Below are 209,102 nucleotides of genomic sequence, written 5' to 3' on the forward strand. Positions count from 1 at the left end.
AATTAACAAATGTATTTAAATTATTTTGTTTTATGCATTTAATTTATTTAACACCACTGTAATAGCTGAGCTTTATTCAGGTGGTTTTCTACCTACAGTGTATGAATGCTGCAGTTTGCTCAACCCTAAGGTGCCACACTTCAATTTACAAATAACTGAAAGAATGAAAAAAGAGCAATATAACTCATCTGCAGATAGTTTTAAAAGTATTTAATTTCTTTTAGAAATATTTAATTTATAAAACTATTTTTTTTATTTTCCCTTCTCTTTCTGCGCTCAGAATTATGTATGCTCTGTCCTCAGTGCTCCAATTTGCCACATAAACATACAGATTAATCAAATACACAGCCATACACACACAGCAACACACAGCCATACAAACACCAATATACAGCACAGAAACATACAACCATACAAGATAGATCGACAAACACACACCTTTAATAAACATGTACCACACCACCAGTTAGTTTAAACATCACCACACTGATGTTTGTCGCATGGGATGTACGTGGACTTAGTTCCAGGGAAAAGTGGCTTAAAATTACTAACTAGTTAAATGACTTACAGGCAGACATTCCCTTTCTACATGAGATTCATACTGTATGAACAAAACATCTGTAAACACACTGTCAGGGTTCTCTGTGTGGCAGGCAAGGGTGGGACCCAAAAGCAGGACTCGCAGACCAAGCTAAACTTAAATGGCAGAGAAACAACTGGAAACAAAGAGGCGTAGCCATATTACGTAACAAAAAATACATAAAATTCACAAAGCTATTACAGATCCAAAAGGTATATTTATAATACTTTATTTATATATTGAAAATATGGATCTGTGTATCACTAGTATATATGGGCCAAATGTTGATTAACCCTTTCATAACTTGAACTGGCAGTCTACAAACATTCTCAAACAATACATGTGTGATTTTGGTCTTTGCAATGTTTGCCGTTCACATCACCCCACTCTCGGGGACTACACCTTTTCATCAGTACACCACTCACAATCTCACTTTTTAGTTAGAAGCTCCATTATGAGGGATAACGCAGACACTCAGATTCATCCTGTCACTATCAATGATCATGCACTGGTGTCTATTTCTCACACAGAAAAGAATCATACCCCTAATCAGAAGCTGGATATTTAATACATCATTACCTAAAGAACAAGACTTAATTAATTGGTACATAGTTTCAACCTACAGAGGGGCACCAGACAGAGCTGCCAGCTTTCTCCTTCACTTTTTGTTAATTTTATCAAGCCACTAGCACCAGCAATCCAACAAAATGTAGATATCAAAAGAGTTCCAAACATAACTACCACTCCACTACAGACAGGTAAAATTTGATATGGATGTATCAATTTCTCCATCATGCTCTCAGACCTATGGTTAAATCATATTCCTATGCTAAAAACAGGAGATGATAATCTCACACGTTGAAGAATTTTACCTGTATCACTCTTGGGAAGAGTTGCCGCCATTAAAATGATGATTCTGCCTAAAATAAACTATTTGAAGTTTATTGTTATTTTTTATTTTATTTTTATGGAAAAATAAACTATCATGCATAATCAGCGTGTGTGTGTGTGTGTGTGTGTGTGTGTGTGTGTGTGTGTGTGTGTGTGTGTGTGTGTGTGTGTGTGTGTGTGTGTGTGTGTGTGTGTGAGAATGGCTGGGCCTGGGTCTGAAGGCTTGCTGAGCCTTGGCCCCTGTGGTATATGGTCATGGAGGGAGGGGTTTCCCCTCTCTACTGCTCCCCGCTGGATGCTGCTACCCTCTTGTTGGTTCCAGGGCGCACTGATGACTTGCTCTTGGCCAACACCCTCAACGACTTTTACTGCCGTTTTGACGAGCCATCAGGCAGCCTTCACACCTCCAACGGCCCCAACAATAGAGACACTTTGGACACTCATTCCCCCACCTCTCCCCCCTCCACAGAGCCATCACCACCTTCAAACACTTCACCTACAACACCCCCCTCCTCACCCCACACAAAAGAGGATTTCACACCACCTCCTCCCACCACAACTCTTCATATTCATGAAGAAGGTGTGAGGAAGCAGTTTAAGAGTCTGAATGCTCGGAAAGCTCCAGACGGTGTGTCTCCTGCCACCCTCAGACACTGTGCAAACGAGCTGGCCCCAGTGTTTTCTGGCATTTTCAACTCCTCACTGCAGGCATGTCATGTGCCTGCCTGCTTCAAGTCCTCTACCATAATCCCTGTGCCCAAGAAACCTAGGATCACTGGACTAAATGACTACAGACCCGTGGCTCTGACATCTGTGGTCATGAAGTCTTTTGAGCGCCTGGTTCTCTCCTATCTCAAGACCCTCACGGCCCCCCTCCTGGACCCCCTGCAGTTTGCATACAGAGCCAACAGGTCTGTAGATGACGCCATCAACATGGCCCTACACTTCATCCTGCAGCATCTGGACTCCCCAGGAACCTACGCCAGGATCCTGTTTGTGGACTTCAGCTCTGCCTTCAACACCATCCTTCCAGACCATCTCCAAGGCAAGCTTTCCCAGATGAATGTGCCTGATCCCATCTGCCGGTGGATCACTGACTTCCTGACGGACAGGAAGCAGCACGTGAGGCTGGGAAAGAATGTCTCGGACTCCCGGACCATCAGCACCGGCTCCCCTCAGGGCTGTGTTCTTTCTCCTCTGCTCTTCTCCCTGTACACCAACTGCTGCACCTCCACCCACCAGTCTGTCAAGCTAATCAAGTTTGCAGATGACACCACCGTTATTGGACTCATCTCGGACGGGGATGAGTCTGCCTACAGGAGGGAGGTTGAACGTCTGGTGTCCTGGTGCAGCCACAACAACCTGGTGCTGAATGCCCAGAAGACAGTGGAGATTATTGTGGACTTCAGGAAGCACACAGCTCCACTCCCCCCCATCATCCTGACTGACACCCCCATCACCTCTGTGGACTCATTCCGCTTCCTGGGTACCACCATCTCCCAGGACCTGAAGTGGGAGCCCACCATCACCTCCGTCATTAAGAAAGCCCAGCAGAGGATGTACTTCCTGAGGCAGCTGAAGAAATTCAACCTGCCAACACGGACGATGATGCAATTCTACACTGCAATCATCGAGTCCATCCTCACCTCCTCCATCACCGTGTGGTACGCTGGAGCCACTATCAGGGACAAACAGAGACTGCAGCGTGTTGTGCGCTCTGCTGAGAAGGTGATTGGCTGCAGACTCCCATCTCTGCAGGACCTGTACACCTCCAGGACACTGGGGCGTGCAGCTCGGATCACAGCTGACCATTCTCACCCTGGACACAGTCTGTTTGACCTGCTCCCCTCAGGCAGGAGGCTCCGGTCCATTCGCACCAGAACCTCTCACCATAAGAACAGTTTCTTCCCCTCTGCTGTTGGACACATGAACAATAACCGTATGACTGTTCCCACCACTAACACATGACCCTACGCTGTGTTCACTGCATCATTCCATGTTTGGCACTGATCACCACCTGCACTCATGTATATATCATGTATATATCTATCTATCTACTTAGCACTTTTAATTCTTATTCTCATTTTTATTTTCATGTCTATTTAAGCTTAATTTATAACAGTATGTTTGCACTGAAGCACCGCAGCAATTTCCTAATGTTGGAAACCCGCTCAACATTTGGCAATAAAACCCTTTCTGATTCTGATTCTGATTCTGGTGTGGCTGTTGACCCTTCCCTTTTTTGTTCCTGTCTGTCATACTATACTACACATAATGTAATAACAAAAATATAAATGAATAAATAAACAGATAAAAGAAACACATGGACAAAAGGAGCCTAGAGAGAATTTGTAGAATTGATCTCGGTGTGCGGTTTGTTGTTGTTGTTGTTTATTTATGTTTCATCCTGACTGACACCCCCATCACCTTATGTTTATTTATGTTATATATATATATATATATATATATATATATATATATATATATATATATATATATATATATATATATATATATATATATATATATGTGTGTGTGTGTGTGTGTGTGTGTGTGTGTTATGAAGTAGCCGTGAAATTTCGTACTAAAAGAAAAGGTGGTTTACTGGGTAGTGGAGGCTTAACTTCTTTGTACAAGCTGTCGCTTTAAGTTGTAGTGTCGGACTCCAACCAGTCGGAGGCAGTAGAGCACCACAGATATGTTTAGCTACGGTAAGTCGCAGAGAGAAACGAGCGTGCAAAGCTGCGCTCAGTCCTCCTCCTTATCGTGTACTGCGAGACACGCACTCTGTCCAAGGTGGAAGTAACTTTTGTCCTGTGGAGAAGAGTTTTGAACCGCCTTGGATATACGTCTGGTCGAAAGAGTCACAACAAACGATAACCATGTCGGCCTCATCGGCAAAAGTCAGTAGGAAGGAGAATTCAAATCACGACGGAGCGGACGAGACCTCTGGTAACGTTAAGGAATGGCGCTTATCCTGTACAACGCCATTTTCATTTGTTTATCGTGATTTTGTTATTCTCAGCTCAGTGTGGTGTGTGGTTTGGTCCGCGTGATTGCGGATGAAAAGCTAAATTAATATTTTCCTGCAGATACACGTCAGGGTAGGATGTTGCTGTGGAGCGCTTTTCAGTAACGTAGCATGCTAGGCAGCGTGAGCGGGTGCTAGCTGTTAGCCTAAATTAGCTGCCAGCGTTAGTTGATGAGCGTGTTGGAGGCCAGTGTCTACTTTGCGTTTAGCGGGATGTGTGGTTATTGTTCTCGGTTTGAGAAGTTTGCCCTTGGAGAAGTAGTGATGGAACTGCACGCCCCTGCACATTTCCGTACACGCGTTTGTTGCTGTAGCTTCTTAAATGGCCTCATTGTTAGCAAGTGCAGAAGTCTTTCCCAGAGAGGCCGAGCAGCGATAACGGAAAGGTTAGCTGCTGCGGGGTAACGTTCACGGGAGCCCGTCTATTGAGATCGTGTCTGTGTATATGGTAAACCGGCGCTTCTGTACTTGGTCATTTAAACAGGATTGGAAATGGGGGATTTGGACAGTATATGTGTGGAACACGCGGAGGGATCCTTGGTGGACCGGGTGGTGTGTTGTTATCAGAGGGGAGCAGACAGCGGAGACGTCGCTAAGCCTCGCATTCAAACCAGGCCGCCTTTAGCAGTAACAGGAAGCGCCTAAACTGCAGGAGGCACAGGGTCTGTCTGCCATGGACCATCATCAGTCTCTTCAACATCCAGTCAACATAGCACTTTTAAAATGTTTAAATACGCTGATCATGTTCAGGCTGTATAAAGCCTGGTTTCTTGATTCACTTTTTCGAAATAATTATATACAATGCATTTTATTTATATACTGATATGAGGTGTTAAGCTGGTTCATGTCTCTATGAATTGAAGTTCTGAACCGATCAAAGTTGCAGTTTGGCCAAAGTTGAAACTTCACAAGTCTGTTTCTTTTGTTTCTGTGTATCATCCGGTTTGTACGAGGGAAGCAAAAACAAACAACAAAAAACATCTACTTGTCTAACTATATTTGTCTAAAAGTAAATTGCATTTTATCAGCATATAGTTGATTTAACACGGCAGACTACCAGGCTCTATTTGTAAATATTAGGAATGCAGACATGCTCCCAGTTACCTTCCGTTCAGTTGGTACTTACCCATTGTACGTGCTGTTTCCTGAAGTTCAAAAATAATTTGAAGTGTTCTAAAATATTTTTTTATAATGACGGTCTCTTTGCTTCTAAGAAAAAGTGTGCTGGCTGTCAGCCAAGTTATTATTTAAAAAGAAAAAAGTCATAGTTGTACGTCCCGGGTTGATGAAGATGAATAAAAGCATATCAATATTATTTTCTGTCATGACATATATTGAGATATTCTTATTTTTATTCATGGCAGTTTTTCTGAATGTTACCTAAATTCTTTAGGCCAAAAGGATTCGAGACTAACCTTGTACAATTTTGCTATTTCTAAGTTTATGAAACCAAAATGAAATCAAATGCTGCGGTGTGCACAGTCCAGTGAAAATATCAATATATAATTCTCATTTATGGTGTAACATGTCTATTGTGTGCATTGTTATTTTTGTCTGCATGTCATGTTAATTTCACAAATACTCTTTAACGAATAGGCTGAATGGTGTTATTTTGAACTTTTTTAAAACTCCAAAATCCTTAATTTAAAAAAAAACAAACATTTCCTTGTTCTTTCAGAAAAAGAGCAGCAGGAAGCAATTGAGCACATTGATGAAGTACAGAATGAAATTGACAGGTGAGTTTGAATCTTCTGTATCAGTACTGGGGGGGGGGAAATTTGCAGAAAACTGTTTTATTGATCACATTTTTGTCTTTCTCTCTCCATCAGACTGAATGAACAGGCTAGTGAAGAAATTTTAAAAGTAGAGCAGAAGTACAATAAATTACGCCAGCCATTCTTTCAGAAGCGATCAGAAATCATAGCCAAAATCCCCAACTTCTGGGTCACAACGTTCGTCAACCATCCACAAGGTAATTAAATGAAAATGATTGTTGCTGCTGTGTTTATGGTGACTCTGAACTGTCAAGAGCGTAAGAGTCACCATCGGGAACTAAAAGTTAATCAGTTATGGTAAATTATTATTAAGTGATTTTAAATGTTCACATAAAGAAATGGGATCTAACAGCATAACCTGATCTCTAGTTTCAGCTCTTCTGGGAGAGGAGGACGAGGAAGCACTTCATTACTTGTCAAGGGTGGAGGTCACGGAGTTTGAGGACATAAAGTCTGGATATAGAATAGATTTTGTGAGTTGTCAGGTTCATGTAATATTCATAGATTGTAACTGGCATGCCATATTCTGATTGGAATGTTTTCTTTCCTGAAGTATTTTGACGAGAATCCGTACTTCGAGAACAAAGCCCTCTCCAAAGAGTTTAATGTAAACGAGAGCGGCGACCCGGTTTCCAAATCATCTGAAATCAAATGGAAAGCTGGAAAGGTTGGTTTTTGTTTTTCTCTTTTTTTCCCCGTTAGACTTTTATGTGCTTTGGATTTTTTTTCCTTTATAAATTCAGTTCTGTTTATATGTACTACTGTACAATACGGTTACAATGATTTTCCCCAAGTTGCCCTTTGATTATGTTCGTCAAAAAAATGTCATCTTTTGGCTCATCAGGACCTGACAAAACGTACGGGTCAGACGCCAAACAAAGCTGGGAAGAAAAGGCAGCATGAGGAGCCAGAGAGCTTCTTCACCTGGTTTACTGACCACTCGGATGCAGGGGCTGATGAACTGGGAGAAGTGATCAAGGATGACATTTGGCCAAACCCACTGCAGTACTACCTGGTAAGATTGGTTTCTTCTACACACGCTATTTTTATGCTCGCCGTGTCCCTTGTGTCGGTGTCTGGTGACGATTTTCACGTCACATCCTGTGTCGCCTCGGCCAATTGTATACCTCTCGAGTTTTCTAACTTGGCGCATTGCATCTCAGCTGTCGCAGCTGGGTTGAAGATGCAAGTTTATGACCATATCGTTTTTTACTGCCATTTTAATGAGAATCATGCACAGAAGCTCAGACATACTGACACCAGAGGGAGATGTTATAACGGTTTAAAAACTCGACTTTGTGGAAAGAACTTGACAACACTCGACAAAGTCTTGGCTTCCAGTCTGAGTGGTGTAGTAGGACAGTTTTTGAGTTTTGGACCATCAATGAACAGCCTCCACTCATCTGCATCGTACTCGTAGTTTCGCCTTCAGCACAATGAACAAAGTCATCATCAATTTCAAAGAGTGGAATAAGCTCCTTTTCACAATGCCGATGTAATTCAGATTTAGTTCCAGGAGACTGGAGGTTTTTTTTTTTGTTTTGTTTTGTTTCTCACTGAGTCTAGACCCAAGTAACACAGCTGCTTTCGCTGACAGATCCAGATCTCATTTTGACCCGTTTAACTCTGGCTGAGTGAGTGAGCCAGTAAAAACAGGAGGTGCTTTTTTGTCCGAGTGTGGTTGTTGGTGGCAAGTTAAGGGAACTGATAGATGCTTTAGTTTTGGAATTGTATCCAGAAATATTTAGTAAACAGAAGTAGTAACCAAAGTGAATCTTTGGCTAAAGTAACAATCTGTTCAACCTTTCTCTTATGTTCCCAAGGTCCCAGACATGGAGGATGAGGAAGGCGATGGCGATGATGATGATGAAGAAGAAGAGGGACTGGAAGATATTGATGAAGGGGAGGAAGAAGAGGGTGAAGATGAAGATGAGGACGGTGATGGGGAAGATGGAGAGGTGAGGAAAGGGGTTCAGTGGGTCCTTAGGACTGTTTTTATGAAGTTGCAAAGTATGTCTTTGTGGCCCCCCCTTTGCTAGATCCGCCCCTGCACAGATACAGGCCGTCAGCTACATAGAAAAGGATCCTGGTGTAGAAAGTAAATAAATTCTAACAACAGCTTATCAAGGTCAAACTTATCAAACGTGCTGCTGTTGTTCAGTCGCTAAACAAAGAAGAGAGACATATTAATAAATACACAAACAAACCCCAATCTGATGACACACTGATTCTCAGAGGTCATTTAAAACAGATAAAACTGAGCATTTTGTTAGTAGTATCTATGATTTATTGTAATTTTAGCCTGACTGTTTGGAACAACTCTGCTCAATAAATTGAGTTAGCATGTTAGTAATTCTAAAGGCAGCGCTGGGCCATTCATCAGATTGTAATTTCAGTTTTTTTGTATTGCTGAAAATTGATGTAGTGGTGTCATTTAATAATCTGGCAGTTTCATGGTATTATCAGTATTTCTGAATAAATGGCCTTTGGTGGCTCATTCATCTGTAAAGTGTATCTAAAATTACAAAAATAAAACTAAACAAAACCAGCACAGTCAGTAATTTTATAGTTAACAAAGTTGCATCGTTACAGTGCTATTGTAGCATTGCTGTGGTATCATTGCTTTCTCGGAGCTTTAGTGTTTTAGCATGATATTACTGTTAAAATACTAACTTAATGCTATAATTGCGGTGTCATGGCTGTAGTATTATAGTTCTTATATCCCAATCGGCTGAGTGATATAACTGCACATTTACAGTGTTGGTAATGCAGTATTACAGAGTTACATTAGTATTATATTATTACATTGGTAGAAATTTAGTATTACAGTGATATTGTACTGTTATGGTGGTATTATTGCAGTATAAACATGGCAACAACTGACACATGCATTATTAATAGTATTAGTTAGTATAACATGAGTTGTCACATCGTAGTGTAGTTATTGTAGACCAGTAAGTCTTATGATATAGAGACATTGTGTATTTCAGGCTATTTTAAACTAGTAATTATATTGGTACTATTATATTGGTCTTATTACAGGATTACAGTGATCTTATTGTGGCTTTACCTGGTGCTGTTCTAGTGTTGCTACCATATTATTGTATTGTTGTTATTGTATTATTCCAGTATTCTGGTGCCATTACTGTAGTATTGTATTTGTTGTCGTAGTATAGGATCGGGTGGTTTATGTGACATTCCTTGTCTTCCGTGTTTGCGGAGTTAATTAAATTATCAGACCTGTAGCAAGTTGATGTAAAAGCTGCTGCTGTAGTTGGAAGCTGCTTGTAATTAGCACACGTGAGTGCTAATAAAACTGCTGTGGTGACATCTTTGAATGATTGTGTTGTAATACTTTTGTTCTTCTTCGTCTTCCAGGATGACGGCGAAGATGATTAAAGGTTTCAGTCAACACCTTTTCTCCATCCTCGCTCCGTGGTCTCTCTTCAACTCAATGGGAGCAAATTTCTTTTTTTTTTTGTTTGTTTTTTGGGGTGGGGGGGGGGGGGGGGGGGGTCTGTGTGTTGTCACCCTGTCCGTCCTCTTCCTCTGCAGCCACAGCCTGCAGATATTGTCTGAGGACCAGCTCCATACACAGCGGGTCTGCAGAGGGGTGGAGGTGCAGGTGTCAGTGGCTCTCTGGATTTTTCACCTGTCATTATTTCTCTACATCTCCCAAAGACATGCAAAAGAATTAAAAAAAAATTTGTAGCATTCTGCACGTCATTCTATGTAGATTTAAACTCCATACAATAACAATTTGTATGTACAATAAAAACAGTTTCTGTTGAAGTTGTGAGTTCAATAAAAATAAGCTATGGTGCAGTGATAACTTAATCATAGCATCCTTAGCGCATACATGTGCACGCATATTATATATATAATATGCGTGCACACACGTACATATAACATACACACATATATCAATACACACGTATGTATATATATATATATATACATATATGTGTGTGTGTATACATATGTGTATGTGTTTATTATTATATATTCAGTGGTGGGGGTAATGAGGCTTATTAGAAGCTGCATTTTCCTTTGTGACTTATTGTATTAATGAACTGATTAAAAGCACCAGCTTGTTCCTTTGAACTGTTGTAAATGTTTTGGGATATCCATGTATCTTGGTAGGCCAGTTAATTGTACACAGTTTAATGGGGGAGGGTATGGTTGGGCAGGGGGACTTTGACACCAACTCTGGACTTCTGTTAAATAAAGTTTCATTGTCTTGTTTTCCAGGCACCCACAACAAAGAGTTGTAATGTACATTTTCTCATATATATATGAGATTACACTAAAACTCAAGAGTTCTAGGTTAGTGTAACACGTTCAGATGGGAGACTACGCTGTTCTCTTGAGTCCTCTGGAGTCTGCAGCTTTTCTCCTGTACTGCTAGAGACCTGTTCCCATTAAATTAAGTGTACTAGTTACTTTGTTATAATAAATAAATGTATACATGATGTTTGGAGTAGTTTGATCACATTTAGCCAGTTCAGCTAACATAACCAATCTCACAACATCCCATTTTCTCATGTGCTCACAGGATTAGTGCTATTAGGCCTGTCCAACGACTTTACACCCTACCACTATCTGAGTGATCTTCTTTTCCAGGAATAGTAATGCTAGAATTGATTTCATGTTCATCTTGAACATCTGTAGCAGGTTAGGTCTACAGCATATGTTACTGTGTTGGTGTACCCCTGTAAAGCCTTTGACTTGATCCCTGATCCTGTTACATAGCACAGGCCTCTGGTCAAACAGCTGACAAAATCTGTTTGGTGTGTGATTCTTTAATGGTGTAAGCACTGTTTAAGGATAAATCATACTGGGAAAAATTATCTGTATTTGGCAAAAGTGAATTGACTTCCAGAAATATTTGTCCAGAAAAGTTAGAATGTCACTTTTATAATTACAACTGGGAGCAGGTTCTGGCTGACTCTAGTGATTAGCTACTTTTAAGAAAAGCAAAGTAAATTATTGGAAGCTACTAGCTCTTCAGTGTGACCTTTACCCTCACTGTTTATGACTTTGCTGCTAGTCGATGTTAAAATAAATTATTTGGGCTGCCTCAGGTTTGAAAACAGTTTTGCACGTGTTTATTTAAATTACATTTTGGTCACTTAAACAAACTACCATTTGTCTGCAATCAAAGAAGTGTATTTAGTGGACCCAGCAGAGTCATCGCATGGCAAAGTCAGGTTTACTTCTTAGTTGTTTGGATCACATATAGTGGATGGCAGTAAGCAGTCATCTCAGCATAAGGTGAAGGAATTTCTAACTACAGTTTATATGCCCTCCCTGTTCTAGTGTGTTTCCCCTAGGTATTTCCTCCCTAAAGGAACATGAATGGTCAGTAAGACTAGAAAAGTTATTTCTAACGGCAAGTACATAGTGTTGCTATTTATATAGAGGCGTGATAAAGAACCAGTAAATGTGGACCTATTGTAATCATTCCCAACTCTGGATTTATTCCTGAACTATTCTTGAAAGCTATTAGAGTAGCTTTGCATGTTTCACAGTTCAGAATAATCCTCATTTATCATATGCTGTGTGCTCCTTCAGTTCATCCTCTTAGCTGAATAAATAACTTCTATTCTGATGGGAGTTATCTCTTCCAGAATGATAAAACCTCTCAGCCACAGGACAAAAGAGATTACTTTATGGTTTGACTAATGGAAATGATGTAAATCATAAATTATGATTCTATGTTGTCATCCTTCGGTCTGTTTTAATAAACAGAAGTTTATTAACTTTTGCATTAGGCTGAATGAGAGTTAGACTTCACCGTAAGACAGAAATGGGCAAAAATGACCTGCATGCTGAGTTCCAAGACGAAAACCACTGCTGAGCAAAAGGAACATAAAGGGTCTTCCGAGTTTTGCCAGAAAACATCTTGATGATCCTCAAGACTTTTGGGAAAATACTACAAAAGGGCTGCAAGCATAAAAACACAATCTTCACTCACCACTGGCTATATTTGCATCAAGAGATACAACTACAGATGACCGCTTAACAGCCACTGCTCTGAAAATGGTTCAAGCACATACAAGGAGATCATCTTGACAGAATACTTGGCCAAATTCATACATGGAAAGGTTTTGTCTTGCATAGACCCATCACAGAGGTTTGCAAATCATAAAACGCAATAAGTAAATCCACAAAGGTTGATTCTGTTTATCTGGACGTAGCGTTTTCAGCGGGACAAACGTTTCGTCACTCATCCGAGCTTTTAAAGCTCAAAACACACTGCGCCCAAAATTCGTCCTCACAGCCCATTGTTCATTCAGTGGTGCTAGTTTCAGTCACTGTGCAAATGTACTGCTTATAATAAGGAGGGGGAACCTGGAGTCAGCTGAGACTGAAGAAATCGCTTAGATGACGAAACGTTTCTCCCACTGCAAACGCCATGTCCAAATGAACGAAGTCGACCTTTTGAGATCATTCGGAGTTCGGTGACAGGCTGATAAACTCCTAGTTTTTATTAAAGGGCGGTGTCTTAGTTTTTTAACAACATACAGACGGGTAATCTTTTAGACTATACACCATTGTTTGTATGTATTTTAAAAGAAATGTAATTATCAACCGCCGCAATTAGTGAACACGGGTTTAACGCTGAAGATGTCCGCTGGTTCACGCCTACAAACACGGAAGTGAATGTGGGATTTATTTCTTGCCTCGCGTGATAATCTCAGTAACCACGGTAACGCCAGCTTTATGTAAAATGGCTCCAAAGGCGTCAAACGGCCCTCGGAGTGCTTAGAGTTTATCTGATCAATGTTAAAATATTTGATAATGCCTTTTTATTAGCATGTTCGCAGACGAAGCCCTGGACACGGTGAGTGTCCAGTCACTGTGGAGGAAGTCTCACGAGGCGGCGCAGGAGTCGGTAAGTTTGGGCAGCACCGAGTCTGCCCCCCACAGAACTCTGTTAGCCTGGACAGCGACGTGCTTGCTGTCTACAGTTGCAGAATATTGGTTGGATCCGAAGCTAACTTTAGCTGATGCAACACATGCGTGTTCAGGTGTTCCTGGGTGGACACATTTGCATTCAGAGGAGAATGCATTGCAAGATGACATCATGAAATATGCAGCATCAAGCAAACAGGGACATTTCATGCAGACTGCACCGACTTAACGTTGATAGAAAACACTTCTTCTTGTTCTTGTAACCTGCCATAGATAATGTTGCATTATCTATGGCAGGTTACATCTATTAAACATGACCACGATTTCAAATGATGAGGGCGGATCACTTATAGACGCATTGAGACACAGTGTTTGCTCTCTGTATATCAGTGGCAGAAGATATCACTGTTTCAGTAAGATCAGGCACACAGCTGTGGCCTTGAGTAATGATAAAGCCCCACCTACCTGGGGTTCAGACCTTCTGTTTGCAAGGGACAGCTAATCAAAACATCATTCTTTTTTAAAATTATTTTAATGCCTTTAAGCTCATCCTGTAATTAAACAGGAAAGTCTTAAATTTCTGAGTGTGGCTTTTTTAAATAACAGGTATTTCCCTGGGCAGCAATAGCTGATACGTGTCTGCTAGGCTCTTTTAACTGTATCTGTGCTGTTCATACCTTTTGGAAAACCCAATTCTCCATCCATCTGCTTATGCAGTTCTGGAGCGGACACACCATGGACTTAGCACACAAACATCTGGTTGACAGTGGCCAAAATGCTAACATTGAGCCTTCAAAATACATTCGAAACCAATGAGTGATTCCACTGTGGCTTTGTCTCTCTTTTATGCATACTGTGGATGAAGCGATGGGCTAAACCAGGGTTTATAAGATACATAAGGATTATGTTGAACTGTGAATCACATAAGGCATCTCACCTTTCTTGCTTCCTTAGTAAAAAGACCATTATTTTTGCTGGGGTTTCAGAAAGGATGTCAGACTCAGATGTTTCGCAGTGCTGAGTCAGAGGTCCAGGTCATTTCCACTACCATTAGCTCTACTCAGACAGAGCTACAGGAGCAGGCCACAGAGCAGCTCATCCAGCAAAACCAAGATGAACCAGAGCCGCCTGGCTTGAAGGACTTCCTACAGCAGGTTGAAGACATGGTCGTCAGAGAGTTAGTGAAAAATGTCAGGAGCCATGCCTTTGACGGGTTTCAGGCAAGCTGGGAAGACCACAGTCAGCGGGTAAGCAGAACACTCGTTTGTATGTCAGAGAGGGTTTGTCATCTGCTGCAGAAGGAATCTAGAATGGTCATATTACTACCTGATGGTCTTTATCATGAAGTGAAAGTGAAACATTGCACTAAAAAGTTACTTTCAGCTGTCCCGTTATTCACAAGGCATCAGCACAGCAGATCGCTGTTTTGATTTGCCTAAAACCTGTTCACATCTCTGTATGACGGTGTTCCATCTTTCAGGTCTTACTCATCCATTCCCTTCAACATCCCGGCGCTAAAGAGAAAGGCCTGCATGTCACTAGTGTTTCGTGGAGTTGTACTGGCTCAGTCATTGCCTGTGCCTATGGTCGGTATGTGTGTCTGATGTTAATGTATACGATACTAACAGTCCACTTATTATTTCCTGATGTTTTTCTCCAGGTCATAAAAAGTGTAAACTGCTGGAAAAGCTCTGCTGTTATCATTGTGGCTCAGATCTGTGTTTGTGGTGGGCAGGATTGACAATGGAGACTGGAGCAATGAGAAGTCATGTGTTTGCACCTGGAACCTGGACCGTCGAGGCCTGCATCACAGTCAGGCGGACCTGGTCATAGATGTTCCTACTGCAGTCACAGCTTTGTGCTGTCATCCCAACCAGCCTTCCCTCATCGCAGGTACAGTGATGCCACCTTCACAGAAATAAATATGCCCTAATAACTCTTTTCCAAAGTATTAAACATAGTATTAAGTGATGGCTTTTTAAGTAATAGTTTAACTACTGCCAGCTTGAAATGTGAGGTGAACTTGATCTTCTTTAATATTCAGAAATTCACGACTCGAAGGGGACATTGTGACCATATTTGAGAATAATCTTTGGTTCAGAGTATTGGTAATATCTGAGCATTGTCTGCTGTCATTGGTGCTCCTTTGTCTTATACTAGGCTCAGCTGTATTGGCCAAAATAAATCTAGCTGTTTTAAATCCTTCAAAGTTAATAAAGCTATCATAAAGCCTCATCCCTATCTTGGTCTGTCTGACCATCTTCATCAGCTGCTACTTGTCTCTTGACTGTTGCTCCTAATCTGGCTGAGAAATCACTGACAGCATGATCGGTGCTGCCTTTCCCAGACTTCACAAAGCTTCTTCTAAGTAGCTATTTTAATAGCTTTAATACTGAATTATTTATTGTGTGTAATGCTGTCGCTGCAGGGGGTCTGTACAGTGGAGAAGTGGTGATTTGGGACACCAGTCGGACTCAAGACTCTGTAGTGGCTCAAACTGGGTTGTCTGCAGACAGCCACAGAGACCCTGTTTACCAGGTAAGAGGAAACAATGCTTTTGGCATTTCTGCTAAACTCTCTTCATCCTGCTGCATGTTGCTTGATCTTACACACTTGAACTTGATCACAGCACTCCAGGATAACCTGAAATAGCATTATTCCAGAGTAAAGTAAATGGTAAATGGACAGGCAGTCTCCCATGCAAATATTAACCAGGCATGACCCTGCTTGGTGGTCTTGCATGAGTGTGAAGGGAGGATTTATGTGTGCAGGTTTCCTGGGTGCCTCTGCAGAAGAAGGGAGAGTTCGGGGTGCTCAGTGCCTGCTCGGGAGGAAGAGTGCTGCTGTGGACGGTTGGTTTTGAGCAAGGCAGTTTTGTCCAGAAAGCCGCCTATGCCGTGCTACAACAGCAGGTTCCCCACAGCAGCAGCCGTTTCAAGGTGAGCTTCAGGCTGAACTCTTCATCTGCAGAAAAACAACACTTTGAAATTCCTGAATGTTATGGTGGTGTGGAGGTGCAACACAATGGAAAAGGTAGGCACAGCATTTTCTGTTTTTGACTGCCAATGTTGGGGGCATTACTCAAAAAATGTCATGTATTACACATTACTTTTCTTAAAAGTAATGCAGCTAAAATTACTTAATTACCTGCTGGAGAAAGCAATTCGTTAAACTAGTCACATTACTTCCTATTTACTTATCACTCATTGCTCATTACTCTTATTACCAGTTAACAATGTAAACCCGAGGCTACAGCCCTACACACCAACACAAATCCCTATCCTAATGAGGATACACATATGATCTTTCTCTTAGTTTTTAGGTATGAACCCAAAAACAACAATTTAGTACAGCATGTTCTACTGTTAGGGCAGCACGGTGGCACGGTGGTTAGCACTGTTGCCGCACAGCAAGAAGGTCCTGAGTTCAATTCCACCATCAGGCCGGGGTCTTTCTGTGTGGAGTTTGCATGTTCTCCCCGTGTTTGCGTGGGTTCTCTCCGGGTACTCCGGCTTCCTCCCACCGTCCAAAGACATGCAGCTTGTGGGGATAGGTTAATTGGATAATCCAAATTGCCACTAGGTGTGAATGTGAGTGCGAATGGTTGTCTGTCCCTGTGTGTTGGCCCTGCGACAGACTGGCGACCTGTCCAGGGTGTACCCCGCCTCTCGCCCTATGACAGCTGGGATAGGCTCCAGCGCCCCCCGCGACCCTGAAAAGAATAAGCGGAAGCGAATGGATGGATGGATGGATGTCCTACTGTTACTGATAAATGTAATGTGATTGTAATTGCACCCAGTACCGGTGACTGGACGGAACCTTGTCACTAAATAGTATTTCCTGTTTGTAGCAGCTAATAAAAGGTTGTTTGGTCTCATTCACAGAAATCTCCACATTTTATACTCCTTCTCTACTTGATCTCAAACTCACCGATGCAGCTGAGAGAATTAACATAAGGGATTATAGTCTTCTCTTTTGTATGGCTATTGTACTGCCACTAGTCATCCTTATTGTGACTGGTTGTATGCTGCCCCTTTTATGTGAACTTGCTCATAGCTAGATTGGGACACCCTGAGTTTACTGTTTGAGTTGATAACCACCTTCATGTATAAGCAAAGACAAAGGGGTACCACTACAAGGCAAGTTCTTCTGGATTGGCAGACCCTCTGAGTATTTTGTCTGGCTCATAGCAACGGGCCATTTGATCCTTATACCACTGTTGCAAGAGCTTGGTCCACATTAACAGCAATAAGTTGGACTTGTTCTTAGTGAGTGTTGGACTCCAACAGGGCTACCATTTCTCACAGATTCTGTTCATGATTTTTTGACAAGTGGTGGAAGGCTTCCACTTTGGTGGTCTCAGAATCTTGTCTGCTTTTTGCAGATGATGTTGATTTTTTTTTACTTCATCAGGTCGCAGTGGAATGGTTTGCAGCAGGAATCAGAATCAGCACCTCTGATTCTGTGGCCATGGTGCTAAGCCATTAAAGGGTGGAGTGCCCAGGTTAGGGACGAGTTGCTGCCGCAAGTGTCTCGGGGTCTTGCTTACGAGTGAGGGGAAAGGGAAGATCAACAGACGGATTGGGGTTGCGGCTGCAGTGATGAAGAGGGAGCTGAGTATAAGGGCGAAGCGATCTACGTCCACACCATCACTTCTGGTCATGTACTGTGGGTAGTGACTGAAAGAACGAGCTCGCAGATACAAACAACAGAAATTAGCTTTCTTCAAAGGGTGACAGAGTGAGGAGCTCAGCCATCCAAGAGAGGCTCAAAGTAGAGCAATTACTCCACGTCGAAAGGAGTCAGTTGAGGTGGTTTGAGCATCTAACAAGGATGCCTCCTGGCTGAGTGTTCTGGGCATGTGCCACCCTGAGGAAGCTCCGGGGCAGACCCAGGACACACTGGAGAGACAGCTGGACAGGGAACGCCTCAGTGACGCTATATAAAAAAAATTGAAATGAATGTTAGCAATAACATTGGAAGGAGGGAATATGGTCTATCCCCTGGATCAGTGTGTTGATTCAGGGGATAGACCATCCTACTACTGAGTAAACATTTTAGATCTTCTTTGTTTTTTTTTCATGAGGTGCCGAGATGTTTCACATGGTTTGGAAATGTTCAGGCAGTAGCATAGCAAAGACCCCACTGGCTGACTTCCTGTTGTTTATATTAATAATATGGCTTCTATCTAAGAGCGCAATAAAAATGAAGAGAATCAGTGAAAATGTGACCCTGAAAAGAGCCAACTGAGTGGTTTTGGTAGAGTGCTTTATAGAATTGAATAGCTCCTTATTGTCATTGTACATGTACAATGAAATTGTGGGTGCTCTGCACCAACTGAAGAGGAATAAAATATAAATGGTAAGACAGCAGGAATAAATAACAAACAGGAGGAATATATAGAAAAAAAGAGAAAGTCACAGGTTGCAAAGTCTTTGGAATGGACTTGGTCTGAGTGATGAGGGTTATTCAAACCATGGTTCAGACTCTAGTCCCTGGCTGACTTGTCACTGCCCACTTACTTAGACGGTCATAGTTTGAGTAATGCAAAAGTCCAGTTCAGGTCATAATACACATAAATTTTTCCAGACACAGAACATAATTCTTCTTGCAGTCCTCTGCTCACCATGCTTCTGTGTAAAAGACAGATTTTTGTGTTGTCCTCAGGCCCGCAGCAACAGCACTGTAGGTATCACGTCAATGGCTCTGTCCCCATGGGATTCTGACACCTTCCTCGTGGGGTCTGAGGGAGGCCTGCTGCTCAGATGCTCCTTCTCTTCTCAAACACTAGCTGCAACAGCCTTTGAGGGCCAGAATGCAACACTAAGAGCCCCGGCAGTCTTCTCATTTAGGCCCCGCAGCGGCCCTGTCCATTCCATACACTGCTCCCCCTTCCACAGGTAAACTTGCAGAACACACACAATAAATTCATTAAAGAGGACGGGGTTTACTTTTCACATTTGTCATGAGTGACATCTGTCTCATGGTCTTTACAGGAATCTGTTTGTGAGTGGATCAACTGATGGTCTGGTCCACCTTCACTCGCTGCTGCAGGCCAGCCCACTGCTCTCTCTCAGAGTTTCAGACTCTTACATTTTTCAGGTGCAGTGGTCGCCAACCAGGCCACTGGTTTTTGCTGCAGCCACTGGAAAAGGTAGTACACTGATTTCAAATGTACCTGCGTGTGTGGGGTTACAATGAAGAAATGAAGCCTCTTGGAGAAAGCCAACAGTACATCGGCGTGTAAAACAGATTCTTCATGTGTGTAACTTTCCTAGGTGAGGTGCAGATGTTCGACCTGAGCCACAGGTCACTGAGAGCAGCAGCTACAATTGAGCAGGGAGATGCGGACCAAGCTGCAACTTGTTTGGCCTTCAACTGTCAGAAACCTCACCTCTTGGCGGTTGGAAAAACCGATGGGACAGTCAACATTTGGCAGCTGAGTGCCGATTTGATGGAGCAGAGCCCCAGAGAGATCAGCCAGTTGGAGAAAATAGCCAATCAAGTGGCAGAGTGACACAGATTAGCTAGGACAGAGACTGCACCAGCCTGACTCACTGACAACAACTGTGGTTCCAAGTCTGAAAACAGAAATAAATGCAGAACAGCAGATTCCAGTTTTAACCAGTAGCGTTTATTAAAGCACACTGCAAATGTTAAGGTGGTGTTACATCATTGTTGCAAGGTTCTTAAATTTACTGAAAGCACAAGCTAAAATGGCTAAAAACAATCACACTCACTACCATGAGAAGCACAAAGAGTTAGGTCAGAGCGAGATAAATAGAGTACAGAGTTTTGGTATTGGTGAGTATTGCTAGTGCCACGATCATGCAGTTTCAGCTGTGTGTTCATATTGAAGTGTGTGTGGGAAACGCTTCCCGATTGGTCACTGGTGGGGAAAGGATCAGTTGACAAAGAGCGAGCGAGTGAATTCGACAAAGTCGAACGCTGACGGCAGCTCGCGGCCCTTGCTGTCGAGGTAGGGCTTCATGTGTGACAGACAGTAGTCTGCCTGCTCTTTAGTCAGGTTCTGAAAGAAAGAAGGCAACAATGAGACCACCACTGATAACCTGACACTGACACACTGAGCAGAACATGTCTGACCTGGTAGAGCTCCTCTTTAGTGACGTAGGGTTTGTTTTCAGCGCTGAGGGCTCGGAAGGCGCTCTCGATCTCCTCACTAGACTTGACGTTCTCAGTTTCACGGCTGATCATGAACGCCATGTACTCCTGCAGCGACACGTTTCCATCCCTGCAGACAGTTCTCACAGTCAGGAAACATACTAGCTTTCCTCCTCATAGGAAAGAGCATATGCTACATTTAAATGCTGCTCTAATGAAGAACTTGAAAAGATTTGAGATCAAATAATGATGCCAAAGGAGACAGCGCTGTAAAGCAGAGTTTTCTAATGTGTTTGCATCCTGTTCGTAAGAGTGGTAACATTACAGGTCTTGGAAATTGAAACCTCAGCAGGGGACTGGAGGTCAGCTTGTGCTGGACACTATAATTGGTTAATGTGAAGGTCTGTAACTCCTGCCAAGTTAAACTGGTATCATAAAAATGAAGCAAACATGCACTGAAGGAGACCTGTTCAGCATGTCTGGCAGAGAAGAAAATTAAAACTGCAGTGCAACAATTACAAGAAGGTGAATTTGCAGTGAGTGCGTGCTGTCTTCTAAGACACTGGTAATTAATATGGATTGGATAAATGATCTCTAAACGCCCTGAAATGCAACAGACCTATTGGGATCCACAGTGTCGAGTATGGCCTCAAACTCAGGATCAGGTTCTCCCTCTTCCACCATGGGCAAATCATAGCCCAGTGAGCGGAGACATGACTTGAACTCTTGGTGGTTCAGACGGCCAGACTTCTCTTTGTCAAAGTGTCTACAAAGAAATGGGTGAAGATAAGGATTTTGACCTTGACACAGAAAGACCTAATGCAGTCAGGAGAGAGCCACTTACTTGAACATCATACTGAATTCCTTCAGAGCCTCTTCTGTCACTCCAGTGGTATTTCTGAAAGAGGAAGAATAAAAAGAAACATGCATTTCATGCAGCAACTGTAAAAGCAGTAGAGTGTTTGAGATTCACATCACTTCAGTGACATGCAGTTACTGTTGCACTGTATACCTGGCCTGTATCTGTTGTTCCAGGTTGTGCTGCATCCTCATTCCCAGTTGGTCCAATTGGTCCCACTGCTGGGCCAAGCCAACTGTGCTATGCTCTGTATACTTATTGTCCAAGATCAGTGCCTCTTCCATAGCTGCACCCAAGTCTTCAATCTTCTTCAGCTGGCTGCGCATAGCACGGATCTCCTGGTGCTTACGCTGTGCACACACACACACACACACACCCTTCAATAAAAGCTGCAAACAACTGTGCGATGCTTAACAATGCATTTCCTTTCTGATTTTAGTCTGTGTTTATTATCAACCTAATTTTGAACAATAAGCATAATTAAGGGGAAACTAACATGCCCATCTTGCTTCAAGACTTGACAGTGAGTGTGCCTCATCATTACCGGAGTGACTAGGAAATCTATATCTAGTGACATCAATGAGTAACTCACAAGGGAAGTTGTGAGTTCATTAGCAGTTAAATAGCTGCTTATTACTTCTGCTTTTCTTTCTTTTCTTTTTAATGATGATTTACCAAATCACCAACAGTGTCAAGGGGCCTTATATTGTAAGGCAGGGGCCTCAAACTCCAGTCCTTGAGGGCTGGTGTCCTGCAACTTTTCCATGTGTCCCTGTTGCAAAACACCTGAATAAAATCAGTAGGTCATTAGCAAGAGTACAGAACTTGACTGCATGCTGAAGTGGCAACCCCTAACACTACTCAAATAAATTTAAGTGTACTTTTATTGCACTGTTCATTCACTCATGAGCTGCTGTAACATGAATCAAATGGCTGAACTGCCACTTGTTGCAACAGGGACACATGGAAAAGTTGCAGGACACCAGGTCTCGAGGACTGGAGTTTGAGACCCCTGTTGTAAAGTGAAGAACGTGTATACAAAGGTGTCGAACTCCAGGCCTCAAGGGCCGGTGTCCCGCAGGTTTTAGATGTGTCCTTGATCCAACACAGCTGATTTAAATGGCTAAATTACCTCTTCAACATGTCTTGAAGTTCTCCAGAAGCCTGGTAATAAACTAATCATTTGATTCAGGTGTGTTGACCCAGGGTCTAAAACCTGCAGGACACCGGCCCTTGAGGCCTGGGATTCGACACCCCTGCTGTAATAATAGTAAGAAAACCCCAAAAATCAAACAACCTATCCATGAGCGCTTTGTGACAGTGGGAAGAAGAAAAACCCCTTTTTAACAGGAAGAAACTTCAGGCAGAACCAGAACAGAAATTTTTAGGGTAGAATGGTATTAAGCCCTTGCATTTAAAAGTTGAGAAAACATTTTAATCGCTAACCTGTCAATTTATTCAAAGGCTCTAGTGTTGGCATTAGCAAATCAAATCATGTCATGAAAGTATCCTGTATGGCATCAAAACAAAGGGGAACTTCATCACTGTGGTGAATAATAGCCCAGTTGTATACAAACTAACTTGGTCACAGTTTCTTCCATGGTGTGTATTTGTCCCGTCTTCCTCCCCTTACCCCCAATTGGTGGCGGCAGATGGGCGCCCCTTCCTGAGCCCGATTCTGCCAAAGGTTATTTCCAGTTAAAAGGAAGCTTTTCTTTCCCCCTGTTGGTCGTATAATTGTTGGGATTTTCTCTGTATTATTGTAGGGTCTCTAACTTAAAATATAAAGCGCATTGAGACGATTGCTGTTGTGATTTAGTGCACTATATAAAAATTTGAATTGATCATGGATGTAAGAGTCTAGAAGAACGGAGTGTAAAATGCGATTTGTACTTTAAAATGCTTTGAGTGGTCAGTACATTACAAGCAAAGTAACAGATCAACATTTCAGCTGGGCAGTGCATACCATCACCCCATACAAAGTGAAGCCTGAAACGTATAGGTATATATCCCCTCTGCCTTGGGCCATGGTCTGTCGTCATACTGTGTGAAGACAGCCTTGAACCCCTCACACTTATCCCTTGATGTGACTTTAACAGTAAAAGTAGTATTTACCTTGGTGGCCTCCAGTTGGGATTCAAGGGTACCAGACTCTTCCACCATACATGACCTGACAGCAACAAGGAGTTATTATAAAAGCAGAAACAGATAATGTTTGGAATCAATCTCACACACACTCTGTTAATAGGATTAGACACACTCTTCTACACCCAGTGTTCCCACAAAAACCACTCTAAATGATGCACCAAACAGTGTTTGCAGATCCAAATAATTCAGCGTCTTTAATGTATAATTTGGGCCGTCACCTCTAAGATCAAACTGTTTTCCTCCCATTTGAAAGTTGAGCGTTTTTATGCTGACTTAACTGCCACATAGAAGAGCAGCTTTCATAATATAAATTTAATGATAATCCAAACCATGCAAAGAGGAGTGAAAACTGCAGCGGATCATCAGTTTTCTGTTACAGGGAATGATGTGGGCCCTAAAGTCACTGCATGTTTGTGTGAATATACATTCATCAGCCACAACGCATTAAAATCAAAGACTAACTATGAGGTAATTCTTGCATTGATGTTTCACTTTGTTACTTTGACAGTGCCAATGTAGAAGACCAAGAACCTCTGAAACTATTCAGAGACGAAAATGGTTCGTGCTTCCAGGTAAACGTGTATATTTCTGCTGTAAAATTGGTAGTCTGTGGAAGCAGACTCAAGTGGCCATTAGAGGAACTACACTTTTTGGCTCTTCCATCGTTGTTTCGTTTTTTGTAGCTCCAGAGCTTGGTGTAGATTGACTGCACTGCTAGACATCACAATACGCTCACAGATTGGCCCTATTCATCCTCCACTGACAGCTCATCTGTCTAATTATAAAAAGGTGCCGCATGTGTGAGCAGGCATTTTAATTTGTAGCAGATTATGGATTCAAACTGTTTGCAGTTTCCTTACCTGTCGTACACGGGAACAGACTACTGCTTGAAAGCAGAGCTGCCTGGTGCTTAAAGTTCAAGGACTGAGTGAGGAGTGTTAGTGGAGTAGCTAGGTGCTGCTGAGCACACCAGGGCTCAGTGTGCTATTCTTTTAAACCTAAGTGCATGAGGTCACAGCCCTAAGAGAAAGCCCCAGAAACAAGAGCAATCCTTGAAAGAGGTTGGCCTCCCAGAAAGATTATCAGCAATTTGTTACTGATAGACACTGATATGCTATTCAGAAGAGGATGGGGCAGGAAGAACTAGAGATTAGACAGCACACAAAAACATGGAAGGAGATCATTTCTAAACATCACCCACCTTTGAGATCAAGATTTACTTTCACATCCTACATCACTTTCACACCCACACACACTTAATCATAATAAAAGTTTAAGTGATATTAACCCATCCAGAAGATATGTCCTGATTAGCACAGTGATCCCAAGCAGCGACGAGGAAGGAGGGACAAAGAGAGAGAGAAATACACGTTAACAACATGAGATGACAATACAGCATCACACTTGCTTACTTGCCAACGTACCACAGCTCGACTTTGCTTTGTGTAAATCTACCTAATATTACCTCAGCACAAACACAGACATGCAACAATGCAGAGAGCACCTTTACACAAACTTCAGTCACTAGCAGCGTTTCAAATCATGCAACTGAGTCAGCCTGTCTTCTAAAACCACAAGATTACTGAACACTTCTGATAAAGCAGCCTGAGCCACACAGCACAAACGCCACATGAATCACAGGGTCAGCTGGATAAGCACATCCTTTACCTGGTCTCCTGTAGCCACTGGTGGAAGGCGTTGGCGTGCTGCGCGAACTCCTGACGCAGCTTGTCGTTTTCCTCCTGCCTCCTCTGCTCCTTCTGCAGCTCTAGCTCACGCTCCTACACACATTTACGGAGAATGCAACAGTTAAACTGAACTGAAGGCACACAAATCTACACTACACCACCACTTCACATCTTTGCATGTGTACAAAGATGCGAAGCAATGATGGTTCAGACATAAATTAAGAAATGGCAGACTGAGCTGGGTTAAAGAGGAAGATAAGGCAGATAGTTTGTATATTGTAGAATATTTCCAATAAACAGAAAAGTATAAAGTTTTCTGGTAAGAAACGATATGCACGTGGAGAGATGTCATTGGAAAAGCCAACAGAAGAAGTGCAGAAGTGCATTTGTGAATGTAAGGAGTACATATTCTATCATGGAGAACCTTGATGATCTTCTGCAGGTTCCTCCAGGTCTCCTCCAGGGCCTCCATGGTGAACCAGGTGTAGGGATTGGACACCACCTGGTAGCTCTTGATCTGTTGGTCCAGTTCTGCCAGTTGGTTAAAGTCGGCTTGAGCTGAGCTCAGTGAGGAACGGAAAGCCTCGTGGGCTTCACGCAGGGCTTTGATCTCCTCCAGAGAGTTGCACCTCACAGGGTCTGTCAAATCCTCCTCAGCATTCTCAAACCAGCTGTTAAAGGCTGACGCCTTTTTAGCAAATGTCAAGAACAAGTCTTCGACCTAGAGAAGGAGGAGAGAAGACAGGATCCTTAAAATGAGTCAAACTTTAAGATAAGTCCTTCGGGATTGATAAAATGCTCCGATTTGAGAGGGGAACTTAAAACATTTATTTACCTTTCTGAAATGTTCCTGGGCTTCCAGAAGCTTCTTCTTGCGTGAAGCAGAGTTCGACAGTAGCTGATTCCAGCGTTTCATTAGGGAAGCGTGACGAGCTTCGATGGCTTTTGACTGGACGTGTTTGGCAGCCAGCAGCTGGTCTTTCAGAGTTGTAATATTGGTGATGCCCTCCTGCTGGAAGGCCTGCAGGCCAGCATCAAACGTCTCCTGTACATAGAGATACAAAAAGATCAGGATTGCACTAGTCTAGGATGTATGTTGTTTCCATCTGCAGTGTTATAGAATTGATGGCAATCTGCTCATCCAAATCCATATATGAAATACAAATGACAAACAGCGAGGCCCAGCACAGAGCAAAACAACAAAATGGTGTGGATGGAAAACAGGGAACTTTTCTGGGTGAGGGCGGACCTGTTTGGTAAGCAGCGTTTGCACAGAGGACAGGTCTCTGCCATAGTCGTCAGTCTTCAGGCTGTTTTCTTTCTCACCTAAACACAAAGTGCAAGTTATAAATTATGGTAACGCAGGAAACTACAGAATGCATTTCCTAAAGAAAAATAATTGCTGAAGCTTTGGTGGAAAAAAAAGTTGAATGAGCTGAAATAGACCAAATCATCAACTGAAAGCCAAAGTTCAGAACTGTTGAAAGCCCAAGTTCACACAGAAGTGGCTGAATAACTTTAAAATGTACATTAGAAAAATACTGACAGGTAAATGACTTCACTTCTAATCATCGGGTTAGAAAAGTTAATTCTAAAATTCATGAACCGCCTCCAACTGGCCAGATTTGAACCAGCTGTCTGCTGAAGACAAATCCACCAATGAAAAATAGCCCTGAAGTTCATGTGCCAATCAGAATGCTCTATCATTCCCATAAACTGAAAATGGAGCCAACAGCTTTCGGTTAGACAGCAGTAACTACTGACATACTGTTACTCTGTGACAAATCCCTGTCAAATCTGCCTCAGTGCACCTGCTGAAAAACTGCTTCTAAATTCAAGACCACAACTCCTATCAAGGTGAAAGTCTCAAGGACTTGTTCTACAAAACAGTGTTTTTTTTAATATTCCTGGTGTCAAAAATGTGGTTAAAAAGTGCTGCTGAGAGAAACTACTTACTGAAAATACAATAGATCTCTATCAGTCGGTTAGAAATTACGGCTACTCCCTTCACTTGGATCCACACAGTTCAAAAAGTTTAAAAAGTTATAACTTCTAGGAAAGAATCGTTGGAAAGTGGGCAGTGGTGGCCATGTTTTGAGGCTAAACGACTGCTATAGAGTGAACGCTGGACACAGCAGCAGTTGAAAGAAAGTTTTTAGATTAATTTTTATCATTTCTGAAACTCGAGCAGTTGAAACAGCCAACATGCCATCCCATACACACCCATTGTAAACTCGGGTGACAAAAAGCATGAAACTAAAACTGTAACTGAAGAAAAAAATATGAAAGATATTGTTTAATCAGGATTAACACTAATAAACTGAGTACAATGACTATCATCTCTTATTAAACACTTATGGAAGGTGTACACTAAAAGTAGAACTATACTGGCATCTATATAGTACTTTGCCACATATTCACGATAGACTTTTATAGAAGAGACTGAACAAACTGTTATTGTACCGATCCAGGATTCCACAACGTCGGCCTTCCAGTTGAACTGCAGGAAGGCAGAGTTTTCGTCCAGCTTGGCCTTCCTCTGTGCTGCAGCCCTCTCCAGCTCAGACACTTTTCCTCGCAGAGCTGACATCTTGGCACTGATGTTGTCCACATGATGATTGTTCTGTTGCAAATACACAAAAGCCATGTTGGGAACTTTTCTTTCAGCTCTACTGCTTGATATAGTTGCAAAACAGTGTTTTTACTCGGTATGGAGCAGAGCAGGTACCTTCTTGATGAGCTCCTCTCCGTTAGCACACACATCATTCACTCTGTCTCTGTGTACAGTGAAATCAGTCTCAAATGCTTCATGCTTTTTCAGTAAACCCTGTTAAAAACAACAATTTTCAGTTATAATCAGTAAAACCCATCAACAAGCCTCATTTCAGGATCTGTTATGCAACATAGTGTAACAATGAAGCACCTGCACAGCAGCAAGCGTGTCTCCGTAGTCCTCACTTCCCACTAGATTCAACTTCTCATTAATCCAGGCTTCTTCTTCTTCCACATTCGCCACAAACTGCTGGTACTCCAACGATTCCTCAAGCCTCTTTCCTCTGGGACCACAAACACAGACAAAAGCAGATGTGTAAGAGTGTGTGTGTGTGAGTTGGGTGAATCTGTGTAACCCAGGGAGCCCACCTCGCTCCAGATAAGTCCTTAAGTTCTTTCCAGTGGTCAACAAACTGGGCGAGCCTCTGCTGGATCTCCTCCTGGCCAATAGTGTTGTCATCTGACAACTTCTTCCCAGTGTCCAGCACAGACTTGGAACACACACAACACAGATCCAATCAGCCATTCTACAAGAATTTTACAGCATAATCGACAAATTCACAATGTGGCAATTTAGAGTAAACCCTTCAGAGTTTAACTACATGTCTTTGAACTGTGGGAGGAAGCTGGAGTACCCGGATAGAACCACGCAAACATGGGGAGAACATGCAAACTCGGGACCTTCTTGCTGTGAGGCAACAGTGCTAACTACCGTGCCACCCATCTAGCCATAACCTAGCCTTGGATCATTTCCCCCTGTGGAAGGGACTAAAATAGATTTAAAAGGAAATAAAAAAATGTCAGCTGGTTTCATATTTTGAAAAGAAAATATGAAACCAGCGGTACTGTATAATATCTGGATCGCTTAATTTTCCTTAGGCTAAGTAGAAAAATCTTAAAGAATGAATATGACAAATTCTACCTGGATGGCTGGCTCGTGGGCTCCAAGCTCAGCCTCCAGCCTCTTGTGTTTCTTCCTCAGATTCTGTACTCCTGTCAAATCACGTCCATAGTCCTCCGAACTCACAAGTAGCTTTTTCTCTCTGTGTGGGACACCGGCAGAATTTCACATGTTTAAGTGGAGATTCTCCTCATAGAAATAATATGAACATAGGGCACTTTCTCACTTGATCCAAGACTCTTCATCATCCAGGTCTCTGAAAAACTGGTGCAGGCGGTGGGATTCGTTTAGTTTAGCACGACGGCTGGCTGCCATATTCTTGATTTTAGCGAAGCGGCCGTTGACAGCATCACGCTTGTCCTTCACCTGAGTAGTATCGAAAGCATTGCTGGCCATCAGGCTGTCGGCCTGGCCGTTCAGATCCTTCAGACGATCCTGCAAGCAGAAAAAATACGGTGAGAGAACTTCACTATATTTTAGACAACTTGCGTTTGGAATTACTGATTTATTACAGTAGCAGAATACCCAGTCAGAGGGAGGCTTTACTTTAGTATGTATTGCGTAGAGAATGATATACATTTATATAAAAAAATGAGCTGTGTACCTCATGGGCAGAAATATCAGCCTCCAGCAGCTGGTGTTTCTTCAGCAGATTGTTGACTGAAGCCAGATCCTTTCCATAATCCTCTGAGGCAAGAAGGGCTTCCACCTGAGAAACAACACCATGCATCCGTCTTTGAGATCATCTGCTTTCTGTTAGTACCAGTGTTTATAGTCGGCAAGCAGATTGTTACCTCAGAGAGCCAGAAGTCAAAGTCCTTGATGCCAGTATTGAAGTTCTGCTGCTTGTTGGCCTCTTTGAGTTTCTGGCTCTTTTCTGCAGATTTGTTGACGAGGAACTGCCACTGTTCATCCAAAGCACTGAGACGTGCCTGCGCAACAGACAGGTACAGCTTATAGGTTTGTACATCAGATCTCCGTTTTTTGACATAAAATGATGCTGCCATGTATGTTCTGTTCAGAGAAGTGGAAATCTATGTGAGGGATCGGCTTCACATTCATTAAAAAACAAAAACAAATGATTTCATATTCATTGTTTCTGTTCTCTAACCCTTATTTGCACAGGACATTTTCTTGTTCACTGTAAAATCTGGTGAAATAAAATGGTCAGCATCATGCTTCTTAAACACGTTCTACCGATAGTCTTCATTTTGGTCACTATAGTCATGACATTCATGTATAGGTGCTGACAGGTGAAATGTTCCACAGTATGCACACTTGATAAATGCACCTTGACTGCATCCTCGCTGCCGGCACAGGCTCCTCTCTGGATCAGGGCGTTGCCTGTGTCAATGACTCCACGAATTCTGTCTGCATTGGCGTGCAGCTCGGCCTCAAACGCCTGATGTTTCTGATGCTTACTCTGATGGTGGACACAGATGGGGAAAGAACCACGACATTAGAACTACATCATCCTTATTAACGGCGGAAATATTTACAGCTCACAGCTTCACAAAGTCATTTAACGCAGCAATGCTTTCATACTTACATTCAATGCAAAAGCCAAAATTAAAGCCAACGAACTGATATGCAGTCGATATTAACGTCAGATGTAAATTAGTTTATATAATTATTGTAACGGAAACACTTTAATGTACAAGGACACAAAAAAACCTAAAAGCAACTATGACAGGCAATGTTTCAAGACACTGACAGACACATAAAACAAATGAGTAAACAACACAAAATGGCAGCAATGTCTGCAACGGACCTGACTTTAAGGAAATATAGAGGGGGAGGAGTCGCTACAAAGTTGCTTCTTGTTTATATCCATCCGTTTCCTTTACAGCTGCTCTGAAGAGATGCAATGGCACCAGTGGAAAATTCCACAGCTATCAGTATGTAGTGCTATCTAATCATTACTCTAATCAGTTTGAGTCTGGATTTAAACATCTGAAGCAAGCTTAAAGTAGCTCCTCAACCAAGAAATCAACATAAAAATGGAAGTCACACCCACCAACCAGCAGTCTTTGATAAACTAACCTGGGATAAAGTACAAAATTAACACAGAATTAAAGAAGAATGAATGAGTTGAATTGAAACTCAAGTGAAAAGAAGCTGGCACTCAACAGTGCTGGATGAGGACGGTTGGAATGCTTATCACGCTCTATTGTGTCTACACACATAGCACAGACATAGACACACAGCAGATGTTCTGCTTGCTTGTTAGTCAGCTGACACACTACTCAGACTTACCAGCAGCTTGGACAGCTATAAAAACAAAATAAGAGTGAGAGAAAGATTCAGTCTTACTGCAGACAGGGCACTGGAAGGGATCAAGTAAAGAGTATCAACAAGGCAAAACAGACAAACAATGTTTATATTTGGATTAGCCTCTTGCCTTAGAACGCAAGTAAATTATCTCATATTTCTTCACTAAATCCATATGTGAGACGTACATTCCCATTTAAAACTCGTTCTGTATGTGCAGCAGAGCTTCAGCTCCGAGTCGGGTTTCCCAAGTGCGTACCTGGATGTTGGTGGGATCCTTGTAAGACTCATCAGTTGCAGTCTGCAGTTTCTCACTGATCCAAGCCTCAATTTCATCCACATCACGACTAAACTGCTGCAGGGTCTGGGATTCACCCAGCTTGGAGCGCTTTTCGATCATCTGTGCCTTCAGCCGGCGCCACCTTTCAAACATCATTAAATTAGCTTTTAAAGGCAAGCTCAAACACAGCACACAAACATTTTACAGAATCCGCCACGGGTTTGTTTGGCAGATTCTTGATGCTTTGGGAGATCTCATGTATGATTTTTCCCCCAAAACGTTTATGATATGTGAACAAAGAAAATGTAGCTTTTCTTATCACCTCATCATAAGTAATGGTACAATTCAAGATGACATTAAGAAAATAACGTACTCGAGAATTTTAAGATGTAGGGAGTAATGAGAATATCGTTCTTCAGACGAGTTCCCACTGTTAGAAGACTATATAATTTAAGTTATGATATGTACACAGTGTATAAACTGCAAAGCTGTAGTGGTCGTTCTGTCATAACAATGAATTAGCTCATAAAATCAAGTTTTTTGTGTTCATTAGAAAGTGAGAATATTCAACTCGGAGGCCTCTATTTCCATTTCCATTCCAAAGCTGACCGATTTGTTTGTGTCGCCATTTCTTAAATCAGTTTGAGGGGATGAAAAAAATAAAATAAAATAAGGCAATGCATTATCTTTAGGGCATTTTCATCTGTTGTGCCATTAGTGTAGGTGTTTTCATATGGAAAGTCCACGGACACCTCCACAAATGTCCTTCAAAAATCCTTGGGACCCTTGACTGTGAGTAGGTCAAATACTGGTTTCACTTCAGCGCTTCGTCTGTTGTAACTGCACTCTTCTTTGCAGGTGGCTGAAGGACTACCACCAGCACAAGCAAGAATAGACCACAGAACCTTGGTTGTAAATATGTTACAACAGTTACAAAATGTAGACAATGGCCCACAGAGCTGTGTGTAGGCTCTGCATAGGATAACACACAACCGTGCTCATCTCCTGACACAATGCAACTGGAAGTTATTTATCATAGCAGAGACTTTTCTTTTTTAACCATGGAAAGTCCTTTTGTTTTCTATGGGAGTTTAGGTCTTGTTCTGTTGCACAGCACACCTGTGTGTTATTGCTTCCTCATTATTTAGAAACTCCAAATGCTTTTTCTCAGGTGCGTCTTATTTTTTTATTTCTATTTCGCGGCGTCACTAACATATGTGCGTTTTGAATTAAGCTCCCCTTTTGTAGTGCAAGCAACAACTTCCAAATGCAAATGCAACTGTCCACAAAACTACTTTATCACACAACTTGAGCATCTGTAGATAAACAAAATTAGGATTGTGTCAGTGATCAAGTTTAACAACCACGTTTTCTACCTGTCAAGAACTTCATTGCGGCGGTTAAGAATCTCAGGTTTGGCGTAATGGTCGGCTCCAATCAACTGGTCAGCAAAAGACTGCAAAGCAGCAATCTTCTCCTCCTGTAAATCAAGCCAGGATTTAATGATCAAGACAAAAGAGGGTAATAGCAGTCGGTTTTCAAAGCTTTCACGGAGCAACGAAATGCCTCACTGACCTGAACGTTGATGGCCTTGTCAAAGTCTTCATGTTTCTTAATGAGGGCCTCCACACTGTCCAGGGAGTCACCCTTGTCATCACTGGCGAGGAAGGCTTCACGAGCTGCCATCCAGTTCTCAGCCTGCTCACAGTCTCTGTTAAAAAGCTGTGGATGGGCAAACAACCTTCAGTGGCTGAAATATGGTCTTTAACTGTCTGCTTCATGTCCAAGGATGTCATTACCTGGAGTTCTAGGCACTGATCCAACATCATGCGGCGCTGCACCCAGGCCTTCTCCAGATCAGCGCGCTCACGGTCTAAAGCCTCGAGTTTTTGCTGAATCTCAGGACTAGCATAGTGGCCTCGAGCCAGCAGCTGCTGTCCGAACTGTTCAAACGCCTGGAAAGTACCAGCCCGAGCATCAATCTCTGTACGGTGTTCCTGGAGAGAGAAAAACAAACAAGAAAGAAGACAGAGTTAGAGTTAAGCAATAACTTATATTGGAAAACACGCAAAGAAAGAACAAGACTAAATATTTGATACCTGGTGTCTTTCTAAAAGGGCCTCGGCTCCAGTCACATCCTTAGCCAGCTCCTCTGAGGACACTAATCCTCGGATGCCATTGATCCAGGACATGAGATCTCTATGCACAGTAAAGAATTGCAGTCAGTCAAAACCCTGCATATCTCTAAGACATTTCCTCAAAAAATGTTAAACATTTTTGGATCCAGCAGTCCCGCCCCCACCTGAAGTCAGAGAGGAAACGCTGCAGGTCATGGGAATTGCCAAGCTTGTCTTTGCGCTGGTCAGCACGTCCCACCAGGCTGCTCCAGGCAGTGTTCAGCTCTGTGCATTTCTCCTGGATGTCATCCACCGCTTCAGGGTGAGACTGGATCAAGCGCTCTGCTGTCTCTCCAAGAGAGTTAACCTAAGTAGAGAAATGGGAAAATTAATAAAAAAATAAATACAAGATTTCAGGCTTAAAATTACTAAAAGTAAATCTGACCTTATCCCCCAGGGCAGCCAGGTCCCTCTCAAAGCCCTCGTGTTTGCGCTGCAAAGCCTGGACACTGGCCAAGTCGTGACCGTAGTTGTCAGTGTTCAAGGCCTGGTTCTTCTCCTCAATCCACTCTTTAGTCTCATCAGCATCCCTTAGGACACACAACACAACTCAAGTTAATTGTTGTAGCTGACAAAATGTTCCAAAAGCCTGTTTCTCTAATAAATAACACAAAGCAGAGAGTGAACTCGATGACTGATGATCACAGGCGATATCCCACTTTGGATTTGTACCTGTGGAACCGCTGCACCTCATGTGCACTGCCCAGCATGTTGCTCCTTTCTTCAGCCAGCTGTTGCAGGGATCGCCAGCGGTTGTTCAGCTCCTGCACATAGCATACAATATGAAACAGCACTCATCCCACACACTGCTCCCTGTGTCTGGAGCATGTTTTTCTGACATTAGTGGTACCATTTGAGATGAGTTGCAGTATACCAATTGAAATGAGCATACGCTAAACAAGAGGCGCTTTCAGACTCACAGGGAGCACAACTCTAAGTGCTTTTTATTTTGGATTTGCAATAAAATAGGAAAACCAATGTGGCACAACAGGTTGCAGTTGGCCCTACAACAAGAAGGAGCATGCTGTGTGTTTATTGTGCTTTATGGGTTTGATGACGACAGGCCTGAAAAGGAAGTTCAATCCATGTTTGGTTTGGTTGTAAGTTAATGATGTTATCCACTTATTGTGACACGTGTTAAGCAGACGGCTTTATAAACAACTTTTGTGGTCTCACTTCCTTGTAATGCTTTTTCAGCTTCTTCCATTTCTACAATACTTTTTCTTTTATGTGGATGAAAATCATAGCCAAAAAATAAATAAAAATACCTGCAGCTGTCAGCCTCCTAGTACATGCACCTATGGTATTAATTTAAGAACCCTACGTCACAACTATGATCCTCGAGTTATTGCATTCACAAACTTCGGGGTCAACATTGCCCCACCTCTCACCGGGGTGACGACAACAACGCACGTAACGAGAAGAAAAGACTTAGCTTTGATGAGTCAAAATTGTTAATTCTTCCTATTTCGTTTAATATTTTGACTGGATTTTAGGTCAAACTATTAAAAAGTAGTATGGCAACTCTCAATATAAGGTACGAAGAGACGTAGATTCAAGTAAAGGAGGAAATCTTTAGATTTATTTTTGTTTTTCAGCCTATAGGAGACAGCAAAAAAGTTGCCAAGAGCATCTCGATGTTAGGCATTCATTTTCATCCACATAATAAAAAACAGCGTTCATTCAAAATTATGTTTTAAATATATTTGTATATTTATATACTAACTAACTATGGTGGCCTTCATAGAAATAGCTACAAATCTTAAACAGTTATTCTGTTTCTATTCTGCTTCAATTCAAAGTCTGGACTTCAATCACATCTTGAGTAAAGGTAAGTTAAAATCCTCCGAGGTGAAAGAAAAGGGGAACTTCCTACAATAGTTTTAGGACCCGAGCTTCTGCAGTCTGAAAGCGCCTAACTAAGCCACGTTTCCACAACACCCTCAGTGCTTCTGCGGCAGGGCCAGAAATCCAAATCAGCTCCAGAGAAATTACTTTCCATCACCAAAAGCTCACAATTACAGGTTGGTACTTTATGAGAATTCATAAGCTTTGGGGTTGCAAAAATGAAGTTATCTAACTGGTTAAGCATTTGCAGTTAGACCGTATAAAATATACTGATCTTGAGGCTAGAGTGTAAACACAGAACATCAGTGGACTGAAAGGAGCTCCTGAAAAGAGATCCTGTTTTAAATTTTTTTGCACTTTTGGTGGAAAAGTGGCTAAGAGGGTCAAAGTCATTCCCACTAACAGATACATTTCAAGAACAGTTTAACAGTGACACAAGGAAAGCTAGATTTAACATATTTCACTCAAGCACAGTCATGCAAATAATGTGCTCAATTTATGCTACTTTGCACTGAGTATTTGATGAGCACAGACAGCGATGGACAAACAAAAGTAGGTGGATGATGGAGATGAGATGCACAGGACTGGTTGCATGGTAAGAACATTACAAACAAAGAACATGACAGGTTTAGCATAACTTATGCATTATGTCATTCATATTACAGCAACAATAATTAGGACCAGGACAGGACAAATGGTGCGGGAAGCATTGTGTTAAAAAACAAAAACAAAAGGAACACTGCTCATACTGAAGTCAGGTTTCAGTGAACATGAGGGGATAGATCATGTGACACTATCACAGTATGGTTAGTGTTTCTGATCGCAATGCGCAGAGTGGTTGGATTGGACTTGTTCATCTTACCTTGATTGTATTAAAGTTAGCCGTTGTTTGAACAGCCAAGCGTATATTCTAAAGTCAAAGGTAAACCAAACATGGACATGGAGGGAAGGACACAAAAAACACCACACCAGTCAAGAGCGTTATGGAAAATCCCGGGGTTAATCTTGGTTCTCACAAGACCAACTGAGACACCATTCACTAGCACTGCAACCATGGCTGGAGGAGAATGAATCAAGCACTGTTTTTTGTTACAATCGAGACATCCCGAGACATGAAAACCGTTACAAAGGATCTTAGGAATAAATTACGAGTTTCCAAGCTCTTCAGTTGTCTCATCAATGTCTAATCATATTCTACAAAGTCATGAGTCATCATGCCCCATGCTAGTAAAATGTAATTCTGGGCATGATTGCAGGAAACAAGTACACAAGTATCAAACACTGAGCAGTCATGCATGGTTACAGTATCAAATCAAGACTGATTAGCTGCCAAGTATTTTCAGGTGATGCATGTTCTTTACAAGATCATCTGAAGGTTTGAGGATGTCTTGAGGCCAATTACTGTTAGTTAGAGCTTACCTTCCATGGAGATGCAGTCTTAGAATCCGCTTCATCCTGTTCAACAAATGAGACACACAAGTAAGCACACTGCTATGATATCTAAAAAATGTCTTAATTATTATAGTGGATGCAAATATAAATAACAGAAACTACACCAACCTTGCCAGGAGCAGCACCAAGCAGCTCTTGTTGCTGGAGATGAGGAGAAAAAAAAACGTTTTTTTAAAAGGACAGCTAATTATGGCTCATTTATGTGACATAACATACGATCCAGAGAGGTAGCGCCTACCTGAGCCTGAACCATGGGGGCCTCCTCAGCCATAAGGCCTTCAGACTCCAACTCTGAAGCCACTTTGTTGATATCCCTCAGACGAGACTCATTGGCCTTGAGGTCCTGGAAAGAGAGAAAGAACAGTGTCATACACTGTCTGTTCAAATTCAAATACATACATGGGGCGATCGTGGCTCAAGAGTTGGGAGTTCGCCTTGTAATCGGAAGGTTGCCGGTTCGAGCCCCAGCTTGGACAGTCTCGGTCGTTGTGTCCTTGGGCAAGACACTTCACCCGTTGCCTACTGGTGGTGGTCAGAGGGCCTGGTGGCGCCAGTGTCCGGCAGCCTCGCCTCTGTCAGTGCGCCCCAGGGTGGCTGTGGCTACAATGTAGCTTACCATCACCAGTGCGTGAATGTGTGCGTGAATGGGTGGATGACTGGATATGTAAAGCGCTTTGGGGTCCTTAGGGACTAGAAAAGCGCTATATAAATTCAGGCCATTTACCACAACTCTGTGAACATCCAATCACATCATTTCAGTGGGCTGAGCTCTGAATTTTGACTGGGCCTTGCAACACCTCTATGCTTTTTTTCTTTGTTTTTTGTAGATTTGCTTCTGTGCTCTGGATCACTGTCCTACTGCATGGGCCAAATTTAGTTGTTATATGGTCACTGAATTGTTGTGTTTACAATTCACATACAAGTAAAGACCATATGCAAGTAATTCAGATAACTTTAAGTCAATAGTCATGTAGAATTTTTGGGAAAAGGATCAAGCTTAAAAAACAAAACAAACGAAAAACAACAGACATTACCTTCTGGAAGTCATCAAACTTCTTCTGTAGAACCTCAACCTGCTCCAGATCAGAGCCCATCTCCTCATTAGTGAGGGTGCTCTCCTTCTCATGAATCCACTGCTGGAGCTCGTTGGCCTCACGGAATAACATAAACTTTTTGCAGCTTTTCTCAAGCATGTCCTTGCGCTTCTCCCCCAACTCTAACAGAGTACCATATCTTGGAAAAAAGAACATTAAAGAAAGAGAATGTAAGCGAAGCAGTAGAAAAAGATTTTTACAAACTTTAAAAAAGTGAAATAAAATTTAAAAAGTGGGTGGACACTGACATGCTTTGTGTTTGGAGTCTGTAGACATGGGACATGAGAAGGAAGCCTTGCATGGTATGGCTGACAGAAATTTATTATCATAATTGATGAGTAGTGTAGTAATGAAGGGGTCCCATTCTCCACAACGTTTTACTCTTGTGTCAGGAAACATCCACACATATTTCTCTCTGGTCTTCATGACATTTTATAGATGCATTGAATAATCTAATAAAACCAGTACCTGGGGGCAGGCATCATCCTGATGATGGGGAGTGTTTAAGGACCAAAGCATCTAGAAAATCTTGATAAAAAGAGGGGGGGGGGGGGGGAGCCTCTCCCAGCTACCATGGGGTGAAAGGCAGAGCACACCTTGGACAGGTTGCCACTTTCATGCAGGGCTAAGAAGTGTTTAGAGTATTCAACAACACTACTACAGTGATAATAAAATGAGATGTGTTATTTTAGCAGGGAATGTTAATCTGAAGTTTAGCAAGCATTACATTGGAAATTCGTAATGTCAGGGAAAAAGCCTAATTGGTCAAAGTCAGACTAATTTTTTTTCTTTTAATCATTTATCCTTCTTTACTTATTTATTTTCTACCAGTCTAAAAGTAAATAAGCACATTTTGTGTTGAATTTAAAGGCATCATAAAGAACATGGTTAAAATAATGTGTGGTCATTTTTCCTGAGAGCTGTGTTTGCTTTGTTAGATTTTTAATAAGGCTCTGGGATGTTGCTGTAAAATAAAAGTAGTGACATAAATACTGTATGCTCCTTTTAATAACTTTTCATCCACTTTTGTGAAACCTAGGTGCCAGCAAGGCACCTAGCCTCTGGGGTTACAGCTGTAGTAACGTTGTTCCAAACTAAACCCAGACACATCGACAAGCCAGTTTGTTACACAAACATATGTCACACAAATTTCAAATAATTTTTGAATATTTCACTGATTCATTGAGACACCTAAGAACCAATCAAATCCCAGTGTGTGTAGGGCAGAACATAAACTGACATCCCTATAGGGTAACCTGGGATAAGAAGGATGTAACAGATGTGCATCAGAAGCTGCTTCTATCCTGGACTGAATAGAGGCCAGGGTTGAAATACACACAGTGTCACACAACATGGAATTTGGGGTGGGTGATGGATGATATCTATTATAGGTATCACGACCACAAGTACACGCAGAGGGGCACTGGTTCCTACTCACAGCTCTTCCACCTGCTTCATGCGCACAGACACGCTGCAGGCCTCCTTGGTGACAAGCCTGCACAAGCGGCAAGGCAAGGCGAAAGCACAGCAAGAAAAGATTAAGTAGTTAAACACAGAGATAGGACAGCAGACGAAACAGGACAAGGGGCCAGGAGCAAGGTAATTAGTGTTAAACAACTGGATGGAAGTAAAGAAAGACTAAAGTGCAGAGCAGACAGGTTAAAGTGGATTAGTGGACCCGATTCTGAAACAGAAGAGTTCAGGCTGTGGGTTTCTTACTGATTTTCAATCTGGTCTTGGCGGAGTGCAATGCTGCCATGTTCATCCAGCAGGTTCTCCCTGGATGAGGATTGGGTGGGGTCGAGCTTCTTCACATAAGCAGCAGGAACGAAGCCCTGGCGATCATTCACCTCCACTTTCCACCAGTCCTGCAGCAGGGGAGAGATGAAGTCATTAGTATGTAATGTGGCGGGGTGGATGAGAGTCAGGCAGTAGAGCTGGTCATCTACTAATAGGAAGGTTGGTAGTTTGATCCCTGGCTGCTGCAATCTGCATGCCAGATCTGCAATATCCTTGACCAAGATACTAAATTACGATATTTACTGATGCTGGACTACTTCACAGTGCCGTACCTTGTTAGTGCTGTTGAGGAGAGTGAGAATGTCTCCTTTCTTCATGGTAACTTCACGTGGGCTCTTCTCCTGATAGTCATACAGGGCCAGGACCAGCTCCTTCCCGGTCTCATCATCAGTTGGTGCAACTTGTTGCTGTTTAGTTAAAAGAAACTTGTTACTGATTTTGTGTTCTGCGAATAGACAGTGATGCTTCAGAACAGATGAGAATTCAGGGACTTTTTAAACTTACCCTGCAGGACTGGGCCTGCTCCTTCAGGGCTTGGATACTGCTGCCGTAAGCGCTCAGGTCAGACATCAGGGCTTCGTGCTTCTTTAGCAGAGCCTGTGGAGAAGAAACAACTCAGCACAACTACATTTCTCACAAAGGGAACTAATTGGAAGCTTTAAGCCCGCTTTAACTTTTAATAGAGCAAAAACAAAACAAAAAAAATAACAAAACCCCCCAAAACGACATCATAAGATTTTAAACTTTAACAGCACAACAATAATTCATTGGTAGTGACAGTTACAGTGGTGTGAAAAGTGTTTGCTCTCTTCCTGATTTCCTATTTCTTTGTATGTTTGCCACACTTAAATGTTTCAGAACATATTTAAATATTAGACAAAAACTTTTTCACACCACTGTATATTCTTCTGTTGTAAAATCTGTACCTCAGCTGAGTCCTCATCTTTGCCATAGTCTGTGCTCCCAACAATGGGTTCCTTTTCCCTCATCCAAGACTCGGCCTCGTTAGCATCAGCAAAGTATTGCTGGGCCTGCAGAGAGTCCTCAAGGTCCTGTCTCCTCTGGGAGGCCTTGGCCTTCAGAGTGTCCCAACGCCCATGCAGCTCAGCCAGCTTAGCCTTCACATCCTCACCAGCAAAGTGACCTGGACACCACACCCATGAAACCTCAGCTGTTTTTTCCCCCCCACTGTTGCAGTGATATTTTACTTGCATTTAAACATCACCATCATCTCACTGAAGATAACAGAGGAATCTTAGGATTTAAATCAATACCTTCCTCCACCATAGCTTCTCCCTTCTGGGTGACAGCCTTAATGCGAGGCTCGTGACCTGTGATTTCAGCCTGCAGAGCCTGGTGCTTCTTCAGCAAGTTCTGGACACCAATCAAGTCTTTGCCTGAGAAAAAACGTCAGAGAAACATTTTATGGAGCTCCAGTGATCTGAAATATGAGGCTCCAGTTTAAACTTTATTTCTGAAATGATCACTTTCAATGAGTATATACCTCCAATTACAAACTTTAATTTCTTAGAGCTGCATAGACAATTAGTCTGATTTTACCTCTGTTAGTAGAGGCAGCGATGGGCTCTTTCTCACGGATCCAAGTCTCCTCATCTTCAATATCTCTGAACAGCTGCTGCAGCCTTAGAGAGTCTGACAGCTTCTGCTTGCGTGCAGCCATGGGTTCACGCAGAGCTTCATACCGAACCACCAAAGCCTCTTGCTTCTTGCGGATGTTGTCAGCATCAAAGTGGCCAGCCTCCTGGAACTGGCGGGCCTGGATTGTTATGCCATCAATCCGATCCTGATGGGGACATTTACATTAGTGTCGCATTCACCAAAGCAGTGTATGGGAGCTCCATAATTTGGGCTGAGTGCTTGTTACCTGGTGCGCTGCCACATCAGCCTCCAGCAGTGCATGTTTCTTCTGCAGGTTCTGAACACTTGTCAGGTCTTTTCCATAATCATCTGAAGCCAGGTGGCCCTCCACTTCATACAGCCACAGCTCTATGTCCTCTACATTTCTGTTGAACTGCTGCTGCTGGTTGGCTTCACGCAGCTTGATGCCTTTAAAGAAAAAATAAAAAAGCTCTGACTGTTGTTCCGAATCACCAGGGACAGACTTTTCTTTCATGGGCTTTCCAAGTACATTAATGGCCCAGCTATTCAGTTCAATTCATTTTTATTTATACAGTACTAAATAACTCAAGATAAAGACTCAACAAAGAAAATAAAAAACCCTAACTATTATATGGCCCCCTTTGAGGAAGCACTTTGGCGACAGTGGGAAGGAAAAACTAGAACCAATGAACTAGTTCAGATACAGACTGTTTCTCATTTTAGAGATATTGCTCAAACAGAAGAAAGCAGTCCCACATATTTGTTTAATATTCGTAAAAACGACTCCAAGATTCCTCACCGTGTTACTGGAGGCAAAGATAATGCCATCTGGTTAGATACCATATTTCTATGATTGTCAGGGCCAAGTACAATAACCTGGTCTTTAAAACACTCCTGCACTTTAACTAATTGGTGTATATTTGGCTTAATGGATAGATACAGTTGTATGCTATGTCTTCTGATGATAATGCCTACGGGAAGCGTGTATAATGTAAACAGAATTGGTCCTAGTACAGAACCCTGTGAACTCCATAATGAGTATTAGCGTGCGAAGAGGACTCTCCACTTACATGAACAAATTGGAGTCTATTAGATAATAGATATGATTCAAAACACCTGTAATACCTACAGCATGCCCTGAACACTGGAATAAAATATTATGGTCAACAGTATCGAACGCTGCACTGAGGTCTAGCAGGACAAGCACAGAGATGAGTCCACTGTCAGAGGCCATAAGAAGATCATTTGTAACCTTCACTAAAGCTGTTTCTGTGCTGTGAGGAGCTCTGAAACCTGACTGAAACTCTTCAAATAACCCATTCCTCAGCTAAAGTTGTGGTCAGATGTTGACATTAACTCATCATGAGCAGAAATGTAACAGTAATTGCTTTGAGTTGTTCTTTTCCCATGGTAGAATAACTGAATGACTTTTGTCCCTGTGTGGTTTAGAGAAAAATAAATAAAATTCTAACTGTTGCACTGTTTTCTCAGTGGGTATCCAGCAGTTTATTTGTTCTTTTGTGTGTGTGCACAAACATACACAAAAGCCCTGCCACTCTTCATGCACTTTGTCACTGTGCACAGCTCAAATCAAATCTTTATGTTCACTTTTCCTCCAAACTATACCTTTGAGCTCAGTGGCCTCCAGCAGTTTTTTCCACTGAGAGCTGACTTCTTCCATGTGACCAGAAACCTCAGTTGAGGCATAATGCTTTCCATCCAGCAGCTCCTGGCCTGACTTCTGCAGGGCATCGATTCGGCTTTGGTTAGCAGACAGCTCCGCTTCAAAGGCCTGGTGTTTCTGCACCTTGCCCTGCAGGTTGGAGGGGTCCTGTTGACAGGAGAGCAGAGACACAGAATTTCAGCAATGGAGAAAACAGAAAAAAAGAAAACATCACAATGCACAAATGAAAAAAAAATGGGAGACACAAATATCGGGAGAAGACAATATCAATTTCTTTCACAAATTACCTTGTAAGCCTCATCAGTAGCAGTCTTCATCTTTTCATTGATCCAGCTCTTAAGCTCATCAGAGTCCCTGAAGAACTGCTGGAGGTGGAAGGAGTCCTCCAAGGCAGCACGACGAGACTGAGCACGGTCATGCAGGGCATTGCGGCGGCTGAGTAGCTATAAATGCAACAAGGAGAGAAAACACATTTTCAAAGAAAGCCTATTGTATTTGATTTTATGTCTGATGTGGAAAGCAGACAGCAGTGCTTACAGCATCTCTGCGTGTAGCCACATCCTCTTTGGCATAGTGGTTGTTCTGAATCAGTTTGGTAGCAAATTCATCCAAAGCCTGGAGATGTGCAGCACAAACAGATTAAAGGTTAATTTCAATTTACAATTCTCACACAGTGGCAATAATTCAAGAATAGAAGATGCAATAATCATCATGTAACTGGGCAAATTTAATAAACTTACAGTGATCTTCTCTTCTTGAGCACTCAGCGACTTCTCAAAATCTTCATGTTTTTTAAGTAGTGCCTCTACGCTGTCCAGGGAGTCACCAAGGTCTTCATTCAGGAGGAAAGCCTACGCAAGGAGAATACATGAAAAACTGCCACAGCACATCTTTTTGCTAATAAACACCAAGCTCTCCTGGTGTGGTAACTCACCTCTTGCTTGCTCATCCAGTTGTCAACTTGTTCAGTATCCCTGTAAAAGAGCTGCAGGTCCATGCACTGCTCATACTGCTGCCTGCGAACCTCCCACAACTCCAGCAGAGACTCCTTTTCTGCAGCAAGGACACCAAGCTACACAAAATACACCAAGAAGAGCATTTTAAATGCTAGTATGACACAGATGAAGAGTGGAGAAAATTCTACCTACACAGTGTCATAATCCTACCTTTTCCTTCACCTCATCAGAGGCATAGTGTCCTGCACTGAGCAAGGCCTGGCCAGCTTCATCTGTAGTTCTAAAACTGTCCTCGTGAGCGTCAATCTCTCCCTAAAAAAATATAAATAAGAAAAACATGGAAACAGGTTGACTAACACAGGGTGTGAATTATGAGACAAAAGGATTTGACACTTTCTTGAGCCTTTACACTAAGTGCAAAGACACTTTAGGCTGGAGGTCTCTATAGTTTAGAAGATTTTACCTTGTGCTCCTGATGGCGGTCTAACAGGGCCTCAGCTCCAGCCACATCATTGGCCAGTTCATCAGCATTGATCAGAGCCTTCATCTCAGTTACCCAGCTAGTCAGATCCCTAAAGTCAGCAGTGAAACGCTGCAGCCTAAAACAAATCATCAAAAAAAAGACAGGATGAGCAAACTTGGTTGGACAAGTTGGACAGGCCTGAGCTCTTGGCAAATATGAACTGAAAATTACTCTGTACATAAGACCCCACAAAGTCCCCAAAGATTCACACAGAAGTCTAAATCAGTTATAAATCCTAGAAAGGTTTATGTGCATGTGTGTTTTCATTCCCCGATATAAGTTATACTTTTGTTGTGTATGTAGTATTTCACTGTTATCATCATCATTATATCCCATATATAGACCTGGGTACATTAGTTTGTTGTTGTTGTTCATCAGCGTTAATTCTAAAAACATGTCAGGTAAAGTAATTATATATTGTGAACAGCTTGTTGTTTAAAACAGAGTGATATGCTCCAACACATGGCCTTTGCATATAACTTTATCTCCTGGCTTCTGTGAAAGGTTGATGAATGATTTGCTTGTTTTACTGCATTTATTGGTATTTTACTGGTAGGAGTCGTTCAGACGGGCACGGCGCTCAGTAGACAGAGTGCGAATCTGTTCCCAGTTGGTGATAAGTTCGTCCTTTTTCAAATGGATCTGCGAAGCGTTCTGGGGATGTGTCTGCTGCAGGTGCTCAGCGTCACCGCCCAGAGTTTTGACCTGATTTAAGGAAGGAGAACACAGCAAGTCAGGATATCAAGTTTTTAACTTCCCTTTTACTATATTTGCTAACATAGCGGAGATCGGCATTTGCCCTACCTTATCTTCCAAAGCTGCCAGGTCTCTCTCCAGGCCCTCATGTTTGCGCAGCAGAGCCTGAACACTGGCCAGGTCACGCCCAAAGTCATCGGACCCCATCAGCTGCTCCTTCTCCTTGATCCAGCTGATGGTTTCATCCACATCCCTATTCGAGGTAAACACACAGTCTGTTACTAACGGCAGCATGACAAAGAAAAAAATGAACATACACACAGTGTAAGAGTTTTTCATGTGTTATGGTTATGACGCTGCTTACCTGTTGAAGCGCTGCACCTCAGCAGCTCCAAACAGCTTGCCCTGCCTCTGTTGGGCCAGGCCCTTCAGGCGCTGCCAGGCCGCGTTGACCTCGTCCTGCTTGCGCACAATGAGCTCTGCCTCTGGATGGGATTCCTGGATCAGCTTAGCTGCAAGCTGGTTCACCTCATTCACACGTTCCTCATGGGCAGCCAGATCCGTCTGGAACTCCTCAAACTTCTTTTGCAGGAGCTGTACGTGCTCCAGGTCCTGGCCCAGCTCTTCTGATGTGGCAATGGCCTCCTTTAGGTAAAAGTGGAGAAAGAGAAAGTTAAAAAAAAGAGAGAAAGTATGCCTTGGTGCTTTACTATCTGATACAATGAGTCTGGCTTTCGTTAGAATTCAAAATAATTGCAAGTCTCCAAGCGGACACGACCTCTGTAATCTTCAGGTTTGTAAAGCAGTGTATAAATGAGGACTCTTTGGAGGATTGCCTGTTTGAGTCGGGTGACAGGTGACTGACCAGGTCGACAAATTAGAGCTTCTTTTCGTCCTCTCTGGCCCGATGTACCGAGCGGCACAAACAGCTTGGCCAAAAGATGCGATCGCCACTATTTTACAAAATAAAATGTTTTTCCAAGCTTTCCAAAACCCACTCAAACAGTTTAGTACACCACAAACACAACTAATTTTCTTACCAAAGGACAATCAGGAATCCTAACATACAAGTCTATGTCCACGCTTTGTGGACGTCTTTCTTTTCCCTCACATCATCTCACTGACTGGATTACTTCATATTACAGGTGTGGAAAAGTGAAGCCTAAATGTAAATTGGGAAAATAATCCCATGCCCTTGGCATAATCCCCTCACACCCCCAAACACCACTGGGGTGCATTTCCTCAGTGAATCCTGGTCAAATGCTGGCCTCATGAATGCTGGTCAAATTCAGACCACCCGCATGGGCAGTTGGGATTTGGTTGCAAAACCTTCTCCCATCACAAGAGGGAGCCAAAGTAATTTCCACTGTGGGCTGCCTGGCTTTGGGCCTTCTCTCAGCAAGAGTAGAGAGATGAGGAGAGTGGGCTGTGAGGGCATTCAAGCGAAGATACCGCTTGCAATTTGCAACCAACCCTTACAGATTTCACAGAGTTATTTCCTCTCATGCAAAATCATGAATCAGCCAGAATACTGCAAGAAGAAATATCTACCTTGCTATAAATATGAGAAATACCTCAGGAGCAGAGCCAATGCAGATTTTACTCAAAGTATTTTCTCGTTCCCAAGAAGGGAGGGGGACTGCGTCTGATACTGGACTAAAGGGCACTGAATCAGCATTTCAGGATGCTGACAAATGCCACTCTGCTCTACATGTAGTGCGCCCAGGTGACTGGTTTACATTAATAGACCTGAAGGACCCATATTTTCACATCTCATTTACCCACTTCACATTAAATTCCTGCAATTGGTGATTCAGGGCAAAACGCACGAGTACTTAGTCCTGCCATTTGTCTCACTGAGCCCTTGGGTATTTGTGAAGTGCACCTAGCAACATGCATAGACGATTAGCTGCTGCTATCAGAGTCAGAAATGATGGGAAGAAAGCATGCCAGGGTGGCAGTGGATCACCTGATGGCTCTGGGTTTCACTACAATCTACAAAAAGAGTGTCCTGCAGCCAGCTCAGCCCATCTCTTTCATGGTGTGGAGATGTCTCCTATTTAGGCTATGCCGGCAGATGCTGGAATTAATGGCATCTTCACTGGCAGTCATCCCACTAGGCAGACTGCATGTGAGGGGATTTCAGTGATGGGTTGCATCCCTGAAACTATGCCCAAAGTGCCATGCCTACTACCATATCAGAGTGACAGCGCACTGCAATGCAGCACTCTGCCACTGGAGAAATCCTACATTTTTCACTCAGTGGGTGTCACTGGCAGCTGTCACAGCCAGGAAGGTCTTTCCCCTCCAACGAGACCTAGTTTCCCAGGCCAGGGGGGGGGAATCGTATAACCCCGCCCAGGTTGCCTTGCCCTGTGGGCTAATCTGAGTACGGAAGGACTACCTTAGAGGGTCATAGTCACTATTCATAGTGCTAGGGCCCCCTCCACAATGTCACTGTAATAGAATAAGTTTGTTTTTTGATGCTCTGTAACAGCAATCACCACTTTTCTGCAGGGGCTGTTAGATAAAGGAAAGGCCTTTTCCACAATTAAAGTATCTCTGGCAGACATTTCAGCCTGCCAAAGGAGCTTTACAGATAGCCCGGTGAGGCATTACCACTAGCCTGCCATTTTATGAAAGGGGCACGACAGCTCTACTTTCTCTCTAAACTTCTTGTGTCTACGTAGGATTTAACCTTAGTGCCGGGATGTCATTTGGAGGATTTATGTACGTTCTACTAGAGGGATGGCAACCTCTTGGGTCATCTTTAGGGGTGTCTCTGTAGAGAAAATATTTGCAACAACAAGCTGGGCTTCACCTTTGATCTTTGCAAGGTTCTACAGGTTAGATATCACTGCACCATCCCTAGCCCACACTGTCTTAAGTGTGGGTCCACATGAGATCTTTTAAGATGGCACTCAGTCATTCAGATAAGCTTAGCTGGCAATACGGGACTATGCAAATCCCCATAGTGAGACACCAAATTAAATGTTTGAAGGAGAACTTGGTGTCTCACCAGATCACACTCGTTGCACAAAGCGAGGAAGAAGTGCGCTTATCTTGAATGACAAGTGGCGCTGCATCACACCCTTTTATAGGGAGGAGGGTAGCTCCTCCCTGATGTCTTAACATAAAATAGATTTCTGCAGCCAAAATCTGACCAAGTGACCAACTTGGACTGATTTTTATTTTTTGTCTCCTTGTTTTCAACCGAGTTATCAGTTCCGTCACTACTTAGCAAACATAAACTAATGTAGGTCTATTAGCTGCAACCAACCAACCCACCAATGTTCTGTACTGGCACAAGATGCCACTAAACTTGTTCTAAAAACACATGTTTCTTAAATCCAGCCTTTATACATGTATTGTTTCATGTCCACTTTACAGGTCATGTCTAATTTTCTTGCAATGACGACGGCTAAACTGAACTGGTAAACTATGGTAACTGTAATTGTAACTACATCTGCCTTCATCCTCATTCTGTGAAATGGAGAGAAATCAAGTTCATATACTCATGCTCAAGTCTTTCTTTCTATGTTTAAAACAAACACAGAGATATGAATCTAACCTTGTCACTAATCCAGTCCAGGGCATCTTCACACTCACGCAGATACTGGACCAGTTTCTGGGCCTGCAACAGACGCATGCCCTTTTCCTTGGTTTTCTCCAGCAGGAGGTCCCACAGGTGATGCAGCTCCTCCAGACGAGTCTAGAGCACGTGACAAAGGTGGGAAGTGTTAATAAAGTTAGTGACAAGAAATTAGAAAATTATCTTGGATATATGTTGGAAAACCAAAGAGAAGTCTTTTCCACTGAAGATCGTGGAAGAGCCGATTCAAATGAAACACAGAGCATGCGATAAAAAGTACATTTTGAAACCGTTGAGTCAAAAATAGGGGAAAGCTGACTGAATCTTTAAGAATTCACAGCACTCAAGACTCACACCACAGGTCAGCACCTACTTTTATATACTCGGCCATATTGACACTTGTAACTATTGGCCTCTGTTGTGTCCGGTAAGGCGTGTAGGACTGAATCGGATGGAAGGGGTTAATAGTCATCAAGAAGACCTACATTTTATGTGAGTGAAATTCTAATATTTTATTTTTCTCTTATGTTGCACTAATTATCAGGTATCTGTCTCTGTATGTTGCTCCTGTATATTTAGGGATGTAGCTTTCTAATAATAACAACAACTAATAAATAGTCAGGAAAGCAATGTTTGGTGTCACAGTGGCTACATCCATCGTGAACATACATATAACCCCAAAGCCCACCACAGGCATACCTAAATGTCAACACACTGCATATTAGTGTGCATTTTGGTAACTTACTCGAATAGTGTCAGATGCAAAGTGGCCCTCAGTGATCATTAGATTTCCAGTCTTGTCCAGTTTGATGATTGCTTCAGCGTTGGCCTGAACTTCAGCTTCAAAAGCTTGATGTTTCTGCAGCTTGCCCTGTGTATGAAAAACATATATGATAGAAGGTGCTCTTCTTACGGTCTAACAGGACTTAAATACATATACATTAAATAACTGACAGACCTGCAGGTTGGAAGGGTCCTTGTAGTTCTCATCAGAGGCAATCTGCAGCTTCTCCTGGATCCACTTCTCCAATTCATCGGCATCACGGCGGAAGAACTGAAAGCGATACGAGTCCTCCAGCTTCTGCCGGCGCACCATCGACAGCTCCTTGAAACGCCGGTAGCGGTCCAGGACCTGCTGCCGACGTTCCTGGATATCTTCAGCTGTCTCCAGCACTTTGGCTCCTGCGGTGTCCATTTTCTGGAAAAGCACCATCAATGACATACGTGCGATTATTTTGCATGCACATTTAAATAACAGCAGAGACAAATCAGCTGTGTATGGAAAAGCGAATGAAACATATCTCAAAATGGAAATTTATTTGGATGAAAAAATATGTCGCCTACACATCCTATCCACATAATCACATTATGGAAAACATGAACTTTAAAGAAAAGAAGGTTAAAATCAATCTTCAGCTTGTCTTGCTGTGTCTGAGTAGGGTTAGATATTTCTTTAAAAGACCCCAGTCTTTGCATTTTCCTGTTTACATTTAAACATTGTTATTTTTCTCACATCCCACTTTACTGCTTTTCTTTGGACTCAAACATGGATACAAAGAGCAAGGCTGCATGCTTTAACTCCCACCCACCCTATCCTGTCTCTAGCTAAGCAACCAAAGGGCCGGCAGCTGAAATACTAAAAATGACAAATGGGGGTGGGGGCGGAAATTCCACATGCATGCGAACAGTAACTAGGCTTCACTACACAAAGAGAGTGCAGCAGTCAGCTCATTCCCACTGTGCCCTAGGCCCCATGGTTAAAGTATCCTTGAACTGTGGCCAACAACCAAGTAGGAACGTTACATCCAACAAAACAGGATACTAATCTATCATTTCCAGCAGCTTAGCTTTAAACAACATATCTGATTAAACGTACTCATAAATTCTTAATCAAAGCAGTAACAAGAAACTAAAAAGTATAAATGGTAAATGGACGGGTTCTTATTTGGTTCTTTAATACTCTAAGTGAGCACTCACACAAGCACTTTTTTTCTATGCTTTTTCTATGCAAGTGCTTTCTAACTAACAGCAACACACAATCATACTTGGATGGATGCATCAGACTTGGGGTTTTATCTTGTATCAAACCTGTTCTGTCTTCTGAACCGCAGCCACTCCAATGTGAGTATTAGTAGTTTTATGATTTTATCAAACTGAAACGTGAGCTTTTAGCCTCTCTAATAAGAAGCAAAACAGAAACAGGGATGGAGGTATTGATCTGTTTGAATCAACCTCCAAGCACAACAGCTGAGACCAGACTGAGTGAGGGCGGGGCTATGCATGCTGTTAGATCTGCGTGTTTTTGTTGATGCTGCAGACAGCAACACAAAAACCGATGGATAAATGTGAGACAATTTCCTGGATTCCACTAATTCCCTCTCTGAATGACGTGGGGGTATTAGTGAAGTCAGCAGTCTAGCTGTGTTCAGCTTTTTATCAAGAACCAGAGATGGTTTGGTCCCCATAGACGCTAATATTTCTCCAGACAAGCAAGCATCCCAGGGGCTCAACACATGCAAAAACTCACAAAAATCTAGTCCAACAGTGTACTGTAAGCCGATTACGACCATCAACCCACCGCCTGACACAAAGTGATCTCCAGCTTGCACCCCTCCCCCTCTCCTAACTCACCCCATATCAGAGGGCCTAAATCATTTCAAGGATTTAACTGGACTCAGCCTCATTCTGCACAGTCATGCTGGCTGCTATATGACTGTGAATCTCTGTCTCCATCACCTAAGAACCAACATGACATTCTCAAGCCGCTGACAAAGGTAACAGCAACAGAATTATTCATCTCACTTGTCTTATTCTTCTCTGGGTTTGCAAGCTTCAACTAATGCACACTGTTTACTCCTTTCTTGAAAAAAGATAAATACGCTATAGTCAGACAGCACTGTGCTTCACAATATAAGTGCAGTCTCTACTGCTACTGCTTTAACCTGATAAAATCTTAGACATCACTTTATGTTCTAATTCCTTTAAAGCTGAAATTAATCCCTAAATCATTATTTTCATACTGCAAATTTTGCTGGTCTGACCTCATAAATGCAATGGCCCAGCAAATTTGTACAATCATTATATCCCTCTAATGTAATATAAAGATGACTAGTCTTAAGGGGACTGGATACATTATAGTCATTACTGTCAGATACCGGGTATAAATACTTCGACGTTTCAGTAAAAGTCTGACTGGAATTTAACATGTGAGTGTGAGCGAGTGTGAAGAACATTAGTGTGAAAGCAGGTCAATAACAGGCCTGTGACGCCATAAACACAAGACTGCATCTGCTGATAGCACTCCCTCCCCTTCTCTATCACTAGATAACAGCTTTCTCTCTTTTAGCCTCACTGCTGACAGTCAGGCAAAGGGGGTGGCCACAACCGTGTTAGCATGCCAGCTATATCCCACAGATGGTTGTAGTCATGTGACACTTGCTTCTATCTTCAAGACACATTAAAAATGTTATACTGGGCAGGAATGACAAAACTTTGAACAACCAGTTGCATAATACTGTGGAAGTCAGCAGCATTCCAAAGTCCAAGTATCTACTTTAAAGTGGACATGAAACACTTCATCTATAAAAGCTAATTTATACCATGGAGCCATGCTCTCAACAACTGACATAGATTTAACACCGTGAAGCTGGCTTTAAGAAATAAGTGTGTAAAGTTAAATTTTAAAAAACCAATAACTCTGGGAAAATAAGGACACTAAAACCAAAACTTTGTATAAGGAGGCCCCTTTTGTACCATCCCTGGGTGCAACAATGAGTTCCCTTTCAGTCGATTCACTCGGTACAACACATAAGTATGGGATATCACGCCCTCGCGTGTCCTGGCTGAAGAAACCTTTATTCACGCCTTTACGGCAGATGACGTGTGATGACACGCGCAAGGCCCCGCCCGCACATATAGCCGCTGCCATCACCGTCATCCCTCAGTTCTTACGCTCTTCACCTCGCTGAGAACACCTCTGCTGAGTTGGGCTAGCTAGCTACTGCTAGTTAGCTCCGTTGTCTGCCAACTTGAACCTAGCTTAACTGCCCCTGTTGGTGTTAGCCTCCACCGCCCAGCTGGTGCGTAGGCTGCCCGCGGAGCGCTATTTTCAAGTTTTTCTTGTGCAGCGTTTCGCTTTGCGTTTTGGGAATGGACTCCAAACCGAAGCGAGCAAAGCAGAAATCTTCTGTTCGCCCCTGTCCTCAGGGATGTGGTTTCTCTTTGCACGACAGCGACCAGCACGATGCCTGCCCTGTCTGCCTGGGGATCGTCCACGCTAGGAGAGCGTTGACGGAGCCCGAAGCTTGTGCGTTTTGTCGCCAGCTCCGACGCTCGACCCTGGAAAGACGGGTGACGTTTGTGGAAAGAGTGCTGGGACGCTCGGCTGTCGCACGGCATGACCCTCTTCTTTCCGAGTCTGGAGCCCCGGCTTCGTCCGAGTCCGACGACGAAAATTTTCAGGTCGATGTCCCCGCGATTAGCTGGGCTGACCACATGGAATACGTTGACGGGTTAGCCGATGACGGACCGGAACCATGCAGGAGCGCTGACGGGCTTCAGCCTGGGTTGAAGCCCGCCAGCGCTCCCCAGGAAGACGATGACGTGCTGGACATCGGCCTGGACATCCATGGTTTGTCGGAGGATGAGCAGGAGAGCTCATTGTCGACCCAATATGCCGCCGCTGCTGCGCCGGTCGGCCACGATGACACCTCTCTTTTCTCCCTGTTTCGCCGTGCCGCTGAGAAGCTGCAGGTGGACTGGCCCTCTCCTCCACCAGCTCGGAAGCCGTCGCGGTTTGCGGGTTTTTTCCTTCCACCGGAGCCCGCAACGGCCAAAAACTGCCTCCCCATGTTCCCAGACTTTCTCTGCGAGCTAACAGCGTCATGGGACAAACCTCTGTCTACCCGCGTCACTGTGCCCGGCTATGGACAGTACATGGAATTGGACGGCGCCGAGGGAGCTGGTTTAGCTAACCCACCCCCTATGGAGCCGTCTCTGGCTGCTTATCTGGCCCCGTCCCATAACCATGGTGTCGGTGGCCCCGCAACTCTGCCGTCCAAGCACTGCAGATTCTCGGCCTCGCAGCTGGAGAAGATTTATCGGGCTCAGGCCGGCACCGCTCGAGCCATGAGCTCCGTCACCATGCTCCAGACGTACCAAGCAATGTGCCTGGCGGAGCTTGGATCGCTGGTTCCGGAGGACAGCCCGCTGTCACCTCTTCTTAACGAGGTTAGAGTCACCACGGATTACATCCTCCGTGCGTCTCGCTGTGCAGCGCTCTCCCTGGGCAGAGGGATGGCTTCGACAGTGGTGGCGCAGAGGCACCTGTGGCTGACCCTCTCCGACGTCCCTGATAGAGACAGAGCTGTGTATCTGGACGCACCAGTGTCTGCGGCTGGGTTATTCGGACATTCACTTGAAGCCATTCAGGCTAGATTCGATCTGAGGAAGAAGCAGACGGAAGCTCTGCGCGACATCATCCCCAGACGCCAGCCCCAGCCCAAGCCCACTGCTAGCTCTCACAGGCCCGCCGCTCCTCTGACAGCTGGCAAGAGACCGGCGCCCACTGCTGGAGTGGGAGGGCCGCCGGCGAGAGCACGTACTCCGGCCCGAGCTCCACGCCAGTCGGCCTGGGGCAAAGGCCCTCCCCCGGGCCCCCGACGGGACCCGACGCCCAGGAGGAAGAAGCCTCAGCCCTCCTAGCTGTGATTGCGAGTGGGGAAGGGATCCGGCAGCAGGGAGACGCTGCTCTTACCCCTCTGTTGCCGCACAAGAGGTGCCGCTTAAGTTCTGTTCAGGTTGTCAGCCCCAGAAGGCGCTGCACTTCCCTATCGCGGTCTCCCAAGCACATAACCCCTGCACACGGTTCAGATGTGTTGAATGTTCAAGCGACCACATCGAGTGTTCCCGCTGTTTTTCATTGTTATGCCCCGGAAAAGGTGCACCCAACAAAATGTATAAATGTACATGTTCCCATGTTGCAATCAATAAAGAGTGTTGTTTACTCTCAAACAATCTCAAATGCTCAACCTGCAGGCGAAATGAGCCAGGTCAGGCAGGGGATGCAGTCCCCTGCAGACACACTGGGGGGCGACGGCGCCCCGCCGTCAGTGCTGCAGGCCAGCCGGCTGGCTGCTCACTTCCCTCAGTGGCGCGCTTGCGCCCCCTCTCCGTGGGTGCTGCAAACCGTTGCCATGGGTTACCGGTTGCAGTTCCGGGTCAAGCCGCCTCGTTTCCAAAGAGTCGTGAACACGATTGTCAACCCCGAGGCAGCCTTGGTACTCAGAGAGGAAATACAGGCGCTATTACAGAAGAGAGCAATACGGGTGGTCCCCGCTTCGGAGACGGACAAAGGTTGGTACAGCCGTTATTTTGTCATTCCGAAGAAAGGGGGAGGGCTTCGTCCCATCCTCGACCTGCGAGTCTTGAACACGTACCTGCGAACGTACAGGTTCAGGATGCTAACACTCAGACAGCTCCTGAGTGCAGTCGGCCCGGGAGATTGGTTTGCGACAATCGATCTAACAGATGCTTATTTTCATGTCGCTATACACCCGAAACACAGGCAGTTTCTGAGGTTTGCATTCGAGGGCGTAGCCTACGAATACCTAGTGCTGCCGTTCGGGCTGTCGCTCGCTCCCCGCACCTTTACGAAATGTGCCGAGGCAGCGCTAGCGCCCCTCAGGAAGAGGGGCATCCGCATCTTGGCCTACCTGGACGACTGGGCTCTCGTGGCTTGCTCCAGAGAACAGGCGGAGACGCAGCTGTCGCGGGTTCTGTCACACATTCAGACACTGGGGTTCTCTGTGAACTTTCAGAAGAGCTCGCTAATCCCAGGTCAACAGATCGCTTTTCTCGGTCTGGAAATATGCTCTCTTTCCAGCCGCGCACGGTTGTCAGAGCACAGAGTGGCCGCGTTTCATCGCTGCCTCGCTCAATTTCAGCTGGGACGCAGACTGCGTTTCCAGACGATATTGCGCTTGTTGGGCATGATGGCATCTATGATCGCCGTAGTGCCGCTTGGGCTGTTGAAAATGAGAGCGTTTCAACGCTGGACTCTCTCTCACCGTTTGTGTGCTTCGCGTCACCTCCGGAGGAGGCTGCCGGTGACTGCGTCTTGCATGCTAGCTCTCCGTCCTTGGAGGGAGCCCGGGCTACTGCACCAGGGCTCTCGGATTGGGAGGGTGTTGTTTCGCAAGGTGGTGTCCACAGATGCTTCCCTAAGTGGGTGGGGAGCGCTGTGCGAGGGTGCGTCAGTGAGAGGGATCTGGTCCGCGGCTCAGCGCCAGCTGCACATCAACCACTTAGAGCTGTTAGCAGTGTTCTTAGCTCTAAAGCGTTTCCGTCCAGTCCTGCAGGGCCAGCATGTCTTAGTCAGGACGGACAATTCAACAGTGGTGTCTTATATAAACAGGCAGGGAGGAACACGCTCTCTTCCCCTGTTGCAGCTGTCTCGCTCTCTGCTGTTATGGTGCAGTGTTCATTTTCTGACTCTAAGAGCCACCCATGTCCCGGGCCACCTGAACCTGGGGCCGGACCTTCTCTCCAGGGGGGGTCCTCTGGTGAGAGAATGGAGGTTACACCCTTCAATAGTGGCTCAGATTTGGGATCTATTTGGCGAGGCGCAAATAGATCTTTTTGCTTCCAGGGTGAATGCTCACTGCCCCCTGTACTTCTCCATAATCGACCACGATGCACCCTTGGGCTTGGACGCGCTAGCGCACCAATGGCCAGACGTGCTCCTGTATGCATTTCCCCCAGTGGAAATGATATCTCCAATTCTGGAGAGGGTGCGTCGGCATTCCCTCTCTCTGATCCTGGTGGCCCCTTGGTGGCCCGCGAAGTCGTGGTATGCAGAAATAATCAGCCTGCTTGCAGCAAGTCCTTGGCAGCTTCCTCTCCGCAGGGATCTCCTCTCTCAGGCGGGGGGGGAAGTGTTTCATCCGCGCCCGGATCTGTGGCACCTTCATGCTTACCTGCTGAGAGGTTAAACTTGGTTGCTAAGGGGCTGCCACCTAGTGTGGTAGCGACGATTCAGAGCGCCAGGGCCTCGTCTACTAGGGGCTTGTACGCTTACAAATGGCGAGCCTTCGAGCGATGGTGCCAGGACCGCCACACTCTCCCATTTCAGTGCTCTATTGTGGATGTTTTAACATTCCTGCAGGAGCTGTTGGATAAAGGCCTTTCGTTTTCGACGATCAAGGTTTATTTAGCGGCTATATCTGCTTGTCATATCGGTTTTGACGGGGTGACACCAGGTGCGCATCCCCTCGCCGTGCGTTTTCTGAAAGGGGTTCGCCGGCTGAGGCCCGTGCTTAAGTCCAGTGTCCCGGCTTGGGACTTGTCTTTGGTGCTGGAGGCCCTTTGTGGCCCTCCGTTTGAACCCGTTGAGTCGGTAGATATGAAACTTCTTTCGTATAAGACCGCATTACTTCTCGCTTTGGCCTCGGCGAAGCGAGTGGGGGACCTTCATGCGCTGTCTGTGCATCCTGCCTGCACACAGTTTTCTCCTGATGGCCGCAAGGTCGTATTGCGTCCGAATGCCGCCTATCTTCCCAAGGTCATGCCTGCATCTTATAGTTCAATGGAGTTTGAGTTGCTGAGCTTTTGCTCCCCTCCTTTTGAATCTGAGGAGCAGAGGAGGGTGCATTCTCTTTGTCCGGTGCGTGCGCTACGCACCTACATTGAGCGCACTCGGGATGTGCGTTTGTGTGACCAGTTGTTTGTCTGCTTCGCTAATCCGAATAGGGGTAGAGCTCTGTCCAGACAGAGGCTGTCCCACTGGATTGTAGAAGCTATCTCGCTGGCATACAGCACCGGAGGTTTTGCGTTGCCCCACGGGGTGGGAGCTCATTCCACCAGGGGGATGGCGACCTCATGGGCTCTTTTTAGAGGGGTGCCTGTGGCTGATATTTGTGCAGCGGCTAATTGGGCGTCGCCGCACACTTTTGTGCGGTTTTATCGGTTGGACGTTACAGCCCCTTCGGTGGCTCATGCTGTCCTTTCTGCTGGGTCTACCACTCACTAAGGATGTGGTGGTCCCGTTCCGGTTCGGTGGCTGCTCTGCGGGGCGTGTATATAGGTCCCATACTTATGTGTTGTACCGAGTGAATCGACTGAAAGGGAACGATTAGTTATGTCTATAACTTCTGTTCCCTGAAGGAGAGGAACGAGGTACAACACAGGGTGGCCCCACTGAGCAGTTGGCTCGGTGAAGAGCGGCTATCGAACTGAGGGATGACGGTGATGGCAGCGGCTATATGTGCGGGCGGGGCCTTGCGCGTGTCATCACACGTCATCTGCCGTAAAGGCGTGAATAAAGGTTTCTTCAGCCAGGACACGCGAGGGCGTGATATCCCATACTTATGTGTTGTACCTCGTTCCTCTCCTTCAGGGAACAGAAGTTATAGACATAACTAATCGTTTTATGTTAAGAAACCCAGGATATACTAACATTCACTCTCCATCTCTTAAGCAGTCAGTGGTTCTTAGTTGTTTTGCTAGTGATGTAAAGTTCTGTACTGGCACAAGATGGTGCTAAACATGTTTTAAAAACTAACTTTAGGCACTTATTTCTTAGATCCAGCTTCATAGACAGGTTAAATCTATGTCAGCTTTTGAAAGCAGGGCTCCATGGTGTAAATTAGCCTCTATACATTTAAAGTTTCAGGTTCACTTTAACGCAGAAACACCCAAATTATCTCAATTTAGCGATTGTTCATTTCAATTTTATTTATATAGTGCCAAATTACAACAACAGTTGCCTCAACTATGAATATATTTGTCTGAAAACGTTCTAAAAAATGTAATGTTGGGTTCACTGACAGATTTTTAGATTCCAGCTGCTTCTAAGTGTTGAGAGAAAACTTGCTTTGTCAGGTGATGAAACACTAAAGTGTGTGGGTGGATGGAGGACAATGGATATCGACCCTGAAATAGCTAGTATAATCAGGCAGCTCAGGAAGCAAACTGTGATGCCAACTTATCAGAAGGTGAGTGGTTCAATCCCCGGCACCTCTAAATCACATGTCAATGTGTCACTGGGAGAGATGCTAAACCTCAACATGAACCCACTGTATCCACTGGTGTATGTAGGTAAAAAGCATTTAAGTGCTGTACCAATTTTTGCATATGAATGTGGCTTGTAGACTAAAACACCCTTTGAGTGCTCAGTAAGGATAGAAAAGTGCTTGTAAGTACCTGCATGAATTTTTTATTGTATGGTCTCTAACACTGTCTATGCTTCCCTTTCTGTAGAATCAAAGCCATTAAAGTAAAACCATTAAGATATAAAAATGTAAGAAGGTATTCCATGTCATAAACACAGCTCTAACATGTGTAACACGGCAAACAACTTGGAGAGTTGTATAATATGGTCATATTTCAGAAACAACATGCCATTGTATGAAAACCCATTACTACGCCATGTAACGCCATGGTTATGCTAACAAAAACACAGCTATTAAGCCTTATTAAACAAAGTGCTTAATGCCAACTTAGATTCTCTGCAGTAGCAGTAGTAGACAGGATCACAGGAGGTGAATATCAAGCCAAGGACAAACCACACAGGATCAACTCTATCAAGTACATGTCTCAGATTAAGAGTGCGCTGAGCTTTCCTAAACACTGGGTTTATATCAGAGACGTCCACAGAGCAGCGGATGAAGTCATTCACTCAGCAACACCCAATCACTTCGGTGAAACATGTGTTTTGAATAGGGGTCACGTCTCATGAGCCGAGGCAGGCCTTTTTCCCTACTGAGGAATAGTGGAGGATGAAGGTGATGGTATAAAGGGAGTTATCCTGCAATCCAGCACGTTTGTGGCCTTCTCTTAATCACTAACAAATGTTACAGTATTTGGATTTTCAATATTTTCTGTCATATACAGTGTTACAGTTTTGTCAGTGTCATATACACCCAAGCCTTTACAAGTAAAAATCCTCACCTCATTATGCTCAGACTGTTTCTCTACTCTTCGATCTCTGTGACATCACTGAGAAAATCGAATATGCTTATCTCGAACACACTCAAATGATAGTCTAATACTGACGAAGACGCACAGCCAATTGGGAGACACATCTTAAACATAGTGTGGCCCTCAGGGGAGACGAGGTAAGCTGTTTAAGGATAGACTGAAGGGAAGCAATATTATTTTGAATACTGTAAATTGCTTGTAGCTACTTCAGTAGACTCCAGGAAAAGACATTATCCATGGATTAGCCCCTTTAGTAAATATTAAATCTATGTCTGACATCGAAATTATATGGTTAACTTTATATAATACATTAAATAGAACTGAAGATAAAAAAATGTGCAAACCAGCACTAATCAAAGCATTAGCCCTGAAAAAAAAATGTTATCTGACAGGCACGAGAGAGGAGTAAGCCAACAAATCTAAGAGTTTTCTCAAAGACTGAACAGCCAGACTTTGAAGGGCATTTGTTAGGTTAACAGAGAAAATTTTTAAATGTTAATATCAGACTTCATGTGCATGCAAAGAATTTCACAGCAACACAAGACATGCAATAAAGAAACCTGTTATCCCATAATGTCTCCATGAGAACAGGCTCAGTTGAAATCCAGACCAGATCAGAAAACTGCAAAACCAAAGCAATACACACACCAGATATGTCAAGTCTGGTTCCTCAGGTTCTCTTGTATCTTGAAAGAGCAGAGGCTACATCTGTGGCAAAGTCGTAGCCTGCAGCAGCATCTATAGACTTTACTGCACCCCTTAAAAGTCTGATACTGACGATAAAAAAAAGAATTGTCTCATCTACTCCACAGACAGACGCATTGCACCTGCAATGACTATGCTGTACAAGAGAATAAGCCAAGATGTAGCCCTGCCCATGCGTCTCTCTCTCACTCTCTCCCTCTGCTCTGTACCTCCTCCCATCCCTTTACTCAGCAAAATAACATCCCAGCTGCCCTACGCTTTTCTCGAATCTTCTTTCTTAAAGAAACCAAAACACAAAGTGCAACACACTAACAACACACGGAGCCACACAGTGCTTACACAGACACAATCATTACCTTGAGTTTGGGTTTATCAATTGTCGACATGTTGCAGATCTGTATAGGGTGGCTACAGTACATGCCATCGATCCAGCAGTCATTAAAAAGCCATCAAAGGGGAGGAGTGGCAAAAAGAGGGCGCTTTCAGGAAGTTCATCAGATAATGCTTAAAGTACATCACTATACATTTGAGATCGAATAACTGGGTGTTAGGATGAGCGGAAAGTTCATGCAGCAGAAAGAAAATTAGTAGACTGGCTATGGTGCCTCTGCAGGCAGACCTGATAGGCCTGGAGACAGGGGGCCTAGTTTCTATTTAGGTCATAGTCACAGTGTAGTTCTACTGAAGAATAGCAATTTGTGAGCAATGCAGGCTGCTTGGCTTTTGCTGGTTAGAAATACTCAGTCTTCCATTGACAGAACCACAGGGTCTGGTGCAGCAATGATGTTGCTGATGTTAGTATCTTGGGTCCAGCTTTTTCACCAAGTTACTGTTTCAAATCAGACTGTCCTCATAGAAATTTTATACTGATGACAGTAAAAGAGTTCTTTGCACACTTCTGGATTCCAGATATCCCCACCAATTTGCTTTTTGATCCAATAAACAATCAAACAGAAACTTTAATTTTAAGCACTCTTGGTCGATATCTCAGGTGGATTTGACAGCCTCATTCTGTGCTCATATTTTAGATTTTTATTTCTTTAGCTCAACCAATGACAATTTGTGTCTGATATTAGTTAGATCAGAATAAATTAATGTTAACTGGTCTCACATAAGCTGATATGTTTTGTTTGTACATGAAAGCAGACACAGCTATGCTTTCTTAAATAAATGATTATACTATACAAACTCTGACAGTAAGTGTAAGGAGCTATAGTCAGCTGCCTCTCCAGTGACTTCCACCGTCCCTCCTGTTACTATTAAATGGCTCAGACTATGACATGGGCTTGCAGAATATGCGACACTGACATTTTAAGTTGTGAAAGTGGTCTGGCAAAAGTTAGAACACATACAGATCCCACTGAAACACAGATCCACAAACAGTTTTTCTTTAGAGGTACTGAATACAGGATTATATGGTATTGTTCAAGATAACATTGGTACAAACTTTTATGACATAAAAGTGTCATATCATGATATCGATTATACAGTGGCACCATGTATTTACATTCCTTAGTGCACACATTAATGAGACAAGCGTAGGTGAGTCCAACTGCTTTTGACAACAAAGCACAATGCTTAGGAAAGTTGCAAGAAAACTGGTGGAAACAGCAAAACTGTTTCACAATAAAAACATCAACATCGTATAACCGGGCTACAAAAGAACAGATGCTTGCTGTTGTTAATATATAAGTGACTCAACTGAGCGCAAAATGTATGTAAATGACAGTGTCATTTTCACATCCTTACTAAACTCCTTAAACACTAGCCTATTTGATTAGCAGTGTCTCCACCAAATTACATATAAATGATTAACTGTGAGTCAGTCCGCACTGAGATACAAGCAGGAGAGACAGATAAGGCCCGATGTTCAAAGGTATTCATCTGAACTGGGCGGCTCCCTTGTAGCATGGCCGACAAGCTAATGTAGCCGCTTCCATAAATATTATAAACCAATGCTTGATTAATTCTCAAAACATTAAGTGTAAAAACTGTGAGTGAAGATCAATTTCACTGGACAAGTAGGAAAAAACCTGTTAAGACTAACGGGCCAGCTAGCAGCTCATGAGTCTATACTCGCTCTTGAGAGCATATTAAATCGCCCACGACTGGCATCATAACAACATTACAACTTACATATAAGATTTATTATAGATAACCCCCCATCAATCAATCGACTTGTCCAAGTTTAAACCGATCATTTTGTTTGAATGCAGCGTACATTTACGGGTATCAATGAAGGCTAACGTCATTAGGTAGGCGGCTAAAGCTAACAAGCCGACCTCCTCAGAGCCAAACAGGTTTACTTCTTCGCTCGTCATTTAGGGTTTTTACATACCAGCTTAGAAAACATCGAACAATGAAAACGCTTGCAGCTGGTTAGCCTTAGCCATTCAGTTATCGAATGCACGGTATTTGGAGAGCAATGAAATTAATTCAACAAATCGTTTCCAGTTTGGAAACATGGTGCATGGAATCTGTTGTAATATACTCAATTCAAAATAACAGCACTTTCCTACCTCAGTGGGTTTATCAAAAAGTGTTTACAACTTGGTGCTTGTCCAGGCGAAACGACGACGAAGGACGTACAACCGCTGTCGATGGAGATGGGGGTGGCCTTTTTTTTTCTTTAACCCAAATGTGACGTCATTTTCAGCAGCTGCGCGGAAACAACCGAGGAGTGACGGGAGAAGCCGAAGCTCTGCTGATAACAGCGTCCAGTCTCATCCAAGGTCGCCAGGCTTTCTTTTTGTTAGTTGGCTTGACACAAACGTAACCCGCCGGGCTTTCTCTGCGAGTAACGATCCATATGAGTGCTGCCGGTTCCGGTCACAGACGCTATCAAATCAAGATGATAAAATGGTGATACAAATCTACAAAGATAAAAAGTGCAAATTCGACAAGACAACAATCTTCCGGAAACGCGTTAATCTTGTATTTTTGCACTCAAAGCCTTAAAATAAACATTTTAATTACAGTTAATTATTTTGAGTGCACATCAGAGCTGTGAAACTTTTCATACTATTTTTACATTAACTCCAAGAGGAAGTATTGTATGTTAGAGTCATTTTTTAAGATATGAACCTATAATACTTGATATTTTGTTTTAAGTGAAAATTACTTTCACAGTTTAAGTACAGCTGAAAGTGTCATAATTTGGAGAATTGCAGGTTAAGAACCCAAATGTAGGACTAACAGACACAGGCATGTCATGGACAAGGACCGAGCCCTTTTATTTTTGCCTGAAGTGCATATAACATACAAAATCCAGAGAGAAGCAAACAAACAGTAATGTCCAGATGAACAGAATCAGCTTTTTGGGTAAAAAACAAGGAGTCACTATGAGTATCCATCTGGGAAACATGGACAAATGAGTTTATAAAATAAACTTGAGGTAAAAGGGGAGCTATAGAAACAGGAAGGTAAGTAAAGCTGAAGACAACTGACTAAAGGTAACATTAGAGACAATACACTGGAGACTATAGCAAAGTAAAACAGGTATTAAACAGAAACACTGCACATCAGTTAATGAGTCAGGCAAGTTGATAAATGCTGGACCTAAGGCCTAGGACCAAGACATACAAGATTACTTGATTACTCATCAGTTACTTGATGAAAAGGTGTAACTACTTTGATAGTGACTTAAGGTAAAATCCCATCTGAATCCAAATTTATGTTCGGGTCCTCTTTATTTGAATATTGCTCATGTTTTCGCTGTGTTATTTTGTTCCCTGATTGTTTTTAAAGGTATAATAATTTCCCTAGGGATTAATAAAGTATGCTGATTCTGATGAGAAGCAAGTTCAATACAGCCAGGCTTTCTTTGTATTAGCTGGCTTGACAGTCAGAAATAACAGAGAGCACAACAATAGCTGTCACATTTCTTTGTTAACCAAAGCATTCTGCTTCGGGATCTCAGCATATTCACATAAAAGGAGCATTTCATCTTCATCTCTTCCAATGAAAATCTTAATCTTCAGCTTGCCCTCCTGTCTTTTCATTAGTGCCCCTGTCTCCAAACCATACATCATAGCACGTCTCACTACCATGATCAGAACCTACAGCTATCAGGACCCCCTCCTCTAGAGCCAGCGCCTAATTTAGACCCAAGAGACAGACACTCTTCCTGCTTTTAAGATTAGGCTGAAAGGAAGTTTCTTTCTGTTAAAAGCGAGTTTTTCCTTCCCACTCTTGCTAAGTGTTTCCTCATAGGGTGTTTTGTGATTGTTGGGGTTTCCTTCTGATACTGTAGGGATTTTACCGTACAATATAAAACACCTTGAGGTGACTGTTGTTGTCGTCTCTTTGACAAAACAACTAAAAACCCACCTTTTTAAACCTGTGTTTAACTTTTATTTTTATGTTCTGGCATTTCTTTTGTGAAGCACTTTGTTATTGTGACTTGCAAGGTACAATTTGAAATTTTGCTTATTTACTCTTATTGCAGTAGCACTTGAGAGCCCAGAGATCACAGGTATTCAGGATGGATGTTCAGGCTTCTCTTCTGTGTTTCTTGCACACAGAGGCTTCTCCAGACTATTATTGAACCTTATTATGTAATGTAGATTAAAATATCCAGTCTTTGTAATATTAAACTGAGGAACATTATTCTGAAATTGTTCCAAAAGTTGTAGGCACAGTTTTTTGCAGATTGAAGAAACTTTGCCACCTTTACTTCTGAGTAAAGATGTAATTAAAAAAAATAAACCAGCCTTTTTACTGACCTGTTGCCTAATCAGCTGCAAAATGTTTCTCAATCTTTTGCTTTTATTAACACTTACTTTTCCAGCCTCTTTGTTGCCCCATCCCAACTTTTGAGATCTGCTCATACCATCGGATTAAAAATGAGCTAATAGTCTATTATTATTATTAAAGTCTATTTTTAGGGGAGTTTAAAACTATATAAAACAAACAAAATAAATATTAAGAGTATTGCCATTGTTACGAATTCAAATATTGGGGATGGATACAAGAGGAAAAACCACAATAACAACACTGGTCCGGCCGGGTTGAGTCAAACGATGATTTTAATGATCACACGCGTGGGAGATGGACACCGTACGCAGACAGCATCAGATCTCAAAATGGTGGAGCATTGATCAAACTCTTATAGCCTCTAGTGGCCCCCACCTAATCATAAAAGCCTAAACATTCACATTCTTTCTCTCACACGGCGCCTAGGCTACGACCTTGGCTCCCTGTTTATCTGCTCCTGCTGAGATGGGGCAGAAAACTCCAGTATGTTCTGTTCTCTTCGAATCAGACAAATAAGGCGATGACTTTCTGCGAACAGTATTTCTTATAACTCAGCAGTATAATGCATCATAAAACAATATCATTCATTCACAATAAATCAGCAGTCTAATGTAATGCAAATCAGTTTAACAAATGCAATAGTTATCACCTTCTTCTAATTCAGGAGAATAATGCAAACTAAAACTACATAATAATTCACAATCTTTAATTAGGGGTCTAACATGGCATAAAATAATATTATAATCCCGCACCATATACTGGTATTGTACTTTTATACAAATATGATTACAGACTGCCTTTCTCATATCATTATTGTGATATATTCTTTTTTGTTTAGTTTTTTTTTGGCCAGGATAATCATGTAATGATATTTGATAACATAACAGCCGTACTATATGCCACTGATTGGAAAGTCTATTTGATTATGGCAAAAAAGAGAAAAGAAATATTTTTGCTTTATTGCTGGTTTAATATTATATTTAACATATATAAAACTTTCCATTATTAAATACACTCAAGTTTAAAAAACATGAATGACAGTTATTGATGCTACTCAAAATAATGATATTGATAAACACAATGCCTTGTACCAGCCAAAGGAAAATATTAACGCCACTGTTTTCAGCTCCATACAAACAGAAGGAAAGACACATTTAAGTACTTACTGGATCAGAAATGCATGACTTGGTTTCGGCATACATACATACAAAAAAGTCAGCAACAGTACAAAACTGTGACTGTTAATTCTGGTGATAAACAGCTCTATTGTGATATGATATGGCCAACAGTGATGGGATGATTAAGACCTGGATGTAAAGGACTACCCCCCAGAAGGAGAGAGCCAGCAAAGCTGGTTTAGTAAGCACCCCCATTTCCCACACCCTGCTGCTGGGCGATGAAGAGTGGAAGCGGGACCAATGTCGACCGCAACCCAGGGCAACACTCATCTTCCACACTGCACACATTAGTCAAACTGGACCTCTCAAAGCCCCATCACCAGCACCTTGCGAAATCTCTTTCTGAAGGCAATATTAAACTGGCGAAACATCTCATGCAAGCACTGGCTTTTGTAAAGGTGTATGTCTGGGAGAATTACTTTCACAGAATTACACTTCTAAAGTTGTTTGCATTAGTGGTTCGCTGTTGTTTTGGTTACATCTTTTTTTTGTTATTAGTCTTTTAATATATTTTCACAACTACCTGTTATGAAAGCCCACATAGCCTTTCGTAACAGGAGCCAACCACTACCAAAAACTGCACTTCTTCTAAGTATACCCTCATAACCAGTGGCCGGGTTAAATACCTGTGGCTCTCTACCATTTCTTTAAAAATGTCTTTACACACCTAAATAAATGCAGTTGTCTTAAGCTCTTAAGGTCACTTAAGGCTCCATAGGGGAGTCAGACACTGTGGACTGCCATGATAAAAATCTGACTACAACAAAAATGAACATCTTTTACTGATAGGGACAAAATCAAGTGTGAGCTCTGTGGTAGGAAACTTTATTACAGCTGAGCTATTTAAACTGTGGTACCATCACAGCCTCCAGCTCTGCCAGCCAAATCTAGTGACAGGCTTAAGTCATGCCACTGTTCTGGAATATACACAATCAGCTGGGTGAGGAGGCTTGCAGAGAGCTGCTGAGGGAAAAGTCTCCAAACACACTAGCATAGGATCCTTTGAGGAACTGGACATAGTTTTGCAGGCTTCGATTAGTGCTGTCTGACTGCTCCAGGCGATCCTTCAAATCCTGCAGCTGGCTCTGGTACCGCCACTCCATCTAAGCATCAGAAATACATACTTTACAGACCAGCAGATGTTTCTACGCAGACAATTTTAGTCAGTAATTCCCAGAAGCCTTTACCTGCTCTTTGCTCCGTTTCAATTGATTAATTTCTGCAGTGGTCCTGCTGAGTTGGTTTTCTAGGTCCAGTATTTTGGACTGGGTGGAACGTTGTTTGTTGACAACACGTTCTTTGGTCTCTGACATCTGATAAACAGATCACACTGGATTTCACTATAATTTCTTTTATACACTATTTCAATGTTACATGCTCTTATAAACAAATTCAAATAAAAATATAGTCAGTGTATGTATATATGAAAAAATGGGTGTATCATATTTGACCACAGTTAAATTCAATCATCAATAAAGCCTATTTAATACAAGCTAAAAAGGAAACATTTAATAGTCAGAGATGCCAAGATATCTAAGGTGGTGACTGACTCAGAACACTAACCCAGAGCCCAATTCAAAGAAATGAAACCCGTGATTATAATACTGCTGAGGGAGTGGGCATTTAGAGCTAAAACATTGCATTTACAGATACACATACACAGTCCATTGTGTAGATGGAGTGGTTTAAAGGAACAACATATTTGAAGCAGTATCATTAAGTTTGCTTTATAATGTTAATTAAAATCCAGGTGTTTCCTCTGAAGCTTGCCGGGCTGTATGGTCTGTATGTGCTTTGTATCATCGTGTCTTTTTATTGTGAATTGCTGTCACACTTGGGGTTAATCATATTTTGTGTAAAGTTCTTTATAAGTAAATCACTATGAAAAAGGATCAGACTTGTTGGCGAGCATCATCCAGAGCCTCCTCCAGCCGATGGCTCAATAATGAGCATTCTCTTGTTTTTTCTTTTAGATGGAGCTCATTGCTGTGGACGGTCTCTTCTCGTTTTGCAATAACTGCTAGCAGGTCGCTATTCTGACTGCCGGCCTCCTTTAACTTTCTAGAAGATGGCAAACAAAAAGACAATGACAACAAGGTGCAGTTAGAGTATTTTCAATGAACATATATTTCAAATTTCGTAATTAACAGGCTTTGGGAGCGTATTTAATATTAAATCGATATAATTCAAATATGATTCAGTGGAATTCTGACAGGACAAGCAAGGCAGGACAAGCAAGGCAGGACAAGCAAGGCAAGCACTGTCAAATTTAAAAATAGACACATTTAATTGAATTTTCACTTGTTCCATTGGCAGATTTTTTCACTTATTCCAAGCAAAAATATCTTGTATTAAGTGAAAAAAAAAAACTGCCAATGGAATAAGTGAAAAATCTCTAGTTTCAAGATGCACTGTCTAAAAACAAGTTCATATATCTTACTGAAGTGTTACCCTGTAGCTGATTGTGTCTTATTTTAAGTGTGATGAGATTATTTTGACTAGAAATTAAAAAAATATACTTGGTAAGATTTCGAGTTTTTGCAGTGTATTGCCAGTCCCAGTCAGCAGTTCTCCTGCCCAACCAAACACAGCCTGAGCCAGCCAGCTTCCCATTCCTGAGTCAGCGGACAGCTTGCCAGAACTTTTTTGAGGCCTACCGAAAGACTCTAAACTCCTATCACACCCCAGTTTTTTCTATCAGAACTGCAGAAATTGCACCGGATACCCCCTCTGATACTCCTCTGCTGCTTCAGGAGACCCCCTGGCCAATCAAGCCTGGGAACTCTCCTTCTTCAGCCAGACGGGACATCATGATTCAATAGCTAAACAAACATCAGTGGATTTATGTTTGCTCAATTCTCACCTCACAAAATACAAATTCAGAATCCTGATATAAAATGTGCTGCTCCTATTTGACAGGGTCACTAATGTTTACCTCAGCATTTACCCAGCTCACAGGACATTTCTCTGCCTAAAAGCATTTCAGAGACTTGCTGACAACATGATTTTGTGGAGCAGCAAGTGTCTTCTGTCCACTCCCCTTTATGCTATGAAACAACGGCGTGCTGTCAATGGAGGACATGCTCCTTCACTTATGGCCAAACATAGTTCTATATGCTCTCTTCCCAGCCTCATATCATTAGTATTAAGAGGATTAGAAATGGCTGCTTCCGACTTTGTTAACTCCATCATTGTGTTTTATTTTGACCAATTGCAATACAACAAATGTCCCAGTAAGCCGGTTATGTTACCTGGGGTTTGGGGTTTTTTTTTTTAAACTGAAAAATCTGAATTTCATGAAACCTGCTTTCTAGAACAGGATCAGATACGGGGTTTTATTAGGAAATGACAAGGTGTAAAGACAAGAACAAGAAACAGCTGTTGGACGACATGGTGGTTGATTAATAATTATATATCTAGACATTATTAAAGTGAAACAGCATAAGAGAAGACGGACCTTTCCAAACTTTCTACTCGCTGCTGAAGCTGTCTGTTCTCCTCCAGCAGCACCTTTTTCTTCTGTCTAAGAAGCTCCATCTGGCTGCCTTGGGTCTCCACCTAACACAATAGAAGGCCTTTGAATAATGTATTTAGAAAACATTTTCACTGAATATTAACTGAAGCTGCACAGAGATGAAAAGTAGTCTCAGAATGGAATGGATGTGGCTCAAGAGACAAGGGGGAAAGTTGGTAGTTTGATCCCTGGCTCCTGTTAAAGTTGAAATGCTCTTGAGAGAGATGCTAAAACCCACATTACCCCCAGTTGGGTATGGTAGAATTGTTATTTGTGCCCTTTTCTACAAGTTTATTAGTCTGTTAGCTATAATTATATTAAAAAGCTATTTTTCCAAACTTTGTAAAGCACCATTGTATCCACACTTCCCAACAAGCATTCCTTTCTGCCCATCTATCATTTATTATCTGTCATCTCCATTTGTTCTTGCTCTTGTACCACTACCATCCTATATTTTTATTTTCATTAACATCATTTCAATATTGTTAATATTTTTAATGCTATCTTTGGCTATAAAGCATAAGACTGTTGTAACCTTCATGCGGAGATCAGTCAGTGCTGTGCTGAGATCCAAGCTGTGTTTCTCCTGGCTGCACTCCCTATCCTGAGCTTCCTGCAGCTGTAGCTGGGAGCGCTGTAGGGCTTCAGGAAGAGGCTCCAACTCTGCCAGCCGTCCCAGAAGCTCCCTGCGCACTTCATCGATCTCCTTCTCCAGCTCCCCCTGCACCGTCTGAGCCTTCTGCTCTGCTTGAGCCAGCCGAGCACAGTACTCATCTGCCTCAGCCTGGGTTTTCTCCAACTTTGTAGATATGGTTTAACAGGACAACAAGGACAATAACGGTGTCATTTCTGTACAATGACAATGTAAAACTGTTGTATCCCCATGAGAGTGTGAAATAATGACCTGCATCTTATAGCTGTCTAGGAGGCCCTCATACTGTCTGATGGAAACTTTGACCTGTTGAAGCTCTAACTGAGACACGGACAGCTTCTCCTCCACCGCAGACGCTGTAGCCTGAGAGAAACAGAACTTTTATTAAATAAAAATGACAGTTCATACTCCTAATGCAATATAAGTCAACCTAAAGCTATTAGAATCAGTAATGGAAAGATTACATCCAAGCCGCAAAAGCATAACAGACGTGTCTAAATTCTGATCAGGGCATGGTTTCATTAACATTTAGCAAATCTGTTATCATTAATAAGTGACTTTGGCTGTTTCACCTTGAGGGATTGGTTCTCCAGTTTGGCAGCAGTACTCTCTGCAGTGATTTCACGGAGACGATCCAGCAGCGCTTCTTTCTCTGCTCTGCCTTTATCCTTAGTAGTATGAAGCTGCTCAGTCAGCTCTGCTATACGGCTGTCATACCAGATATGATAACAAGTTAACAAGGATTAGATTTCCATTCATATAAACAAAATCCATCTGAAAGAGCAAAAGTCCAAAGTCAAAATTCTATTAATGAAGCTTGGTAACTGATTTCATCACAACGGGATCTTTGTGATTTTCATGTTACATTTTCTGGAAGCTTGCCCTTATCTGAATTAAGGGTCTAAAGACTTATATATGGTTCAATAATGTTTAAAAGGTCCACTGAGCACACTGGTTTGTGATATTGGACTAAATAAAAACTCAAGTAAAAATAAATTCAATTCAACTTTATTTATATAGTTGTGATGTCTGCTGCTGCAGATTGTGTGGAGTGAAGAGAGTGCAGACCCAAATGCAGACAATGGAGATGTGATGAAGTGAACAGAAAGTGAGCAGTTTATTTCTGGCTGCACAAGACTACAAACAAAAGCAAAGAAGGACTAAGATGGAACTAACAGAAGCTATACTGGGAAAAGCTAAAATACTAAGTACATGAAGCCTAAGACCTGAAACCTGAAACTTGGAACACAAAGGAAGAAAAGCACCAACAAGAGACAGACAGAGGACTAAATGCACAATGATAACAAGGAAATGGCAAACAGGAGGGAAACACAGCTGCGACTAGTCAGAGACAATGTGACAGGGAGGAAGCAACCCTGAACACACTAAACGCAAGACGCGGGACTATCAAAATAAAACAGGAAACATGAGAAACAAGCTGAGACACGGACCGCTGGGACTGCTGAAGAACAGACATGAGTATATAACGGACTCGACGTGACACATGAAACACAGGCTTTTGTTTCTGTGCCTCCCCTAAGGCGTAGAAACAACAAATATAACCAGAAACTAACTAAGTGAAAGTATATTCAAAAACCAGGAAACAAAAACACAGGGTGCCCAGACCCAGGACCATGACAATACTGCCAAATCACAACAACAGTTCCCTCGAGGCGCTTTATACAAATGACTTGCAAATCTCATAAACTCATTTTATTTTATTCACAACACAATACAGAATATGTAAAATATGAAAACATATCAAGTATTTAAACTGACAAAGAAAAACACTGGTACATTTTGAATTTGATGGGAGCAACACATCTCACAAAATTTGGGACAGGGCCATGTTTCCCCCCGGGTAGTGTCCCGTTTTCTTTTAACACGTGTCCGTAAATGTCTGGTAACTGAGAAGATGGAATTTTGAGAGGAATGTTGTCCCATTCTTATCTGATAGAGGATTTTAGCTACTCAACAGCCATATGTCTTCTTTTTCATATTTCTTATTTCATAATGTGCCAAATGTTTTCAGTTATTGAAAGATCTGGGTCAGCCTGCAGGCAAGCCAATTCAACCCCCAGATTCTTCCACTACAAAGACATGCTGTAGGAATAGATTAAATGTGCAGTTTAGCATTGTCTTGCTTAAATATGCATATTATGCACACAGGGAGCATATTTTGCTCTAAACCTTTCAGCATTGATGGCGCTTTTCCAGATGTGAAACCTGCCAATCCCCCCCTGACATTTACGTTTTCCAAAAAGATGATCAAATTTCAATTTGTCTGACCACAGCACAGTTGCTCCACAATTTGCAGATGCAGATTTTTTTGGAGATTGTTGTAGCTACATAGCTATTCTGGCATCACCCGTCAGTTTGTAAATGTCCATTCTGAAGTCTCAAAGTCAACCTTTCCACCATCTTCATCACAAAAAACAGTGATGGACCCTGACAGTGACGAAGGGCACCTCTGACTGTGAAACCACTTGCTAGTACGCTCACAAGTCGTTAGCCAATGAGAAAGCAGATAACACCACAGCTCATCCTGCTTTATGTAACATGGTATGATAATGTTTACATTATTTTATTCAGTATGACCCAAAATGCATGACTAGGTCAAAGAACACAGTAGCAAAGTGTTTGCAGAGGGGAACACAGAAAGCCTATAGACTTCTATAGGACTGGAAGTGTTTTTGCAACCTCAGCTAGTGCCACCAGGTGGCATGGATGGATATAATGCACTTCCATACCGGCTTCATTTTTTTTGACCAGCAATCTATGGCAACCTTTTTTTTTTTTTTACCATCTATGTTACGCTGAGAAATTCTGCATCCAAGATGCTGCTTTTATAATCATGTTACTAACCTGTTGCCAATGAACCTAATTAGCTGCAAAATGTTCCTCCAGACATTTTTTTCAGTACCACCTACTTTTCCAGACTATTACTGCTCCATTCCAACTTTTTTGACATGTGCTGATATGTTCTATTGTCAATATAATATGGGTTTATTAGATTACACAGTTTTCACCTTGAGGCGATTGTGGTTCTGTTTTGGCGCTATATACATAAAAATTTAATTAAGTTGAAATTTACATCTCACACACACGTTTTCCTTAGGATCACATTTTATTTTGTATTTTAACAAAACAGCCAAACAAATGAGTCTCAGCAAGAGTGCTCCTCTCAGAGTTTTGCCAAAGTACATACATGTACATATTGTGTCAACTACATTTTCTCCATATCTGCATGTCTCTCACATCCCACCCTCAAATGTACTGCTATATCCAACTTCAGCTCAAACAATTCCCTGTTTATTTCTCTCCCAGAATGATACTGAAAGCAAGAAAGCTTGATGAATGAATGAAGGGATGCTCGGTATATGGCTACAGTCTATAACCCTATGCTAATGTCATTAGTGGTATAAGGCATTTTGCTCTGCACAATTACCAATGTGACATTTGAAGACCTTGCAAACGTCAAAATAAAAATGTATTCATGGTGATTTTCCAAAAATATCAACAGACTTTTATTGTCCTGCATGCTATTCAGCTGTCCAAAACGCCTTTGTGAAAAATAAAAGGAGTTTAGGATCTTGGGTTTTTTATCCCCCCTTTGTGAACAGAGAAAAGGAAAATGCAGTTACCTGTTCAATAGCGACAATTCAATATCCAGTTTACTCTTGTCTTTTGCTTCTCGTGCATGTTGACTCTGCCATGTCTCAGCTGCTGACAGCACCTCTGCTATCTGCTTCTCCTGCAATTGGAATACATCTTTGTCACTGTTCACTAATACTGGTTGATTCAGTTATAGTCATAGTTGGGCACTGGTTTGTTTTTAGACTTCTCCTGGTATGAGGTGCTTATGTTGATATGCTGTATTTGATTGTACATTATGGTCAAATATCTCCATTTGTTGAGTTCTAGAATCATGTCCAAAGACATTTTGGAAATGTACATAAACATATAGTAGAACTGTAAAAACCTGTAATCTGTAAATCCACTGTTGTGTTTGTGACCAGCTCTGTCTATGAACATGCTGCAGCTGTTTTTTAAGTTGAAAAACACAAGCACTGTGCTGGATTGCTGGTGATGTATGAATGGCTCGACCTTTTTAAGGAGCAAAACAAGTCCTGTTTTTCCTTGGTTTTATGACTTTACATCATATGGCATCAAGCTGTATGCCAGAAAATTTGCAAGGCTTTAACTCTTTGATGCACCTCACCAGAAAGGATCAAGAGCGAGGACACACTAAGTGTGGCTGAATGATGCCAAAGACAGAGAAGGTGATCCAAACTAAAGATGTAGAACTACCGGGAAGCAAAATAGTAGACTAATGGGATAGCTATAACCTCCTGGGGTTATCCAGAAAGTTATAGCTATCCTGTATGTCTGCTATTTGCTCTCCAAGCCAATAGGACCATGACAATGATGCAAAGAGAACAGCCCTGCCAAATATTTCCAGAGGGTAAGATAGTACTGACAAACCAGCCCAGTTGTAGTAATAAGGTCCCAGACATTAATATCTACAGTACCTACTACTGGTCATCATATAAGCAGCCAGAATAATATTGCTTTTTCTACTGAATTAAAGTACAGACTCTCTATAGGTGTGTCAGAGCTGCATGAAATAAGACTTTTGTTCATAACCCACCTGCACACTTACTCAGAGCTGACTGAACTATTTCTGATCTGCTGCTCTGGAACTCAAAACTCCACATTACCAGTTCATCTACTCAAATTTCAGGCTCACACTCTGTGGTGTTTATTACATTTGTTTGCTGCAGTACGGACCAGAGGGTTGGACTATGAAGCAAGTTTGACAGGCTTTCTTTAAGTTAGCTGGCTTGGCAACTCTTCAGTCAGTGACAAAGACGATGAAGAAGGCTTCAGGATCTGGGCAGGCTCAAATAAAAGAAGGCATCAAATGTTTCTTTTAACTGTACCAATGGTCGAATTAACTGTGATTTATCACATTTTTTTGGAAATCTGGGCCACATTTGTGCCTGATTACAGCCAAACCCACTGAATCCAGAAATCACTTAAATAGAACCTGCGTGACAAAGAGAAGCAGGCTAAAAGATCTGAAAAAGCTACACATCATGGTACAATCTAAAGAAGCAGCCTAATGATTAAGAAGAACAGTATGGGCTCAAGCTCACACTCTTAAGCACCTGAGATCCTTCTGCAACCAACCTCTGAAAATAATGAAGATAAAGTGGCATCAGTATTATACTGAATCTAAAAGAAACATCTCCTTAAATTAGTTTTCAAATATACAAAGAGTCTAGTGTCACTGCATCTTCTTAAAGACAAAACAGCAAAGGTCATTAGGAGGATGGTGAATGGCAACTGTAAAATAACACATCATAGATGCACATCTAGACAGTCAGTATTCTTCATAAGACCCGTCTTCTCTGCGACACACTGGAACCAAACTAACTGCAGATCCTGAAGTCAAACTAGGAAGAAAATCCTGCTCCTCACATACAAGGTCTTAAATAACCAGGCCCCATCTTATCTTAATGACCTTGTAGTACCATATCACCCTATTAGAGCACTTCGCTCTCGCTCTGCAGGCCTACTTGTTGTTCCTAGAGTATTTAAAAGTAGAATGGGAGGGAGAGCCTTCAGTTTTCAGGCCCCTCTTCTGTGGAACCAGCTTCCAGTTTGGATTCAGGAGACAGACGCTATCTCTACTTTTAAGATTAGGCTTAAAACTTTCCTTTTTGCTAAAGCATATAGTTAGGGCTGGACCAGGTGACCCTGAATCCTCCCTTAGTTATGCTGCAATAGATGTAGGCTGCCGGGGGGGATTCCCATGATGCATTGAGTTTTTCCTTTCCAGTCACCTTTCTCACTCACTATGTATTGATAGACCTCTCTGCATTGAATCATATCTGTTATTAACCTCTGTCTCTCTTCCACAGCATGTCTTTTATCCTGTCTTCCTTCTCTCACCCCATCCGGTTGCAGCAGATGGCCCCGCCCCTCCCTGAGCCTGGTTCTGCCGGAGGTTTCTTCCTGTTAAAAGGGAGTTTTTCCTTCCCACTGTTGCCAAAGTGCTTGCTCATAGGGGGTCATATGATTGTTGGGTTTTTCTCTGTATCTATGAAGCGCCTTGAGGCGACTTTTGTTGTGATTTGGCGCTATATAAATAAAATTTAATTGAATTGAGTTGAATTGACTTATATGACAAAATCAAACTGAACAGAATATAATTGACAGAAATGACATAATATAAAAAACAGCAGAACAAGTTTAATATCCATGACATTAAAGGTTTTAATAGACTGGTATGTCTGCGCTGTGGAAGGACGTACCATGTCCAGCAGCTGGATGCTGAGATGGCCTGCAGTGTCCTCGCTGCGCTCAGCTCGCTGCTTTTGGGCCCGTGCGGCTCGTTTCAGAGCCTCTCGGTCTGCGCCTGCCTGCTGCTTTAGTGTCACCAGCTGATCTGTCAGATGTTTTATCTCCACCTTCTGCCGATTGGCTGCTTTTTCCAGGTTCTGTACCAATGGCAGAGGATAACAGACGCATAGATAAAGATATACTGAAAAAAACATGTCTGACTACAATACAAACAACTGGACAAATATAGATTGCAATAAATATATATTCTCCAGGGTGTGTGTTCACTGACTATCATTTCTTTCCATCCATCCATCCATCATTATTATACACAGCACCAAAAACAGCAACAGATGGCAGAAGATACCACACAAACCTTTATCTGCACAGTGAGGCGACTGTTCTCAGCGTCTTTGCTCCGGAGCTGTCCTTGTAAATGAGCTCGTGTTGACTCCAGGCTCTTTGAAAAAACAGCTGTGCTCCTGGCATTGTCCTGCATTTCCAAAGCCAGCAGAAGATACTTGTTTTGTGCTTTGACATTTGTTAGTTCTAAGATTATATGATATGAGTAATGCTGCAGTGAAAGAATGCCGTATGGAAAATTTCAGATGAAGAGAGCTCTAAATAAGACAGCCACCTTTTCATCATCTAAGAGCTTGGCAAGTCGATTAACCTCTCGGTCTTTCTCTTGAAGTTTAACAACAAGATGCTGTAAAAGGAAAGAAAACATATTATTTCTGACACAAAAAAGGAAACAACACAAAATGGATGTATTTTGTGAGGTTACTTAAACAAAAAGAATTTGTAGTTTCTATTAAACTCACGGCATTTTCAGCTTCTGTGTCTGCCAGTTTCTTGAGTAATTCGTCCTTCCTTGACAGCTGGAGTGACTCCATCTGCTTTAAACCATCCACACATATAAAACTTCACCAGTTTCTTTAACAAGCATTTACTGCATCTACAAAAGTGTTAAGAGACCAACCAAGGCTAAATATTGTGACAGAATATAATCAACTTACTAAGTAAGGATTCATTTATTTGAAAATTACAACAGATCTGCACCATACTGGCAAATCTAGCTTCCTACCAAAACTACGACTGCGACATGCCCCCTTTTCTCACTCTGTTTCTCTTCACTGAGGTTTCCTTGTGTTGTTTTCATGTGAAAGAATACTGTCCCAGAAACAGTTCAATATTTACTCATCTAAAGGCAGCATGAGTTCCTGTGTATTTTGTGCTATTGTAAATTGGCAGTTGGATTAGACTGAGGTTACGGTTCATTCATTGGACCCTGCTTGCATGAAATGGATCATCAACACAGTCCTGCAACCATTTACACTGGATCTTAAGGCGCAATAGGCTCTCTTTAGATTTCTCCAAATGATCTGTGCTGTAAATCAAAAAATCATCTTGCACAGTACCTGAGATTCATGCTGCTCTCTGAGAAGCTTCCGCAGTGTTCGGTTTGTGACCTCAAATGTCTCCAGTTTCTGCAGCAGCAGCTCGTTCTGACAGGCCAAGGCTGAAGACTCAGAGCCAAATGGCTTCTTCAGCAGCAAAGACACAGACAGAGATAGAAACACTGCATCACGAAACACTGAGAAAGCCTCCTGTTTCTTTCTAAAGTTCCCATGTTCCCCTAGTCTCACAGGACACATTGAAAGAGCAGACCCTGAGGTAATACTCACATTGCTACCAGGAGCGCACAGATTGAAAATGGACTCTCGCAGGGCGGAGGCTTGCTTTGCAGCTGCTGCTCCATTCACCTCAGCCTCCATCAGCATCCTGAGTAAAGCATCTTTGTCCTGATGCCCACTGTCACTGTGTAGGAACAAACAGACCTTAAATCACAAACATACTACTACTCGAACATGAGTTTCATAAACGTCATACTCTGAAATGATTGTCCCACCTTTATGTCACATACGCTAACAGGTAGTATAGTTGAAATGCAGTTGAATCAAGCTATTTTCTTTCAGTTGCCTATAGTATAATTAACCACCCAGATCTCTAAGCCCTTTGAAAATGAGGGCAAAGAGAGGCTGTTTGTCACGTGAAGGGTTGGGAATGAGTTTGGAATCACATTTGCCTGTTACAGTCATTCTCCTCCAGCATCTTCTCCATGGAAAGCCGTAACCTGGTGTTTTCCTTCTCCGTCTCCTCCAGCTCTTTGGTCACCTCAGCCAGCTCCTCTTCCTGCTCAGCGATCACCCGCTGGGACACGCTCAGCTGCTTCGACTGACGCTCTAGCAGCCGTTCCTTCTTTTGCATTTCTACCTGCACATATACCGGATAGGTATAAGTGAAAAAGGACATGTGGACCAACGCTTTAAGCACAGAAATCGACAAGAAAACCTCGCTGCTCTTTGTGATCATCAGATGTGGCAGTTTAAAATGAGGGCAAGTCTTTCAATGGGGTAAATGAACAGGTTATCTCCCTGCTATACTTATTACACGTGAGTGGCAAGACTGGAGAATTTTGACTAAATTAATACATTTCTACATTTAGATTTTACCATTCAATTTCCAGGAGTTCAAATTTCCAGGAGTATTTAAAACAGTTTCCATGGAATAAACCCATTTATTGTCTGGGTGCCCTTAAATGGTTATGTAACAATAAATATGTAACAAGACTCGCCTTGAAAATCCCATGTAAGAAAAATAGAAATCAACAATGTTTATAACATAAGTACTACTAACAAACAAATTATAATCTGAAATCTGTCTAATTAATAGTAAGGTTAGGGTTGTAGGTTGGACAGTTGCTTAATTCAAACTGACCTCATTTTTCAGCGAGCTGACTTCAGTCAATAAGTTGTCAATCTTCCTCGTGTACTGGCTGATTTGTCCATGTAGGCCTTCTTCCTCCTCTGATGCAAGGTCAGCTAACTGAAGTGCAGACTGCGAGCTTTCAGGTTCTGGTTTCGGTGGTGTGATCTCAAGGTTGTGCGTTGGCCCCTTGGTGCAAAATATACCGTGACACTATATCTTTGATTGCGTGAGTGTTTTTAAAAAAATAGCAGAGTGGACTGGAAACTGAGAGAAGGTATTACCTCCCACTTATATGTGGCATCACGTATGGAGGTCTTTCCTGGCGTGATCCCCACACCTCGAGTTTTGACTTTAGCTGTGGGACGAAGGTCTGCTTTGTTGACTGCAGTCTTCCCCTTTAAAATACAGTGTGCTTATATTAATTGCATTTATTAGAATGGGCATGTACTATGGGCATGAGTGAACAAACGGCTTATGATCAAGAGATTAGATTAGGAGAAACATTCACAATAAAACATGAACAACATCACAAGACAGACAGTCCACATACAAATATCTAACCTGAGGTGACCTGCCAGGACTCCTCTGGCTTTCCAGGTGCACGTGTACTGGCACGGTGTCATTGATGTGCACATGAATTGGAGGTGAATTTGAGCGTGTTCTCGTGATTTTCCTCTGTGGCACATGAGCTTAAGTAAGAATAAGCTTAATAGAACAGCATGTAGCTCAATAAAAAAAAAAAAAACAATATCTTAATAATTTGCGAATAAATACGACAGGATATGTTAGTTTGAGTGCACAAAATCCATAATTTTCTGTTAAGGTAAGTCAAAAACAGCTAGAAAAATTACTGGGTATTCTTTTACAAAAAGAATGTTATGGATATGATCCGACACAGATTCTGGATCCTGTCCACTCTGGTTACTCCCAATGAAAATCATCAACTGCCACCTCCAGCTCAACACATTCATTTCTCTTGTGCACTGCTTTCGATGTTTCTAAACGTTTCTACCTTTACTAACGCTGTTCCTTGCATGTTCACCTTTCCACCTCATCTACTGTCTGGATTCTAGTGACACTCGTGCCTCTTCTCTCCAGAACATGCCTCCACTTCTCCAGTCTATTCCACCTATTGTTGAAGCTGAGGAGGGGTTCATCAGCTTTACCCCTCTGTAGTTACTAGTGCTCCGCACATCTGTCAAGACGTCCACTACTCTGTCTCCCAGACATCTCTATACCTGCACAGGTATGTCATCTGGACGGACTCTTCATCATCTTCACAGCTCCCCTCACTTTCAGATTCCCTAACTTTCCTCATCAATCCTCGTCTCTCTCGTTTTCTTCATTCATCAGCTCCTCAAAGAACGTCTTCAATTTCCTCAACACACTTTCTTCTTAGCACATTTCTGTCCTTCATCAATCTCTCCTTTTTCACATCCTTTCCAGCTTAATCACACAGGTTGGTCCTTTTTTCCCTCCTTAGGAGGAGAAAGGTGCTGTCCTATGTACACAGTACTTGGACAGCTTGAATCCAAATACAGTGCTCCTGGCCTTGCTTCCATCTGTTCTCCTGCACACGCAATACTCTAAGTATCGCTCTAAGACTCTACCTTCTTCCTCCTCTCCATCATAGCAGCCAACTCTTTTGCCTTGTACCAGACATAGTTCCTATATTTCAAAACAGTTCCTCTGCAAACACCTCTGCACTCCTGCCTTTCCTCACATCAAACTTGCTTTCCCTCTTTCCTCCTAGGCAGTTTCCACCTTAACTCTTTGGTCTATCAACACCTATCAACATCTATCACTCACTCCGTCACCGACAAATCTGATCCTCATTCTTGTATTTGATGTCTGATTAGGAAAAGACTTTTGGCTGACGCCCCATTTATTAATGTATAACCAAAGAGTACACTTCATATCGACATTGTTTTAAACAGTTGGCGAAGTTGTCATGAGGTCACTATTCCTTCCCATCACATTAGCTTCAAACCTTCACGACAGCATTTTTAGGATGTGTATAGTAAACGAACAAGTCAGGAATCTTACCATAGGAGAAACCGTAAAAATACACCCCCCAAAATAGAAATATAATTCATTGGCAAAGCACCATTTAATGCTTCGAGAGGAGTTGGATTGGAGTCAACGCCAACAGACAAAGCTTCTTTCTGGTTGGTCACTTTAAAGCACGTGACGTCTTTCTCAAACAGAGATTGGAGCAGAGTCGACGACGTTACGTCACTTAGCAACACACTTAACAAGCTACCAAAGAGAATAGCTGAATGAAGATGAACCTCCCCCACTCCCCCGCTAGGTCAATTCCATTTTCTAAAGTAAGCTCACCACTCAGCAGCCATCTTGAAACTCACTCGGACTCTTACTTTGAATCATCAGAGGAACAAGAAGCAGTCAAATGCGGTAAAGCAGGTGAAGTGTTTTTCTTCTGCCATCATCTTTGCTGTCGCGAATCTCACGTTTCTGTTAATGCAATATATGCTAAATGACAGAAAAGGAAAACAAAAATATACATGAGTACATCGTTGTCTTCCTTCTCTCACCCCAACTGGTCCCAGATTACGGCCCCTCCCTGAGCCTGGTTCTGCCGGAGGTTTCTTCCTATTAAAAGGGAGTTTTTCGTTCCCACTGTCGCCAGAGTGCTTGCTCATAGGGGGTCGTATGATTGTTGGGGGGGTTTTCTTTGTATTATTATAGGGTGCACTTTACAATATAAAGCGCCTTCAGGCAACTGTGATTTGGCGCTGTATAAATAAAACTGAATTGAACTGTTGTTTGTTTGGGAGGAATTAAGTTCAGTGTAGTTGAGCAGTACCCCAGCAGTAGCTTTAAAGGACCACATATTTACATTTCACTCACCTCAAAATCCTTCTATTTAAAAATTGTTATAATTTATTTATTTTAACTAGAGGCAGCAGGCCCAGACAAGGTGTGTCCTAGGATGCTTAAGGCGTGTGCTGCTGAACTTGGGGAGCCGCTACAACGAGTCTTCAACCTCAGTCTGCGACTGGGGAGAGTGCCCGCCCTATGGAAGACATCCTGCATCGTCCCGGTCCCCAAAAAGAACCGGCCCAATGAGCTGAATGACTTCCGACCGGTGGCACTGACGTCACATCTTATGAAGACTCTAGAGCGGCTCTTCCTCAACCTCCTCCGACCACAGGTACAACATGCCCAGGACCCACTACAGTTTGCATACAAGGTGGGTGTCGGAGTGGAGGATGCCATCCTGTACCTCCTACACAGAGCCCACTCACACCTGGATGGGGGAAAAGGCACGGTCAGGATACTGTTTCTTGACTTTTCCAGTGCCTTTAATACCATCCGGCCCTGTATGCTTCAGGAAAAACTGAACAGGATGGAGGTGGACCCCTGCCTGGTGGCTTGGATCTCCGACTACCTCACCGACAGACCACAGTACGTCAGGCTGAAGGACATCACGTCTGACACTGTGGTCAGCAGCACAGGAGCACCACAGGGAACTGTGCTGTCCCCTCTTCTCTTCACCCTGTACACCTCTGACTTCTGCTACAACTCTGAATTATGCCATATTCAGAAGTTTGCAGATGACACGGCCATCATGGGGTGTATCTGGGATGATCAGGAAGAGGAGTACAGAAGTCTGGTGAGGAACTTTGTCGCATGGAGTCACACAAACCACCTGCAACTCAACACCTCAAAGACTAAGGAACTGGTTGTGGACTTCGGGAGGTCCAGAGAAGGTCCACTGCCGGTTCAGATAGAGGGGGAGGAGGTGGAGGTGGTCAACAAGTACAAGTACCTCGGGCTGTGGGTGGACAATAACTGGACTGGTCATGCAACACAGAGCACCTGTATAAAAAAGCCCAAAGCCGACTGTACTTCCTCAGGAGGCTGAGGTCTTTTAACATCTGCAGGAAGCTCCTGAGGATGTTTTACCAGTCGGTGGTTGCTGGAGTACTTTTCTATGCTGTGGTGTGCTGGGGGAGCAGCACAGCAAAGAGGGACTCATCCAGGCTGGAGAAACTGATCAGGAGGGCTAGCTCTGTGGTCGGCATGAAGCTGGACACTCTGGTGACAGTGGCAGAGAAAAGGACATTAAAGAAACTGATGGACATTATGGACAATGCCAGGCATCCTCTGCACACGGCCATAAACAACCAGAAGAGTCTGTTCAGTGACAGGTTGCTTCTCCCCAAGACAAGAACTAACAGACTTAAAAACTCCTTTGTCCCACACGCCATCAAACTGTTTAACTCCTCTCTGGAGGGGAGAGGGAGGGGAAACAGGAGGACAAAGGAGGGGGGAACAACTAAGCTGTAGTGCCTCTTCACCTCACTGTACAATACCTTGTGCAATACTTTTTGTAAATAGTCAACAGTGCAATAGACTCAATACTTGAAATGTGCAATTCACTTGTATTTTTATTTTTTATTCCTATTTATTCTATTTATCCCCTTTGTATATTTTATTTATATTTGTCTCTGTATTTATATGTGTGTGTGTGTGTATATATATATATATATATAACAGTTCTGTAACTGTAACTTCGGTCGTTGCTGTGCTTTTTTTGGAAGTCGAATTTCCCAGAGGAACCCACCCGAGGGATTAATAAAGTTCTATCTTATCTTATCTTAGAGCTGCAGCTTCTCTCAGTGGCTGGGGGTTAAGTGATCAGGATATGGCCCAAGACTTGTATGTTCCATAACTTTGTAGATGGAAAAATATTCAACTACAGGAATAAGACAAATGAAAAAAAGTGTCTACCACATATGTTTAGATTCTACGTTGTTTGTTATATGTAGAGATGACTTATTCCTTTAGTTAGATCCTTTTTCTGTGCTTGCATGATTCATACGAATAAATAGCAGCCAGTGCCCCAAGAAAATCTTTGAAAGATATTTGAAATCTTTGAACCTTGAAACACATCTGTTGAGTGTATCAGCTAATGGGCTGCTTTTAGATTTAAGGTGCTACTCAGGCACACTAGCCTTTTTTTCCCCACACTACAACACAGCTAAAGGCTTGCTTTACAAACGGGTAAAGCTGATTGTATCACAGAACTCTTTAAACACAAACAACATACAACAATAAAGAAACATACACACATCATCTCTGATGTGTCACAGGACACTCCTTTAATGAAGCCAAATATTGTTTTCATTATTGGCTCCATCACAGAGGGGAAAAAAAGCAACATCTGATACAATAACTGATTTTAATCATTGTTAAGATGGGAACATGAGAATACACCAGTCTTTGGCACCTCCTACTCTAAACAAACATGCTGCTTACAGATAAACATCTGTTCTTTTTTTTTCTTTTTTTTAAAGAAATATTAAAAATACATTTGACATTTTGACACTGATAATCACAAGCATGTGACACATGTGGGTATAAAGGACGGGTGCTCCCATCTTTTGGACAATTTTACAAGTAGAAAACAGTAGAAAGGACCCCTGCACATCTGGGGAAGAAATCAGAATTGATCAGTTGGCAGTTATTTGTGACGTGCGTTAGCAGGTTGCTGACGTGGAGTTGGGGCTTTGTGCGTCCATGTCAAAAACAAGTTTATTTCTTGTGCTCTGTTGGATTCTAATACTGCCTAGGCAGATTTCACCCCCATAGCTGGCCTTCAAAAATCACAGCATCTTCTGTGCATTTTCACTTTGATTACTTTGAAATGGACTGAATTGGCATGATTGCAACAAAAATATAAATATATGACCGTGTGAATTCTGGAAAATAAAAGAGTGAAACTTTTCAAAATAAGGCAAATTTATGTCACAAAACGCTGAACATTTGTAGTCCTTGAACACCCAACATGTCAGATAATTATGACAGGAATAGCAACTTGACAGCAGAAGAGGAATAAAAAGTCTTTTGTGGTTTGGACAGAGTTGGATTTCAGGGTTTAGATTTCCATTTTAGTTTACAGTAGTGATATCCTCTGTATAATCCTGCAGATTACACATTCTGATAAATTCATTGGAGTAATGAACAACAACATAACACACAACATATTAAATTTTGTGTCAAATGCAGAAGCAGCGTGTGAAAAAGTAGGCACACTTTAACTGCTTCAAAAGGAATTAAGATGGCAAGCAGCAGCCAGGCACTGCTAATCAAATCCACTTGATTATCTGATCATCAGCAAGTGTGAGCACCTCCATATAAGCTCAGGTTTAGGTAGTTTGCTGCTCCTGAGCATTCAGGTGTGTTAACACAACGCCAAAGAGGAAAGACATCAACAACGATCTTTAATAAGAAAATGTTGCTGCCCATCAACCTGGCAAGTGTTAAATGGCCATTTCCAAACAATCTGTTGTCCACTGTTTGACGGATTATTCACAAGTGGAAAACATTCAAGACATGTGTCAATCTTTCAAACACTGCAACAAACCCAAGAGCTCCATTTCACAACACCAGCACAAACACCTCAGACCAACTGTCAGCACGGTGGTGGAGCGATGATGATTTGGGCACCTTGCGGTCACTGAGTGGAGCATGAACTGCTCTGTATACCAAAATGTTCAAGATTTAAATGTGAAGCCATCTGTCTGACAGTTAAAGCCTGGATGAAATTGGGTCATCAACAGGACATTAACCCTAAACACAGCAGCTAATCTATAACAGAATAACTGAAAAAAGTCAAAGTCCAGACCTCAACCTGACTAAAATGCTGTGATGGGACTTTCTGATTACTTTGAGTTATTGTTGTTAAACGTGGTTCTACGAGTTTCTGAATCATAGGGGGTACTTAGCTTGTAACACACACTGCTTTTACATTTCGACTTGCAGTGTATAATGTGTCATTTGTTTTTGTTCATTGCTAGTAGTATTTAAATCCTCCTAAAAACACCGACCAAAGGATGTAAAGCATGTACTGTGACAGTCTCTCGTTTGCGCAGTGATGTTTCCCACACGAGTCATCTTGGTCATATTATGCCTGTAAAAGTTCCATCCGTCTCACAGAATCCACCTTCTTAGTAATTTGTTTGCACAACTTGCAACATGTTGTTTGCATAATTGTATAATCTGTAAATATTTCATTCTCACAAGCTACCTTATTTAATCAAATTCATACATATCATACAAGATGAGCTTGTTAATATTTTGTTCACAGAAGCTATTTTAGTGATACAATTTTAGTACCTTGTTTACACAACTTGACATTTTATTTAACATAGCTGTTATTTTGCGTGAACTACTGATGGGTTTTTTGTTCTATTGTTTAAAAAAAAAAAAAAAAAAAAAAAAAATGTGCAGTGAATTTACCTCGAGAATATTGCACCAAAAAACAGTTTAACAATCTAGTCTTCACATAGCCATTAAATCATGTGACTCACGACCCATTTCCATCATACAGAATGTTATAAACATGTTATCGCACCATGCTTCATACGCTGCTGGGTAGAGTAGTATAAAATTGACTGCAACATGAACCCCCCCCCCAAAAAAAAAAAAAAAAAAACAAGTTTCAGGAAACATCTGTGAGAGGCAACTTTAAATAATACACACTGTTTGCATCAATGATCCAAGTGCTGCTACATAACAAATGTTGCATTTGTGGTGATGTTTTGAACATGAACAACAGAAACAGAAGTTCCACAAACGGTTAACAGAAGCTCAAAGTTACGTTCTTCGTTTCTTTTATTTATCAGGTTTCGTCGTTATAATTCCGATGAAGGGGCAGCAGCAGTTTGTGTTTGGGGTTATTTTCCAATAGAAAAATGCTAATTTTGTGTCAGCAGGCCAAAGTGTTGAACCTTTTCAGAGATCTTTTGAGCTCTGAGAACTGAATGTACAGTAAGAAGTTATAACAACACAGAAACAAGACTTTTGGAATAGTACCTGACAAATTTGTCAGTATGCAGTGTTTGAGGATTTACTGTGTACCATTGATACAAAGTGTTAGAAAACATCATTGGTATTGCAATCCTCACCAACAGCATTACGTTTGAGCACCACAGAAATCTTTCTCATTCTTTTTCACACATGTAAATGACATGTTATTGCTGCCTACTTAATACAGCCAACTGCTATTAAAAACATGACAAAAGATGAAAAGTTTAAAATCAGTGACCCACGTAACTTTTACTCTTCAAGAGAAAGAAGGTCACCAGTGTGTAGGGCTGGTATGAAGAACAACAACATGAAAGTATTTTTCAATTTCTGGACTAAAGAACAACTAACAAGATCAGAAGAACATTAAATCTCATAAAGTGCAAGCCTACAATATTTTAAATGTCATAACTGTCAATACAGGAAACACATTACGGTAAAAAGAAAAGAAAATGTAGAAACAGCTGACTTCCATAGACAAATGTAACACTGAGAAAACACTCGTCCTCTGCCTCTCTTCACATCCTCGGAAAGCTGGAATGTAACTAGAGAAAAATGGTCAAAGAACAAACTGGCCTCTTTACCATGTTGCTCCTCCTCGCTTTAACTTCATATTTCATTATGGATTACATAGTCTTGCAAAATACTGAACAAACACATCTCTGCGCAACACTATTATACATCATGTGTGCACACTCCAATGGTGGCAATAACAAAAAAAATCAACACTAAAAAGTCAAATGTCATTTCAACCAGCTGCTTCTTGCATTGCTGTATCATTCCAACATTTCAACAAGTGCAGTTAAATTTCAGCAGCCATGTGCAGTCACTTTCCCCTGCTGCTGCCAGGAATAAATCGACAGCAGTTCCTGATAAACCTTTGGACCTTTTACATCTGCCCCACTACATTAAAGATATGAGGCATGCATATTAGCCAATGTAATACTGAAAGTTTGAATATAAAGACAATTTTTCTTTTTAGCTAATACCTCTTAGATGTTAGAGGTTTCAATGGAACTGGTTGGTGATGTTATATACTATATATATATATATATACACACACACTTCTATTCACAAATAATCACATAAAAAGACCAAATCAACAATGAATGCATTTCAGTGTGACCAAAAACATCAAACGTTTTCTCTAAAAGACAATTAAATAATCAAACAAAGAAAGCTACCAATAAGTTGGAGGTAAAATTGAGCTAAAATTCCTCCAAGCCTCTGTGAGAGACAGATTGTGAATTGAGAATTAAACATTTAATGGCAAATGGGAGGCGGTTTTCCACTGCAGGAACTCGCAGGCTGGTCTAGTGCAGCATTCTCTTTAGTATTCATTCTGAACTGCTACAGTTTCCAGGATCGCTAACAAACCTACTGCATTAGCAGCCCTTACAACCTACTGGGGACTCACTCACTGGATAAACTCTAAGATTTCAACAACAAAAGCCAAAGTCTATACGTAGCAGTCTAATGCTTTTAAAGCACAAACAAATGTGCAAAATTTGCAACAGACACTAATATAACTGATCGCAGATATGTCAAATTGCTCTTTTTTATACATTTATGTATGCTTTTATGAAGTTTTAGTACTGTGCTATGCAAGTTCTCATATGGATTTGATATTAATGTAGTTTGGACCCCACTAAGATTAGCTTTCCTTTAAGACACAGCTAATAGGGATTCTAATATCCATCTATGGGTCTAGGATTTGAAGGCTGTAGTTTTGGCAGAGATTGCAGGGAAGCTCGACCCTCCAGCGGGTCCTGGGACTGTCATGGTTTTTTCTCCCTGTAGGACGTGCACCTCACCTAGCAGGCATCTAGTCAAATGCTGGAACAACTTAACGTGGTTCCTTTCGATGTGGAGGAGCAGAAGCCGTACTCTGAGGCTCTTCTGACTGACTCATTCGTTGCACATTGCATTGAAGCTGATGCCCGATCACTTAGGTGAGCCTCTAATGTATTTAATACCAGGTCATTTGTCAATCAACAGTATTCTTCATTCTCATTGGTGGTCATTTAAGTCGCTCACCTGGAAGTTGCGTCGCCAGCATGTTTTTAAACCCATAGTCACTAAATACTGTTCACTTTCTGTGGTTTCTCATCGATATGTTGGTAGGAATCACTTCCAGTGTGAATGCGGTTTATCGCCACGAGACACCACAGTTGGTTCAAAGGAAGCTCTGGGCTATAATCTCTAAAGTCACTCCCTGCAGCTTGGGGCCACAGGCAAGGGTAGAAACAAAGCTCATCCAGAAAGCCATAAGTTTTGCTTTTAGGATCCTGATAAATTGGCATTCATAGTCAACTTTTGGGGCAGCCCTGAATTCCTGCGGTGCAAAGTTGCCTGGAACCATCTTTGAGCTTAAAGGAGTGAAAGCCACCAGCCAGTATGGTGACAACAATGACTTAAGGACATAGCGAGAGGAGCACGACTGGTATTTCTTGTGCTTTATAAGAAAGCAGCTAAGAATGTTCTGATTAGGTGGCAGGCCACACGTTAATGCTGTCGTCATGAAGATAACAGGTGCCTAGCCATTTCAGTAATAAAAGTAACGATCTGTGTTATCAGAAAGCACAACAATTTGAACCTCTGACAGGTCACCACCTCTCCCACCTCTCACTAGATTGTCTTCACCAATTGACTAACTAAACTGTACAGGCCCATGCAACACATGCACTACTTCCCTTTACTTTCTCATTCCAAGTCATCTGAACATCTACAATTTCTTTTGTGTGGTGGAGCATCCTCTTTGGAGCACACTAACTGACACACGTCTTTGCCTTTTTTAGCATGCAAGTACAGCACAGTGAAATGGGAAATGAAGCACTATCACGTCACACAAGGCTGAAAAAAAAAAGTCTCCGAATTAGTTTGTTAATGATATGAAAGCGACTAACTCACAACATGTGGCGAAACAAAACCTCATGCACCTTTAGCGTGCTGCAAGTTGATACACCAAGCGCTGTTTGGCAAACACAAAACTCCAGCACTAATAATATTTTTGGTGAATAATGTGCTCATATAATAACTATTACATTTCCTGATGCATTTTTAGCTCTACCATGCTTGTCTTTTTTACAGGTGGATCAAAAACCACATGAAAGCTGCCAAGAATGTTTCCTTTCTTTGTTCCTTTACGTTAATAAATGATGAAAAATCTTTTTACAACAAACTACCAAGGCTGTTATCATCTTGATGATAGTCTGCTGTCATGAAAAAAGTTAGAAGCTGATAAACAAGAACTAGTAAGTTGAACAGTAATGTGGAGCGTCTCATTTGTTTTACTCTTATGTTGCTCATATTTACCAGGCAAGCCAATGAGAGTCAAAATGGGGAATTTATGAGAAGAAACTATGTGAACATCTTTCTGTTGCATGACATTAACACTTACATGGAGGACATGAACTTGCATGTTGGGTTTTTTTTTTTTTTCATTACCTGTTAAAAAACAAAATGACCATGAGGGCTTTGGCAGTGGAGTCTGTATTTACATATACGCCATACTGCCCTGTGTGAAGATGTTAGTAGGCTTCCAGTGAATCATCCCAAAATAAGCTCTGCACGTCCAGCATGGTCGCCAGCTCCAAAATATGCTTCTGTAGAAGGCTGCTCTCCACTGTGTCCTGTTTGGGGAGCTCTGGATAGGATTCCGGGAAACTCTGAGATTCCTGCAAGCACACAAACATCCAAATTGTGTTTTAGCTACCTGACAAAAATACTTTGGTGGTCACTGAAGGGTTCTCACTCTGAAGTGAGAATCAAAGGTTTAAGCGTTAAGAAGAGCTTCCTTCATTTACGAGAAATTTTAAAAATACATGATTTAAATAGCATTTAAACACAATGAGAAGGTTAAAAAATTATTGTATGCAGGTAAACTATTATAAAATTTAAAAAAATAGCAGTTTATTTTGAAAGTCATCTGTTATTCTCATTTATTAATATTATTTATTATTGCCCCCATAATAACATAAGTGTTTTTTATTGAGTTACTCGATGGAATAATTAATATTAAAATATTGATTATTAAAATAATCAATAACTGTAAACCTGTAATAATCTGGGGACTTTAGTGGGTTCATTTACTGAGTATTTGCTGACATGACATGACCTCCTGATGATGCATAAATACGACTTACTGCAAGTGCTTAAGAAACACTGGTTTGTGGAAATGCATGGTGCATTGTTGGCATATAAACTTAAACAATGTGGCTCCTTAAGGAAAGCAGACTTACCCGAAAGAGTTTATGCAGTCTCAGTGCAGCGGAGCAGAACACAAAGCGGATCAACAGCAGCCGCAGGAACTCGTCACCAAAGAACTGCAAAAAGGCTTGATCTGCATTAAACAATGTGTAAATAAGTCGATCAACAGAAGACGAATGCATCACAATTTATTTCAGTGCAGCCTTAAATCCACCATAGATTTAAACTTCTCAAGAAAGAGAGAAGTTTATTTTCATGGAGGGACCTACGAAGCTCACCTGATGGTCACAAATACAGTACACATGGGTCGTCACAGTAACCCTTTCATAGTCCATGCTAATCTCCATAACATACCTATGGTCCGCGATCGTGTTAGCATCTGCCCAATGTCACGGTACACTTTGCGAAGGAATTCTTGAGCTCTTTCCCAAAGACCTCGTTGCACACTGTTTAAGCCACACACGGAGGAGAAAGCCAAGAGCGGACTGTAGAGGAACAGAGTGAAGAGACTCCCACGCTGAGACTGATCTAAACAGGTGAAGCAGAGACATTGTAAACTGAAAGGAAATTCGATGCCTGAAAAGCTTCCACTGAAAGCAGCATCTTTACCAAACATAAAAATACTGGTAGATACCAATGACACCCATGTTAAATGTGGATTAATCAGCTGCTACAAACAGTCCAGAATTTACTTTTGTCTAACTAACATTAGACTAAAAGCCTCTTTCTCTTTCAACCAAAACACTCAGACAGCGGAGCCACAGAGAGGAAGTTAGGCAAACAGACGAAGATGGAGTTCGTTTAGGTCTTCTGGTTAAAGGAGTGTGGTTCTGCAGTGACACCCACCTTGTACACTCTTGGGATATACTGTAGGTGATAGTAGGCACACCAGGGGCTGGCCAAATAGATTTGTAAAATTCTAATAAAACAAAGACAGAAACAAGCATTTTAATTATGGAAATATACTTACAAACAACAGTGGCACGTTTGATATATCTGCTGTGGACATTAGTGACATTTTTATCTTGAAGATAGATTGAGAGACATCCATACAAAAGCTGAACGTCTGACACAAACTTGTGCTGTGTGATGTGAACAGAGGTGAGCATCTGCTCAATTCATAAATATTTCGACTTTGGCAAAAAATTAGCTTCACATTTGGTCAGGAAACCCATGAGCAGATTCTCTCATACACCTTCATTCTCAGCATCCCTCTCTCCCCTTTAACAGTAATATCCCCTACATTTTAATTCCCTACTCTTACCTCGACCCCCCTCGTCTAAAACTAAGAAACGCTGAAATATTAATTTAAATTTATGTATTTAAATCTACGTAAGATGAGACAAGATGTTCATTACTAAAATGTAACAAATGAATAACTAAAAAACTATTCAAATGTGATTAAAGTGTGGCACATTGAGCCATGCTTTATGAATGATGCACGCACCATGACAACCACTTCAATAACAGTTCAAATCTAAAATAACAAAACAACAAGTTATGCAGCCATTTTTTTTTCCCGCTTATCTGAAGTCGGCTCGTGGAGGGAGGAGCAGAGAAGTCCTGCCTCCACGATCCGCCACCTCCTCCAACTTATCCTGGGAAACATTGAGCCATCTCTCCAAGTGTGTCCCAGGTATACACTGGGGCCTCCTCCTAGTAGGACGTGCCCGTCTGAACACCTTGTCAAGGAGGCGACAGCTTTAGCCGTCACCCTATTGCTAAGAGAGAGGCCATCGACCTTTTGGAGCACCAATTAAAATGTAACAATTAGATTAAACCACTAGTAACTCTGGTACTGACTAGTGACAACAGTGTTGATTAGTCTGCTAGGACACAATATGTGCACATCCCTGGAAACTCATGAATATTCGCCCCTAACATTCTACAAAAGGAATACAATTTATAAAGGTTGATTATTTTCTCTTGCCGTCTTGGTCCAACTGCTCTCACTTTCCCCCCCATCTCTACATAAAAGTCAAGTTTAATCCTACAGCTACATATGGCCTCAACCTGCATCAATAAGGTTGCCCTACATTTTAGATTCTTGCATTAGGAGAATACGCAGTCTATGAGAGAATTCCAGCTGAGGTGTCTTTATATTGCACCACAAAGCAACTTTTTTGCCAAAGAACCGGAGAATTACTGATCTTTTCATATTGGACAACACAAGCTTTTGTCAATTCACCTCTTTCCAAAAGACTGTGGATGTAAACTTCACGTTGCATTTTGTTTGAACACACTAGTAGTGATGCAATGTGGCGGTATCCACACAGATAAAACTATTCTCAACTTTGAGGCGAGTACTTGTTACTAATGGAGTGAAGAAAACTATTAATTGACATAAGATAGGGTGTTTGTTCATGCAATTTATGAAGGAGGCATGAGAAAGACCTAACAAACATTTTCAGTTACAGGTTTCAAGTTGGCCCTGTCATCATAACTTGCACATCCCCTGAATTAGAGGATCTCCCATGCAACCATATGTCCACTAGTGTTCAGCTGCCAACTACAAGGTGATGCGTAGTGAGCGAATTTCTTTTTATGCTGATTGGGCTTAAGTTGTGTTGTGAGGTGAGAAAAGATTCCCTCATCACATTTTTCCCTCCATTTGCCCATCAACAATTCCTCACCATTTAAACGTCTCTGAAATGGAAGGTCTTCACCTACATACCTTGTAGGCCGTGCTGTTTGAAGAATCCACAATGACAAAAAGAGGCTTCCGGGTGAAAGGGAATAAGTCTCCTGGATGAAGGCTGCAATATGCCAAGCAAATGTAACTCAGCAAACCCTCAGTGAGGTTCTGCACTTTTCAAGTAACATAGATAGATTCTTAGTAAGCTCTGTCACACATTATGACTTATGTAAACATATTTAGAGTCAGGCTTTCAGCACGAAAGCCTGAAAGTCATTTACTTATTAGTAAAAGTAATAGGTAAAATCACTTCCTCTGATTTTGGTTTAGATGCTGTCAACTGAATAAACAAAGCAAAGTTAGAAGTATTGCTAGGAAATTCTCACCAATGCATTTCCTTCTGGGCCTGATTCCTCTTCTGCACCGTCTCTCCATTCACCACATCTCGATTTGTATTCGTGAGAACTCCTCCAAAATCATATGGTCCTGTGGGAAAGGGTTAGACGCTTCTTTGGTGTAACTTGAAAAGACTGTATCGGTCATAAATATGCATTGGTAATGCTTGGTAGAAGCCACTGTCCACAACATCTTCAACCACCTGAGGTACAAATTCAACAGCATTCCAAGAGAGGCTAAGTATACTGAGTCTGTACGGACCTTGTTCTGCATTAGGGATGAGACTTGAGAACCGGTTCCCAGTAGTTCAATTTCTTTTAATTGTTAGTGTGCTTGCCTATTGATCCTGCTTAACGGTTTCATTTGCACTTGCTGTAAACAGCTGATTTCAGTTGTATATTGTTAAATGGTAATTATAAGACAATGCATTTCAGGTCATTTTAAAGTGAAATGCAAAAGTAATGTAACGAGTAGTGTAACAAATTACTTTCTTTTGGGAGTAATTAAGTAATGCACAATTTTACTTTTAATTGTAATAAACTTTAAATAATGACTCCCAACCCCAATCATAACAGAGGGGAAATACCTATATGTCTTTGATATGCTGCTGAGCAATGGAGGTGACTCTCAAAACTGAGCCAATGGGGACTCAATGAGAATTGATAAGGAACCGAATAGTTAAATGAAGTTGAAAACGGAATCAGCTAAATTCTTATCAATTCCCATCCATATTCTAGATCCCCTTTGATGTGGCGGCAAAGTGATTGGTGCCTGGTGTGGTGGTAATCCATGAAGGGAGCCATCAAGCTGAAAAAGGAGTCCTGTTGGGCTTGATTAGCCTGTAACACATTGGAGGCAGTTGATGTCAGCAGGCCAAGCAGAACAAACTGTGGTGTGGGAGCGGTGAAGCCATGGAAAAAGATTTTTGGATGGACAAACCGTGAGGCGACTCAGGAGGGAACTATAGGGGCATCGTACTCCTCAGCCTTCCTGGGAAGGTCTATGCCAAAGGAAAGGAGAGTTTGTCCGTTAATTGAACCCAAGATTCAGGAGGAACAATGCGAGTTTTGTTCTGTGTCTGGGAACACTGAACCAGGACGTTATCCTCTCGAGGATATTCGAGTGTCTGTGGGAGTTTGCACAGCCAGTCTCCATGTGTTTTTTGGACTTGGAGAAGGCATTTGACTATAACCCTATGGTACCCTATAGGGGGTGCTGTGTGAGTCAGGGTGTTCAGCCCATTGTTATGAGGAATCCAGTCCCTTGGTCTGTATTGCCGGCAATAAGTTTGACTTGTTTCTATTGGGTGCTGGACTCTCTCAGGGCTGCCCTTTGTCACGATTCTGTTCAGACTTTTTATGGGCAGAATATTGAGGTGTGGCCAAGTGGTGAAAGGCTTCCAGCTTGGTGACCTCAGAATTTCAGCTATGCTTTTTGTGCACGATGTGTTCACAATTGAGGAAAGAGGGGAGCAGGAGATCGACAGACAGATTGGAGCCGCAGCTGCAGTGATGCAGACATTATACCGGTACATGATGAAGAGAGAGGTGGACATGAAAGAGAAGCTGCGGATTTACCAGTTAATGAAGCCAAAGCTGAACCATGGACACAAGCAAAAGAACGAGATTGGGAGTAGAATCAGGGGAAATTAGCTTTCTCCAAAAGGTGGCTGGAGTCTCCATAGGTGAGGAGTTCAGCCATCTGAGAGAGACTCAGATTAGAGCTGCTACTCCCCGAAAAGAGCCAGTTGAAGTGGCTCGGCTATCTGACAAGGACGCCTCCTGGATGCCTTATGGTTAAAGTGTTCTGCGTATGTCCTACTCGGAGAATGCCAAGGGGTAGAACCAGTAGGACACACTGGAGAGATTATACATCTCGGCGGGTCTAGGAAACCCCGAATAAATTGCAGGTGGTGGCTGGGGAGAAAAGAATCTGGGCTTCTCTGCTCACACTGCTGCCCCTGCGACCCAGCCCCCGATAAGCAGAAGAAAATGGAAGGCAGGACACGAGTGCTGCAAACATGCCTACTATAACAAAAAACTCTTGAAATGGCAGTGTTGCATTTGCTGTTGTCTCTAATTTATTGTTATTAGTTACATCCATGACTTTGCTTGAATGTTTTTTAAAAACTTTACATCAGATAAAACCTGGAAGCCTGTCTCACGAACCAGACATTTTTGACTTTTTCAAGACATTTCATCAGATTTCTTTCACGTATTTTCACTTTTACTTCCTACCACAAACATGTGCTAACAGCTGTAATGACATTACTGATCTCCACTCCGAATCGGTCTATTATCGTATTCAGAAATTCCATGAAATTACAGACAAAAAAAACAAAACAAAAAAAGAAAAACATACCCTCATAATCTGAATGCCCAGTAGGGAAGACTCCAGTAGCTGACAGGTAGATGAGCAGAACACTGTTAGCAGGTAGCTCCTGGAAATAAAAGTGGTAAGATAAAAAAATTAAGTCACAAATTCAAGTATTTCATTTTACTATAACTACTAATCTTAAATAATTTACAGCGCATGATAACCGAAAAACTCCATTCAATTCAGTTGAAATTATATAGCGCCAATTCACAACCACGTCTGTCTGAGTATGATAATACAAGCTTGGCACACCCATTTTTTAGACAGTTTCTCCCATTCTTCTTTGTAGAACCTTTCGAGCTCAGGTTGGACAGGAAGGGTTGGGGCAAAGACATTTTCAGATCTTTTCAGAGACGTTCAATCGGGTTCAGGTCTAGGCTCTGGCTGGGCCGTGACTCCTTTGTTATCGTGACTGTGTGCATAGGGTCGCTGTCCTGTTGGAAGATGAGCCTTCACCCCAGACCAGGGTCCAGAGTGCTCTAGAGCACATTACCATCCAAGATATCTATGTACATTGCTACAATCATCTTGCCTTCAAGTCAGACTAGTCTCCCAGTTGCTGGTGCCAAAAACATCCCCGTACCATGATGCTGCCACAACCATGATTCTCTACAGGTATGGTAATGACCAAGTGCTGAACAGTACCTGGTTTCCTCCAGACATGATACTCAGGCCAAAGAGTTCAATCTTTGCTTCATCAGAACAGAAAATATTGTATCTCATGGCCTAAAAGGCACCTGAAGGACTCCACGTGGGTTGTCATGTGCCTTTTCTGAGGAAAGGCTTCCATCCAGCCACGTTACCACACAGGCCTTAATAGTTGAGTGCTGCAGAAATGATTGTGCTTCTGCAAGGTTATTCTCTCTCCACAGAGCAGTGTTGGAGCTCTGTCAGAGTGAGCATAGGGTTCTTGGTCACCTCCTCAACTAAGGTTCTTCTACCCCGAATGCCAGGAAGCCACAATTAGGAAGAGTTCAGGTGGTTCCAAACTTTTTCTATTTGTGAGTGATAGAGGCCACTTTGCTCATTGGGACGTTCAATGCTGCAGATATTTTTCTGCACACTTTCTCAGATCTGTACCTCGATACCATCCTAACTCAGAGGTCTACAAATGATTCCTCACACTCCATGGATTTGTTTGGGCTCTGACATCAATCATGCCCAATCCAATCCCACCGATTTACCTGATTTACTGACTTGAGTGGATATATATATGTTCCCTTTATGAGCTTAACTTGAAAACAATGCCCAGATAGCAGTGGAAAGAAGTGAGGATATAAATATTAACAATGCAAATAATGTAAATATATAATACATCTTGGAGATAAAAATCTCAACTTATTGAATATTTATTGAGGAAACCTGCGATCATACTGACCTTAAAAGAGGCAGACAAGAAAGTAAAAAGCTGGCTGAAGGTTGGCTTATACAGCAAATACTTGTGAGGGTTTTCTCTCTTCGCTGGCTTTTCGTTGGGTTCCTGTGGAGAAACATCACACAAAACATTGCATGTGTAAAGAAAAGATTGTAAAACCTTATGTAAATGCAAGTGAAATCAAAAGGCTTCTAGGCCCGGGGCTGAGGCACACTGCTGTGTGTACAGGTGTATTATGTGGTTTTATGATCCCTATACATTATAAATGTATAAGCCATTTGTGCATTTATACATGTGGTACAGTAATAGTATCTTCATTAACAGACAAGCAGATTGGGATTGGACAGTAAATGTGTTCTTGTGCAAATCTATACAGTTTATACAGAGGAACAGTTTGTGCTGTGGATAAATCCTATCAGAGACTCACGCGATGGACATGCGTCAACCAGCATGCAGCCTGTTTCAGTTGCTCCTGTATTTTTAATCCATACTTTAAACTTTTTCCTTACTTTCTTTGTCTTTTACTTATTATTGTAGCATGTTAGTTTGCTTTCAATAGTTTTCTCTCAAACATGTGGGTTGAGAAAGTTTTTCTTCTCCTTGTTGCCGCAGAACTATTACTTTCATTGAGGAATGGGATTGCGGCATGGCAGTTACACACCACACGCTCTGTGGCTGAAATGGATGCAGAGGTGGGGGACAGAAGAGCACGAGGGAGACCGTAATACAGTGGAGGCTTCAAGCAATGAAGAGCTTTAAGCTGAGTCTCCCATGTAGTATAATGGGGAATGTTAGGTCGCTAGCAAACAAGCTGCATGAGCCAACAGCACTTGCCTGGAGTCAGAGAAGCCTGATGTGCTTCACTGAGTCATGGATTAACCAGGATATTCCAGATGACAATGCATCTGTGGAAGGCTTCCATACTGTTTGGGCCAACATGGACAAGTGGTAAAGCAGGAAGGAGGGGGGCTTGCCCATTATTACCACTACACGATGTGCCTGACACTCACCATCGTTCCTTGCTTGGAGGTCTGTGTGGCCAGGTTTACTGGTTCCCTCTCCAAAGCTTGAAGCATGCGGAACATATCTATGGTTAACTCACTGAACTTCACCTAAAATAAATGACAAAACAATATTAATATATCAAGTTACTGTTTCAGCCTTCATTGTGGTTTGAAAAATTATTCAAAGTCACACACAAACACAATTGTTTGCCATACACAGAAAAATGAGAGCCCTCAAAGATAAATCAGTGCTGCAGTTATAATGAAAATGAAACAAAAACAACTACTGGTTATATTGTAATCTTCTCCTACAAAGTTTGACAAATATTTTAGTTTTTTGGGTCATAACAGCCAGGAGTGAGCAGTGCAAATACTATCAGCACTTCAGAAACTGAATGTTAGTGTAAACTGCACAGAAAGCAGAAAAAGATCAGATCAGAGGCCCAGAGAGAGGACGTATATGAAATAATAAAATAATCCATCCATCCATATTACTTGAGAGTCAATGTCTCAAGTTTTCTCTGAAAAGAGGTCCAGCAATTGTGGAAATAGAAATATATTGCTTTTCTAGTCTTAGTACCCAGTTAAGGCACTTTAGATTACAAATAACATTTAACTAGAACATGCATGCAGTATCCAAAGGAAACCACAAAGGTACATTGAGGAACATGCAACTTCTACATCGAAAGACCCCAGCCAGGTTTCAAGCCTTCTTGCTGTGAGGCAACAGTGCCGATCATTGCACCACCATGCTGCTCATGCTGATGTGTGTTAAGTTTGAGAAACCATGAATCAGATTTAGTGGGTTAGAACCTGGTTGTTACTGTTGCCGATGATTAGTGCGTCAGCAAGGATGAGCTGCCCAACCACCATGCCTTGTTCCAGTGGAGGCACACTTCCCTCCTGCAGCCGATTGCTGATGGTGACGACAGAATTGTTGTCGTTCAGAACTACCACAGGATCTGCCTGTTACAGACAAACAATTGAAGAAGAGCAGTTGAAGAAATAGTGCGGATCCAGTATATCACCCAGCAGGCAAGAGGAAGAACAGAGACTTCTCTGTTTACCTGTATGTGCACAAACATGACAATTATAATATAATGAATAAATTACTAACATAATGAAATAACGTCAAACAGTATTAGGCTTGGATGGTTATTTACCTCTATAAAAGCTGCCACTTCCTGCAGAACCAGGTTCCACTCCAACTGGTCCTCTGTGTTGAAACGCTGTGTGTAGTCTTCAATTTCCTCAGATAACTCCTGCAGATGGCAGATAGGCAGGAAGAGCAATAAGAGGTGTCATGAAAAAAAACGAACAGTTTTGAATTTTTACACAATCATAAAAGTAAATCGTGAACAAAATTCATGAAGTAGACTACCTCATTCACATTTACAGGGAGAAAAAACCCAAAATATTAGCACAATATCTGCAGCTCCTTAGATCTAGAAAATATTCTAACGTTAAAAAAAAAAAGAGAGAACCTAAAAGAGAGATTTGCAAAACCTGTTAATGGTACCTCAACATGTACAAAGTGTTGATCTTTGACAACACGAGCAACATACCCAATAATGATAACATACTTTCTATTACAAATTAAGAAAATACACTTCTCAGCAAAAACAATAAAACCACTGACAGGTGAATGAATTTACATTGATTGCTGTGTTTTGACTTGTTTAATTGAGAAAGATAAGGCTTAACATAAGAAAACTTGGCTTATGGTATTCATGTAGATACTACTCCGACTTGCACAACCTACCTAAACATTTTGAAGACCATGCACAACCCTCTTGATGCGAGTGACCTCATTACTAACTACTAAGCTATTAGTCCAAAACCAAGACACTTACCTTTTCCTCCTCACCCAATTCAGCTTAATATTAAGGGGGATTTTTTTTAAGCATTATAATACAGCATCTTCAACTTTGAAGGTATTGAGTGGACTGTAGACAGGTACTACACTTGGCAAATTATAGTTTCGACTATTACAAAATGGTTTTCCCTTATAGGTACACTTTGACTGTTTCTTCCTTTATTTAGCTGTTTTTGGCCCCTTTTTTTAACTCTATAACATGCCTTTCGTTCTAGTATTAGTAGTCGATATACACATTAATACAAAGTTATCACTTTGTAATTATAGTCATGTGAATGTACCTCATTATTAAAACTGTTACCTAATGACTGAAACCCTGCATACCAAGCTGTAATATAAAGTACTAACAATATGGCTTCCATACCTTCACCAAAACTTTGACAAGGTCCATCTTGTTTAAAAGTAAACAGACGACTATGTAGCGAGCATAATAACGAAGCTTCTTCACTACTAATTCAGGCCTGATGAAAGACAAGAAAAGACAATATGAGCGGGCAAACACAAACAAATCAACATAAAGCACTATCACAGTTGAAGCAGTGTTTATTAAATTGACTGGAGCCACCAAATGGTTCACCCTGTGTTTCTTAAGACTCCAATAAACATTTTTGTCTTTTCAACAAATATTTGATGTAAATATCTACACTCTGGGAGCGTGAAAAGAGAAATTTTGCTCATTTTTGGGAAAAAAAGACATCAGATCGTGCACACTCACATAAAAAGGCGAGTTTCACACATAATATGACTCTTACACACTTAAATGATCCCCAAGAGTGCAGTCCAGTCCGCTCAGACACATTATCAAATAATGATTAAATGGAGATAAAAATCTATAAAGAATGTTATACACTTAAAAATGTAACAGTACAAGAACAAATAGCACAAGAGCTTAATGCTGCAGAAATTCATTAATCTTGGGATTTAGCATAACGAGCAAAAAATTAGACATTTTAATTCCAGTTAATTATTTCAACGCTGAGGGAAATCTTGGTGCTGCTGTTTATATCAAATGTGATAGCTGCACGTTAGAGCTCTGAAAGCTTAAACTGGATCATTTTAAACATTCTAGGTTACTAGTAGCTGCAGTTCCAACTGTGTAAAAGAGACTTGGCAGCAGATTATAATAAATTATAACATTTATATATTTACAGCTGGGCAACAACTTGCACATTTGAGACATGTTTGCCCAGCGGGGAACCTAAATTGCGCTTAAAACATGGTGCAAATAAAAAAAATCAGTGAAATGTGGAGGTTCCAGACGACTAAACTGAAACATAACCTACTCCTAGTAGGTTATGCCTGGAGCATAAGTCACCATGGTGACCCAGCCAGGTAATAAGAAAGCCACTTTCACACATAGTTGACAAAGTAGTACACCTCTCTGAATCAGCAATCATACTAACTTCATTGGGAGTTTTTTCGTAGTATGATCTCATTTCTTAATAAGGTAAATTTAAACAGGCTTATTATACATAACGTTTAAAGACATCTTACAAAAACTGCAACTTACACTACTTTAACAAAAAATATCTGGAGCTTACCTGTCCTCTTTGTTGACCTGAAAGTAGTAGGAGCGCTGACGAATGGCTGAGTAGAATGAAAAGGCCTCATTCAGGTAACTTGTTTCTGAGGTACGAAGGCTGTCAACAAAGAGGAATACATATTTCAAATTTGCATCTTTTTAAACAAATCTGCAAGTGGTGATTGATAAATTGAACGAATGCAGCAGCATTCATTTGCTTTTCTGTGTTTAGTTTTGACACCAGGGACAATGAGCTGAGCTGTTTGCGGCTACCTGAGAGCTCTCAAAGTTTCATAACATACCAGATCTAACATGTATTCACTGTTTTACTTCAATGATAAAACAAACAAACAAACAAAAAAACATAAAGATGTGAAAACTGGACTAATGTGATCTCTTTTCTATCGTCTTACAGTAGAGCTGTCTAGAGATTCTTTGCTCTAAACCTTTTCTAGTTGGAATTTCCACAAACCACTGATTTCTGTTTTTCCCCTAATTTTTAATTTGGATTACATTCTCTAAAGCACTTCCTGAGTTCTGTGTTTGAACAGCTCTACATAAATAAACATTGCTTGCTTGCAGTTAAGTAATGCAATATTTAAAGTTATAATGACTAGAATACTCAAAGTAGTAACAAGAAGTGGATAAATATGGGCACTTCCATTGTGGTGACAGACTAGCTTTTTCAGATGTAGTTGCCACTGAATTAAATTATCATTATTATTTTTTTAAGGAGTGCATTTAAGGAGTTTTGTGGGCTGTAAAAACAGTGTTTGGACGTTTCCTGCTTATGCAGAAGTGGCTAATTTCATCATGCCCAACACTTTGCCAGTTCTTTTTTTTTCCCTTAACGGTTGCTGGAAAAAACCTTCTAGGTGCAGTAGGGATGGGAAAGATTTCAGTTTGTGTGCAGGAGGAGTAAAATAGTGGTGCAGGCTGCGGCGTGTATAAGGACATAATTTTTTGTTTTTATTGCACAAAAAGAAAATTGCGCGATGGTAAAGTGGAGACTGCATCCAATACAGTAACATCTGCATTGTGCTGCTAACAAAACTTCAGATCTTTGCAAGCGCCTGCACAGACAGCATGCTATCGCTAAGCCAGCCAAGAACAATAATTCTATGTTAGTGTTTGATATTTTAGTGTACTGTCGTTTTCTCAAAGAATGTACGTGATGCTGAAATAAAATCAGTGGCAAGTCTTCATGAAAACGGTAAAATATACTGTCGTCTTCCACCATCTAAATTAGGGAAGATATGCTGATACTAAACAGACATGGAATTTTCGGGACCCTATGTTGGGACCCCAATAAGCAGTCCACTTCATTCAAAAGGCAACAACACATGTATCCTACCTGATGACTACCCTATCCTTAGTCAAATTAATAATGCTGCAAAACATTGATACATGACTCAGGAGGCCCTGTCACTTACTAGTAGTGGTAATAAAGCTGTCCAATTTTGGATGCAACTTCACCAATCTGCCATCTCTTCAGTCCATACCGACTGTCCAGAACCTGCCTGTCAGTAAGTATACAAAGATGTCAAACTTAACATTGAGACAGTGATAAAACCAACCCTTAGAAAGAAAAAAGAACATTCTTCATTCAAGTATTTAAACGGTACAAGAAAAAAATAACCTGTGTTGTTGCTGGAATTTCCATAGCTTAGTGTAGACGTCAAAGGTCCGCCCAAAGTAGGACTGCCACTGCTTGTGTCCATATTGAGGAAGGTCTCTGCAGCAAAAGACGGCATAAAAGAGGAAAGAGAAGGCAAGAAAAGCACACAAAAAATTCAACTGATTGTGCTCAGCCTTTCAAACAAACTCCAATAAAAAGAACAGTGAAAACATTCGTGAAACAGAGTTGTTAGCACTCTTGGTGCTTTTTGTGACCCCAGTTACTTTTTTTTGTTCAAGGAAAAGCGATGACCTTTTTGTTCCATTACATGCAACACACATTATACAAATTTGTACAGAAATGGGGCGTCTTTTTACCCAGAGCTCAGTAATTATTTGAAAACTATTTTTTCAATTGCAACGATGCCTTCCAGTGACCGGTTTTTGAGAAAAGTGATTATTAAGCCACATTTAGTGTTGCAAAGATGCTCTCTGTTTGTCTTGAGTTTTACATCCAGCATATCCCTTCCTGAAAGCTCAAGGATATCTCACATGTTCAGCTTACAATTATCCTTGTCTTATCACTCGAAGGCCACACACACCGGGCAGCTTAAAGCCTTACCTTAAAATGTTAATGAATGCTATTAATTAGATTTTCCTTTCTTCATGCTCCAATATTCAACCAGTAAAATGTGCTAAACAGCTTTTTAAAGCAGGTTAACAATTACAGTAAATAAAATGACACCATGCTGCACATTGTTATTAGCTATGGTTAATTTTCAAACCTTTTCAAGCTTTTAAATTTTCAAGGTAAACTTAAAATACACTTTTTATTCTCATAAAACCACCATGCACTAAAGACAGAAAACTACAATAAATGCACATTAACTGAGACAAAACCCTACATGGATAGCATACATAATTAGTGTATTCTGATACACACATATGAGAATATATTGATGGTATTAAATTTGATCCTAGCTGATCTCTTCTTACAATGCTCACACGCCAACATTACTACAGTGAATGGTGAACAACCAAAATTAAACTGGATGTTTAACAATAGTGCTTCATATTTCAACAATACTCTGAATTTGTGCGCCCTCTAAATCCTAACTTTGACCTGATGACCCGCTCCCTCTGTCAATGATTCAAATGTGACCAAAAGGCAGCGTCAGCCCTGACTAATGCATCACAAACCCAGTGCGTCACTCTCATCTCAGAACAAAACAAGCAGAAGGCACCAGGGTACAAAAGGATGGCTGGCTGATTATCTAGCTCATAAGACGCTTTCACAATACTTCACTCATAATTTTTAAACATACAATATGATTATTGTATGAGTATTGCAATAACATATACTGAGATTTATCACCTTTTCTAAAAAATAATAATAATAAAATAAATTATGTCCTAAAAGTTAATCTGTTTTATCCAGTAAGATGAAGTTATGATGGGCATTATTGTAAGAGCCAGGAAGCAGGCACTTTCAGTCCTGCCTGTCTGTAAAATTAACAGAAAGTATTAATTTACCAGGATAACACAATAACTTGTGTCTGAAAAGTATTATGTTTCTCTTTTCATCTTAAAGTCCCAGATTTAAGCTGAAATAAAAATCATTCTATTAGCAACTAGACATAAACAGTGGCAGCCTACCTTACCAACCTTGATCAATAACAAAAATATGGTGCCAAGCCACCAGAAACACAGAAAAACAAACAGTAGGGCTAGAATGTTTTAGAGATTTCCCAACTTCCAGCCATTAACCACAATCGCTAGATCCCTGGCTGTACGAGACTGCATGCCAAAGATCCTTGGGCAAGATACAAACCCCAAGTTGCTCTCCGGTGCAACGACTGGAGTGAGCATGTCTCTTTTCACACCTTTCAGTCTTTAACTTATTAATGGGATGCTTTTGCAGACTGTGAGTACATTTGAAAATAGCAAAATGAAGCACCAACATCGGTCATGGCTTTGGTTTATATCTGTGTCAGTTTTTCATTCAGCAGAACAGAGTCACTAAGAGCTAGGCTTCAAAAGGCAATATGAGCTAAAATTTTACTATTGGAAAAGTAAATGCAAGTTAACTTCGAAACTTTTCATAAAAACTGGGAGTACCCAACATATCCATGTCAGTCGGGGGCCTGGCCCCATTTTGTACTCAATTTCTTAGTGTCAGTTCTGGCCAGCTTGGCTTATATCAAATGGCAGGTTTACCAACTCAGCAGGAAAACTCCTGCTACTCCAGATGGCCAGTCTCTGTTTATTCAACAGTTTTTCTGAAGCTTTCTGAAGCTGTGATAGCCACTCTAACAATATCGCAAGAAACAAATCCAAAAGAAATGTGACTAGGAATGCATCTGAGGACTAGATTAAGTGTAAACTACAATATCTTGCTTCGTGTATGACAAAAAGAAAACAAGCAACCTTAAGAACCAAGTAAGGCCAAGGCTTCAGTCAGGGTGATTTGTGTAGTTGCCATTTTTTGAATTGTTGTGAGCAGCATGACCCTTGTCAGTTTTTTGTTGGTTTTTTTTTTTTTACAACTCCAACAGCAAACTCTAATCTTAGAATCTTTTCTAGATGTAAGGAATTGTGTACAAAAGACAAAAGTGTAAAAAAACCAAAGAGCTTCTACGCTTAAGCGCTTTAAAGCTTTGCTGTATTGATGACAGCTTTGTACATGCTTGGCAACATCTTAACATTCAGCTTCTCACCCAGAATGGGTAGTGTTATTGATAAAATTTCTTCCTTTCTTATTGTGTGTTCAGACCCAACACAAATGGCACTTTTAGATCCAATAAAGGACTAGATGTTACAATCCCAGTCTACAGCATAAAATCCTCTTCTGTTGTTACATTGTATTTATATTAAGTCACATCGAAACAAACAAACAAACCACAGTAACAATTTTGCAAATAAAAAGCGTGAGTAGTTACTTTTGCTGTGATTTTATGCACGGGACAAAGTAACAGTAACTTTATTAAGATGTGGATTGCCGTCTAATTGGGTCTGCCTGTTTTGGACATATTAATTTGTCCTCCTTTTAGTAGATTGCCTAACTCATGCCTGAAATGAACAGGCTACTTCTATGCTTATAAATAAATTACTTAGTGAAAAATCTAGGACCAGTACTGCTTCTTGATCTCAGGAGTTCTGCTCAGAGTGTGAGGGACACTTCTTTTTCCTTCTGTAACATTCAGTAAGCTGCAGCAAGTAAATGGTAAATGGCCTGTATTTATATAGCGCCTAACTAGTCCCCAAGGACCCCAAAGCGCTTTACATATCCAGTCATCCACCCATTCACACACACATTCACCCATTCACACACTGGTGATGGTAAGCTACATTGTAGCCACAGCCACCCTGGGGCGCACTGACAGAGGCGAGGCTGCCGGACACTGGCGCCACCGGGCCCTCAGAAACATCATAGAGACATCATGTTGCTTCTAGCTTTCTCTCTAAGTGATCATCTCACTTGTAAAATGTAAATAAAAGCGCAGTTGGTATCTTTGATTTATGTCCGTGATCATTCTGTCAGCTCACATTGCGGACGAGAAGAAGCAGCATAACAAGAAGGTGGAACATAAAATGCAATTGGGGCAAACTCCAACAACGGGTGGAAATGAATCCACTAAAATGGCTTGCACTCTATAGCAATCACAATTAGTTTCTAAAGAGTGTAAATAGGTCAGCAATGCTCAGCTGATAACTGCTTCAGTTATAAAATGTTTCAAACTTCAAATCAGGAAAGTACGACAAATAGCCATAAGTGGCATGAGTTAGTTAATTGTGTTGATGCATAAATGTTGCCCATCCCGTTTCCAAGATATACGTTTATAAGAAAGATATTAAAGATTGGAGATCGCTAGTGATTATGTCAACATTAGCCATGGCTCTCACTCTAGATGAATCACAGAGATTATATCTCTTAAAACGGGAACCTTCATTCATTTTTTCAGCAGAAGACTAATAGCAAAGACATACAGGAAAGCGCCTAAAGGACATCCCTGTTTCACCCCACTGGAAACATTAAAAGGTTCACTCAAAAAGCCATTTACTTTTACTTACACAATGGACTTTTATGAAAATTCACATATGTCTATATCACTGTCTACAAGTAGGAATGTGAAACATAAACGCTTTCTTTTGATGCAAACCTATATAAAGAAGCCTGTGTCATTGCCAGTATATACAATTTCTCTTAAAGTTATCTCACATCTGAAGACTACAAGTCTATTTTTATCAATAATGATACACACATCATTAACTCCATTCATTAGAATTTTAGCTAATATTTTATAATCCACATTCCTTATAGATTGCTGCCTGTAATTATTTAAATTTTGATTTGATTTTGATTTTATTGATTAGCATTCAAATTCAAATCTCAGTGAAAACAGTGAAAAAAAAAACAAACAAACAGTGAAAACAGAACAAAAATCTACCATAAAGAAAGAAAGCATGAGACAAGGCTAATCAAAAGGTATTGGCTGAAGCATTTGCTTATTACGCCAACCCTTTTCACAAAATATCTTTTTGTATGCAGCTCCTGTACACAGGGCTTGAAGAAAATAATAAAACAAAGCAAAAACCAAACAAACAAACAAACAAAAAAAAAAAAAACAAAGAAACAAAAAAAAACTTTCCACCTTAGATAAGTAACTACATCAAAGCAAAAGAATCAAGAGGTTTTTTTCTTTCCTCCTTTTTGCTCTTTTCATTCTTGATTTATATATTTTTCTATTACTCTATTTTTAAACATGTTTTTAAACAAGGAAAATGAACCACACCTTTTTAAATCACTGTCATAACTATTCCACAGGTTAACTCCTCTAACAGAAACACATCTCTGCTTTATATTTGTCCTCATCTTGTTTTTTTTAAAGAAATCTGTTCCCCTTAAGTCATATTGACTCTCTCTGACTTTGAACAGCTTCTGAGTACTGGGGCAAAGCAAGTTATTTTGTGCTTTATACATTATCTGTGCCATTTTATATTCAACTAAATCATAAAATTTCAGGGTATTCAGATTAATAAACAAAATGTTAGTTGGTTCTATATAGTTTGATTGGTTTATAATTCTTATAGCTTTTTTTTGTAACTTGAAAATATGAAGAGTGTTCGTTTTATATGCATTACCCCATATCTCCAGACAGTAAGTCATATATGGAAGCAACAGAGTACAATAAAGTGTGTATAATGTTTTTTTGTTCAGGACATGCTTTGTTTTATAGAGAATAGCAATGGTTTTTGACATTTTTGTTTTCACGTGGTTTATATGAGACTTCCAACTCAGCTTATCATCAATTATCACTCCAAGAAATTTATTTTCGTACACTCTTTCAATTTCAATTCCATTAACCCTTATTTTATATACATTTTTCATTTGTCTAGTGCCAAAAATAATCAATTTTGTTTTCTTTATATTTAATGATAACTTATTTACATCAAACCAGTTTTTTAATATATTTAACTCCTTTTCCGCTGTAGTCAGAAGCTGTTCTAAGTTTTTACCTGAGCAGTACAGAGTGGTATCATCAGCAAACAATACACATTTTAACAGTTTGGAAACACTACATATGTCATTTATATATAATATAAATAATTTAGGGCCCAGAACACAGCCCTGAGGAACACCACAAGTTACCTTCAACTGCTTAGATTTTACATTATTGAATTCGACATATTGATATCTTTCATCCAGGTAACTTTTCATCCACTTGTATGCTATCCCTCTTATGCCATATCTCTCTAGTTTATTCATTAATATAGAATGATCAATTGTATCAAACGCCTTTTTTAAGTCTATAAAAACACCAACAGTATATTCCTTATTATCTATTGCATTAGATATCCCTTCAACAAGTTCCATCACTGCCATTGAAGTGGACCTTTTCACTCTAAAGCCATATTGGTTATCACTTAGGAGATTATGCTTCTCAATATATTTATCAAGTCTATTAACAAATAACTTTTCTAAAATTTTTGAGAACTGTGGGAGTAGTGATATTGGCCTATAATTGGTAAACTGACATCTCTCTCCGTTTTTATGGATTGGAATAACTTTTGCTATTTTCATTTGTGAGGGAAACACACCAGTTTGAAAGGACAGATTACAAATGTATGCGAAAGGTTGCACTATATATTCTATAATACTTTTAACTAATATCATGTCAATACCAAAACAGTCAGTGGACTTTTTATTTTTAAATGTCTTCACAATGTTAATTATTTCTCTATGAGTTGCAGCACCAATAAACATGGAGGACACATTCTGAGTAATATGTTTATTCAGGTCGTTATTATTTCTTGACTCTGGAATTTCTTTTGCTAAATTAAAGCCAACATTTACAAAGAAATCATTAAATTCATTTGCAATGTCTTTAGTTTTATCAAGCACAATATCTTTATCTTTTTTAAAATAATCTGGATAATTCTTATTTTTTGAGCCCTTTTTGGTTATAAATCACAATCATCGCCATTTTTATGAAATAAACACACGACTATCCATCTTACTCGTGTGTAACACAGGTCTATCCATTCCTGCCATTACTCAATCTGAATGAAGCCATGAAGAACATTACCAAAAAGGCGACATTCACAGATTACTGAAGCCACCAATGTGGCACATTCCAGGTCGTGTCACAATCCTACTGTCCAAGATGATACTGGTATACATTTTTATGTGATTTAAAAAACAAAAAAGAAAAAGAAAGTCATATTACAATATGAATGAAATAGCAATGCAATAGGTGGAAACTGGTTTTAGCATTTGAACCAAAACCTTGGAGAATGCCAACAAAATGTTTCATATGCATGCATTTTATTCATTTTATCTGCCTGCAGAAGTTTCAGGATATCAGATTTTATGTTTAAAACACATTTGTTTTGACTAACGTGATATTCTGCTCATTTCATTCTTAGTTATAATTTAATAAATGAATGCAAGCACCCAAAAATGTTTATGGTTTACATTGTATTCATTTTTAAGCCATCAAATAACAAATTTACAAATTTACATGAGCTACACATCAATCCACCCCTCTAACAGACAGGGCACACCACTTCCTACACTGGTACCGAATGCTGCAGAATAATCCAGTGAAAACACACTCTTGAGGGGTATCTGTTCAATGCACTGTAAACCAATGTTAGAGTAGAAAACACAGTCCAGCAGACAGAAGAAAACAAAGTAAATTCCAACCAACCGTAGCCCATTGAAGAGTTGCTTGGACTTGTCCAGGAGATAGCAGAAGTCTGTGACAGTCTTCCTTTCACCTAATGGAATATCATCCTCAGTCTCAGCTCCAGTCATGACACTGACTTTTCACACCTGAATTTAAAGAGAAATACAGACCGTATACGGTCGATACTCTATAGACTGATGGTGATGGATTAAAGAAAACATTTCAGTTACAAAAAAATATTAGTACTCATTGAAACGGAAGGAAACTACATGAAAGTCAGCCAATCAGAACTTGTGACTGACTAAAGAGGAACAATTTAGACCGTTAAAATGAAGCAAAAGATTGTTGTTGTTTTTTTTGTCTTGATTTCCGGAGCAAATTCCTGATACTGTCTATCCTGTAACACTTACATCATTAGTAAACTCCAGTTGTTTTTAAACATCTATAAATAAATTTGATTTGACTTGAAAATAATCTAGTCATATGTAACATGTTGATATGCATGGTTGTACTACTGAACAAACACTGATAATTGGAGTTATCCAAGCGTCTTACTGGTGCCCTACTTACTTATGAATAGAAATAAGAAACTATGGAGGAGGAAATGCATCACATGGTCACCCTTTTTTTAGGTTGACCTGGGATGTCCCATATTTCATTCTCACAGTGGCTGCAGTCTCCAGTTTGCTAAGGATGTACAATCAGGTCAAGGCAGCAGACAGCTAGGGCACAATGTTCAGCTAATGCTCTGCATGTTAAAATCATTTGCAGCTAATGACAATTTTACCGTGCTATAAACATGTCTGGCTATAGCCCCTAAGTTACTGTGCATGTGTGTGGCTCTACATCTGTTTGGCTTTTAAGTAATGTAAATCCATAATTTCAAACTGAAGAGTTAAAAAAGGAATTTTTTTATACATTGAAATTCAATATAAACCTCACCTTAACAGATTTTTCAGATTAATTAAGCACTGCCTAAAAGTATAATTTTCCTGTACTTGTGTGGGCATTTGATGCCATGACGGTGTATGTGGTGAGAAACGGCAATAGCAACAAACAAAGCCCTGTCACATTGAGTAGTTATGTATGTAGCTGCATGTCATGAAATACAGTTAACAGTCCATTAATCCTTTTCTGAGTGGGCGTGCCTGTGGGCGTGTCAGTGTTTGCAGTAGCAGAGTCGGGATGTTAACTGAACTGTTATGTATGATGGATTATACCAAGTTATTCCAGAATAGATACAATGACAGTAAAGGGCTATTCTAAGTGTTTCTACATTTCTAATATTATGATTTAGGGCTGGGCCATATTATACCGTTCACGGTAATACCGGTATAATGTTAGGCAACGATAGGAAAATGAAATATCGCGATAGAATATGAGTAAAACGCGCATGCGCAGTGCCTTTGTTTTCATACGCACATGGCCGATTGTTGAGTGAAACAGATGAACCAGAATTGGTTTGTAAAAATGGTGAAACTTCCGTGATGTGGAACTGGTTTGGTGTTTGTCCATCAGATACACAACAAAGCACATTTTTTTGCAGAACATGCAAGCGGCCGTCGTTATTGTCGTATTTGTCGGACTAAGATGCTCTTAAATCTGGGATTAATCTGGGTCCTAAACTCTGTATGCTTCAGGTCAAACAACACTGCAGCATCACTGAGAGTTAAAAACTGTCTCAATTCTTTCATCTTTAATAAAACGATCAGCATTGCTGCTTTACCAGGTGTAACTATAAAGTTTAACTTCCAGGCATCCATGAAAACAAAATTTATTACATTTAACGGAGTTAGAAGTTAGCAGGAAGCTATCGGAAGTTAGCTCGCTAGTTTCCTAAGCATGATATAGCATGTTCAGACTGAGAGATTTCTGAAAAAATTCAAACGTACAGCTCTGCTATCACTTCCAACATAAATGAAGACAGGAAACTAAACAGCAGTGACGTTTGTAGGGTTACTGAAGTTGGGCTAGCTGGTATATAATGATGTGCTACGTGATCGCTAGCGACACAGCTATGTTAGCATAACATAAACAGTGAAGCTGGAGGACGAACACTAACACTTTTCCACTTATAAAAGTTAACGTGAAGGTTCCTCATGGCTAGAGACAAATTCAATCGCATGGCAGGATGCTGTAAACGGACCAAACTTCAGTCAGGAGAACAACTGAGATAATCCATCCACAACACGAGGTTAGTCATTAATATACTGCAACAACATGGGAATAGAGCAGCTGCCAGAGAATTCAACATTAATGAATCAATGGTACAGAAGTGGAGGAAGCAAGAAGAATGAGTTTAATAAAGTTTGATTTATCTGACTGCTTTGTTTCGCTTAATGTGCCTTATAATCCCGTGCACCTTATGGTCCGAAAAATACGTACTGCACACTGCAGTTTAATGTTGCAAAGCACCTCTTTTAACTTCAGTGGATATTATACATGGTTATGCTCAGGATATGTCAGCCCATTTCTACTGGAAATGCCTTTTGGTTAAACTTTCAGCAAGGAATTTGCATTTGCACTGTTACATTTTTATAAAGCTTTTAATGTACATAAAAACCAGCTTCTTGTTTAAGTGAAAATAAATGGAAGGTTGTCTTTTTGCGCTAGTAATGTTGTGGAGTTGTATTTTGTCTCGCATCAATTATATCGTCAGTTATATCGTTATCGCAAATTTTCAAATATATATCGTGATAAATATTTTTGGCCATATCGCCCTGCTCTATTATGATTACAGTTTAGTCCAATGCTAGATTAGCAAAGTCTAGAGTTAAGTGAGTTAGTGGGATGGTGACTATCACTGTGCACAGGAAAACTTGTGAACGGAACTCAAGCTATCTTTACTTAACTTATGTAATGAAGTAAATGAGTGTAATGACGTGGAATGACACGTCATTACACTCATTTACTTTGGGGTGCTGCTTATATTTTTATTTAAATAAATACGTTTAGGCTATGGTAAAAGTGAGGTTTTTCATGTAAAGATTTTTCAGAATATGCTGCGAACACTTCTGTCTTGTAAGTTAGAGTGCCCTAGCTGCTTCTTAAATAAGACATGCGAAGACGGCACCTTGGTTATTTTTGTATTGTCTAATTATTTCATGAAACTGATGTTCTTTGTATGAAGTGTGTGAAGCCTTATTTTACTTGTAGTACCTAAAACTTATGCTCAGTTTTAAATGAAGGCGAGAAGCTGTGAGAGAAGGTCTGCATGACAATCTCATGCTATACATCATGTGTACCATTGTTTTCTCTCGCTTTCCCTTGTGGCTTACTTATCATGTTAACAGCAGCAGAGTTGGTAAAAACCTGTCTCACCTGTGAACATCTCTTTGTTCCAAACCAACACAACATGCAGCACAAGTAGTATTTGTCACTATGTTTGGAAGAAAGATCTCCAAAAATAACAATCAAGTTTGGAGAATTTTTTTTTAAAAATTAGGTAAACTGAATACCAATATTATTATCACTGGTAGATGGGTGGCATTCATTTAAATCCAATTCAAATTTCTGTCTTTGCCGGTAAAAATCTGTATCAAAGAGCGTGACTGTGCTATGAGCTCTAATAACATAGCTCATTCCTGATATCTAACATCAGCATCATGAATAAAATCTCAACATAATAAGCATCTGGATATTAAAGATAACAGAGAATACCACATATATGCAGGTGACACTGAGTGCTGGCGGTTGCAGGGCTTTAACCGCCTCTGCTTGTGTAATTGCCATTTGTTCTTACCTGTGCAGCCGGCTAACGGTGACAAACTGTACTATCTTTCACAGAGATGCTTCTCAAAAATCACAGCGAAAGCCTCGACGAGCTCTACTGCTGAAGCGCGACTTTCCTGGCATCTCAGTGCGTGGAAGTGCCACCAGACCGGCTAACGAGTTCCCCCGCAGCGTTGATTGGACTGCTGTCTGTCCGAGCTTGAACGCTGCTCAAAGGCTGTGACAGGCGACGAGAAACAGAAGGCAGGGTGAGGACCGCCGCTGGCACTACTCCACTCCAACTGGCTAGCTATTTCCGGGTCAACTATTTCAAAATAAGAGCTTCACATCGTTACAGTTTTTAATAGCCAAAATTTTTACCAGTAGTAGTATGATCCTATGATTCCTTAATGCCATTTTAGATAATGATTACAAAATACTGGTGGCTCAAAGGTGGAGTGTTTCAATATTAACATTCAATTCAGGCTTAGGTGGCTGGCTTCAGGGTCACCTGATCCAGCCCAGCCCTAGTTGAAGAATCGTAAAAAGGAGTGGGGTTGTCTGTGTATTGAATCCAAACTGGGAGCTGTTTCCACAGAGGAGGGCCCTGAAAGCTGAAGGTTTTGCCTCTCATTCAACCTTTACATATCCAACAAACCACAAATAAAACTAGGGTGTCGTGGGGTGTAGTTTGTGGCTCTGTTCAGGGGAGGGGTGGAGCAGAGGATTCAGGGTGTGGTGACAGGGGAGGCTGGTTGGTGCCTAAAAGGCCCCGGGAAATGAATTTTCCAGGCGACTCATTACAACCCAATGGCCGGTCACATGGGATATGATAAAACTCTGGAGCAGATAATGGCCTGATTTTATTGGCCGGTCATCCTAGCGGATGTGCGCCAATGGTGCGCATTCTGCCTGGAGTTTCAGCTGGTTAACCAGCCAGCCATTCCAAAAGTGCCTTTGCACTCACTGACATTAATAGAGGTCCCTTTTGAGTGCATAGGTATGGTCCTCACTGGGCCATTTCACTGGAATGCATGGGAATAAGGCTTTGTACTAGTTGTGGTCGATTACGGTATCTCGAAGCAGTGCTGCTATGCACCATTTCTGCAATAAGTGTGGGGCAGGCGGTGTTTCAGATCCTCAAATAGATACTGAATGACCAGGGCACACCATTCTGTAAATCTGTTCGGACCAGTATGTACCACCCTCAGACTGATGGGCTGGTGGAGCAGCTGAATAACACTTTAAAGTTCATGATTTGTAAGTTTAGTCACGAGGATGAAGGCAATTGAGCTCGCTGGTTAGCACATCTGTTGTTTGCGGGAGGCCTCCACAGGTTTTCTCCCTTTGAGTCGCTGTTCCGCAGAAAGCCGCAGGGGGTTTTGGACCTAGTTAACAAAAATTTGAGGAAGGTCCAAGCCTAGCAAAAAATTGAAATTTAAACACATTTAAACTTAAAAAAAAAAAAAAAAAAGTTAATCACATTGATTTTACATTCTTTCCAAGTGTCATAGTGTAAAGCCAAAAAGGATAAAATAAATAAATAAATAAACTGAGCTTGTTTTAGGAGTAAACCCACACCAAATTAATACCTATAGAAGAAACAGAAACAAGCACTGGTGCCCTGGATGTTTGATCTGTTGTCTGATGATTGATGGAGAGAACTTCAAAAAGTGCATTTTGGGTAAATTTTGAAGGGTCACGTCAGGTAAGAGATGTGGTTGCTCTAGATAGCTTCTGTCATTTGAAACCTCTCCCTTTTACCTACATTTAGCCTCAGTAAATTTGAGTTTGGCAATCCTGGGCCAAAATTACATCATTAGTAAGGTTCAAATGACAACTACTTGCAAATATTAAGGAAGAATGTTTTATTGAAATTAAAACAACAACAACAAAAAACAAAAACAGGAAAACAATGTTAAAGAGGCCTATGCTCTCCTAGAATTACAGCTACTTTTCAGCTATTTATTTTTCCACAATTAAAGATTCTGCTTATAAAATGCCATAATTCATCACACTGCAGAGATGGATGGGAAATTTTAAAAAGAAAGATACCTGTGGGAACTTGCCATTTAAAAAAGAAAAAAAAAATCCATGTGCAGTAGCAAGACACTTTTTGAACTGAATAAATAAAAAAGGAAAACTAAACTGAAGCTAAAGTATGAAATCAGCAGTTAAGGCAAAACGCTGAGAGAATCGCTCAGGAGCTTTTTACACAGTGAATCAAAGGAAACAGTATTTATCACGTCACTTATATGCATCTATTGTTGGCACGCGCTACTATAAATATTTGTCAATTACTTTCCTTGGGAGGGATACATAAGATCAAAAATTGTAATTATTTAAAATATGAAGTCATTTAACAGTATGAGTCTGGCATTGGGCGTATAAAAAGATATTTTTCCTACTTTTATGGCAGAATGTGGGTGTGGTGCAAACAGACTGTAGCTTAAAGAAACTCTTTGCTACTCAAAACACTCTTAACTTGTGTTAATTTCCTAAAACATGTTGTGAGTTTACAAAAAAGGAAGGAAGCACGGCATGGATCTGATGGCTGACCCAACAGGTGCTCTTCAGCTGCACAGAGAGAAGTGCAAAAAACAAAATCCAGGAAGTCTTATAAGATTTCCTGCATGTAATCTTTTGCTGAATAATATTTGAGGGATGAGAAGTCCAGAGGGTAGCGCTAAGAGAAAACTTCCGCTTTATCATTAGAGAAAGTAGGGGGTGGTTGTTCGAGGAGGTATCACACGTTCAGAGTCGGGAACGGCTCGAAACAGCTTGGGCTCTCGTCTGTTGACGTCCTTGAAGACCATGATGGAGGCAATGTTCCCACAGCGGTAGCAGTAGTTGGGCGCTGACCACACGGTCACCAGTTTCTCATCAAACATGAACTTGTAGCCTTCGTGAACCAGCTGGTGTGCACGGCAGATGAGCTTCAAGTTGTTGATGTGAACAAACTAAAACACAACAGATTAGAGAAGTAAGTAAAAGGAGGTTGACACACCTGGGTTAAAGGATGCTTTCCAATGACTGGTTTTCCAACACGGATGGCTCAACATACCTCATTAGTAACCTTGGAGCCAAAAAGCCAGCCAGCACCTCGTGGACTGATAGCCCAGGTGTCCACATCCTCTGGATCTGACCACACAAGATCACAAAAAGCCCCCTTGTGAGGAATCTCCTGGTTGCGTTCGATGGTTCGGATCTGGTCCAAAGTCTTGATGTCCGGTGAGAGACCACCATGGACACACAGGATCTGCTCATCTATCAACTGGGATTAGGGTTTAAAACATACTATTATGAACAAATCAATGAATAAACCCAAGTCAATAGACATCTCTATTAGCAACACTTCAAAGTTGCCATCTGCTTGTCTCTGTTCTACTCTTTCACAAACTGGAAAATCCTGACAGCAGAACAACTTTCAGGAAAGTTTGAAGTGCAGTACATTCAGCTGCTAAAGAGTGCTCATGAGATCTGGTAGCAGAACTGAAGAGGGCAGTGTCAGAGTGTTTTCACACCTTCTGTGTTTAGTCTGTTTAAATCAAAGTCTGGTTTGTTTTCCTCCTTGGCCAGATTCATTTGTGCAGATGTGAATCGCCAAACAAGCATACTGAGACCATTTGGAGGAAGTGGTCTCAGAGCAGTTCTGAATCAACTCCAGAACGGTTTGTTTATGGAGTGAACATGATCTGACCTCAATCTAGGACTGCAGCTATCGATTATTTTTGAAATCAAGGAATCTATTGATTATTCCATTGATCAATCATGTAATATGCTAAGAAATACTTTCTTCTTATTAATAAGCAATAAATATCCCAAAAAGAGAAAAAAAAACCCCAAGGCTTTCAGAATGAACTGCTCACTGGTTTTTGAGAAGATTTTAGAAACTGCAATGTTTTAAAACTTAACTGCATACAACAAATTTAAACTCAACTCTTCGATTGCATGTATGTGGCATATTAAAATTCTTTTAAAAGAAACATTTTCTTAAATACAAAAATACATAAATAATCCCAATACAGTCAAAAGATATATATTCAATCTAAACTAAGGCATAACAAATTATCTTTACTATGTCTTCTTTCTGGCTTCCTAACATTAATAGGAGGCAAAAAGAGTTCTGAAACGAGGCAGTTCTGGTGTCCGCTCATGTTTGAGTTCAGTGTGCAAGTAAACTTGGTAATCAGACTAAGTTAACAGTTCATCTGCATATTTTAATATAAATTCAGGAGGCTCATTGGTTAAACGTCTCCATTGTTTAACACATTGGCAGGCTACACAGCCGTGTGTTAAACAATGCATTGAAGCAAAGAATGTGGGTCGAAGATTTTTTATAATCAAATTATTTGAATTACTCAATGGATCCTTGCAGCCCTTGATCCAGACCAACTACCAAGTGTGCATTGTAGCCATGTACGCTTTATATTCCAGATTGTGGAAAGGTACTATAGATGAAAAAATGATCTGTATGAGCTAGCAACTAGCTGTGAACGTAAATTCTCCGACGGTCCCACAAACACCACCTTCTTCCTGTATTTGCTCACTCCCCAGACACACCTGGCCAATAAGTGGACTAAATATTCTCACATGGTTTCTAGCGGCTCATTCTGGTTTCCTTTGAGTTCACTTGGATTTTTCTCAAACCAAATCATAGGGAAAAGCTACAAGTTTATTAACTCATAAATTGATTGGGACCAGAATAAACCATCTATTGATGTGAAAACACCCTTACTCTACAAAAATGTCTGCCACACTTTACTGTTCTTACTCTTCTCTAAAAGCAAGAACACATCCAAAATCATAAGTGAGCTGAAGCCTTGGATGCATAATTTCTTGAAATCTATCTTCCTGCTGTTGAAACAGACTAGCTTGCGATGACGGTCATGGTTATGATTCTGCCTGTGTCATGACCATTTTCAATAGGTTTAGCACTGATTGCATCTAGCGTTTATGTATGGAGTGAGTTGTTTTCTGGCGTTCTATAGTTTTGTGTTGGTAATACACCTGTTACAGAAGATTATATGGATACTTATATATCCATAAGATCATTAAAAGAAAGAAGTAACCTCAGAGTACTTTTTAATTGAATTCCTGGAGAATTATTGCCTTGATCCTTGTTGTGCTCTGTCTGTGATGATGAATACTGTAATAAATATTTAATGCAAAGCTAACTGCCTGCTGGATAAAGGCACCTTTTAATATTAAACCCCCCAAAATTAAGAAAATGTTATGTAAACCAGTGTGCTCTTTGTTTTGTTGTGATGCTAAAGACCCAATGTTTTAAATTCCAGCTTATTATGATAATGTATTAAATGAAGTAACAAGCAGCCATTTACATAAAGATGACATACAGGGGGTGAATAGCTACTTAAGATGTCTTTATGGATGCACTGGTTCCAATTATGCTGCATTTAAAAAGGAACAATAGTTAAATGTCATGTAACCGGAGAGAAGGAATCAGACTTACAGCTGCCACAGTCAGCATATCAAACACTTTCGTGCAATACCGCCAGGCATTTGCATTTCCATACTTTGTCTGACACTCATCTAAAACAAACAACAGACAAACAGAAAATGTAAACCATTGTTAATAATGAATTTTGAACTTAGTAAACACACAAAAAATGTATTTCCATAAATACATGAAGTGAAGTACATACCATAAAATCCATACACTTGAGTTATCTGTCTGCTCTCATGGTTCCCTCGAAGGAGTGTGATACGATCTGGCCACTTGGCTTTTAAAGCTAGCAGGTGTGTAAAAGTCTCCAAGCTATAATATCCTCTGTCTACAAAATCTCCCTGGGAAGAAGAACAAGAAGACATTATTAAAGACTCAGACACTAAAAAGGTTCTGGAAAAGGTGGATATTTGTATGAGAACAGAACACCTGCTTTTTATTTTAACTAGTTGCATTAAACTTGCAAATGCAGACTGGTTAAAGCAACATGTAACTAGGGATGTTCCTGGTGACCAATTTCTTAGTCGACTAAACGAAGAAACAATATAAACTAACCCACTAGTCTAAAAGTAAGACACGCTCCGATATTAAGTTAAATTTGAGAACCGTTTAATGGGAAATTTCAAAAACTAATAACAAAGGCATCTGAAACTATTAATCACGTTCTTCAATAATGAGTCCTGCCACTTAAATGTGCGGCACCTCACATCATGTATTATCAACATTACACGTTATTCAAAAATTCTCAATGATAGGTTTTCATGGGCTGATTCAGCTGCTGAGAGGCATTACAATTTTATGTAATGGTATTACAACATGCCTAACAGCCTTCATCATTCAGATTTATTTAAATGTGCTGCAGCTCAGGCAAAAGTAAAGGGAGCTTACTTACCATGAAAATGTAATTTGTGTCTGGTACTTGGCCTCCAGTTCTGAAGAGCTCGCATAGATCATAAAACTAGAGAGGAAGATTAAGAAGAACTCATCAATCAAAATATTTAAATTAGAACTAGCACACGTACCAATAAACCTTGAAACCAAAATGAACTAAACTGGGGTACGAAAAACCCCTTTTCCACTAGTAACTACTTGATTCAACTTGGTTTTTAGGGTTTCCCAACAGGTACCAGTACTGGTAAAAGTACCTGGTACCAGCTACTTTTTATAGTACCGACTCAGCCGGGGTTCCAATGAGCCGAGTCGAGCCTGACGTCAATTGACTGCATGCCATCACTGGATAAATCAAGAGTGACTCCTTCACAAGAATCAAACCCGGAATTTTTGAAACCAGGCAACGAGGGAAATGGCTACACACAAACTAACACCGTGGTCCAATGACAAGGTGCAGATGTTTACTAATGGTTTAGCAGCGAGTATATTATTGTCTTGATGTTCTCAGTTGTTGTGTGCCATAATGACCTCACCCACATTAATTGCAATTAAAAATGACCGGAGCAGAGTAGAGCAGAGTCAAGTTGAGCAGAGCCAAGTAGGTGCTAGTGAAAAAAAGAATCCTAACTTAACTTATTTCCAAATTATATTCGTATTATAAATGCTTTTTATGACTGCAATAACATATTGCCACCGATCCTATATTGGGGTGGCTGTAGCTTTAGAGGTAGAGGTAGAGTGGGTCATTTACTGATTGGGAGGTTGCCGTTTCAATCCCTAGCTGCTCCAGTCTGCATGCCAAATATCCTTCAACAAGATACTAACCCCAAGTTGCTATCTGATGCCTCCATCGGTCTGAATGTGTGTGAATGTTAGATGGAAAGCGCTTAAAGCATAGAAAAAAGTGCTTGTGTGAATGAGGCGTGTTATATAAAGCGCCCTGAGTGCTCTGGGAGAGTAGAAAAGCTCTACATAAGAATCACTCCATTTACCATCTAAATGGAGTGATTCCATTTAGATGGTAAATGGTACGCTTTTCTTGTTAGCGGTTTCTTTCTCTCTCTTTTTTGCTACAAGTTGACTCATGGCACAGGGTACACCACTGCTCATGATGGAATGAGACCTGTTATCTCGGAGGAGCTACAGAGTAGACAATGGTGCTGCAGAGCTGGAGCTAAACAAAGAGCTGAGGTGGAAGAGTGGGATATGAAATGTCCATTCCAGCTATTATATGGGGAATGTGAGGTCCTTGGATAATAAGATGGACAAGCTTGTAGTGGTGATTCAGACCCAAAGCGAATACTGATTGGCTTCCCAAACTTGCAAAAACAGTTGAACAAATTTGTCCACCTGAAAAAAAAAGTGCTGAAGTCTTGGACAACTTCACATCAACAGCATGCTGAACTGAAGCTGCAGACAAGAAGGGGCTAAGTAAAAACTGTTTCCTAAAACAGAAGTGCAGCAAATATTACAGATGCTCAATCAGTCTGTTGTGGTTTTATTGCCATTTTAAAACTCAATTTGCTTTGATGATGATTAAATATTTTACTGGTCAATAATAATAATAATAATAATAATAATAATAATAATAATAATATTCACTTCTGTAATCAAAAGTATTTTCAAAATATGGGATAAATAAAGCATTTTTTTCTTCTTCTGTATTTTGCCCATGGTGAAAATTGTGCATCACCCTGGGAGAAAATTATAGAAGAAGAAAAAACAAAAATCACACAGACCTACCTGACCATGAATGTCTCCACAAACTGTAACCGGAGTAGCGACTGGCTGAACATTTGATTCTTCAAGCAGCAAATCACAAACATAATCACATAATCTCTACAGGAGGAAAAACACAACACTGTTAGTGGACACAGGCACCTGGAAACACACTATATTAAAGGCAGCGTGTGTATCACACAGCCCATTAAATTCTATTCTTACAGATGGACTGTAAAATGGGAAATGGGTTGGGATTTACATTCTGTGCTGCATCTTGTGCAACAATACTTTTACATGCAGACTGAAGGGTCTTCCACTATCTCCCGAACCACAGCACTAGAAACGCTAGAACTCTTTAAAGGCGATTTGTAGGCATGATCTGTGACAAGGTAGGCACTCAGCTGAGTGCTACAGTGGGGCAAAAAAGTATTTAGTCAGCCACCGATTGTGCAAGTTCCCCCACCTAAAATGATGACAGAGGTCAGTAATTTGCACCAGAGGTACACTTCAACTGTGAGAGACAGAATGTGAAAAAATAATCCATGAATCCACATGGTAGGATTTGTAAAGAATTTATTCGTAAATCAGGGTGGAAAATAAGTATTTGGTCAATAACAAAAATACAACTCAATACTTTGTAACATAACCTTTGTTGGCAATAACAGAGGTCAAACGTTTACTATAGGTCTTTACCAGGTTTGCACACACAGTAGCTGGTATTTTGGCCCATTCCTCCATGCAGATCTTCTCGAGAGCAGTGATGTTTTGGGGCTGTCGCCGAGCAACACGGACTTTCAACTCCCGCCACAGATTTTCTATGGGGTTGAGGTCTGGAGACTGGCTAGGCCACTCCAGGACTTTCAAATGCTTCTTACGGAGCCACTCCTTTGTTGCCCGGGCGGTGTGTTTTGGATCATTGTCATGTTGGAAGACCCAGCCTCGTTTCATCTTCAAAGTTCTCACTGATGGAAGGAGGTTTTGGCTCAAAATCTCACGATACATGGCCCCATTCATTCTGTCCTTAACACGGATCAGTCGTCCTGTCCCCTTGGCAGAAAAACAGCCCCATAGCATGATGTTTCCACCCCCATGCTTCACAGTAGGTATGGTGTTCTTGGGATGCAACTCAGTATTCTTCTTCCTCCAAACACGACGAGTTGAGTTTATACCAAAAAGTTCTACTTTGGTTTCATCTGACCACATGACATTCTCCCAATCCTCTGCTGTCTCATCCATGTGCTCTCTGGCAAACTTCAGACGGGCCTGGACATGCACTGGCTTCAGCAGCGGAACACGTCTGGCACTGCGGGATTTGATTCCCTGCCGTTGTAGTGTGTTACTGATGGTGACCTTTGTTACTTTGGTCCCAGCTCTCTGCAGGTCATTCACCAGGTCCCCCCGTGTGGTTCTGGGATCTTTGCTCACCGTTCTCATGATCATTGTGACCCCACGGGATGAGATCTTGCGTGGAGCCCCAGATCGAGGGAGATTATCAGTGGTCTTGTATGTCTTCCATTTTCTGATGATTGCTCCCACAGTTGATTTTTTCACACCAAGCTGCTTGCCTATTGTAGATTCACTCTTCCCAGTCTGGTGCAGGTCTACAATACTTTTCCTAGTGTCCTTCGAAAGCTCTTTGGTCTTGGCCATGGCGGAGTTTGGAGTCTGACTGTTTGAGGCTGTGGACAGGTGTCTTTTATACAGATGATGAGTTCAAACAGGTGCCATTCATACAGGTAACGAGTGGGGGACAGAAAAGCTTCGTACAGAAGACGTTACAGGTCTGTGAGAGCCAGAGATTTTCCTTGTTTGAGGTGACCAAATACTTATTTTCCACCCTGATTTACGAATAAATTCTTTACAAATCCTACCATGTGGATTCATGGATTTTTTTTTCACATTCTGTCTCTCACAGTTGAAGTGTACCTCTGGTGCAAATTACTGACCTCTGTCATCATTTTAAGTGGGGGAACTTGCACAATCGGTGGCTGACTAAATACTTTTTTGCCCCACTGTATGTTTCTGCAGTCATGTGACTTTCACATTTCATATTTCTGTGGTAGTCTTGTAAGTAGTTTAACTGCTAGTTACAGTTAATTAAACTAGCTGTAGTCCAGATTTTTCCCTATGTCAGATCGGGCACTAATAGGGGCCATCTATTTCCAAGTATGAAGTAATTAATGTCCTACTGAATATTAACTTGTTTTTTAAGTGAAACATTTTCACAGCAGTGTGACTAAAGGACTCAAATGGGATGCAAAGAATACAGTTAGGAACTACTTTGATCTCAGTTCATTCTGAGACATTTACAAAGTCAAAATGACTCCTTTTTCAGAAAGTTTCATTTTTCTTTGCAACGCACTCAGAGTCTGTCTGATATTTAGCTCTGCTCTGATCGCCGTTTCAAGCAAAGCCTCAGAGCAGAGGGATGAATAAACGTATAGATGTTGTCTTCCTTATGCTATTTACACCCCCAGTGCACATTTCATCGGAATATTTCGGCTACCATGATATCTTTCCACAGTTAAACCTATATCTTATATTTAAAGTTAATACGGCTTATGGTAACGGCAGACACTGACACAGCAGTGGTTCCCATTACAATGTTTTAAGTGGCACCTTCCTCACTATTCACACCGACGTGTTTAACAGAGTCAACATGCGTTATAATTCTGTGAGATTCATTTTTAAAAGCTGAAACAAACAACAGAGTATTACTTGAGCGTGAAACCCAGTTAAAACTACCGGCCACATTTGTTGAACAAACCTCGTCTAGTCGCACCATGACCTTTTACGAATACTAACAGAGCTTATCTGAAGTTAAATCCAGAAACTTCGACTCACCTTTAGATCATTTTCAGGCAGATATTTGCACTGTCTCGCTATTTCTACGTACTTATCGAGGTCTAAAGGCGCCATTATCGAAACGCTAAAAGCAGCTAAACTGCAGCTAGCTTCCTTTTCTTCTTCCTGTTCGCTCGCCGCTCCTTCATTTTCAACTTCAATTCCCTGCATCAAATCAGCCTACCACATCCTGCCCACATTTTCAAAATAAAACTATTTACCAATGACACAGAGGCTAGTAATGAACAGCAACTAAATTAAACTTAGAAATGTCAAGAAAGAAAATATATAATCTACCATAAGTGCTCATTTAAGTAAATTTCCGGCTGATAATAGCGAATGTTATAATACCTTTATGTCGAACGTCGCATTGAAAGGAAATGAACTGAAGCCAACTTGACTCTCGTCAATGGGCTTTATTGTGCAACTAAACCAAACATCGCCCCCTGTTGGTACGAGCACTGTGTCATCCACTTGTTTACATACAGTATTATGGAAGCCACACATTGCGCGGGGCAACGAAAGCAGTCACGTTACATAACAAACTTTACTAACATTAAATAAATAATAACTTGACCCAAAAAAATAAATCAATGACTTTATTTAAAATGTTTTATCTCCTGCCTACGACCTCTCCAAACACTTGCTGGTGTCCTTCTACTGTGGTTCAGTAGAAAGCATATTTAGTGCAGCATATGCCAGGTGCATGCCAGCTGCACTGAGGGTGACATTACAGCTATCGTATCAGCATACAAGACTACTACAAGACCACCAAGACTCAGGTACCAGCACAGAAGCCGAAACGTCAAACATCAGCGGCGCTACACATCAGTAAAGGCCCCTGCAGAAGTCATTAAAGTGTCTCATAACACTGTGCACTGCCATCACTCAGAACATCCTGTGCAATATCACAAAGGAATGTGAAATGGATGTCCGTGTGTCTCTTGTAATTCATAATCGTCGGTATTTTGTCTGTATTTGCATTAATATTTTCTATTTTTAATTTATTTATAATATAAAAGCACTTGCTTGTTTTGTTTTTTTTAACTTGCCTTAAATGTATTCAACTCAGGGAAATGCTTGACATTTTGCTGTACACCTGTAACATTACAACTAAAGGTATTCTATTCTATAGCTAAAAATAAAGGTTGATATTTCATGTTAATCACATTCACACTTGGAGCCACGTGAAATCATTAAAATGTGTGCAGGGCTTCTGGAAGACTCTTTTAGCCTGAATACATCAGAGGAGAAAACACAAAGATAACGAGTCAACATTACACTTATAAACTAATAAACTGTAACCTTCTTACACACAATTTCAGAGAAGTTAAAATGTATGATATACCAGCCACCAGAAAAGACAAAATACTGATGTAAAACTAGTAACCAGGTTTACATTTGCAATAATCTATTGTTAATTTGTGGTTAAATCAACTGTAACATGGGTTTTTACATGTAGCATTACATAAAAATCTTTTATATCTAATAGATCTGTGCACTTGGAACAAATCAAGAGAGAGAAATCTCAAAAGACAGTAGGTCAATAAGGATGACAACGAAAACACCACAAAACTTATAAACTAATAAACTGTAACCTTCTTACACACAATTGTAAAATCCTTAGGTTGCACAAAACAAAACATGGAAATTTTCCTGTTTAGAATTTTCTAAATTGAGTGTTCAGAAGTGATTTTACATAAAATGTGTATTTCACTTAGCTTTGTAGATTGTAAAGGTTACATTTATTAAGATATTAAATTTACTTTTAAAAAGGAAAAAAAGGTTTGTTTATGTAGCACATGTAAACACAGACTTCGACCAAAGTACTGCACAGCAAATAAATCTATAAACAAAAACAAAAATATTAATTACACAATAATAATAAAACAATATAACAACTAAAAGATACAAACAAAGTTTTAATATAAAAGAAATAATTTTTTTTTTAAAAAGATAAAGAAATAAATAATTAATGAGAGCAATACACTGCAGAAATCATCTTGAAATTAGCTATATTTGTTTTTACAACAACAATGCCCATGCTGCTTATCTGAATTTAAACATTTACATTGTTTGCTCTTAGGGCAGTTTGTCCTTTTTGGCCTTGTTTGAACTATAAATGGTTCAAACAACCATCCTGAATGTCTTGATGCGCTCAATCATCCAAGTAAGTAAATCCCCAAAAGTTGATTCTGTTCATCTGGACGTTTTCAGTTTGAGAAACGTTTCGACAGTTCAGTCAGTGACTTCTTCAGTCTCACCTGACTGCAGGTTTTCCCAACCTTATAAACAGTACCTTTGCACAATTACTGAAACAAGCACCACTGAATGAACAATGGGCTGTGAGGTCAGTGCTCAGTGACGAAAATACTTAATCTACACCAAGTTTGTGTGGTTTACTGAAGATACATAAACAGGGTTTACCTGTAAGACCAATTGTCTGTATGATCAACTAGGTCACCTATAACATCTCAAAGTTTTTGGTTTTGTTCCTCAACCCGTTGAGGCCACCTGGCCATACCCCCTGATCTGCTCTGTCTCTGATGCCGGCCCAGAGAGTTTCATCATCACATCCATCTGACTGCTGGCAGACCTGCTGAACTGAGTTGCCAGCATTGGCATCTCTCCCTGAACAGTGGGACAGTAGGTGGGTGGTGGGGTACTGCATGATATTGGGTTTTGGACCTAGTGTTTTCAGTTTTGGACTTTCAGTTTCTGTTTGATATACTCTGTTTGACCTGGTTTGTTGTAGTTTTTCTGTTTTGAGTGTATCTAATATTATATTTTAGCGTAGGTTGTGTTCTCATTTGTATTTGGTATTTCTGGTTTTTCCTTAGAGTGATAATTTATGTGTCTGTGGTTGCAATATCATGATTTGCTGGGTTATATTCTTGACATTTGTTGGTTTGTATTAATGCCCTTATTTCATTTATCGACCTTTCCCTGTGCTCTCCATTCCTTGCCAAGTCATCTTCCCCATTTGTGATTCTATCTTTTGTTACTTCCTGTTTTATTTTATTAGTCTTCGTCTTGTGTTGTTCAGTTTTGTGTCCCTCTGCCTTTTTCCCTGATTTTGTTCGGCTGTGTTCCCTGGTGTGTTCCTTCTCCCTGATTACCACATGTCTGTATTTAAGCCCTCAGTTTCCCTTTGTTGCATAATACTGTTTGTATTGTTTTCTGCCAGTGTGGCCTCTTTGTACATTCTCATTTGTTGTTGTCTGGGTTTGTAGGCTCACCTTTAAATAAAGATTCGTATTCATTTATTTGAATGGAATCTGCATTTTGGGTTCAAACTCCACACACATAATGGACTGGTTCTTATAGCTACAACGCTTTTCTACTCTTCCTGAGCAATCAAAGCACTTTATACAACTTGCCTCATTCACCTATTCACATCGATTTATACAAGCACTTTTTTCTATGCTTCTCATTGTGACAATAATATAAACACCTTGAGGCAACTGTTGTTGTGATTTGGTCATATATAAATAGAATTGACTAGAGTATCTATTTGAATTTAATACAGAATGCCACAGAGCCTCGCTTCATTAGACTCATATGAGCACCAGCTCACACTTGAGTGAGCTGGTGCCTGCCTGACTGTTGTTTTCAACCAGACATTTCCACCTAGGCCAATAGAAAACTGTTCATTTGAACAAGAAGCTAACGTATTCATGTGACAAACATTAAGTTTGTCACATGAATATGTGACATGAATATGTAATATAATATCATGAAGATGTGAAACTTGTACGCCAAGTTAATAATTTTGTAGTTTGGAAATGGGTGCTTAATATTAACGTTCAGTGTGTAAATGAGCAAATGTGATCAAAGGAGCTTGCAAAGAAATGAGATGTAGCTGGTACAGACTGAACCTCTCATTAAGGTGTGGCTATTTAAATATGTGTACAACTCTGTGTATATATGTTTATGGACAGGCATGCAATGTAGTGACAAGGATTGACAAGAACTAATATTGCATATGAGAAATATTGCACATAGAAACTAACATGGTGTATTGTACGCTGCAGGTAAGGAAGGAAAGTAGCCTTGCAGGGAAGGAAAGACCTGAATCTCTCATGGTTGGGGGTTAGGGGAGGGTGTGTTTGCACAACAAAAGCTGGAGAACAATGGAGCTGAAGGCCTGTGAAAATCTCAGCGGGGTGCCAAGAGGTGTTAGGGTCTGGGGAATTTACGCAAATTTGCGCAGGGCTAGTAAATCTAGTAGTAGGGACTTGCACCAGCGGAAAAAAAAGGCTCAGTAATTCTAGTGTTAAACTCCAACCAAACAGTAATTAGACAATGTCCTCACTCTTTTAAACCGAACACAATCAAATGTCAGTGCATGCGTTGGTGCATGATGAACTGTTTCTGTAAATGTGCAATTAGCAGTCAGACATTTCCAGTCCTGTAACTATGAGACAGTCTTATATTATTAGCCTACAGTGTCCCTTTCAGACAGTACACCTATATCCATAAAATGAGTCACAGATGCATCAAAGTTAGATGAGCAACACAAAGGGAAACCTGGACGGGAGACAGACATTTTCCACTCACCAGCAGTGCTGCAGGTAATTCAGTCTGCTGCAGGAAGATTTGTGATGAACAGATGGCTTGAACAGCAAATATGTTCCAGTCCTTAAAACATTTTTTTTCTTTGATCTAATCAGCTGTTCCTTAACAAATTACTTGTTTGAAACAATCTTGAATCTTGAATATAATTTCCTTGTAGTTAAGTACAGTAGTTTTGATTTAATTCACCATTAAACCCCAGAAATATATTGAAATGTCAATGCTATTTCTAGTTTAAAGCAACTGTTAAATACGTGATTATAACAACTTAAACCAGGTTATGGTAAGATTTAAGAATTTAAGGTGCACCCTCTTTAAGTAAATATTCAAATCTGAAGGATTTAAATGATTATTAAATTGAGATCCTGGATATTTGTTTTACAATAATAAAATGAATCCATAAATCCTCAAAAGACATTTTTTCCGCGATGAAAAAAATCGTAGCGAGATATATACTTGCAAACAAGAGAAATGGTTCATGTCACTGATTTCCGTTTGTTAGTTTTACTGCTCAGATTTGGGAGAACATGCATTTGAAACATATTTGGAACGCACATTTATTCGTTAAACTTTTTGCAGAAAGGAATAAAGTTTTGAACATGTGCAAACATCTGAGCTATTATAGACCAATGGTTCATAATTTTAAGGGAATGCATTGCTGGTGTGAATACGTGACACACGCACATTTGCTCCTACTAAAAGACCGAACAGTTACGTCCTCCTCTGGACCAAAAGAAGGCAGACAAGTAAATCATAACCATATGCGTGTTGTGTCTGAAAAGCATTAAGGAAGAAGCTGAAAAAATATCTGAGAGTAATAAAGAATGTCTTTACATAAGTGATTTCCACCAAAAGCGGGAGAAATCGCACATTTTCCCAGAGAAAATCCAAAAGAACGAAGGATTAGACATTTCTGACGCACAGGTTTCCCTTCTTTCTGAATCTACAGTCTGAGTGCTACGGAAGAGGACTGGGGCGACCGGAGAGAGGAACAAATGAGCGTTTTTTGGATTTTGTTTTTCTTCCAGAATTCAGAAAACAAACAAACCCAAATCCAAAAGACCTCCCAGTGGTCCTTATACTCGCTTTGATTTACAGACTACAGCAGTTTGCGAAACCCACAAGTTGCACCGCTGGGAGTGTAAGGGGTTAAATCACGTGTGTAGTAAACCTGTTACCTGAGTAGGACAAAGACACCGGGGCCGACATTCATTCACTCCATCCACGCAGTTCCTGCGTCCGCTCTGTTGCACGGTCGCCGTCACAGCGTTGAAAAGATGCTGCGAGGTGCCGTGTTTTACGGCAGCATCCTGCCTTTGTACCTTTTCCTCTGCGTCTGTTCTCTGCCGGTACACGACCACAGGACCGCCAAGCAGCTGCAGGTGAGTCAAAGCGTAAATGCACTTTTCAGAGATCCTTATGAATGGGAAAGTGTTCACATATGCAATGGTGAACAAACATCCAGTAATACAGAAGTTGACATGAATAAATGAATTAAACATGTTAAAGTTACCTGATATTTCTAATGTGTGTGTGTGTTCAAAACTGTGCTGCATGTGTCGTCGCATCCACTCATTTTAGGGATGCTGCTGTAAGTTCCTTTGTTGTTCTGCATACCTTAATGTTTCTGCATGCGCTGCCCTTAAAGACATAAATGTTCTCACTGAAAGCTGTTGATGGTTGAACAGCTGAGATTTGTGAGATGTGAACTATCATGAGTTTCTGTCACAACTAACTCAGGGAACTATGATTTTCATAGTTATAGCATCTTCAGATTACCAGTGTGGTGTTTCTGTTTTGGAATAACACGGTCGGTCCTGTTTGTGAAGGATTAAAAAAAGAAAGAAAAAAAAGAAGAAGTTTTATTGTTGTTACTGTGTACTGTACCCTGGAGGGTGCCAGAGCTGCTTTCCGGTGAGTGAGAGTCAGATTATGCAGGCAGAGGCACGCACCTGGTAACTCCGGTGCAAACGCTACTTGTTTGCTGACTCAGGGGAAAAACCGCAGATAACTACTTAAAGACAGAAACACGAGGTAAACAGGCAGTGTGCAGCAGAGTAACACCACCAAGACTTGTTTGTAAGCTTTAAGTGTCCACAGACAGGAACCCTGGCAAAAAGGACCCTGTGCAGCTGTCTGGCATTCCTATTTATTCCTTGAGTCCAGTGACTAATCATAATAGCTGAAGCAGACCTGCTGCTTGTGACAGATTCATGTTACTAACAAACAATCAGTCCCTGGCATTCTTTTGTGTGGGAGGCTTCCTTCTGGACTGTCAATGATGAATTAATCTGTTTATCTGCAGGTTAAGCAGCAGAACCATTAAGTCAAATACTAGCATTTTATACAAACCCTGTTACCCAGAAAAGGTGCTGTTGCTCATAACAGTCAAGGCAAAAGCTCAACTTTAAAAATAATGAAAAGTTTTTTTAAAGATGTTTTTTTTTAGTCACAGTTTATGAAAGTAGATTAATATACCAAAATCCACTTTAGTGATACTTATAATTGCAGTTTCTGTGTAGTTCCCTGACTATCCAACGTAACATCTTATGCTCTAATATTCTTTGTTATGATCATGTAAACACATTAGTTTACATGTGTTTGAGTCTGGTTAACGAAAAAAGGTCTTCATTCAAATGTATACAGTTACAGTTAAGTGCAAGTATTTTTGGAGACTGACACAATTGTTAAAAATCCACATTAAAATAGCAACCAACCATCAGCAATCATTGCTGTTAGTAAGTGTTTAGCTGCTTCAACACTGAAGAACATGTCTTCAGGTTTAGACAGAAAGACAAACTCTCCACGTTATGTTCAAATCTTCTGTTTATGAGGAACATCTAATCAGAAGAAAACTGATTAAAGTGAAATAAAAGAATAAAAGTTTGAGACAGAATAGCTACACAAATGCCTTGTATACCGGTATATGATGTCTGAGAATAAAAATGAGGTAAAAGTTGAGCAGAATAGGTCATCTGAATCCTTCAAACATGTACTTTTTCACAATATGAAAACCTGGAGACGACAAAGACAGCTCTGTGGTTCATACTCCTCTAACAATGATGTAAAACGCAACACACAGGAAATCTCTGTGTTTTTAACTGCAGAAACTTAGCTTGTTCAGACGCGTCAGACCAGAGTGTGCATCTATAAAAACAAGCAATATTGTTGTCCATTTTATGCACTGCATAATCTTAAGTTGGCTGTACTATCACGTTGTTTTCACTCACATATTTTAAGAGGCAGTTTAAGTGGGATAATCATGCTGTTTGGCTTGTGGCCTTTGAAGCCATGTCTTGTTTGGGCCTCTTGACATGTTTTAGAGGTCTTTCACCAAAAAGTTCAGAAGATGTTAGAATGTTAGAAGCTGAAAGGACAAAAGAAAACAAGAAAACATAGTTTTAAATGTAAATTTAGCTTTAAACTTATGAATTAAATTAATTTTTTCCCTCCATTACTCTGTACTCTAGATTTATTTGAGATTTTCAAGTAACCTCGACCAGAACCGAAATGATTTGATTTGTTGACTGTTAAAAATGGACTTGTTAATTGTTTCCTTGGTGAGAGAGGTGCGCTATTTTGGTTAGTCAAAACAAGACATTTGAACACATCAATTTGGACTCTTGGAAAAAATAAGAAAAGCTTTTGCTGAGCTGGGTATACACTGGATGGAGCTTATAAAGTAGCTAAAACTAAGTCTAACTTCAAGAACTGAAAAAAGTTGCTCATTGTATTACAGTACCTCTCATTTTAGACACTTCTAGTATTTTTGCTACTCATGATAATATATCATCTGGATAATATATTATAATGGTATTTTGAATGCAAGACATAGAGAAGTAGTTTTATTTTGGTATTGAGCCAATCACAGACCCAAATACTTTCACTGCTGGAGACACTGTTTCTATAATCACACTTATGCACTTTTATCTGGAAACTGTTTTCAAATGAAATCACTCTGCCCTACATCCTCAATTATGGATGGGGACTTTTATCAAAGGAAATCGGCAGGGTCTGCGTGATACGCTCATAAATTTCCACCCTGAACAAAGGAGTTTGGGACCGATAAAATCTAATCAAAAAGCAAACTGTATGCCTGCTTGATTGTTTCCAAACGTCTGAGTTTTTCCCTGTCCACACATGGCCAAAAGAGTGATCTAAAACAGTGTGGGATGAGGACAAAAGGTTAAAATCTGCTGAAGTTTGTTAAGGTCTATTTTACAAGAGCATCCAATATACAGACAACAGAGATTTGCAAGTACATGGGGGGGAAATAAAAACAACAAATGACTGGTTTAATGACAGGCCCTGTGTAGTGAGCCAGGAAAGTCCAATAAAAAAAAAAACTATCCAAAAAAGCACGGATCACACAGGAGAAACAAGCACGATGGAGGCATGTGAGGGAAGTGCATCAAAAAATGAGGGAAAAGACATGCACTAAATAGACACCGGGGAGAGAGGGGTAATAGGGCAACAATCAGGTCAATCAGACAGAAATATGTAATAATCAAAATAGTTTTAAAATAATACAGGAAGTAACCTAAAAAGGATTTGAGAAAAAGGCAGACGCAGGCACACAGAAAGAACAGAAGAGGGGAAAACCTTCAAAAACACAAAGGACAGAGAAAACTAACCATTCATATTGGAAACCACAACACACAGAAACTGCAATGTTTTCAAAGGTTCCTATGGAAAAGCTGATGTTATCTGGAGTATGATGGGGCTTGTTGACTGAAGGTTTACTGATAGATGTTTACCTTGGAGAAGCAGCCTCTCATCTCTATTCATGCTAATACCCTTCATCCTGCAAACATTCCCCACACTTAGCACAGTCAGCTCTCTGTGTGCAAAACACTTACAGCCTGCTGATATTCAGGACTTTTTGTAGTTAAATATTTACCCTGGAGAAATTTCTCCCACTATGTGCATCATTTATCTAAAGTTTGGCTACTTTTTATCTGCCAAGGGATATCTGTGGGATATCTCACAGCATGTGTTTAAAAGGGAGTTGAATCAAGTCCTGCTTGTTTTTTGTGTCACTGTAAAAATGATCATTCTCGCTAATGTTTAGATTACCACCCTTAACAACCTCCCATAAAACACCCCCGGTATTATAGTGCAGGTGACCTGATGTCATGACTGAAGAGGGAATTTCCAGACATCTGCTCACTGTGTGTGATGCAGCTTTTTGTAGCTTTGATGAACACATTTTCATCTGTGTGTGTGCACATTTTTTCTGTGTGCAGGTTCATACTTGCACATATACGTGTAGTTGCATGTTTGAACATCGTCCACAAAGAGTCCTCAGTGTAACCACCTATTAGATAAAACTATAATGCTCCTTTCTGCAGATGTTCCCAGCAGTACACATGGCTTGTATCTCAGGCACACTGATTTGGGAAGCAGGAATCACACTATCCTGTGCGGACATGTTGGCTCCATCGGCAGGATTCCCAAGCATACACAATGCTTTCTTTTAGTGGCATGTGACTCTGTGTTATGCCTTTTAAGCAAACCTGTACTCATTGCCAACATACTTACAGAACAAACTATAGTTTTGTCACTCAACTCATCCTAAATTGAACGATCTGCTAGCTCCGCATGGCTCTGGCTTCAGCATTGTTCAAACTGTTAAGCCTGGGGTGCCAAACTCATTTTAAGAGTTTAAAGCATTTTAAGCAGGCCGGACCAGTGAAAATCCCCTTTTTGTCAGTATAAAGAAGTTACATATTTAACTTTTTTTCTACATGATGAAGAAAAAGCTGCTGTGACAAGGAAAGAAACTGTGACCATGACTCTTTGGACTTAAATGTAAGAAATAAATGTGTAAAATTTCAGAAAAAGTTTTGGTTGCTCATTGTTTAGATTGTCCCGTTTGTTTGTTTTTTGTAGTTGTAAAAAGCTGAAATTTCTATAGTAGAAAATAGAAAATAGAAACTTTTCAGTTTTTCACAAAATTACAGAGGTTTTATTAGTAGACACATAGCTAAGCATTTTTCTAATTTGCTGAAATTTGTGAAAACTGAAATTTCTTGGGTATTGAATGGAACAAAATAGGCTTTCTCGTCAAAGGGCATCTTTTGGGAAAAAAACAAAACTGTGGCCAACAACACTACACAACGATAGACTGATGTGCGAATAAGGCATGAGGTAAAAATGACTGAATTCCAAATAGGGGTAGTGAATCCTTATCTTCAGTTACTGATCACGTTACATTTTAGTATATTAGTAATGGAAGACATGATTGCAGTCTTCAACTGTTGTTCCACTTCCCACAGTTTCAGTGGATTGAACTACTGTAAAAAATTGCCTGTCAGATTAAAGTTATGATGTATGAACCTATAGCAGGAAAGCCCTAGCAGCCATTAATCTGTTAGCAAAGACAAACACAAATGCTATTTGTTGTGCAAAGCAAATAGGGACATTCTGATTTATAAGACAAAGGGTCAGTTTAAGAATTAAGTTCAGTCAACCTCCGTCATGTTAGTAAGTGCTCTCCACCCAGTGTAAGGTGGAATTAAATGGTCTCTATTTTATTGAATGGCCTTTATAAGTTTAAAATCAAATAGCACAATTAAAGCTTCAAAGTTTTTGAATGTATAGTAAACGGATTAAGACCTGACATTTGATGTTGATGATTAACAGCTTTGCTTGCTGTGAGTGAGCCTCAAAAACCAAAAACACCAAGGTCTTTTGTAAAGTAAAGGTCTAAAGCAGTGGCGGTGGTTCAGCACTGCTGAACAAAGCTGAACTGCTGTTCAATTCAAGATTCATACTTTTATACTTGGACTCTGCTAGAGTACCAAAAAGCAATATAGATCAATGTAGCTTCAGAATTGACAGGGAAAGTATGTGAGTCTATCTTTCCATCCATTTTCTAACTTAAGCAGAGAAGTCCATACCTCCCCATCCCCAGCCACGTCCTCCAGCTCTTCCGGGGTAGCACTGAGCCATTCCCAAGTCAGCTAAGACGTATTTCTCTCCAATGCATCCTATTACATCCTGGAACACCTCACCCAGGAGGCGTCCTTGTCAGATCCGCGAACCACTTCAACTGGCTCCTTGTTATGTGGAGAAACAGTAGCTCTCTGACTTAAGTCCTCACCCTGTCACTAAGAGAGAGGCCAGCCAAACTTCAGAGAAGGCTCATTTATGCAGCTTGCATCTGCAGTTTCATTCTTTCAGTCACTACCCACAGCTCACGACTATAGGTGAGCGCGGGGACAGATTGACTGGTATAGTAACAGCTTCTCTAAGTATCTGCAATTGATATAATCCACCTGCCAATCTCCCACTCTCTTCTCACCTTGCTTGTGAAATACATAAATTCCTCCACTTGAGGCAGGCACTCATCCCTGATCCGGAGTGAGCACTCCACCCTTTCACAGTTGAGGGACATGGCCTACACAGGGAGACGAGGAGCCGGATTTAAATGCAAGCATGTCAGAAGAAGTGAAAAAACAAGTGAAAACGTAAAACGAGCAGCATCTGGCTGCATTTCAGGGATATTGGGTGTCTGATCGTCTAAATGAGTTTTACAGTGCTTGAAGAAATTTATAATTCTTGACTTGTTTGATCTGTTGCTCACCGCAAACAAGCACAAGCTGAAATGTTGGACTTTTAACTGTATTTTCATAAGTTTTGCAGCTTTTCCTACTGACAAAAACCTCCCTTATGGCCATTCATGCCACACAACGTAATTAAGCAATAAACAATTAACCTGTTGAACCCCAATGCTCCCGGTACTGGAGGCGTACAGTACATCCCATTAAACATCTGGTTTAATGGGATGTACTGTAAGATGTGTTTTTAAATATAGACATGTGTGGTATCCACAGAAACATCAGAATCTCAGCTAAAAGCTCACAAAGTAATTTCAACAACCACTAAACAGCTGAAACGGCAAATGATTAAAAAGCAAGTAAGCGCAAGATGTAAACACAATGCGTGGATTCCCACCGTTCACCTGATATACATGGACATACCTTTGGTGCTGAAAGCAAACACCTCACAGAATTTCAAACTGCAGGTTTCATCACTCCGATCAAAATTTACTGAACCAGCAGCAAAAGTAGACCAAAAGTACACTTCACGTGAAAAACTGAATTGCCTCTTACTTTGACTTTCATCCTTTCATTAATAATAGCAATTTTCTGCCTTATTCGCAATTTTACACATTTATTTATTACATTTTATGTCCAGAGTCTTGCTGACAGATCTCTTTCCTTGTCACAGCAGCGTAAACTACACATGGCAGCATATTAGCACAGCTAACTGTCTTCTCAGTGAAAAACAGGCCACTCAGCAACTCTGAAACTGAACTGTACCAACAATCATAGGCTGGCCTGGGCCAACTTACATCCCTCACATCAGACAACAAAAACCAACACAAGTGAGCCAGCAGCTGACGTCAGCATGTAATGAAGGAGTGTGACAGACGCCCAGCGCAGCAACTTATGACACTTCAAACATCATATGGATAACTGAGCTGAAGCTCATACACTGATGCCCTTGGTGGCTGGAGCTCAGGAGGTTCATCTCGTAAGGCTGATGATTTGATCTCTGGCTGCTCCAGTCTGCATTCCAAATATCCTTGAGAAAAATACTAACTACAAATTCCAAAAGGTTGATTCTGGACGTAACGTTTTCAGTTTGAGAAACGTTTCGTCACTCATCCAAGTGACTTCTTCAGTCTGAACTGACTGCAGGTTTCCCCAACCTTATAAACAGTACATTTGCATGTTGACTGAAACCAGCCCACTGAATGAACAATGGCCTGTGAGGTCAGTTCCTTGATCATTAATATGCAAATTGTCATGACTATTGATCAACAACCACTGATCAAAGCCAAAGACCATTAATCACTGATCAATGGCTCAATGGCTATGAGTACCATTCACAGAGAGTTGGGGAATTGGCTGCAATCACAGCATTTTAAGGCTATGTCCACACTAGCCCGAATAGATTTGAAAAGGGCGTTTTCGTCTCAAAACGCTCCGTGTCCACACTAGCGTTTTCAGTCGTTTTCACAGAGTTGTGCATCCACATCGAAACGGCCGAAAACGTTTACGTTGCAGTTCTGCGCATGCTTGAAGCGCAGGAAGATTCGGCCTGCCTCATTTCTGTCTGCCGTTTATTTACTTTCCGGCTCTTTGAAATGTCGCAGCAAAATGTTGAGGAAAAGCACCGAGTTTTTAAAATGGACTAACAATGAGGTGTTGTTGTTGCTGCAAGTAACACAAAAGTACAAAGTGAGAATTAAAGAATTTCAAGAAAAGCTATCTGAAACATGTACAAACTGATATTAATCTTTAATAGTGCTGTCAAAATTGAGAGCAAACAAAACAACTGCTGTATAATGTCCTCAGCTATCTTTGTTTAATTGGTCACATGACTAAAATGCATCATCGTTTTCAGAAGTCTCCGTTTTCGCTGTCCACACTGCGACGCGAAAGCACCGTCTTCAAATGTATTCAAATGTATTTGTTTTCAAGAGCGTTTTCAAAACGCTGTGTTTTTCTTCGGGGAAAACGCTGTCTCAGTGTAGACGGGAGGCCAAAACGGAGAGAAAATGATGCGTTTTCAAACGAAAATGCATTAGTGTGGACGTAGCCTAAGATGGTGAAAGATGGACCCTTAGGCCCCCTCCTCGATTCAGAGATGGTATTTCCCTTTTCACGTAAATGGCCTCCTTGACTCTGCGCTCAAACCAGCGTTCCTCCCTGTCCAGGATGTTACATCCTCATCATTGAAAGTGTCCACTGGCCTGTAGGTGTAAATAGACTGCGGAGTCCTGGCTTGACGAGTTAGCTCTTCTGTGTTGTGCCATCAGCTTCGCCAGAGGTTGTTTGGTTTACTGATGTAAAAATCATGGCAATCCTCCTGGCACTTAACAGCGTACACTATGTTACTCTGTTTGTGTCGGGGGACTCGATCCTAGGGGGTGGACCAATTTTTGGTGCAGCATGTTTTGAGGTTTAAAAGCCACAGAGACACGGTGTTTAGACTGTTCAACTGTAACAACTGTTCCGATACTCCTGACACATAAGGGATCACTAAGGGTTTTCACTTAGGCAGCAGTTGTCCTTCTCTCCTGGATCGGCTGGAGCTTTCTTTAGATGCCTTACCAGTTTTGACAAATGCCCAGCTGGGATAACCACATTTACTCAGGGCCTTCTGGATGTGATGTTCTTCTGCTTCCCTGGCTGCTGTGTCTGGGGATGGTGTTCGCTTTGTGTTGTAGCGTCCTGAGGACACCCAGTTTGTGCTCCAGTGGATGAGAGTTAGACCATAAATACTGATTCGTATGCGTAGGTTTCCGGTACACATGAACTTTTAACTGTCCCTCATTACTGATGGAAATCTCACAGTCTAAGAAGGCTAACCTGCCACTTTTCATATCTCCCCTGGTGAATTTGATCTGTTGGTCCACCGAGTTAATGCGATCCGTGAATTGTGGTACATCATGAGATTTGATTTTTTCCATCTTAAAATGCTGTATTTGCAGCCATTCCTCAACTCTCTGTGAATGGTACTCATAGCCATTTATCAATAGTCTTTGATCAGTGATCAGTGGTCTATGGCTTTGATCAGTGGTTGTTGATCAATCAACCTTTTGGGATTTACTTACCTGGATGTTTGAGCATGCATTGAGACACTAACTCCAAATTGCACTCTGATGCATCTACTGGAGTATGAATATGTGTGAATGTTAGACAGGAAGCACTTAAGCATAGAAAGACGTGCTTGTATAATGGGTGAATGCACCCATCACAAAATGAGGCATTTTGTATAAAGAAGGTACTTTGAATTCTCCAGGAGGGTGTGAACGTTATGAACGTTATGTCATCAGCATCAGTATTTTGTGATGATTTACTTTCAAAGAAGTGTGTATGAAGTCAAAAGCCAAGGATAATCTGGAATTTACCAGTAGAAAGGTGGCAGAAATGGTACATAGCCAACATTACATCTTTATGTATCTATTAAAACTAAAAAGTACTCTGACTCTGTTTTCTTTCTCCCAGAGATGGAGCAACAGTCATGCCGGTCTGAAGAAGAGGCCAAGTCATGAACAGGACACACTAAATGAAGAGTACGATTTCAAGTCCCCAAATGACACAGATTTGTGGAATCGTCCTCGCTGTGGAGTCCCAGATTATCCTACCTTAACGCAGCTCAGCACGACATACAACAATGTGAAAAAGAGGAGGGACACCCTGAGTAGACAGCAGCGCAGGAAGCGATTTGCGCTCTATGGCAGGCGATGGGAGAAGACAGACTTAACTTACAAGTAAGAAACACTAAAAAGTCTCTAAATACAGTGACTTGTTTGTTTGTTTTGCTGATGAGTTACATGGCTGCCTATATGACCATAATTTGCAGGAGTGGAACGCAAAGCTGATGGTTTTAGTTTAGTATGGGGATCTAATGAAACAAATCTGTTTGTTTAGTTTCACATTAAGACTTTGTTTTTAGTTTTCATTTGTCAAAAGAACTGGCAGCTATCTTATAAATGGTGGAAGCACTGGAACGTTAAGCTTAGCAAATTTATTACATCACCAACCAGTATGAGGTTTATGCCATAACTGCCCTAAATGTACAGTATTGGCAATTACCATAATAACTTGTTATGTTTCTATAGAATAGAATAGAATAATCCTATAATTGTTCCACAAGGTGAAATTTGGGTGTAACAGCAGCAAGAAAGACACATATACAACAAACAGTACACAAGACAAAGAACAGAAACACACACAATTTTTACATATTTACATCAAAGACAAAGCATCTATAATGGTTTATCCACGAATAATCACAAGCTCTTTAATCAGAATAATATTTTTATTGCTAAGAAATGTATTTTATTGATGAATTTTCAAATTTACTGTTTGAAAAATGGGCCACAAACTAGTTCACTCTTAATATCACTCCCAAGTGCTGGTGGCCAACAAGGTGCTGGTGGCCAACAAGGTGCTGGTGGCCAACAAGGTGCTGGTGGCCAACAAGGTGCTGGTGGCCAAAGACAAACATAGAGGAAAGGAAGAAGGCATGTTATGAGGCAGCACAAGAGAAAGAAAGGCAGGAATGGAGTGTGGAGGTGAGAGTAGGGACTCTTAATGTAGGGACTGGTAAAAGAAGACAACTGAAGAGAAGGTAGGTCTTTTTATATAAGATACAGTTTCTTAAGCTATTCAATTTTTTGTTTAAACCTGAATTTACCTATTTATGACAGCTCTTTGTAGTCTTAAAGAAGTGTGGTGCTTGTACAGATTTACTAGTGCCTGTGTTTGAGCAGGGTACCACTTCATAATTGCAAAATAAAGAACAAGGGTACTAATAAAAGGAACTTGAACTTGACGTACAAGTCATCAAAGTTGGGGGTGGTGGACTAACTACCAAGTTATTCCCCAGAAAAACATGCATGCCTTTAATTGGTATTGCTAACAGAAACAAAGCTCTACTCTATTGCCCAAATACACAAAACTGACACAGAAGGACCAAAAGCAGAAGCTTAGCAACAGAATTCACCACAGCCGATCCTTCTCACTGCCTAACCAGAATCAAAAGAAGCTCCTCCCTAGTCTTCAGGTGCTAGTTAAGCACTGAAACTCATAAGCCTGGAAAAAGCAACCAAAATGGCCTTGAATGTATTCCCAAGACCACTGCTTTAACCACTTTGGACACCACAATTAAAAATAAATAAATAAATAAAAACCCAACAGACTCCTAAGGGAATCCACTTAGGCCTACCAGGGACAGAACACCAGCAATCATATGCAAATCAAAAATAGACAGAGACGAGCCAAAGGCAGCGATGCTGATTAATACTATTGATCCACATGGATTTGGACCAGTTTCTTTCCAAGAGTTTAAGAAGTCTAGCATACCACATGCACATATATATTAAATTTATGTTAAAGCTTGATAAAACATGATATTAATGTGTTTGTGCCAACCAGGATCATACGTTTTCCCTGGCAGATGAGTGAGGACAAAGTGCGGAGTGTTTTCCAGAAGGCGTTTGGTGTGTGGGGTGCTGTTACTCCTCTCAGGTTCAGTGAAGTAACCAGTGAGAATGCTGACATCATCATTGATTTCAACAGGTGAGAAATGTCCACCATTGAGCAACACAACACTGGCATTTAAGAATAAAAATTCAGCTAAACTGAGACATTGATTTACCTAAGACAACAACCCGAGGACAGTTTGCTTTTTCACTCATTTATTCAACAAAAATATTGACAGGAATAAAAAATAAATACAGAGCAATCCTCGAAACCATTCCAGATCCCCCCAGTTGCAAGATACTAAATGCTTTCTTGCATGCTTTACCTATTTCAAATCCACTTGCAAATTTTCAGTGAGTTTCAAATCTGAGCTTTGACTAGGGCATTTCATGAACCTCAACTTCAACTTTTCTAACTTTTCCCTGATGTAATGGCTTGTGTGATTAGGTACGATTATCCTGTTCAAGCTCAGCTTCAGATTTTTTTGATATATACTGTCAATAATGTGAAGATGGAAGACGAGATACAGCAGAAATAAAGCTGTGATAAAGGAACTCTGTGATTTGTTGTTTCTTGGCCAAATTCTAGATGAGCCATCTTAACCATGTGTGTCGAATGAAGCAGCTCCAAGTATTCAGATTTAAATATTTGTATAGATGAAATCTTGACCATTAACAATGTGTACAGTAATCACACATGATGTGTTTGCACTTTTCTTCATGTTCTAGCCCTTTAAAACCCCCAAATCGTAATCAGCATTAAGCAGTTTCAGAATTGCGATAAACAACAAAACTAGTGCATCACTATTTAGATATCAAATCACTTAAACTCTGGCCTGCCCAGATGTAGCTGTGGTGTGGAGCGGTGAGCACACATGCTAGTCTAAGCAGACAGTAGACACAGGCACACCTCCAGAGCAACTGCAAGGTAAGAAGCTAGCTGGTACAATTCAACAAAAAGCAAGAAACTAAGTAACCTATGTTTTTACCAAAAGTTCATTTGCCTTAAGATTTTTTAAAATCATACTTCCTAAACAAATGCTGACATGTTCAGGCAGAGGCTTAGCAAGAGGGTTTTCTTTATTTTATCCCTCAAAAATTTCAAAAATGACAAAATTCAAAAACATAATTAGCAGGCCCATAAAAGAGGTCAACTAAATATAAATCTACAAAAAGTAATTTCCAGAAACTTAAGTTGTATCTCACTTTGTTTGTTTAACTCACAAACTGGCCTAATTATAAAGAGGGTAGCTTTTATAATGGTTTGGCCAAACCATTTACACACAATAGGGGGAAAACAAAAATAAACACTAATATTAACTAAGCACAGAATAACCCAAGTAAACCTAAAACACCCCTGCTCCTGGTAAGCCCATGGTTGGTCCTGCTGAGCAGGCATTTTGTTCCCAGAGTTCTCAGCCACGCCTTTTGCCCAGACAGGAAACAGCCATCGCCCAAACCCAGGTAACTCAAAGAAAGAAACATAATTAATATAACAAAACATTTTTTAGAAAAACCCCACAATGCCACTATGTGTGCGCCTCATAATATCAGTGTTAGGTTTAAATAAAATGATTAATGAATTATATTAATGAAGAAAACTGCAAAACAAACTAATAAAGTGAACAAATGGACTGATTTACCCATGTGTGGCTGATGCCATCACATTCACAAAGGGTTAAAATGGGAATGTCTATAATTTGGATTTTAATTGCAGGACATTTTATTAAAGCAATTTATCAAGAGCAAAGCATCAATTAATAACAATCACGAAATAATATTGAAATTGGCAGAATTATACTTTTCTAATTAACCAACTCTGAGCTAATGCTGACCTTGTTTTAATCCTTGTGAGGGAGGAGGTTAGGGGGAATGAGCGTGCCTTGAGCACTGATGCCCTTATCTCTTCCATGTAGGTATGACCCATTAGGAGACACATCAACGGGAAACAAGTTAAATCCAAATCCTTTTGAATTAATATTCTAACATGGTAAAAAGGAGCAGAGAAAAAGCCAAAATAAATACAAAAACAGTTTGCAGGTTCACAGTCCAGCAGTCGATCCCTCTGGGGTCTCTGCTGGAATCTTCAACATCTTAGGTCCGATCTTCTGAACTGCTCATCATGCAGAAGACAAAGGGAAGAACCCTGTATCACTTTTTCACCTCACCCCTCTCTCTGACTTTTCCAGATATATTATTTAAAGCAACTTTAAAAATCACTTCATTATTTTTCTTTTCTATGCAGTACTTAATTTGTCAATAATTCCAGCACATATGAATGTTCAGTCACACATGAATATGCTTCATTTCATGCCTTATTTAAGTTATGGTATTTCTCTTCAATTACATTTCTCTTACTTTATCTTATTCAGAATCATGTATTATTATGGGTTGGCAGCACATTTCTTATCTTTCACGTTTTTCCAGACACACATAAATCTTAGGCATTTTCCAAACACACACAGACACTAAGCTGCCAAGGTCAAACCTGGATCATGTCTGTGCAGACACAATCTGGACATTAGAATAGTTTTCATTAATCAAACTTATATATGGATTATATCTTTAGTTAGGAATAAAGATGATTTACTATTAGCAAATACGGATAAGGTCTGTTATAGCACTCCTTATCAGTTCAAACATAAAAGACCTTTTACTCTCTGGCACTAGCACCAATGGTGAACAATGGGCTGTGAGGTCAGTTTCTGGATCATAGTCCAGTGTTTGCCAGTGGTGCTGGTTTCAGTCATTATTTAAATGTACAGTTTAAAAGGTTGGGGAAACCTGCAGTCAGCTGAGACTAGATGTCACTTGGATGAGGGATGAAACATTTCTCCAACCAAAAACGCTACGCCCAGATGAACAGAATCAACTTTTTTTTAAAGACCCAGGCACAAATCTTAGGCATGACTCCTGCTGTCATAGTAAACCAGGAAACACTAAACCAGATGTCTCCCAGCCAAGACTGAGAGAGGATTATGGAACAAATGCAACATAGGACTTGTTTGGTGGGATTTTTAATAGCATGCCTCTGGCTACATATTGTATCAAACCAGAAGAGTCATTTGGCATCAGATTCATGATACTTACAATGTCATAACAGCTCTCTTCTTTTTCAGCGTCCTGCCACACTTCACTTTGTCAGCAATTCAAGTTCTAACTTGTGTACATGTTACTTTCATGAGTCATTTTTAGAACTACTGCTATATTGTGTTTAATATTATGTACTCAGTTAAAATCTATCACGCGACCATTTTTGTATAACATACTTTGTACACATTAAAATAGGCTAGCCACTAGTTTACTGGGTGCAGCGTAGAATTGCATCATGTGCCTAATATGTAGCTTATTGACATACTTTAATGTCAAAGCATGTCCTACATAGTTTTCTTACAGAAACGTTGGTCCACTGAAATTTCAACTAGTCAACAAGTCCACATAAAGAGTCGTTTGACCATTGTATCATTTCTTCTAGCTAAATAATGCAATCCAAGTATAATTCTACAAGCAGACATTCCCTTTAACAGCTACTCACTTTTTTGGCATATTTAATTATACCAGTCATGTCCTACTGTAAAAGTAAGATAAATATTTAATTTTGTTCTTACACATGTCTTCATGCCTCGCAGTCCTGAACATGATGACTCAATAACTGAAACCAGTCCATTTAGCATTTACCAATATCACTAAAAGCAAACTAATTTAGGACACAAGCAGTTCTCATTATTACCATATGACAACAAAATGAACCTTTTCAGGGATTGGCAATGCATTAAATGTTGTGCTTCAAAATATTTTTGTGGATGAGCACTGCCGTTCAGCAGTTGGGTGAACCCTAACCATTAAAAATGAATGCCTAACCCTGACCCTAAACCTAACCATAACCTGATTGTAACCCTGACACTAAAACCACATTTTGAGCCTCAAAAAGGCCTTCAAACTGGTGAGGACCGGTGAGTGTGTCCTCACAAGTGACTGTTGGTTCTCACAAGTATAGTAGAATGCACACACACACACACACACACACACACACACACACACACACACACACACACACACACACACACACACACACACACACACACACACGAAGAAAGATTGTTGATTTATGTATCTGCACAACACTGCCAATCAGATGTGTATAAGGGTCACTGAATGATGTGTATTATTTAGAACTAATACTTAGAATTAAGAGTTGCACTGTACTCAATTTGCAACATGCTTAGCATAGAGAAAGAGCATCAAAAGAATGATATGTGGTAGGTTTACCTCGTCCTCTAAAAGAAGTAATTGTGTAGGTACTGGCATGGGGACAACTTACCATTCGATGGTCCAGGAGGAATCCTTGCTCACGCCTATTTCCCCCAGACACAGAGAGAGGGAGAAGTCCACTTTGACTACGATGAGCACTGGACAGTGGGCAATAATGCTGGTAAGTACATTTGAAAAGCTTTGAGCTGATTGGAACCAAAAATAACTACTCTCAGTTTGACTGCCCTCCTCTGTTTGCTTTTTTAGGCACAGACCTCCTCCAAGTGGCAGCTCATGAGTTTGGCCACGTTTTGGGCCTGCAGCACTCCCTTGAGCCCGATGCTGTGATGTGCCCATTCTATAGTGACGCTTACCCTCTGCAGCTGAGTGAGGATGACAAAAGGGGCATTCAGTATCTGTACGGATCCCCTCGGCATGCGCCACCTGTGATGACAGAGACCAATGAGATTGAGACTGAACTGGTGAGGCCCTTGAAAATACATGTATTTACTTAGAAAAATATAAGCCATTCTGTATTTTGCTGCTTTGCATGATAGTTTATAGACAAAAATATTCAGACTAAGTTTGTTGCTGTGTTCCAGCCAAATGCTTGCAAAACAAACTTTGATGCTGTATCCATGATCAGGGGAGAGCTCTTCTTCTTTAAGTCTCAATATATTTGGCGAATACGTGATGGGCAGCTACAAGCTGGCTATCCAGCTTTATCATCACGCCACTGGAAAGGAATTCCAGAACACATTGATGCTGCGTTTGAAGACAAGTCTGGCAACATCTGGTTCTTCCAAGGTACAGACGCGAACTAGACAGTTTTTTTCTGGGGGACACATTAAACAAGTATTTTCCACAAAATATCCTTTGTTCCTCAAAACTAGTCAAGCAAAAGTGATTTTGATAACTTTAATGATATGTAGGGATTGCTAATTAGGAAGCTGAAAGTTAAAGTTGTTAGGCAGTCAGAATGTAAAGAAAACAGCTATCAATGACTTTGCCAATGTAGTTTACCTTAAAGGAAGATAGAGATGGACTGTAAAATTCTTAACTGCCACGTGGAAGTTAAAATAGTGAGTGAAAGGGAGTGAAGTCTTTATAAAATGTGTGTCTGGTGAGTTCAGTTAAGGGAGAAAGAAACTCAGGAGCCAATCAGTGATGAGAAAGTGAAGAGAGGAAATGAGGTAAATCTGAGGAAACGTGGGAACATGAGGAAAAAGGTTAAATAAAATAATAATCTTCACAGTGACACACGAGTTTATGGTAGAAATATGTAGCCTTGAATGTTGTTGTTACATGGTTGTTCTTTTTCACAAGGATGTGCTTTACATGTATTCAGCTGGGATGATTTCTAGAAACAACATCCTGGTGACTTATTAATTGTAATTAATTAATTATATTAATTAATTTTAATTATTACTTATCAGGTGACAGCTACTGGGTTTTTGATGCTGAAAGGAAGATAACAGGGCCAGATTCAGTGAGACGGCTGGGTCTTCCTGTAACAGACATTGAAGCAGCTTTGAAGTGGGAAGAGGACCATACTGAGAAAGTCTACTTCTTCAAGTCGAGTTACTACTGGTCCTTCAATATTCAGGATAATCGAATTAATGACTTACACCCTCGCAGCATTTACGAGTGGAGGGGAATGCCCAGCCACATCGATGGAGCCTTTTTGGACAGATATGGTGAGGAGTGTAATCTCTGCCTCTGACTTAGTGACTTGTACGTCTAGAGAAAGTTTTAACATGTACGTCTGGAGTTCACTGTTGCATTCTTTTGCCCTTTGACAGGCTATGCCAATTTCCTGAGTGGAATGCACTACTGGAAGTTTGACCCTGTGGCACTGAAGGTACTGGAAGGCTACCCCCGGAGCATCGGCATGGATTTCTTTGGCTGCTCTGCCTCTCTGTCCAAATAAGTTACATCTGCATTACTTTTACAGATCATTTTTTCTGTTAAATTTCCCATACAAAACACTCAAGATGTTTTGGCTATATTCAATCTGATAGATTTCATGAATTTGACTCTAAAGGAAGTGTCTTTATTTGCCTTTTGCAGAGCCAGAAATGTTTCTGTCAGTGTCAGAATACAATCTGGAGAAAGCTAGTTAAAATTGTTAGTGTCAGTTCAATAAAAACTTCAGATCCAAGCTTATATCCCCCCATCTCAGCTGACTGCAGGCTTCCCCAACCTTATAAACAGTACGTTTGCATAATGACTAAAACTGGCACCAGTGGCTAACAATGGGCTGTGAGGTCAGTTTCATGGTCATTATTATGCAAATTGGCATGATGTTTTGGGAAAATGCATCTCAGCTGTTCCGATACTCGTGACACATAAGGGTTCACTAAGGGTTTTTGCTTAGGCAGCAGTTGTCTGTCTTCTCTCCTGGATCGGCTGGAGCTTTCTTTAAGCACCTTCCCAGCTTTGACAAATGTCCAGCTGAGATAACCACATTTACTCAGGGCCTTCTTGATGTCATGTTCTTCTGTTTCCCAGGCCCGTCTTTGTAAATGGTATCATGGCTATTGATCAATGATGAAAGAAGTCACTTGGAAGATGAACAAAACTCCCACTGAAAATTCTACATCCAGATAAACAGAATTAACTTTCTGGAACTGCTTAAAATGATAACTCATAGTACTCATGCACTGAGTATTCAAAACCCACACACTCATAAACTGTTCTTTTGAGTGTTTGAATAGTTTTAATTAAGGGATTAAGGCAAACACTTTCTTACATTAGTCTGGCATTATTGATGAGTTGCGTCAGTGGTAGAAACAAACAAACAACAACAATAAAAAAAATGTGTAGTTTTGATTTGATTGAAATTTTCAAACTCACTTTCAAGGATTCGGAGTTATTTACACGCTTTAAAAATATTTAAGAGTATTCTCCTGTTGTGTTAGCTGTTCATTAACCATACACACCTACTGGAGCCACCGACTATATTGTTTGTTGGCTTACAACCACAGATTGCATCTAAAAATGATAGATGTAGCTTCCTGGTTTGAAGAGGGAAGTCAGTGTGGATGTGCCTGAATCCTAAATTCTACTCCAATGTTCAGCAGGGAGCAACTCCTCTGCTTGCAGAGCCATATTTTTGCCATTTGATAGCAACAGTGGAGACAGATAGGAAAGCAAAGAGAGAGAGGGTGGAAGACATGCAGCAAAGAGTCCCAGGTCAGATTCACTGTATTCTGGTCATGTGGTATATATGTGTATATCTGACCATGTATGTTTAGGGGTGGCTACATCTCGGGAGGTAGAGCAGGTAATCTACTAATTGGAAAAGTGGTTATAAGAAGTGGTTATAGCTGTGCTAATAGAATAGCTCTACAGATGGCAGGTTCAAGTATCTCACCAAATGCTGCATGGATTGTACAGAGGACTGGCCGCTACAAGTTGTGATATGTTTTTTTTAAAAAGAAATTTTTCTCTGAGTAGAATAAAAAATGAATAAAAATGTAAAAGGTTTTCCTAAGTAGTAACTTCAACCACAGTTTAGTTCTGAGAAAAATTGCTTTAACTAAATTCCCCCTCAGCTGTCCCCAAATGTGTGTTGTCATTGTCTATATAAACATGTACAAATCCAGTTTTACAGAACTGTGGACACTGTGAAAAATGTAAATAAAAACAGAGAATTATGATTTGCAAATATCAAATACATTTGCAAATAAACCCAGAAATTATTCAAAGTAGAAGATACAAAACATGGTTAAACTGAGAAAATGTACCATTTTAAGAAATAGGTATTTTTAATGGGAGCAACACATCTCAGAAAACTTAGGGGCATAATTACATCTGTGTAGTGTCCCTTCCTCTTTTCACTACATTCTGTAAATGTGTGGGAGCTGAGGAGAGCGGAACGTGGTCCCGTTCTTGTCTCATGGAGGATTATAGCTGCTCAGCAGTCCTGGGTCTTCTTTGCCATATACTTCATGATGCTCCCAATGTTCTCAGTTGGTGAAAAGCCTGGACTGCAGGCATGTCAGTTCAACATCTGCACTCTTCTACCACGATGCTGCTGAAACAGGTACTGTATGTGGTTCAGCATTTTCTTACTGAAACATGCAAGGCCTTCCCTGAAAAACACGTAATCTTGGTGGAGCACACGTTACTCTAAAACCTTGATATGTCTTTCAGGATTGATAAAGCATTTCCAGCTGTGCAAGATGCCAATTTCATAGGCACTGATACATATCTAGACCATCAGATATGCAGGCTTTCAACTGAGTGCTGATAAAAAGCTTGATATTCCTCCTTCCTCTTTAGTTCAGAGGACATGTTTCCAAAAACGTATTTCAAAGTGTTCTGAATTTTTTCACTTTACCTCAGTCCATTTTATCTTAGCTTTGGTACATTAGGGTCACGTTCTTCGCACAACAGATAATTAACTTACTGAAAATGATGAGATATTCAAAGTTTTTCACTGACAATATCTATTCTGAAATTGTTCCACAACTTGAAGACTTTTTTTTTGTAGATAGACGAACCTCTGACCATGTTTACTTGCAGCTCCAAGATGCTTCTTTTACACTCAGTCATGTTTCTAACCTGTTGCCAATTAACCCAGCTATTTTTTTTTAAACCACTTACTTTTCCAGCGTTTTGTTGCCTGTCCCACCCTTTTGAGACATGTTTTTGGCATCAAACTCAAAATGAGCCAACCTTCTTACAGAGGTACATTTTCTGAGTTTAAAGGGCTGATATGTCCTATATTGTATTGCTAATAAAAATATGGGTTTGTAAGATGTATAAATCATTACTTTCTGTTTTATTTAGATTTAACACAATATACTTACCTTTTGGAATTGGCTTTGTACATACATGTGTGTGGCTGGCCCTGTGAAACTGGGTTAGTGGTTTTACTGCTTCACTCTCCTTTGACCTCATCCACGGGCCATTTAGCCCCTCGGAAAACGATCTGCAAGTCATTTCTTTAAAAGAAAAATCAGGACCAGCCAGGAAATGATGCATTACTATAATAATGTAATTGTTCACAAAAGCAATTTCTAGCCTTTTATTCAGCTTCAGCAGAGGTAAACTGTTGTTCTGGCGCTGGCCTGATGTGAGAAACGATTGGTTTGCTTTTGCATTGTGTGGCACTGACAGCCTGTGTTGCAAATCCAGTTTATCCATTTTATTTTTTTATAACTAAACTAAATAGTATCCAGAATAAATGAAGCTTTGTGGTTAATCTTAAATTTTTAAGGTGCTACTTAAGGTTCTGTAGACAAGACAGACACATGCCTCACATCTGCTCTTTTCAGTGTTAAGGTTGTCTGCTGATTCCTCAGAAAACCACTGAGTGAAATTTTTAAAAACATAAACAAAGGTAAACAAAACAAAAAGTCTCTGTGATATAAACTGTGGTTCACTTACAGTAATGCATATTTTTTATGGACATTACATATTTTAGTTTGTATTCAGTACTGTTTGATATTTTTTGTAATAAACAGTGCAGGACACTGAGGATTGCAATGATTTGTAAAATACACTGGTGTGCTTGCAAAAAACAGCGGTCCATCATAGCATGGACAGTTAGCTGTAATTTTAATCATTGCAAATGTGCCTTTTATATAAACTCTCTGTTTACCATTATATTCAGGGGTATTTCATGTGAATAAACCAGTTCTGTATTTACACAAAAACAAACTAATTTTCCTGTTTTTGAATTCAAGCTTTATAATAGAAAAAAAGTTTGTATGGAGGTGCTGAGTGAACTGAAAGAAACACGTCAATACTGTTCAGTGAACAGCATTGTGGTAAGTTGTCTTTAGCCTGCTGCTTTGATTCATATCAAGAAACCTGATCTCATTCCCAACATTTATGGACCATTTATGGACAATTCTTGCTACATTTAACACATCCCTTTAGCACTATTCTTAAACATACATGGTGCAACCACAGAATGGCTACATATATAACAACTAACAAAAGCATAAGGAGGCAGATGCTTTATAAGCTGACACAGTCATGAGTTAAACCCAGAACACAGAGATGGCTGTGCGGTCTTATGCCGTCTATTTGGCCTCTTAGCTGCGTGTTTGAGTCTTCCCTCTACACTATCTAGTGCTATATAATATTATACCTGCGAAGCATAATCAGTCATGTGCAGCATGTCTCCTCTGACTACATAGATGTGGACACCAGAGGTGGGACCAAGTCATTGTTTTGCAAGTCTCAAGTAAGTCTCAAGTCTTTATCCTCAAGTCTCAAGTCAAGTCTCAAGTAATGTCAGGCAAGTCAGAGTCGAGTCTCAAGTCACTGGTGTAAAAGTCCGAGTCAAGTCACAAGTCTGAAACTTTGAATTTCAAGTCCTTTCGAGTCTTTAAAAAAAAAAAAAAACAACGAAAAAATAATGTTGCAGTTATGCTAAATGTAAATGTTAGACCATGTAATTTTAAAATCTGTGTTTTTCTCAACACATGACAAAATAGTGAACTTAGAAAATATACACAAATTGTGAAATTGCACCTCTTTAAAATGCAGCTCAATTAAACCTAGCTCCAAGAATAATTTTCACCGACAGTTCTGAGATACGCTGCATGTTATTCTTGAATGCGGTTGTAGGACCAGCTTTAAAATCGCATGACAAAAATATCATACACATTAAAAAAACTGTATCACCAACGTAGCCTGGACAACATTTGCTAGTTAGATGAAGTCAGCTATCTCATCGTAGCATATTTATATGCATATTTATAATCATACGCTTCTTGGAGTGAGTGCACACACTCATGAAGTTTAGTAACTTCCGGTCACTGCAACAAGCCCAGGTACAGTTTACCGACGGATGGGTGCAGGACCTTGAAATGCACCGTGTAGAAAGTAAAGACCATCGTACGTATCATAAGTTTACCAGTCTCACAAATCGTCGTCATAAATACACATTCGTTAACCGTTTATTAATAGGACCTTTGAGCTCAACGGTAATTAATTAGTAGTGGAAATAATTTCTGGTAGCATCACAGAAATGTAGCAGTGACAACAATACTGTATGCTGTAATCGTACTGGGCAATTAGTGATACAAAACAACTGTTTTATCCTGTGAATAAAAGTATATGTTTTTGTCAGTGTACCATAATAACAGAGGCGAAACGCAATATTGTGTCAGGACAATTCACTATTTATGCACAATAAATAAAGGAGCATAGCGCGACAATTTCTGTTCAGCGCCAGACTTGCTTGTAACCTATATCACCAGTTATGTTATGAAAATGACGTATTAACTACTAAAAAACACTGACCTTCGTGTAAATGCTTGGAGCAGACTAACCTGTGAACTGGAGGGTTCTGGGACGTTATATTTGACCTTTGAATGGCTGCAATCCAGGCCATCCGTCGCGTCTTTGTTACTTCGGAAACATGGCTCGAACAATTTCTCTTCAACGAGGTAATCCGATAACAACCGATCTCTTTACCCGTCGGCTTCCCGTGGCTGTCATGCGACCGGCTATTGCAGTTAATAATACAACAGCTTCTTGTGTTTCTTTTTATCGCTGTATAACTGATTTTAATTGAAAGCCTGCGTGCGCTAGTACCGCTTGCCACGAGTTCCCAGAATCCTTTGCGGTTCTACCCGTGAATGACGTCACATTTTCAATCTCTATATAATATGCATGTTAGATTTTGTATTTGGGGTAAAATATCAAGTCTTTTCAAGTAAACAGGTTCAAGTCCAATTCAAGTCCCAAGTCATTGGTGTAAAAGTCCAAGTCAAGTCACAAGTCTTAGAACATTTTTTCAAGTCAAGTCTAAAGTCATAAAATTAATGACTCGAGTCTGACTCGAGTCCAAGTCATGTGACTCGAGTCCACACCTCTGGTGGACACCACGGCATCCCGCGCAGGGACATATCAAATTTTACACCATAAAAGCAAACTACTCTAATACAACATCTCACCTTCAAAAAGCAGCACAAAAGTGTACAAGGAATAGAATTTCTGAAAGTGGAAACATTTAAATATCCGTGGTCAAATCTCCAAAGCAACAGAGAGTGCATAAGAGAGAGGAAGAGGAGCATGGCGACAGTGTGGAGTGGGTGGAGAGGGGTTTGACAGGAGGATAGCAGCAAGAGCGAAAGGGAAGATTTCCAAGATGATAGTAAGACCTGTTATGGCATAAGGTTTGGACGATGGCAGTGACCAGGAAGCAGAACTGGAGGTTGCAAAGTTGAAAATGCTAAGATTTTGATGGTGACTGATGAGAACTGACAGAATAGAACTGAGTACATCGCAGCCAGTGTTGGGTAAGTTACTTTAAAATAGTAACTTAGTTACATTACTAGTTACTTCTCTCAAAAGTAACTCAAGTTACTCGTTACTTTCAAAGTAACGAGTTACTAGGGAAAGTAACTTTGGTTTTACTCAGAATTCTCTTGTTAATGTGTTGCTTCCATAACTTTGCCAGTCTTCTAGCTTGCTTACTTGCCACAAGTGCACTGTGCCACCTACCAATAGAAAGGAAAAGATAATGTGCATATTTCCACGAGAGAAATCCCACGCCTGGACCGTCATTGACTGCTTCCATGATTCTAGCCTACGTCACAGAGTCATGTGCGCCTTTTACATCCAACACAAAAACTGCAGTCGTGGTGCTTTCGATTGTACTCAGAACTCAGAAATTCTGCCTTCTGAATAGGAAGATGTTGGTAACACCAGACTGCAGATGAGCTGCACACAGAGCTGGACTGGGACAGAAAATTGGCCCGGACATTTTGACTAGAGACCGGCCCACCATTATAGGAAAAATCATAAAGCCTTTGAATGATAATAAACACTATTGTGACAGTGATGTACACTGTTCTGATGGTATATATGCATCAATCTATCAATCGTTTGTTGTAAGATTCAGATAATTATTTTTTTAAAAGCTAGACATTTGAAATGAGAATAAGAAAGAAAAGTATTTCTTTGTGCCCCCCTTTCCCTGTTAATGCCCTACCTGGCCCCCTGGCAACACTTTGCTAGACCCGCCCCTGCACAGTTACCAGCTGTCAGCTACCTAAAAAAGGATCCTGGTGTTATTTGTCTCTCAGAAACAGTTCATAACTTCCCTTCAACTCATTCATGTCACCTAAAAGGTAAACCTGTTTCTCCATCACCTGTTCAGCTCTGATGATCCAGTAAGGACATCTCCTGGTTTCATCTTCATGTTTCCCTCTCACCACATATCCAAACCGACATCCTCACCAGCAGGTTTACAGCTGTGGCTCCAGCAAACATCAGCTGATACTAGAAATTAATATTAAATAAATTCTAACAACAGCTGATCAAGCTTAAACGTGCTGCTGTTGTTTAGCGCGACATCCGCTGGTTTCCTCTTTCTGGCGCAAAGTGAGCGATAAACAAACAAGAGAGCCGATCAGCTGATCATTGATCAGTTTCATGATTGAAGTAGAAACAGGAGAGAGAGAGGGTGAGAGGATGAGAGAAGAAGAGGCAGCTGTGCAGCGTAAACACAGAATAACTCCAGCTTTGTGCCTTTTCCTTGTGCCTTTTCCATTGAAGCTGAAGTCCGGGACAAACTGTTTCTTTTCACTTCAATAAGAAACGCGTAATATTTTCTCTGAATACCAAACGGTTGGCAACTCTAATAACTTATGAACAAAATAAAGTTCAACATCATTAGCTTCATAGCACCCACCCAGCTGTATAGAAACTTAGAATCATGCTAGCTGGCACGCAGTACGGAAAAAGTCAGAATAACGAAAATAAACTCCAACTAAACTTGGTTCATATCTGACCCAGAGAGACTGCAGGTCATAACTTCTTACCTGAAGTTCAGTTCACACTTGGACCACGCCTCGGGTCTCTTTTCCTTCATCCACCTGCTGGCCTCCACCACTAATGTTACTGAATCTGTGGAAGCTCCGCGATAGCCACCACACGAAGTAACGAGTAACGACCCTATCTAAATCCCAGTAACGACTAACGCGTTCCTGATTTTGGCATAATAACTAGTTACCGTGCTCGTTACCACAATAATAACGTAGTTACTGTAACGCGTTACTTAATAACGCGTTAGTCCCAACACTGATCGCAGCTCAGCATTTAGGAGACAAGGTCAGAGAGGCAAGGCTGGGGTGGTTTGGGCATCCCGAGCAGGGACAATGGATATACTGTTAACAGGCATGAAGGAGTAAAATAGGAAAATCACAGAGAAGATTCATAGATGTAGTGAAGGAGGACATGCAGAGGGCTGATATGAAAAGGGAGGATTATAGAGACACGGTAATTTTGAGGCAGATGACCCGCTGTGGTGACCCTGAAAGGCAGCAGCCAAAAAAAAAAAAAAAAAAAAGTAGAAGGAAAAATTGCATCACAGTAATTTCTATATCATATATTTACATCTTGCCTTGAGCATTTTAATGCATATTATGATTAATGACTAAAGAGACAAATGAAATCCAGCCATTTTTTCACCTCCCATAAATCTCATGTAAGTAGATTGATAAATGTGCTGTTCTCATTTTTAGCTTAAAAAACCCCTTGCCTTTAGGCTTAGCAGGTCTGTGCAAGATGTTTTTATAACACAGATGAATATATTTTTAGGCCCAAGTCTAAACTGTCATAGTTCTGTTCTGTGTTTGTTTATTGTTGTTTTGATCTTGATTATATTTCCTAGTTTAGTTTTCTTTGTTTCTGGCTTTGATTATGTTTTATCTCGACGGATTATGGTTTATTTTAGGTTGTTTAGCATTTCCCTTTCTATCATGTCCTTAGTATTTTGTCTCTATGTTATAGATCTCCTTCTGTGTCCCTGTCTGACTCTGTGTTTCGTCTCCCTTACCTTTTCCTATGTTCCTCTCTTCCTGTTTGCTTATCCCCATCCTAGTGTCAAGTTTGTGAAACCTCCTGTTTTATTTTGTTAATCCTTGTCTCATGTGCATGATGTCCAGTTTTGTTTCCCTTGTCTCATTCTCCCTTGCGTATTTTTCTGTCTTCCTTTGTTGGAGCGTCTGTTAACCTACCTGTGTCTCTATGTCCCAAGTGTTTAGTTGGATTTCTTATTTTGTGTTTGTCAATCAGCCTGAATAAGCAGCTTGTCTTTTGTTAAAGCTACTCCCTGCTTCCATTGTCTGCATTTGTGTTCTCACTCTCCACTTCTCACCATCTGCTGCAGCAGATCTTGACAACTCAGATCTGCTACATGTGTCTTAATTTGTTTAGCTAGACATCTGCTCTTTACCTGCAACTTCTGACTCTGTCTTCTGACAGGGATCAAACACATAGAAAGATATCAATCTGAGGGAACATGCAAATATAGTTATACAATTGTATCACTTAGATAACAGTGATAATTTAAATTAAAATGCTATGTGTGGGGAGCACATGTGAAGACAATTGAAATGGAACCACTATTCTAGCTTCAGGAATTTCATTATATGAAGAAAGTTGCTGCAGTTGGATGTTACTTTCTGAATCAGGACAAGGTTTTGGTGAGAAACAATTACTTAGAAAAACCTGTCAGGTTGGAATATTGTTAAGTATGCATCAAAATTATTAACCAAACAAAGATATGTTCCACTCGCAGAGTGTGGAACCATGCTCACAAGACTATGTAATTTGTTGCATAATAGTTAGGGATAGTTGCTGCTGCTCAAACTTCATCCAATGTATTGTCTGCTGTGACTTAGGGCTACAAAATTACATTATTTTAAAAACGTACTTATCTTGTATCAAAAAAAAATCACACAGATTTGTTTTTTGTAACTGAGGGCTTTTATTTTGAACATTTCACATTTTTAAAGCATACTAATCTTCCAATAAGAAAGTTATATTTTGAAAATCTGACACACCTTGTCCCTCCTGTTAGTCATTGTCAGGGTCTGGGACTGTTACCTTTGTGCACAACTGCGTGTATGTGTGAGAACGAGGGAGAAAGGTCAAGAGTTATAAATAGCAGCTTACGCACATATGACCTGAGGTGGAATTACATCATTTTTTCCAAACTATAAATATTTGTGCTTCCCATACTTATATATCCATACTCAAAATCACAGACAGCCTCTGAGACACTGTTAGATGGATAAATAACTCTAAATAGGTTGAAATGTGTGTGTGGAACACACTGAAATGGAGGCAAATGACATGTTGTGGCGACCCCTAAAGGGAGAAGCCGGAAGAAGGGGATTAGTGGGAGACGTGTGTATATATTTGAGCCTGTATGGTTTAGAGAAAATCCAAAATATTTCTGAAGAGCGTGTGACAGAGTAGATTAGGCAGACATTCGGGATGGGCTTCTAGCTGGCACACCAAACAGGATTCACAACGAAGAATGAGAGGTAAGCACTGCTCATCTGGCCATTAAAAGAAAACAAACAAGCAAGTAAATTAAATTGCTGAATCATAAATTGCCTGAGCAGCAATACCACGGTTGTAGATCAAAAATCTAGGAACAGGTGGTGTAGAAGACTGGGCTTAGGTACTATCACTGATTGCAGGTTAGAGAACAGGTCCTGTGAGCTCTCTGGACCATGCTTACTCCTGAAAAACAGTGGTTAGTTCCAGCCATATGTGCACTTATTTACAGAGATAGCCGAGAGAAAGAGATAGAAAAAGGGGAGATAGATAGAGGGCAGATTGCAACCTGGAGGATGTGGAAACGTGACACATGCATGGTCTCATCAGGAGAACAGCCACAGGAAGGCGCACACATACTGCTGCAATGCATCTCAGCCCACAATTTAAATGAAAATTTGGATTTATTTGTGTGAATTCAGCACTCAGAGGGATGGTGATTTTTGTTTGCACTGGCCGCAATGATTCATTGAATATTTCGAATAATTCGATTATAAAAACTTCTCGACACAAATCCTTTGCCTCAATGCTCCGTTTAATGCACGGCTCTGTAATACTGCTCCTAAATGGTATGTGAATAAAAACTGTGACAACATTAAGCCCACACAGCCCCCAGTTTTGAAGAGAAAAACTGATAACACAACAGTAGCAGTGTTGATGACGCTGGCACAGTTTAATGCGGAGCCGGAGTCAGTTTGCACATCGTGGTGAGCTCGGGTAGAGCTTTACGGAAAAGCTGCTGGAGTCCTTCATCTACGCACCTGATCAACAAAACTCTGACATGATAAGCAAACTTTGTATAGCTGCTCCACCAACCAACATCTGTTTTACACAGAGAGAAATCTCCAGGAAGTCTCAAAAAGTTGTATTAAGATATGCAGATGAACTGTTATCCCAGCCCATTGTTCCTTCAGTGGGCTGGTTTCAGTCATTATGCAAATGTACTGTTTATAAGATTGGGGAAACCTGCAGTCAGCTGAGACTGAAGAAGTCACTTGGATGAGTGACGAAACGTTTCTCCCACTGAACACGCAACATCCAGATGAAGATCAACTTTTGGAAACATGGTCTAGTGTACATCATGCCCCTCTTGACTATCACCCCTGTTTGCTTCCATGTAAAATCGGGCAGCTGCTGTCAGCCATGATCAAGCTGTATAATTTAAACATAGTATCAGACTAAGTTAACCCTACGTCCAGATGAACAGAATCAACTTCTGGAGATTTACTTATCTGGATGATTGAGCATGCATCAAGACACTAGACCATATTAATTTCAAGGCTTTCATAAAATGTTTCAGATTGAAAGTGAAATAATATAAATTGCATTAATATTTAAAATATAAAAATAAAAGCTTTTTTACGAGCAAAAATAAAATAAAATAAAACACACATGGGCAGTAAAACGCTGGGCCACTGACCTGAGGGTTGTTAGGTTGGACACTGATGATTGGTGTGGAAGAATAGTGGCTCTATTCTGAACCCCACACCCTGTCACTAAGGGAAAGCCCCCTTTAGGAAAAAGCTATTTTCTGCCATTTGTATCTGCAGTCTCATTCTAATAGGGTCAGCAAAAAAGATCAGGGCTATATTAACTTATATATGGTGTTTCTTAACAACCGTCTGGTGGCAAATGGCTGCATAACATTTAGGACACAACAACTAGTAAGTTTGGTACCAACTAGTGACAATAGCGCAATTAGTCGACTCGACGCACACATCCCTAATCTTACTTCATACGTCTTTTGACCCAATTGGTAACACAAGTGCATTACACTGATTACACAAATCAGTAAGATGTTTCCCTTTCCTAAAAAGAGTGTCATTTAGAAAACAATGACCTCGTCTTATTCTACTTATAATTAGAATTACCTCCTCCTGCCTACTTATTCCTCTATTTCTTGTAACGTGAACGGTTTTGTACTTTATATAAATGTCTCCCTTTTACTTCATTATCCCACGCCATTTCCCATAAATTCTTAATTTCTTTCCAAACGTTTCCCTTCAGAATTCGACAACGGTATCTGCATTTCAATATCTACTTTTTAATAGCTTCTTTGGCCAACCTATCTGATCTTTCATTACCCACAATACCTATATGAGCGGGAGTCCACATTATTACTATATTTTTGCTTTTTCACACACAAAATCTACGATTCTTCAACGCTTAACAATGCTGACAGTGAATCACTATTATTACTTCTGAAAATCTGTCTACCACCCGTTCTAAAGCCAATGATATGGCACATAACATAACATAACTCAAAAAACTGCCACCTGGCGAAAGCACTAATGCGTATGACGTATCGCGATCTACGTGCAGGCACGTCCGTGACGTAACTATAAGAGGGCGCCCCGGTGTTGGCGGCGAATTTAAAGTCTCGGTTGGAGGGCTGCAATCCAAGCAGTCTTGCACTTTTCGTGTAGGATCGTACTTGGTTCGAGTTAAAGGAAATGCCAGGCGACAGGTATCGTCCTCAGTGGTTCTTACTTTCTGTTACTAAACATATTTGAGGTATAGCGGTGCATAAGTTATCTGTCAGATGTGTTGCACATGTGAGAACGAGCCGCCATCCCAAGGCTAGCTTGGTGCTGTTTAACTGTCCCGACTCAAAACTGTGCTTTCCATTTCTAAAGTGGTGTGAACAAGGCGGTTTTTATGCGAAATTGTGTGTTCGGTAGACTGTCAGCGTCGTTAGTGTAAAACTGTACCGATAGCGCGCTTTCTCCCCAGCGCTTTCCCTCCACGCCTGTCAGCGGCTCTTTTCTTCCCGGGGTACACACTGTAAGCTAACCGCAGGGCAGGAGTGGACGCCCTGGACCACCTGCATGTGTCTGTACTGAAAGACAGGAGACGGTGTCTGTCGTTTGGTTTTGCAGTCAGTTTGCGCGGTCACTCCGCTGGTAGCTACATCAATATGGCGGGCACGGAGGGGTTCTTTAGAGGAAGCTAGGCCGCTAAGTAGCCTTTCTGTGGGGTGTCTGTGTAATGATGAAGCCTTGTTTAACGATGCCCACATGTCTGATTAACCTCTGCTTCCAACAGTGTCCCACTGCAGGATCGTCCCTGCCTTAGTCTGCAGGACTCCATGCTGACTCAGCCCAGGAAAAGCAAGTCCAGAGGCATTCTTAGCGAGGGCCTGGACACTGAGTGCACCCCAACAGATTTCATCCTGCAGTTCACACCACCGCGCAAGCAACAGCGGCTCTTCAGCAAGGGGAAGGAGAATGACAGCAATCAATTTGTTCTTAGCAGGAGATCAAGGAGGAAAGACTCCTCACCAAGTAGGAGCAGATGCTTTTCTGATGTTTAAGATGAGGGCTTTCACCTGTGATCAACTTAACCTTTTTCCCTTTCTCTTTCCCTCTGCAGACATTTCATGGGATCAACTACCAGACGAGGTTGTTCTTAGGATTTTCTTCTGCCTTCCTCTGCAGGACCTCGTCAGAATATCTGTAGTTTGCAAGCGCTGGCAACGTTTGGCGTGAGTCATAATGATCATTAACAAAATCTCTGGCCCTGCTTCTTCCCGCTTAATTTTTTTTTTTTTTAAGTGCAGGGCGGATCCTAAAGATTGAGTTTGCATACTTCAAACCACGCCTCTGGTTCTTTCTCACATCTCGTGACGCTTATCACAGTATTCAAAAATATGGAAATCCGTGGCCCTGTGGATTCCTCATTAAAGGATTACTCCTAGTTCATCCATTAAACAGCTGTCACAGCTACTTGCACACCATCACATTCGAAAGTATTAAATTCTGACAAACTGGTAGACAAACGAGTTTGTGCTGCTTGATATTCTCAATGACACACACAATGAAACCCACATTAACATTTAACAGAACGGGTTGCTGTGTGCAGGTTATTTACTGTAGGCTGCTGTAGGGGTTTGCCTCCATGACACCTCTTTGCTTGTGCATTCATCACAGGTTTGACGAGTCTCTGTGGCACAGTGTGGATCTAGAGGGGATGACCCACACGGCTCTGGCTCTGCAGCAGGTGCTGAGGACTGGCATCCGCAGACTGCGCTGCCCTCGCTCCTTTGTGGAAGAGTTGCACTTAACAGGCAGAGGGTTAGTCACATTTATCGTGGTCTGTCCTGATTTTCTTCTTCAGTGGAAGACTTGCTGAGTTTTCCTTGCCTGCGAAAATCTAATGAAAACTATCTAATGTCTAACTATTTAATTTTCCTTCACACCAAAGAGCTCTAAGTATTAAGTTCTGTGGCACTTAAGTAGAAAAATGCTCTTTTCTTTCTTTTCCATTATACAGCTCTTTGCAGGTGGTTCAGATGGATCTGTCAAGCTCAATCATACCAACGTTGGCTCTGGAAGACATCATCTGTCGCTGCAGACTGCTAGAATGTCTGAGCCTGGAGGGTCTGCAGCTCTCTGACACCATCATCAGGTGAGATCTGAACCATTTGCTACTGATTAGAGCAGCAGGGATGTCACTGATTCCCAGGGTCTTTGCAGCTGCTTTTCTCTTATCAAAAATATGTCTGAGCTTTTCCTGACTTCAGATGTCCAGGGAAACATGCCTTTGTCTGAAAAGTCAGTGATGCTGTTTGTAGTAGAGCCTCATCAGAGATGGAAAAGTCGTGCTGTGACTGTTGATTGTAAACTGGCAAAACACTAAATTCCTCTCAGTAAATGCATTTTCTGAATGTGTTTGAGCCTTAAATTTGTACTGTGTGTTTGTTAATCTCTTTTACTCAGCTGTCTGGCAAAGAACACCCGCCTACAGGAGCTCAACCTCAGCGGCTGCTCTGCCTTCTCTGCTCCTGTGCTCACTAGGATGCTTAAATCCTGTTCCCGGTCAGCTGCTCAGTCCTTATTTACTTTGTAACCACAGTTTAAGTTTCTCCTCTGCCTCAGATTTACTAATGCAATTATTTTGTGTTTCAGTATACAACAGCTGAACTTATCATGGTGCACCTTTGATAATAATCACATAAAGAGCGTGGTTGATAATCTGAGTTCCAGTGTTACACATCTCAACCTCAGCGGTTACAGAGAGAGCCTCACCCTAAATGGTGAGTGGTGGAGATCTTCAAGTCACTGATTTCAACACTAACAAACACAGCTGGTTTGTCCTGAATGATGTAACACAGAACAAGCTGCATAATGATACAGTAATTTGATTCACTTGACAGCTTGAAGGGTAACACTGAGGGTGCTGAAGTGAAATTACTGTAGTTTGTGAAAACTATATATAGATCGATCTAGATCTTAAAGATTGTTTGAGTTGCATCATTCTGACGTGTGTCTGTGTTATTTCTCATTTTTAGATGTGAAGGTGTTGGTGGAAAAATGCCGCCAGATTAAAACTCTAGATTTGAGGTAAAAGTTTAGTCATTGTTCTATGTTTGGTATTTAACTGTGGGGTTTTTCTTTAAGTTGTCTCGTTTTATTTGCTATTGCAAATTAAATTGTCATGGATGGAAAAATGTCTTTACTGTGGCCACAGATGACTGCAGCTTAAAATCTGTTTCTGTGTCGCAGTGATAGCACTCTGCTGACAGCTGACTGCTTACCTGTCCTCAGTCAACTCAAGCACCTGCTGCATCTGTCCCTGAGCCGCTGTTATCACATTCACCTTGCTGCTCTCACGTAAGTTTTTGTCTGCCTCCCACCTCCATCCATGTCACTGCTAGTTAGTGTGTCCCATCTGATCGGATCTTCTAGCTTATTTATTTATTTTTTTGCCACAGGTATGTAGATGTTTGTTTGTGATTATTATTCAGATGGAAACGCACTGTCTAAGTTACTAGTAAAGTACACGGATGATGATTACAGCACTAGTCTGTTTGGTAACTAGTGCTAGGTGTGGTGTTCATTTACAGTTTGATTTTATTAGTACAAAAACTCTGCTCTAACCTCGAGCTCTATATTTGGGACTTGTTTGCATGAGTGAATACTGAAAACTAAATGCTGGTCTAGATTTTATTTGGGGCCTAAACGGGGAAAAGCTGTTAAATTAAATTTATAGTTTTCTAAAAAGAATATAGAATCATATTTGAATAGCTGAAAATCACGATTAATACTTTAGCTGGTGTGATTGCAGTGACGTGGGTATAATGTTCCCTGTGCTGAGCCAGCTGGATGTGTTTGGGCTGGTGCAAGATAGCCAGCTGCCCTCTCTGAAGAGGGAGATGCCTCATGTGAGCATCAACTCCAGACCTTTTTCAAGCATCGCCCGGCCCACACCGGCCAGCAGGTTTGTTGGATTCACCAGCGACCGCACCATGTGGAACAAGAAGTGTCGACTGCGGTTTGGACTGTAACAACCATGGCTCCTCCTTATTTCTTTAGTCCAGTTAGTTTGTAACGCAGAGAGTTTTGTCCTGCAAAATTCCAATGCATTCGGGTCTGACCTGGTGTGCAGTAATGGAACAATGTTTCAGTGTTTGCTGCTAAAGAATATGCTTTCTAGCCTTGCTTGCACATTTGTGTGCTCTTAAATGCAGAGCACGCAAGCTTGTGAAGAAATGTCAGGGTTGTGAAGTGAAACGTTACATTGTTTTAGGTTCTAATAATGTGTTAATTCATTTAAAAAATGTATTGAGCATGGTTTAAAAGGGGGTAAAGTGATTTAATTGGCTAAATACTCGTATCAGTTTTGCTCACTAATATCTGGAAATCAGTAAATGCATAATGAAGGTATGTTAAGGAGGCATTTACTGTGCTGCCTAAATGATCACAGATCTTTTGATAAGCTTAATGATTTTAAAACGGCCTCTTCTATTTTAGAAAAGTCAAATATTGACTATCGTCCAAATAATTTTAACTTGTAATCCAACATTTATCAGTTGCATCCTTACCTCCAGCTGTCGACATATTTAACAGTAAAAGTGTTTTGTGTGTGTCAGCTGTAAGAATGAGAGAACATTTGATTTTAATTGAACCAGTTTTAATGACAACTGATATATGTGGATCTGTCTCAACACATTGTTGCTAAAGAGACTACCTTTTATGGACTTCCAAATAATCTGTGTTGCTTGGAGTAATCCAAGTAGCTCAATAGTGTGGCTGTGTTTGCCCTCGTGTCAGCTTTAACTCTAGGGGAACATGTGAATGACTTATTTTCACCTCCGCGTCCTTTCTCATAAACCACTTTAAACTAAAAGCTATTGAATTTTTCTGTGGGATTTATTTAACTTAAGGAAACTTAAGATAAGGAAATGTACAGTTTGTGCCACATGTTTATGTAATGTTTGCCTCTGCAGCATCAGTGGATTATTAGATCAATAATGATGTTCAAATGTTAAGTTTGATTTAAGTTTTAAAAACTATTGCTTTTCCTGTAGAGAAATGAGTTGTTATACATTGTCCAGTTTTAAGGCTTAAAAGTATTTGGACAGTGAAGAAGTAAGCAGATGTTTTAGATTTCTTGTACTAAACTTGGATTCGATTGCTACTTGTATGAACCGACAGGAGTGAAGAGATGTGAATAAATTGAAAACCCTGAAAAATCATAAAAGACCTATTAGAGATCCCAAAAGGTTCATTCTGTTCATCTGGATCGTGTTTTCAATGTGAGAAATGTTTTATCACTCATCCGAGTAACTTCTTCAGTCTCAACTGACTGCAGGTTTCCCCAACCATATAAACGGTACATTTACAACAGTACATGTGCAGTTTATAAGGTTGGGGAAACCTGCACTCAGCTGAGACTGAAGAAGTTACTCGGATGAGTAACAAATAGGCCTCGGCTGTTTCCCATGATGCACTGAGTATTTCTTCTTTCCCTCTCTCTGTGCTTACGAACCACTCTGCTCTCTGGTTCGGTTTACTTTCCCTCAGCCCAACCAGTTTCAGCAAATTGCTGCCTCTCCCCAAACAGTGTCAAAGGATTCTTCCTGTTAAAAGGGAGTTTTCCTTTCCCACTGTCAAAGTGGGAAAGGAACCACCGTTGGGGTTTTCAGTTTTCTCCGTAATATTGTAGGGTCTTTACAGTATAAAGCGCCTTTAGGCGACTGTTGCTGTGTTTTAGCGCTACATAAATAAAAGTGAACAGTGTACATTTGTGGGCATGGCATGAACTGTGACATACTTGCAGTGCTGACAGATGATTTTCTTGTGCAGTTACAGCAGACTGACTAAAATGGTACACTGTGCAGATGATTAAATGCACTGAGCATAACCAAATGTATCAAGGACAAGGGAGGCTGCTGCAGACGGATAGTTTTTAGCATTTCTTCCAGCAGACAACTTCTCAAATCTGGGTTGTTTTTTTTTTGTTTTTTTTTAATTAAGGATGACTCCTCCCACAATTTGGACCATTATTTCAGCCTCCAAATTGTTAATTATTAAAAATGATAAATTTCCTGCTAAAGTCACAACGAAAAACAACCTGCTTGATACAATGAAGACAGGAAGGTAATAAGATGAGCTTAATGGGGGGGGGGAACAAAAGCAGCACACAGAAGCACTTGTAGTTCATATCACTTTATCGAGTTCCAAAACAAAACATTCCAGTAGAGTGTGTTTCCATAGGGAAACTTGCCTTTGGCATGGTGCATGTTACACTTTGCAGATAACTTTTCAAACAGAACATGGTTTTTGCAAGAACGCTCCAAGTCAAGAGATTTGTTGGGTTAAAAATAACTTTGTATCCATCAGATACTATTTCACCTATAACTTTAGCCATGCCCACCACAGACAAGACTGTTTCCTGTCTTAGGAGGTGTCAAGAAACAGCCCCTTTAACTCTACCAGAGAAAAAAACCCCAACCCTTTAAACATGGAGTTCTCTTTGCTGCACTACATTTTTTTTTTTTTCCTCTAAAACTTACCGTTCTGTGTGGCTCAGACAGCTAGGAAAAATAGACACTATATTCCAAAAATATCTTTACTCAGCAAGCCGCTGTGCTTAAAGTCCTCTGCATACATTTACAATTATAAAACTTACAGCGGAATTGAATATATGCTTGGACAGGACTGATGAATCTAGATTTTTCTCTAGTGTTAACGAGGCCCTGAAACCAACAGAGAATGTCTCCTGGTAACAAATACTGTACCAAAGCCAGATGTAGCATATCCCACAGTTGGCCACAAACTTGCATTAGTGAATGTTCTTTCAATACCATCAAGACATCCTGTAGATTATTTCCCCCTCAATTTATAGGATAGTAGATAGTAGGATGAGTAGGAAATGTGGATTAATCCACCACTGAAGACAGCTGGCTAGCTTATAGTATTGGCTGATAATAACTTAACATATCCAGTTATATATAGATATATATTTAAAATGGAGTGCTTTGAGTGGTCTGTAGGAACAGAAAAGAACTCCATGCTAGTTGTGCCATCAGTACATATGTCGAGTGTTAAAAAACTTTTGTTTTGGTGGGGTGTTTAAAAACCCTGTCACAGTTTGACCAGCAGGGGGCTTTGCTTCCACAGTCCTCTTAGCACTGCGCATCACATGTAACAGGAACGCATCACAGAGTCAGACGGTTGTGCCAGTAAGTTACTAATCAGTTTGAAAATAATGATTCCTTTTAGCCTACATAATATATATATATATATATATATAGAGATTGGAGATGTAACATGGTAAAAAGCAAAAATTAAAAACTGAAATACCAATTGTCATTAGTATTTCAATAACATTCAATAACAATTGTGTTATTGTGTGGTTTTGTACATTTATGGTTACACTCTCCCCACGTTCTTGCACTTTTACTTCATCTTCAATTTCCCAGAAAGCTCCTCACATGAGTCAAGCATTTTATTATAATCAGCTCAAGTTATGCTATCAGTGGTGATAATCAGGAAGTCAAAGTGTGACACTGTCCTAATCGTAATGCATGTATAAAAAGAATCACCTGATGTATCAATATCAGAAGTTTGAACTCCTTAGAAATCTGCAGCCATGTTCTGTTTAAAGGTTTTTTGTGTATTCAGCAATAAATTATAAACTTGAGGCAGAGTAATTTGGATTTGTTGACAACAATAACTCTGAATAACTTTGCCCATATTCTTAAAGCTCACTCAGTAGTGTGAAACCTACTGAAAATCTTTGTCCTGTTTCAGTGTGGGGCAATATTCACAAACAGTTTGCTGGATCAGTGTAGCTTTTATGTCTGACGTTTCCAAAAGACTTCAGGTCTACAAAGAGTTTTTACATTCTTTCATCTTGGCCTTAGTTTCACTGCTCACTTTAGGGCTTGTGCTGATATACCGTAAATATAATCAGAAACTGTATCTAAATAAGGGATCATCTTTGTAGCTTGGAATATTGACACAAATATTAAAAATGAAAAGAAAGTGTAAATGGGTTTTGTTTGTAAAATATGTATAATAAAACAAAAGCAAAGGACAAATACTTCCCTTTGAACACATCCACTTGTGAACACTGTTAGCTTGAGAGATATTCAGACTTGTCTCAGTTTTCTAACACAACAGTCCGGAGCTGGTCCTCCTCGCTCATGCTGATTGTAGCGATAGCACCATCGTTGAATTCAAAGGAAGTCCCACCATCCACCACCATGCAAGCATCCCAACAGCGGGAGCGGACACACAACCTGAAGGCAGAAAAGAAGGAAAAAAAACCAAAACGATCAAAGGCTTCAGTTACAGCACAGACTCATCGACGTTGTGCTCTGCCTGAGACTGGTGATCACCACTGACTTTGTGGCAAAGCCTCTCTGTCGACTGCTGGAGAAGACCCTGTTCACGATGGGCTCCCTGACGCTGTAGAACAAACGGCTGTCATCTGGGCTGAACACCAGAGACTTGTTGTATTCCTCTGTAACTGATCACACAGGTGCAAGAGCAAGATAAAAAAGGCTATAAAACTACACAACAATAATGACAAGAGAAATAGGAGCTCACCTTTTTCAATTAATTCTTGGTTAAGGGGGATATCCAGACCTGACTGGGATTTCCCTGGAAGAAAATAAAAAGGCATTTAGGAAACAAATTGGGTTTTATGCATGCAAGGACCAGTTACAATCTACAGTTCCAGAACAGTACAATAGAGGCCAAATATTATCTAATACATTTTGGATTCCAGGTAAGTGGGATCACTGCAGTTTGTTAACTTTTGTTTTGAAAATTTGGGAAGTTTAGCATAAACCTTACTGGGTGTGTTACAGTTTAAGTCAGCGGTCCCTAACCCCCGGGCCGGTCCGTGAGTCGTTTGGTACCGGGCCGCGAGAGTTGCGGCTCAGGTGTGAAATGTATGGTTTTCAGGGTTTTTATCGGTTTTCAGCGTTGTTTTGTTATCGCTTTTATCGTTAACTCAGTTTTCCTGGGTCTTTTCACGTGTGTTATGAATAAATCTTCTTTTTTTCGGTACTGGTACTAGTTTTATTTTGTTGTATTTATCCGCGACACCTTAAAGGCCGGTCCGTGAAAATATTGTCGGGCATAAACTGGTCCGTGGCGCAAAAAAGGTTGGGGAACGCTGGTTTAAGTGAAAGGTCCTCAGGATTACTAATAAAATAATACCAGGTTTTATTCTTTTTCTCCCCTCTTAATCCACATGCTGGTGGAAAGTGGACCTTTTGTACCTCCCCTTATTTTCTGTCATGAATGCTGTTCCAGTGGTGGACACCAGAGTTATTAGAGTTTTTCATTTTCATATTTTATTGCTTTTAATTGAATTTAGTTTCAGTCAGCTCCAGAGTGGAATGTTTAGTTTTATTTGTTTCAGTGTCTTTTAAATTATTATTCTATGAAGTGGAGAGTCAGAGGCAACATTTCTTGTAGGCAGGCAAGTACCAATAGAATCTTTACCAGACTAACACATACTAAAACTGAGGCTCTTTCCTTTAACAACATCATTTCAGTTGGTTTTAGCGTCAGTCTAGTTTTTATTTTCCATTTTTAGTTTTAGTTTTTATCTTAGTTAACAATAATAATAACCTTGGGTGGATACTCAGTGTTACCCCTGTCCACAGCTTTAAGTTATGAGGTAAGTGTATGTGCTTTAGCCCTAAAAACTCCAGACAATTTAGTATGTATGGATCTGTTTGACACTAGAATGTGCAGTATGTTTACCTCAGGCACACAGCTCTGGGTAATGTTACACCCACCTGCTGTTTAAAGCTCCTGCTTACAAGGGTCAACTATTCAGAAAAAGATGGTTAAAGGGAAGGGTGGCTTTAGCAGCAGAACTGCCAAGGGGTCATTAAAAAACAAAAATCATATAACTCTAAATAAATAGATAAAATCTGAACTTCATATTTAATCAGTTTGTGATAAATAAATTTTAAAAAATCATCAATATATCATTACAGTTTTATTCATCACAGTGAATTTTGGGGTGTGTCAGAGCAGTGGGGAAACCATAGCTGAATTGAGGAGGTGAAGGGCTTCAGACCGAGTGGTTGACAGTGAGTAAGAGAGCGGCTGCATCGGGCAAATAAAGAAAGTGGTCTTTTTCTTTTTCAAATATACACAAATTGTTTAGATTGACAACCAGGCAAATGGAACTACTCATTCTTCTTGAGAGTTTAGGTGTTACTATTTTGCTGCATTTGCTGATAAGGAACATTAAGACAGACACATCTTGCAAGTCTCTGCCTGCTACTCTGCAAAGTTATGATGATATCTGCGTAGGGATGGGTATCGAAAACCGGTTCTTGTTAAGAACCAGTTCCCACTGTTTCAATTCCTTGGAATTGTTTCCCATTTTTGCAAACGATTCCCTTATCGATTCCAGTCGCCCCGAATGACGTCACCACGTTGCGGAGCGTCATTTACCTGGCAGGAAACACGGCGCCTAAGCAGCTCAGACGCTCAAAAGTTTGATTATACTTTACGAGAACGGATGACAACAGGGCAACTTGCAATACTTGCAAAGTAGATATTTCATTTAAGGGAGGAAACACTACAAATATGCAAAAGCATTTGCTCACAAAACACATGATAACCTTAAATGAATGTCGTGTTTTTAATGCCGCTTGACTCGTGAATCTCAACCCAGCAGCAGCGGTAACGTTTCCTCTCCCGTTAATGCGGCAGGTAAATAATCAACTAACAGTGCATATTGTGTTAGCGCGTTCTGCCTTATTACAAAACCTGCCATTACTGTGCATTTAGGTGACCATGATGAGACAGACAGACAGAGTCTGGCTCAGATGCTGGCAGTTCTCGCTGCAGTCTACCGGTAGCGTCTCCTTTCAGGCCAGGATAGACGAATGTCACCGAGCAGTGTCTAAGTTTGTGGTAAAAGGCTTGCACCCATTTGCCACAGCAGATGTCCCCGATTTTCGGTAAGTGAATGTATTTAATTGTAGGCAGGGACATTACTGGATATTCTTGTGTAATTGCTACAGAATAATTTATGTTATACTTTGTTATTGCTACAGAAGAATATTTATTTTATTATTTTACATTTACAATTTTTTCCCCAGGGACCTTGTGACACCACATTGAAGAGCCGTAGGCTGGATCTCTTAAGATCTCACTGTTGGGTTTGTAAGGCCATGCTACTCCTAAATTTCTATCTTGTTCAAAGAGAAGATAAAAAACAAAGTTCTAAGCTAATCGACCTTAGTGTTTTCCTTTTTAAAAAGAATCGATAAGAGAATCGATAAAGAATCGAATCGTTAAACAGAATCGAAAGTGGAATCGGAATCGTGAAAATCTTATCAATACCCATCCCTATATCTGCGGGTCTTGCACCTCAAAATTTGCACATGTACAGTACGTACCAATTTTTAGAACTTCTTCCACTGCTTGTTCAGCAAGTTTATTGATGTTGTATGACCTGTGGAGCACAAGAGAGAAGCTTGTGAGGGAGCTGACAAGTGTAAAGACACGATTCTTTTCATTCTTATTTGTAAGGCAATATCATGCTTTACATCAATGGCTTTCATAATTTATAGGAAAAATAAAACGTGACAAAAATAAAACAATGTCTAAGTAAAGAATCAGCATTTTTAGTAGTAAATCACAGCTGGGCCAATATAAATTTTATATCTATCTGTGTGTGTTTAAGTCTTGCCTGCATCTCCTTTCAATGTTAGGTGAAGTTTAATAATATTAATCTGAATATTAAAAGCTCTTCATGGACCAACCAAAAATGAATCAAGTGTTTGGAGCCAACTAAGAGAAATTTACTTAAGTTTGGTTGATCCACACAACGTGATAAAGGCCCACTGGCTATTATTACTGTGCAGCTGTGCTCATACAGATGTTACAACCTAGGTTTTTCCAGTGACTTAAAACTTTTCCCATCACATCACACTTTTTACAGTCCAGTAAGAATTTGCTCACTTATGTGAAGAGACTATGAACCTATGAGGTTCATTTGCACCTGACTCAAGCATCAAAGCTTTAAATGGTGCAGGAAGAGCTATTCCTGGTGCAGGAAGGTGATTAGGAACTACTTTTTTTAAACATTTAAAGTTGTTTTGTGTACCAGGCTTTGGATCCTGTTCCTGTGCATATGTTCAGTCCAGAACTCTTTTGTTTTTCCCATGGGCCATCATCCACGGAGATCTCGTAGTAGGAAGCCCTATGGAGCAAGAGGTTAACATGGGGTTTGAAGGATTTTAACTTCACCCTGTGGTGGACAGAGATTTTTCCTGATGAGTGCTGGAAAAGCATGCAGCATGCCAGTGAAGGGACTGAGGATTTATGAAAATTACAATATGCAAACATGCTTAGATGGGAGTAAGAATCTGTTTCCGTGATTAAAATACCTGGAAGACAGAGATTCTCCAATGAAGATTTCATTTAAGCTTCTAACAGGGAGAAGGCTAGGCTTGTGGAAGGTCTCATGTAGTGTTCCTGTCCCTAGAAAGAGTAATTGAATTGGGAAAAGGACGCAGGGAAAGAAATCAAGAAAACATCAATATAACTCCAATCTCACGCCATGTTTGCACAAACTCAGGATTGAGTGACACTGGAGAAAAGAGACTGGATCAGACAGGCATGCTGAGTGGGTCGTACTGTTTAAGTTGTCCATGGAGGTGAAGCGGTGAGCTTGGTTGTGCTGCTCCAGGCTGAGCTGCTGTTCGTGGAGGTCCACTGGATTGGGATTTATTCCTGTTCCCTCTAAGTGCAGACGGATCCTCTGACGCCACAGCCACCTGAAGACAGCCAGGGAAATGTAAGGGGACGAGATCTGCAGTCTCAAGAGGCGTTAGCCTTGTGTCTGCGCCATTTCTCCATTTTCTATATTTGTCTCCGAATCCTCTTTAAACCACTTTTATGAGAAGAGGAGGTCTACTTTGAAACATAACTACAGAATCTGAGGAAATAAAACGGTGACACTAAGACAGCATCCCAAATATCACCATATTCATTTTTACTGGACACTTTTACCAAAACTCTTGACAGTGGGCAGCAGTGAACTCTAGTAGCAGGACAGTGTAAATGGATTTAGGATATCCGACTGAGTTTGACGACACAGCTTTGGGGTGTTAGACATCATGTGACTTTTCCCCAGACATACAGATTTAAACTCCTGAACTCTAAGCTAATGACATGTCAACAACTCCATGGTGTTCAGTACGCTGTAGCCAGCAGCAAAGAGTTATGGACTATTTTCTGTACAACTTTGAACATAAAATAATCCACTGGTATTAGTTAATAACATAATGCAGTTGTCAGGGCCTTCAATACAGACACAATGATACAATTTTGCATTTTTACCTCGCAGAACCACAGTACATTTTAAATCAAACATGTTATTAAAGTGCAGAGTTTTCACTTTAACTCAAGGTACTTTACACTTTAACAAAAGGTATTGCATTAACTGTTTAACTACACTCATTTCATACACATTCCCCCATTTTGATTGGTAAGTTACCTGATTTAAAAGCAACTGTGGTTGTGCACAGAGGCAAAACTGCAAAAATTCAGCCCCTGTCCAAATACTTATGGACCATAACTGTAGATTGTCACTACTGAGCCAGAAAAAGCTGCTAACATTGAGGAAGGCGTGAGAGCAGTCAGCATTTGTAGATAAAAATACACACCTGAACTCACCACGGCACAGCTTCTCCAGTGCCTCTGGGAAGGCACGAGTGTATCGCACAGGCAGGCACAGATGACCTTCTGACCTTCAGTAGAAAGACAAAACTTCAATATACTCACCTGGAAATGTTAACCAGCAATCGGCTGGCTTAATCCCATGAAAAATTCAACTTATTTAAATACTTACACACCACTGCACTGAGAAATTTACATTAATGACTTATTGAGTTTTTCAATAAAACACACAGTCTTTATTATTGTGGGCTTACTATGCTTTACATTTACTTTCTGTTGTGTATATATACACTGTTCCAACAGTGGATGTGGCCAAAATTTCAAAGAATGAAGTCAGTGTACTTGCAAATAATTATTGCGAGCTAAAAAATTCATGGCTGTTCTAAATACTCATTTTCAGACAGTTTTCCCTTCTTCTGGCTCTGCGACAGTGAAGAGCCCCAATACATGTAAGACAGAGGATGAACTAAAGGGGCGGATGAAGGTCCAGCATAACGATAAAGATCGTCTCCAGACCATGCAGCACTAGTGCTGGAGGACAAAACGATCACGCTATTTTAAAAATGTTGATGACAATGATAAATTCAATCAATACACATGGCTTATCGGGCCAATAGATGTTCTCCCTCTCAACCCTGGTACCAGGGGCAATGGGGTTCAACAGGTTAACGTGGCTATAATACCCAACAAGTAATACCAAAAAGCCAGCTGCTCAGGAAGAGATAATACAGGTCGCAAAAAGGCAAAAGTGCAGAAGTCGTTTCCTCCATTTAGACTGAGCGCAGATGGACAGGTTAAAAAAGACACAGCGCCGACAGGTCCTGACAAAGTTCAGTAAAATGACACACCTCTTTTATTACTTTCAAAAATATGCAAAAGAATGTCTATTAAACTTCAAACTGTGAACAGGCTAGTCTTATTAATTGGAGGTACAGGTGCAATTATTCAGATACAATACATTAGTTTCTATTTCTATTTACATTTACATTCTATTTACATTTTTTTTATGCCTGCACTGTTAAACAGTACAGCACAGTGTTATACTACCAGTTAATTTGAGTTAATTGTATTTTTTAATGCATGTAAACCAGTAATTTCCCCATGTTTCAGGTAATTGTAGCCTATTAGTTATTAATACTTTTTCTTCAACTTTCAATTTGTATTAAAACAAACAGCTAGCTTAGAATACTAACATGTACCTACATCTATATCAATAATTACCAAAATTGTTTAATATAGAAAAAAAACATTAATAGTGATAATAATTTGGTCTACATTGCCCAGCTCTATGCAGAACTAGCCCAACAACAAAAATATGGAGTTGTACACTAACATAATAGGTCCACTTTAATTTAACAATACAATTCATATCCAACAATGGTCTGTTCTGTGCTTTACCTTTCAGGGTCTGTGTTAACTCCAACGACTGGTTTGTCTTTGCTAAAAACCTTACTGGCCACAAGTAGCATTGTTCCATCACCTAATAAACAAAAACAAAAAACCCCCACACAATTCCAGTTACTGAACTTGGATTTTGTTAAAGAACAAAGAGAGTGAAAGACAAGGAAGAACCTTTTATTCTGTGGTTATTACATTAACAGAATATATACTGGTAATGACCATATAAGCCATATATTATTGATGTTCTACATTTACAATGAATTACTGTCCCAAGCAGACAGCTTTGTTGTACAAATGATACCTAGGATGACAAAATATTCCTACCTCCAGCAGAGATAATGGTATCTGCCCACCGCACTACATCTTCATTGTATTCTCCTCTTTTTACCACTTGTACAGTAATGCCTTCTCTCCTGAAAACAAACAGAATACAAAGAGAGTCCCAGCTGCAAGCACTTCCCATTTCTCTAAGAAACATTGCTGTTGGACGGTATCTTACTGCAGGCTCTTCACAATGTGCTCCACGTTGCTAGTGTGGATGTTGTGTCTTTCCAGAAGGCCATTGTAGCTGGAGCCCTTCATAGCAAGCTGTAGAACACAGATTAAGTAAAACACTGGGTGAAGGGTAGAATGTAAAGTGGCGTGTTTGCTTTGTGGTAGTCACATGAATGCAGTCTTACCAACTGCTTTAGATCTTCTTCAGAAACTCCTGCATAGCGATACCGCTGCTGTTCAAACTCATACCGCGTAGTCTTTGTGACCACTGCTACCTTTTCTGGTTTGAACCCAGCTTTCGGTTGTGGTGATGCGCTGCACAGTGAAGCGTGGAGGGGGCGAAGAGTGTTTCCATACAGCAGGCTGATGGCTCGACTCCCGTGGCACAGCACCGAACGGCGAGCCATCCTTATTAAATGAACCTACAACCAAAAACTTCACAAAGGTCCGGTTAGAGTTACTCAGGGTCCTGCGTAGTGCAGCTGTTAGGGAGCGCACATACTGACTCCTGTCAGTACTCGACAGATGTTTCACAGTCAAGTGAGATCCACGCGCACACAGCTGTCAAGGACGGTCACCACCACGCTCGCTCCGTGTTGCAAGATGAAGACGTTAAGATTTAACTGTCCGAGTAAAGTATCTCCTCAGAACAGCACTAAAACGCCAAGAACAGCAGTAACCTTGCTGCTAACTAGTGATTCTTCTAACCATATTTGGCAGAACCGGACTTTTCCAGCTGAGCTTAACAAGCTAAAAGTAGCTAGCAGCTTGTTCACAAGTCGTTAGCCTGTCTGCCTATCACATCTTTTTCACTGGGCTAACTGTTGTCGCACGCCACAGTCAAGCCGTGCTACGCTCCAAAGCTCCTTAAACACGAGATAACACCCATAAGAAGGTGAATAATACGCGACAACATAGAAAACAGTGGAAGCACAAACCATGCAACCGGGCACGTACTCAGGCTGTACGTGCGTGCGTGCGTACGTAACGTAGCATCTCATTGGCTGGTCGAAGGGCCTTGGTCCAGCTGGAGGCGGGTCTGCCCTGGGACAAAAAACAAACAAACGGATTTCTTGGTGTAAGCGCCTCAGCATGAATGATCAGTCCAAACAGAACAGACACACACTCTAGCTACCAGCAGTGGCTCATTGTCAAAGCAGCTATTTATTTGACTATAATCTCTCTCTAATTATGTCAATATGTAATTATGTTTAGTAATTTGATTGGGCAATTAATTGTGAGTACTGAAAATGACCAATGGTCAATGCTTAATCTGCAGGATTTATGGTCCCCCAAAATTGTCCGTCTTCGTACACTTTTCGGTCAGACAGACAGGGGAGAGGGGCTCTCACCCACATGCGACGCGCTGCAGTGCCTTGAAGCAGAAATCAAGACGTGCACGACCGGGTGTTGTGCCAAAAAGTGATCGGCTGACAAAAACTGATTTCCTGTATTTGCCAAAAATTGATTGACTGCTTTCTTACATTTGCACAATATCTCTAGAATCAGAGTGACGCTAAAAAAAAAATCATTTATGCATTTATTACTTCTAGGCTGGACTAGTGTAATTCATTATTATCAGGAGGTCCTAAAAACTCACTGAAAAGCCTTGAGTTGACCCAAAATGCTACAGCAAGAGTAGTGACAGGGACTGGAAAGAAAGAGCATATTTCTCCTGTATTGGCTTCCCTTCAGCTCCCTGTTAAATCCAGAATTTAATTCAAAATCCTGCTCCTCACATACAAGGTCTTAAATAATTAGGCCCATCTTATCTCAATGACCTTATAGTACCATATCACCACATTAGAGCACTTCGCCGTCACACTGCAGGCTTCTTGTTCCTAGAGTATTTAAAAGTAGAATGGGAGGGAGAGCCTTCAGTTTTCAGGTCCCTCTTCTATGAACCAGCTTCCAGTTTGATTCGGGACACAGACACTATCTCTACTTTTAAGACTAGGCTTAAAACTTTGGGCTACCCTTAGTAATGCTGCAATAGGCTGCTGGGGGATTCCCATGATGCACTGAGTATTTCTTTGTCAGTCACCTTTATCACTCACTTTGTTACCTCTCTGTACTGAATCACACTTGTTATCAATCTCTGGCTGTCTTCCACTGCATGCATTTTGTCCTGCTTCCTTCTCTCACCCCAACTGTTTGCGGCAGATGGCCGCCCCTCCCTGAGCCTGGTTCTTCCGGATGTTTCTTCCTGTTAAAAGGGAGTTTTTCCTTCCACTGTTGCTAAAGTGCTTGCTCATACGGGGTCATATGATTGTTGGGTTTTTCTCTGTATGTATTATTGCAGGGTCTACCTTACAATATAAAGCACATTGAGGTGACAGTTGTTGTGATTTGCTGCTGCATAAATAGTCAAATCTAATCAATTTATTTATATAGCACTTTTCACAGGATAAAAACCATTAATTTTTTTATAAAAAATAAAACTGAATTGAATTCAATTGGATCTTGAGAGTGGACTAAAATTTTGTTTTACACATTTGTATAATGTATAATTTTTGTATAATTGTTCTGTATAATTTTGTATAATGATAAGCATCTTATCTGGTCTATAGATTGAGATCACTTGATGCCAGATATGAGTGGGGGATCTCAAAACAGCACTGTAGGTGATGTCAGTTGTTCTAGTAAGCCAAGCCCTCTGTTCATTGATTGTTCACAGACAACATAGATCGCCTGTCTCACTCTACGAAGGGGTATGATTGCGACATCAAGAAAAAAAATATTATTGATCATTTTGAGAATAATTTTGATGTTCTGAAACAGCGTAGCACATTTTGAATTGCATCAGAATAATTCATACACTATGAAAGGTCAGTCTGACCGGATAGTAAATGGACTGTGGACCTCCATTATGATGCGACGCTCAGAGAAGATATGACCCTGCTGGGTGGGGTCCACGATGTGATGTTCCTTTAACTCTAATGATCTATTACGATCATTCTTTAAATGAACCTGAATGCACAAAAACACATAAAGCGTATAACTACTCATCGACAGCAACATCATATTATATCATATCTACACCCTACCAGCTACACATGACTGAAGCCCCCAAGCCCCAGAGTACAAATGATTTCGAAATCACTAAGTAAAAAACTTGAGGACTCTGCTTCTCCTTGCAGTCTACAGAAGCACAAGAATGGCACCAAGCAGTTAGTCTTCTGTCAGCATTGGAAGATGAACTCAAATTGATTAGTAAAGGTAACCGAGGTAAAAGTGTATACATTCTCCATAACAAAACAATTATTTCTGTAATACTATAACAAATTTAGACTAAGACAATAAGATTCAGACTTAAAAAGTAGATAATAATGACTATAATTATTCTCTTTTTTAATTTAATTTTTTTATAGCTAGAACATGGTATTATTTGATATTGGGGTTTTAAGTTTTAGAACACCCCAATATTTCCAAATTTTTATTGAAAATTATGCAGTTTGTCTCATTGCACTCTGAAATGAAAGCATAGTACAAATAAGCAATTGGAGTAAAAAAAAACAAACAAATCATGGAATCGATTTAGAGACATTAAACCTCCATGTTTGACATTTGACGCCACACACTGTGGAACCATCCTTTCGCCTACTCTATGCTGTACAAAGATCCTGTGTGATGAACTGAAGATTTCAAATTTTGATTCAGTCTTCAGAAGTCCACTGGTGGTGGTACATGGCCCAGGCAAGCTTATCTGTCTTATTCTGACGTCTTAGCAATGGCTTTCTAGCTGCAACTCGTCCTGTCAAGCTTGAAGTCTTCCCTTCACAGTTGAAACTGAGATTTGCTTACTACAATCACTATTAAGCTGTGCTTGAAGCTGTTGTCCTGTATATTAGCTATCATGCAAGCTGTTGCGTGAAGGAATCTACTGGACTATCCGGTTACATCAGGCTCTTTATGTACAGTTACAACAATGTTTGTTCTTATTTGGTGTCTTTTCTAAGGGCTTTTTAAATGTAGTATTTTACTTTAGTAGAAAATTTGTGTCTGATTAATTAAAATCTTAAGATCTGAAGATGAAATCAACTGAATGCAATCTGCTGTAGACACCAGAATGTTAAACAGTTATTGACAATATACTGCAGAATGCAGTATGTTGATACCAGCTGAAGTCTGCTCATGCAGAGAAAGTAACATGTTAAAGTAGCACCCATACGAAAGCGAAGAGAACTGTAAACATAACTTCCTGTATGTCAGGAAGTCACTGACGGCACTTAGTTCCTCTTTCAGGGTGTGAAACTGTTGCTGTTGTTGAATCTGGAAACATTTGTATATTTGTCTCCAGCCAGAAGATCTGCATCGCTTATCATAGATGAAAGACGCATCAGCCAACATGGCTCAGGGGGAGCTCAGAGAGTCTGCCCTTACGATCGAGAGCCTCACTGCGCAGCTAGTTGATCTGCAGAAGGAGGTTGGCTTTTTATCTTACGTATAAGGCTTTAATTTCTGTCAGCCAAAATGCATGTGTTTCTTAGTTCTAAGTGTGAGTACAGACCATGGTTCCATTACAGGAAGGATGTTAAATGATCTGAGTTTAGAAATAAACTGAGCTGATTAACATTGATGGTGAGTTTGCAGTTCCATAAGGGATGATCAGAGTAGTGTTCTACATATGCTCACCCTGAGTTAAGTGCATGCATGAGTAGGGAAAGAGAATTCAGGAAGCTATTAATAGATGAAACTTTGATATGATATTCAGAGAGATTTTTTTAATGCTCTTCATTTACAATTTCAATACAATAATACATATTCCAATGTCGCAAGAATGTATAGACTTGTAGAGCAATAGGTGTTTGCCTCAATGTTTCTTAATTTAGAAGATTGATGTCATATAATGACTGTCTCGATAGCTATCAGTATGAGTTTTTACAACTGTCTTCTATACATTGACATAATAGCTGCAGAAGTTTAGAGACATAAATACTGATCATGTCAGAACTCTATTTTTTACTGTAGCCCATCCAATCCTATGACATTTTTAAGATGTCATGAAAAAAATGATGCCAAAATATAACTTACATGCCAAAGAATCTGGCTCTACAAAACTACCTGTGTTTAAAGTTAAAGTAAAAAAAATCAAAAAACCCCAACATCCTAACTTACTTACATTTCAATACTGATTAGTATTAACCTAAATCCTAAAGAAAAATTTACCAAATACATTTGAACAATGCTGTCACGCAGATCACAAAGCTAACAAAATTAAAGCACTGCTGAATGACACTGTGGACTTGCTTGTTCACCTCTGTCTTCTTTGCAAATATTGAGACTCATGGTTGGCGTGAACGTATAGCAGAGCTGGAGGCAGCATTGGTAAAGGAAAAAAATACGAGCCGCAAAATGCTAGCAGACAAAGAACGTGAGGTGGCTGAGATCCAAGCAAAGATGCAGCAGCAACTTCATGAGTATGAGGAGTTGTTTGATGTTAAACTTGCTCTGGACATGGAGATAAACATCTATCGTAAGCTTCTGGAAGGAGAAGAAGAAAGGTGAGGAAACAAAAATTTTGGCTCATCTTTTGACATCCCTTCTGAAAAGCTTTGATAACGCAGAACTCTTTAACTTTGCTTTTCTTTAGGCTAAAGCTGTCTCAAAGTCCTTCATCTCATGAAACCATGTCTCGAGGCTCATCCAGCAGTGGAAGTGTGTGCACCACTCAGGGAAAGCGGAAGCGTGTTGACATAGGGGAACAAAACGCCAGCAGCTCAATGTCAAAAGTGCACACTGCCTCAGCCACAGGACCCATCTATACTGACGAGATTGACAGAGGTGGCAAATTCATCTGCCTTCAAAACAGTGGAAGTGAGGCAAGTTTGACATGATTCATGTCACTTCAAATGTATGTGGATTTCTAGAATAATTTTTGTGTATCAGACTTTCAAACTAAAACTATGTATGTGACAAGTCTAGTATTCTGGGTCACACTTGTTGGGATTTGGTACAGTTTAACAAAATACAAGTTTTTGAAAAAATGAATGTTTCCGATGTGTGCTATAAAACAGTTTGATTATAGATTTGGTTGATTTCGCAGAGAGCGCCTCACACCGCCAAGACAGCCTGCTTAATCATGTGACTTGGCTGCACCAACCACTCCTCATTACTATCATCTCTGAGCCCATCCACTCTGCTGCCAACTGTAACACAAAAACTATTTTTCTATCTTTTGTAGTAAATTTCAGCAAAAATGCATAACTGTGTGTTAAAACTGCATTAATGTTTTTCTGTAGGTATTCATGTGAACAACCAAAAATCAAACAGAACTGTATTTCTGAACTTTCTTTCTTGAATCTGTATTTAAATCTTAACATTTTCTCTTTTCGTGTCATTTTATTTTTGTTGACTTTTTTACAGTTACAGAAAAGCCACAAGTGGTTCATTTTTTTCTGGTCTGGTAAGCTGTAAAGGTTCTATATCATCCTGTTAAACTAAAACAGGGAATCAAAGGATCTTAGTTGCCCCGAACTACATGATTGTTGATGAATATATATTGATTGTTAATAAGGAAGTAAGGGCAGTGTGTTGCAACTGTTACAACTCTTTTCGTATAGAATGAAAACTGACTTTAGTCACTCCTGTGTTAGTACTGGGTGGTAAATGATTGGATCTAAGACACTATGAACATTCACTGAAAGCAAAAGCTTGCATTTTTAAACAGTATGACTCATTTCTGTGAATTAGTGTGTTGTGTATACAAATGCCACTGTATACACAGATGACTTAATTGTGATTGTATGTAAGTTTTTGATTATGAAAAAGCATCACTTTAACTGTTTTTTAAAAATATTTAAAGTACTTTCTGTGTGATATTTTGCATGCTATGGGTATATATCTCAATAAATTTATTCCCGAACTTACATTTGTCTGTATATATTTCAATTCAATTTTATTTTTATTCAATTCAATATTTGATGTCTTCAGTATGTATATACAATGTAAAAAGTAGCAAAAATAATTAAAAAAACATTACATGAGAAGGTGGACACACTTTCTCATGCGATGTTTTTTAAATACATTAATGTAATGTAAATACATTACATGTTAAAGAAGTGGTGGTTAAAATGGTGGTTAAAGAAGTTTGTCGTGTTTGAGTGGTGGTGGGGACCAGTTTGTGGCATAATTTGCATAGTACAGTTTTCTGGGCCGTGTCAGACTTTTCATGACCAAACCATGTCCATGCTACAGAGGTAGCGCCTGGTTTAACAACAAGGTCCTCGACTTGTTTTGACTGGTCCTTCTGCTTGGAGCTAGCTGGTTCTGCCTCATCCTTGCTGGCCATGCTGGTATTCTCTGTGCCTTCATCTGCATGGTGACTGTAAGCGCCATTTTATAGTTACTTGATGTTTTTATTTGAGGTCATTTGTTTGCTGCATATTCTGAAATTTTATGTTTGAGAATAATATATATCATTTCAGTTTATTTTGAAAAGTCTCAACAGAAACTTGAGCTTTATTGTGAAAGGTTTATGTGGAAAATAAACAAGCGGATGGTGGAGCCATACAATGGTTTTACCGTCATTGTTGGTAACGAAAGTACGCGTAAAAACAGTCGCTTGTCCGTCCATAGTATGGTTATTGTAAGTATAAGAGAAGGAGAGAACTTTAAGAAATAAAATAGCAACTACAGTGACCATCAAAACCATGAAAAAAATATTGCCATAAACAGTTTATTTTGCAACACCACAAAACAAACAATAGCGTATACAGGGTTCGTACGGATGCTTGAAATTAGGGCTGGGCGATATGGCCTAAAATTCATATCGCATATAATTTGAAGCATGTGCGGTAACGATATATATCACGATATATTCTTTTCTTCTGTATAATGTATTTTCCACACTATAAGGCACACTTAAAATCCTTTAATTTTCTCAAAAATCGAGAGTGTCTCAACATGTCTCAACTCTGTATATTTTTATATATTTTATTTATTGTTTACTCTATTTAATTTGTAAAATATGTGTACACACACACACACACACACACACACACACACACACACACACACACACACACACACACGTAGAAAAATATTTAGTATACACATCCAGAAATGCATATACTATTATATATTGTACATATATTTATTAGTTTCAGATGTAGCCATTCTTGTATTTTGCTTGTTTACATTATTGTATTTTGCACAACTCTGTTGCTTGTGAAGCTCGCACACAAGAATTTCACTCACATGTGCTGTACCAATGTACCTGCACATGTGATGTGACAATAAAAGTGATTTGATTTGCAATGGCGTGTCCAGCGGGGTGGCCTGGGGGGGCACAGGCCACCCCCCCAACCAGACTGGTCACCCCAGGTGCCACCCCAAAGGCAAAACAATAAAATTCAATCAAATATCAAATGTACGATTATGTTTTCACGGTGAAGCTCAGATATCCGAGTGTAAGTGAATGCAGCATGGGCTTCTGCGCTATGTGCATCACGTTAGCAAAGGTAGGAGAGCCAAGCACGAAAGATACCGCGGTAAAGTGAGCCGTCATTTGTGAGCCGCGGTCAAGCCAGCCGCCTCCTATCCGCCGCATAAATTTCCTTGCGCTTTTACACCAGTCTTTACGGTAGCGCCTTTTCGCTTTATGTGCCGATTGAAAGCCTATACCCGCGCACACGTGCACGCGCGCGCACAAATTACAATGTAACGGCCCGATACAGTCAATACAATTATGGAAATGTCAGAAATTCATTAAAAATCATCCTGAGTAGTTGATGTACAACTTTCAACACATCCCCCCTCTGGGACACCTACTGTACCTGTGTGCCAATTTTCATCCAGATTTACTGTAGAATTCCTCAGAAATTAAAGGAAACTTATATTCAATTCAATACAGTCAATACAATAGAATTATGTCAATTTTCAGAAATTCATTAAAAATCATCCTGAGTAGTTGATGTACAACTTTCAACACATCCCTCCTCTGGGACACCTACTGTACCTGTGTGCCAGGTTTCAGCCAGATTTACTGTAGAATTCCTCAGAAATTAAAGGGTACTTGTATCCAATGCAGTCGGCCAATAAACTACAATTATGTCAATTTTCAAAAATTCATTAAAAATCATCCTGGGTAGTTGATGTACAACTTTCAACACATCTCCCCTCTGGGACACCTACTGTACCTGTGTGCCACGTTTCATCCAAATTTACTGTAGAATCCCTCAGAAATTAATGGAAACATTTATTCAATCTAATACAGCCAATGCACTACAATTGTGTCAATTTTCAAAAATTCATTAAAAATCATCCTGAGTAGTTGATGTCCAACTTTCAACACATCCCCCCTCTGGGACACCTACTGTACCTGTGTGCCAAGTTTCATCCAAATTTACTGTAGAATTCCTCAGAAATTAATGGAAACATTTATTCAATCTAATACAGCCAATACACTACAATTGTGTCAATTTTCAAAAATTCATTAAAAATCATCCTGAGTAGTTGATGTCCAACTTTCAACACATCCCCCCTCTGGGACACCTACTGTACCTGTGTGCCAAGTTTCATCCAGATTTACTGTAGAATTCCTCAGAAATTAAAGGGTACTTTATTCAATTCAATACAGTCAATACAATAGAATTATGTCAATTTTCAAAAATTCATTAAAAATCATCCTGAGTAGTTGATGTACAACTTTCAACACATCCCCCCTCTGGGACACCTACTGTACCTGTGTGCCAAGTTTCATCCAGATTTACTGTAGAATTCCTCAGAAATTAAAGGGTACTTGTATCCAATGCAGTCGGCCAATAAACTACAATTATGTCAATTTTCAAAAATTCATTAAAAATCATCCTGAGTAGTTGATGTACAACTTTCAACACATCCCTCCTCTGGGACACCTACTGTACCTGTGTGCCAAGTTTCAGCCAGATTTACTGTAGAATTCCTCAGAAATTAAAGGGTACTTGTATCCAATGCAGTCAGCCAATACAATTTAATTATGTCAATTTTCAAAAATTCATGAAAAATCATCCTGAGTAGTTGATGTACAACTTTCAACACATCCCCCCTCTGGGACACCTACTGTACCTGTGTGCCAGGTTTCAGCCCGATTTACTGTAGAATTCCTCAGAAATTAAAGGGTACTTGTATCCAATGCAGTCAGCCAATACAGTAGAATTATGTCAATTTTCAAAAATTCATTAAAAATCATCCTGAGTAGTTGATGTCCAACTTTCAACACATCCCTCCTCTGGGACACCTACTGTACCTGTGTGCCAAGTTTCATCCAAATTTACTGTAGAATTCCTCAGAAATTAATGGAAACATTTATTCAATCTAATACAGCCAATACACTACAATTGTGTCAATTTTCAAAAATTCATTAAAAATCATCCTGAGTAGTTGATGTACAACTTTCAACACATCCCTCCTCTGGGACACCTACTGTACCTGTGTGCCAGGTTTCAGCCAGATTTACTGTAGAATTCCTCAGAAATTAAAGGGTACTTGTATCCAATGCAGTCAGCCAATACAATTTAATTATGTCAATTTTCAAAAATTCATGAAAAATCATCCTGAGTAGTTGATGTACAACTTTCAACACATCCCTCCTCTAGGACACCTACTGTACCTGTGTGCCAGGTTTCAGCCAGATTTACTGTAGAATTCCTCAGAAATTAATGGGTACTTGTATCCAATGCAGTCGGCCAATACACTACAATTATGTCAATTTTCAAAAATTCATTAAAAATCATCCTGAGTAGTTGAGGTCCAACTTTCAACACATCCCTCCTCCGGGAAACCTGCTGTACGTCTGGGCCAAGTTTCAGCCAGATTTACTGTAATATTCTTCAGAAATTGCAGGGAACTTATGTTCGGTGCAAGAAAGGCTGAAAGACGACCACCACTGAACAAGACACACAAGCTGAAACGTCAAGACTGGGCCAAGAAATATCTCAAGACTGATTTTTCTAAGGTTTTATGGACTGATGAAATGAGAGTGAGTCTTGATGGGCCAGATGGATGGGCCCGTGGCTGGATTGGTAAAGGGCAGATAGCTCCAGTCTGACTCAGACGCCAGCAAGGTGGAGGTGGAGTACTGGTTTGGGCTGGTATCATTAAAGATGAGCTTGTGGGGCCTTTTCGGGTTGAGGATGGAGTCAAGCTCAACTCCCAGTCCTACTGCCAGTTTCTGGAAGACACCTTCTTCAAGCAGTGGTACAGGAAGAAGTCTGCATCCTTCAAGAAAAACATGATTTTCATGCAGGACAATGCTCCATCACACGCGTCCAAGTACTCCACAGCGTGGCTGGCAAGAAAGGGTATAAAAGAAGAAAAACTAATGACATGGCCACCTTGTTCACCTGATCTGAACCCCATTGAGAACCTGTGGTCCATCATCAAATGTGAGATTTACAAGGAGGGAAAACAGTACACCTCTCTAAACAGTGTCTGGGAGGCTGTGGTTGCTGCTGCACGCAATGTTGATGGTGAACAGATCAAAACACTGACAGAATCCATGGATGGCAGGCTTTTGAGTGTCCTTGCAAAGAAAGGTGGCTATATTGGTCGCTGATTTGTTGTTGTTTTGTTTTTGAATGTCGGCGAGGATTCCGCACGGCACTCCCCTCCATTCACCTCGCGAATCTCCGCTCTCTTCCAAACAAAGTCGACGAATTACTGCTCTTAAACCGGACTAACAAGGACTTTGCACGCTCTGCTGCCCTCTGCTTCACTGAAACCTGGCTCAGTGAGCGAGTCCCAGACGCTGTCTTAAATCTGCCGGGCTTCCAACTTCACCGGGCGGACCGCGAAACAGAGCTCTCAGGGAAAACAAAGGGTGGTGGAGTCTGCTTCTACATTAATGAAGGTTGGTGTACTGATGTCACAGTGTTACAGAAAAACTGCAGCCCACACTTGGAAAGTTTTCTCATCAACTGTAAACCTTTTTATTCACCGCGGGAGTTTTCTTCCTTCATGCTGGTCGGAGTTTACATCCCTCCACAGGCCAACGCGAACAACGCACTGTGCGAGCTGGCTGACCAGATTACTACCCTGGAGAGGAAATTCCCGGATTCCTTTACAATTATTCTTGGGGATTTTAACAGAGCAAACCTAAACTACGAACTCCCTAAATACAGACAGCATATAGACTGCCCCACCAGGGACAACATCATACTGGATCACTGCTACACCACTCTAAAAGATGCCTATCGCTCTGTGCCCCGGGCAGCTTTGGGACATTCTGATCACTGCATGGTCCATCTTATTCCAGTTTATAGGTAAAAACTCAAACGTGCCAAGCCTGTAGTCAAAACTGTGAAGAAGTGGACTAACGCAGCAAAGCAGGAACTGCAGGACTGTTTTGACTCCACTGATTGGACGGTTTTTGAAGCTGCATCTGAGAACCTAGATGAGCTCACGGACACTGTGACATCATACATCAGTTTCTGTGAAGACGTGTGTGTGCCAACAAAGACCTTTTGCACATACAACAACAATAAACCATGGTTCACTCCTAAACTCCAACATCTTCGCAAGGCCAAGGAGGACGCTTACAGAAGTGGTGACAGGGTCCTGTACAAGCAAGCCAGGAACACACTGACCAAGGAGATCAAAGCAGCTAAAAGGATCTACTCCCAGAAGCTGGAAGAACGGCTCTCAGCCAACGACCCTGCGTCAGTGTGGAGGGGCCTGCAGGAAATCACCAGCTACAGACGCCCCCCACCCACTATTGAAGCAAACAAAGACCTGGCCAACGAGTTAAACACTTTCTATTGCAGGTTTGAGACGGACAGACTCCCACGCCCCACCCTCCCCTCCCCAGGGACATTGCTTCAGACATTGACCCCCAACACACCTTCCACCTCTCCCCCCTTCACCCTGCCCCTCCCCAATCAAGACTCAACGACCACCCCCACCCTCCCCAATCCAGACTCAACGACCACCACCACCCTCTCCAACCCAGACTCAACGACCTCCACCACACCTCTCACCCCCCTTTCCTCCTCCCTGAAACTCAGAATACACACTGAGGATGTGAGCCGACTATTCCAGAAACAGAAGCCCAGGAAAGCCCCCGGACCAGATGGCGTCTCACCCTCCTGCCTCAAAACCTGTGCTGAACAGCTGGCTCCCATCTTTACTCGCATCTTCAACAGATCCCTGGAGCTGTGTGAAGTTCCCTCCTGCTTCAAACGCTCCACCATCATCCCTGTTCCCAAGAAACCCACCATCACAGGACTGGATGACTACAGACCTGTCGCCTTGACGTCTGTGGTCATGAAATCCTTCGAACGACTGGTGTTAGCCCATCTGAAAGACATTACAGGCCACCAGCTGGACCCTCTGCAGTTTGCCTACCGGGCAAACAGGTCAGTGGATGATGCAGTGAACACGGGGCTGCATTACATCCTGCAACACCTTGACTGCCCGGGAACTTATGCCAGGGTCCTGTTTGTGGACTTTAGTTCGGCTTTTAACACCATTGTGCCTGAACTTCTTTCCTCCAAACTCTCCCAGCTCAGCGTGTCACCAGCTACCTGTCAGTGGATCACCAGCTTCCTGACAGACAGAAAGCAACAAGTGAGGCTGGGGGAGATCACCTCTGAAACCCGGTCCCTCAGTATTGGTGCCCTCAAGGATGTGTCCTCTCACCACTACTGTTCTCCCTCTACACTAACGACTGCACCTCCAATAACTCTGCTGTCAAACTCCTAAAGTTTGCAGATGACACCACTGTCATTGGCCTCATTCAAGATGGTGATGAGTCTGCATACCGGCAGGAAGTTGAGCGGCTGGTACTCTGGTGCAGTCAGCACAATCTGGAGCTGAACACTCTTAAGACTGTAGAGATGACAGTGGACTTCAGGAGACATCCCTCAACTCTGCTCCCCCTCACCATATCAGACAGCCCTGTGTCGACTGTGAAGATCTTCAAGTTCCTGGGTACAACCATCTCCCAGGACCTGAAGTGGGAGACCAACATCAACTCCATCCTCAAAAAGACCCAGCAGAGGATGTACTTCCTGAGACAACTGGGGAAGTACAGTCTTCCACAGGAGCTGCTGATCCAGTTCTACACTGCGGTCAATGAGTCTGTCCTGTGCTCCTCCATCACAGTCTGGTATGGAGCAGCCACTAAACAGGACAGGAGCAGACTGCAGCGGACTGTACGGGCAGCAGAAAGGATCATCAGCACCCCCCCTGCCTCCATCCAGGATCTGTACCTCTCAAGAACCAGGAAACGGGCAGGGAAAATCATCGCAGACCCCTCACACCCTGCACACAGACTTTTTGATCTGCTGCCCTCTGGCAGACGGTACAGAAGCCTGCAGACCAGGACCACCCGACACAGGAACAGTTTCTTTCCCCTCGCCATCTCCCTTCTTAACAGTTGACCTGTCACACTGCCAGACTGCCAGACTGCAACTGCACCTTATGTACATTTTGTAGTATTCATTCCACCTCATTCATTTCTGTATTTTATGTATATAAGGTTAGATTCGTTATTTATAGTTGGTTTACATAGCTTTGTGTATGTATGTGTAATGTGTATATATAGACACTTGTGTGTGTGTGTGTGTGTGTGTGTGTGTGTGTGTGTGTGTGTGTGTGTGTGTGAGATTTACATTGCTGTGCTTGAGAGCCACCATCTACCGGAACCAAATTCCCTGTATGTGTCTGCACATATACAGTGGGGCAAAAAAGTATTTAGTCAGCCACCGATTGTGCAAGTTCCCCCACTTAAAATGATGACAGAGGTCAGTAATTTGCACCAGAGGTACACTTCAACTGTGAGAGACAGAATGTGAAAAAAAAATCCATGAATTCACATGGTAGGATTTGTAAAGAATTTATTTGTAAATCAGGGTGGAAAATAAGTATTTGGTCACCTCAAACAAGGAAAATCTCTGGCTCTCACAGACCTGTAACGTCTTCTGTAAGAAGCTTTTCTGTCCCCCACTCGTTACCTGTATGAATGGCACCTGTTTGAACTCATCATCTGTATAAAAGACACCTGTCCACAGCCTCAAACAGTCAGACTCCAAACTCCGCCATGGCCAAGACCAAAGAGCTTTCGAAGGACACCAGGAAAAGTATTGTAGACCTGCACCACACTGGGAAGAGTGAATCTACAATAGGCAAGCAGCTTGGTGTGAAAAAATCAACTATGGGAGCAATCATCAGAAAATAGAAGACATACAAGACCACTGATAATCTCCCTCGATCTGGGGCTCCACGCAAGATCTCATCCCGTGGGGTCAAAATGATCATGAGAACGGTGAGCAAAGATCCCAGAACCACACGGGGGGACCTGGTGAATGACCTGCAGAGAGCTGGGACCAAAGTAACAAAGGTCACCATCAGTAACACACTACAACGGCAGGGAATCAAATCCCGCAGTGCCAGACGTGTTCCGCTGCTGAAGCCAGTGCATGTCCAGGCCCGTCTGAAGTTTGCCAGAGAGCACATGGATGATACAGCAGAGGATTGGGAGAATGTCATGTGGTCAGATGAAACCAAAGTAGAACTTTTTGGTATAAACTCAACTCGTCGTGTTTGGAGGAAGAAGAATACTGAGTTGCATCCCAAGAACACCATACCTACTGTGAAGCATGGGGGTGGAAACATCATGCTATGGGGCTGTTTTCCTGCCAAGGGGACAGGACGACTGATCCGTGTTAAGGACAGAATGAATGGGGCCATGTATCGTGAGATTTTGAGCCAAAACCTCCTTCCATCAGTGAGAACTTTGAAGATGAAACGAGGCTGGGTCTTCCAACATGACAATGATCCAAAACACACCGCCCGGGCAACAAAGGAGTGGCTCCGTAAGAAGCATTTGAAAGTCCTGGAGTGGCCTAGCCAGTCTCCAGACCTCAACCCCATAGAAAATCTGTGGCGGGAGTTGAAAGTCTGTGTTGCTCGGCGACAGCCCCAAAACATCACTGCTCTCGAGAAGATCTGCATGGAGGAATGGGCCAAAATACCAGCTACTGTGTGTGCAAACCTGGTAAAGACCTATAGTAAACGTTTGACCTCTGTTATTGCCAACAAAGGTTATGTTACAAAGTATTGAGTTGTATTTTTGTTATTGACCAAATACTTATTTTCCACCCTGATTTACGAATGAATTCTTTACAAATCCTACCATGTGGATTCATGGATTTTTTTTTCACATTCTGTCTCTCACAGTTGAAGTGTACCTCTGGTGCAAATTACTGACCTCTGTCATCATTTTAGGTGGGGGAACTTGCACAATCGGTGGCTGACTAAATACTTTTTTGCCCCACTGTACTTGGCCAATAAACACGATTCTGATTCTGATTCTGAGATGTATATTTGTGAATGTGGAGATGTTATATTGGTTTCACTGGTAAAAATAAATAATTGAAATGGGTATATATTTGTTTTTTGTGAAGTTGCCTAATAATTATGCACAGTAATAGTCACCCGCACACACAGATATCCCCCTAAAATAACTAAAAAAAAAAAAAAAAAAAACTACTTCCAAAAACATTCAGCTTTGATATTAATGAGTCTTTTGGGTTCATTGAGAACATGGTTGTTGTTCAATAATAAAATTATTCCTCAAAAATACAACTTGCCTAATAATTCTGCACTCCCTGTAGGTCTGTTGACAGAGCTCTGTACAGGTCTGCTCGAGCTGACCTGAAAAGGGGTCCCACCTGTCCAGCAACAACACATGGCATGGAATAATAGACATCATAAACCACAGAGGCAGAACTGTGAAAACAGAAAACCTGAGTGTGCAGCTAGCAGAGGACATAAACAGCTTCTTTGCCCGCTTTGAAACACCACAACAGCAGCATTCATCTGCCTCAGCCCTGCTCCCATCCTCATCCTCACCTGGTTCCTGCACCGCTCCATTCACTGTAACGGAGCACGATGTCAGATGAGTGTTCCTAGCAGTGAACCCCAGGAAGGCGTCCAGACGGAATACGTGGTAAAGTGCTAAGACCATGTGCCCACCAGCTCACCCTCATCTCCACCAGAATCTTCAACCTCTCACTGGATGAAGCAGCCATCCCATCCTGTCTAAAATCAGCCACAATCATCCCAGTACCAAAGAAGTCTCCCATCACCAGCCTGAACTATTATTGCCCTGTGGCCCTCACATCATGTAATCATGAAACTAGTCCTTCAGCACACCAAGGATTACCTCCCCCCAGAATTCGACCCCCACCAGTTTGCATACCGTGCAAACAGATTCACAGAAGATGCCATCACCCTCCACTCGGTGCTGAGTCACCTAGAACAGCGGCAGAGCTACGCCAGAATGCTCTTTGTGGACTACAGCTCACCCTTCCACCACTCGCCCATTGAGAGCCTACTAACTTACTGCATCACAGTATGGTACAGCAGCTGCACTAAGGCGGATAGAGCCACCCTCCCAGCATGTTTGCAATGAGTAGGAGATGCTCTGTATCTCACTGTACAACTGTATAGTGACAAAGGTATTGGGTTCTTTTCTAAAAATTGCTATAAACAGAGGAACCCAAACTGATGAAAAGTGGCGAATATTTTTTTTCAAATGACTATTTTTAGTGGATTTTTGATATAGAAGCAGAATGACAGAATGTTAAAAGAAGTTACTTTTAGTCATTCTAAGCTGGGCATTGCGTTCTCTGGCTGTTCAAAGCCATGGAACTTTAGACTTTCCAAGCAAATAATGATGGCCATACTGATGTTCTTTTCAATACATTTTACTTTATGTTCATTTTCATTTTTATGATGTTTCTATTTTTACATAATTCCTCCCACATAGCAAAATTGGTATGGCCTGGATCTGTCCCACACAATGTGCTTACACATGGCCTGCGTACCGCAAAGAATGACGGCCCTATGGTGGCCCAGATCTGGTTTACCAGAGGTGGCCCACACATGAGCCAGCACAAGGCCAGTTGCAGACACACTGCTGGCCCTGTGCTGGCCCAGAACAGTTTCAGCTCTGGCCCCAGATGTCAGCCTAATGTGTACCTTAGCCATGTAAGCCATGTAATAACAACATGTGCTGGAACATAATAGTGCAAAAGTAACATGACGAAACTCTGTTCAGACAGTGAATGGACTGATTCTTATACAGCACTTTTTTACTCACCCATATTACTCAAAGTGCTCTATACAACATGTCACATTCACCCAATCAGGCCAAATGTGGCATGCCATCACATAAACAGTGCCATCTTACCATGCCAGAAGTCAGCCAGCAGTGCCGGCTTGACACCAGATCCAGGCAAGACCCGTCTGCTATGTGGGATGACTTGTTCTTTTGGCATTTTAGTTGTGGATTGTGTTTGGACTGTGTCTCTTGCCCTTTCAGTATTGTTTCCTTGTGCTTCTAAGTGTCCCTTTGTTTCTTTTTAGGTTATGTAGTATGGGTTAGAGATATTTTGTATGTTGTTTTTGTTTAATAAATCCGCCTTTTGGATTATTCCCTGATGTGCCTGAGTTCTGTTATTTAGTGTCACTTTGAAAGGACACACAGCCAGCATTTACATAGAATTGTTCTTTCAATTTTTGATAAAGATTACAGTGAATTGAGATGTAACTTGGCCCAGAGGTACGGTAGGACGCCCAGAGTAAGAAAGTGTTGAAAGTTGGACCTCAACTATTATGGATGATTTTTAATGAATTTTTGAAATTTCCATAATTGTAGTGTATTGACTGTATTGAATTGAATAAATGTTTCCATTAATTTCTGAGGAAATCTACAGTAAATCTGGATGAAACTTGGCACACAGGTACAGTAGGTGTCCCAGAGGAGGGATGTGTTGAAAGTTGTACATCAACTACTCAGGATGATTTTTTAATAATTTCTGAAAATTGACATAATTCTATTGTATTGACTGTATTGCATTGAATACAAATACCCTTTAATTTCTGAGGAATTCTACAGTAAATCTTGGTGAAACCTGGCACACAGGTACAGTAGGTGTCCCAGAGGGGGGATGTGTTGAAAGTTGTACATCAACTACTCAGGATGATTTTTAATGAATTTTTGAAAATTGACATAATTCTACTGTATTGGCCGACTGCATTGGATACAAGTACCCATTAATTTCTGAGGAATTCTACAGTAAATCTGGCTGAAACCTGGCACACAGGTACAGTAGGTGTCCTAGAGGAGGGATGTGTTGAAAGTTGTACATCAACTACTCAGGATGATTTTTAATGAATTTTTGAAAATTGACATAATTCTATTGTATTGACTGTATTGAATTGAATATAAGTTTCCTTTAATTTCTGAGGAATTCTACAGTAAATCTGGATGAAACTTGGCACACAGGTACAGTAGGTGTCCCAGAGGAGGGATGTGTTGAAAGTTGTACATCAACTACTCAGGATGATTTTTAATGAATTTTTGAAAATTGACATAATTCTATTGTATTGGCCGACTGCATTGGATACAAGTACCCTTTAATTTCTGAGGAATTCTACAGTAAATCTGGCTGAAACCTGGCACACAGGTACAGTAGGTGTCCTAGAGGAGGGATGTGTTGAAAGTTGTACATCAACTACTCAGGATGATTTTTAATGAATTTTTGAAAATTGACATAATTCTATTGTATTGACTGTATTGAATTGAATATAAGTTTCCTTTAATTTCTGAGGAATTCTACAGTAAATCTGGATGAAAATTGGCACACAGGTACAGTAGGTGTCCCAGAGGAGGGATGTGTTGAAAGTTGTACATCAACTACTCAGGATGATTTTTAATGAATTTTTGAAAATTGACATAATTCTATTGTATTGACTGTATTGAATTGAATATAAGTTTCCTTTAATTTCTGAGGAATTCTACAGTAAATCTGGATGAAAATTGGCACACAGGTACAGTAGGTGTCCCAGAGGAGGGATGTGTTGAAAGTTGTACATCAACTACTCAGGATGATTTTTAATGAATTTTTGAAAATTGACACAATTGTAGTGTACTGGCTGTATTAGATTGAATAAATGTTTCCATTAATTTCTGAGGAATTCTACAGTAAATCTGGATGAAACTTGGCACACAGGTACAGTAGGTGTCCCAGAGGGGGGATGTGTTGAAAGTTGTACATCAACTACTCAGGATGATTTTTAATGAATTTCTGAAAATTGACATAATTCTATTGTATTGACTGTATTGCATTGAATACAAGTACCCTTTAATTTCTGAGGAATTCTACAGTAAATCTGGATGAAAATTGGCACACAGGTACAGTAGGTGTCCCAGAGGGGGGATGTGTTGAAAGTTGGACCTCAACTATTCAGGATGACTTTTAATGAATTTTTGAAATAAACATAATTGTAGTGCATTGACTGTATTGCACTGAATATGAGTTTACTGTGATTTCTGAGTAATATTACAGTAAATCTGGGTAAAAACTGGCCCAGAGGTAAAGTAGGTGTCCGAGAAGAGGATTGTGTTGAAAGCTTGGCATCAACTTTTAAGAATGATTTTTAATGAATTTTTGAATATGCAACCAGACTGTCACGATGGCTGTATTGGGCTGTTCCATTGTAATTTGTGTGCGCGCGTGCGTGTGACTGTTCACGCGCGTGCATGTGTGCGCGAGTCTAGGCTTTCAATCAGGATATAAAGCGAAAAGGCGCTACCGTAAAGACTGGTGTAAAAGCGCAAGGAAATTTATGCGGCGGATAGGAGGCGGCTGGCTTGTCCGCGGCTCACAAATGACGGCTCACTTTACCGCAGTCGAAAGATGGCACCGCAGGAAACAATTTTTCGGTGAAAGAAAATGAGGCCAGAATAAATGTCCCGGTAAGTAATATTAAGTTTGTTGAGTTTAGTAAACTTCGGTGAAATTAGAATCCCAAGGAAAAAATAACACTTAAAGAATTATTGCAGCCGTTGAATATTTCTGACAGTATGCTACTGAGGGCAGCTAACATAAGAGTTATGAGTTATAAGATATAATCTAAGTCGTAACATTGCTGTATGGAGCTGCAGATTTGGTTGCAGGTTAACATAGCTGGACTGGCCATCGGGCATACCGGGCATGTGCCCGGTGACTTATTTTTTATTTTTTTTTGTAATGGCATGAACAATGAGAGGTGGTGGATTGGCCAGATGCAGGTCGATGTGTAAAAATGACTCAGTTGTTTGGTGGTGGCTATGGCGGGGCTTCCACAGAGGCAACAGGTGGATGAGGGAAGGGGAGGCAGGAGGATAGCCCCGAGGCAGCCGCCAGTCCGAGTGTCAGGTGAACTGAACTCCAGGTAAGAAGTTATGAGCTGCAGTCTATCTGGGTCAGATATAAACCAAGTTTAGGTGGAGTTTATTTTCGTTGTGCTGACTTTTTACCCTCAGTTGCAATAACTCGTACTGCGTTCTAGCCAGCTTGATGGAGTTTTTAGGTGGGTGGGTGCTATCATGTTACTGATAGTGAACTTTATTTTATTCATAAGGTTAGTTAGTAGAGTTGCCAACGGCTCCTTAAAAAAATGGAATGGTCCCTCAATCAGAGAAAATATTACACGTTTCGTATTGAGCTGAGAAGAGACGCAGTTTGTCCCGAACTTTAGCTAGAATGGAAAAAGACACAAAGCTGGAGTTATTCTGTGTTTACGCTGCACAGCTGCCTCTTCTTCTCTCATTCTCCCCCTCCCTCTCCTGTTGCTACTTCAATCATGAAACTGATCAATGATCAGCTGATCGTCTCTCTTGTTTATTTATCGCCCACTTTGTGCCAGAAAGAGGAAACCAGCAGATGTCGCGCTAAACAACAGCAGCACGTTTAAGCTTGATCAGCTGTTGTTAGAATTTATTTAATATTAATTTCTAGTATCAGCTGATGTTTGCTGGAGCCACAGCTGTAAAGCTGCTGGTCATGATGTCGGTTTGGATATGTGGTGAGAGGGAAACATGAAGATGAAACCAGGAGATGTCCTTACTGAATCATCAGAGCTGAACAGGTGATGGAGAAACAGGTTTACCTTTTAGGTGACATGAATGAGTTGAAGGGAAGTTATGAACTGTTTCTGAGAGACAAATAACACCAGGATCCTTTTCTAAGCAGCTGACAGCTGGTAACTGTGCAGGGGCGGATCTAGCAAAGTGTTGCCAGGGGGCAGGTAGGGCATTAACAGGGAAAGGTGGGGCACAAAGAAATACTTTTCTTTCTTATTCTCATTTAAAATATCTAGCTTTTATTAAATAATTATCTAAATCTTACAACCAAAGTTTTTATCTGACGTAAAATGTATAGAAATCATACATATACCAACAAGACTGTACATCACTGTCACAACAGCATTTGTTTTCAGTCAAAGGCTTTATGGCTTTAATACCTGGGGGGCCCGTCTCTAGTCAAAATGCCCGATTTTCTGTCCCAGTCCAGCCCTGCAGGTTAATACTGGCAGTGTCACCATGCCAGCTGACTGGATTTCATCATCAGCCAGTGTTGTTCTTTATCAATATTACCAAAGTTTACCATAAGGCAGCATAGAAAGTATTTACTTGCCTTTAGGTTTTATTCAAATGTTAGTCTTTTCAGTTGTTTCCCCACTTTTTTCCTGTTTCACAATCAAACACCAGTTTGTGAGAAGATTATCTTCTTTTTTTAACAGGCAGATAAAGTTTTGCATTGGCTAATTTGTCAATTGTTTGTTACAAATGTTCATATTTTAATATTAAAAAATGTTTTTGCCCAAAACATATGTGTACTATATGTCAGTAAAAATACTATGCAAATATTGCTGTCCTTGAATGCTGAGTAAACACTGACAAAACACTGATTGTATCTCTTGTCCTTTAGCAACGCAGTATCTAAAAACTTTGCACAGTAGTGGTTAAAATCTCATTCTAATAAGAGTTAAAAGCGCATTCGGTTATTAGGTTTACAGGGTTATTGAATTATGGTTAATAGAATTGTTTTTAACATTATCTGCCAATTACATCTGCCACCCTTCTCCAAATCTGTGCCCCTACCTGGCCCCGCCAACAAAAATTTTCTAGACACGCCACTGAAGAAGTGAAACAACTGCCTTATAGTATCTTAGAGGTTTTACATGGATTTTTAATATAGGTCACTGTGTTACTTTATAGAATAGTTTGCTGAAAAGCATCAACGCAGTTATATTTCTCTAAATGTCAATCACTTGTGAAATGTTTCTTTCCTCAGGATAAGGGATGGGTATTGATAAGATTTTCACGATTCCGATTCCATTTTCGATTCTGTTTAACGATTTGATTCTTTATTGATTCTCTTATCGATTCTTTTTAAAAAGGAGAACACAGAGGTCGATTAGCTTAGAACTTTCTTTTATATCTTCTCTTTGAACAAGGTAGAAATTTAGGAGTAACATGGCCTTACAAACCCAACAGTGAGATCTTAAGAGATCCAGCCTATGGCTCTTCAATCGGGTGTCACAGGGTCCCCAGGAAAAAAAAAAGTAAATGTAAAATAATAAAATAAATATTCTTCTGTAGCAATAACAAAGTATAACATAAATTATTCTGTGGCAATTACACAAGAATATCCAGTAATGTCCCTGCCTACAATTAAACACATTCACTTACCGAAAATCGGGGCATCTGCTGCGGCAAATGGGTGCAAGCCTTTTACCACAAACTTAGTCACTGCTCGGTGACATTCGTCTACCCTGGCCTGAAAGGAGACGCTAACGGTAGACTGCAGCGAGAACTGCCAACATCTGAGCCAGACTCTGTCTGTCTGTCTCATCATGGTCACCTAAATGCACAGTAATGGAAGGTTTTGTAATAAGGCAGATCGCGCTAACATAATATGCACTGTTAGTTGATTATTTACCTGCCGCATTAACGGGAGAGGACGTGCAAACGTTACCGCTGCTGCTGGGTTGAGATTCACGAGTCCGGAGCAGAATTAAAATCACGACATTCATTTAAGGTCATTGCGTGTTTTGTGAGCAAATGCTTTTGCATATTCGTAGTGTTTCCTCTCTTAAATGAAATATCTACTTTGCAAGTATTGCAAGTTGCCCTGTTTGTCATCCGTTCTCTTAAAGTATAATCAAACTTTTGAGCGTTTGAGCCGCTTAGGCGCCGTGTTTCCTGCCAGGTAAATGATGCTCCGCAACGTGGTGACGTCATTCGGGTCGACTGGAATCGATAAGGGAATCGTTTGCAAAAATGGCAAACAATTCCAAGGAATTGAAACAGTTCGCAACAAGAGCCGGTTTTCGATACCCATCCCTACTCAGGATACTATCTCCAGCTGGGTTGTCATCTTCATCCTCCCCATCAACAGTGCCTTCAACCCCATCCTGTACACCTTGACCACCAGAGAGCAGGTGGAAGTTTTACTCTGTCATTGGCAGAGGAGACATACATTAAAGAAAGACGGCAAAAGCCTTACCTCGTCCAGATCTTTATGGTGACGTCACAAGGTCTGTGCTACCAGCCACCCGTTTACCTCCAGCAGGTGTCACTTATAAGCACAGAACCTCGCTATGCCTGATGATGTATTTGTAGAGATACAGCATTTTGTAAGCTAATTTTTATTGTTTTACTTGATCTTTAAGAACAAAGTGTGCTTCAACAAGACTTCAACAGACTTTTGCTTGGAAATAATCAGCAGTCACTGTGCCGTCTCATCGCGCTCTGACATTTATAAAATGTGATGACAACCCCAGAAACAAACACCAACCACCCTCAGCATGTGACTGTCTCATCATGCCGTTCAAGCTACATGTTGACTTTATATTTGCAATGAAATTTGAAAGGAAACCATTTCCATTTATTCACTTACGTTCAGTGTTGGGGAGTAACGGAATACATGTACCGCCGTTACGTATTTAAAATACAAAATATGAGTAACTGTATTCCATTACAGTTACCGTTTAAAAAGGTGGTATTCAGAATACAGTTACTTTGTTGAAATAAATGGATTACACTGCGGTACTTTCCTCTTTCATATTGTCGCGGGTCAGGACTGTTTGGGTTTGGTTTGACAGCTACGTTCTGTTGTTCCAGGCGGCAGCGTTACGGTTGCCATGGTTACAGGGCGACGCTCTCTCTCTCTCTCGCGACTGTGTTTCCTGGGTGAGAGAGCACCTTTTCGTTGTTGTTGTTGTTGTTGTTGTGCTAAGCTAACAGGCAGAATGCTACAAGCATAGCTCTAAAGAATGTAGCATCATGGGCAGTATAGTCCGTGTTGCAGGGAGAATGCACTGCCATACACGTTATGTGTCTGTGAGCGCGAGGAGGGAGAAAAAGGGGAGTGGAAAGGTACGAGTTGTCATCGAGCAAAAACGGGAGCTGGAAACATGTAAATATAATAATAACCACTTCAGCCAAGAAGAGAGCCTGACGAGCCCAGTTGTAAGTACGCTATTAAGACTCGACTGTACACTGTGTTCGTGTTTTCCTCCGAAAACAACAAGTTCCATTGGAGCAGCCTTTCAACGCCTCTCTCTGTCTCTCGCAAGAAAAGTTGACCCACACAACAAAGTAAAGCTATTTTTCGGCTACGAGCCGACAGGGACCCCGCCGTATTAGTCAGAGGTCCCTTTACTACAGTTCGGAGTCGCGGACCTTCAGTAATAGTAATAAATCACACAGCAATAGTACATTCACGTTGTTGTAAAAACCATGATAATATATTAATAAGTAATCCAAAGTATTCAGAATACGTTACTGTCATTGAGTAACGTAACGGAACACGTTACAGAATACATTTTGGGGAATGTATTCTGTATTCTGTAATGGAATACATTTTAAAAGTAACCTTCCCAACACTGATTACGTTCCTCCTTCATAAGGTGATACAGGTACATCCTGGAGAGTCATGTAGAGGCAGACATCCACCAATGTTCACATTCACACTCACATCCAGGGTAAAATCACCAAATATCCTAAAATGAATATATTTGGACCCAAATAGTGGTTTTACAGATTATTTTCTACTGATAAAGACCTGGCTGGCTGATTTCCAGTGAAAACAGAACTTTTCCTGGAAATTAACAAAAAACATCTTTTTTAATGTCTGGGCAATGAGCTACCAAAGCTTTTTATGTAATTTTATTTTTTATTTCTTACTATCGAAGCCCCAAAAGTCATTCTGTCAGATTTCTTGTATTTATTTACAGCAGCATTTCTTTATCATGTAGAAAGAGATGCACAATTTAAATTGCACTTCTTAGTAATCTGTTAAGATATAGGAGGGAATAAATGTGCAGTTAACTTCTTTAAACCGATAGAAAAGGGAGTTTCAGTTAAGATGAAAGTGAGCTATATGTGGCCCATGATGTAAAATGTGTTTGACATCCCTGCCTTAAAAGTCTATCAAGAAAAGTGTTTAGATGACTCTAGTAAAATGCACACATAGATCCTAACCCGTCACTGTGGTGAACCTTTTATGAAGTTTAGAAGCTGTGGGACAAACACAGAGGGACTGGCAAATACCAGTGACACAATATTAATGAATCACATATTTTTATATACAGATAAGCTTTCCAATTAATCTCTCCCCACCTACTTGTCTTTTTGCCCTTTAATTCCTCCATCCCCATCACTTTTTGGGTGTTTTTCAGCTTGTTTAACTTTCCTCATTATTCTTGCTTTCATGTCATATTCTTCCATTTACATGTACTGTATCTGCTTTGACTGGACTAATGTTGAAACTGAACCAATATGCTGCAGACTCTATGTGCTATAGTCATGCTGTTTAAGAGAACTGCTCTGAACTCCTCATTTGACTGACTGCAACTGGATGAAAGCATTTTGTACACGCATGTCATGTTGCATGTAATTAACTAACTGACAAATGAGGAGACTGAATTGTGACACTCTGAACATCTGCGCACGAGACGTTGGAGCTGGACTTTTGCAGCTTTCTTTCATGTTGTGATGACTCTGATTTTTTTCTATACCAGTGCACCAATGTACCTTTAAACAGCTGCTTTAACTTAGTGACAATCATTAAAGGTGGAGGAGTTTACACACTGAGGACATGAAAAAGGAAAGCTGCACAGATAAATAAAAATGGTTATTTAATGCTTGCGTACATTTCTCATTAATATGCCAAGCAATGGAATCCCAACAAGGCCCATTTTTCCTGTTATGCTGTTTTGATGTGCATATGTTTACGTTTAGTGTATAAAATTCAGTACGGATCCTCTCGGTGTGAGTTGTGTGCTTTTGATTGTGTTTGTTGGTGTCAGGCCCTATATTGGTTTCCCGAAAGTTTTTTCTTTTTAACTGAAATTACAACAATAAAAAGACATGAACGAATATGAAGCACAATCAAATAATTTTGTCTGTTTTGTATTTTTTGGTCATTCTTTAAGGCTTTCTGTAACGTGAAGGGAAGAAAGCGCAAGCAAAAATAACCAGTGGTGTAATGAATTAATGTGTTAATTATCAGGTTAGCTATATAGGTAAAGCTATAGCTATAGGTATAGGGTTAGGGTAGTCCCATAGTATAGGATTAGGTACTCTATAGGTAATACTCTATAGGTAACTCTATAGGTAATCCCATAGTTGATTGCAGAGCTAATATATTTGCTAATATGATAGCAAATCCATGAGCTAACAGGAAAAGCTTCTTCAGCTCTAAGACCCCAACTGTCTGCCATCTATAATCCAGTTTTGAGATCCCTTCCCAGACGCCTTAACGCCCACTCACATCCTGGGCCATTTGACCACAGTAAATCACATGATAGGGGTGGGGCTAGGTCTCACAATGGGTTCATCTGAGACCTTGGCTGATTGTGACCCACACCCGCTTTCACACTTTAGCTCTTGTGATTAGGAAGAGGATCAACAGAGGGTCCATGACCCTCTTGGGGACACTCCCATAGGGCTTAAAATCTGGGACTCTCCACCAATTGCTCTTAGAACTAAAGCTTCTCAGATGAGAGGTGAAACATCTTCAAGAAAATTAAAGAAGTCCAGATGCTTTTTTTCTTTCTGAGCTCCATCGACTATGATGACCTGGATGACTGAAAAAATTAACAGACACACCACAGGAGTAACAACCCTAAATATAACAAATACTGAAAAGGTATTAGAAATGAAACAGGCTACACTGAAAAAAATGAATGGTTAGATTGGATATTTTGGACCACCTACCAAGAAAATGTCTCATGCACAACCGCTAGACCAACCCTAGCCACATCACAATTTCAACTCGCATCAGAAAATAGTTCAGCCATCCTGGCACGCATGCCGAAGATGTTCAAGTTGTTCGCTGCCCCCGAATGAAACCTGCAAACTGCTGCACTATCTTTACCCACCTGTAAAACCACAAACCTCTCCAAATGTTGATTACTACCCAGGAAATTACACCTGTTTTTATAGGAATGAATTGAATTGAATAGTGTACTTATATGGGTTTATTTTACAGGATAATAATTTTGGTCATGTGTCATGTGATGGGCCAATGGTATGACTCCCTTTAATGGGTTCCATTTATTTCCCCACAGCATGAAATAGCAGAGAGGCCAGTAAGAAATCACACTTGTTTTGGCATATACATCCTTTTTCCATCAAGGTTATTGAGGAACCAGCTGAGCTGACCCAGACTTTCAAATCAAAGTCAGGGTTTTCAATCAAACCTGTAGTGTTGGAATAATAATTTCCTCTATTTACATTTTCTTACAATGATAATCTGTACAAATGCAATAAAGTGATGCAAAAAAGTGTTGGGTTTAAGAAAGCTGTTACACATTCAAAATCAATCATATTTTATCGCTGAGATATCTAAACATCACATGCTAAAAGCAAGCGAAAACATCCCATTGAACATGGACCCTGAAGCAGCAGGGTGGGTAACAAGTTACTTTTTAAAATAAAACTGTGTATAACAGCTAGAATAGCCATGTATCTAGCTCAGAAAAGTTGTAAATAACAACAGGGGCCACAGAGTAATGAAAGCGACTGCTATGCATGCATATGTATAACTGATGGTATTTATGAAGTAGAATAATCACAAATGAATCATTACAATTTGAAATTAAATGCAATGCAATCACCTTTTCCTACATGCTGTATTTAATCACCATAAAGAAAATATCCTATAATTAGTGGTAAATTACTGAAAATCATAGTATTCAAAACACTGTTAGAATGAGAATCTCAAAACGTCATGTGTTATGTACAAAAAATAACAAACAAAAAAGCAAACAGAAAAACAAAATGTTTTTTAAATGGCACTTTGGTTTACTTGTGTACTGATACAACACTGACTGCATTTGCTAGGATTACTAGGGATAGGAATGCTGAGAATTTAGTGATCCCTGTTTCATTATCGATAACACTTATCGATTCAATTCCTTATCAGTTCAATAAGTTCAAAACTTATCAATATGTTTTCATCGGCTCTGCTTTGAGAGTCACCACCATCGCTAGCATATAAAAATATATCACATCTTACATGTGCTCTATTGACCACACAGTGTGTGCATGTTGCAAATGTTTGTGCATGTTGGAGATATTTCTGCTCTTTTTGTGATCAGTTTTGGGATCCATCCACTCTCTTCCGCTTATTCTCGCTGGAGCCTTTCCCAGCTCAGTTTTACAAAAAGTAATTATTACACATATTACACAGAACATTTTTCACACTTTAAAAAAAAATGCTGTATGTTACTTAATTACTCCCAGGAGAGAGTAATTCATTGTACCACTCATTACATTACTTTCTCTGTAAAATAGCTGAAACACACTCTCTCATAATTACCATTTAACAAGATAAACCTGCTACTACAACTCAACACAGCAACACAAATACATGTTCTAATGAGGACAAACATATGATCTTTCTCTTAGTATTTAGGTATGAATACAAAGCAAAGATGAAAACCGGCAGGAAGAGACTTTAAAGTAATGACCAGAGTGATTCAAACATGAACAGGTAGAAATGGAGACTGCAACCTGACTGCTCATTTGTATGTTACTGTTGATGTTAAGGGTCTTGGTGCTGGGCCGGCATTCACTCAGTTTTTACTCTTGGTTCTTGGCTAGCTTAGCATTAGCATGCTGTCCGTGCAGGTCTTTTTGTGCAGGCTGAAGTTGTGTTAGCAGCATACTGTGGTTGTTTTTGTCTTGATATAGTTTAAAGTTTACCATCACACTCTCGTCCTTTTGTGCAATAAAAATAAATGTCCACATCCATGCTGTAGATTGTGCTGCTATTTTCCTTGTCTGACACACAAACTGAAATCAGCTGAGTGTAGTGCAAGTGCAACTGGAACCGGTAAGTGAGATCGATGGGCAGGCAGACTAACAATTCTAATGAATTGGACTACTGGAGCAGGTTCTCTACAAGAACCAGTTTTCTATATAAAAACATCAAATACATTTTCAGCTGCTATAATCTTCAACATTTCATCTTCTAAAAACAATCATGTAACCTTTCAGAAAGTTGCTTAAACTCAATCAAATAACCCATATACAATTCTATTGCAATAAAACAAAAGAATTGATGGGTATCCCATGTCATATGCAATGGTAAATGGACTGATTCTTATAGAGTGCTTTTCTACTCTCCCAGAGAACTCAAAGCACTCTATACAACATGCTACAATCACCTTCTTCTATACTTATACTGCTTCCTAACCACATTCAGACACATTCATACTCCGACGGACTGGAGGAGCCAGGATCGAACCACTAACCGTCCGATCAGCAGGTGACCTGCTCTACCTCCTGAGCTACAGCTCAGCTACTTCAGTAAGCTTGAAACAAAGTGCTCACATTTTTCAGCAGCGTACCCTGGAATTGTTTGGGATTGTGAACATCAGATTTTGAAAGTTATGGGAAGGCCTATGTTACAGCGACAGCTGCAAAAAAGCCTGAAAACCAACCTCCAATATAGGGTGAAATGCAATGCTAAAAAAAAAAATAAAGGAACACTTGAGAATATAGCATCACATCATTTACACT

The 209,102-nt window shown here is 40.7% G+C and overlaps 10 protein-coding genes across 24 annotated transcripts; 5 read left to right on the plus strand and 5 right to left on the minus strand.

Moving 5' to 3' along the window:
* Nucleotides 1–4,180: 4,180 nt before the first annotated feature.
* LOC113025213 (protein SET-like) lies at nucleotides 4,181–9,778 on the plus strand. Its single transcript, XM_026172721.1, has 8 exons — nucleotides 4,181–4,423; nucleotides 6,181–6,238; nucleotides 6,332–6,474; nucleotides 6,647–6,750; nucleotides 6,831–6,944; nucleotides 7,122–7,292; nucleotides 8,101–8,235; nucleotides 9,656–9,778. The coding sequence occupies exons 1-8, from the start codon at nucleotides 4,354–4,356 to the stop codon at nucleotides 9,674–9,676; spliced, it is 816 nt and encodes a 271-aa protein (XP_026028506.1). The 5' UTR covers nucleotides 4,181–4,353; the 3' UTR covers nucleotides 9,677–9,778.
* A 2,901-nt stretch (nucleotides 9,779–12,679) lies between these two features.
* On the plus strand, nucleotides 12,680–19,853 carry dync2i2 (dynein 2 intermediate chain 2). Its single transcript, XM_026172729.1, has 10 exons — nucleotides 12,680–12,989; nucleotides 13,097–13,175; nucleotides 14,182–14,442; nucleotides 14,676–14,785; nucleotides 14,931–15,088; nucleotides 15,624–15,733; nucleotides 15,967–16,134; nucleotides 18,863–19,095; nucleotides 19,192–19,349; nucleotides 19,474–19,853. The coding sequence occupies exons 2-10, from the start codon at nucleotides 13,098–13,100 to the stop codon at nucleotides 19,710–19,712; spliced, it is 1,515 nt and encodes a 504-aa protein (XP_026028514.1). The 5' UTR covers nucleotides 12,680–12,989; nucleotide 13,097; the 3' UTR covers nucleotides 19,713–19,853.
* Nucleotides 19,808–63,143, minus strand: sptan1 (spectrin alpha, non-erythrocytic 1). Of its 7 annotated transcripts, none has more exons than XM_026172723.1 (56): nucleotides 62,880–63,143; nucleotides 49,637–49,876; nucleotides 49,424–49,549; nucleotides 48,658–48,798; nucleotides 45,451–45,731; nucleotides 45,195–45,339; nucleotides 44,941–45,095; nucleotides 44,331–44,466; nucleotides 44,078–44,179; nucleotides 43,846–43,983; nucleotides 43,652–43,762; nucleotides 43,449–43,526; nucleotides 43,199–43,354; nucleotides 42,854–43,058; nucleotides 41,493–41,674; nucleotides 41,168–41,411; nucleotides 40,882–41,004; nucleotides 40,534–40,751; nucleotides 40,112–40,204; nucleotides 39,880–40,014; nucleotides 39,527–39,675; nucleotides 39,246–39,302; nucleotides 37,748–37,946; nucleotides 36,952–37,056; nucleotides 36,822–36,854; nucleotides 36,681–36,716; nucleotides 36,124–36,171; nucleotides 34,086–34,177; nucleotides 33,799–33,943; nucleotides 33,539–33,720; nucleotides 33,336–33,435; nucleotides 33,036–33,233; nucleotides 32,812–32,958; nucleotides 32,613–32,716; nucleotides 31,216–31,378; nucleotides 30,942–30,956; nucleotides 29,977–30,108; nucleotides 29,480–29,617; nucleotides 29,290–29,394; nucleotides 28,912–29,120; nucleotides 28,707–28,827; nucleotides 28,154–28,275; nucleotides 27,936–28,068; nucleotides 27,741–27,839; nucleotides 27,476–27,635; nucleotides 26,262–26,338; nucleotides 25,848–26,057; nucleotides 25,437–25,733; nucleotides 24,993–25,105; nucleotides 24,613–24,630; nucleotides 23,292–23,346; nucleotides 21,330–21,526; nucleotides 21,162–21,215; nucleotides 20,937–21,083; nucleotides 20,300–20,447; nucleotides 19,808–20,225 (listed from the first exon to the last, which is right to left on the minus strand). In XM_026172723.1, the coding sequence occupies exons 2-56, from the start codon at nucleotides 49,871–49,873 to the stop codon at nucleotides 20,100–20,102; spliced, it is 7,440 nt and encodes a 2,479-aa protein (XP_026028508.1). In that variant the 5' UTR covers nucleotides 49,874–49,876; nucleotides 62,880–63,143; the 3' UTR covers nucleotides 19,808–20,099. The 7 variants fall into 7 exon arrangements, with proteins under 7 accessions (XP_026028508.1, XP_026028509.1, XP_026028512.1 ...); XM_026172724.1 differs by lacking the exon at nucleotides 62,880–63,143 and adding an exon at nucleotides 60,304–60,652; XM_026172727.1 differs by lacking the exon at nucleotides 39,246–39,302.
* Nucleotides 63,144–67,102: 3,959 nt separating this feature from the next.
* odf2a (outer dense fiber of sperm tails 2a) lies at nucleotides 67,103–81,769 on the minus strand. Of its 6 annotated transcripts, none has more exons than XM_026172732.1 (20): nucleotides 81,626–81,769; nucleotides 80,141–80,254; nucleotides 79,861–79,974; nucleotides 79,589–79,765; nucleotides 78,897–79,084; nucleotides 78,496–78,628; nucleotides 78,229–78,354; nucleotides 77,632–77,706; nucleotides 77,445–77,516; nucleotides 77,184–77,300; nucleotides 76,780–76,965; nucleotides 75,619–75,654; nucleotides 74,104–74,213; nucleotides 71,032–71,167; nucleotides 70,712–70,822; nucleotides 70,343–70,606; nucleotides 69,751–69,851; nucleotides 68,192–68,354; nucleotides 67,481–67,606; nucleotides 67,103–67,396 (listed from the first exon to the last, which is right to left on the minus strand). In XM_026172732.1, exons 1-20 carry the CDS (start codon nucleotides 81,626–81,628, stop codon nucleotides 67,226–67,228), a joined length of 2,523 nt encoding a protein of 840 aa, XP_026028517.1. In that variant the 5' UTR covers nucleotides 81,629–81,769; the 3' UTR covers nucleotides 67,103–67,225. The 6 variants fall into 6 exon arrangements, with proteins under 6 accessions (XP_026028517.1, XP_026028516.1, XP_026028515.1 ...); XM_026172731.1 differs by having other exon boundaries at nucleotides 77,632–77,703; nucleotides 78,891–79,084; XM_026172730.1 differs by having other exon boundaries at nucleotides 78,891–79,084.
* A 2,913-nt stretch (nucleotides 81,770–84,682) lies between these two features.
* Nucleotides 84,683–115,640, minus strand: scai (suppressor of cancer cell invasion). 3 transcript variants are annotated; one of them, XM_026172737.1, is made up of 17 exons: nucleotides 115,358–115,640; nucleotides 111,637–111,761; nucleotides 104,448–104,543; nucleotides 104,242–104,328; nucleotides 102,828–102,926; nucleotides 101,651–101,747; nucleotides 100,574–100,672; nucleotides 100,224–100,376; nucleotides 99,417–99,518; nucleotides 98,410–98,511; nucleotides 97,017–97,095; nucleotides 94,646–94,745; nucleotides 94,299–94,380; nucleotides 92,471–92,543; nucleotides 91,979–92,152; nucleotides 91,657–91,757; nucleotides 84,683–91,092 (listed from the first exon to the last, which is right to left on the minus strand). In XM_026172737.1, the coding sequence occupies exons 2-17, from the start codon at nucleotides 111,741–111,743 to the stop codon at nucleotides 90,946–90,948; spliced, it is 1,698 nt and encodes a 565-aa protein (XP_026028522.1). In that variant the 5' UTR covers nucleotides 111,744–111,761; nucleotides 115,358–115,640; the 3' UTR covers nucleotides 84,683–90,945. The 3 variants fall into 3 exon arrangements, with proteins under 3 accessions (XP_026028522.1, XP_026028523.1, XP_026028524.1); XM_026172738.1 differs by lacking the exon at nucleotides 111,637–111,761 and having other exon boundaries at nucleotides 104,242–104,324; XM_026172739.1 differs by lacking the exon at nucleotides 84,683–91,092 and having other exon boundaries at nucleotides 91,673–91,740.
* A 1,537-nt stretch (nucleotides 115,641–117,177) lies between these two features.
* On the minus strand, nucleotides 117,178–126,412 carry ppp6c (protein phosphatase 6, catalytic subunit). Its single transcript, XM_026172740.1, has 7 exons — nucleotides 126,251–126,412; nucleotides 123,428–123,523; nucleotides 121,686–121,751; nucleotides 120,993–121,134; nucleotides 120,800–120,879; nucleotides 118,391–118,600; nucleotides 117,178–118,286 (listed from the first exon to the last, which is right to left on the minus strand). Exons 1-7 carry the CDS (start codon nucleotides 126,323–126,325, stop codon nucleotides 118,038–118,040), a joined length of 918 nt encoding a protein of 305 aa, XP_026028525.1. The 5' UTR covers nucleotides 126,326–126,412; the 3' UTR covers nucleotides 117,178–118,037.
* Nucleotides 126,413–131,921: 5,509 nt separating this feature from the next.
* LOC113025220 (stromelysin-3-like) lies at nucleotides 131,922–150,521 on the plus strand. Its single transcript, XM_026172741.1, has 8 exons — nucleotides 131,922–132,207; nucleotides 141,850–142,115; nucleotides 143,785–143,928; nucleotides 148,130–148,263; nucleotides 148,350–148,564; nucleotides 148,685–148,889; nucleotides 149,519–149,779; nucleotides 149,885–150,521. Exons 1-8 carry the CDS (start codon nucleotides 132,103–132,105, stop codon nucleotides 150,010–150,012), a joined length of 1,458 nt encoding a protein of 485 aa, XP_026028526.1. The 5' UTR covers nucleotides 131,922–132,102; the 3' UTR covers nucleotides 150,013–150,521.
* A 12,155-nt stretch (nucleotides 150,522–162,676) lies between these two features.
* On the plus strand, nucleotides 162,677–167,887 carry skp2 (S-phase kinase-associated protein 2, E3 ubiquitin protein ligase). Its single transcript, XM_026172742.1, has 10 exons — nucleotides 162,677–162,870; nucleotides 163,449–163,687; nucleotides 163,776–163,887; nucleotides 164,333–164,476; nucleotides 164,676–164,810; nucleotides 165,122–165,220; nucleotides 165,311–165,438; nucleotides 165,694–165,745; nucleotides 165,908–166,015; nucleotides 166,470–167,887. The coding sequence occupies exons 1-10, from the start codon at nucleotides 162,857–162,859 to the stop codon at nucleotides 166,687–166,689; spliced, it is 1,251 nt and encodes a 416-aa protein (XP_026028527.1). The 5' UTR covers nucleotides 162,677–162,856; the 3' UTR covers nucleotides 166,690–167,887.
* Nucleotides 167,888–168,837: 950 nt separating this feature from the next.
* nadk2 (NAD kinase 2, mitochondrial) lies at nucleotides 168,838–179,221 on the minus strand. 2 transcript variants are annotated; one of them, XM_026172745.1, is made up of 12 exons: nucleotides 178,438–179,221; nucleotides 178,257–178,345; nucleotides 178,082–178,170; nucleotides 177,755–177,836; nucleotides 176,344–176,427; nucleotides 175,313–175,452; nucleotides 175,063–175,156; nucleotides 174,780–174,875; nucleotides 174,070–174,125; nucleotides 171,242–171,295; nucleotides 171,038–171,161; nucleotides 168,838–170,931 (listed from the first exon to the last, which is right to left on the minus strand). In XM_026172745.1, exons 1-12 carry the CDS (start codon nucleotides 178,657–178,659, stop codon nucleotides 170,793–170,795), a joined length of 1,269 nt encoding a protein of 422 aa, XP_026028530.1. In that variant the 5' UTR covers nucleotides 178,660–179,221; the 3' UTR covers nucleotides 168,838–170,792. The 2 variants fall into 2 exon arrangements, with proteins under 2 accessions (XP_026028530.1, XP_026028529.1); XM_026172744.1 differs by having other exon boundaries at nucleotides 174,780–174,923.
* Nucleotides 179,222–182,507: 3,286 nt separating this feature from the next.
* Nucleotides 182,508–185,109, plus strand: LOC113027235 (lamin-B1-like). Its single transcript, XM_026176857.1, has 4 exons — nucleotides 182,508–182,678; nucleotides 183,536–183,756; nucleotides 183,846–184,074; nucleotides 184,299–185,109. Exons 1-4 carry the CDS (start codon nucleotides 182,580–182,582, stop codon nucleotides 184,338–184,340), a joined length of 591 nt encoding a protein of 196 aa, XP_026032642.1. The 5' UTR covers nucleotides 182,508–182,579; the 3' UTR covers nucleotides 184,341–185,109.
* The last annotated feature ends 23,993 nt before the right edge of the window (nucleotides 185,110–209,102 follow it).

This window comes from Astatotilapia calliptera, chromosome 7 (assembly GCF_900246225.1).
Source record: "Astatotilapia calliptera chromosome 7, fAstCal1.2, whole genome shotgun sequence".
NCBI lineage: Eukaryota > Metazoa > Chordata > Actinopteri > Cichliformes > Cichlidae > Astatotilapia > Astatotilapia calliptera.

Excerpts from the sequence above, each read along its gene's own strand:
- LOC113025213 (XM_026172721.1), top strand. The coding sequence starts at position 4,354 with ATGTCGGCCTCATCGGCAAAAGTCAGTAGGAAGGAGAATTCAAATCAC. Across the intron at positions 6,239-6,331 it reads GTACAGAATGAAATTGACAG|ACTGAATGAACAGGCTAGTG; the intron begins GTGAGTTTGAAT and ends TCTCTCCATCAG. Across the intron at positions 8,236-9,655 it reads GTGATGGGGAAGATGGAGAG|GATGACGGCGAAGATGATTA; the intron begins GTGAGGAAAGGG and ends TTCGTCTTCCAG.
- dync2i2 (XM_026172729.1), top strand. The coding sequence starts at position 13,098 with ATGTTCGCAGACGAAGCCCTGGACACGGTGAGTGTCCAGTCACTGTGG. Across the intron at positions 14,786-14,930 it reads ATTGCCTGTGCCTATGGTCG|GATTGACAATGGAGACTGGA; the intron begins GTATGTGTGTCT and ends TGTGGTGGGCAG. Across the intron at positions 16,135-18,862 it reads ACAGCAGCAGCCGTTTCAAG|GCCCGCAGCAACAGCACTGT; the intron begins GTGAGCTTCAGG and ends TGTTGTCCTCAG.
- sptan1 (XM_026172722.1), bottom strand. The coding sequence starts at position 49,891 with ATGGTGCTTTTCCAGAAAATGGACACCGCAGGAGCCAAAGTGCTGGAG. Across the intron at positions 44,467-44,940 it reads CGTCTGAACGACTCCTACCA|GCTGCAGCGTTTCACTGCTG; the intron begins GTAAAATACCAA and ends GATTTGTTTTAG. Across the intron at positions 26,339-27,475 it reads CGTTGTGGAATCCTGGATCG|GTGAGAAAGAAAACAGCCTG; the intron begins GTACAATAACAG and ends CTTTGTGTTTAG.
- odf2a (XM_026172730.1), bottom strand. Across the intron at positions 76,966-77,183 it reads GCCTCACTGTGCAGATAAAG|AACCTGGAAAAAGCAGCCAA; the intron begins GTTTGTGTGGTA and ends CCATTGGTACAG. Across the intron at positions 69,852-70,342 it reads TGACTGATCTCCGCATGAAG|GTGGAGACCCAAGGCAGCCA; the intron begins GTTACAACAGTC and ends CTATTGTGTTAG.
- scai (XM_026172737.1), bottom strand. The coding sequence starts at position 111,743 with ATGACTGGAGCTGAGACTGAGGATGATATTCCATTAGGTGAAAGGAAG. Across the intron at positions 92,153-92,470 it reads ATATCCCAAGAGTGTACAAG|ATCAGTCTCAGCGTGGGAGT; the intron begins GTGGGTGTCACT and ends TCACCTGTTTAG. Across the intron at positions 91,093-91,656 it reads GACTGCATAAACTCTTTCGG|GAATCTCAGAGTTTCCCGGA; the intron begins GTAAGTCTGCTT and ends GTGTGCTTGCAG.
- ppp6c (XM_026172740.1), bottom strand. The coding sequence starts at position 126,325 with ATGGCGCCTTTAGACCTCGATAAGTACGTAGAAATAGCGAGACAGTGC. Across the intron at positions 121,752-123,427 it reads GTGGAGACATTCATGGTCAG|TTTTATGATCTATGCGAGCT; the intron begins GTAGGTCTGTGT and ends CTTCCTCTCTAG. Across the intron at positions 118,287-118,390 it reads GCTCCAAGGTTACTAATGAG|TTTGTTCACATCAACAACTT; the intron begins GTATGTTGAGCC and ends GTTGTGTTTTAG.
- LOC113025220 (XM_026172741.1), top strand. The coding sequence starts at position 132,103 with ATGCTGCGAGGTGCCGTGTTTTACGGCAGCATCCTGCCTTTGTACCTT. Across the intron at positions 132,208-141,849 it reads GGACCGCCAAGCAGCTGCAG|AGATGGAGCAACAGTCATGC; the intron begins GTGAGTCAAAGC and ends TCTTTCTCCCAG. Across the intron at positions 149,780-149,884 it reads AGCCTTTTTGGACAGATATG|GCTATGCCAATTTCCTGAGT; the intron begins GTGAGGAGTGTA and ends GCCCTTTGACAG.
- skp2 (XM_026172742.1), top strand. Across the intron at positions 163,888-164,332 it reads AAGCGCTGGCAACGTTTGGC|GTTTGACGAGTCTCTGTGGC; the intron begins GTGAGTCATAAT and ends CATTCATCACAG. Across the intron at positions 164,811-165,121 it reads CTCTCTGACACCATCATCAG|CTGTCTGGCAAAGAACACCC; the intron begins GTGAGATCTGAA and ends TCTTTTACTCAG.
- nadk2 (XM_026172744.1), bottom strand. The coding sequence starts at position 178,659 with ATGGCTCGCCGTTCGGTGCTGTGCCACGGGAGTCGAGCCATCAGCCTG. Across the intron at positions 175,157-175,312 it reads CTCCATGGACAACTTAAACA|GGACAGGAACACTACATGAG; the intron begins GTACGACCCACT and ends TACTCTTTCTAG. Across the intron at positions 174,924-175,062 it reads GGAGAATCTCTGTCTTCCAG|GGTGAAGTTAAAATCCTTCA; the intron begins GTATTTTAATCA and ends TGTCCACCACAG.
- LOC113027235 (XM_026176857.1), top strand. The coding sequence starts at position 182,580 with ATGAAAGACGCATCAGCCAACATGGCTCAGGGGGAGCTCAGAGAGTCT. Across the intron at positions 183,757-183,845 it reads CTGGAAGGAGAAGAAGAAAG|GCTAAAGCTGTCTCAAAGTC; the intron begins GTGAGGAAACAA and ends GCTTTTCTTTAG. Across the intron at positions 184,075-184,298 it reads TTCAAAACAGTGGAAGTGAG|AGAGCGCCTCACACCGCCAA; the intron begins GCAAGTTTGACA and ends TTGATTTCGCAG.